The 287,585-nt window shown below is 38.1% G+C and overlaps 1 protein-coding gene across 1 annotated transcript; it reads left to right on the forward strand.

Annotated features, from left to right (window-relative positions):
• The first annotated feature begins 72,195 nt into the window (after positions 1–72,195).
• Positions 72,196–219,280, forward strand: SPON1 (spondin 1). The gene is made up of 16 exons (XM_054171858.1): positions 72,196–72,610; positions 79,032–79,138; positions 100,415–100,548; positions 115,869–115,942; positions 117,312–117,434; positions 119,763–119,911; positions 189,994–190,058; positions 209,744–209,945; positions 210,281–210,421; positions 210,757–210,832; positions 211,275–211,457; positions 211,796–211,966; positions 212,075–212,242; positions 213,067–213,231; positions 214,671–214,934; positions 215,781–219,280. The coding sequence occupies exons 1-16, from the start codon at positions 72,388–72,390 to the stop codon at positions 215,942–215,944; spliced, it is 2,409 nt and encodes an 802-aa protein (XP_054027833.1). The 5' UTR covers positions 72,196–72,387; the 3' UTR covers positions 215,945–219,280.
• Positions 219,281–287,585: the final 68,305 nt, after the last annotated feature.

A 287,585-nucleotide genomic window follows, 5' to 3' on the forward strand; every position in this document is an offset into this window, starting at 1 on the left:
ATAAGAAAAATCCCTTCAAATGGAATAGAGGAGAATGGCAAGTGGTACAACTTTCTATAAACTTCTGCTATTCCCAGTTTCCTGAAACTTTCTCTGAGGCACAGTGAGACTACTATTTTTGGATTATGCATTATAGTCTAAGTATCAAACACTCTACATTTTTCTGTAAACTCTCCTGACTATGGAAAAGACAAAGGAGTATTGAAGTTGATGCAAAGAAAATAAAATTATCAAACTCTCTATTAATTTTAATAGCATTGCTAATTTAGTGTTAACCTCACTCAAAACATAAATCATTACTCATGTGATCAAGAGCCATCAGGCTCTGAAAATTTATTGTTGTTCTTATATTAAAGCTAATGTCCTTTGTAGTTATTCAGCCATCCCATTTCAATGACAATACATTTGTTTTATTCTGAAGAATAGAATAGAATTAACCAGGTTGGAAGAGACCTTTGAGATCATTGAGTCCAACCCATCATCCAACACTATCTAATCAACTAAACCATGGCACCAAGCACCCCATTAAGTCTCTTCCTAAACACCTCCCTGGGCAGCACATTCCAATGGCAAATAACTCTTTCAATGAACAACTATGAATACTGTGGAATCCAAAATGTAAAGTACTAATTCTATTAAAACTGAAAGAATAGATTTTGTAACAGCCTAAATGCAATTAAAAATATATTTCTCCTGCTTTAGGAAGCATCCTTTGCTTTGAGAGACATATCAAAATTTGGGAAATCCCTATGTGGTCTGTTTATGGCAATGTATAACTTGTATAATTTGCAAGGAAGTGGCCATTTGTTGGGATGATCCAGACAAACACAAGGAAATTGAGAGCTGGAACTAATGAGGATTATGATGAATCAGTCTGAGGAGATAGCTCACTGTGAAATCCAGGAGGAAACTCGTCGACTTGAAAGCTGTGTTCACCACAGGGATACTTTAATTGGCTTTGCTTGACAGATAAAAAAATGTATTGAGGTTTCTTTATTTATTTTCAAATTGTTTCCAAACTAGTGTCATATACTTTTTAATATTTATTTTTTTTGCATTTTACCAAATAGAAATACCATGGACAATGTAGAAATGGTAACTGGAGTTCAGTCTGAAATATGGAAAGCTGTATTTTGAAAGCATTATGTTGGATCAGTTTCTGTGCTTCTGTGCTGGGTCATTTTCATTTGCCAAGTAACTCTGAACTATATATATATAAACAAAACAAAATAAAACAAAAAAGTTATGCATACAAGCACTGAGCTAATCTGTGTGCAGTGCAAATATAATTGCTTCAAAGACAGAATCAGGTTCATCATTTAAGTATTCTCAAATCTTGCAGCAGAGTTAATTCAGCCATTGAAGACAGATTGGAAAGTAGTTCTTAAATCAGTTGTTTGGTTTTCATAAGCTGGAAAGTACAGGAACAATGGATACATGGCTCTGGCATTATCAGTAGATGAATGATTACAGTAGTACAGTACAATACTCTGCTGATATTGTAACTATCAATCACCACAGGTTACGCTATTGTTAAGGTACTTTTTAGCAGTGGCGTGTTCAAGTGTGAATGGAGAATGGGTGAGGGATACTTACTCTGGTGGTCCTAAATATATGACTACTAAGCAGTGTATTTGCAAGAGATGTATGGCCAGTGAAAATAATACTTTTATTCAGAAGAGCAGCTGTCAATACAGATTAAATCTGCTGCTTATAACAAAGGTGTTTGTTAGCAAAAAGCTGACTCCACTATAATTAGATTAAAATAAATAAGTGAAACTGTTTAGAATGTTTGAATCTTCCTCGTGGCATCTTATATGCAGTTCTCTTTATTTTCAAGGAGAGCTGCTGCTTTGTTTTTTTATACAGAAGGATACATCTTGTATTCTTCTTCTGAGCAGATAGTGTATAAAAATGTCAGAAGTGAGGTCATAGTCTATTCACATTTGGGGAAGAAAAGAAAAAAAAAAAAACACAGAAAAATTGGATTTGGACCATTTTCCATGTTTTGGCCAAAGAGCTAAACATCATGCATTCCCAGGTCTTTGCCAGCATGGATGTTGCACTGTGTGCCATTTAGCAAATGGCTTGCATTGCGTTGAATGTAGTGTACTGTGTGAAGCTGTATGAAGAGGTATTGAGAAACTACTGCTCTCTATTTGCAAGGCACTGGTCTAGATACAGCATGTTGAGTTATAATTTTGGATACTCACAGTTAACATTCACATCTGGTCAGTATGGTATCTTATAATGTGTGCATAGCCAAGTAGTGAATTCCATCTACTTGTATCAGTTCCTGTAGAAATGCATGCCAAAGTGATAAGCCCTGTCTCTGTTTGCCAAACATCACCTGAGCATTCCTTTCTCAGAGCTTCCTTGCCACTGTGCAAGTGTAGGACATAGTACTTGAGAAGAAAACATGAGATAAATCACCTGTGTCACCTTTATGAGACTGATGTGTGTTTCGTATCAGGCTCTTCTAGAGAGGATAATTAAACACCAACACACAATAAATTATCATTGCCTCATTAAAGTGTTCCTAGTGCATATTCAGGTGTACTACTACGAGGAGATCTCTGATTTAGATAAGCCAAGATCATTTGCTGATGAAAAGTTCTTTCCACCCTCCCTGTGGAATACATGGATTGTTTAAGACAACTCTTTGAGTCAGCATCCAAAATGTTCTTTTACTTATTTTCCGAGGTACAACTCAAGTAATTTGGAGGATTTTCAAACACAGAAACAAAATTCAACTTGTATGGGGTGGGGTTTTTTTTGTTGTTGTTCTGTCTTTTTCAGCATGTAATGTGCTCTAATAACTTTGCTGGTTGTTGTTTGCATAGCATTATCATCAAGTAATAAATCCTTCTTTGTTACATAAGAAACAATAGAAATGTGTTCTTCTAATGCTTCTCTAGGAAGAGAAAGCCATTTGAATTTATCAAACCTAAGCAGTGGCCTGTGTGTGAACAGAAATAAATGAATTTTCCATTATTAAAAACCTATGTCACATGAATAATATTTTATTTTAATTAGGAGAGATACATTCATGCCTAATGCTCCGCATGTGTGTGATAGTCTTGACAGTCCTGGATGGCATTCATCTTTCTCCAGCTTGCCATCAAATACCACAATATTAGAGAGTAACTGTATTGGAAATAATGTAGGTTAGCTTGTGACTAGCATCACAAAAGATCCTCTCTACTGCATTGTCAATTATCTCACCCATCTCAGTACGCTTTCTACTTTGCATCCTTCATATAACTTGTTTCTAAAAACAGCTTCCAAAGCTCTTACTTATTACGAGACCATCTGGAATGTAGAGATGTAAAAGAACTCAAATTCTTAAGCATGAATTAATTAAAGAGAAAGTTCTGCCTTACTAGGTACATAATGTTTCTTGCTTTTCCTTAAATCATGCTTTACAGCAACTGTAGATAATAAAGTTAATTTAACAGGTAAATGTTACTGGATTCTTTAAATTAAAAAAAAAACAACACAACCAAGCACACAAAAACCCCTATTAAGTTATGGTAAATAGGCAACAAAACCTAAATATTCATGAGAGAGAAAATAGTTCAGAATACTAATCCCTTGTGTGCTTCCATGGCTCATCCCATGCTGTTACTGTCTCATTTCCACATTAAAGGTAATTTTGTGCTTTATAGATGTAAAATTCTTAGCATTGATGGGAATTCTAAAGTTTTTGATAGACTGAGAGGAGCAGAGGAAGTAGGAAATGTGAAACTGGGATAACAAGGGGGTGCATATATATGCTAGTTGATTTGAGTAGGAGGGAGCTAAAGAACGGGGCTGGTAGTGAGCAGTTAACTCTAGGTTACTAGATGTCCTGGGGAGATCAGTTCACTCCTGCTTAGACAAGGAGAGTGGAACTGGAAGGAAAAAAGGTGAGAGATGGAGAGTAAGAAAATAAGACTAGGAAAGAGAAATAAAGGAGAGAAAAATACATTAAGGAGATGTTGGCTGCAAAGACAGAGAAATGACTGTGCTGGTGTGAAAAACTGTGTATTAAAAGTAAGTTTCTTTGAGAGCAGGAATGAACCTAGAATTCCTAAATGTTGTCTTTCCACTCTTGTCAGGAAATACCTGTGACATTCTCCAACAAGAATAGGCCATTTTTGGCATAGTTACTCTATGAGAAAGGTGACAACCTACTGGCTTTATTGCATTAGATGAAAGCACCTCTAATGTAACTAGTGGCATACTGTCTGGAGTATCCTTGTTGATGATCTAAATACATAAAGATATGACATGATATGATTAAACTTAGTCTTTACAACAGAAAATTATTCACAGGCTTCTCCTTCCTTGTTCTGTGTTAGATTAGCTCCCTTGTCCATATACATATGCATAATGATACTGTCTGTAATTAAACAGGCATGTACTGTGGTTTCCACCAAATTGCTGTCTACTGTGGTGCTTTGCAGATAAATCAGGGATGGGAACATGCCTTGGAATTAAATCAAGAATGGTGAAGAAATCTGTTGTCTGTGGGATAATAAAATTAATGAAGAAGTTGGAAGTATATTAACTGAAGCAAAGATGTTTCAAGATTAAATGTGGCCTTGTGGTAAAATGTGGTGAGCTGGATTTTTCCCAGCAATTGTTAAGGCTAGCTTATGACAGGATGCTGAACAGATCCTTGCATCTTAAACACAGATACTGAGACTTTTAAAGCCAGGCTGGAAAACGATTTGGATTCCACATGAAAATTCTAAATTTCTTCCATCTCTTCATTATCGCTTTTATCATTCTGCAGTGCCCAAACCACAGCTCTCAACAGTTAGCCATTAATTGTCTGGTCTTCCTTTTCTGCATACTTACTTTGTGACCCTCCAGATCTGTTTGGACTTGCAGCTGTATTTGCAATCATAGAATACCTTCAGCTGGAAGGGGCCTTAAAGATCCTCTAGTTCCAATCCCTCTGTCATGGGCAGGGACACCTTGCTCAAACTGTTCCAGTAACTCTACCACCCTGACAGTGGAGAACTTCTTCCCTAAATCTATATTCTTTCAGTTAAAAGCTGTTGCCTCTTGTCTGATCACTACATACCCTTGAGAAGAGTCCTTCTACAACTTTATTACAGCCCCCCTAAATAGACATTTAGTCTATTGAAGTTTCTAAAAGGTGCTGTAAGGCTGCTATAAGGTCTCCCCAGAGCCTTTTCTTCTCCCCGAGTCTTTCATCCTGGCCTCATAGAAGAGATGCTCTAGCCCTTTGATCATGGCCCCCTGGACTCACTCAAGTAGGTCCCTATCCGTCTTTTGTTGGGAGCCCCAGAGCTGGACACACTACTCAAGGTGGGGGTCTCTCAAGAGGAGAGGGAGAGAACCACCGCCCTTGACATGCTGGTCGTGCTTCTTTTGATGCAGCCCATGATACAACTGACTTTCTGGGCTGAGATCACACATTTCTGTCTTAATAAAATTAGGTCTTACTGTAATGTGTTTAGATACTTCAAGTTACTGATAGTTTTTATTTCTTTCTGTGCATCCATCTGTCAAATATAGGAAAACAAACATAAATTAAGCTGCATAATACCCTGATGCTGAAGCAAGGATATCAGTGAAGAACCCTTAAGGAAATCAATTATTCTCTCTTCAGTGCCTCTTACCTGTTGTCATCCCACTGTGTGCTGCTGTGAATAGACTGGGCTAATGCTTTGTCTTTGAGGGTTTTTCCTCTGTTATTGTCTACTGAGCTTCATTTAAGAGGTAAAAGAGTAGATCCAATTTCTAGGCACAGAATTACATAAAGCAGACTATACCAAGGCTTTGACACTCTAAGAGGCATGGGAAGGACCTGCAGCAGAATCTTAGAGTCTTGTAAATTGTATATTCTAAAAGGATAAGAAGACTTCTCACTCTTGAGTAGAGGGATAGGTATGAGTCCTAAAACTGAACAGTTGTTCTTTTCTTATGATCTGACCTACCTCCCCATGCATTCCCATGTGTGCTGCCCTAGTTCGTGTATTGTTAATTTTAGTGCTTGCCTAGCTGCATCATGCAGAAGAAGAAGTTGGGGTTTTTCTATTTGCAGCTGACTGATCATAAGGACTTGAAGAATCTGTTTGGGTTTTTTAGTGGTTTTTGGTTGTTTTTAGTTGTTGGGCTTTTGGAGGAGGGGGGGGGAGGGGGAGTGTGAAGAATATTTTCTACTAAGTGTTTTTGGGTTTGTTGTTTTTTTTTCCCAGAGTGTTATTGACCAAATTTCCAAACAGCCCAAGCTGATGAAATGCAGCAATTGTTGGAATACTGCATGAAGCAGTGAGGACTAATAGCTGTTTCTCTTGAAAAAAAGTTAATAGGGTATCTGTTGATTGTATGGATTCAATAGCTTTGAAATCTTACACTGTGAGTGTTCTAATGAGAAGTCATTTTGGTAAAACAAAGTTGTTTGCCCATTTCAGGAGCTGTTTGTTCAACTGCCCTTCTTGCCTCAGACTGGAATCTCACCTCTTCAGTCCAATCGATTTGTTACGACATAGATTTTCAATAATACAGAAGCGCTCTGGCAGAATTAGTGTTGTCTGCAGCATTTATCTCATTGTGCTGTGGGTGATGTGTGTGTGGGGGAGTTTGGCTGGTTGCTTGCTTTGCAGAGGAATTGGAAATGGGTTTTTTTTGTGCAACCTTACATTTTCCTAGAGTTTTAAATAAAAATATCATCTATTCCTGTGAAACTGGAACCTCTTTGAGAAGGTGAGAAGGAAATAGGATGCTGGAATTGGAAGATTTCTCAGTGTCGTGTGGGAAAAAATGCACCTAACACGTCCCATTCCACTATTTTTGTGAAGTTATTCCATAATTAACTCTGTCCATCTGTTTCTTTTATTGCACAGCAGCTTGTGGCAGGACTTACTGAATTCAAATATAGCAAAATCATTAACTCTTGATATTTTGAAGAATGTGCAACTTCCCCTTCCTGTAGCATCACTGTCAAGCTGGTGCTCAGTTATATTTTGGGAGAAAGAACTCCACTTCCTGGATGGGCCTGGCTCACTCTAGTAGACTGTATTCAGTCTCTTGAACTGAAGATGACCTTCTACTCTTTTTGTGCAGTGGACTTAACATTGTGTATATGCAGGCTTAGGTTTTAGTGATTGTGTCAAAGAATGCTTCTTGACTGGAACTGCTGGCAAACATTCTTGTAAGCTCTTGACTAAAGCTGTTAAAATGTAGTCTGTTTCTTTCCAATTCTTCCTCTGTCTGACAGGGATGAGTCTCACGCCAGCTAAATGGATAGTTACTATGTCAGACAGGTAGAGGCCACCTCTTTTCATTCTAAATCATCCACTGAAAGCTCACAGAGGGATCCCAGCAGCAGCTCTTTTTTGTCTTCTTTGTTGCTAGAAAACATCAGAAATGGATCACCACAAACCGCCTATGGAGTTCCATAACTTAAGATACATTTGTGATCTCCACTCAGACTTTATTGTGGAAAGAAGGTTAGGGGATAAATTACTGTAAATATCTGTAATAAGCATATTGTGGAAAAGGCATTTTATTTGCTTTATAATTTTTTTAGCAGAGTGCTTCCCAAATACCTCAGTCATCTGCCACCCCCAGTGCTAAGTGGGATGCTTAATTCTAGGAGGTAGATTCAAAGTTTAGAATAAATTAAATTTATTCAGATATTTGTGTTTGAAATACTCTTCCCTTAAACATTAGTTCACAGCAGCCATACCTCAGTCTGCTCATCCATTTCTTCCATCAGGATGTAAAGTGAGTAGCAGTTTTGCTTTGGGGCATTTTTCTGCTAGGAGACATAATTCAGAAGCAGAGTGCTTGGCTTCTTTTGAGCACTGACAAAGTATAGATTATTATTTTAGCAAAGTAATGGTTTCCTTAGGTTTTATACATAATCCAAGACTGGCTTGTAAGGCATTTATATTGTCATACCAGTTCTAAGAACCTTCAGACATGAGGCTTCTGAAGGACTCTTGTCCTGTGGCTGGTGCCAGGACATGTTAGCTTGGGAAATTCTGAGCCAGTGAAACATAAAAGCACCTCTTTTTGTTATTCGTTCTGGTTTGTAGACAGGCCAGGAGCGGTACGGTAATGGTTCTTCAGCTATTCTTGTATATGAAGCATTTGTTGGAGCCAAATGCTATTAGAAAGCTAAATTACTTTGGCTAAGGTTAGCTTTTACATCTTTGTGCAAAACAACTTGTTGAAGAATGTGATCTCCCTGCTTCTCTTTTGATAGCAAGTGTCTAAAGCCCACACTTGGTTTTAGGAAACTCACTAAGTTTTTTCTTGGAGCCTATTAATAAACAAATACTTGTCTTTTTAGGAAACTTTTCCTTTGTAGTGGGGGGGGAAGGAAACAAATGATGTGTACAAAGAGTGGAGTTCTTGTCTGGATACAGTCCAGAGCCCTCTAACTTTGGTGTTTCTGTTAGAAAAGTTTACTTCAGCGTTTCCATGGAAGTGATTTTACTCATCTAAAACTTTTGCACAGACAGAATCACTCTCACTGAAATGGTAGACAGTGATACTCTCCGAAACTTGTCCTCTCACTGGCCTCAACCCTGCCAGATGCTCAGCAACAGCTGAAAGAATTTGGGCTGATACTGACCTTGGTCAGAGTTGGAGATGCAAGTGCATTACAAGGCAGGAACTGCAGTCACAGAAGTTGCCAATTCAGCCCATGTTGCTCTACTAAAATGCATACCAATGAAGCGTCAACAGAGGGGGTGGGGTGTGAATTGCGCTTCTGAAAGGAGGGTTCGCCCTGTTTTTCTTAGGAAACTTGTCTGTCTATGTCTTGATAATTATTTGCCAGTATGGGAATAAATCTTTAGGATGCGTTTTCTACCAAGAATCACTGCTGTTCAAAAATATATGGGCTTTCACTGAGAATAAAGCTTCTGTATGCATGTAAAGATTCATAATGTACTCTATAATTGTCAACCATGGCAGCTTTATACTTCATCTAAACTGAGAAAGATGCTTAACTTCATGCAGATTTCTGATCAAGTTGTTACGAAAAATAATGTTTGTGCCTTTTTCCCCTCTCTCTTTATTTTCTTTTTGTTTAAGACCAATCTGCAGGCATAGCCTGCCTGCTCCCTTAAGAACTGAAAACCAGGAAGCTTGTATTCAGATCCCCCTCTTATGGTGATTCCAGCTGTGGCCTTGGCAAGTCGCTTCAGTTCATGTTTGCAGTATAACTCCTGTTCATGTAACTCACACTAATACTGTGTGGCATGTTTTTTCTTCAAATTAGAGAAAGATTAAACTCCTCTTCCTATTTCAAGGGAAAAAAGTCTTCCTTGAAGCTCCTAGAACATTTTGAACCTGAAGATAGTGCTGTAATTGCTAATTACTCTTGTATGTTAGTAGTGCTAATGAACATGCTTCTTAAGCCTATTACTGTTACTCGGAGTAGCTCCAGGCCAGTAATGATACATCTAAGAATTTAAGTGCACTACTTATGTGTTTATACAGCAAAATTACTTTTGAAATACAAGAACAACACATTCTCATTTCACATTGTACACAGCAGCATAGGAAATTTAATCAGAACTGCAAAATGTCAACAAAACAGCTTACAAGCTTTAAGGTATTCATGCATTTCAAGCATGAAGAGTTTTCAACAGCAGTAGTCTTTCACACAAAGATTTATTCCCTCTGAAGACTTTTTCATGGCTCATAAAGAGTGATGGATGAATTTAATTTTTAGTTTAATCTCTTTCTTTTCAGTTCAGTAATTTCTTTGAGACTGGCAAAAAAAAAATTAGTGAGAATATGGAGCCACTCACCAGTCACTGGTAATTGTGTATGTTACAGATTGCACAGAGACCAAAACACGTTGCCTGACTTTTTGGTGAGTGGGAAGAAAGTCTTCCTTTCAAGTTTGTTTTTTTTTTTATAAGCGGCATTTCAATACTTATTGCATAAAATGTTTGACTGTAATTTTCCATTCTTCTTAATAAATCCTTTTCAGAGATAACTTTAAACTTTCCCCCAGCTATTATAATCAGTTTATTGCTCCAGAAGTAAACAGAAATTTATTCTCTGACTTCACTGAGAGTTTGTGTGTATGAGAGCAGGACTGGATTCTAATGTTACCTTGAGTGGTACCGGATGCCATGTTCCCTAGGCTGAATGCCACAAAGGGAATTGTAAAGGCTCCATGCAATTGTTTGTTCTTAAAATATTCAGAGAAAATAATGATATGTTTATAATACAAAAATATTTGATTAAAAAGATAGAAAGAAATGAAACAGATAATTAAGTGTGTGAGCTTTTTAATTATCTTTTTATTTTCTGAAAACCATGCATTAGACTGCCTTTGCTTGGCATATTTCTCTTCTGTGGAAACACAGAAAACTTTCCCACTCAAGTCATGTTTTTATGTAGCCCAGTAGGCTCAGGCCCAACCTTGATGTTCTATTCAGCATTTTCTATCATGCATCTATAGTTTGTTTATATTGTTTCAAGGACTAAAATCAACCATTGTTGCTTCTTCAACACATTCAAAAAATGTTTTTGCCATCAAGACTTAAAATCAGTGGAGTTCAGTGTATACAGAACTTTGCATTTCTCCCTTTTAAAGGAATGAGCTATTTTAATTAGTTTTCTTATCACAGTAGAGAAAAACTATGTAGAAAAAGAACAGATATATGTGTATGGGATAATTTTTATTCTTTTGAAGAGCTACATTGAAAAATTGCCATTCAAAAAGGCAACTTAGATAAAACAAAACTTTCATTGTGGAACGGGTACAGTGCTTCCTTCAGACCATGCTTAAGAAAACCATGGTAAAGTCACCTACTGGACCTCAGCAAAAATTGAGTTGATCTTCCTACAGCTTATGAACTTATGTGTTGTTATAGCTGACACCTCTCACCAGCTTATGTCTCTAAAATCTTACCTTTGGAGCAAGGAAGAAAAAGGTGTAATATTTTTAGGGGGGAAAAAAAACAAAAACCAAAACCCCAAACAACAACGTGTAGGCATTGGGATTGTCTCTTTCAGTTTGGGAACTGAGATATCCCTCAACAGGAGTATCCATTTGTTTGGGAAGATCACTACTGTATGGAACTCAGGAGGAATATCAGAATGTTTTCCAAAGATGGTATTGTTGTAGTTACTGGGTTTTGTTTGCACATTCTAATGGAGCCCATAGGAACAGTTCTTCCTCTAGGTTTTTGTTACACTTAAGACACAGGAAACATAGTATTTTAGTCTAAGAAGAGCATTGGCTAGAGCTATGCAAATAAAATCCACATAGACATGATAAATAACATGCATTTGTAACAGCAGAAGTACACAAGGCCTTTACAGTCTTACAAAAGAGATGTGATGCAGCTGCAACACCTGTGGTGTCATAGCATCATGAATTTACTTTTTACATATGAGATTAGAATTAACCAGGCTGGAAAAGACCTTTGGGATCATCAAGTCCAACCTATCACCTAACACTATCTAATCAACTAAACCATGGCACCAAGTGCCCTGTCCAGTCTCTTCCTAAATACCTCTATCAATGGTGACTCCACCACCTCCCTGGGCAGCCTATTCCAATGGCCAATCACCCTTTCTGAAATTATTCTGTTCTCCAGACTTATTGCCATTCTCATTATTTTTCCCCCCATCCTGTCAGGGGATGTGTTTTTCACAGAGCTTTCTTGCTAGCCCAACACTATGAGACAGCGGTGTGGAGATTGCCCCCCCACCCCATCCCTTCTGCTTTCCTGTTGTGTCTTATTCTAGGTTGAAATTCTAGTTAGGTAATGTACTGGAACTCTTTTGGTCCTTCTCTCTCAGAAGACACGACAAAGGTCTGGGAAGTGCAAATTCATCTCTCATCATGGTGAATGCTGTAATTAGCAACATGTCTCTGGAATTTGAAAAGGTGAGAAAAGATCTCTTTCAGCAAATAGATTATTGTTAATGAGAAAAGGAAACAAACCAGAGAATTAAAACTAAAATCACTGGTATGTTAGGAAGCAGGACATTTTCTAGGGCCTTAACATTTGGTAATTGCACTGATGGTATATTCCCATTACAAAGGGTCACTAAAGAAGGCTGATGTAAGAGAACTAATAGAGGGTAAAGAAGTAGAAACCCTTTAGCAATTGCTTTATATGGATTTATGTAACAACTCTAATTTCAGTTTAAGTGATTGTTTCTCAGCTCATGGTTTTCAAACACACCAGTAGATAAAGATTTTTCTTTCAGCTTCGTTAAAACCATATGCCTGCCAAATCAGCAATTACAATGCTATTTAGCTGACAATATCCTGCATTTAGAGTGACATTCCTTTTTCAAGGTCTCATGTATGAGAAATATATTGTGTAATGTAAGAAGATACCACTAGTGACTGGCCCTTTCCAGCTGTCTCAATTCATCCTTTGTACTTGCCACCAAAGTAGTTAACCTGTGGAAATAAATGCAAAATATATTTACATATATGGCCTAGGTTAAATCTAACATGAGTAAGAAAGGTAATTTGCTCTTATGTGAGGTGGCACATAAGAAACAGCTGCGTAGATTGATACTATTAGTGGCAATGCGCTTGACTACCTTCTGTCATCTCTGACATTCTCCCTATAGATCCCACACTGGAAATGGTTATGGGACTTCATTCTATTGTAATGAAAGGGAAAAAAACCTCAATAAATTTATGTTGCTAGTGTTAGCACATAATAATTAGGTCATTTCAAATGAAGTGGAACAGTTAGTGTTCACAGCATGCTTTGCACTGGCAAAGCTTTCTACCTGGTAACTCTTACCTGTTGGGTGAAAGCTAACATTTGGGTATGTTACCCTGAACATTCTCCATTTCATCTTTAGCGTGCATGTTTGAAAGATCTGCTAGCTAATCTGAACAATGAATGCCTACTTTAATATCACTGCAAGAACAGTCTTTTTCTCAGTGGCATGAAAATAATAAATTGCTATGCATTTTAATAGGATATGATTCGATATCTCAAGTACAAGTTGAAAAAAATACATTATTCAAGATAGTATCTGATTGGTAAATGCTTTTTGTAAATTGCAACAGCTTTTAGATACATCCACACTTTGAATTGTTTTTTCATTCAAGTTTATATCCTAGTGGATATTACTGTGTTTTGGTCAATATGTATCTGTATGCAAATGCCAACAAGCAGTGAAGAAAACATATTTCTGTTTACAGGCAGTTAAACATTCTTTTTCTTTCTTTATGTCTTTATTGTGCTGGGTTTTGATCTTTATGTGATCAGAGCAGCACTGTCATAAAAAGATGTATGATGCAAACAGTGTGCTTGGTGAATAGAATAGAATAGAATAGAATTTTGTGCTATTATGGTATCTTAAGAATTTATTTTTGGCTAAGCATTTGTTTCCCCATGCCTAAATATAGGTCACTTTAGCTATCTAGAGTAGAAAGTTAGGCATTGGCAGACCTTAAGTGAATGCAGAATAAAATGACAAGCTAGAAATTAATTACGTAGTTTTAGGTTATTAGTTTCAAGCTCAGTTGCTTTTTTTAGGTTTATGGTGTCACTGTAGATTTACAGCCTGGAAAAGCTGATAACAGGGTCCAGAAATCTGATGTTCTGTCAAGGCTTCAATATCTTAGAGGGATTATCTGTGAGTTCTGATTTGAACTAATGGAATAAGTTAGGTACAGAATTTCTGTTTATCATTCTGGGTTATTTCATGAAGTGAAGTGCTGCTTCTACAAAAGATATCTGAACTGGATACACCTCAGCTATTCAGTGTTTAGATAGATAGATAGTTAGATAGGTAAATAGATAATTTACAGAATCTGACACAGAACAGGCCCCAGACTGACTGCCCTGATAATAGTATTCATAAAGCCTGCTATGTTATTGCTGTCTATTCTTTGAGATGATCCTTACTTTTGAGATATGTTTGTATAGGAAGCTACATTTTTATTTCTGGAGGGTGTAGCACAGTCCAGTAACATTGCTTCCATGTCTTCCCAAAGTGCTAAATATCTTTATTGTTCTTAATAAAATCAGGAAAGAAGGTTGTGTAATAACACTAAATCTCATGATAGCAAAAGCTATCGTTTATTAGCTAATTATTTCCTATTGATTTCCTAGGATGACAGGGTTTTTAAAAGGCTGTTCCTAATCTTATTTCTGTCTGTCATCCTTTTTAACTTGTGTTGACAGTTCCTTTTAAAGAATAAAACAGATTCTTTTTGAAATCTGTTCTTTTATACTGAATTCTTGTGCCAGAGGCCTGTCACTCTCCCACTGAGGTAGTTGTTGACATTTACCAAAGCACAACAATGTTTAATTTAATATTTTTGTGCTTTAATGTCATATTCCCAAGACAACAGTTTGTCATTCCTCTCTTCTTATGTAGCTAATGACAGATAACTTCAGAAGCCCCTTTCATTGTTTAGCACTTAGGCTTAATTAGTGTTATGCTATTTTAGTCCTCGATTTTGAGATCTTCATTTGTGAAGCATTGTACTGTGAGCACATCTGTTTAAATTAATAAAACTAGCTACACTGGAGAAGATTATACTTGATATGGAGGGAGAGCTGTGAAGCTGGGCATTTAGATTCCAAGAATATTAAGACAATATAGAATGCCTGTGTTATAATTATATATTCTATATACTTAGTGCTATAGAGGCAAGCATATCTCTGTATATATGTGTACACACAATGTATATATGCTTGTATATACATATATTTTTATATGTTTATATATGTGTGTGTGTGTATATTTTGAGATATAAAGCAGGTCATCTTGTAGGGAATGTAGAAAAACCCAGAGCTCAGGAATTAATTTATACATGATCTGAATAATTTAGAATCAGGTAGTAGCAAAAATATAGTATTTGAACAACAGATTATGTGCAACTGCTAGAACAAACAAGGAAGAAGTTGACGTTAAGGTCCTCAAAACTCAAATATCTGGAAGAGAGAGTAAAGACAACCACGATAAAAATAAAAACAAACTAACAAAACACCAAACCAACAACAACCTAATCCTCATGGAAACAGCTCTGTACATCCATGTAAGTACTAAACATTTACTTGGCTCTAGAGTAAGCAAACCACTCACATGAAAACCCAGGTTCAGCTAGCCTTTCTGTTCCACTGCTTGGGAGCAGTTTGTATTACACCACAATTTAATAAAATGCAAAAGAGGCATTGGAACAAGGACTTGAATCCCAACCTAACTTGTGGAATCAATGCCTGAAACATCACCCTCTGGAATCACACCTAACCCCTTCATACTAGATAACACAAACGAAGTCCATTGACTCCTGCAGTTCATTTCCTTCAATCACAAATCACTCCCATGTGCCAATTACCTTAATAGAGAAACAGAAGTTTGATACAAACTCTGCTGGCATGACACTGTTCAGAAAAGTGCTTCAATCCAATAACATGAAAGGTAGGAAGAACAAAACAAGGATATTGACTTAAGAGGACGCACAGATAAGACTTTACAACTCGAATCTTAACAGAGTAAACTTCATTATTTCATTTAAATGTAAAAATTTTATTTCCTTATAAATCTTTCCTGATTTCTGGGAAGGTTTTTTGTTGTTATTTTTTAGTTGCCTACAGATCATCTGTTTTTCAGCATGAAAACATACTTTTTACATCAATTATTGATCTCTACAGAGCCTCTAATGGGACTGCTAGTCACACAACTACACAATTTTCAACATCCATAATGCAGTAGAAGGAAATAATTCTACTTTTACAAGGCACTCTAGCCTGCAGCAGCAGGTTATTTGAAACATCATTTCTTACTAGGAGATAGGTGTAACACATGAGGAGCAACTGTTGTCAGCCACTTGCTTTTTTTTTTCTTCTTGAAGAACAATGGAACATGTACAATAAGTTTCTTGGTTTTTGTTTAACCAAGTAAGTCATCTTTGTGGCTCAGGAATGGCTTTTAGACTCCTGGATTCACTACTGCCCAGTGCCTATCCTATCACCTTTCTATACATGAGCAAGCTCTCCGTGTGTTATCTAACCCTCCCTTATAGTGACCCATCTTTTCATAGCCCTCTGTTTACTGAGGCCATGTATCAGAGGAAAACAATTACAGAAAAATTAAAGAAAATTACAAAATGGAATAAACAGATAAGTTACCAAGTAGTCAGACAAATTTCACCCACATACCATGTCACAAATGAGAGTCCAAGAATGACAATAGCTCAAAACAGACCTGCGGCAACTATTTTGGGTTTGCTCACTTTACACGTTTCGTCTTGTAGCCTTGAGAGGATGTTTCTAAGAAGACCCACAGATGTCCTATGTAGCCTTTACCAATGTCCGGGAAAGTATTTTATGCCCTTTCTGTGCTCTGGGTTACAGTTCATTATTCTCTCGGATTTCTAACCTTTTTTGTTTGTTTGTTTGTTAGAAATCAGAACAGCTTCTTCCCACAGAACACCAGGCACCCCAAAGATGTAGCCCCTTATTATCCCACTAATTATCCTATTGCAGGATTTAGTTCTTATTACCACATTCTCTAAAAGTCTTTCCTATATTTTCTCAGAGCTTTTTTTGCCAGGAGAAAGCCACAGGAATTCTGCTGGACTGTCTGGGTTTTTTGCATCCCAAGAGTTAACCACAAGGGATTCAGCATCCATCAAAATTTGCTTTGTGCTATCAGGTGTCAATTGTTCTTTGATCCCAGCAATTCTTTCCCATTTTACTCTGAACCAGAATCACTGATTGAAGATCAGAAATCTTTCTGTCACAGCTTTGAGACACAGATGAGAATTATTCTAGGTACACCTGAACATCACTATATAAACAGGAGTCTTAACAGCCATTGGAAAATGGTGGATAAAGGAAACAACTTCAGGCTGCTTATTTATTCCATAAATAAAATTCATTACAGTCAAACTCCCACCAAGGAGGATCATCTCTGTAACTCACATTCATCAAAGTCTACCTATTTAAATATATTTGCAACTGCAATTCAACCAGCCTTTTCCATATGAATTTCTGATCTTGACACAATGTTTAATGACAAAACCCACCTCTTTGGATGAAAATTGAAACCAATAAAAAAAGCAGACTCTGTGCATACACTGAATAACAGGAAACTGGAATATTCCTGTTATCTGCAACAGACACACTTTACCATGTGACACATTCACAAAGAGCAACTGTTCAATTTATCAGAAAATCTCAAATCAGGAAGGAAAAAATCCAAGATGCTGCTGCAATTCAATTTCCAGTTGATGCAGCGCTGTTCTATCTGACCTAGCATTTCAGAGCATCAGATAGTAAACCAAAGCCATAGCACAAAATCTCTTTATTGGTCTAGTAAAAAGGAATTGTAAATTAGTATGCCTTAGGGACAGATAAAACTATAGCACAGCAAATAAAAGTGGCAAAGAAAGGCAGATGAGTATGATCAGCTGAACAGGCTTGCTTAGTTTTCCAGGACTGGACAAGCCACCACTTTTATAGATCTTAAGCTAAGTTTAGAGAAGAAAAGCCCTTGAACTTGGAGACAATATATCAAACTGTAAGGAGACATTGTGTAGAAAACTAACAAAGTTAAGGTGCAGTAAGTCAAAGTGAAAGGTCCTGAAGCTACATTGGGGCAAACCTCAATATTGATACAGACTGGGGGATGATGAAATTGAGAGCAGCCCTGCAGAAAAGGACTTGAGGGAATTGGTGGATGAGAAGCTGGATATGAGCCAGCAATGTGCACTTGCAGCCCAGAAGGCCAATGGCATCCTAGGCTGCATCAAAAGAAGCATGGCCAGCAGGCTGAGAGATGTGATTCTGACACTATGCTCTTGTGAGACCTCCCCTGGAGTCCAGAGGGCCAGTCTTTGTATTCACCTCTTCCTTGCTTCCCTGGCCTCTTAGGAGATAAAGGATGTTAGAAAGTACATCACTAACTATTCACTTGATGTCTCCGTACAGACTTGTCCCTGAATTTGAGTCTGCTTCCACATCCTCCTTTTACAATAAATATCAGAAGCCTAAGAAGTGTTCTTCTATGCTTTAAACCATGCTCCTAATAGCTTCATCAATACTGTAAATCAAACATTGCAGGATTTGGGAAATAACAGCTCTGTATTTGTTTTACCCATGACCTTCATGATTTTGTGAACATTATCATATCAACTCTCAGCCTTCTTATCTCTCAGGTGTCTTCTTTACAGCCTTTGCTTCTTCCTTAAAAGGTGATTGCTCTGTACCATCAATCATTTTGCTTCACATAAACAAATATATTGTGAAATAATTCTCTATACATACAGATATGAATAATACATGAGCTTTCTCAATAGCTCTTTATCAGGACTCAACTTCAGTGCTTGGTAAAGATGGAGAGAAATTCCACTAAACCTAGCCTTGATCTTGTAGTAGTGTATCATCGATTTACCATATAGGGCGTAACAAGAAGAGTGACAGGTCAGGAGGACTCTAGAAAGTTTAAGTCATACCCCAAGAAGGCTTGCAACACTATTTGCTTGACAACTGCTTACACTTACAAAGTAATACTTTTAAAGAGGATATTTTGGCTGTTGTGCTTGTTATTGAGACATTCCTGCTAACACTAAAGTGTTCCTTTAATTGTTCTGAATATTTAATTGCAGAAAAAAAGGCCATTTGGCACTGGGATTTTAGAAAGTCTGTGTGTGACAGGGATGCACTGGAGCAGGTTATCTATGAGCAAATGGAAACCTGAAGTCTTTTTACCTATCTGGCATTTTTCCTCTTTGACCTCAAGGAGACAAGACATTGGATACTACTGTAATATTGCATTTATGAAAACAGGCAAGGATCTCTGTATATGATGGACTTACTAAAAAAAAGCCACAACATTGGCAATGACTTTTTAACCAGAATCAGGACACATTAACAACTATCACAGGTGACAAAAACCCATAAAAGTTAAATCTTTTAAGTTCAAAGTAAGTAAGAGCACTTGCCTCGCTTCAAACTCTTTTCTAGCAGTATCTCTAACATCTCTGTTGCAAATACAAATGCATCAAAGGGGGAAAAAAAAAGTTAAGAGTAGGTGGTTTTCAAATGCAGAGAAAACACATTCAAATGAAGTTGTGAACGTTTCAGTTCAAGCACACCAGGAGAGCACTCATGAGAGAGACATGAATCCAACACACAGATTTTCTTTCACATTTGAAGCTGATCAAAGCTAACTCTACAAAGCTATATACAAGGTAAGTGGCAGAAGATTAAACACCGTCCAGAACAAAAGGAAACACCTTTTTCCTGAACTGCTTTTTCCAACCAGAACATTATTTCATTAAGCCTTTTTCCATCTTCTAGTTCAATCACATCATTGCCAGAGTAACTAACTGAAGCTGAGCCTTCAGAGCTCTGTGAAGAGAATGATGCTGTTGCTACAGTTCAGCTGCAAATCATGCATCTAAGACAGCCTTATGATTAGGTATAAGGGAGTGATGAGGGAAGACAGCTAATATATCCATATTTTAATATGTATCTGTGGTACATAATGATAGCAACATGTTGATTTGAACAGCTCCTCACTTCAGTCATCTAATTTACTGGCTGATGGAAGAATTAATTTATTTTATGTACCATCCAAAGGAGAGTTCAGGAAGACACCCTGAGAAATGTTTTTTGAAATGATATCTGCTTTCAAATGATTGACAGCGCTGCAACTATCTGCAAGACATTTCAAACAAGTATTGGTTCTCTTGATATAAGTGCAATTCATGAGAAATCCTGCTCCACAGAGCAACTTGTTTATTGACTTAAGAAGAAAAAACTTTTTGATACATTTCTTAGTAATAAATGTTGTGTTGGAAAAACAGGCAGAATGTTTTTCCTATGATTGCCTGTTTCATTGAAACATGGAACCGATAAATTTAAGCTGAATACAGTGAATGCATTTTCATAGAAAGTGAACTTTAACAGTATTTTTTTTCCCATAGAATATGAAAGCTGAGACTTCCCAAAATTTGTGTGGGAAGTCTTATCTTTCATATTCTATAGGTTTTGTTTGTAGGTTTTGTTTGTTTGGGGTCTCTTTGTTTGCTGGTTTTTATGATGAAAGAAGAGCCACCCCTAAGAAAGGGGACTGAGAGTTGAGGAAAATGTGTAGGAATCAGCCCTGTGGAGGCCTTTCAAGGTCAGTGGAGATCAAGGAGAGCGTGTGCCTCACTGATGTACTTGGCCTTGGCCAGTGGCAGGTCTGTCTTGGAACCAGCTGGCATTGGTGCTATGAGGCATGGGGGGAGATTATAGCAGTTTCTCAGAGAAGCCACCTCAGTAATCCCACCACCACCAAAAAGTCACACAAACCCATTGCACACATGTCTTTGAAGATCTGGATGCTCCCCTGAATAAGCAAGTATTTTTCCTTTGTTTTTCACTATATGTAATACAGACAAACCAAAACCAAAACCAAACAATTGCTCTGAGATAATAAATAAATAAACCTCCCCAATCAGCAGTCTTCATAAGCACAGCCCTGTATTAAAAATGTAAATTGAAAATCAATTGCTCATGTAAACTTCACCTCGCAGCACTGAAATATCTGTTAAGCTGCTGTCTAATGGAATAACCTAAAGGATTGCTTCTCATTTACTGGGTGACTGACTGGCAGTGCATACACTTTCATTCATTATAATTGCAGCATTGGGTTATTTGGTTTTGTTGTTGTGGGTATTTTTAAACAATGCAGAATGACAGATTCATCAGCCACATTTGAGAGCAAACTCAAAGTAACACATGCATGTCGGTACCAAGCATTTTAATGAATTAATTGACTACACAATAGAATCATAGAAGCTTAGAATGGTTTGGTTTGGAAGGGACCATAAAGATAATCTAGTTCCAACCACCCCTGCCATGGAAAGAGACACTTCCTCAAAAGCCCCATCTATCTTGGCCCTGAAATTTTCCAGGGATGGGGCATCCACAGCCTCTCTGGACAGTCTGTTGCAGTGATTCCCACTGAAGATTTTCTTCCTTCATCTAAACTAAATCTACCTTCTTTCAGAGAAAGCCATTCCCCCTTGTTCAGCTTTCTTGTAGGTTTGCTTTAGTTACTGGAAAGCTGCTGTAAAATCTCACCAGAGCCTCTTATTGTTGAGGCTGACCAATTCTATACACACAAATTCTTTTAGTCAGTCTTCACAGGAGAGGTGCTCCAGCCCTCTGATCATCTACATGTTCCTTCTCTGGTCTTGCTCCAACTTGCTCCTTCTTACACTGGGGGCCCCAGGGCTGAATACAGTACTCCAAGTGTGATTCACCAGAATGGAGTATAGGAAATGAATCATACTCTTTTGATGCAGCCAAGGATATGGTTGGCTTTCTGGACATTGCCAGGTCATGTTGAGCTTTTCATCAACCAGCACCCCTAAGTCATTCTTCTCAGGGCTGCTATCAATCTGTTGTACACCCAGCCTGTATTTGTATTTGGTATTGCCCTAACTCATGTACAGGACTTTCACTTGGCCTTGTTGAACTTCATGAGGTTTGCATGGGCCTACCTCTCAAGCCTGTCTCAAGGTCACTCTGGATGACATTGCTTCCCTCTAGCATGCCGATTGCACCACACAGCTTGGTGTGGTTCGAAAACTTGCTGAGGATGCAATCAATCCCACTGCCCATGTTGCTGACAAAGATGTCAAATAGTACCAGTCCCAATACCAGCTCCCAAAGAATGCCACTTGTCGCTGCTCTCCACTTGAACATCAAGCCACAGACTGCAACTCTTAGTGCAACCATATAGCCAATTCCTCAACTGACATCAAATCAACACCTTTCAAATTTAGAGGCAAGGATATCATGTGAAACCATGTAAAATGTTTTGCCTGAGTCCAGGTAGATGATGTCAGCTGCCTTTATCCATCAGCATTATAACCCCATTGTAAAAGGCCACCAAATCTATCAAGCATGATTTGACCTTACTGAATCCATGTTTGCTGTCACAGATCACCTCTTTGTTTTCCATGTCCTTAGCACAGTTTCTATAGGATGACAGTATGCATAAATCATAAAGTATTCTTCTCATGTAGTTCTTGATATGGAAAGTATCACACAGAGAAATGTCAGCCTTCAGAGTTGTGCTCAAAGCTTGGCATAGTTCTGTTAGAGGTAACATGGTCCTCAGGAGTTTATTCCCTAGCTATAAAATGCAAACTCAAGAAATAAAGCACATCATCAGTTCTTTGGCCTAAAAATTTCAGCTTGAGGTTATGCTGTTTCTGGACAAAAAGCATGTTGCATTCTTCGTAGGCTCTGGCGAAATAACAGAAGCTTTTGTATTTGATTTGGTAGTTTACTTGCTAATTAATCCAGATCAGATGTTTTAAAGCAGAGCTTATTTCAGCTCTGTACTGGATCTGTTGACAAGTCACTATTCTAACTATGCTTGCTTGGTAAAAAGAGTCAGCTGACACGTACAAAAATCCAAATTTTCTGTCTAAGAAGATGCGTTTTAACTTTCAGCTCTTAAATGTTAGCCCTAAAGTGTTGTTACACACGTGAATATAATGGCTAAATTTGTCATGAAACAAACTTTAAAAATGCTAAGAATCTTGAATGATATTGTTAGTATGAAGATGTCAGGAAAATGACAGTGCTTCTTGGAAGGAAAATGCTTTCTAATTTTAATTTTTTTCTAATTTGCAAAAGAATACAGCTGTATAGAGTGGGATGGGGCTGAAAAGTTGTGAAAAAGAGACTGATGGTGGTTTTTTCTATTTTATCAACAATTCATATAAATTGATGTTAAAAATGTAATTTTAGAAGGGTGATCATAATGGCAGTAAAGATGTTTTGGTTAAAGAGCTTGGGATCTATTCCACTGGAGATATGCAAAGCTAACATGAGCTGTATGGGCCACAAGTTATTTAGGAGGGAGCAAAGAAGTGAGAAAAGGCAAAGCAATTAATTTGCAGTCAACTACTCTTTGTTAATATGCATCTGTGAAGGAAAAGGCCACAAAGGAGGGGGACAGACATTCAGAGACAGATACTGTGTGTGAAAGTGCCCTGGGAAACACTCTATTCATTGTAAGTAGAATCCCTACTACAAGAGATCTATCCTTCTTGGCTGGGATCCTCCAGATGAAAACGTGACAAGAAGTAGATAAATGTATACAAATGGTGTTTGACTTCTCTGAATTGCAAGTCGTCCTCTGCAGGGTATCGAGGAAGAAACAAACCCAATGTTTATCCATTTCAGAAGTAGAACATTGAGACCTATTCAAAGAACAAAACAAGAAGAGAAAGGGTAAACTGCCTAGTTTGCACATATGAAATAAATAGCAGCTTAGATTAAGGATCACTAATAGCCAGTGCTGTAAAGATCTTTTATGAAGTAAGGGAAAGTTGCATAATCGCATAATAGCATATTTGAGCTGAATGGTTTTGAGATTCTAATGTCACTGCTATTCCCTTATGCATCTAGTGTGTTTTAGCTACCTTTAGCTACCTTTCTCAGTGTTGTCAGAGTGATTAGAACGTGAGCACGACTTAAAGTTCAAATGCAGCAGGATGCTTTCTGAGAAGTATTGATTCTTTTGTTCCACATTTGGAACTCTGTATCTTGAAAGCTCACTTGCTTCTAGTTTCTTCAAAATCATGAAGTTTTTCAGAGCCTGGAAGTACTTCTCAACCTAAATTGGCATTCAGAAAATAGTGAAATTGAAATAAATTACTTGAAAACACAAAACAAACCCAACTCCTCCAAGAAGTCAGGAAAGCACTGGGTTTTTTTTCTGTTAATCACGTGCAAAAGCTGAAAAATCCAATTATTACAACTACAGGTGCTAATTTAAACAGACAAAGCAGTAACTATGCTCATTTAGAAATGTTTTGAAAATTGAGGCCAAAGTCTTGATAAATCAGGATTTTTAGTTCCCCAAACATTCCTTTAACATCTGATTTCTGGCATTTCCCCATTTCCCCCCCCAGATTTTTTCAGAGATGGCAAGGATCGTGATCACAGAGTATGTTTTACTTACTCAAATGTATTCATTCCACATTTAATAACTAATATTTCCAAGCATTCGTTCCAGAACTACTGTAGGAGACACATAATGCTGGTTTTTCATCCTTTCAGTCAGTAATATTTTGTTGAAATGGTTCTCAGTGAAAAACAACGCAGGAATTATGAGGTTTTGGGTTAGCCTTCAGAAAAACACATTGTATTCAGAAAACATATTAACCATCAGTTCATGTTCTTGTGTCAGGGAAAGTCAATTATGATTATGAAATGGCATTTGCAGTGTTTACAACATGCAAAATCATCTCAAAGGCTTTTCAACCTGTCTTGTTTCCCTGTTGCAACAGATGCTAATTCACATTCAGCACCTTGTTTGTTAACATACTGTCTGAGGGGATACGTTTTCCCAGCAGAAACCTGCTGATGGATGGTCCTTAAAGATACACCCTCCACAAAGAGCTGCCTGCTGGAGAAGGGTGCAGTCTTTAAAGTCATTCCCCACTGCCTCTTAGGAAAGCTTTATAGAGCATTCTGTCTTTTATACATAGATACCATATTTGCTATGTTTTATCCCTCCCTTGTAATATACTTAATAATAAATACATAGAAATAGTGACACAGGGTTTTCAACTGTTTTGTAGGAAGGAGGAGGTCTTAACAGGTAGGAAAAAGCATGTAAAATAGCTTTCACAACTATGCAAATATGCTCAGCTATTGGTCCCAACCCTCACAGAAGTTTCTACAAATACATTGAACTGCAGATCTAAATTTCACTTCACATATCAATATTTCTTACAGCTTCAGTGCCAACAGCGTCTTAATGCCAGTACAGAAATTAAGAGAGAAACCTGCAGTGATGCTTAGAGCAGTTCTTATTATGAGCTTCTTCAGAAATTCCTGGTAATGGACAGAGACAATAGTCATGTTTTCACAGAGGAATAGAAGGAAGAAGGTAGCCAGGAACCATGAAGAACAAAGGAAAAGGAACTTGGCTATGGCAGCTGTGAGGAGCTGCAGTATTGTCATTTTTAGCCTCTAAGGTAGAAGTTTGAGTCTTACTCCTCCCATCACAGAACAGCTGAACAACCCTAGCAAATGCAAGTGTTAGTGGCTATCAAACTCTCAGCAGCTGAAGTACCACAAGAGATTACACTGAAGACAGCCAGGTTATTTTAAATTGCCATTGAAGTTATGCCATCATCATCTGGTTTGGAATCAAAACAGATTAGAAGCATTCAAATAATCTGTTAACAGTAACTTGGCTGCTTGCAGAGCAGCATCCAGCTCTGTAGCAGAAATTAAAAGTTGTTCCAACTACACTCCAAAAAGATTTCTGTAACCCTTCAGAAATGGATCCACAAAAACTAATACAATTAGTAGAAATTTTCCTAGTGTCTGTATGCTGAGGAGGGAGGTGTTTAGTCTTACTGAGAAAAAGAGATTTCTGAAATCCTGACTCTCAGAATTTCTACTTAGTGATGCTAGAGGTCTCTGAAACTCTGGAGTTCACCCTAGAAAACCCTTCCTAAGACTGGCCACCTTAGACCTTCTTTTCATCAACTGAGAGCAGGGTCACTCTTTTACTGAAAATACTGCCAGAGAAAAATCTGTTGACTCTCCAATTTAAATGTAGTAGCTTGAAGAACAGAGAGCTATTCCAAGATGTGAAAGGTATGCATCCAGTTGTCTCTATTGGTTGTCTCTGGTTGTCCCAGGTGGAATAGGATCATAGGATAATCTGGGTTAGAAAGGATTTTAGGAGGTCTCCCAAAGTGAGGTCAGCTAGGAGATCAGATCAGGCTGCTCAAGAATTTATCTAGTCAGAACTTGAAAAGCTCCAGGAACGGAGACCACGCAACCTGTTTCACTGCTTTACTATAATCAGTGTGAGAAAGTGATATTCCTCTGTCCACATGTCTGTGCTCAAAAAGAAGGGAGAGGCAGCAGAAAGCATCCGCTGGGAAGTACTTACTAGTCCTTCTAAAAGCAATAACTACTGTTGTATGCTATATAAATACTTAAAAGCCCGTGATAAGACTAAGTTATTCAGGAGAGAAACAAAAAATGCTGAGTTTTCAGAGCCTAAACAAGGCAGAAGTATGACTCAAGATTGAGGCTGTTCAGCCCCATTAGTTTAAGAGACCACTTACAGAGACAGCTCTTCAAGTGCCTAAGAAGGCGTATGTAAAAAGTTTTACTGCCTGTAGATAGTTCCCTTTGGATCATACTGAACAGTATTTCCAGTATCTACCTCTTCAGCCTGCCTTCTGTGTCAGTCTCTGTGGCTTGTATAGATGCCTCATTGATATCCATGATTGCCATAGAGTTCTGAAGAGTATGCACTCTATAGTATAGGACGAATTTTAGCCTTCTTAAAAGGCTTCTGGAGGTTTTTGCATTAGTCTATGAAATGCTGTCATCAGCATAAAAACCCCTGTAAATACCATAGTTCAACATCTATGCTTCAAGTTAGAGCAAATTTTTATATATTTTGTTAAAAAATCTACTTCTACTTTCAAACTGACTCCAGATTACTTTTTGGTAAATTTACCTCTTTCTCTTTTCCCCTACCCCTTTTTTTCTTTCTCTCCCTTTTCCCTTATCTGGGAAAAGAGGGGGGGGCAGAGAGGAATTCTTGGTTTGCTACCATCTGAGCTCTTAAACTCCACTTCAGTAAGAAAAAAAGCCCTACTACATTACTTCATCCAATGTCCCCACTTCTAACCTCTACCCTAATTTAACTACCAGTCATTTAATATTAGATATTGAATATTAACCACCTCAGAGGGTAGTGACCAAGTTCCTGAAGAAGGATCCAATGAAGATAACATAGAAACCCTTTCTAGATGAGGAAGGATCTGAGATTACAAGTGGCTGGGAGACATAGAAAGGGCTTAAGTGAAGTATCAGCCGTATTTATGGCCTTCCCAAGCTTCCTTCTTTGGGTTGTGGCTAAATGAAAGGCAATGGGCAAGATGGATCTTTGGCCCAGGCATTACAGCCATTTATAATTTCCCTTCAGTGTGTGTGCATAAGAGGTATAGGGAATTTGCTAACAGAGGTCACTAAATCACTTACAAAGGGGAGAATGGGCAGAAATAACACAATGGCAACATTTGGCTATTGGCAAATTGCGTGGGGCCAACTGTTTAAAGTGTTTTGCCTTGGATTCCTAGACTTCTGAAGTTACTATAACAACACTCCAGCACCACCTAAAAATGTTTTCTCTCCTTTCTTTCTTATATATACACAAGAGTAAAGTGTTTTAGAAAATCTGATCTAATTGCAGAACCTCTGAGCAAAGAATAATGTTGACCAAAGCTGGCACAAGTTGGCAGTCTCACAGAGACAGGGCTGTATTGCACTGCTTGGTCACTTAATTGTCATTAAAGGGTTTTAGCCTTGCCTTCTATTTCCCAGGATCCTAAATAGTGGTGGAGAGTTCTACCTACACACAGATGATTTCATAGACAGATAGGCTTTGGTCAGTGTAGAAATAGTATCTTCACTCACTGGCACGGGGGAAACTTGGAGTGGACCAGAATAACAACTCCATGTGGACAGGATTTGCATATTAACAAGAGCATAAGTGGTTGCAGCTGTCTTGCCTTCAGAGCAGGCAGTTTCAGCCTCTGAGGAATAGGATGGTATTCTACAAATCTGATTACATGTTGGTTGTATCAGTATGCCATAAATGGCAATGTGTTGCTGTCTAGAGAAATCAAGATGCTATTGAAATGTTACCTGATTATTTTATGGTGTTTTAAATGGAAACCAACTCTTCCAATATCCCAGTAAGCAGCCTGGATGATCTACTGGAAATGGGAGAAGGAAACACATGTCAGGCTACCTATGTTAATAAAACTGTTCACAGGAGCTGCAATGAATTGCCAAAGGACAAATAGTATTTTCTCTCTTCATAGCCCTTTTATAATATCCATTTCTAGCTACACATTTGTTTCAGCTCTGCAGCTTGACTATAATGACAAGCATATAACTCATAAAGACAGAAGAGTAGCAAAAATATTAGGCACGATGCTGACCTTTTCATGCGGTAGTTAATTCTTAGACCTGTGACAGTCTCACTTTTTGTCATGTAATATCTTAACCTGTTGACTATAAAGAACTTCCACATAGCATATACAGATAAATCAACTGATGTTTTAAAGGGAGTTTTGCTACAATATTTGGCTCTGGCCAGCCTAATCTAGTGTGGGGTGTCCCTGCCCATGGCAGGGGGGTTGCAACTAGATGATCCTTGTGGTCCCTTCCAACCCTGTCTGATACTATGATAATATTGTAAATTTTTTTAACAACAAAACCTTCCCATTGCACATAGTACAGTTTAGCACTGAGGCTAATCTCTTAAAAACTAGAGAAGGGGCAGTCTGTAAACCAGGATACAAAACTAACACTCATTATAAAACTCTTGTGCTAGTTTAAAAGGAAACATACTGCACTTTTCTTCTGCCCAGATACTGACCTACCCTCATTGGAAAAATACATTTTTAAGGCACCTTATTTGATGTCTTACTGATTGTGTTATATATTCAGAGCAGGTAGTCTAAAGCAAAGAACAAAGGCTGTGTAATTTGAACTTAAACTCATACTTCACAGGTCGATGCCTCACTCAGCCTGCAAGAAAAAGCAATTATTGCACTGGAGCTAACACCAGGAACAATATTATAAAAGGGGGTCAGTGACACCATTTTTTGGAGAAAAGATGTGCAGTAAAAAAATGAATTAAATATAATTAATTTTCTTAAAAGCACTATAATTTTACCTCACTCACTGAAGAAATGTTCAAAAGCTAAAAGGAGCACATGGACTTGGCATTAGCTGCTTGAAATCTTACCCTGATGTAATTCTGGAATACAGTTATAACAAATGATTAAGCATTTTCATTTTAAAAAAAAAAATCTAAATATCTCATTTACCCCTTAATGTTGTTAATTAAATGCTTTCTTAAAGACTTTGCACAATGCTAGCTTTGAAACAAATAGTAAGTGTGATCTGTTCCTAAGCTATGTTAAAGTAATCCTATACAGTTTTTGTAGCTCCTGTTTTTAACAGTGGCTGCTTTCATTCTTTGAAACAATTGCTGTTCCTTTTGGAACAGGTAAATTGCTTCAGTGAGTGACAAGTTAGTCCTCTTGCTGTGAGACTGGAACCTGCTCCTTCAATCAAAAATAAGCTGGTTGGAAATAACTGATTTTATGCCTCACCGAGTTTGGTCTTGGCTGAATAAAAGAGGACATTATCTTACTGCCTGCCACAGCTAAAGAAAAAGACCCTCTGTGACTGACGTACAAAGTGCTTAGCCAGAATCGATGCCTGCTGCTTAATGAGGGGAACAGGGAAAGGAACAGAAATCTCCTTTCAGCAACCTGTGTGTGCTGTAGTGGCAACAACTCCAAAAGACAGCATAAAATCTGGTTCTTGATGTAAGAAAATATCCCCCAGCTCCTCCCATGTGACATTGTTTTCCTCGAAGTTCTTGAATTGAAGCACTGGAAGCATTTTTGAATTATGGAAACATTAACACGATATAAGATGGGGGGGGATGGGGGGGATTCTCATTCATAACTCCTCAGCTTGCTCTTACTTTGCATTTTCACCTGTTAAGCAAGGTGGTAACTCAGAGTATTTGCTTATGGTTGCTCAGGTCTGCCCTACTCCCCCATGAAGCCCTTTATTTATCAGGACAGACTAATTAGCTTCTAACTTGTGCTGTGTTCAGTTTTGAGTGAAGCAAAGAAGCTGGAAAACTGCTAGTGACACATTCCAGAAAATGGAAAAGCAGCTGGGGCAGTTCTCATACAAATTCACCCACTGTGGGAAAAGAAAAGTTTAAGCTAGTAAATGCAGCATCAGACAGTGCTTGACCTTTGAAACTGTGTGTCAGCCTTGGTGGGAAAACAAATATCCACTTGTCATTAACAGGCATCTCTTCTACATGCAAACAACAGGCTATTGTATTACAGAAGAAAGAGATGTCCTCAGCATCTTACACTAATCCTCCCGGGAGGGGGGAACACACACTAAAATACCCCTCAAAGGATCAATGTTGTAATTGTTTTATTTTGTAAAAAATACATTCACTGTAACAGCTTTAGTTTTAGCTTCTGGATTGCTGAAGACTCTCAAAGCATGTGTCCTTCCAATATACAGATTTACTAATGTATGCATATAATAATCTCAAAATTGCGAGGGTACACCAAGAATATCTAGGAACAGAGTGAGGCAATGGAACCACCTCTGCAAGAATAGCATAAACAAACCATCTAAACCCCAGTATTCTCCTTCCATTTCTTCCCCTCTCACATTTTAATTCTAACAATATGTTGGTAATGACAGACATCACAAATGTTAATTTGCTTTGCAGTGTTGTTTTGGAAGCTCAAAGACTTCGAGATGAAACAGTTTAAGAATGACAATGTCATTCCAACTGCAATACATCTCCTGAAGGGTGCTTAGATACTAAATTTACTTTTCTCTTTTCAGAGGACATCTCACATTATGCTAATGTCATGTAACTAATCATCTTGTGTTACTAGTCCAGCATTTAAAAAATGTTTTTACCTGTATGTAGATAAGAAAACTGCTTAAAAAATATCATATTAACCAATATGACCCCGTTGTCTTGTCATAGGAAATAAAGCAGTTGGCTTCTGAAATTAGCCATAAAATGTAAGAGTGTCAAATGATTGGTTGTCTGTATATGGAATGGAATGCATGTCTGTTTAGATTACCTGACAGATTATATGCATGCATGCAGCAACCATATTAAGACAAAATAAAACACAATCAGAAAGTGACAGCTCTGCAACTGATCTTATCTCATGCTTCCTAACTGCAGACAGGCCAATCTGCTTAACCTAGAACAACCTAAAGTGACAGTCTTTTTTAGACCCTTTAAATTAGGTAAACAATGTTGATTCCCCTGCAGAAGCACTGTTTCTGCAATAAAACACATGGGGGGAAATGAGCCTTATGTCCACTTTTTGCAGCAGTTGGAAAGAGAGTAATAGAGGTAAAAGTGCCTTACAGTACAGATGTAATCCACTTAGTCTTCTGTTTTGTGTAACTACAGTATCTCTAGCATTTTGTGTCAGGGGGTTCTTTGCTTGGCTATGTTCATTAAGAGACTTTACATCAAGGCACTGATGTTCTCCATCTGTTTTGAGCATATTGCCAGTGTAAATCAGCTTAAAGCAAGTTTATACACCCACACAAAATTAGAAGAATTCTCATTTGGCATTAGAACATCAATTCTCACATGGTCCATTTTCAAGGATGAAAAGCAACTTAGGGAAAAGGCAGATAACTTCAGTGCCAGTGAGTCTCCTTTTGTGCACAATTCTCTAGTAGCTGGTAGTCAGTGGATCTGCACATCTGATCTGCTAGCAAAGCAGTTTTAATCTTTCTCCACAGAGGTCTGTGACATCTGATCTATGGTCCTCTGTGAAACTGAATTATATGAGCCACTCACAAAAGAGGGGTTATTTGCTGAGTTTTCACGTCTGTCTAATTTTTGCATGTTTACAAATTAGTTAAATCACACTAGACCACTAAACAAATCAAAACCTAGCATTAAAAAAAAATCAGCAAGCAAAGACTCTACTTTGAATCAAACGAATTACCAGAATGCATCTTCTACCTTTACCTTTTGTACTTCATTGCTCAAATTTCAACTGCAGCTTAAAGCAAAGCATGAAAGAAAATCCACATGAAATTGCATACTTTCATTCATGTTTCCTAAAGAAACAACACAGCACTCCAAGGAGTCCTTACAGTCTACCAAGGACAAAGACTTCAACAGCTAAGGCAAAGGTCCACTTTTAATAAAGATTTTAATACCTGCTTTTAATCCTTTTTTCATTATTATTCTTTATTTGTTAAAGAATGAAGAATTATTAAAGACAAGCTAAATTGCTATTAAAGTTTTAGGAACTGAAAAAGTGAAGATTCCTTGCTTTTGTCATTTAAGGACAATCAATATGTCAGTTTATACATCAATTAAGAAAAATACATTTCTGTGTGTACGGCAGAAAATAATCCGAATCCTTCTTTCTAGAGGCCCACATTTTAACATAGGGTTTATTTTCTATGTTACAAGGTTCTTAGGGAGGCAGATGTCATGTCCGCCTTCAATATTTATTGTTCACATCAGGCTTACTCCCAAAACCTTTTGATAAAAGAAAACCTTAAGGAGATACTATTTTATTTAAGCTGTAAATAACAACAGTCATTTAAATGGAAAGAAAAAGGCAAATACAGCTAAGCATCTGCTTTGCACAGTCAAACAGAGCAATGTTGTGTGTTCTGTCTTCTCCTGCCTGCTTCCAGGGTAGAGGGCAAGCATTCAGTTCTCAAGTCCCCAGTTCATGCAGACGCAAAGGCCAATACTGTAGCCTACACTTCTAATAGCATGATCATGCCCTGTTTTACAAATTGGCAACTTACCTCATTTCAAGCATCTGATAATTAAAGGTCCAAATATAGATTTTCTTTCAAGGAAAACCTTCATACACCTACTACACTGCTGCTAACAGAATTCCAATTTACACTTCAAGACCAGACAGCAAAGCATTAATCTATTTTTTAAAATCCAATCTTCTCAGTTTTATAAACAAGATTTTATTAGACTTTCTAACCAATCTTTAATGAGTCCTTTAAAAATTGTTCAGGTTTGTATGTTTATTAATATGTTTAGTGTGATTAAGATGATTAATAACCTATGGCACTTCTCATTTCTGTTGAAATGAATTAATAGCAAGGCATAAGTTCATCAAGAAGCATTCTTAGCTTCCTTGCCTGACTTCAAATTGGCATTTAAATAATACTACTGGAGCAGTTGGATGTACCCTGAAGGAGGATGCAGCTTGTGGACATTTGACACAGGAGCAGGCTCTTGGCAGAAACTCTGGCTGGTTGATAGGACCTCAGGTACGAGCTGGTTTTCTGACAGCAACAGCAACTTGAGGAGTACACATGCAGGACCAGTTCCTGAAGGGCTGTACCCAGTCAAAAAACATCCACACTGAAACAATTCTTGAAGATCTGTAGCCATTGGGAAGGACCAGTGTTGGAGGAGTGGAAAAGCATGGAAAGGAGAAAAAGAGTTATGAATGGACTGCAACCTCCATTCCTCATCCTATGTGTACTGCTTGCTGCTGGGGAAGGAAGAAGCAGAACTGTTGCAATGAAAGGAACGAAGATGATGCTGGAACTTCAAATATCTTCATTAGATTCATAAGAGAAACATAGATGTGCAAATCCCTCCACCCAGAGGTGTTCTGGCACCTGTAGCACAAGTACAGCATGCTGTACATCTTGGATTACACCTTGGCAATAGCTGCACCAGGACTGTACTTAAAATAGTGACTTACTGTATTTTAGTGGTATAGAGATGAATAAACACATGCTGAGCCCACCTTTCTAAGGAAAAATTGTCTTGACCGCTCAGTAAGATGAACATGTCACTAGGTACACTTCTTTGTTTCTCATAAACATTTTCTAGGAAAGAGAATGTGAATGAAATAATGCACACTTTGATGGTTACCAGCAGGAACATAGCCAGACAAAAGATTTCTGACATTTTGGGCTTTCTGATGGCAGAGAAAACCACCAACCCACAGCATATGAGCTGAGGCACCCATATTTTAAGTCCTGCAGTCTTCTTTCCCTAAATGTCACCCTGTACAGTGTATTTACTGAATAGCCACTAAATCTGTGCGTGTATCTGGTTTTCATCAGCATAACAAATGTTTTGGACTTCAAGTTCCTTGGAAGACAACACATATACTTCATAAATGAGTCATTATCAGAATGCAAATAAGATAAAAATCCTTATATTTCAGAAAAGTTCTTTACCTGATTAAATTCCTGTCAGCAGTCAGTATGGCACTAAGCACAAGCCTTTGGAGATTCAAATCATTATCTCAGGAAAATTATAGAAAGAAGAGTGACATCAGTGAAAGGAGTTCAGATTTTCAAAGGAGAAAAAAGACCACAGCTTTATAAGAAGCACACATGGACACAGACACACATATATGGTTTCTCACAAACTGCCTTTTTTCATTCTATTCAGCAACAGCAATCACAAATCTCAGCATCCTTCCTATCAGTATGAAAGCATCTCTGAGGAGGTAGTGACAGATGAGTCATTAAAAATGTGAACTGGAGTGCTGGCCCCAAGCTGTCACTGAGTTGTTGCACTGAGGTCTCCTCTAATTGGTTGTGCAGCTGCATTCAGATCACTGGGAGTGCATCTGTGGCAAAGCAGGTAAAGAAATCAGTCACATCATTTCCATCAGCAGTTCTTCCAGGCTGTGTATTTACAGCAGAATCTCCCTCTGCAGGGGTAAAACAAAACCAATGCACACCACTACCAAGATGTCTGAAGTACTGAATCCAGTCCAGAACTTTAGTGTTTAAGAGATCAATTATGCCATGATCCTCCTGCATTGAGATCAGAATTGAGGTCCCAGGTTTCCTCATTCTTCCATGTATTGGGCATTAGTATCCTTTACCAAACAAAAATGTATTAAAAAATAATTAAACTGAACAACTGGTTACAATTACAAAAGAATCAGAAGAAGTCCTAGGAATGCATTACCAGATGAATTTCTATATCAAAGAGATGGTGCCAGATAAAAAATAAAATTATGTTAGAAACATCACAGAATTTTCTCAGTGGCAGGGGGGGTGTTTGGTTTTGATTTTGTATTCCTTAGGAAATTAAGCTTATAGTCTCCTGAAACAGTTACTGACCTAGGGAATGACTGAAGAGACTGTATCATATGTTAAGATGCAAATTTTGATGAAAGCTTACTGCACCTTATCATCTTAACAGTGGGCTATACAAGTCTATGTCAAGCTCCTCAAAATTTTGCTTCGTACCAAACATGCTGCTTAGCCATCACTGCCTCCTGATTTTCAGGTGATGATTTTTATTCTCATAGTCTTTGCTCAGCCAAGACTCGGGCATACCTGATTTCCTTTACATAAGCCACAAGACCTTCTCCCACTAATAGATAGTTCCCTGGGCACATTGTCTGGAATCAAACATTTCTTCGATTGTTTCGATTTATTTACTCTTACTTCAGTTAGGTTTCAGGAATTGAGCTGCTTGCACTCCTCTCCTGGGGAAATTAGGATAATGACTCACTTTGTTCAATCTCTTTACTGAATCCCAAAGCCAGTGCAATGCATTTAGTGTCCAGTGGAAAGAACAAACAAACAAACAAGGGAAAAAGGCAGCCATTTTACCAGTAGCACAGAACTAAAGAATGTGCATAAACTTCCTGGACTGTCTGAAGGCTATTTGTACTTCTTGAGCCAGTCTTAGTCTCCTGAAAGCAACACTCTATTCTTGTTCTTCTGCTGTTGCACTCATCTACTGCAATACAAAGCAGAAAAACACACTCATTAATAAACTTTTAAAATTGTATATCCATATTTTCACAGAAAACACATGGATAAATGTGAAGTAATTCTTTCCTCCTTCCCTTGTCTTAAATAAAATACTTAAACGCTTTAGATAAATAAAAGATAACTTGATTCTATGGATACAGCTTCAGGTATTTCACAGCTCATAGCAAATTTACAAAATGTGACTAGGTGCCACAAGAAATAGAATTCCCTGATCTCCCCCCACACACACCCCCCTTTCTGTTTGGTGGGGGTTTTTTTGGTGTGCAAAAGTACTATGAAAACTCTCTCTCTTTTTGCATCATCAGGAACCTGATAAGAGGGAAAGGCTAGTGTGAAAAGGTAGGAGGCATGGAGAGAAGAATGAGCCAAAACTTCTGATACCAAGCACCTCCACGTCTGGATGTATTCAGAATACATATCCAGAGCTGTAACTGTTACTCTGGTTTTTGAAAGCAGGAGCAAAGTCTCAGGCCTTAAGCCATTCTGAAGCTTTGTGAATGCTTTATTTCAGCTTTGTGCTAGGAGATAGTCAAAACTAATAGCACTTGTTGCTCATAGCAAATTATTTTTGGTTTATTTTATTACCTTGAGAGTGAATTTGTTCTTAATAATTTTCTCTGCAGGCAACAGAAAGACATTTGTTTCTACAAGGAACATTTATCTTTTCAGGGATCCTGATAGCTAAATAGATTTTTAAAAAAAGGTATAAAAGGGGAATATAAAAAGTTTTAAAAGAAGGATATATACTTTTCTCTCCCTGTGAAATACCATCTTTTTCTCCCAAGCACTGACAGCCAACCGGTTCTTTCAATTCCCCAGCATTTCAAGAACAGCATGAGATTCGCAAAGGCAAGAGAAAACAATACCAAGTGAAAAGTACTGATTAACTTGTGGTGGCTCATTGAGTCAGAATGTGCTTCCCTGCTGTGCTGCTTCTAAAAATCTTAAATCATCTCTGCCTCCCAGAATAATGTGATCTCTCAAGGTAACAAAGTTAATTCTGAAGTAAAAAGCTTAAAAAGGTTCTTATGAGTAGAAAATCTTGATATGTTGCATTTTTAATTGTAAAATCTAAAGAGTCCAGCTATACATTACTGAACAGTCAATTTTTTTCTTCTTTTTTCTGGTTTTTTTTTTCCTTTTTCCCATTGTAAGGCAATCAGACATAGCTGTTTATTACAAAATGGCTCCCAGATTTATACTAAGAAAACTGTTTCTACCTGGTCCTACTTTAATGCTGTTTTCTTTACTACTGACTCCAGTTTTAATTGCTAAATGGTATATAAATGGTGGTGCTATGACTTTTTTACTTTGCTCACCTACTTTATTTTTTTTTCAGTATTGATTTAACTAACCCTCATTCATTAAATGAATATATGTGGTGTGCATGCACATGACACATCCACAGACTGAATGAGATATATTCACCAGAAGGCCAGTGAAGGGCCATTTGCCACGCATTAATAGATTGCAGGAGATAAGGGTAGCATGTAATCATGGTTTATGCAGTTTAAGGTACAGAGATGTAAATACATAAATTGCTTAGTATTAATTACACACTTTACAGGAGTCTCTAATAACATTAGATTCTGGATCCAACAACTATTCTAGGTTTAGAAATGGGGTACTGTGCATGCTTAAGTCATTCTAAAGCTTAGCTATATCATTAAAGAAACTGCTGTTGTCTTGGGAATATGACATTAGAGCACAGGTTTCTATCCAGCTCACATTGGGAGATGTTACAGTGAGGATCCTTGAAGAATCATCACTAAGAAATGACATTCCCTACCAAATGAGAGCTCTCTTAGGATTTTCAGTATTTATTGCCTTCTTTCAGATGAAGTTGTTTAAACTTCCACCAGTTTCTTGAGATCATTACTGCTTCCAAAAGGTAAAAAGTATCACTACTTTAATTGCTTTATTTCTAGTATCATTAATCTTGGCAGAGGCAGGAGGGGAACAAAACACTTGGAGACAGCTCAATTACATCTTTCACACATACTTGATGGTTTTCTTCCTTTTTCTTTGTTTCTTGATAACACATTATGTATTCCTGTTTGGAATCTACAATCATAGTGGCTGTATCTCCAAATCATTTGTATTTATTAGTTTTTTTTCCATTACTGTCTCTCCCTTTTCCCCATAGAGGTGCCCAAAGGAGGGTGTAGGACTTTCTTCCTAGAGGCACTCAATTTAATGGGAAAAGACCCTAAGGAAGCTGCCTTATCCTTCAAGTTAGCTGTGCTTTGAGGATGAAATTGGGTTAAGCAAAAGCATAAATTATGCTATGATTTTTATAATACAATCTATTTCATCATAATAGCATAAATCTCCTAAACATCTATGATGTTTCTGTGGGCTGCTTTTGGGGAATCCCTGCCACAGGAACTAAAATTGTTCTAACCTTTGTATTTGCAAACCACTAATCCCAAGTCCGGATGCTGTTCTGCTATTCCTGGGACAAAGTACCAAAGTCATTCATGTAGCCCAAATACTTGAAGAATGTAACTTTTAGACAAGAAAACAATTCTATGTCCTCTCTCACTATTTCAGAGGAATGGCTTGTATGATTAAAAGGAAATCCTGTAGCTCATGGGTATATTTTCAAAATTAACAGATTTATGAGAAAAAAGGAGCTAGGACACCCCGAAAAGAATAAAGCCCTGAGGAAAATGAATCTATTATGACATCCTACAGTATCACAGTATATCAGAGGTTGGAAGGGACCTCAAGAGTTCATAGGGTTCAACCCTGCTGCTAATGCAGGATCGCTTAGGCTAGTTCACACAGGAATGCATCCAGGTGGGTTTTCAAAGTCTCCAGAGAAGGAGATTCCACAACCTCTCTGGGCAGCCTGTTCCAGTGCTCTGTCACCCTCACTGTAAATAAGTAATTTCCTTTGAAATTATTTTTTATTATAGAATTATAGAATCAATAGGGTTGTAAAAGACCTCAAAGATCATCAAGTCTAACCCGTCACCCAACACCCCATGACCACCAAACCATGGCTTCAAGTGCCACGTCCAACCCCTCTTGAACGCCTCCAGGGACGGCAACTCCACCACATCCCTGGGCAGCACATTCCAATGGCAAACAACTCGGTTAAAGTTGCATGTTATTCCATAGAGGTAGGATTTGATTTTATGTTAGTTAGATCATTAATGTTAGATCATTAATATTTGGTGCCAAAGACATTAGTTTTTGCAGAAAGCAACGCAATTCCATGCTGTCCAGAGATGAGAAGTGGGTATGTAGTACACGTGCTAAGAAATGTGTGTGTTTATCAAGCTGTCAGGTGGTCCTCAGCACTGAGAATCCCTCATCCTGAGAATGTTTTTTATCTTGTGCATTTCAGTGAGCGCTGCTGAAGCTGTGAATGGTCTGTCAGCACTTTTATTAGACATCTTATTAGGGAGTTTATAGCTTGGCTGTAAAACCTTGCTGTAGGCTAAAACTAGTTAACTAATACTTTCAGAGCAATGCTTTTTGCCAAATTTAAGTTGGATAGCTTTAGGCATTTTCCCATGTTCCTATCAGAAGGCAATATTCAAGTTGTGATTGAAATTTTTTGAAGTAGGGCAAAGCAAAATACAAATGTCTTAGACCTGCAGCTTTACTCAGTAGACAGTAAGATGTCTAATACTTTAGAATGTATGTTTCATGTAATAAAGATATAAAATGGCTGTAGCGGTGGGACTCAATGTTTCAAGGTCCTTATTCAAACAGGATCCTGGTTTGCCTGAGTAGAGTCTTCAGAACTAGAGCTACCCTGAGGCTAGCTGTGAAAATCATAAATTACTACCTTTGACAGAAATAGATGACATTATTTAAACTGAAAACTATTAATTTAAAATGCTGCTGAAAACTGATGTTACTTTTCCTGTGTTGTACCCAGAAGAGCAGGGAACTTGGAGGGCTTTCTGGTTTCCCTTTGTTCATGGAACAAATGCTCTCATTTCATACATCAGCAGTCACAGTTTGCTACAACTACAAGTCAAGCCATACACTTTTCAGGAGGAGGTGACAAAAAGTAGTACATCAGTGCATCGTTTTATTGTCATTTCAAGACCTTGGACATGGAAGAGTGTAACTCTAACTTTACAAAGATTGTTGACAGGGAAGTTGCATACACCTGTAGGTAAAGAATTTAAGCTTCAAAAAGAATTTAAAAGGAAGTATAATAAGTTATCTGAAAACATATTAAGTGCTTGTTTTATTTCTGTGTAACAAGAAGGGGGCAGGTTGCCAAGTGTAGAACATGTTGCTTCAGTAATTCTCACTGCCTTTCATTAGCTGCCAGTCACAGACAAGTTCCTGAGGGTGAAAGAATTTCCCATCTTCTTATCAGCAGTGCTATCCCTGGAGAAGCTTTTCTGAACTGATCAGCCTTGCCTAGCTGAACAAGTGTGCTGAGGGAATCTCTGCTTGTTTGGATAAAAAAGCTTTGTCATGTAGCACTGTCACTCTGACTACAAGTCCCAGACTGTGTAGTCTATTGGATATTAATGGATGCAGCTGTGTAGAAAGTTGAAGCTAAATGTGGACAGATTTTATGAACTCGGTGGTTTTTGTTTTCGTAACATTTGGTCTCTCAATGTATGGAATTAAAGGAAGAATATCAGAGCCAAAGGAGTTCCTTCTTTATGCCTTTCATTTGTCTTTCTTCTTCATTGCTTCAGCTTCACACCAGCTAAGGCAGATGATATGTACAAATTCTAATGCAAGCCAGATATGTTGTAAATAGTTTCAGGCAGCTTCTCGAGGAATCCAACCTCTGTGGAACATGAAGTATATAAAAATCCAACTAATGCAGTTTTCTACCAAAAAACTAATTTGTAACTTTTTGCAGATTAGGTAATTGTTTGTTGAATTAGCAGTAGGTGAATATCTAAGGTGGAACCAAAACGCCTCTGAATTCAGTCAAGAGTTTAGTTCTGAACATGTGGCTGGGATTAACTGCATCAAGCTATTAATGTTTTATCAAGTGTTACAGCTGTGCTAAATGTTGGACAGTGCGAGTATCAGCATTAACTGAGGCTTTTATAATGTTTAAATCCTGACTCAACACTGGGTTTCTCTACAACTGCTGAAGTCCTAAGATGTTTTGGCCTGGGCTCTTTGCTGAAAGTGATCTCTAATGTTTATAAATAGACAAGATTTCGCCTGTGCTGTTGAGCTGTGATGCTGATCTGTTAAGTGTGCATTTCTAAACTAGAGCATTGGGTACCTCTAATCTTTCCAAGAAACCTACACACAGCAGTGTGTGCTGCAGCTTTGTGGAAGCTGATTGTCTCCTCAGCTACTGATTAAACAGTGTCTAAAGCCCAGGTTTCTGCCAGAAGAGCCAGTAATTTATCTCTTTTCTCTACCTGGAAAACTGCTTGTCAGACTTGAGGAAACAGTATTATTTTTGTGCCTTTTAATACTTTTCTGTCTTTGAAGAAAATTGGTCAACATTTTTGAAAGGGAGGGGGTTGGAAGAGTTGCTGGCATACGGGGTGGCCACATTGTCTTTGCTTCCTTAAGCAATTCAGGCTAAAAATCAGCAGGGAGATCTATACTAACACTCAGCTTTATTATCTATTTCAAAGTCAAATTTTATCTGCAAGTGCTTTGATGAATTTTTAAACAGTCTCACAGAAATTCAGGGAAAGCATTTGTACTGTCAGTTACCTCAAAACAGTAGTTCTTAATCAGGGCCTGGTACTTTTTCTTCAATTAATTGTTCTGACTGGTTGTACTGTAAATACAAATGCTAACTTTTCATAGCTACATACTTGCTTCATACAACACACTTGTTTCAGGTAGATGTTTAAAGAACATGTATATTCATGGAATATGTATGTATACAATTAAATTCTTTAGTCTTGATGTTAAAGACAGATTGGGGGGGGGGGGGGGGAGGCAGCTTTTATTTTAACTAATTCCATTATCATTCTTTTGAATTATAGCAAGCACTTGACAGAAAAGTTAATCTGTGAAAATAGAGAAAAATATGCATGCCAAGGATATACACTTTAAATACCAGTATAGCAAGTAGATGTGTATATCATCACTGTATCTGTTCTCTATAGCTGTATGTTTTTATGTCCCCATTCTGTCAGTCTGCAGTTTTAAACAAACAGTTCCAAATGTCACTGATATTTTTGCTTAAAAGACAGAATCTGTAACCCTTCGGAGATTACATTAAAAGCTGCAGCAGTTTGCTACACATAATGTTTCACCAGTTTCCTTATGCACACATTTTAGAAGCACTTAATCTCTTAAAGCTTGCCCTTTCTTTTCTTACCAAAAGGCATTGTTAAATTCAATGATGCATTATTAATAAACACGTTTAAAATGGAACCTAGCAAAGATAACGCTATAAATAATCTGTTACAAAGAATAAGCATCACTAGATTTGTCTTTTCGCCTGTTCTGCTGCTGTAGTGCTTTCCTGTTTATTCTTCACATGATTGATTATTGTAGCCTGATTTTTGACTATTTGCCTGTGTATGCATATGCAGTTTTGCATCCTGCACCGTTGCACTCAAAAGGCAGTGTAAGGCTGTGAGCTTTATTTCCCATTACTCTTCTAAATACTTGTTAGCTAGGTTTCTTTATTTCCCCCAGCTTATGGTAGAAAGAAATCTTGAATGAGATAGAAGCGGTCTGTGGCAAAAGGAGTTGTTGCTTTTTTTATTGAAACATCAACTTGGGAAGTGTGCAAGGTTGTGTAGCAACATCTTCCATGACCAGAGTTATGCCAGAGGTCACATTTAACCCGAGGCACATCCGTTATGTCTCATGGCAGTTAACATCCATTTCTTCCCTCTGATTTCAGTAGAGAGGGACTTCAATATACACATAGACTGAATTCTTCTGTCTGCATGTGCAAGTTCTGTGATTCTTACTGATTTTATTAATGTTCTGTGTGGAGGAGTTGGCTATAATGGTGGTATGAGATCCAAGAAACAACATTGCTTCTGAGGCTTTTGTTCTTTTTTTGAAAGAATACAACATATAACTGGATAGCTTTCAGTTTGTGTGTAGGGGTACTTTGAAATGGTATCAAAGAAAATGTTACATAGCTAAAACACAATAAAAAGCTGTATTGCTATACTCATTGACTCTCCCCTCTAATATATAGTTCTGAATCCACATTATACAGATTTCCTCTCAGAAGCATTTATTAATAGTTCTGTGCTTAGTGGTAGAACCAATGGTGTGGTGATTCAGCCTTATCTTTCAAGCTGGCTGGAGGTAATTGATAATATAGGTACGTGGGTGCAGCTAATAATGCTGGCATTCCAAGTGTAAGATGTAGAACTGCATGAGTCTGTCACTCATGTGTCAGCCCTCATGTGCAGCACCCTGCAGCTGCTGCTCCTGGGACAGGAAGGGTGGGTACGTGCCTTGTCTGAAAAAGGAGTGGATTTGCTTGTGAGAACAGCATGACTGAATCAGTACTGGGGAATATTTGAAGGAACTCTGAATCAATTGCTATAGTCAGGGCTCCAGCTTAGGTGATTGTCTAGTGATGAGGCTGATTTGAAAGCATTACATTTCAAAATAGATTACAAAATAACTCCTTTTGGGGGGAAGCTGTTAGCAATCTTTCTCTATACTGATGTTTTTATTTTAAATTAACTAACATCGGTCTTCAGAATGATATATTTCTGCCTCCTTATTACTAAAGAAGTCTTTTGATGTGTAATGGCTAGCAATGGTAGCAGATGTTAGCCATAAGTAAACACAAAGGAACAGACTAGTGCATTTGTATTAGGCTCTAATTTGGAATTTTTTCACCATGACATTGTGGACTTGGGAGCTGAAATGTTTTGTTTTGATGGAAAGATGTTGATTCATTTTGAGCAGACAAAAGTTTGACATAATTGTAGCCTTTCATTCTTATAATTCAGAATTTTAGATCCAAATAAGGGAAGGTAAGATGATACATTCCCTTACCACACAAAGGTCACAGTAGGCTAGGGGCTAGTATGGTTCAATGAGATTTGGATACTCCAGCACAAGAGCTTGCTTCTTCCTGTTCTAAGCATTCATTTAAGCTCTTAAACCTCAGTTCCCTGAGTACTCTAAACAAAATTATCTCATCTTTGAGAATGTGGGTGGTCATTCTCTTAACGGCTTTTGACTAAAATCCTTAAAAGGATCCACTTGGCTTTAATATAACATCTCAGATGTTTGCATAAAGCAGGAGAACTATTTCCCTTTCCACCTCTTCCTGAGTGTTTCTGTACTATATCTAGGAGCATTTTGATCTTCATGTCCAGCTGTGTGAATTTGTTATTTGGAACAAGAAACTTTGTATTTAATGATTGGACACTGAGGTTTTAAAGAACCAATGGTTATGATCATTGTAGCTTTACTCTCTTCTATCTCTGTCAATCATTCCTTGACTAAAATGGCAAATTGGTTTCTTTTGTGCTAAGCCATACTCAGTACTTCCATGTTGTACTTCCATTTTTTCTCTCATGGAATCTCTTGGTGCAATGATTTAAAGACCTGTTTTGTTTTGGTTTTTAAAAAACTTTTTTTAACCTTTGATTTTTATTCCTGTACTGATTGTTGATCAGGAGTATGCTTTTGAATTTCCCAGTTGTCCTCACGCTTCTGAACTTTGGTTCATAGTATGAAGCCGTCTCAGAGTACCTGACACCTATTATGCTTAGTTGAAATTGACTAGTAAATACATTCTAGGGACAAGCCTAATGCACTCCAATCAAAGCCCCCAGCTTGTCCAAAGTCTCAAAATGTGTAAAGTGTGTATTGGATCCCCAGCACTAGTTATTTTGCTCTACAATTCTATCCCATTTTTATTTTACTACTTGCCAGTTAAGGTATACCTGTAGACAAAGATTAGGTCTGTTTTCTTGTTTCCTGGAAGCTAATGTGTCCTTTAACAAGTTGGGTTATTTTTTCCCCTTTTCATATCTGTTTTTTTTTTCCCTTCATATCTATTTTTTCCCCTTTTCATTGTCTGTGTTGACATTAGGTCTTTTACAGTACAGTACAGCTCAGTAGAGTACAATCTGTCAATGATCAATACTTGGGTGGAATAATCATGGAGTTTCCTAACATCCCATTTCCAAACACTGAAAATTCAGGGTGTACTCGATGCTTTCAACTATCCATTAGTGCATGGAATGCTGTCCTAGTTATTTTAACTAAGTGGCTAATTTTCCAATTTGAGAAGCTCTCAAGTTGGCGTCTGCTTTAGTTCTCATTGATTTATTGGTATTTGTTCATAATCTCTTGCAGACTGATGCCTTTCTTTCTCATTTGTTTTTATCAATAGTTCATCTGCATCTGAGAAGACTCTTTTCTTGATTTCTTTCATGCCATTTGGATTTATAAGTATTTCTCTCAAGAGCTCATGAAATCTCCTTTGATATTTTTGTTATGCATTTGCAGGTGTCTGTTTTACAACTACTTTCCTCAAGCTTTCTTATAAACAAAAGAAGATAAAATTAAATCCTATGTGAAGTACACAGGTGATGCACCACATCAAACCCCCCCCTACATTACTTTTATTCTAGGATAAGAAAGAAAGAGTCATTCTAAAGGCACTTTTTCAAGGGAAAGGAGAGGCATGTTTTCCTCTGTACATGACTGGAAAGGCTAGAAGGTTAAGTGAACTTGCTCAAGGAGAATAAATCTCTGCCTATGGAGTGGGTGCTGACTTTTCAATGCAATTTCAGAAGCATTCGGAACCCTTCTACTCTCCATCCTGAGATATTATTTTTATGTGACGTATTTTCATTTTAGTGTGAAGGAAATTATGTACCTAAAGAGAAGAAACAGCTTCTTACTTACTATGCAATGTACTTGGCAGGCCTGGAGTGTTAGGGAAGTTTCAGCGTTCTCTATTGTCAATATTTTTCTTTTGTACTAGGAGTTAAGTTCAAGGAGTGTAGCACCTTGACAGCTAAGGCAGTACTTCCCAATGTAGAAAAGAGAGGAAACAAATTTTACTGTTTGAAATACTTGGACTTGGTATCTAATTGGATTGCACATCTGTGGAAGATGTCCTGGAAGATAAGCCAGCAAGGAAGAAGACCCGCATGGCTGAATAGAGAGCCTTGGCTGGAGCTCAGGAACAAGAGGGGAGTTTATTGCCTTTGGAAAAGGGCGCAAGCCATTCAGGCGGACTATAAAGATGTGGTGAGACACTATAGGGAGAAAATCAGAAGGGCCAAAGCCCTTCTTGAACTTAATCTGTGAATAGCAATAAAAAATGTTTCAACAGCAGAAGGAGACAATGGTGTGTAAGGAGAAGCATGTGTAAGGAGAAACATGTGTTTTAGGTAATGATTTCTAATGGCTTTCTAATGCTTTTCTGCAGTTAAAAGTGAATTAGAATAGCAAGTAGGAGGAAATTGCCTCTATTTTCCAGTCTTTTCTCAGGTCTTTGTTTGTAATGATTGCTGTAGACTTCAAGAACACATAGTCAGAACTTTCATTAATCAATGGTCTGTAAAGGATTAGAGATTAATTACTCCAGAAGTGCAAAACATAGTGCCCTAAATGAATTTTCCTGACTGCTTAATATTTGACTGTCATAAAGAATCTAATTAAATCTATATTGGCTCTCTGTGTTGCATTAAAAGAACTAATGTGTTTGGGGTTTAGGTTTGTTTGTTTTATTTCTCAAATTGAAATCAAACTATACAGACTAAGGCACTCCCACATTTTGGTAAGTTACATCCTGTGACATGTAGACGATGGAGAATAAGCAATTAAACCTTGGAAAAAACTTCTGCAGGATTACAGTTGAATAAGAGACAGAAAGCTAAGAAAGGTATAGATTTGCTAATGTAGGAAACACTGCAACTGGTATTGTTAGCTGATATTTGTCATCAAAGCCTTTTTTGTGTGTTTTGTTTTGTTTCTTTGTTGGATACTAAAATGTAACACAAAAAGCACATGTGCATTTTTTTTAATGGGATAATTATAATGCAAATTATATCAGGACCTGTGTCACCTTTGTTCTCTTGACTCCCTCCCTTCAAGTGGCCGGCTGCTCCTTAACCTACATCTCAGCTGACTGAAAAACTGGCCCACGGAGCTGTTGTCAGTGAGCTCTCTGTCACTAGACATTATCCATATCTTTTTCTTTTTTAACTTTTTTCTTTATTTGTGTGGTTTTTCTTGCCTTAGTGGTTGCTTCATGCTTTTACATTTCTCCTTGATGAGCCTTAGAAATTGTTGTCATTAGACATCTGACTTTAAATATTTAAAACCCACAAAACACCTGTGCTGTAATTATTGTGAAATACTAATTAATAGTACATCTGGAAATTGTCCATAATATCAACCTGTAATGAATGAAAAAGCTGCTTATTTCTTGTGTGGGGACCAGTCAGATAAACTCAGTATATTGCACTCTTCATAGGCAAATGATACAAAATAATACCTATTCAGCTCCTCTAAAATCCACCAAATTTTGGAAAGCTGTGTACTGGTTTGATCTGTGTCACAAGACAGCAACTGAAAGACATCATATTGCAGGAGATCCTGCACATCATCTCTGCAATTTATAGATCCTATGGAGGTGTTTCTGAGGTTGGAATGGGAGAAGCAGCAGACATAAAAATAAAACATTTTTAGCAGTTCTCAGTATATTGCTCTAGTCACTATTGGCTATATTTATGAGCCTATGAGACTCAAATGCATACTCACTCTTACCTGTGACAAACTGGCAAGTGGGATATAAAAATGAAAGATTTTTTTCCCTTAGCTGGTGGCTAAGGAATCATTGATCTTCTCTAAACTAACATTAATCTTAGAAACACAGTGAGAGGCTTGTAGGTCTTCTCCAGAGGTTGTAAGTGGTAAATTGGAAAACAAAAAAGGATCCTTTTCTTCATACTCCTTATTATTAGGAATAATTTATAACACTGTGGTTGCCCATTGATTATAACTTTTATTCCATTAAAGTTTCATGCATGGAGCATAACTGTGCACTCTTTAAAATAATTAGCTTAGGCAGTAGTCTGCAACATAATTGATTAGAAAATGAAACGTCTTTTGCTCCCTGTATCATTAAGAGAAACAGGCTGGTGATAAACTCTTAGAAAATCCACTGAAACACTCAATACAACAATCTCCAGTGAGAAGTTCCAAAGTAGTGATAGACAGATCAGGTAATTTGAAAGAGCACAAAAGTGATGGAGGCAATTATTTTTCAGCTTTCTGAAATCAAAGTAGCAGTGCTTGGGAGCATGATATGCAGATATTTTAGGGAGTAGGTTGGATATTTTGATTTCCATGTCATCTAAATTGTCCTTCTGTCTTTCCCAATCCTTAGCTCTGCATAAAAATGTTATATAACCTATGATAGCTGCTTTCTTGTTGTGAAAGCCCTGAACTATTTAGATTCCAGTGAGGACATACTCTTTATACCTAGGCCATTTGTCCAAAAGAGATATTCAGAAAATAAGAATAATTAGAAGTTTATAAAATGAATTGTACATGATAATTCCTTATAACACAGTAAATGCACAGGCTTTGTTTGTAGCACACAAAAATGGAAACTTGGCAGTAGCAAACACAATCATTCTGTATGCTCATGCCTTTACAGTAAAAACAAGCCTCTCTCTCAACCTCCTAGAGCTGTCACATGGATATAAACACACTTTTCAGTGTTGTAGCTTACTGTATCTCTGATTAGTAAAATGTGTAGTGGAGAAACCTCTTCTTGTGCAATTGGAAAGCAATCTCTAGACTTCATGGTTATTTTTTTCTGATGTAGACCAATGCAATGTCTTACTGCTATTTATCTGTTATTAGCTGTTCTCTAAAAGTGAGGACAGCTCATGCCAGTGCAAGTGAAAACATTTATATACCATACAGCCATGCTCTTTCATCATTCATCAGCCATTTCATAGGCTATGGACACTGTTAAAAAGGTTAAGTGCTCCTGAGTATCCTCTGAGGATGCCAGCTGTGTGTCAAAACAGAGTGGAAAACAGCTAAAAGTGAATGTCTTCCACTTCATCTTTGGTCCTGCTTTTCAGCAATGCACCTATTTGATTGTAGATTTACCTACATAATCTCTTGCTGCCCTTTTATAAATACATACTTTTATGTTTTGAAGTCTTTGCAACTCTCATTCCTGTGAGATAAAAACTGTTACCAGCTCTGAAGACTTAGGTATCTGTATTTTTTAGTGTCACTTAAGAATGGGGCTTGGTTTCCTTTGTCCAGAATCAGAGGGGAAGGGTGTATCAACTTGAGGCTGAACTGCTTTGAGGTTCTCTGAAATCTGTGAAAGTGATTCTGTTTCTTCTTCCTTTCTTCAATAAGGAGCAGTGTCCTGACTTGGACTACTCATTGGAATAAGTGCCATTCAGGGAGGACTGGTGCTAAACTTTGGCTCTAAATACTCCATATCTTTTTTATTTCAAGTCACTTTTCTCATAGCATCTTTGATTCTCAGTTACTTCATGTACCTCGTTACGGACACGCAGATTCCTGTTTTGCCTACTCTTTTGAATATGTTGCAGTCCTAAGACTACCTGTTAATTAATAGAGTGCACAGGAGCAAAACAGCACCTGATGGAGATAGAGCAGTCAAAGGAAAACAAGTGCATATTCTGTAGCGTGAAAGGATGTTGTGGCATTCTTTTTAAAAGGAAGAGAGGCAAAGTTAATTTACTGAATTTGAGTATGTGAGAACAGAACTAATCATTAAAACAAACTGCATCCCTATAGTCATTTTAAGTGTCTGAGACACAGTGGTAGACAAAGCTTTACAAACAGTTATTTGTCGCTGTGTGGAGATGCAAACATACATGACAAAGAGCAAACAATCATCAGGGTGAGTGATCTTTGCCTTGAGGCAAAGAATAGTACCTGCATGTCCATCAGCTGGTGACTTCTGATGGGGTAATACAATGCCAGGTGCACCGAGAGTGCCCTGGGAATGATTTTCTTCTCAAATAAAATGCTCCTTTCAGTTCTGTAGTCTGTAGTGAACATCCTTATAGTACTGCCTACTTTGTGGAAACTCCTGTAGAGAGTAAGGATGATGGAGAGAGCCAAGTTTGTAGTATTTGGCAGCAATATACAGGAAGAAGAGCAAATGAGAGCTACAGAACTTCAGAAAACATAAAAAAGAGAAAAGGAAGAGGAAGAAAACTGAGAATGACACCAGATTGTATGAAGAACTGTAATCTGATCTCCAGGAATCCAGCAAGATAAAATGGCAATAAATGATGAATTAAATGAGATAATAATATATATATCAATTAATGAACCTAATAATGGAGGGTGGCTTTCTTTTAGAAATTGTTTTTAAATTAGGTGATCTGATCTGACATGTACAGCTTTGTTCATTTAGTTGTTTTGAACAGCTGTCATCTAGGAAGCACAGGTGTGAATTCCCTTTCTAGCTTTTTTTCCCCCTTTTTAAGTTTCAGATCTGATTGCAAAGGCTTTTGAAAACTTGGCTTCTTCAACAAAGTATTTCAAGTCCTCTGTAATTGTTTTGAATAGAAGATTAATTATTTTCCTGCAGCAAGACATTATATTGAATATAATTTAATTCTGACAGCTTACTGCTTGGCTTGCTCGTGAATGGTTGCATGTAAGCACTTTCTCCTTCTAAAAAGTTCATACATAATAAAGTAGTTCTGATTTCTTTGGGCTTCTAAAGGTGGAAGTCAGCCTGACTGCGGGAAGTGGAACAAAGATTCTCTGCAGTTCAACAGCAAAAGCAGCAGGTATTGTGGGGAAAAGACTTTGAGTGGTTGAATGGTTGAATTCATTTGGGCAAAAGAGCACACACTGCATGGAGTATGAAGAAGAATTTTTAAGAGTATTAACTTCTATCCTTCCATGTGCCAACTTCCTAATTCTATTTGTATATCACATGAGCTATGCCGTCAGTAATCCTTTCAATTAGAAAATCAAGCTGCTCCTGTAAAGTCTGAGAAATCTGATAGTTTTCACCATCAGAAGGATTTTCTGGAAGCACACTTAAGTGGTTCCAAATGTTGAAACAAATTCCAAACAAGAAAATAAAGCCCAAGTGCTTTTAATTCATTCTTCTAAAGCATTTAAGGCTATTTAATGTATGCATATGTATAAGCAGAGATTTTTGTTTCAATTTGGAGTGATTAAAAAGTCTCAAAGAGAAGACTAGCACATAAATCAATAAATCACTGAAACATATGGCTAACATAAGCATGCATATGGTCCTTAAGGAAGTGGCATTTGGGGATGTAAGTATGTGTTAAAGCCTACTCCTGTATCTTTTATTTTTTATATTATTATTAATAATAATGTGATGTTGGGTTAATAATTGGCTCTTACTCCTGCGAAGGTTAGGACTCCACTATATATAATTATATTCTTCTGAGGAGATGAATGAAATACAAATAAAATTACTTCAACCCAGGATGCAAATGAACTGAATGCACGGTGTATGAATGCATCTCTCTAGGAAAATGGCAGTGAAAATAACCACCAAATTCCGTCTTTTCTGTGTTTTGTTTTTCCTTCAGTTACACGTATATGAAGTGGGGTGGAGTCTTGTTGTGGAGCTGTTACAAAATGCTGCAGATGGTTTCATTTGCCATTCCAAATAAAATTTAAAATAGTTGTTAGGCCAGACTTTTCAGCTTAGAAATCTCATCTAAAAAGCAAAGTGAGAAGTGAAAACATGGGAACTCAAGTTCATTGATGATTTAGCCCAGAAAGTCTCCCTCAGTTTAGGGACAGCTCCAAATTTATGTCTTAATAAAATACAGATAAGAAAAACACAAAGGGATTTTTTCTTTCTCCATTTAAATCTTGGTTTGGTTTTGTAGTGGGAATAGGGATGAAGAATAAGTATGTTGTATGTCCAGACAACTTCATTATGCTTGCACTTAGTAGATGCAAATAATGACAATGTAACAGCTAAAGCAGTTTCTAAAATTGTCTTAGAAACTGTAGTCTTAAAGCAAGATTGGCAGTCTAGTTCTGGAATAAATGTAAATTTTGTTTTGTGGTAGTTTTTTGTTGTGGCTGGTGTTTGAGACGTTTGCCAGGGTTTTTTAATATGTCTGTATCATATCTTATTTGCTTTGAGTTTAGCTTTTTGAATGATACTTTAAGTACAAACTGATTTGAAAGTGTATTTTTTACTGCTGAACGTGTTTTTAGTATTAGAAAGTTGTGGCCATAATGGTTTAAGGACATCAGGTAAAGTTTGGAGCACAGAATCAAATCTTCTATTAAGCCACTGTTGGAAAAAGTGAGTAAATGTTATAGGTTGAGGACTGGGTGTCTCCCGTTACCTCTCGTGGTTTGCGGCCTTCGGCGGTCTTCTCAGCAACCTAATTTCTTGCTGCGCAGTTTTGGCTACAGCCGGGGGGTGGGGCGCGAGGGGGTGGCAGCGAGGCTGAGGGGCGGGGCAGTGAGGGCTGGCAGGCCTGGCCTGGTGCCGAGCAGGCTTTGGCCCCCTGAGGCTTGGTCAGCCCAGGTGGAGGGCTGGGCCGAGGTTGATTTTGATTGGTATGTACATATTTCCTTTGTTCTTTTATATCTTTTGCATTTTTGGTTATTTTTTGTAGATAGTATTTTTCATTTAACCTCCAATCCTGTGTGAGTTTCTTTATTTTACTCCTTTGGGTAAAACACCTTTCTGTCCTTTTGCCCTGGGCCGCTGGTGGCTCAAACGAGGACAGTGAAGTTTTACCCCAAGCAGCTTGCTTGGCTTATGTTCTGACTTCCTGCAGACCTGGTTGGTGAAAATACTAGTCTGGTATTTCCTACAGGAGTCATCTGATATAGCTGTTTGTTTCAGTGGTCCGGGATCAGAGCCTGCGTCATTGCCCCTTTGGCCTGGTTTTGTCACAGGTGTGAGCACCCCTGCGGTGCTCTGTCAGTGTCGGAACTACACTGGCAGTGCCGCACTGTTCCAGATCAGGGACGTGCAGAGGCATTGGAAGTGGTAGGTGAAGGCTGCCTTGGTGTGTTGTGTTGTACAGTGTGTGCTCTTTATTGTTTCGTGGCTTTTGTTGAGGTATTGAGGATTCTTATCAGAGATTTAGGTCCTGTTACTTCTGTGACCATTATATGGTTAGCATGTACTGAATTTAATTTGCATCCACAGTTGGTTCAGTATCAATGGCTGCTACATCTTTACCTGAAGCATAATGAGGAATCTTTTTGGAACAGGTTTTAGATTTCTTTGTGTAAAGTGCTAAATACTTGATTGCAAGGTGTGTTCAGGTGTCTGGAATGAAAATTTTCTCTTTCAGAAGGTGTTGCTTTGTGAGATAAAACCACATAATGAATTTTACTAATTACTGTGGAGTCATTATTCACATCAGAGAAAGTAAACTTTAAATCTGCACTCGATGCCGTAGATTCTAGAGAGGTGATGAACTGTGACACAGGGCTCTTAAGCTTAACAGCTGTGGAATTGCATAAAAAACACATTTATTTGCATAGGAAAAAACTAGAAGTCTTTGGAAACTAATAAGATACCTCTGCTACCACAAGAAATCTTTACAATAAGCATTAAAAAAACCCTTGAAGACCCTCTCCAGGGACATTTACGAAGACATTGAAAGTGTTATCCTACTCATTGAGCTGTATTGTCTCACTGGTTACTTGATTTACCTGTTGAAGAAAATTGCTGGATTTTATGTAGGCAAACCATTGAGGTTCAGTAACAGAGTGTCATTTCACTGGCTTTCAAAACAACATTATGTAAATACACGGTAATGAGTTCACACCAGGAGAGAGAATTCAATTATGTTTTTTTCCTTGATCATACATACTGTCTAAATCTGAACTCCAGACGTATCATTGGCTTGAAAAAGTTGCTCTTTGTAAACAGGTATTGGGACTTAATAAGCAAGTAGCAATATCACAGGATAAGCAACATAAGAGTATAAAAATTATTCTAATGGTCAGTGAAATCTTTGCAGCATAAATTTCATGTCTTACACAAAGAGTCTCTGTAGATTGAATGATAATGCTCTTTGATGGTTTAACAGTTAGTTTCTCCTCCTCAAGGGCACCTAGTAAAGGAATCTTTGAAATGTTTTGAATCAACCTTTTTTCATATTCCTTGTCAGTTTTGAATGGTTCTTTTCTGTTTAGTTAAATGAATTTCACTTTTGATGTACACTCTAAAGTGTAGTTCTACCCTACAAAAATTACACTATTGGGTCCTATACTGACTTCCGCAACTAAATGTCAAATATATTTGCTGTTGAAAGCATTGCTTGATAAATCCCGTATCTGAGAAGTCAGCCTTGATTGTAAGAGCAGCATGGTTTTTGTTCTTCTTTGTGCATTTTCACTGATGCAGAACAAGTTCTGCAAGAGGAAAAATAGGTGGTTTGGCTTGCAGAAATATAGTTGACCAGAACTCCTTGGACTGCTGTTTTGGAAATGCCTGAGAAGAAAAAGAAATCCCTTTGCTGCTTATATCACCAGCCTACAGTCCAAACTGGGGGCATTTGTTCCTGATGGTCCTGGGCTGAAACATCACACAACCTCTGTGGCAATTCCATTTGGAGTGATGTATTAGTGGTTCTGGGGCATCACGATTCTTTATCGGCCCAGAATGTCCTAGGATAGAGGGAGATCAAAAGGCAGAGGTTAAGTGACAGTAAAAAATATAACTAATGTTCAGAAAGTGAAACATGGATGTATACTTTGAAGGAAGCTTTTAAAGGAAGGTAAAGCAGCTCATATTTCTGTTCAGGCTGAATTATGTCACTTTTGTATACAGTATATGCTGAACCTGTGTGGTTACAAATTCACTGCTGTTGGTGCTTGTGCTGACTTGGTTAAAGAATGAAAACAGAATAACTAATTGGTCACCACTGCACAAATTTTATGTTTACAGAAATATTTCAAATCATGCTGCATCTGCTAATAATAATTAAAAATGCCCAACAACCAATTTCCTTAGCAGTTATTATAATGTGTTGTAATAAGAACAGATGTTTTTTAATGAACATACTGTGTTTTAATGTGTTTGAGAAGCAAAGCCATGCAACATCTAATTATACTTGAATGTATTTTAGAAGGCTACATTCATTGGGATTTTATAGCATACTGCTTACTAGGATGGATAAGTTTTATTCAAGTGAGATGTACTGTCTGGGGTTTCCCAAATTTTACTTCTATTTCTCAGTAATAAAACCTGGTTTTTAAAGATGTAGAGAGGTACTGGTGGACTTACAGTATTGCCTTACTTGTCCCCATTGGCTTGTTCTCCCCATACATACATATTCTTTCCACATACATCTATATTTTATTACTTCTTCACTAGTCATAGAATGGTGTGGGCAGAAGGGACCTTCAAAGTTGTAGTCAAACCCCACTGCCATATCCATGCACATCTTTCACTACATCAGTTGCTAGAAGCCCCATCCTTCAGCTCTATTAATTATTTTAGGCTTCATACTAGACAAAAATTCAGAAGGAAAGAACTGTATTATTTTTGCTCTGTGATATTTCTCTGCATCTTATTTATTGCTAGCAACAGCCTCTCCAAAAAGGTAAATGAGAATCCTCCCAGTGGAGGCTATGATTAGTTGTTAGCAAATGTCAGCAGATCTTATGAACTCTATTAGTTGATTTAGCTTCTGAACCATTTCCCAGCCTTTTGAGGCTTTTATTAACTTCCTGTCATGTTCAACTGAAACTTAGGAAAATACTTAAAAGATGCAGGGCTGAAAAGAAGAAAAGTCTTTCAAGGGCAATATAATCTCACTGAAATCTGTGAAGGTAAAACCAAGTCTGTGGTGAACATTTGGATGCTAGTGTGGCAATTCCTAAAAAGGTTAATGGCATAGCTGTCAATGTTATGGTGTCTTTTTGTTTGCTGTATTATTTTGGGGCAGTGCAGGACATATAATTTGAACATACCCACAGTATAAACAGGCCGGTACATAAAGTAATTTGGGACACAAGTAATTGAAATCTTTCAACTCATGTTATTAAGCATAACTTCAGTGTTTTTAGCTGGTCAGAAAAAAAACATGTGGAATCTGTGTGTTCACAGACTGTCTTCAGAGGAATTTTTGGTGTTTTCCATACAAGCACTGAGACTTTATCCTTCCTGGCACTTTGTGCAGGTCTGTATGGTATCTGAACTGCTAGAAGAGCTGGTGCTGTAGCTGGTGCTAGAGCAGTGAAGCGATCACATTGAGAGCTGTGATCTCTTACTGGAGTATTATGGTAACAAGGATGCATATGAGCATTTGTAGAACAGCCCCTTACAGAAGCCCAAAAGGACATTGAAAACCTATCAAAACTGGGCATGGAATGTTACCTTGTTCGGTTCTTAACTACTGGAATAGAGTAATAACCAGAGGCATCTCCTTATTCAATAGATGCCTGTTTTTGTGCAGAATGCCTTCTTCTGTCCTTTTCTTTTAAACAGCTTATTTCTGCATCTTCCACAGAAGCAAATACTGGAACATGCTTTCTTTCCCCTGAAAGACAACCTTTCAATTAGTTCATTATTTCAGAAATACAAACTACTACTGTCCAGTTTTTCCTAGACATTTTTCTTCCAGGCATGGACATTACTTTGTGTGAAGAATATGTTTTAAAATCCTAATTTCTTGTTACATATTGCTTTTCAGAAAGGAGAACTATGCTTTTTCACTGACACACTGTTGTTAGAATAAAATTCCATAGTGACTTCTCTTTTGCAGCTTCCTTTTCTAGGCTATGTAACTTTTTGACCCTTTGCACTTACCCACTAGACTATTACATAGAAACTTTCACAGGAGTTGTTTAACATACTCTCGAGAGTTAATGCTTCCTACTTACAGAATATGTGACAGAAAATAAATAAGGGGCACCAGCATCATTTGTATGAATTATGTTTTAGTGCAAGCTAAAGCTGTAAGCTATACTGGTCAGCTGCAATTTTATTTTATGACCAAGTGACTATAATTGAAGCTGGGTTTTATTATCATCATTAATGTAATAAGACTGTGCAAGTAAAACTTTTCCCTTTTAAGCTGATTTTTTTTTTTTTTTCAGATTGAATAAATCTCTGTCACAGAAAATTGTGCTGTGCAGAGGAAATTATCTGGATGAACGTGGGCAAAATGAGACTCAAATCACTCATTTTGTAATCATCTATTGAGAATAAATAATTTTAGAGCTTCTAGGATATTTCAAATCTTTCTCATATTTCCAAGAAATCTCTTAGGGCCTATTCTTGTTAAGATCCAAGGCCATTTGTATAGAAAACTCAAGGTAAGGATCTGAAGTATTGCATGCTGTTTATAGGACTAGAACATATGAACTAAATTCACCAATTAAAGTCATATGGAACATTAAACTGTCTGGAATACAGGAAGAAATAGAACATATAGATTATATTTCTTCCTTATGGCATACAGTTAGGCTTAATTCTTAACACTTACTGGTAAAATTTGCAAAATGTTTCACAGCAGATCATTCTTGTGATCTGTTACACCTACAGATCAGAAATGTAATAATGTATCAAAAGAACTAAGAGTATGCTAAGGTTTTTCTAGATAATTAATACTATTTAACAAGGAAATTCTTCTGACAATAAGCAAGTGAAGCAAGTAGCATGGACTTTGATAGTACACAAGGATATGCTTGGATTTGCTGGAATTTATCAAATCCTGTAAATGCACTAAGTGGCTACTACTGCATTCCAGTAAGGGTTTGATTGTGGTGCATAACTTTTAAACACCTTTATATACTTGAATGTTTTTGTTAATACTGCTCACACTATCTAAAATTTATTGGATGTTTAAGTCACTTTTTGAGGTAAACCCAAAGATTTTTTTAGCAACACAGAGCAACAAAAATAGTGTTGAAGGTACAAAATGAAAGACTGTATTTAAAAGTGGAGTGGAATTGGAGTAAGCAGGAAGCTTCTGACTTGCACTGAATGGGAGCAGAGTTGGCTGCAGTTTAGAGCTTCTGTTTTTAACAGTCATACAAAAGATAGTGTCTTACCATGCTTTTACCCACTGATGTTGCAGGGACATACCAGTCTTGTTCAGGGAGAAAGTTATTTTCTACAGCATTTGCTCGTTCATTTCTGTCTGAATAAATTGATGAAAGGCAATGACTGGTGGTAGGAGGATTTGAGGGCTGCAAACCACACATGTAAATGAAGGAGTGACTTTTTCGTCTTTGCAATTAGTGAATTGCTTTTTCTATATGCCAAGTAGCTTGAGATCAGAAACAACATGGCATTCATTAAATATTTAAATCTTACATTTCCAGAGACAGAAAATCAGTCTGGATATCTTTCTTTTGTTCCCTAATAAATGCTCTTTACAAACAAGCTTGTAACAGCCATGCAGATATAGAAAGGCAGTCTTTCTGTTGCTTATTTAGCCAAGTAGGAAGACATAAGTAACACACACAGAGGTTCCCCAAATGTATGAAAATGTTAAGACTGTACTTAATCATACCTGTCTATATTGATGGAGAGGGCTAGAAAGAAGCAGCACCATCTGCTGACTGAAACACATTATTGCCAGTCCAAGTCAGACCTAGAAATTGCAGTGCAATCTGTGTGTTCTAACCACGTGAATGTAATTACCAGACTTTCCTTGTTTATTAGCTAACTAAATAACAATAAAAGATGTGGTTATGGGTTCTTATTATGTAGTAGATCTTCCTTTTTCTCTTTCTCTCCCCCCTCAAGTTACCATTTTTTGATTCCATCCAGATTTAAAAGCTGGTCTTGTCAAAAGCGGTTGATGGTAGGGGCTTTTACATAGCTAATTGTTAATGTTATATGTAGCTTCTGGGTTTGTGACACTGCTTGAGGGACAGGAAACTGATGAAGCATTTTACATTAATAAGGTGATAGAAATCTGAAGTTTTAGATCCTCAAAGATATTTATGCACCTAATGAACATACTGGAAATAGGAGTTTGGGGAATTGGCCTTGCACAGGTAGATATGGCTATGAGACTGCAGGGGGGTGGAAAAAAAGGTGGTAGCAAGTTATTATCTGTGATGTGCCCAAACAATTTTGTGCTGTGACTGAAATGAATATGCACATATTCTGTCAGAAGTGACTCTCTGGTACTTAATTAAATGTTCTTGTTTTCATCCTTACGTATTTTTTTCTATCGCCCAGAATCCCAGTTCCTCAATTTACAAGGACAATTTGTCTACATCAGTCTTAAGTAACTATTCAATTTATTCCTTTCTTGTATGTCTGAATCAGGATTTCCAGATTTTTCAGTACTTGTTGGAGAAGCTTTAATTATCCCTGAACAAATTGTAATGATGAAGATCACCTCCCTGCTCTAGGAAAGGAACTGTTTGGCTGCTTCATAAACCTCTTAGAAACTACAAGTACTAGCACTGATTGTTCATTAAGTACTTTCTCTGACATTTGCCTGAAAAGACTGATGAAGACTACCTGCTTCATCCTTCTCCACAGGCTATTAGTTAGATTATGTTGTGCTAGGCCTCCATATTTACTGATGTCTAGTTGCTGAAACTTTCATTTGGTCTGAGGAAATTTTTCACTGAAAGCTGATTTGGGAGATTTGTGGGGGTGTTGTGTTGGTGGTTTGTTTTTTTTTGGAGGGGTGTTTTCTTTTGTGGGTTTTTTTTTTTGAAAATGCAGTTGGAATTATCAATTTCTAAAGCTGTAAAATTACTTCAAGGAATTAAATTTTGAAATAGAATTTCTGTGATGGTGTTCAATATTTGCAAGTTTAAATCCAAGTTTGGCTTTTAATCTCAGAAATCTATACCAAACCCAGCATTTGAATACTTTAGGAACACTGGGGATCTAGAACTTTATTTGGTCTCTAGAATGAGCTATTTGTAAACCCAAATGCTGGGAGCTGAAATCCAAACATTTTCCTTGATCCTTATGCTTTCCTTTTGAAGTGCTAAGTAGATTCAGAGTTTCTCAAGCTGCAGCCTGGCTTTGCTGAAAGCTTTGGGAGATTTAACAAACTTTCAACAAACCAGCCACCAGCTTTTGGTATGTAAATAAGCTTCTGCTTAGTTCTTGTGTTTTACTGTTTTGATACAACAATTAAGGAAAAATTGCTTAATCACCTCCTGAATAAATGGCCTTACTAGGAATCAGGAAAGTCAGAGAAGTTAAGTCCTAAACCAACAGGCAATTTATACTAAACATTGACTCATAAAATCACTGCAGGAATTGAAGTTCTTCCTTGTTCGCTAATGGAATGAAGAGTAGTTGGAAGTTAAACATAATTAAAGTAGTATTTGTCCCTTGTTATTTCAGTATAACTTCAGTAATGTGGCTGGTGACTTAAATACTGAGGTTTTTTGAGTGACAGCTCCCCTAGAATATATTCTTTGAGAATTTTCTCCGAAAGTGGCATAATAATGAAGTAATCCATCTAAGATCGAACTGGGTTGATTATAACTTTAAAAAAATACCTAGCACATACATATTTCAGTGAGATGTGCATAGGAGATAGTGTAGACTTGAAAACAGTTGATCACTTCTGATATTGAAATAAACTGCTTGTTCTGCTGTTTTCTGAATGGTAGACTCTAGAAGACAAATTCCAAATAACTGGAAATGATTGTCATGTAAGAGATTTACCAGCCATAGGAAATGACAGAAGTTATGTAATAGTATTACTCACTACTAGACACTGTGGCGATACAGCAGTGGAAATCATTCACTGTGAATATGCTGTTAGCACTTCAGTGAGTAAAAGCTTTCAGAAGTACATGAGTCTTCCAATTGCAGACATAATTTGTCATTTTGAAGTGAAACATGCCATGTTAATGAAAAATATACACAAATTTTGAAGTCCCATTTTGTTTATACCTATATTCCTTTCCTGACAGTTGGTCAAGTTCTGTGGTTTAATCTGGCAAGAGATTTATCTGAAAAAAACCTACAGAATTTAGTCTTTTTCCCAGTGCCAGTGCAAGATCTCATTTATCTAGCTTAAGCTATGTGGTCTTTGGCTCTGTGAACTGAGCTCTACTCTCCTTAGCATCAGTGAAAGGATCTTGTTCCAGTGGGTCAAAAATTGTGGACAAGGACAACTCTTGGAATGGATTTATTGCATTTATATCTAAATATTTCAGACAAATGCATGACAAGAAAAAAAAGAACTGAATACAAATGGTGTTTTGAGAGAATATAACACAGTGGGACAAACTGATAAAATGTTGCTTTAATATAGATAATATGATTCAGTTGATCTTTACAGCATAGTTCAATATCTACAACATTATTTCAAATACATAAGATATGTCAGTTAGTCTCTGTCTTCCACTTTGGAAAGTGCTTTATGTGCGTGATGGTTGGTATTTTGGGTCCTTGGGTCCATGGTTTCATTATCTATTCAATGTACCTGTGTATAAAGAAGGGACAGTATGTCCTATGAGCAAAAAAAATTTTGTTAGTGTTCTGCCTCTGGTTTGCAGGAGTAGTTGCTATTAAACATAAATCTCATTTCTAAAAATTGCTGTGAAATACTCGATTTGAATAACTGACACAGAATAGACACTGCCATTGTTTTCCTTGTCAACCAGAGCACATAAAAATATTGGACTGAATGCTGTGCAAAATTCCAAGAGCCACTGTCTCCTGCATTAAGGCAGCTTTAGAAAGAGAAGAAGCAATATTAAGGGTTTAAGAAAAAAACAAACAAAATTAAATGCTAATTTCTTTAGTGTCCCTGAAATAACTTTCATTGACTCCAGTAGGAATAGGAGTGGGCTTTGAAGCTGGAGTGGGTTGTCTAAAAGATTGATCTGTATCCTGAAAATTGAATAAGCATTGCTTTTTCCTGCTTGCTTCTGCATTGCCTACCTGTGATTGCAAGTACAAATGATAAAATTCTGTGCTGTGAAAGGAGCTAATCTTGTAGGTGTTATGGTCCTGAACACATACTAGGATTATTTTAAAGCATATTTGCACAAATAGTATGGTTAATGTTACAAAGTGCAGAGTCAGATGAGCTAGAGGACTGTTCTTTATTGCCTCTCTCTCTCTGCATCCTTCCATCAATCTGCTTAATATATTTATCATTTGAATGATCCAAGTAGTGAATGCTCTTTTCTGCTATCTCACTGAGAGAACAGGTACCCTTAAACACCAGCTTGCTTCTACCACCATTTCATGCCATTGCCAGGGACAGCTTCCACTAGACCAGGTTGCTCAGGGCCTCATCCAACCTGGCCTTGAACACTGTCAAGGCAGGGGCATCCACAACTTCCCTTGAGAACCTGTTCCAGCATCTCAAAATCCTTGCAGTTAATTTCTTCCTAATATCCAATCTGAATCTACCTTCTTTCAGTTTAAAACTGCTACCCCTTGTTCTGTCACTAGCTTTCTTATAGGTCCACTTTAGGTACTGGAGGACTGCAATAAGGTCTTGTCATAGTCTTCTCTCCTCCAAGCTGAACAACCCCAGTTCTCTCAGTCTTTCTTCATAGGAGAGGTGCTCAATTTTGTGGCCTACTCCAGACCCACTCCAACGGGTTCATGTCCTTCTTGTGCTGAGGATTCCAAAGCTGCACACAGTCCTTGAGGTGGGGTCTCACCAGAGCAGAGTGAAAGAATCACTTTCCTTGACGTGCTGGCCTTGCTGCTTTTGATGTAGCCCAGGATACAGCTGGCCTTCTGGGCTGTGAGCACATTGCCAGCTCATACTCAATTTTTCATCCTCCAGTACCCCCAAGTGCTGTTCTGCAGGCCTGCTCTCAGCCCACTTGTCACTTAGCCTGTATTTGTGTGCATTTTTAACCACATTCATGTTCTTTTGCAAAATCAACATGTAATAAAGACTCATAGGAGTATAAAAATAACTAACTGTGCAGTGTTACCCAACTGATGATGCTTGTAATTCCCCCTCCCTTGACTGGACTGCTTTAACTGTGGTACGTTCCTATATATGCACCATCCAGTGAGGAGGCTGTTACCATATGCGCTTGACAACGTTGAACTGAAATACGTTTTTGTGAAACTGAGATATTCCTAGTATCTAATAATTGTGCAAGGCTTGAAGTATACATGTTCCTGGTTGCTTGAAAAGGAGACAATACCAGCCTTTTTGAGAAGCTTTCCTGCATGAACTCCTTCTGGAATTTGTACTGGTTTAATAATGTGTTGGGATATTAAGGTTGCTTATTATTCTGTGTTGTTCTTCAAGCATCTGATGGGTGGGTGGCGTTGACTGAGGATTTGAAGATTCTGTGTATTTTAGGCACCAAAGTTACCTTGTGGATTTAGCAGTGGTTTTGTATAGCAGCCTAAAGTGACAGGGCACATAAAAAATGTACAAAGCTGTGCATTACAAGAGAAGCATAAAAAGCTTTGTCTCCAGTTAGTATACATCAGTCTTCTGTTTTATCAAATGAGACTGAACCATCTAAAAATGTGCAATTGTGAAGGCAGAGGTTGTCTCAGAAATGCATGTGCATTCTTTGTACTTAGTTATCCCCTTATGTACACGTTCCAAATGATAAATTTGAGTACTTTTTAAAAGTGTGATGCTAGAGGGTCGGCTTTTTAAAATTTTATTTTCTTCTTTTAATGTGTGGGTAAGACTCCTGTTAATCTACTGACAGTTATTATTTCCCCTTGGATTAGGGTCTAGTTCCGTTTTCTCTGGTTACTCAGATGCTGATTACTGTTGAAGAACATGTCAGACTCTTGAAAAGGATTTGCCTTGATAACTGTCTTCCAGGTGCCATGGTCATCAAAACTCTAAGCTTTGACTAATGCCTCTTAATATTTTATATACTCTTCAAGCTTAGTTACTCTTATAAAAAAAATGGCTGAAGAGATTGGTTGCTGCTCTGTCACTGGGTGACAGACCTTGAAGCTCCTGCGTTCAGCTGACTGTGTAATGTTGCTCTTTTGGTTGGATATCTCTCTGTGTATTTAGGTGTGTTTTGAACTGTCACAAAGACAAGGAGAAAGAAGTACTACTTTTGCAGGCCAGAAGGGAGATACCTTTGGCTGAAGAAATGGATAGCCCAGTGCCCATGTGTTGCTTACCTTAGGTAAGCACGAAGGAGACCTAAAATGCTGAGGAAATCCCTTCTTAGCCCAGCTGTCTACATACTTGTAGTCCATAGTTCAGTATAGGTTTTACTGGTCTCTTGTGCATACCTTTTGGAAAAAAATTATCTCATCCTCTCCAAAATTCTGTTGATTTATTGTTTCTACAACATTCAGTGTTGTTTTTCACATTCAGTATATATCAAACATTTAGTGTACACTTCAAGTTCTCTTTGCAGTAAAACTAGTCATTTTAAAACCAAATTTGTGTAATGTAGCATTTGCCTACCATTGCAATCCAAAGTAAAGCCTTATCCACATTTGGCAAAACATGTGTTTTGTGGGAGGGACAATGACAAAAACCTAAAGAGATCCTAAGAGCTAAACAAAAACCAAAACAAAGAAACAAAATCATTACTAAAAAGCCACTTGGGACACCAGTTCATCTAATTCCCTTCTGCTTTGGACAATTGTAATCCCAGAGGAAGTTTTCCCTGGCAGCATTTCAAGCGAAGACTCAAATTTTCATCAAAGTGGTCTTGGCAAGTATCTTTAATTAGGTCTGGACTGACAGATTTCTTTAACACAAATGTCCCTTTTTTGTGTTTGTGTTATTGTCAATCTGAGTTTTGCAGTCAGTTGCACAAAAATATGAAGAATGCTGATAATATGACAGGAGTGTAAAAGTCTGTTGTATGTTTTCACAAAAGTGTGAAGACTTTGCTAGTGTAAGAGTGCATAATTTAACATCTCTGTCAGATTACACAAAGAAAACACTGAAAAGTGACATTAGAAAAGACCTCAGTTAGGTTATTAATTCTTTTGGGAGATCCAGCTGATGTATTTGCAGCTTCAGGCACTCAAGTCTTACCCTGTTACCTTTCACGTACATGCTACTCTGGACAATTTGTACAGGAATTTGCTTCCCCATTTTGATACATGCATATATGTGTGTGTATATATATTTGTTTGTTTGTTTTTATTCTACCTCCATAAACATCATCTGTAATTGAGGGGACACCTTCCACTAGCCCAGGTTGCTCAAGGCCACATCCAGCCTGGCCTTGATCAATTTGGGGCAGGGGACATCTACAACCTTTCCCTAGGCAACCTGTTCTTGTGTCTTGCTACCCTCACTATAAAGAATTTTTTCCTAATATCCAGTCTAAATCTCCCCTCTTTCAACTTAAAACCACTGACCTTTGTCCTATCACTACAAGTCCTTGTAAAAAGTCCCTCTCCAGATTTCCTGTAGCCCCTTCAGGTACTGGAAGGCCACTATAAGGTCTCCTTAGAGCCTTCTCTTTTCCAGGCTGAACAGTCCCAAATTTTGCAGCCCTTTGCTGTGTTGTGGTTTGTGTTCCACTGCTTTCTGTCCAAGTACCTGCTGGACAAGCCTGGAACAGATCAGTAAAGCAAACTGACTTCTGTTCCTTCTTACCTCATATGCCTTCCTTGTTGGTGCTACAATGATTGTTCAACTTAAATTTAAGCTTCTCAAAATTATTACATTTAGCTCTGGGTTCTGGGTTAAATGTAAAAAAAAAAGGTTTGGTCAGGAAGAAATAATGCTCCCAGTCAGGTCAACAGGACCTGCAGGGTACTCTGCTTTTGAAATTTCTCTCAAAGTAGAATGTTTTTTTTGTCTTCTGATGTTTGTCTAAGTCTGGTAATAGATTTTTTTTTTTTTTTTAGTTGCTTGAGACTAAAAATATCTATTGCTTTTTGCCTAAAATTAGAGAGGACTTAATGATCAAGTAATTCTGAGTTGTATGTCCTTCTTCTGGCACAGCTCATCAACTTTATGGCTTTGCACAGTCTGCAGCATTAATTATTTTTTGTCAAAGAAATGAAGACTGATTTCCTGAAGTTCTTGGGTGCAAAGGCTATTTAAAAGCTTAATCAGTCATGCTTTGAGTTTTCCTGTGTGGACTGAAACTTTCCCAAGGATACACTACTGTATCCAGAAGATACTTTGTGTTGCACTTTTTCCTGCTTATACATTCATAGACTTGTTCAGGTTGGAAAAGACTTCCAAGATCAAGCTCAGCCTTCACCCCAACACCACTATGCCCACTAAACCATGTGCTGAAGCATCATGTCTTAAACATTTTTTTAACACCTCCAGGGACAGTGACTCCACCACTTCACTGAGCAGCCTGTTCCAGTGTTTGATTGCAGCCATCAAGGCTTCATCTCATGCTTTTTCTACTGTGGATTTATGAAAATCATCGTAAAACTCCTTTCTGTGCTACTAGTCTTTCGAGGTCACTGTCACCTGTATAGCATATTCTCCTGTTCTTACTAGAAGCACCTAGAATTATCATCTCTGGAGTTTTCCCCAGGTCTTTCTCTATTTACATTGTACTCATATACTTTAACACTTGTATCTTCATTTATAGCCAATTTTTGTTCTTTTCCTATGTGTTTGGTTTGTATTTATATCATTTTCAACTTTTCTAGTGCTGTAAAAATATTTCTCAGAAAACTGTCTCTAATACCTTTGTTCTTATCTTGAAGGTAAACTTGCCAATTGCTTTCCAAAGATGAACCTGCTAACTAAAATGTAGTAGGACACCAAAACCCAGGAACTCATTAGAGACATCAGTTTAAGGTACTCTCTGGTACTTCTCTCCCACACTAACTTCTGGGTATTCTGCAGGCTATAAAAGAACTCTTTCTCATGTACTTATCACTCTCCTCCTCTCTTCATAGAATCATAGAATCAACCAGGTTGGAAAAGACCTCAGAGATCATCGAGTCCAACCTATTACCTAATACCTAACACCTCATGACTAACTGAACCATGACTTCAAGAGCCATGTCCAGTCCTTTTTTGAACAACTCCAGGGATGGCTACTCCACCACCTCCCTGGGCAGCCCATTCCAATGGCCAATTACTCTTTCTGTGAAGAAAGAGTACCCCAGAATCCACACAGTCCCCACCAGCTCTGTTGTGTGTCATCCTTGCAGAGGTAATTCTCCCTCAGCACTTTCACAGTCTCTGGTGATTAGACCTCCTATACCTAAAAATACACCATGCAGTCTATGTAACAGTTGATGTGTGCCTGCATATCTCACCTATCTAAGCATATGCCTGCGTATCTATCTAAGAACTACTATGAATATGAATCATATTTCTTTGCAGATAGCTCTCACAGTAGGTTGCATTCAGTCACCGAAGAAGGAAAGTCCCTCCTTCCTTCTCTTTAACATTCTTTTTACTTCATAGGTACCAATTACCTTTCTTCACAGAGATAGTCTTAATAAGTGTGTAGCTAAATAAACTGAGAAATTGTTGTGAAAATGTGTTTATCTTTGTAAAATAGCTCTTTTTCAGACTTGTAGAAGGGCTGGTGTGTTTGAAAGCTTGTCCATTTTTTTCAGCTATCCCAGCTGGCCTGGGAAAAGAGATTTCCTCCTTCCACAGGCCCTGTTTTGCATTACCAACTTGCAATTTTAACCTCGTATGTTGATAACAAAATGAGATGACGTGTCCACAGAAATTGTGATGAACTACCTCATTAGCATAGTACCTTTGCCTGTTTGATCTTCCATCTGTTTACCAAGCAATATTAGCTTTTAACATGGTTTTTTTTTTCCCCATGTGTAGGAATATACATATTTGAAAGCCTTGTCCTATATATATTCTTCACTCATTTGCTGTCAGATGGTTTAGATTCCTCTCTAAATTGCAGCCACAAAACTTCCTTTGATATGAAAAAGAAATAGGTCTGTAAATCTTTGAAAGATTTCCCAAAGCTCCTATAATATTTGAACTGGAAATCTGCGATTTAAGACACTTTGTTGGAGAATTATTGTTGTTGGTTTTTTTCTGATGTCCTCAACTGCAGAATCTCTCTGCAGAGATTCTGTTGATAGTAACTATCTGTTCTTCATCTGTGTTCCCAGTGACCCACACGAATATCTAGCAATGCTTGTCATGACTGTGAATTGCAGGAATATGCTGAAAGAAAATTTTCAAACCATCTCTCTGTGCCCCAAAACTGCTTTGAAACCATGTTCTAATCTTTGTAGGGCTTCAAGCATTGCATGCAGTAAGAATACACAGGTATTAGCTATTCTCAATTATTATGGTGGGGTTTTTTTCTGCAGATATCAGTGCTTTACAAAGATACTTTGCTATCCTGTCTGATAGGGAGCTGAGTTAGAGACATACTGTGAGCTCAGATTCGGCCCAGCTGTTCAATGGCAGAATGATTGTTGAAATGAAGTCTCTTCCCAGTCCCCTACTCACAGCTTGTCTGTACTCTCTCCTCAGTAGTTTGTTGCTTATGTCAGATGAGCACCACACACACACACTCTACACCCTCCCCCTTAGAATTCATTGTACTTCCAAATATTTAATTTGCATTGGGTTGAAGATATAAGTAGCTGATTTAGATTTCCAGGAACGAGTCTTGTAATGGAAGTGTTGACAGTTGGTAAACTACAGAAGTGCTGCAATTGAGAATCTGAGGTTCAAATCTGCCATCAGCTGGTAAATGAAAAAATGATGCAGCTGTCCAACATGTTACAGAAAACATTTGCTTTCAAAGGGAGAAGGGCTACTGAATCCAACAGGAGAACATGGGGGGAAAAAAAAATCATAAAATGTAGCACAAGGTTACTGTAAAAAACTTGCTTTGGCAGGTGGTTGTATTAGTGTGCAAACATTGCTGTGCTTGAATTATAGTCGATTTACAAATGTGTCAGGTTTTTTTTCCTGTCTTGATTTCATGGTCAGTGCCAGAAATCCCAAAGAATTTTTAATCCTCTCCCTGTCTGTTTCTTTGGACTGTTTTCTTGTTGTTTTGGGGGTTTGGGTTGTGGGGATGTTTGTTTTTGAAGAGGATGTAAACCTTGGGTATGGGTCTTTGTTATTGATAATGTGTTACTTCATAAGGAGCATTTTCTTTCCATGGTTATGACTTGTTACTATAATCTGAGCAAGGATTTATGTAATGAAGTCCTATTCTTATCAGAGTTGATTTGAACTTCTAATTACTATATCACTATAAAATGCTTTTTTTAAAAGAAGATGGTGGTTTGAATAAGTAATAAGCATGTATATAAAGCTTGGTGAATATTTTTTATAAATTATTTGTCCAAGTATAAACCAATCATTTTATTTGACTGGATAAGTTGTCTTTTATGTTCCTGGGAAAAACAACCAGCCTGGGAACTGTTAAAAAAAAAAAGAAAAAGGAGGAGTTCCTTTGTATGCAAAATTTAACTTATATCAGTGTTTGCCTTGAATTTTTATCTTAGTCATTGTTGAAATCTTAAAGCTTCTAGAGCTCAGCTACTGAAAAAACAGAAGCTTTATCATGTATCACTTGCCTTGGAGAAATAAAAATGCAGGGTAAGCGTGTCAGAACAGCAGACAATTGAGCAATTAGAAACCAAAAATATGGTGATAATAAAACACTGAAGAGATAATAGCAAAGATGCTGAAAAGCAGAATTCATTCTGTTTATCATTCATTAGTACTTTAGCCAGATTTGGTCAAGTTAGAGGCATTGAGTTGAAGGCTGATGTAAGAGAATTGGCAAACTGTATTTTGGGTTGGGGTTAAGGTTTCAAGTTAACACAATCCCTTGCAGACCTCTGTGGTTTATGTTTGGAAGGAGCAGAGATGAATTTTAATATTTTGTGAGATTTTTAGTTTGGCTGGTTTTGAGGGAGGGTTGCCTTTTTTTTTTATGGAGACAGTGACTGGACCACAACAAGGCAGCAGTGGTGGGAACCTGGTGAGGTACAATAGGGGGAGGCTGGCACAAGCACTAGAGGGGTATGCTGGGGAACATGTCCTCTTCTTCTCATGGAAATTGGGATGTTCCTAAAGGCAAGGACTGATGAGGGAGACAGATATAATCGGAGGAGATGTGATGTGGAAACTGCTGGTTCTTCTGGTTTGTGGCTATATATTTCCTTAGAGGTAAATGAAGTATCATGCTGAGCTTGGAGAAACTGGTGCTGTTTAATCTGTTCTTGAGAGTTTCCAGGCATTCCCAAGATAGCTCTTGAGTTTTGTGTGGGATAAAGGGAGAGAGTTTTTTTGAAAAAAACATATTTACTGTCTGGTACAGGAAGAAATCCTGAGCTTAAATATTCCAAGAAGCCTGGGTCTTTCCTTAGCAAACCTCCACACACAGTCTGTTTTGAGGACAAAGATGAGTTTCTGCCAGCGTTGATATTGAAAGATCCATGCAAGAGCAGTCTTAATTTAAATCCCATTCTACCTGTGTTGCCCAGGCTGCTGGCAAGACTTTTCTAAATATTTTGCAGCCTCTATGCTGTTTCAAACATGTATTGTCCCATGGTCTTCCAGCTTTATTCAGGTTTTTCCCCAGTGAAATCCAAAATCAATTTTAACAGAATTTCTCTTTCTCTCCCCCTTTCTCTAAACATTGCAGTGTTTCTCCAATCATATATATGATGATATTCTCATCCAGTCAGGAAGCAAATACTCTATAAAATGTATTAGGAATGACAAATACCTGTATTGTCAATGTAAAAATATGCTGAAGACATGCATGACTGAACAGGTAAATGTAATTGAGCTACTGAAAGGTTCAATATTGGAGATGCATTGCATTGACAGTAGTATAAATGGTGGACAGACCTCTGCAAATGTGTACTGTGTATTACTCTTCACCACTTACATTCCTAAGAGAAAGGAAGTTGACAACAGTGCTACAGAGCCATAAGAAATAATCTCGTCTCCCAAGCCCTCTCCTTTGTCTAAGAGGACACTTCATGGGGCAAAGGGGAGGGAAAAGAGTTTCCTCCAACCACTACAGCTCCATCAGATGCAATATAACCCCAGTAGTGATTGTTGTGGCTAATAGTCATGGACAGCAACTCTGTTCATCCAACAAAGAAAGGCAGCGCTGCAGTCTCTTAAGATAGGAAGCTTTCTCTGTTAAATTTGCCATGGATGGTTGGATTCATCAGTTTGCATGCATCTTTGACTGATACATCGTGCTGGTTGCTTTAGGCAAACACACACTAATTAGTAGAACAAATAGAAAACCCTGAGGATGCCCATGCTTAATGACATTGCCCATATTCTAAACCCCTTCTACGACAAATTACTCATTTCATGGCTGTAGGCAGTGCAAGTTAATTTATCTGTATCAGTTGCTAAGTTGAAGCATTCACTTTTAACAAGACACCATATTATACCTTTCTAGGAAACTTTCCAATACTTTAGCTTTTAAACAAAGAAACTACAACTAACAGGCCAGGGGAATTCAGGGATAACAGAAGTAAGAGATCTAGAATCTACTGTATGTTTAAAGACTTGATAGATGCTGATGAACTGGTTAGCTTTTAATTAGTTTGGTACCATATAAACCACAAAAAAATTGATGAGAACTTGAAATGAAATCCACCGAGTAGTGTTGAGTTAGAATCCAGAACTGTGGCTCAGAACAAAGGCAGATTGTGCAGAAGTGTGTGCAGTTCCTGTCATGATTGCTTCAGTCAGTTAATTGCTTTTCAGTCTCAGAAATGAGAAGTCACGTATGGAGAATGAAGCAAAATCACAGGTGTCTTGTACAGTTATAGTTGTCATTTACAGTTGCATATTTGCTTGCTTTGCTGATAAATTTGAAGAACATGGGTAAACATTTTTCTCATAAAATGAATGAGATCAACATATAGTGGTCAAATCATACCCAAGAGTCTATGAGATTTCCAGAGCTTCCAGTTAAATGCAGTTGTATTCATCAATCGTTGCAGTCTTGTCCCATAGAAAGTGATTAGCAAAGGTTTTGTGCCATCTTGTACATCTGGCATTCTGAAAGTATTCAGGTCCTGATCGAGGACATACCTTTCTGAATTTGTCCTCCACTTACAAAACAACTGAGGGAGGGAGAGACAACTGAGGGAGGGAGCAGCATTTGGGGATCAAGACAGTGGAATTTGTGACCCCATAGGTGTAGGTTCACTCCCCCCCGCCCCACTTTGAGCATCTTTTGTGGATTTAGATCATAGTCATTCAGTGTCACTGTTCCTTGCTGCACGCCCTGTATAAAGGCAAAATGAGACCTGCCTCTTCTGGCTTTCTCCTGTTTGCACCTGCATAGATTTTTTCCAAGTGTTGGAACAGATCTCCTACGTTCACTTGGGTGAACTGTGCTTACAGCTTTCATGTGTGCATGGGATGCTTTGCATGCACAGTTGCATAGCCTGCATCTTTGATGCGCACAGTTGCAAGCTGATGTAAAAATGAATCTCGTGTTTCTGGCACGTCCGCCTCTGCATCTCTTCTGTGTGGCACTGGAGATGCTCACAGCCGAGAACCTGCAGCTGATACTCCTTGCCTGTCAAGAGTGCAGCGAGCAAGCGGTTGTCTTGGTCCTTTTGCGCTGATTTGATCGTGTTTACCATGTCTGCTGGTTTGGAGAAGGATTGGGGGGGGTAGGGAGGAAGAGGGGTAGGGGAGAGGGAGAGTGGAGAGGTGTCGGGAAATTCTTTGAGCCATGTTATCCCTACAGTAACTATAGACTTTGGCTGGAATGCGGGTGATTAATTTCAGGTCTGGGGGCTTAGCCCGGGCGGCAGCAGCTCTCTCGCCGTTGCGCTGGGTGTCTGGGATACGGCAGCGTCCCCCATGCTCCGTAATTCCACCGAGCCCTGTGAATTCAGCTCGGTTAAATAAACATTACCGAGCTGCTAATCACACGCTCTGAAACAAAACAGCACTTCACTTCGGGATCTGGGCAAGATCAGACTTCCCTCTCTCCTCCCCTCCCCTCCCTCTCTGCCCCCTCCCTGCTTTTCCCCTCCCTCTCCCCGGCAGCCGCCAAGCCGGTCCCTCCGACCTGGCAGCCTCATGCTGGGGGCCGCTGCCGGCTGGGGCTGACCGAGCCCGCCCTGCCCGTGCTGCCTTGCCCGCCCCCCGGACCCGGCATCCCCCGCCGCCGGACTCCCAGGCACCGCCGGGCTCCCAGGCACCGCCGCCGCCTCGACGATAAAAAGTTGTGCGGAGCGTCGAGGATGGGAGCGCATCTGCAGCCTCTCGCCCTGCGGCTTCTGGCGTTGACTTTCCCCTTGGTGGCGAAGGGTTTCTCTGACGAAACCTTGGAGAAAACCGTGAAGTCCGAGGGATATTGCAGTCGGATCTTGCGAGCCCAGGGCACCAGGAGGGAAGGGTACAATGAATTTAGCCTCAGGGTGGAGGGCGATCCAGAATTTTACAAGCCTGGAAACAGTTACCGGGGTAAGTTGGCCATCCTCTACTTACCGTATTAACGATAACGGTCAGGACAAGTGTCTCTGAAACTATAACGTGTCTCTGCCTGTCATCTCTGCATCCCTTCTGGCACGCGTGTGTGTGATTGTGTGGGTTAACACAGGGTAATATACTCCCACTCATTACTTTATTGGAGATGCTTTCCTGACAAGTGAGAGGGAGTTGGATTTCACAAGATTGCTTTACTCCCAAACATTAACTCAGTATTAAGAGGAATTTCCTTTCTGTTACGAATCCTCTCTACCGGCTCAGCTAGCACAAGCTCACAAGTTGATGTGATACAAAATGCACTCTTTCATACTTCCGTGATTCACCAGTTTACTTACTTTCCTATCCCTTTAATGTAAGAAGCTTTAGCATTCAGCAAGAAGGAGAAGACTCGGGGCATTAATTGTTCTTGCCCTGAAATATGAATGTTAATATAATGAGTTAGCATATAGGCAAACAGTTATACAACACACTGCCAACTTCCCACATGTTCCACTTATGTCTATTGCAGACCCCCCCGTTCTCCTCCCCTTTTTTTTCTGCCCCCACCGTGGAAATGAACAGATGGTTCAAACAGGAAAGAGGCAGAGACGGTGCTAATGACCAGTGTAAATAAGAGATGGAGGCAGTTCTTCCCTGAGCAGTTCATGTGCAATCCTTGAAATGAACTTCCAGAGCACATTTCAGCATATTTTTCTGTTTAAGAGACAGTTTGTGGTCACTTTTCCTGCCTCACTTTATAACGCCTTTGGAAGAAACCCTTTATGCAGTGTACTGTTCACTTTGTGTATTAAAAGCAGTTTGGAAATAATCTTGACAGTTTTAGATACCATAACTAATGTACTTCATAGGCATCACTTTGAAAAACAAAATTTGAGAGTTTCTTCCAAGTGTTTCTCATGACCTTTGGTGGATTCAGTGTAAAAAGCGATGTTTTCTCATTGCATGAACATGGGAATCTTAGTGTAGCTACAGGGGGGGGAAAGTGTGGACATAGTATATTCATCATGTTTTCTTAAAGGCTGAAAAATACACCTGCAGCAGTGACTAACCTGTTTTGAGAATCAGCCTGTAACTTTGCATGAATTTTTTATTTAATTTTGTTTTTATTTCCCTCAAGAATCAATTTATTTTAATGTGGTGTGATGAAATGCACAATTCCTACAAATTGGATAGCTGTTCCAGACATTAGGATTAGTACCTTGCCTCTGAAAGACTTCACGTTGCATATCAATTTGATATATCTATTAAGCAGGATTAAAATAAGCTTAAAATTCTTTGACAGTGGCAAACATGAATGTTCTTTAAAAATTTTGGAATTGGCCTCTATAAAAACATGACAGGATTTTTTCAATCATCTGCTAAACTTTCTGTTGCATGGAAAGGTACTGGGAAAGAAACTCCCAGATGATATAGCAGAACTAATTTTCTCGAAATACTGGGTCCTGGCATTAGGAACTAAATTAATAAAATCACTTTAGTATATTGTAGCTCCTTGGAAATGGGAAAATTAACAGCTAATGATAAAAAGTTACAATGCAGACCAAAATATGTACCCAAGTTTTTGGTACTTAAAGATTGCCGCATACAGGCGGCACATGAGCTTATCTAGACAGTCCTTTAGGGACACTTTCAGAATGGGTGGAAGGATGCAAACAAGTATGATATTATCTATGGCAATACTTAAATCTAACAGCATTAGAGAAAGTCTCGAGAGCTCAGTTTGAAGGAAATTCCGCTGTCCAGCTGGAACAGCTGGAACTTTATTACTATTTTATACACAGAGTAGAAAATGATTAAATAAAAAAGGTGGGATTATGGCTCTTTGAGAGGGCTTTTTATCTGTAAATTACTTAGAGGTACAACACTGCGCAACCTCTGTTGCATTGGAGCCAAATCTGCCTGTTTCCATGGCCTCTGCTTGATTTAATGCAGTCTGGATCCTTGGCACATTTGATAGCGGGCTCTTGGAATAAACTAGTATTTATGCAAAGTGGATAACACAGGAATTAACTGTACATACAAATGCCATACTCCACCAAACTGATCATGTAGAACAATCCAGTTATGTTTGTGTCTCAGTCATTTGTTGATGTGAGAACCACGTAAGACTCTTGAGCTGTAATGACTGGAGGAAGCATTACAGTACTCTTGCAGTATGGGAACCAGAAGACCACAGTCCACAGCTGCCATGTCTTTTTGAAAATTGTATGGGTTTGCTGTAGTTACCCACCTTTTAGATCAGCCAGGATCTATTTGCCTGAAGGGGAAATCCTGGGTGGATCTTTGTTTGGAAGCCTTGATTATGTTTTTTCCCCCCCCATGTTGGTTTTGTTTGTTTGTTTCCACCTCTCTGAAGCTGTGATGTAGGAAAACGACACTGAGCATTGAATAACCTATTTGAATGGCTGTAGTATTGTGTTGCCTTTACTTTTGTGGAGCAGGCAGCATGTAGTGGACAGATCTTCCCATAGTACCAGGTTTGTGGGCACACCATCTCAGGGTCAAGGTGCTCTCCTACCTGATAACTTAGATCTTGAAGTAGCTGCTCTTCTGTTAAAGGTCAACATTTCCATCGCATTCAGAGGGCACAGATGAACCTTAAGTTTAGATGGTGTGATGGGGTAATAATTCTTGAAAGTACTCAGTCCTAGCTTTATTGATCTGTAGAATGAGATTAAGGGTTGCTTGTGATTTTCATGAAAAACTAAGTTTCATGCCACTATAAATACAAATGAAATGTCTTCTTTAAAAAAGGCAGTTGTACATCCATTTCATGTGCTAACACACAATGGAATTTCCTCCTTAGTATCACAAAATTGTTATTCTGATGAAGAACATTAAGAGTTGACTAGTGTAGTCAAATACACTGTGTGGATGCTGTTTCTGTTTTTAATGGAACTTCCACTTGTAGGCCTGTTTATCTCAGATTTGAAGGAAAAACTCATTTAATGTTACATGCTGCTTTGTGTCCGTTTGGAAACTTCTCTTCTAAGGAACGTTGAATCTTTCATTTTCTTTCTTTCCCCCACCATGCAATCACTGTTTTCTATACTTTAAAGAAATCCTCACCCTGTAAATATTTTAGTGATTCTAATGCTTCACAGTTACAGATAAGAGTAGATACTAAAAGTGTATTTGTTGGTACTTGTGCAATGTACAACACAGGATGTGCTGTAGTATAGGATGTGAAAAGTCAGATATCATGCCAGAAACCAAAAGAGCAAATGCTTTGATCCCCCCACCTTTACCTCGGGACATTGGGGAAAGAGAAGTGTGTTAAAGGTGTGTGCCAAAGTGCAGCTTGTAAGGTAATTGGAGATTTGCTGGAGGGGATGGAAACAGACAAAAGTAAGTGTTGATACCTAGTCTTCCCTTTAAAGTAGAATCCTTAACTTTGTGACTTACACTGAGATTTAACTGATCTTTACAAGAAGTTTGTCGCTTCACTGAACATTAATTCATGTGAACAATGCAATGTGAGCAATATTCAGTTGTGCTTTAAAATGGCAGAGTTCAGCCTGAGAAGAACTCTCAACTGGTATGCTGTGAGAAGCTGCTATCTCTTGTGAACACCAGATGTAGTCTGACAGCTTCCCACTGGTGCCTGGGCAATGCAAACATGCTGAGCTGAGACATTCAGCCCTGAGACAGTGACTGTAGACACCACAGCCAGGCTCTGTATTTAGGAGAGCTCCGGATAAAGCCTTGCACTGCAACCTTATCCTAGCACACTGTGTAGTTCAGAGAGCTGACGCAGCTCAGGTGTTAGCATTTGTTCTTGCCTAGCTTGGGATGACCAACGCACACATTCACCTTGGTATTCCTAAATCGAGGTTGCACAGACACTAAAATCCCACAGGAGCCCACTTTTCTCCTGTGACCATCACCCTTGGGGCCCCTCCTCCCTGCCACTGGCAGAAGCACTCCTAGGACTGCACAGCACAGCTGCTCAGGGACTGGACCTGGCTGAACTCTCTGGCTGGGGTTTGCTGGTCTGTTTTACTTTTCAGCTGGGTATGTTCCCTGATTCAGCTGACAGCACAGCTGTGTGGCTGTGGCTGCTCTACACGCAGTGCAGGCTGGGGGAGAGCAGGACCACTCACGTTGGAGAAAGCATGAATTTATACTGGGTTAAAATGACTCTGCAACCGCAGCATGAATATTGCTAAGCCCAGGCATTCAAAAACTATGAGTCAGGATTTGGAATTACCCCTTCTTCTTTTTCTCTTTTTTTTTTTCCCCTAATGGCTTTTCAGCCTTTCATGTGTCCTGTGTTTTATAGGTAGGTGTTTGTTTAGAGTTTTGAAAACTCTCTGGTTTGATCTGTAAATTTGTGAGGAAAACTATGAAAACTGTTGAGTCAATTCACAGCTGGAGTCTCTGTTTGCTTGCTTAAGTATTTCTGGTGTAATGTTTTACTCAGTGATTCAGAGTTTTGAATTGCATATAATAGATGGAAAAAATTATTGCATTTAAAAGAGTTTTATGGCAATTAGTTTCTAAGAATCAGTGTTCAAGCAAGCATAATGCATTCACCCTTGTTGAGTTCAGCAGTGTGCTCTTCCCAATTACCACAGCTGAGAGGCTGGCTGTGGATTTTTATTTAGAGCTGCAAAAGTTTGCAAAATTGAACTAATAATGCTAATTATTACATAGCTAATGAATTAATGCATTGGAGCAATAGTTAGAAGTGTAATCAGAAGTTTAATGCTGTTATGCTACTGCTCAATTCATGTTGCAGAGAATGTTTTTCTTCTCCAAAGTGATGAAGTTTAACCTTATAACAAGGTTCCATGGAATGAGAAGTGTGCTGAAAAATCTCAAGAGTTGGTGGACTTGCTGTTATGTCTGTGACTGCTCTAGATTTGTGCAGGTGTCTGTACGTGTCCAGGTCTAAACATAGCACTTTCATTTCTTTAACCTTTTGTGCATCTCCAATCCTCTTTATTTTATTTTTTTTTTCTTTTCCTCACATATGGTCAGAAAAGCTATGTATTGGTACCAACACCATGGGGTTTAGACCTGGTCATAGCAGTGTAATGCTCTAAACCTTCAAATAGCTTACTTCATAGTTTTTTCTCTACTGAATTTCTAGATCAAAAAGCTCTCTGTATGTTCCAAGTGAACTCTGGGTGCTTTTTAAAATCCTTATCTTTTAAGGGCAATCTGTTTTGTTGGATTTTTTTTCAGTAATGTGATTCAACCCCTGCCAGCCTGTTTGTGTGAGAGTGAGTCTCTTGTGAGTACGACACAACGCTGGCTAGTTGTAGTTGCTCAGGAAAACTGGGTGGTCTTCAGTTTTTACTGTGCTAGTAAGGGTTTGAGAGTGTGACAATAGTGTATTACAAGCAATTCTGTATCATGCTTAAAGTAAAAGCTACTTAAAGATAATACTAGTGCAGTTTTGTGTCTGTTTAATTAAAAAAAGAATTTTTCCCTAGAATTTACCTCTGTTTGAGAAAAGGATTGCTTTCAGGTGTTGAGAAGGGGTCAGTAATTATAAAACTCCCCCTAAAGCTGTGCCTCATTTGATCTTTCTGATAGTGTTCAAAAGAGCCACAGCTGATGTAACTCAGGTGTTGCTGGGTGGTGCTTAAGTACTGCTGATGGCAAATGGAAAGATCAGGCAAAGGTATCTTACACTAGCAGGGAGTGAGGGATGTATTTCTGTTGCTGAGCCTGGTAAAATTGGATTGGTCAACACTGTGTTACTTGTTCTCTTCTGGTAGATCCAGTAATGCCTCCCTGGTTAGTGATGCTTTCCAGTGATGCTTTACTGGTGTGTGAAGAAGGAGGTTTTGCTGATGTGCAGGATGCTCTGGCAATCAGAGATGGCAGCACAATTTCTACAGCTTTTTAGCTATGAGTTAACTTTGTGTCCTCTTCTGCCTCGAGGTTAAGGGAGAGGAAGGTTAGATTTAGAGCAACTGTCTCCACCAGCTGGGGCACTGTGTTGAGTGCAGCTGAGCTGGAGCAGGCAATATTGTAATTTTGCTTTACAGTTAGACTTTTTTGTGTGAACTAGAATGCCTAGATTCTTGTCTATGCTCAAAGAAGGGCAAAAGCTGAAGCCAAGTGTTCAGGAAATGTTCCCACTGTTTTTTAAAGAAAACTAAATCTGAGCAGATTATCAATCTACTTTAAGAAAAAGAAGACAGGGCAAAGAAAAATAGCTGAGGTATTTTACTTCATGCCAGTGTTTGTCATTTGGTGTGGAAACTTGGACTGAACATTTTTGTGTTCTGGATGGTTCTGCTCCATGTTGTTCCTACTCTAGCTTTTGTTAATACCAAGTTAAAGCACACACCTTTCAAGCTGATCTGTGAAATGATATGGAAGTGTCTGATTTCACAAATAATACATTATTTTCATTATTTCTCTTTTCATTACATCTCAGTGACACTCTCTGCTGCCACACCTGCTTACTTTCGAGGATTCACATTGATTGCTCTCAAGGAAGGAAAAGAAGGTGACAAGGAAGAAGACCATGCAGGAACTTTTCAGGTGAGAGAACATTCCCTGACCTGTACTTCTGGGAGTCTTCCTTACTTCATGCTTGGCTCAAAGGGAGACTTTTATAAGCACAGCAGAATGCAGACTATGCTTAAGTAAGCATAAATGTTTGTGGATCTTGACATGAGAACAATATAGCATATTCTGTGTGACCTCTTCCAAGAGGTCAAAGCTTTTGTACTGTTAGTTCAGCTTGCATTCCCATGTTTCTCCAGTTAAACATGAGGATCAGTTATTTGATTTCAGCTAAGTTTATTATCCAAAATGAATATGAAAATGGTTTTAGTCACATTTTGCCTTTCATGTTTCTTTGCATAGCTATTTTTTGTCCATTCAGATGTAGATTAGGATTCTGAGAAGTGTTTGCCACAGATGTAATGGCTGTTGTATCAGTCATAAATTAGAGTCCACTGTTTTATTGATGCTCAGTAGCAGTTTACTTAAACATTTCATCCCACTGAATGTGTTTATAATTATAAAAAGGAGCAGAATCCAGAGTGATTCACAAAATAGTATTTCCAGCTATTTCAAGATTCTGCTGAATGAATGGAACTCTAAACTGAAAATACACATCATATCTATGAGAGTAGGTAGGTGTATTTCTTGTTTGTTGACTCTCAACTGAGGGGTTGTTTGCTGTTTGAGTTTCCAAACTTCAAAATCTTGTTGAATAATGTTGACTATAATTTACAGGATGGGTAATAATTTTGATACTAGTTTTAATAATGACTAATAGATTGAAGATTTTACTTGCCTCAAAGAAGCATTTCTATGTTTTCAAGGAAAATACTCAGAATTTCTAATTCTGATGACCTACAAGGAGACAAAAATCAACTTCCTGAAGCATCTTCTGTTTTTTTATAAATAGGCAACATGATGTGCAAACTCAATACATGTTTGCTTTGTTTTCCTACTGAGTTTGCCTAGAGGCTTATTTCTGCTTTTGATATATTTTGTAAGAAAATCTAGAATAAGCAAGAACTTATTTGATGTTGGAATAACTCCATCTTCCTTAGAATTAAACGTTTTCCTAATATGAATTGGGAGAGATCTGTTTAATATAGACAGATTTTGTTTAAGCTTGTATTGAAGCATCAGCTCCTGTTAAGAACAGAAATAGCAATGCTTCATCTGTTTTAAAAGAAGCTTGTCACCGTTCATTTCTGTGTTCCAGTTGTTAGCGTCTCAAGAGTTGGGGCTAATGGGACAGGCTTGGCCTGAGTTTTGCCATTATGGCCAGGCCTGTTTCTAACTCAGAATGCAGTGAGAAACTCACTAAACTTTGCTTAAGTACAGAGGAGTTTAGAAGTCAGCAGGGTGGGATGCAAATGGAAATTCTATATAAATCAAATGAAAGCCCAGCTCAGTGTGAGGAAAATTGTTTAATTAGCTTTATTGTTTGAATTGCAATCTGAAATCAGTATTCTAATTGGCAGAGCCTTTCAAATGTTATGCATAACTAAATTTGTATTTCTTTGGCATGCAGTACTCACTGTGCTCATCACATTAGCACAGTTAACTGAAGCTTGTTCAGATAGTGCCTGCCAGTTCTGCCTGTACTGATACAGATTTAAGGTTATTTAAGTATCCAGTGAATGCTTACAGTGATAAATACCGATGGCTTCTGTATCATGGCTAGGTGCTAGTAACTAGAGGAGATAAAGAGGTTTAGTTCAAAGGTTTACCCTGTGTTTGTATTACAACGTGAAGATTCTAATGGTGTCTAAACAACTGTGCAGAGTAAGAAAAAGCTGTGTACAGTAACTTGAATGCCACTTGAAGTCATTTATTTCCTGTGTTCAGATGGAGAATATGTTATTCAATGAATTACAGAGTAGAACAGAACTCAGTGACGATTCCTTAATAGTGGCAAGAGACTAAATGCTATTTCTGGACTACTGGCATAAGCCTCTGTCTCCATGAGGAGACATATACACTGTTCAAATAATAGTCAAAACAAAGTACGTGATTGCACCACTTGAATCAAAGTGCTTAACTCATGTTAGCAAGACTTTTCACAGTATAGCCAGGACAGGATGAAATTAAAAGTGACCAAAAACAGAGACATGTGCTTTCTCCCCAGGCCTCAGAGACTCAAATGCCATATTGTCAATCTGTGAGTGCCACTTCTGAATCATGAAATATTGGTTGCAATATATTTCATAGGGATGACCTGAATCCACATTAAGTATTTGGGTCGCAAGATCTCACTGGAGCTGTGGCTTTTGCACAACTGTTGAGTGTATAACTAATCAACAGGTCTAATACTTCAAAGTATGGTAGAGGGAATTGTATTAGAGTAGCAAGGTATTAAATAAGGACTAACATCTCTCTGACTGATACAGATGTGGTACACTCAGGCTGGAAAAATGTTGTTTTCAGTGGTCAGAGCGATGCTGCAGCATGTTAAGTGTGCAGTCCGTTGCAAAGGATGAATGTGCAGTAAGTGGTTGCCGTGAATTTGCCCTGCAGGGGCTTGCTCTGCCATTTACAACCTCCTTAAGGCTCATTTACTCTTGTCCGACTCTGCAAGTCAGCAGGTAGGTTAGTCCTCATTAATCATTAACCTGTAGGGTCTTGATCCTATAACTAGCGCAGCTGTTAAATTTTTCAGTCGAACAGGTATTATTTTCTTTACTTTTTTTGCTTACCTTTAGACTTGCCATAGAGTAAAGATTTTTTAGAGAAGTGTAGTTTGGACTCCCGCATTCTAAATCCATTTTCCCCTGGGAAAAAGGGGACTTTAAAATCTGGTTCTGGTATTGTTTGTTTGGCTTAATGCAGCCAACCTTCTTTATCCTTGTAGCACACCCAAGGCACAGTTTGGCTTTAAAATAAACAAATCACATTGTCTCACACAAACGTGCAAATGTATGTTAAATAGCTAAGTTAAATATGGCTGGGGAATTGAAGTTGCCAAATTCAGTCATAGAAGTTTGGGGATATACTAATACTGTTCTTACTTATGCCAGTAGCAACTGTGCAACTCAGGGGTGCAGTGAGGCACTCTGAAAGCTTTGGATATCATGTCCCAGGGGCCTGTTGTCATGCCTGCTGATCTTAATCTTTTGTAATGTTTACCAACAGCAAATTGTCTGAAGACAAATTGTACTCAAGGGCACCAATCCAGCACTGATTGACTACAGTCAATACCTCTGTAGGCCATATTAATCAACATATATATGCAGTGTAATAGATGTAGTCTGGTAAATAATGTAGAATAGAAATTTAGTGCTGAACCTCATCTATCTTCTTTATTCTCTGAGGAAGAAAAAATATTCCAAGAAAATTCTTCTTGGTGGGTGTTTTCTAAATCTGTTCTAGAGAAGTGTTCAACAGCAACAAAAAAATCACCTCTCTGAGTGGCCCATTCAAACACTTCAATAGGTTATATTTGATAGAAAATATAGAGCCTTCAAGAATGTCTTCACTAATAGTGGCTAAATTGCTTTCTTACGAGATTATCTTCCTAGAATTTTCTTGATATCTCACGAGACAGTTACTCTGAAGTTTTCCTTATTCTCTCCCCAGTTCCACACACTCTACTTGTTTCTTATGAAAATTCTTGTGTTTTCATTGTAGGGCATCTTCTTTTTCAACTTGATGATCTATGAGGTCTCCTCTGACCTTGGTGATTCTGTGAGTTTACTGCTTCTGCAGCCAAGTTGAGAGTTCAGTCTTACTGGCATTTGTTGGAATTGTACACAACAGTCAATTCAACATAAAACCGTATAGAATTTAGACGCAATGATACTTGGGAATATTGCAATTGCTTCACTTGTCTTCATGCAGAATCCTCTAAGTGTATGCAATTTGCCTTTGCTGCAGGAGCAGCCCAGTATTGTCCAGGAGCTCCATGCTAGTCCTAAATCTTTTCCTGCATGTATTGCTGCCTACATTGTGATTCCTTATTTTCTGTCTGGGCATTTTATTCTTTCTAAGTGCACAGCTTTGTTCAATTTATCAAGAAAGTTCTGAACTGCAACCCTATCCTTCAAAGTCCTCCCTATTCCTCCAAAACTTGGTGCCATTAGTGGATTTCATAAAGTTGTACTTGACTACAAAATAATATGTATAGCAATTAACCAGTCATAAAGACTCCAAATTAGACATCTCTGTATTGTTTTTGGCATAATCAGTTGTTAGATTCTTATGCTATGTCCACTATTTCTGTGATAATTTAGTGTTAAATGGTTTCATCATAGTAGTGTTCCTGGAGGTGACCTTTTGACTTCTTTGCTCTAGAGTGAACCAAGAAGTTCTTATTTTAGGTCATTGAATTTAGTGACCCACCAGTGCAAAACTAATATAAAAGCACAACCAGGCACTGCAGTAGCAAATGTGAAGGTTTCATTAAAAGTATGACATCTATAAAATGTAGGGATGTGTTCTCACAGAAACATTTAAGGATAATTGAAGAAGTTGTGAGCTAAGTGGCCTTTTATTCTAAGTCCCCTTTCTTTAGCTTTCTTCTGAAACAATAGCCCCAACCATTGCCTTTGTTTTTGAAGATGTGCTGACTGGTGAGCAGTTACTTTGTTGTTACTTAGCTGGCTGATGTGTTTACCAAAGCCATAAGATTAAAAGGTATTTTTACAAGCTCTTAGAAGAGCAGTTCCTCAGTTGCAGTGTTCCAGCATTTTATGGGAATTTTACATCTTTTTAAGCCGTTGATGTGCTGCTTTTTGAAAGAGGCAACCTTAAAAGGCTTTTAGCCATGTCTCATGATTTATTGGTTCATGTACTTATAAGCAACGTTTGTTTATCGTTTTGTTGTTGTTTTTAATTAATGGCTGCAATTGTTTATTAAGCTTTTAAATCAAAGATTAAGCTATGCTTATGTTTTCTTAATATCACACTCAAATTGTATGGTGGTGTTTTTTAACCCTTGGAGGCTCTAATCTACTCTTCAGACATCAGGATTGGGAGTCTCCTTCTGGGCTTTTTGGGACTTGAGACCGTTTAGCATCTTATGAAGGTTCTCTGTTCAGGCGTTGCTTCCAGACTTGAGGTCAGTTTTGAGTTTGCAATCATTCCATTCAGAGTCAATGTCTGGTTCTGGGAGTATGTATCCCACTAACTCTCTGTCAGTCAGTAGAAGCTATAAGTTCTTCCCCTGGGTCACATTTAAGAGGACATGTCCATCTCGGTGACTCTTAGGGAATGTATTTCAAAAATCTCTTTTCTCTAGCCCAGATAATCTCCTTAACTCATTGTTACTCCAGTGTCAGATACTCTTTCTTCAACTTTCCTTAAAGTATTTGGGGGTGTGGAGGTGAGTGTGTTGGTAACTGAGGCTCAGCTTGACAGTTTCTTTAGGCTGTATGGACTTTTCTGCTACTTTAAGAAAATTCTACTGTTAGTCCTCTGGACTTGACTTCAAAGGAAGGTACAGATATGCCAGTAGAAAGTCTCCAAATTAAATTTACATAGTGTCCTTTATTCCTTTTTTTAACTTCCATTGTCTTCAGAGAGATTGTAGTGACTTAGGTGCTTTTAAATTCAGGAATTTACCTACCTACCTGTCTTCATGAATGGCTGTTGTAGGGAAAATCCTTCCTTTAGGTTTCATAGTCAAGTGAAGCAAGTCAGTTCTCATGGCAACTTAATTGCTGAATTAATTTCTACCAGACTAAATGTGCTACTTGCTATGCCATTTGGCTTGAGAACTGCTTTCTGAATTCAGAAGGCAATTTTGCATTATCTAAGTGACCATGTATTTAGCTGTCATTATTTTTGATTGCATGTGTAGTGTTATCAGACCTACGTATAGTACACACTGACAGTCTTTCTCCTTTACAACTGTTTCCTTTCTAATAATGGCAGGGACTTCTCAGTGTTTGCAGAGGGATACTATTTCAAGTTCCATTGTTGTCCAGAACATCTGTAATTGATTATTCTATTTGCTGTGATAGCTCTTTCTCATGACCTAATAACCCAGGATCGTCAGTCATCTTATCACAGTGTATTTATTCTCCTCCAGAATGATGCAAGATCTGTGCAGGGCAATGATCATACCTTTTGATTCTGGCTCATTCAACATGTTTGCTTTTTGGTGGTTTATCCTAATATACCTTCCTAGATGTTTTTAGTCATTTCATTTCATGCAGTCATGAATGGAAATCCATCTGATGTTCTCAGAATGATATACAAGGATTCACACAACTTAAAAATATACCTTCTCATCCTAAACTCATCAAATGTTAAGCTTCAGTGCTGGTCTTTACTCAAGAGACTTTGCAGATGTGTTTCTGATTAGGGTGATTGATTTTTCTGTGGTCATTTTGTCTGAAAACTGCAAGGTAAGGAGAGGATGAAGCTTTAAGAAATCATTGTTCTCTGACCTGGATGAGACTATTTGGAGTCCCTGACCAAAACACCATATAGCCTTGCTTCTCTTCTCACATCTATTCTTGCAGAACTCCAGGAGCATGATGCTGGATTGCTTTGATGTGAAATGACTTTGTTTATCCCTGGTTTGCACAGTCTGGCATTGTAAGGATATCACAAGGGGAAAGTACTTACACCTAAGGACATTTACACCTATCTTCAGACATGTGGACATCTGAACTTCCCTGCCCCTCACATCAAGTTGCTTGCTATCTACCTCAGCCTCTGATTAATGATCACCTGAATGCTGTTTCCTTCCATTCACATGAAGTCCTGCCGGAAAGGTTCTCAGTGCTTATCTGCTACGTAACTCAAATTTTTCAAAGGCCTTCTCAGTCATATGCACTGGTGAGCAGTCTTGCCAGTGAAACTTGTAGGAAGACTGGTAGGATGGAAAACAACCTTTCTGTTAATCACTCACACTGATCCTAGCCTGACTTCTGTGTGGATTTCTCATCTGCTAAACAGTTTTCTGGCAGAATTACCTGTGCAGGACTGTTTCCTCCATCAGCAGACAAATCCAGGAGGCCTGGTTTTCACTTGAGGCAGGAGATAACCTCCTCCTTTCCCCATTTGCTCCTTTAGTTCTGAGACCCACCCTCATAGAAGTAGAGTTCTTGCCTTTTCATATGAGCCAAGTCAGACCCTTTCCTTAACCTCTCATTTTTGTGTCTCTATCAGGGAGACACCTGAGAACAGATGAGTAGATGCTATCTCATCAAAGACAACTTTTGGGACAGATTATTTCTTGAGCCTCATGGCATGACATGAGCAGTTGTGCTTGTTAAGCTATTTTTCTCCACCCTTTCCCTTTTCTGCTCTGTTTTGTCTCCCTTCTCAGTGGCTGTGAGTAAAACTGAAAAGAGCATGTTTCATTTTCTCTTATGGCTGTATAAGGGGCAGGATGTGAATATGCATGCACTGCAAAAGCAGAATTTTCTGGCTTAGGTACTTCTGATTTCAATTCATAGGCAAGCCAATATATAATAGACTGGATGTTAGGAAGAAATTCTTCATAGAGAGGGTGATTCCCATTGGAATGGGCTGCTCAGGGAGGTGGTGGAGTTGCCATCACTGGAGGTGTTTAGGAGGAGACTTGATGGGGTGCTTGGTGCCATGGTTTAGTTGATTAGATAGTGTTGGATCATGGGTTGGACACAATGATCTCGAAGGTCTCTTCCAACCTGGTTTATTCTATTCTGTAATGAATATCTATATAGGCAAGATATATTGAGAAGCCATTAACCTGGTAACCTGGTGAACTTTGTTTATATATATATATAAAAAATGTTATAAATTCCCAAGCAATATTTGCTGAACAGTGTCATGTAATTTCAATACCTGTTTACTTTTATGAAAGCACTAGCATATTAAAATTAATTTTCACATGAAAGTATGTTGAGATTAGCACAGAAAATCCTGATCCAGTTGCGCAAAATCTAATATTTGGCTCTTCATAATGCTTTTCATAGTACTCAGTAATTAGAAAGGGAAATTCCCTGCTGGTATAGAGCTACCATTTTGTTTCCCATTCCCTGCATTGTCACCGTGGGTAGGGTTATTATGCAATCTCTGGCAAGCTCATCCTACCAGACTGCTTACTAATTTGTAGGCTGTAGGTGTAAATTGAAAAGCTTTCATCCTGCTTGTGTTTACTTCACATTGAACTGGGCTCCAATTATTCTCATCTATGTGAACTGAGGCACTGTTGTTGCTCTTGCCTGGTTTTCTTTTCTGTTGGTGTTTTTCTTCTTTTCTTTTCTTTCTTTTTTTTTTTTCCCCCCTTGTGGGTGGGCACAGCTCATTTGGACCTGCATTTCTTTTCAGAAGAAACACTTAAAAGAATGAGTATGTAAGAAGTAGTTCTAGTACGTACTGTTCTACAAGTTTAATGATTTTTATACCTCGATACAGTCAGTAGTATAGTAGAGTTTCCTTAGGGCATTGCCAGTCTTTATTCATGATTTGTCAGGCACACATCAGGGTTTTGTTCTCTTGAAAGTAATTTAATCTCCCCCCTCCTTTTTACAATTTCAATTGTATGAGTAAAGCTGACTCTGCTTCTATGGGAGGATTAATTATACCTGATGCTGCTTGGTTTAGCCTGTTTAGCTAAAATAAGTTTGTGACAAACTAATGTTTTTCAAAGGGGAAAACGGAGAAGGGGAGAGAATGCATGAAGTAGCAAATGCTGAAAATAGAGAAATACTTTATATTGCAACCTCCCTAGAGCAATAGGTCACTTTCACAGTAAAAATTAGTTACCTATTTTATACTGTTAATAGAAAAACACTTTCAGCTGCCTTTTCCATGTGCTTTTTTTCTTTTTTTTTTCTGGGAGGTATTTTACATGGTTGCTAAGGCAGCAGTTTACCTCTTATTGGTGGTCCTTTTGCTCTGGCCTCTCTGTGTGTGATTGTGTGGGAATCCTAAATGTAGGAGTAGAGCAAAATCCCGCAGTTACTGGATTACCGCCCCCACTAATCCTACCTGTGAAGAAAATTTGCCCACACATTGAGATAAAGCCCAGTATTACTAAGATGATGGTAAATGTTCTCTGTATTTCCTGCATGTGTAGGACTAGTGGTATTTTGGCTATGCAGTCTCTTGGCTTCCTTGGAGATTCTTGCAGTGACCTAGTTTTCTTACCCAGAAAGGTTATACAAAATACTTATATGAATTAGAAATGGGTTATGATATATTTAGATAGTGGGATTATGTAATAGCCTTAGCTTCAAAACCATTGTGCTCCAAACAATTTGGAATGTTTCCTTAGAGGCTGTGTAAGATTTCTGTGAAGATTTCTGAATGCTGCCTAGTCAACTTTTTGTGTATTTACCTTGGTTTTTTCCCTTTGTAGTTCATCTGATGCTCATCTGATTACATTAGTTGCAAACTGTATTTAGTTAAGCTTAGTGTGTGGTGCAGATGTTACACAACTGCCAGCTTCCACAGAAAGAACACAGTGTTCATAACAATGTGTTAAGGTTTCTAAGCCCATTTGCCTCTGCTCCCTATGAAAGAGGTTTGGCATTTCTTTTGGGGAATAACAAACCTGATTCAACCTGTGTAGAAGCTGGTCTTGGAATATGACGGTTTCTGCCCATCTTTCTACATCCATATGTGTTGTGTACCAAAAAATAATTAGTTTATGCCTGAGCCAAATAAGCCAGAATGATGCAAATAAGAGAAGAAACATTACAAGGATAAAAATCTAAACTCAGTGCTTTTAAGATATTTGAGTCTTTATATACCACTCGTATTGGTTTAGCGAAATCATGACTAAATCTTTTTTCCATTAAATTTACTGGATCTTGTTGTAATGGTTTTCTGTTGTCTGTGCTACCAGATTTTCATTTACATTTATGGATGTAATACAGCTTTCAAATAGGCTTTTATGCTCCCTTTCTGCTGAACATTTCAATGTTTTTTGCATAAATTAGAGTTCATAAACATTTTTGTAGAATGTAGATTTATCATTATCCACTTAACAGAAGGGTAAACATTGAAGCAACTGGCTCAAGATGACATATCACACTTGAGCCACAATTGAACTTTAGTTCTTTCTTCACATACAATGTTTAAATAGTCATCTGTCATCTTGCATGTAAATACTGTCCATGCATAAAATGACAAATGCTTGTAAAATGTTTAACATTCCAACTGTGAGTGTAAAATGCAATATGGGGATTTTAAAATGTGGGAGCGTGGTCTAAGCCTGTGTATACATTGGAGTCCCTAAAAACAGTTCAAGAAATGGTAGCTATTGTGCAGGTGTGGATGAAGTCCACCCTACTACCAAACTAAAATTACAAAACTCCTTCAAATATTCTCTCAGCACTCTAGGCTTAGTCACTTAAATCAATAAATGGATTTGGATACATGCTATATTTTAGTTCTTGTTGCTGGCACAGAATCAGAAACAGCATCATTAACATGTATTTTGGATTAGTGAACTGGATGATGTAATGCCCACTGAGCTCTGTGCAATATGGAAGATTTGTGTATTTTAAAAAAAAAGTAAGTTAAAATAATCCCAGAAATAATAAACATCTCATCTGTTAAATATTATTCCTGGCCTTTAATTTTAATACTTCTCTAATTAAATAGTTCATACTCTGGAGATAAGCTGTCACTTATTAAATGTTGACATCTCCTGTAAATTAATTTTTCCTTTATATATGGTTGAATTTCTGATCAGTAGAAGTTATTTCTCACTTTTTTTGGAGCCAGTTTTTTTCATGCTGCTTTATTAAAGTTGCTCTACAGTTGCATGCTTCATATGATTTTTTCTCAGGTACTTGTGCAAAATTTCTAAGATTAAATTGCACAAGCCCAGAAGAATAACTGATCCGGAGTGTTGTCATAGAGGTTTATACAGCTTTTTTTAAAGTGATGTTTAAATAAAGTGGTGCATTTCAGGAAGAAAAAAAAGAATTTTGACAAACTACCTCTTTTGAAACTGGAAATAATGTTAAATAATACTATTTTTTCTTTAATTTTCCCCCCCTTACTATTTGGACTTAGTAACAGTAGGAGTTCTAGGGCCGAAATTTCAGTGTAGCAAGAAATGCTACCAAGTTAATTAGCAACTTAGTTTATTCTAGAATCTACCTTTGAGGTAATGGAATGTCTAAATGTGGGGGTTTAAAAAAATCTACTGTATTTGAAATGGGTTTGTGGAGAGCAGGAAGGAAAGTGTTGGAAATGGTCAGTGTAAATACAGTTTTTGCTCCTATAATTCACATTTTAATGTCGCATTCTTCATGCTCGTGATTCCATATGCATTTGCCTGTTTTTCAGCATGAAGTGCTCCTGAAAAGATTGTTGATGCTAAAGATTTGCAATTTTAAAGTTCCCTTGCTTATGTGTCAAATTGATTTTGAAATTAACTTTCTAGTTTCTTAATGAATATCACAAAAAGCTGGGGTTTTCTCCAAAGAAAGTATAGTTACCTCCCTCTTGGCCTGAGACTGCATGTATTGAATTTCTCCTTGCCCTAATGAAATTTCCAATGAAACAGCTTTATGTCTTGAAATACATATTCATTGGAATTAAATCCCTTTGATATTGGGATATATTTGTGTCTGTTTTTTTTTTCCTCTAAAGGTATTGTGCTGTCATCAGCATATATGAGATGGGAATAAACATTTTTAACTGGAAAGTCTATTTATAGCCATAGAGTGGACACACATAAAGAGACCTTGTATTTCAAAACAAAACATGCCAAATCATCAGGAGATGAAAACCTAGTCTAATGCATACATTACAGCATTGCCCTGAAATCTTCTTGCAGCTTCTGCTCTTTTGTGACAATGCAATAAACTGTCGATTTTGGTTTTGCATGCAGCTGTTAGTGTCACAAGCAAAGCAAGGGATGTAGGCAGGTCATGTCCCCCTTTCTTCCTCAGATTTACTGCTCTTCTTGCTCCTTCTGCATCAGACCAGGGCAGAGCTGCCAGCCTTGGGCAGCATTAGTAGCAGCAGATGTGATGGCACAGCATGCAAGCGTCTGAGCTGCTGGAGCTGCTGTCTGGCACCTTCTTGACCTGATCTGATTTCATGCATGTCCCTGATGCATGTCCGCCTCACATCAGCCTTACTATGTGTCTGTCCTTCAGAAATTGCCGTCTTCTACCCAATTTTTCTTGGAAGTGCTCTCAGAATGTACAAGAATTTCAGAAGTAGATTGATCAAAATCCCTGCCTTTAATAATGTGGTTGCCCAGTTGGGTGCCCAGTACTTGCCAGAATTCATAGTTCGTGCGTTAATATGGAAGTACAACTCAGTGAACATTTTATTCAGTGTATCAGTTGTAGCAAAATGGGATCAGTCTTGCCACTGAGAATTATGAAGAGCTACTGTACTATTGTGAGGGGGGGGGAATACCACTTCAGGTGTTAATGCAGCAGCAGAGTTGGAGCTCTTCACTTGTTATAAATGTTTTGTAGCTTCTTAAAATTAAAGAGACAGTAATGTCTGTGTGAGAAGGCACCAGTTATTTTCTTAGTTTTATTTCTCTAGTGTAAAACTTCTTCAGTCTTCTTTCTCCATAGGAGACTGTTCATTGAGGCATGTTTCTGATTGTAATGCCAAGTTTAGTGAGTGAAAATTGCATTGCACAAACCACATCTTCTCTGTGCCCTACTTGGAATTAGGGCGAAAGCAAGATGGTTTTTATATACGTGTGTGTGTGTGTGTGTGTGTATATAAATTTTTAAACCTGGCTAAGGTTGTCAGTCTTTCTAAAGTTAAATCTATATACTAGTACAATTTGGTACAGTTCTGTTTCAGTTTACAGCTTTCATAGTGCTTCAGTTTACAGAACTGTGAAAAATTTTATTATAAACCTTTACCACAATTCTTTGTTTTCTCTTTTTGTTCCAGAACCCCTTTCTGCATGTTTATTTCCTTTAGGAATATTATACCATTCTGTACCATGATGATCAATTCAAGAGAAAATAGAATTTTGAAATAAACCCCCTTCACTGGCAACCTTTGACACTTCACATCACTTTTCTTTCTTGACATACATGTCATTGCTTTGTTCCCCTCATGAACGTTTTGTGCGAGGGACTATTTAGGAAACTTCTCCAAACCACAGTTTGATACAGACACAGTTACATGATTTGTTGTTGTGAGGTTTATGTTTAGTCACAGTGCTTAACCCACTTGGGTTTTGAAGAGAGCCTGCGAAAACTCTTGGAAAGAAACCAGAAGTCTGCACGTAAGACTCCCCGTTTTGCCAAACTGTGGCTTCACTCTTGGGTAACTGCAATGTGTCTTTCTCTTTTCCAGTAAGAGAGGATTCTGCTTCAGAAAGCACAACTGTTGGATTTCTCTGAAACTCTCAGCAAGCCTGTTTAATTTACCAGAAGGATACTTTAGGTAATGGGAAATTAGGGTTCATAGAAAACCTTGGACACAGAGGCAGGCAGGAGAATTGTTCATGGGTAGACTTCGTAACCTGTGGTGCTCTCTAAGTAAAGAAAGAATCTGTGCATTAGTAGTTCATCAGCACATCAAAAGTAAGAGGAGCCACAGCCTGGATTACTATCTCTTGACTCTGCCTAATGTGCAGACACAGTCACATACACACAACAAACGTGGTGGCTTTCTAATCGCTCGGAACTACTGTCAGTGCTCCCACAAGCCCTTCCTGACTGCGTGCAGCAATTCTGTGTGAACAGAGTTGCTGATCTGACAGTTGATGCAAATTGTTAAGCAAAATATTTGAGAGCTCTTTTAAGCAAGGTAAATACCTTCTTAAATTTATCTGCGTAAAGCCTGTGGTTCCAGCTGACCAGTATTTTTGTTCTAAATAGGGGTTTAGCGGCAGATTAAGTCTCTCTGAAATAGATTATGTTCTGTACACAGTCATCTGAAAGCTACAGGAATTTGTGTGGAATCTGCTTGAACTGGGTTGGGATGTATATTTTGGCATTGAGACATTGACGAGGAACATGAATAGCAGATGTGCCAGAGCTGCTGATGCTTCAAAGCACCAGCACCAAGCAGGACAGTAATGCTATTAAAAATATGTATATTCTGTAATCCTTAAATCCCTTCTTAACTTTAAATGAGGAGGTCCAAGTGAGGTAGTTATTCTTGGCAGTATATTCATAATGCTGAGTAATGTAATATTTTTTGAAATGAAGCATAAATGAGAAGCCTCAACAAGCTAAGCAATGAGAAATGCTGAGCCAGTAATATGCACAGACTCACATTTTACTGTGTATTTCAAGTGACTTTCAGCAGTTCTGGTGTACTGAATAGAGGAAGGGACATTTCCTTTGTACTTTGCTATCAAATATTATGTTGTTTTGTAGAGAAGTGTCACTTCTTATTAATATAATCAGTAATAGTATTGATTATATTAGTAAGGAAGCCCCGTCTATGTTGCACTCATTATGACTCTGTGGAGTGCAAAGTTCCCTTGTGTGACAACACTTCGATAAGTGTGAGACAGAAAGGCTGAGGAGGAAGGCAGGCTGTTATCATCACTCTGCAGGGTGAACTTGAGACACAGAATGATGGCCTCAGTAGAAGAGCTGTGTATATCCTTTGACCAGCCACTGAATTTCTTCCTTATCTGATGTTTTAGGTGTCATCATTCTCATTGGTTGTTATTCTGTCTGAGACCTGTAAGAGGACAGTTCTGCTTCCTAATTCTTGGAACCAAGTCTTGAATGTAGTATTTATTATTTTTTATTTAATTAAGTGTTCATAAAATTTATTCCCTTTTCATCTGCTTGTTTCATGCTTCCAAGTGTAAACTGTGTAGACCATATCTGAACCTTGATTTAATTGAAAAGCAAGTTCAGTCTTTCAGCTACTGCCTAACTTAATGGAATTAAAAACCAAAAAACACCACCCACAAGTTAAACACATTAAATTGTTCAGCATAGAGTCTGACCGAGAGTAAATTTACTCTAGATTTAGGTCTAACTTGATTAAATTATACATCAAGGCGAGCCCAAAGTCCTGTTTCTTTGAAACAAAAATGCTCAGTCTTTCCCAGAATCCTCATACATAATTTCAAATGTTGTCAAAGGAGCTGTGTAGACAGAACACAAAGCTTGAGGAATATAAAGTTAAGCCTTTTGTCATGCAAGGCACAGGGAGGCTCATTGCTTTTGTACAAAAGGACACAAGTTCCTTTACACCGTTTATTTGTGCTGGTGCCCCTAGTGCTGCAACTAATTTGTATGCTCTGATGGTTATGCCAGGGCACTCTCTTGGGCAAGAGTCAACTGGTGCACTTTGAATCTTTGTGTACCAAGGTGTGAAAAGCAAGTTCATCATTAAAATTATTTCCCATTTGTGATGAGGATTGAATAGTATTGTATGTATTCAGAAACTGTAAAGGGATTTCATAAGGTGATACTATTTAAAAATATTTTTGCCCATTCCCTGTCTTTTAAACATGAAATGAGAGGATTTTTATTAGTCAAAATAGATACTTTTTAAAGACAGTTACAGATGGAACCTAATGAGATTATAGCGATGAGAATGACAGTGTTCTGTGCCTAATATGGTTTCTCAGAGATTATAAAAGTAGTATGTTATCTGGAGAAACCTGGATTATCTGTCAGCAGGACTAGTAATACAGTTTGATGAAGTAGCTTGGATCGATTTACCTAACTGTTTTCATAGAAATGTTAATGTTACAGTTAAGGAGAAACATTGATAGAAAACAAAGATTAGATTTTTGGACCTCAAGTCTCCTCTTAGTGACTACTTAAATGAAAACTGTCAATTCACAACAATCTATACTTACTTATCACTTAGTTTCAGAGACAGATTATACTTAATTGGCCATTTTCAGTTTGCAAGTATAAGCCTTCAGCATAAGCCTTAGGTTATAACAACTCAAACATCTTAACAACATTGATGAAGTTAACTGAGACTGGTTCAAAAAAAGAAACCCACCAGCATTTTACATTTAATAGGTGCTGTCAAGTTACTGTTATCTGTCAATGTACGTATTTTTTTTCATATATATTGAGTTAAATAAAGAGGAAATTGCCGGGTTTTTTAAGCTTTCCATAGTCACTCAGTCAGGAAAGGCTTTTTAGTGTAACAGCTGACTGTGGAATACTTAACACACTTCAGGTTCTCATCATATTGAACTGTTTTCTTCCTCCTTTTGTTTGGATTGCATCTTAGAACAGCCCGGTTGCCTGCCCTGTTCGTAATGTTTGTTTAGGCTGGAGAGCAACATGAATTACAAGCTGACTATAAGATTCTGGATAGTAAAAGTTTTTGAGATACTGTAATGCATAAAATTTTCATACGTGTTTCTATCAGTAGGGTTTTTTTTACCTTTTGTTCACCCAACACAGCCTTATTTTAGCAATGAAAACACTATTCAGATAGCTTCTTTTAAAGAAGGACAGTTGGACAGAATTAAAATACTTTTCCAAAGAACATATCACACACAGGTGATGGCTGGGTTTTGTATTTGGTTTTTGGGGTGGTGGTTTGGCTTTTTTGAGGTGTGTTGTTGGTTTGCATTGAAGCTTTTCCTCCCCTCGTTTCTTGGAAGATGATTTATAAATGACTTACCATTTCCTCTCCTTTTTGCATCCTCTGAAGATGTGATTTGACTGTCATCATACTACTTTATAGAACTGGAAGGGTCTTCCACGTTTGCATGCCCCTGCCATGATTCCAACTACCTTGTGCCTAGAATGGTAGACACTAGAACAAGCAGGTAGATGGACGCACAGAGGCAGATAGATGGAGAGGGTAATTATTACAGAACTAAATCTGTTTTCCAATTACAGAAGTTGCTAGAACATAGTGCTAATCTGCAAGTGCATTTCAGGAATGCTTTTCTTCAATAGGTTTGCACACTTTTCTCCAGTGCTCCCAGATGTGGCTATTTGTCAGACAACTCTAGTTTTCTAGCGCAGTGCTAAAGCTGGCAAGCATTACTGAGAACCTAGAAGTGCTGTGTGGTGCTATACACCTTTGAATCATCATCTACATCAAAATTATCACTGGCATTTCATAAAAAGTCCCAGTTCTGAGTCTTTTGATACTAAGTACAGCCTCTGAAGGAAATACTGCATCTCATAGTCAAAGAAATTTGTTATATGAAGCATATCTTTGATGTAGCTTTTTTTTTAACTGACTTTTTGTACATTATTGGTTTTCCATTCCATTTAATAAACTCTGTTCTAGATTGATCCCTAAAGGCCAAATATGCTTACCGATTCTTTTTATAAAGCTAAAGTTTCTTCTAGGAGAAGATAGTTTTGCAACATTCTGGAAGACAGACTGCATCTTAGTTCTTCCAAAGAAGAAAACTGCCCTCAAAAGTACTTATCTTGTGAACTTTGTGGGTTTGTTCTGTTTTAACTCAGTTGTTCCAGGAGAATGCAGCTGTTTCAGTGGGTGGAAAGTGATAATATGTCCACAGAACAAGAAATGGTGCTGAAGATCCTAGCCAGTGTTTTAAACTGAGGAAGTGGACGTAAACTAGTAAAGGATTTTTGTAACTGAATCTCCTGTTGTACTTGATACTAAGTCCTTTTTATGGTGTATAGCATTTTGACTACTTTTTTAGTGCTGATATAAATCTGATGATAGAGAAGGCAAGTGCTTTAGTTTGAGTAACCGTTTACAGAAATCAGAAACTGATAGCAAGCTCTTTCACTCAGTATGAAATGTTACAGTTCTGAGAAAAGAAAACCACTCATTCGTCTAACAGCTAAGCACTTTGCCAGTCCTGCTTTCCAGGAACACCCAAAACTTGTCCTGAACTCCATCAATGTTTGGAATATACAAAGAATGTAACACTGAGCCTCCCTTTTAATATTCTTACTTCTATGTTTGTAGATTTACCCAAATTCAGCTAAATTGTACTTTTTCTGACACTCATTCAAATCTGGGTTAACTCCCAAGAGTCTTCTTCAGGGTTTACATTAGTGGTCCAGTAAGATTACAGTCATAACTGGGAAGAGAACCCACACCAAAAACTAAATTAGAACTTCATTTGTTGATTCTAAAGAATGGGTCACATAGAGATCCCCTTCTGAGACCTCATATTCTTTGGACAAGTGTTTATTTTAGTTTTTAGGATTTTTATCCAGCATGTAGTTAATTTGCTCCCCCATTTCTGAAGACATAAGGCTTCCCATTACAGATAACCTGGAGTTTAGAAGCTATAATTTTGCAAATGTTACATTTTAATCTGCATGCCTTTTTCCTGCCAGTTCTTTCCTTCATGCATATGTGGTCTGACTCAATTCCAGAAGAAAAAACAGGACTGTATTTTTTTTCAAAGATTATGTATCTCTTTTCTCACCCAAAAATTGGCCAGCATACTTACTGCTTTCTCCTGTGTTATGTGCGAGTGTAATAGTATCACCCACCGCCCTAAAATACTGTGCCATTTGGAATCCTGTTATATCAGTACTGAACCCTTTCTCTATCACCTCTAAGAATTTGTAATAAATAATAAAGCCTCCACTGATACAGAAAGAAAAAAAACAAACATCTTTTTAACCACTGTATTCAAAATGGATTTATATTCATCTGAAGTCCTAGAATATGGATAGCTCTTTGATTTATTTAAATTAATTGAAAATATTCTTTAATCCTCTCAGATTAACTGGTGTCTGAGCTTTTTCAACTAGGTTAGGAGTTCTTTACAGTGTTCAGTCAAAATTAAGTGTCTTTGAAGAAAAATTAGGCAGAAGCTTTCTTAATAGGACTCCTTTTGGATGACTTTATTCCCACTAGACACTTATTGCCTAAGTCTTTTTGCTTTGATGGTTAGTGATGCAGGAAATACTAATTTATCCTTGAGGCTCAACTGCTTCCTGTTCTTCCAGAATTATGTTCTAAAATGCAAACAGAACTTTTAAATTATTTCTTTACAGGCATCTGTAAATATTTATAATTTACTGGGTTCCAGGAATTGGGTAGGAAGTGGAAAAAATCCCTGTATTTCTGTGTTCTTTTGTTGCTGCTGGAAAAGGGCATGGATGTGCTCCAGGATAATAACTATCTGAAATTCAAACAAATATTGCATGTTCTAGCTTTGCAGTAGCCAGAAACTTGAGTTGTAATAACTACTCACAGTTGCTCACAACTCCTTCCATGTTAGTTGTTGGATTTGGTTTTGGTGTTCTTTATGATTTTTTTTTTTTCTTTTTAATTGGAAAAAGCAGGATTGACTCACAACATGGGGACAAGAATTTACTTCAAATGTGAATTCATAACAAATGGTCTATAATGATGACTGCTGGAGGAATGATATCTTGGAATAGGAAAGCAGTAAGCTCGTTTCAGTTGGACTTGTCAGGAACCATTCATTAATGAAATGTGTTTCAGAGAAGCTCAACTAGATTTGAAAGAATCAACATACATGAAAGGTTCCTTGATCAATGTTGAATAGCTTTGGTCTGGTCATTCGTATACAAGTATTTACATACCTGTAGTTCCTTAATGTTTTTTGACCTGAACATACTTCTGAAGTTTTTATCCAGGAATGTGAGTTTTGATACTACAGCAGCAGTTTACATCTGACAAGACCATGCAGCTAGTTTAACTTGTACAGTAACTTGCAGTATTTGTTTTTCCAGGAAACCTGCCCTTTTAAGAGCTTTCAGACTATCTCCTAAGAGCCCCATCAGTGGGAATTATCTTACTTCTATATAATGTACGCTAGTATTCCATTCTGTATGAGATGGTATAAAATCACCTAGTCTTCACCCAAAGCTTCCACCAAAATTGGGTTTTGATAGATAATGGATTACAGAGAGAGTTGTATGTATGCTATGTATTCCAAATGGTCATTTGTTATGTTCCTGAATAATTGGAGACAGCCTTTCTGAGAGATGAGTTTTATTGCTTTATTTTACTGTTGCAGGAATAATGCAGACAGATTAAATACAACTGATAGCCAAGACAGAATGTAGATTAGGGATTTTGTGACACTCAAATGCATTAAATACTATAAAATGAGGACAGGAACTGTGCAGTGCCATTTTAACCCTACACTGGATCACATGCTTCACGTTAATTAAAATCTAGCAAAGTGGTAGCTGTACACATTGTGTTTAGTTACAAAGATTCTACAAAGTGCTAAAATGTTGAAGAGTATTAATAGCTTGAGATTTAAAACTCATTAACCATTACCCTATTGACCAGCTACATAGAGTTTCTCAGCACTCTGCTGGGCCAGTGCCCCTTGGTTCTGCTATTGAAAACTAGGATTGTTTGTTGACTCAGCAAAAAGTGTTTTGGAATGCTGGCAGAATCAGTGGCTCGCACAACTCAGGTGCCTCCTCACTAAAGCAGACCTGCTCAAACTACAGATACTGCTACTTTTTCAGAAAGTGAAAGAGTATTTTTTTGCCTGTCAAAATGTATGTTTAAAGTTACATTTACTGCCACAAGGCTTCTTCTAACTTGTAACCTGTGAAAAGTGTGTATGTTATTAGAAATGTAATTAAGTCTTGTTATAAATCAATACATTCAGCTTATTTCTCACAATGGTAAGGTTTCTAATTCACTACCTGAATCTTAACCCACAGTAGTGTGACTTGTGGCTTCATCATATGAAAGTGGACCACTGAGTAATTTTGAAGAAACTTTCTACAATATCACAACACTGACTGTTTCCAAATACAACTTGGCAGCTTCTGATGAATTTTCATTGAGATGTGGTGAACCGCAGGTTTAATGTACAATCCCTGTGTATATGTAGTGAGAAAAATACTTTGTCTCAAGCACTTTTGAGTAAAATCCTTAGAACACCATCAGTTCCAAATAAGCCTCTGGTTTTGTGTTGACTTGTACCACTTGATTGACTGATTAACAGAAAAGTTTAAAAAGGCAAAAATATGTGGAGACTGCATTACGTAACAGTCTCTGAGTTATAGATGATTATGATTCACATGTTGCCTCTTTTGACCTGGAGAGTGCTTTGATACCTTAAGAATAGAAGTGTTTAAATAAAGGTTAGTCTGAAAAGCAAACAAAAATCAAACAAACTGAAGCCTCCTCTTCTCTAGCATGTGCTATCTGTCCCAATCAGTTGCCATAAAAAAAAATAAAATGCATATTTTATTATTTTCAGCAGGAAGCTCCAGTAATCAGAATCTACCAAAAAGGTTATTTGCAGACATGCACAGAAAGATCTAACTTCTGTTCATCTAGAACTGAACTGTTCTTCTGTCTTATTTTGTGGAATTTTATTTATAACATGCAGAAATCCAAATTCACCCAAGTAATGCTGAGCTAAGCAGAGTATTATAAGTAATCCTACTGAAGAAAAACATGAACTGACAAAATGTATTCAAGAGACATCGGCTATGTATGTCTTTATCTTTCCACATTCTTCTCTTTATATTTCCTTAGATCATAGATGAGGAAGAAACACAGTTCATGAGTAATTGTCCTGTTGCTGTTACTGAGAGCACACCTAGACGAAGGACACGCATTCAAGTGTTTTGGACAGCTCCTCCTGCTGGTACAGGCTGTGTAATTCTGAAGTAAGTATTTTAAGGGATGTTGAACTAACCATTAAAGTAAAATTCAATTAATGATAAGTCTAGCATTTATTATGTTAAGAACTTCTGCAGTTCATAGGTGCTTCTTTTCACCTTTGACACACTTGACCGAGGGTAGTCCTACGTGCCCACTTAAAGCCCAACTATTCAGAAGTTACTGCAAGTCGTCTTCTAGTACCAAATCGGTAACCCTAGTCAAACTTGGTAGGTTTTAGCCATTTGTTTCATCTAAAAATCCTGAATATTTAAGATCAAAATTGCATCCATCTGGTTGAGATTTGGGTAAAAAAAACACCCCATGAATCTAAGATGAGTACTAGGAATGTTCTGTAGAGTCAGAACTTTCTAAATGGACCATTATCAGTAAAAACAGATCTATTTGTTTGGAGGTGAATGCTTTCATTTTAGAGGTGCTGGTTGTTTATTGATGCTTTCCTGTTATTTCTACAATCTACTTCTGAAGCATGTGTATTCATGCTTTTGAAGCAGTAGACAGGTAATATTAGGTGCACTTTGCTTTAGGGCCACTCATTTGTCTGTAGAATACTTGTTTCCATCAGTGGAAACTACAGGAGAAACATTGTCCTGTCTCTTACTAAGATTGTGCTTGTCAATATTTGTCAAATATGCATGGACAACTGAGATTTCTTTGCTTGCTTTGAATCTATGTCTGGGATAAACTTTTGCAGTTGCAAAGCCGTGGCATGCAGTAGATCAAAGATTTTAAGACTTCTCTATACTGGGGATGCCTTTAAAGACACAAAATACGTCTAGGCTTTCAAGGAAATGCCAGCGCAAAGGTTGTGCTGAGGATAACTCAGGCTAATTCAGGAAAATGTGTTAGTAAAATTGCAGTCAATTTCTACACAGGCTGTAAAATTGCCACCAGCAAAACTGGTCCTTAGCTGTCTCCTCCCACAGTTTGCTTTACTACTTCTCTTTTTGCTGGTTGGTGCAGGAGACAAATACTCTCCTCTTCCACATCTATGGGGCTGATTATCCCCAACCCTGACACTGGCTGTGAAATACTCTCAAATCTTTGGCAATGTGCTTCTACCTGCTGCCTCTCAGTATCACTAAAATCATTTTGTCTCAGATCATCAGTTTTAATGTGCACTGAAGCCGTTCAGAAACACGCAGTCTTTTTTTTTAAGCTCAGGACAGATGCGTATGCATTGCATTGCAGTAAAAATGTGAAATCTGCTGGTTGCTGGCTGGTGAGGCAGGTTGTGTTAGAGTTTATATATGGAGCTTTGAGAGCTCCTTCAGCAATCAGGAAGATTCTGTCAGTGTTGCTGAGCTGTTTATCAGTAAAGTTAGTTGCTTCTCCCTTCAGTACTGCCTCCCTCTTAGCTGCATGACAAATACTGCTTGAAGCACTTGCTGCTTCAGTAGTGTAATACTAAGGTGATGATGTTTTACACACCATTTTAAAGAGACATCTTTGAACTCTAAGCCAATCCAGTAGTGATATGCAATAACACAAGCTGATGGATTTACTCACTTTTTTATTACTGTCCTAAACAGAATTGGCATTACAAAAACCCCCAAAACAATCAACCCAAGAACTATACTTTTCTTACTGAAACTTACACATCTGTGACTGAAGTGGGTTCAGAGGCCTGCCTGGGTCTTGTCAGCAAAAGAATGTAGTAAAATACCACCAGCTGCAAGAACCTTGAAAAATGTTCCTTCTCTCTTCTCACTGCTGGTCAAATCATACTGGTTGTTCAGCACTGCTTTTTACAGTCAGGTACTTGCCTTAGTAACTCAGTTCAAGAGAGCCTCCAAAAGTAACACATTCAGAATTGCCTTGAAAAATGACCGGAGTAAATCAGTGGCATATAACTTTCTCAGCCTGCTGGCAAGGTACGTCAGTAGTAAGTACCAAGATAAAAGGGAAATACCAAAATACAGATTTAGGTTAGCTGATTGGCGCCGGTTCCCAGAATTTGTTTGGGCAGCTAGAAGAATGTTTTAGAAATTGAAGTTCAAGAGGAAGGGAAAAGGTTTTGGTGTTATGACTTCTTATTTACTGGGAGTTGCCGGTATCTTAGGTGTACATCTGCTGCTGAAAGTGAAAGGAAGTTGTTGGGTACTTCCTGGTAAATTCTACGTGAAAAATAAAAGCTTGCTCCCAGTAGTTGCTTTATTGACCTCAAAGGCTAAGTAACTGCTCCATTCCTGAGAACAGTTCAAAGAAATAGTGAAACAGTCATCATTAGATTGAGTTGCTGATGCCACAAATGAACATTATAACATGATATTTGTTTGTGTTGCAGTGCAGTTCTCGGTGGCACCATGCATAGCAATCACTGGTATGATTTTGGCATTAAAAGCATTTACATTTCTTCTTTTGTACGTAAGGCTTTGACCACAATTGAATTAGAGTTTACAGTCAGCATTCTTTATAAACATTCTTTATGGCCAGCTCCCATAGAACAGTACAAATATTGGATGCCGTTTTCAAACTCATTCTGTCATTTGTGAGAGCTTTAATGATATGATAAAACCAGAAGTCTAAAAGCAGTTATTAATTTAAATAGTTGTTCAAAGTCATCATGGAAAAATTCTGAAACCTTGAGTTTTAGAGGAAACAAAAGCCCTCTGCATGGGCTCTGTGTGACAAGAGTGTGAATAGTTTTCATTATCAATATATATATGTTTCAATCCTTGGAGACTGTACAGTCCTTTTAGAATTTTCAAAACAGAATGGCAGCATTTTGGACTCTGTTCCTAGTCTACTGACTTGCATGTATTGCAATATATATATATTGACCTGGAGAGATTAGAAGGTAGGGCACATATCTTACATAACTACATGGTCTTAGAGAAAGTGCTTCCCCTGTAGCATTTGCTCTTCTTCAGGAGAGTTGCATTTCCTTGTGTTCAGCTTCTGATCCACTGAACTTCCTTCATCTTGCTATCAACTACTTCTCTCATTGGCTTGTTTTCCTTTTGGTCTTTGTGCAAATAATTCCCCTTATCTAAAACTAGGACTTTGTTTAACAGTAATTACAGCTTGATACTGTCTGCAATCAGGAACTTGTTCTTTATTCCATCATTCAAGTTACTAATGAAAACACTTATCCATTTATAACCACCCTGAACTTGAAATCCTTCAGTGAGTTCTAAATGAGTTCTAAACTCATTTAGTTTGTTTTGAATATATGAACATTGCTAGCTAAAATATCCTGCCTTCTAATTCTGATGTAATCAATCTGGAAGCATTTTAATCAAAACTTTGGAGAAATCTGCTAGTTTGATATACCTGTGTGTATACAAATCTAAAAAGATGTGTGAAAAATCAAGACAAATCTATAATCAATAGTATTTTTTCATGGAAAAAAAATGTGTTGGAGAAGGATGAACCCTCAAAGATTTATTACATCTATTTACATATCCTGAAGAGAAAATACAAAAAGATTAAAGACATGTAAGGAGGGAAGTTCTCTGAAGAATATTGCACTGAAATCTGATTTTGTCTGAATTTTGCTCCCAGTATGTGGGGAAATAAAACAGTAAACTGATTTCTTTCTGGCTAAGTCTCTAGTAGAGTCTGTGTGTTAATAAATTGCAAGTAAAGGAATGAAAAAAATATTCCATAATTTTCTTTGCTGTTTGTAAATGAAGATCATTGTTAATTTACAGCCTGACAGCTGTAGAACATTTGCAATTCAGCAGCAGCTGTCAGTAGCACTTCAGTTTATTTTACAAACAGATGTTTAATTTGACTTCAATGCCATTGTCAGTTTTTGAGGGGAAACAGAGAGGAAAGGAATAGAAATAATCATCATAGTCATAATTCGATTACCTTCCAAAATGTGAAGCAGGGTCACTATTGATGATGTCAAAAATGCTTTCACTTTTATTACTGAATGTTTTAAAGCAATTTCTTTTCTAACCACATGAACTGAAATAAAGCTTTCTCAGTCCAGGGTTAAGTGATTTGCCTTATGTCAGGAACCAAAGGCTTCATTTTAATTGAATAGGCTTCTCTCTCTTCACCCCCCCCCAATATGTATTTATTAATCAAAATGTCGTACTATTACTACACTTTACAGATAGATTTTTGCCTCTGTATGAAAACTAGGGTACCAGTGACCCCACTGTCATGCAAACATATATTACAGTAAACAACATTAATGTCCTCATGTGATATCAACAAAAAATGAAGGGTAAACTGGGCCTAGGAATCATGAAATGAGATAATGAAAAAGCTGAGTAACATAATATGGCTTTTTAATTTTTATGACAGATGATTTTATTCAGTGTGTGCCCATAAGAAGCTTTAATGTGCTTTTAGAACACCTCAACAAGATCCTCTGTTATTCAAAATACCTATAGACCCAGAGAAGGGAGTTGAAATGTTCACAATCCTACAATACTTTGGAAGTTCTTAGATGTTACAAAGGCTAATGTTAATTAGTCGTAAAGGTGGCACATCACATTGGTCATTTGCTCCTTCATAATACAGCCTGTTCTGGTGTTTCAAGACAATGATTCTATGAGGGTATAGAAGTATACCTGCAGTTAAGAAGCTGTATTGGATGTGCTGTTTTGTTTAAAATTTTCCATGGTAGCAATTTATTTTTTCTAGCATGCTGAGTTCAGTATTTGCTGAACTGTCTGCATGTCCACAAAAAGCTAGAAGAGCTCTGTGTAGCACATTTTACAGTTGAAATTTCAAGCCCAGCTGTATTTCAGTATGGAAGGGAAACAGCTGAGTTAACAAAGTGTCAGATTCTGCCATCCTTACTTATATTGAGTAGTATTTACATTCTCATGTAGGTTTAGATATATTAACTTCAAGCCTCTCTAAGAATGATGCATTATGTAAATAAAGCATCCTGGAGCCTCTCTAAGAATGATGTATTATATAAATAAAGAGTCTTAGACCCTGAACATGGTATTTACCTTGATTCCTTTATTTATATATATATATATATATATTTTTTTTTTTTTTTTTAACAAAACACCACAAAATCAATTCTGATTTGTTTCCTTAAAGGAGCAGCTACAAGTATTGTTGCAATTCTTTAAAAATGATGAAAGGAAAAAAACCACCTGGAGAAGGAATTGCTCTTTGTGTCAAGTGGCTGTTGAATCAGTTCTTGTTGTATTTCTACTTACATGATTTGGCAATTTTTTGAGGGGATTTGTGAAAAAATTGAAATATTAAATTCAGCCAGTAATTGTGTGGGCCATTCCTTCCTTCTCTTTGCAGTAATTAGGTACCCACTTTTTCTGTCTTTTCTACTTCATTAGGCATGCTTTCACTGTCTTTGTATCTGACCAGCGCAGTCTGGATGCTTTTTGCACTGCTTTCCTGAAAAAATGGATTTATTGCTCAGTCAGTTCATTGGTTCAGCAGAATATAGTTTGAAGTTTTGTGCTGCACCAGAAAGCTTACTTGATTTCTTTAATGGTTTCTGGGCTTTCATTTGCTGCAGAAATTATAGGCTTGCATATGTAAGGGCTTGTGTCTAGAGGACACAATGAGGAGGATAATAAGCTTGACACACCCTCACTGTATTGTGTATGGCCTGATGATACCCTTAATATGTATCAGCAACTTGTAAGTTCTACAGATTACCTCTCTTAATGTTTCTTCCCATAGATTTCTCTGAAAATGGAATATAGTCTTGTCTGTACATAGAAAAAAAGGTGTGCTCTCTTACGATGTAGTTGCCTTACACTTGTTTGCTCAAGTGGATAAATGATGAGACAAGGAACCTGTATACAAACTAGACAAATGTTCCACATTGCAGAGATGATGCCATGTGTTGAGGTACCACCATTTTGTGATGGTTCATAGAGAAATGATCATGTTAAACAAAGTTAATAGAGATATTTTTAATAAATCATGGTCAAAACATTGGCTTCCATATAGTGAAAAATACAAATAGCTTTTGATTTCTATTCTGTATTTTTGCCACACATAGTTCTGCTCACAAACTACTATATTCAGGCAAGTAAATAAAACAAAGCTAAACTCCTGCAGCCACTTGGCTCAGCGAGAATAAAGTTTTATGTGCCGTCCTTATAATTTTATAGTTTTCCAGTGGCTGCTCATCAAAAGAAATTCAGGCTGTGATTTTCTTCTGTTTAAGTGAAACTGAAGTTGGTAATTGATTTTAGTAGATCAGTCAGCTCTCAACAGTGTCATCAACAGGAGCATAATATTGCATGACATGTCTAGGTTTTCAAAACTCCTTCAATATCAACATATCTGATAATTGTATGTCTTCAGTTTTCAAAGCAAGCATTTCTTTCTGCCTGTGTAAATATTTGGTAACAGCAAATGAATGCCTGCTATGTAAAACAGTCAGATGTGTATACCTCATATTTTTGTCTTGAAGATCTGATTTTGTTTTCCTTTTTGCTTCAATTTCAAAACCTAAACCAATTATTGGGAGTTTTAAATTTCATTCCTTGGGTGTTAATATCAAAACCATAATCAATTTGCCCATTCTACATACACATACCTGAAAGGGGACCCCTGCTTGTCTCTACAATGTCTGAGGCCTTGCTCCGTTTCCTCCTGTTCCTCTAATCACAGTTGGTGTATCTCTATCCCCATTGAAATATCTCTTCCAGGACTTCAAATGAAGTTGAGTCTAATTAATTGCACTTTGGTTCCAAATAAAACGTGGAATGGCTTGATTCCAATCTATGCCTGCTTCTCAAAGCTGCTAATATGAAGGGTAATTTATCATCTTAATCCTTTCAATTACTGCTTATTACTGTTCACAATGCTCTTTCAACATTTCTGTATCATGTGTTCTCCTTGTCCTGAAGATTGAGGGAGCTTTTGCTTAATCCCTGGTCTCTTAAGCATAATAGTAATCACCTCCTTAATGACCTTTATCTGAGTCAACAAAACTTGAGGAGCCCCACAGAGGCAAAAGGCTTCTTGATACTGTTGTTTTTTTTTCCTGTCCCTACTGTTGTGTGCTGGTTTATTGAAAAGGCTTCAAAACACCTTGAGAAGAAATCAGTCACTTCCAAGGAGTTTCATGATCTCGGACTCTTTTGGGGAGCTAATTTGTGTAATCTGTATGTAATCACATCCACAGTCTTGACAGCCTGTTGCTGTAGCAAAGAAGTAGAGAGACGACTAGACTTCATTCTTGCTCTTCCTATGCATGTCTCAGACAATTTTTGATTCATTTCCTAATGGCATCAGTATTTCCTTAACCCTAAAGAGTGTTTTTTTTCATTTTCATGCAACCTATCTGGCAATTCTTCTTTCTCAGGTTCCTTTCTTGGTCATTTTATTTTGCTGTGCTGTAATAGTATTACTGTTTATTTTGTATGTTGATGGTCTGGTGCTGCTTAAGATGCAGAATATCTTTTATCGTGCCATTCAGCTTCCTGACTCCTATTCCTTTGAGCCTTCAGCCATTTAATTCACAGTTGATCCCCACATCAATTCCCATGCTTATAAATCCCTTCCACACCAATCCTCATTCCAGCCTTTATCTTCTCCTAACCTAGTCGAACATCCAGTATCAAATTCCCTTCTCACAATAAATTGACTCATGTAAAATTGCCACTGACCCAGCCGTTAAACTTCAAGGATTACTGCATCTGACTAGATTAGCATGTTTCTTGTATGCTGTCCCATTCAGGTTCAAGGCATGCATACCCTGGGCACTGTTGCCATCAATATAGTTGAAATTCAACTAGTGAACCAAACCTGAATTGTGCTGTAACTTTGTACTGAAATCCTTCAAGGGCCTCCTCAGTTCTGTGTATAGGTGCTGTTTGTAAATGATTGGGTGTTGACCTTCTGTTCTGGGTTAGTGAAGGTTTCTGAGGCTAATCTGTGCTTCAATAACATTAATGTCCAACATTAATGTCAGTGATGCTGCTAGAGCACACTTTAAAGGAGTCAGCTTATTTCCTTTTAAAGGTAGTACATGTGAGTACTTAATTTTTATATTGTCCAAGCAGCTGCTAAGCATTCCCAGACTGCAGAACACAGCTCTGGTATTGATGTTTTTATATATTGATAGGCTACTGGAGCTAGCTTGGGTTTTTGATCTGTTGTAGCAAAACTGCTACCGGTGTTACTGGTGTGGCAGCTAATCAGACACAAGAAGATTGTATTGAATTTGGTATTTTTAGGGCTGAAGCCTGCAGGGCAAAACCCCTGCTATACAGGTTCCCTGACATTGCATTCTCCAGAAATCTATGCACCAAAGTTTTTAACAGTATTTGCTACAACTCCCTACTACTAATGATTTTTGCAAGCAAAACAATTGTATGGACTGTAGAATAATTTCATGTACTATTTTGATCATTCTTTGATAATTGTATTGGTCTTTCAGTATTTCTCAAATACAATTTGAATGTGCTTTCCTCCCTTGTACTGTCCCTTCAGAATGAAGGGTGGGGGAAAAAAAAGGAAAAGTTACACAGTTCAACCCTTTTATCTTTATTGGTTCATTCTTTTCTTTAATTTCTCTGTAATCAAATAGTTCAGCATAAACAACCAGTATATCTTGGCATTATCTGTCTGCATGTTCAGTAGGCTGCAGCCTCAGCTGTCAGTGAAAGCTCTTAGAAAAGCCCAGGTAGAAGAGATTCAGTTGTTGCAGCTATTAATTCTTGAAAGCTGAAGTGAGCATCACAGCTGCACTAAGGAAATGGCGAGTCTCTTCGGCTGACAGTTCCATATCCAGTTCCAGTGGATTGTGGTGTTAGACTTAGCCTCAGTTACTTGAAGATACTGTAGCAAAATTAAACTTCCCTAGGCAAATACATTAATGATATTAAGGTTTCTTTTAAGAAATAGTATTAAGCATTGTAATATCAAATCAAGGTAGCTTAGTTCCAGTGGGTGCTAATTTAGTCTGTTCATTGTGACTCTCCAACCTTCAGGCTTCTGTCAAGTGAAATGAAGTGCAGATTTTTCTGGATTTCAGAACATCAAATATTTTGGTCCAAATTGAATTTCTGCTACTGAAAACCCTGTAATTAGTATTTTACGAGTAGGTGAACCTGGGTAGGATGTTGCTTTTGACATGCCATCTTTGCACAAGCAAAGAATTTACTCATTAAAATATAACTTCAGTATATGGCTAATTGACACCTCTTCCAAAACAGTAATTGGGTAATGACAGCTGATATTTTTTTATTGCCTAGAAATTCTCTTACTTTCTCCCTGAACCTCCTAAGATTATTAAAGTCTCTATTTTTATAATTTTTTTTTTCTGAAGTTTTGGGGATTTTTTTTCAAGCTCCATCAACTGGACACTCATGCTGATATTTAACTTTTACTTATTTTGCCTTTTTTAATATAATACTTAAAAAAACAAAAAAGTTTTGGTTTGTGGGGGTTTTTTTAGTACCCCCTAATCTGGAGTGGGGGAAGGTGGCTCAAGAGGAGAGAAGAATATATTTACAATATAAACAATAAAAGAAATATTGTAAACCAGCAAGTATGCTTTTTAAATTATTTTTTCTGTCCACACTCACTGTGCAGTAATGGCAAAATCAACACAAGTCAAACAGTGACAGCAAGGAGTTTGAGGACTGGTGAAGAGTAGTACATATAGGAGGATTTGAAATACCACATCCTGGCATAGCAGGCAAAGCAGGATACAGACCAAAAACGTGGGGCATGGTTGCCGCTCTTTTTGCTTCCCTTGAGTACTCAGCAGAATTAAGACTGAGTTCCCTGCACAAGTGAGTGTCATACAATCTGCATAGACCTTTTAAGCAGAAATAAAACAGTGCTTTATAAGTTGTGGGGTTTTGCTTTGATTTTAGTATTTGGTAGTTCTTTGCATCAGTTCTCATCACAAGCTGGCTCAATGAATGTAGCAATCAGGCAACATGACTTTGGGCTCATGAGCTTGGTAAAAACTACACTTCCACCTTCAATAGATTGTTTCCATCTGCTGTACAAAACTAGTACTTAATAAAATAAATATATCATCCAGCCATGCAGTCCTCAGTCTTTTCTGATTTTTGTCTTTATAAGTTACAATGCTTACAACTGAAAGCCAAGGAGATGACACTTTCTACAGAATTGGTGACTAGCAAAATACTTGGTGAAGATAGTCTGTGAATAGTAATGGGCTTTAAACAGTGTGAGATTTTCTCAAGAGTCATAGACAAAATCATTCTTTCATCATCTTTTTGCCTTTGGTGGGGTTTGTTGGTGTTTGGGGGTTTCGTTAGAGTTTTGTGTTATTTTTTCATATTTTCAAGTAATAGGTGTAGTGTACCTGTCAGAAATTATTTTGTCAGGTATGAGGGTTTTTTCTGGAGATTTTATATTTAATATTTATGTTTTGTGGCTATTCAAGCAACGAAGAGAGAGACCTTCCGAGGACAAATACAAGTTAGCAGCATATATAATTGTGTTTTGACTTGCAGCTTTTTGTTGTATAATTTATGATGGCCCACCAGCCCTGAAGTCAGTGAGCACATAATGGTAGACCCAAGTGTGATATGGAGGACAACTAAGAGTACTTTGAAGTTACAGCAGATTTGTAAGACAAGTTTAAAGTTTTTTGCTCTTGCTGTGGGGTTTCTCCAATTATATTTTTCTGACAGTGCTGGTGAAATGGTGAAAAAATAAAACTGAAGAAGAATGTTCTAGTGTATATGTATGTGCTGAATTTTTTAGAAGTAAGTAACTTTTACTGTTTTTCATCTGACTAAGCTAGTAGAGAAAATCCACTCATACTGTGCAGGGATATAAATTTTGAATTCTGGCAACACTGATAAACTTTGCATTAATATTAATGTGCTTTATCCAACATCAAGTATTGAGTGTGGTCGGTTTGCTCAATCCCTGTTAACATGCTTAAAACCAAACAAAACCGCAATAAAAACCTCACCCTTGTGTTAGCTGCTAAGTTACACATCAAGGAAGAGATCATTCCCTGTGAGTTTTCAATAGTCCTGACCTTTGTCAACAATAGGTGATGACAAACGTAGTTTCTGGTGTAGATGGAGCTTGTTCCTTGGTGAGGCTGAACACAGTTTTCTAGCTGAAAATTATCTTGAAGAATGTAGTTCTGAAATACCCTACTATTGTAAAAATTGCTGGGCATTTAATGGCTGAAGGGTTGTATATGCTGTCAGAGGAATTAATTTTCTTAATCAGTAAATAAGTCATATATATTAGAGGTGTTCAAGAGGGGATTGGACGTGGCACTTGGTGTCCTGGTCTAGTAGTCATGACGTCTTGGGTGACAAGTTGGACTTGATGATCTTTGAGGTCTTTCCAACCTCGTTGATTCTATGATTCTAGAGAAATGAATGGTTTAGGTAAGCTTCTGGGAGTTTGTACATTTCCTAACCTTGTAAGTGCTTGAGAGAAACATGGGATTGCTTTTTAATGAGACAACACAGATGGAGATGTAGTGAGAACATCTTAAATAATGCGTTGGAAATACAAAATCAGCTAGCACCAAGAAAATTAAGGTAGATGAAGAAATGTGGCTTTTACCTTACATTTTAGTGCTGAGGTAAACGGTACCTTTCAAAAGTCCATGTCTCCAAATGACAACAAAACTGAAAAAGCAAAGGAATGCAGCTTCCTATTGTTTTTTCTCAGTAGTTTTCTGAGGTAGGAAACAATTTAGAATAATGTAATCAGTAAGGTATGGAATAATTAAAGAAACTTATTTTGGTAGCTTAAAGGTCAAGATAGAGTTAACTCATAAGTAACATAGAGCAGAAGTTTCCTATCTGCAGTTCAGTAGTTTATGATTACTTTTCAATATCCAAGTGAAACTTAGCATATCCTCATCAGCTGTGGCAAAAACCTGTTTTATGAAAATGTACTCTAATATTGTACTTAATGGGTTTGATGTAAGCTTAAAATATGTCATAGGAACAATTCTTATAGATCCTCTTCCTTACTACTTTTGTCACATCACTACACCCACAGAGGCAATTTAAAAGAAGATTATTTCTGTTGGTGCTAAGATTGACAAAAAGAGTAAGGAAGATGATCTAAAACTGTTTCTGTGGAAGAAAGGGGTGGGGTGGGAGGGAACCAACCCAACTCTGTTTCTGGTATGATATGGAATATTCCTAAAGTTGCTCTGAATTTTTGTTTTACGACATGTCCTGTTTGCTAATGTCCCAAATGCAATATGTATGTCTTTGGTGGAGCATTTCACAGCAGGATGGTATAATTATTGTTAAACTGTGCTGGAAAGGGAACAGATTATTGCAGGGAAGCCTTTCAGAGCAGGTTTTGCTCTCCCCATGCTCAGGTATGATCTGACCTGCCTGAGACAGGACAGACTCTGGCCTTCTTGAATCCACCTACAATATTCTGAGGTAGTATTGTCAAAACAGTTACTAGAGAAGCTACCTGATATGCCTTTAGTTTTTTCTGAAAGAACTATAGAACAGAAATAATAAATAACACTAAAAGGAGGTGTCTGGTTTGGGTTGTTTAAAGAAAAAAAGTGCTGCAAGGTGTATATGTGCCTGTAACATGAGGTTTTGCTCCTTAGTTTGGTGATGGAAAAGCTTTAACAGAAATCTAGAGGTATTGCTTTGAAGATAAAAGGGAACAAACAGATTTTTGGAATCACATTTGTTTCCTCTTTCTTTTTTTTAATCCACTGAATACAGGCAATCAAAAAGAGAAATGCCAGTTAAAGATCCATTTAACCTTGCCAATATGTAGGGGAAAGCAACCAGAGCTCCCTTTTCCATAAAGTTCAGGCAGCAATGCATGTTGGAAGTGGCAGACTAAGGAGATGTGTACCTTGTGCAAACTCTCTAAAAGCTTTCTTACTCCTCTGTAAAAGTTAGTCATTCCTTTGTGAAGCTGTTCTTGTAAGCCTCAAAACTGAAGGAAAGAATATTCTGTTACCGTTCTATTCTATTACCATGTATTTCTGAGGAGCATCTGGCTCTACCTCTTCTGCACCTTCCCATAGGTAGCTGAAGCAATAGGCAGTAACATCCTCCCTTTACATTTTCTTCTTTAGCCTGAGTGTACCCATTTCTCTCAGCCTCTCCTCAGACATCATAGGCTCCATGAACTTTATGATCTTGATGACCCTTCACTGGACTTTCTCTAGTAATGCAATGTCTTTATCTAACTGGGCAGCCCTAAACTGTCTGTATTATTGTAGATGTGGCCCCACAAGTACCAAAGGGAGGTGAAGAAATGAGATTCCTTGACCAGGTTGCTGTGCTTTTGCTGAAACCACCCAAGAGGCTGGTGGCTATGTTGGCTGCAGTGCTGTGGGTAGCAGATGCCCTGTACTGTACTGTTGTACCTTCATTATTCCATCCAGGCTGGGATCTGCCTTTTAAAGCATCTTGACCATGCATGAGTTGTGACGATGCATGTATGTTTCAGCTTATCTCACTGTTGCTTTGCCTTTTATCAGTCATCCTACATGACTGTTTTCCAGTGTTATGGCACAGTGTTTGAAAAACCATGATCAAAGGTGTATCAAAAGTTGTACATGTTTCATTGAGGCTATGTGAAAGTATTGATTCTGAGTTGCAGTATAACATCCAAAAAGTCTTTAAGTTAGCTTTGTTTTGAATGTGAAGACTGGAGAAACTTCGGTAGCATGTCAGTATCACAGGTTGACCATTAGGCTCATATTCTTGCTAGCTCTCATTTTTGTGGGTTGGTTTGTTTTATTTTTCTCTCTCCCATTTCTTGCTAGGAAATTCTGGAAGAGTTTTCTCAGCAAACTTTCATTCTACTTCTCACATACTTGGTCAGTCTTTTCTGGCACCATTTAAATTGTCCCATGACAGTTCTCATATTAATAAAAGACATATTAAACTGACTCTGGGTCTCATTTGGTTCCTATTATTTGCTACAGGCTCCTATTTATCCCTAGTGTAAACACTCTCCTATAAAGATGAGGCCTAGGAGTTCCCCTTCACCAAATACTGGCAGATCATGCCCTTCTTATAAAAAGTCAATCTTGCTGTTTTGTTTCACAATGTTTTTTTTCAAAGTTGTTGTTTGATCTAGCTTTAAGAGGTTTACAAAATTCGGTTATTCTTCTGTCTGCTTTATAATCTGCCCTTGTGTCTTGGCAAAGAAAGCACAGTAAATTTGCATCTGATCTCTGATGATTGTCAAAGAAAGGTTTGCATCACTGCAACAACACTTCTAAACGTATATAGTCTTACTTTTCTTCTCTCTTCAGTGGGTGTGAATGGGGAATAAGTCTAGTAGGATTAGGATAACTATTTGCATGTAAAGTTGATAGAAGACAAGAATCTGGCCCTTGTTATTTAGAGTTTAAAATACAAGCAATGGTTAAAAAAAATATTGCTGGAAAAATACACTCCCTTACTGCTAAACAAAGAAGAGTGACCAAGTATGTACTCCTCAGAAAACTATGTCCAAAGGGTGTCTTTGAATTTAATTAAATTCTGTTTTCTTATAGAAAGATGATAAATTTTACATGTGGATTAAATTTTATAGTTAAAAAATGGTCAAAGAAGCTAGAAGTGTTTGCTTAGGACTGGAAATGTTTACCTGAGCTAATTGAACGTGTTTCACAGTTGATTTTTATTTTTGACACTTGCCATGCAGTGGTTATGATACAAATGTGCAAGAGGAACTTTATCTTCCTCCTGTGCTGACTCGAAGAGCTTTTACGCAAAATTCAATTTGTGGTCTCTCAGGTGGGAGGCTAAATATTAGCTAAATTTCAGCTGTACTATTCCAACTGTAAGAAATAAAATGGCACAGTAATTTTGGCTTTTCTTCCCCGTCCCCCACTAAACTGAGGCCTACCAACTTGTACTTTGTTTGAAATAAAAGTCAAAACTTTTCTAGATTCAATTAATCTCAAAGAGGCTTGTCTTTTGGAACCTTTGAACTGCTTATGCTAGGTCTTTTTCTAACTCCCACTTTTTATGATGTTTATGTCTTCAGAATGCCATGTAATTGCCTATAAACAGCTGCCTGCTTTAGCTGTGCTGTTTTTCTGAAATGGAATGTAATCTCAGCATTTTAATGTAAAATTTGATGGAAATATTGAATATTCAGTTGACTATAATGCATTTCAAGAGCACAGCTCCTCGCCATATTACTATGATCACTTCTCTAAAAGTAATAACATTTCGAATTCCTGTAAAATGTAATGAAATTCCAATGCAAGTTGGAATGAAGATACCCTCTCTGTAGTCTTGTATTATGCTTGTATATCAGAAGAGGGAAATATTCATAGGTTTTAGCAGTCCACCTCTGTCCTGCTACTTCATCATTATGCATTTTCTTCTTCCTTTAAACAATAAATACTTTTTTTAAACTCTTTTTTTCCCCTTTGTAGAGCCAGCATTGTGCAGAAGCGCATAATTTATTTTCAAGATGAGGGTTCTCTCACCAAAAGAATTTGCGAACAAGGTAAGGTAAAGTAAAACATCTTTCAGACCTTCTTGTTGTGTTTTGTGTATTTCTCTTAACTCATATCAAGCTAAGACTTTGACACCTCAAACAGTTTCATCCAGGTTCAGATATGGGATCTCCTATTCAGTAGTTTTTTCTTGTAACAAACACTGCTCCTCATAAAATCTTCCTAGCCTGTCTTTAGATGTGATACTTACACCTTTTTTACATGGTCTTTGTGTGAAACTTGTTTGTCTCCAGAGCACTTAGTTTATTAAATCCTGGGCTGCTTCATCCTTTCCTAAACCAAAGTATTGCAGTTGGCTATTGCATCCTGTTGAAGAATATAGGATATATGCTGGGAGAGAAATGGCTTGAGAGTGCTGTCAAGGAGAAGAACTTGGGGGTGTCAGTTGATGAAAAGCTCAACATGTGCCAGGAATGTGCACTTGCAGCCCAGGAAGCCAACTGTGTCCTGGGCTGTAGCAAAGGCAGTATGATCAACAGGGTGAGAGAGACCCCTCTGTTGTGCTCTCACGAGATGCCACCTCGAGTGCAATTCTGGTACCCCCAGCATAAGAGGGACACTGAACTGCTGGATTAGGGCCAGAGGGGGGCTAAAAGATGATCAGAGGGATGGAGCACGTCCTCTGTAGGGACAGGCTGCAAGAGTTGGGGCTGCTCGGCCTTGAGAAAAGAAGGCTCCAGGGATACCTTATAGTGGCCTTCCAGTACCCGAAGGGGGCCTTCAAGAAAGCTGTGAAGGGACTTTTTTCAAGGCCTTGTAGTGATAGCACAAGAGGGAAAGACTTTAAGCTTGAGTAGAGTCGATTTAGATTGGAAATTAGGAAGAAATTCTTTTCAGTGGGTGGTGAGATGCTGGAACAGGTTGCCCTAGAGAGGTCATGAATGCCCAGTTCCTGGAGGTGTTCAAGCCCAGATTGGATGAGGCCTTGAGTGACCTGGTCTAGCAGAACGTGTCCCTGCTTGCAGCCGGGGGTTGGAACTAGATGATTTTGGAGGTCCTTTCCAACCTAGACCATTCTATGAATCCATGAATTTATATGGTTTGGCCATTCACAGGTTTCAAGCCTGTTGTGTTTTGAGGTCCATATTAAATAAGCAGAAAGAAACCTCATTTGAATCTTCAGAAGACTGAAATATTTGTCATCTTCTTTAAAAATGTGGATTTAAATAAATACATCCAGATATAAATAAGATCCAAGTACTTCAGGATTCTACTTTAATCTAGTGTAGCCCAATTTAAAAGTAAGTAAAGAAAGAGATTAATTCAGATTTATTTACTGGAGTATATATTATGGCATATTTGTTGTCATCTGTTGATTTTGAGCTGTAATCATTATCAATAAATACTCTGCTTTTTCAGATTCAGCCTCAGAAGGTGTGACTGACAAACCAATTCTAGATTGTTGTGCCTGTGGAACTGCCAAATACAGATTAACTTTTTATGGAAACTGGTCAGAAAAAACACACCCCAAAGATTTCCCACGTGAGTATCATTCTTTTACTGTTGTTGTGCCATCTAGGGAAAGCAAAGAAGGTTGGAGCTTGTGTTATGCCTTGTCGTCCTGCTTTGTGCTGGGCCTGCTTGTGGTATGATGCATTGTCCTGCCCTGCCCTGCACTGCCTGCAGGCCTCTTGTGGCAGGAAAAGAGGACATCCGTCTGGGGATGGGGATCATGCCTTTATAGCCTTACCTTCTGCTTGTGCCACAGCAGGTGTCAGCCTGGGGTGGCTGCTTCATGGGTAGTGGAACCACCTTGACAGTCTTGAGAGCCAGACAGGCTCCCTGCCACATTGGAGAAGCTGTCCTGGTTGAAATCTCTCACCTCTTCTTGTCCTTTGCCTTTGCCATTATGCGTCTGCACAGAGCTTCCATTCTCTGCAGCCACCATCCTGTGCATCCTCATGTGTAACTCGTGCTGTGAGTTGTTTTATGGAAGAGGCTGGGCTCTGGTTGCAAAGACATCAGATGTTCTTGATCTGTTTAGGATTGGGAGCATGAGAAGCTTTGGAGTGTATGAAATGATTGATTACCCATTTTACTTAAGAGATAATAAAAGCACTCTAGTTGCTCTCTCAAGTGATAGGTTTCTCTTTAGCAGGGCCTTTGTGGAACCTTCTCTTTCAATAAGTTTCAGTAAGTGCCACTTACTGTGTTTCAAGGAAAGCTGCTATGACTTGTGCAACAGTTAGACCTATGTGCTAGGAAGAAAGAATGGGCAAAAGTGGTGGTCCTGTCACTGGACCTGAATGACAATATCTCTCTGTGGTTTCACAAGGTGCCAGTGTATATTTAGGGAACAATTACTACATCTTAGATTGAGAAACCATCTTCTGAGACTGTAGTCTCTTCAGTTATTACTTGGGCAGGGAGGTGGCTTAATTTTGGTGGAGCTTTTTTTATTTTTTTAACACACACCCCCTCCCCCTCTTTCTCTCCCATTTAGGGCTTAATTACTCATTAGCTTTAATTGTTAGGGATCTGAGCAGCCTGGTCTAATTGAAGGTGCCCTTGCTTATTGCAGGGAAGTTGGGCTAGATGACCTTTGAAGGTCCTTTCCAATCCAAACTGTTCTATGATTCTGTGACTCTGACAACATGAAGCCTGCTATAATTGAGAGCTTAGCAGATGTCCAAGTTTAGCACTAGGGAAACTATGGAGGCATTGTTTGCTGTGTTGCTATGCCATCTCCTTCTGCTTGATATTCTGCTTGATAAACCTTTCCAGCTTTTCTCCCCTACCACTGAAGTTGTTGTTTTATTTATTTATAATCTATTTTCTATTCTCCTGTGATGAGATTCCTTTATCTGACTTTATCTGTTCAGTTCTCCACACTTGTTCAATTTTTTCCTGTCCCACCTTTCCCATGTTAAATTAGCATTCTTTTTATTTCTTTGTAAGTTTTCATTTTTTTCTAGCTTTCAGCTGTTTTACTGCTACTCTCTACCTTTTGCTTTAAATACTTAGTGTTGCCTCATGCCATCATTCTGTCCCACCCACTCCCTAGTCTTTGCACTGTTACCTGAGTGTCGGCTTGTGTGAGCATTTTTTCTCCTCCTGTTGCTTTAAGCCCATACCTTGGCAAAGTGTTATTTAAGACTTGAGTGAATTCATTTCTATTTCCAGTACTGTGGGACTTCTGTGACTCCTTATTTTTTCTTGATTCTCTTTTCAATTCCATCAAACCAACATTTTATCTTTAAACTTTTTTTTTTCCCCAACAAGAAAAGGAACAAAAACAGGACCCTTTTGCCTACTTCCACAACTCTTGGCTGCTAATCTGCTGTGACCACCCAAATACAAATCTAGTGGACTGGTGAAAACCAGTAGCTCTCAGTAAGGAAATGACTTTCTGTAAAATCTTTGTGTGAACACTGGAGTCTTCCCTTGCAGGTTTCATCCTCAAAACTCTTTTACCTGGAAACCTAAAATTAAAAGATTGTAAAACTTCCTGAAGAAGTGGAATTTTCAGTGAACAAAAAAATATAAGCCTATCTGCATGTGGATGCTGCTTGGTTAGCTGGAATACAGTTTTTCTCACCATTTTTGCCTGTGTTGTTACAGCTAACAATTATCGACGCTTTATTCCAGATTTCTGTAGTTCAGTGGCTAATTCTTATTAATCGAAAGATACTGTGCATGTAGGTAGTAAGAACTGCCAGCCTGAAACACATACAAGAGCTTGGTACTGGCGAAAAATGGGTATTTCAAAGCTTTAAGTTTAATAGAAAATGAGGAAATGCTATTTTAGGTTGTCTTGATGGTTGATTTTAATTTTTTTATTATTAATTGTTTTTTTCCCCCTCCTGAAAGGACGCACCAACCACTGGTCTGCAATCATTGGTAGCTCTCACTCGAAGAACTACATCCTTTGGGAGTATGGAGGGTATGCTAGTGAAGGTGTCAAACAAGTTGCAGAGTTGGGCTCCCCAGTAAAGATGGAAGAAGAAATTCGACAGCAAGTAAGCATAATTTTATATATACCTTAAACAAAAGGCATCCTGCTTTGGCCTGGGAATGATTTGTCATTGACAACATCTGTGAATGTCATTCTGCTGGCTGATTTTCATTTAACAGGATTAGGAGATCTAGCTGCCTTTTTTCAAGTCATTCTTACTCTGGCAAAAGATTTTGCTTGTGAAGGAACAATTACAGTATTCTGAACTTAGAAAATCTGTGTCATGCAAAAAGTAAAGGAGGTAGAAAAGCAAAATTAATCTCTCCAGGTTTAATTGTGAAGACACATAGAGTTTCTTAAAGGAATACTATGAATTTGGGAAGCAGTAGGCCTTATTTCTTTTAGAAATGATTCATTTTTAGTTTATAGTATATTGTAGGGGTTTTTGGGGGTAGTTTTTTGGTAAGCACCTTATGTGCAGTTTTCTGCAGATTCATTCAAGTTAGAAAATGCTACAGAAGAGCGAGGTGATTCTTGCTGCTGAGAGGAGAGCTTTACACAAGTGCACTCCTAAAATCTGATGAATCAGGATTATGGTTTAAGGGCAAAAGAGCCTTTACAGCGTATTATCTTACAAGGGATTGATTCAGCTGCACAGAAATAAATCTTTCAAATGGTTTATAGATTATTTTGTTCCATCAAGTAACAAGCAACCAAATAAAATATAGCAGGACATGGTGATGATTATTATTAGGATGTCTACCTCCAGGAAATTTAAGGACTCATTGGAAACTGAGCTCAGTTATAAGACAGAAAGAATGTAAATACTATTACATATAAGAGAGCCATACATACATTTTTATATAGATGTCTGTACATGGGAGAGAAGGCAGAAATTGCCCCTAAAAGTTTATTATGTTGTACAGACAATTTTTGTGTTTTATTCTGGTGCCTGGCCCCTCTGTGTTTTCTGTGAAGTTTGTTAGGTGAATACATAGAAACATACTTATGTAGCCAGCATCTGTGTCATTGGTATTATCTAAGGTTGTAGTAAGAAAAAAAGAAGTCTGTCTAATGGTTTTTGTGAATTATTACTAAAAAATTATCATTGATGTATGAAGCAAAGGGGGGGAAAGCTCTCTTTAAACAGAGCGTTGTTAAAGTCTCCTAGCAATTGTCTTTGCCTGAAGGTTCTCGAGCATAAACATTTCTGCTCTCCATTTCACAAACTGCTGAATCATCAGCAGCTTTTCTTCTTGACTGACCACCTTCGAATGCTCTGATTTGTATTGCAACTGTAAAGAGCCTGTGTGATATTTTTGCATGGATGGCCCTGGGTACTGTAAACTTGCTTTGTAGTCTGTTTATCTGGGAGAACTTAAAGGAACTAATCAACCTTGTTGTTAAACTTTTCCTGGCAGCCTGGAAGGAAAAGCACAGCATAGAAGAGGTTTACTAAAACAGTCTGTCAAGTGGTCAATGTGTACAATAGGATAATTCATGTATTATACTTTGGGGTTTTTAAATGAACAAAGGATGGAAAAGGAATCATGTGAGCAAAAGAATGTTCACCGACTCCTGTATCTCTGAAATACATTGTCATTCACTTTGCTTTGAAAAAGTCTGATTTGACCCAAACCTATTATTTGATAGACCATCTGGACAGAAACAAATACAGAATTTGAAATGGGAGTTCTGCACGCATATTGTGAGTTCTTTGTTTAAACAAGCAGACAAGATGGTTAAGAGATGAATCAAAAAAGCACTCTGAGAACATCATTGTGCTATGGATGAGCTTTTAATTGTTAGAGCACAGTTACTCCATGTGTGGTTCTTCTGTTTGAAAGATTATGAGAGTTGGCAGATATTAAGCACATTTTGTGCTTAACTTTTGAAATGGTCTTTAGCCTTGTGTCAGAACGATAGTGAAATAGTGCTGTGGTTAACAGTGCCTTTTCAAGTTTGGTCAAGTTGCATTTTGCCAGGTTTAGTAACAAGAACAGGAAAATACTGTAAAATTACTGGATACCCACTCTTACAAAGTTGTAAGTCACAGTGAAACATTGTGGCCACCACAGCTCATTTGGATTTGTGGTACATCTTGAATCCACTTGTGTTACTTGTGTGCAGAGCTAGGCCAGGTGCCTTATCGTCATAGCGAAGTTAAGGTCTTTTCTGCTGTTAAAGAGCTCTGAAAACCAGATGGAGAGTTTTTGCCCTCATGATCTGGAAACTGTTGAACTATTTTAGTTTTGTTACGTGATGGATGGGGGTTGCCTTGCAAGGAACAAGCTTTATGATTTAGTACGACTGTTGAAGCCATGGTGTAGAGAAAATGACAGGCCTGTGCTATTGTTGTTACAAAAATTCTGTCTCTATATACTGGGGTATAATGATGCCTTGCAGGGAATTTCTGCCTCTGCTTAGAATTAGGAAGTGCTTTTGGAAATGGTCATCACTGAACAGACTGCTGTTAGGAGATTGTTTTCACACAATATAACCTCGTGTTGACTTGCGCATGCTGCATGTAGCTGTGCCATGCAAATGCTGCATCAGAGCACTTCTCCCCACCCCCCATGCTGAGCACTTGGCACTGTCCACAGACCAAACTCAAGAAATGGGGAGTTCCTCCCCCAAATAAAGTAGCCTCCAGTCTGACATTTCCATTCCACAAGATAAGTATTCTATTGATACATCAATATTCTATATTGATATTCTCTCAATGTCAGGGACACTGATACCCTTCTTAGAGCTGCCCAGGAGTCAGTGGCTGCTGGAAGGTGAGCTGAGCTTCTGTCCATCTGCTGCTGGGAGGAGCTGCAGGAGCTTGTTGGATAATGCTGTCTTTACCCCTTTTTTCAGAAGTTATTGACAGTTTCCTTTCTTCCCTCATACTTTGTTAGCTGAGGACTGCTAATTGTTTTGGTAACAGACAAGTAGAGATTATAAGGGAGGAAAAGGGTTTTATTTTAATTTTTTTGTGCTTTTATGAGCAGTTACTATTTCATAATAAATAAGATTGATTTTTTTTTTTAAACTCCAGGTTGTAAGCTCTCATCTTGCTTAATGAATTTAAGAAGTTTCACACCTCTAAATTGCATGGGAGTCTTTGAAGTTTTGCCCTCTGAATAATTACTCAGTTATTGATATGAAATAATTTGCATAATCAACCAGTGAGTGAAGGTTTTATCTGCTAGTTCAACAATTAGTTTCCCTTTTATTTACCTTAATTTGCCTTGCTACTTTTCTTCCAATTATCAGAGACCCTCCATTTGTAATATGAACCAACTTTTGCATAAAATACAACAATCAGACTCTCTTTGAATAAAAAAACCCTTCAGTCAGGCAGAATTCTTTCTGCAGAAGACAGACCCTTTAATAATAATAATAATAATAATAATAATAAAAAAAATCTGGTTCAACTCCAGAACTGTTCTTTCCTGAGTGAATCCTAATGGAATTCTTGCAGAAATGAGACCAACAAAAAAATCCTAACATTTTAAAATGTCTTTAATAGTTGAGCAGCCCATCAAAGCTTATAAAAATTTTCTCTGCCTCTTTGGTAACTGCCTGAATTGCAATAAAATAATGCTAGAGGAGGGAAACAATTGCTTGTGTAGATTCATTCATTTGGGCAGTGTGCAGTAATTTTAGCTCTCCAGTACACAGACATAAAAGTCACTAGGAAATGTCTGTTCCAGGCAATATCATTGGATTTTTTAAGTCTTTTTAAATGCCTTGCCTTTTGGTTTCCTGCAGTTAAATTTTATCATACTGTTCTGCTGTCACAAAGTTATTACTATCCTGTAGCAGGTCAATCCGATGGAAAGATGCAATGAAATAACTTGCAAATTATTTTCTTTCAGTCCACCACTGTAGTATTTTTAAAAAGATGTACATTTCAGAGGCATTGATTCTGCTGGTGCTGCTAATATTGAAGTACAAACTCCATCTGAGAGTGAAAGTTCTCGGCACTACTGACACCAAGACTTTGGTCAGAGAAATCTGTCTGATCTTCTGATTTTTACTTGCAGTTGCTCTGTTTCAGAATTGTAGCCCTAAATCCTGACAAGCACAACAGTTGCATTTGAGGAGTGACTCTAAGGCACTCGGAACTGCCTTACAGCAACACAAGCAGAATATTAAGTGACATAAAATACAGAAAAGCTGACACTGCTAATGTCAAATTGTTTGATGAACGTGTGCAGCAGATGCTTAGGCTCCTCCCCTGGGAGGCACCGCTGAAACTCCTGTTGACTTCAGTGAAGTCTGGAGTTTGAGGGTCAGAGTACTGCTACAACTAGGGAAGAGTTTACTTCTCTCTGAACACTTTCGTCTGCAGTGGCTTAACCTGTGATTAAAATGCAGTGTCTGCATAGCCAGTGGCATTCCAGCTGCCTATTAAGGAGGTGCTGCAAAGGCTAAAAAAATGCCTGAATTCCCATTAGCAGCATTTGTTGTGAGCCACAGTATCTTCCCATTTTCTTTCTTACTGTATTGTAAATATTGTTCAAAGGAGCAGCATGATCTATTGGCTGAAGCTGAAGAGTCCTGCTAGCTTATCTGACTTGCAAATGCTTAATTATTCATATCAATTTTCAACTTAAACACAAGAGGCGAAAAACCCACAATGTCAAGTTCATTGTTCTGGCATTAGCTTTTCAGAGTTTTTTTGCTTGTGTAGGAACCTCAGTTCAGAACTCCATTATTGTGATTACATCAACTGCTTATTCCTACCTAAATTCCAGAAGAACATTCAAGAAAACAGCAACAAAAAACCAAACCCAAACCATGTAAAATCAACTATACATGTTTCAAAAAGAAATATGCATGCTAATATATGAAAGTTGTGGACCTGTGTCACTTTCTAAGATGTCTCTGTTAAAATGTCTAATAATCAAAATCAGATTTTGATCAGATACTGAAATCAAAATCTATTTATTGCATTTGAGCTGCAATGAAGAGGCATATTCATGTATTATCTTACATATGTAATGAATCAACTGGCCCAAAACACTGACAAAGAAGGCTATTCATCAATATTTATTTCAACCTTTAACTGTGTTCTCTTAGGTTACTTTTCCAGTCTGAATCTGAAAGGACTCTAATTAGTGTTGTAGTTCAGTAAAAAACAGAAGCATGACTTCATTTTTGGGTGAGGGAAAGTTAATGCTGTGGATTCGTCTTGAGCTCAGGAGAGAATAACATGCTTGCAGCTTGCTTGTTTCTTTGAAGTTCATCATTTGACCATTGACATAAAATAACATACAAATTAATTTAGAAACTGTAATATGTCCTGAGACCTGAAACAGATTCAGGAGTTAACACAAGGCTCAGATGAAAATGTCTGTTACTGGCATTAATTTCTGGTTACAAGCTCTCTGGGTTACTTTTTAAAAGATGTTACTAGATTCCCTGCCAGTTAGCTGTGAACTTAGCTCAGCTCATTCATTGTATTTTTGCTTTAGTCAGTGATACCTTAAATAAATATCATTACTTATATCATGGGCTATACCCCTACCACAGAATGGTAGGGCTTGGAAGTGATCTCTGATGATCATCTAGTCCAGCACCCCTGCTAGAGAACATTATGTGAAACAAAGCTATATAGATGTTACTGGAGAAAGATAATTGAGGGCAGAGTGGAATACCTGCGCTGACATTCACAAATATGTGATGACGGTGTTGTAGCAAATTAAATAAAACATTGGGCTCAAAAGCAGGTGTATGGATAAAATATTCTATAGAAAGTGGGCCTTCAATTGGAATTTGGAAATCAATGTGAGATAGCTGTTTGTGTCACAGTAAGTCAGTCAGTGCTTTGCTAGGAAAAACAGAGTAGTTCAAATGTTTATTTCCTTCTTTTTAAATCAAATGAGTCCAGCACTGTCTTAGAGTGGTCAGTGAGGTACTTAAATAACTGTAAATACCTTTGCTATATTGTAAGTCATCTAATTTGGACAGTTTATACTTCTTGTCATATTTTTTTTTTATACAATGCTAGTCAGTCTTGGGAAAAGAAAAAAAAAAAAAGAGCTAAGTGACTGGATAAATTCTTTACAGAAATGGAATGCATCATAAAAGTCTTATTTCTGCTGTGTTCCCTATAAGTTTCTGAATACTTCTTTTTGAATAATTTAAAAACTTCTAGTATATGCAATACTTTAAAAACATCTTATTTAAGAATGAATGTCAACATAGAAAACAGATTCTTTAAATTATCCTCTGTTTTTAAAACAAGGATTAAGTGTGAGTGCATTTGTGTCTTATAATGTTTTAAACTGCACGATATGAGAAAGGATTTATTGCTTCTATTTGGATTTAAATTCCAATATTAGTTGACAGTGGAGTGATACTGGAAGAGGATGGATGATTTCTTGAAGAGTATAATTTTCAGCATGCATAAATCAGAACTGCAGCTTGTCATTTCAAATATGCTTATTAATCTATTAGCTGTACCTTCTGATTTTTCCATTTGAGAGAGGATTCTTAATATGAGGGTAAGGGGAATGAAGAAAGGGGGAATAGAGGGAAAAGTTACGCTGTGTTCATTTTATATTTATAAGGAGCATAATGTTAATTTGGCTTTGTAGTTGTAAAGGTTGAGATCAACAAAATGATGGTTTATTATTTATGTTCATGTTGCTAAGAGGAAGAAGCTGTGCTTTGGAGCTGTGCATAAAGTTGAGGACACTAGCATGAGCAACATGCGTTCTAGCTAACATTGTGTAAATCTATCTAGTCACATATGACTCTAATAAAATACCAATTAATATCTATGGAGTGTTTTCAGGGGGCTTTTCCATATCCCCTAGACTCATGCTCCAAAGCATCATAATTCAGCATTTGCTTTTAGTGTTCTTCCAGACCAATTAGATTAGTTCAAGTACTCAGCTGAACACCACCATTATACCATCTTCACAGATTCAGTTTCTCCCAACAATTTTCAGATCTTACTTTTTTACATGTACGGGGTTTTGCTTGCATTTCTCTTACAGGTGAGAATGGGCCTCTAAAAGCAGCTTTCCATAACTGCATGTAGTGCTTTCTGCTGGAAAATTCCCTGTGACTTTTTGTGATGGGTTGAAATTTCCCCCCAGCATTAACTTTTCAGAGAGACCAACTCAGTCAGAAAAAAATGAAGCGGTATTTACAAGCAAAAACTACACTCTACAATGGAATATGTACAAAATATACAGTATTTACAATATTATACAGATACTTAAAATTAGCAAACAACACAGAAACCCCCCTGGCCAGAAAGACCAGGGAAGCTGCTCCACTGCTCCCCCTCCCCCACCTCACCCCCCAAACTCAGCTGTACTGAGAGAGAGAGGAGTTGAGAGAAAAGCAGTGTTAGGCTTACCTCAAAGCCAGACAGAAGCACAATGTCTCCCAAGTGAAGCAATAACAGCCAAGATCAGAAGAGAAAAGGAATGGGAATGGAAGTGAAATGTGAAGAATTGTTATGATACAGCTTCTCTTATCCCAGACATTTTATCCAATGAATTTGTTTAGAATAATCTTTTGTCTTCCTTTTTATACCCAATAGTGATTTTTTTTTTCACTTTTCTGCTCAAAATCTGCAGCTAAATTTTAAAGGCATAGCCTGAAACTACCACACTTTTAAAATAAAAAACAAAGGAATGCACAGCTCTCTTTCTTCATTCGTTTTAAAGCAATTCATACAAAGACAAATATGTGTACTTGAGTTGAGCATCACTACTTTTTCCTCTTGAGATGTTTTTCTTAGCACACATGATGCATGTGTCTCCCCAGTCTTTTAAGAAAGGCATCCAGAAGTTCTTAAAAATTATTTGCAGCCAAGGTCTGTTCCTACCTCTTCATTTCTGCTTGGCTTAAAAAGGCTACAGTACTGCAAATAAATTAAATATCTTGGTTATTGAAACTATATGACAAGAATATGTGCTGTATTACTTACAACAGCTTGTGTTGATGGCAAATTGAAAATGCATGATTGCTTTTTATAGGAGTTTGAATGCCAGTCACAGATCTCCTAAGAAATGTAATACAGAATATGGGTTTTTTTTCCCTTCCATTTGCAAATGGAAATGCAATTTTTCTACATCCCATATAAATTCACTTTAATAATCACTTCTTAAACCAGAGATTTAAAAATTTGCTAGGTCATAAGACAAATAAAAATGTTTCATTTGAGTTATATGGGCAAAAATACATCCACAATAGACTCCTAAGGTATAAAACCTGGCAGTAAGTTATCTGTCAGCTACCACATTGGATATTTCCTGGTTTGTTTTGGTTTTGGTATTTTGTGTTTTTGTTTTTTTTTCTTTCTGCACAAAAAATTGGGTAGAGTTTATGCACATGTGCAAGTCTGTGCTTCTTTTTTGCTCTGTTCTTTTCATATATGCTAATAGATGAAGAAGGTAAAGAGACTCAGGAAAGCGCAACCAACCTTCATCACTCAGTACAGAAGTGTTAAATGCTAGAATATCATCTAGCAGTACTTAAGAATCTTTAATTGATTTATTTTCTGTAACTTGCAGTGTAGAAGACTGTGGTTCACCACATCAATACCTACTGTGCCTTTGGCAGTCAGTGGTCATTGCCAGCCCTGCATTTCCATCTGGTTTTGGATGGTTGACACAGACCTTCAGTGCTCTTGCATCCAGTGGCAGTGGCGTTGCCCCAAAGCTGTGGACAATGCTCAGAATTAGTTTAATCAAACACAAGTAATGCAATGCATTCAGGCAGCCCAAGACCTGAGTTTCTGTAGGTGTCCTTTTGAAGTGGGGCATTTTTACAGCTTGCTGTGTGTACTTTGTACGTGCACACATCAATGTCTGTAGGCAAACATACTCAGCTGATTCTAAATTTCAGCAATGTTAGGAATGCGAAAGGCAGATTAGTCCTTGATTATGCATGTAATACCAATGGCACTGATGATTTTTAATTCAGACAGAAGTCTGCCTATGTGAAAGTCAGTGCATCTTTGCAGGCTTGGGACTCAATCTGCTTGAGGCAACTTTTGGTTGTACGGAATGGTTTTTAACTGGCAATAGTTATGCTGCTTTAACTCCTCAGGTGGAAACTTGTTCTGGAGAGGTCTCTTTCTTGAGTTTCAGCTTACTAATGTTCCAACACACTGAAAGGCATCTAAACAAATGTCCAAAACTCCAGAAAAGCATTCTAGCACAGAGTAACAGTCCTTATAGGCAATCGGATTTACTGTAGTCTGTTGAGGCTTTGTAGACAAACTCAAAATTACAAGGGTGTATCTGTAAGAAGATAAGAATCAAGAGTATCCTGTCCTGAGAGATACTGAGCAGAGACATCTTTCCTTGAAATTACTGCATCAAGGCTCATTAGATCCAGTTGAAAGGCACCTCATTACTTTAATGACACTTAACATCCTCACAGCCACAGAGCTTACTTACTTGGTTGTAATCCCAGTGACTTCACTAGGAAAATTCTGTAAACTTTCTTCATGCAGTTAATAGGTGGTTTGGGGCACACATCTTATGGGGTGTGTCATCACATATTACCTCACAGGACAGAGGTCTAAATCAAAATCAGGTTTGGTTTTTCTACATAAAATTCAGGTCTGCATTTCAGAGTTAAATTCCAGGGGAAACAAGCCTTGGATAGATAATGTGTTTGGCATTGAGGAGGAGCAGAGTGTATTTGCAAATAAATTTACCTTTATAAAAGTCAGTGTCTATTTTGTGGAATCACATTTTTACTTCTGCAATACCTTCAGCAGAAATGCCACTCAGTCTCACCACTTCTGCAACAATGTAAGGGAAAGTAGACAGAAAAATTCAGTTTTGCTGAACAAAATAAGGTGAAGGTCTACTGTGTTCCATAGGTACATGGTTGTTATAAATGCTTCCCTTTTCAGAAGTTAATTATGTGATTGCTGCATTACTTAAGAGATGAGAACACGTCTATAATGAGCATATTCTGAATAGATATTTAATGCATCTTTTTTAGCTCTCCCCATGGTTGGGAGTACTTATTGAGATCTTCATTTACAATAGATTACTGCTACTTTTAAAAAGTACTTTCTCACTCTCCATAATTGATGTATTAGTATATCTCCTAAGCATATTTTCTTGTTCATCTTTACTCTGTTAAGATTAAACAAAGTGGTCATTAGATCATAAAGAAATGAAATATTCACTTTGCAATTTAGTGTAAAAAAGCTGCTATTATCTGTCAAATAGAAAGATTAACTTTGCCTTCAGGTACATTTTTAATGGCCTTTTAAATATAGCCCTGAACCACTGTAACATGCAGTAATACACGAAGAACTTTCTTCATTGGGGAAGTATATCTTAATGAGGTGTCAGCCCCAGAATTTCTTGCTCAGCTCCAGCTCTTTGCTGTGAAAGATTTTTATCCATAGTTATCTGAATTCATGACACAGTTGCAACACAGGTTAAAATTAGGAAGACAATTTTTACTTTATTACTTGCTATAGACTTTTTAATAGGCTTTAATTAAAATGTCAGAGATAATATTCTCTCTATATATTTCTTGTTCAAATAACAGTGGAGGGCATGAGTTTGTAAAGATAGGAAATGATCCAATTTTCAGTGTGCAAGCATAAATTGCATTCGAAAGCAGGTATTAAACTCTGAAACAAACCCAAAATTTTCTTCTTAAAAATGTAGACATGTGAAATAAGATGTCTTTCCCTTATTCACTATAGCCCTTCACTACTTTTCTCCATTGCTCTTTCCTTCTAAAAGAGAAAAAGGGAATGTTTCAAATGGCAAAAGTAATTTTTGAAGGGCATCAGGGAATCAGAGGACACTTCTATTTTATGATTTATGTATTTTATATCTGTTAGTACTCAAATATATGCAGCAGCATAGCTGAAAAGCTCTTCTTGCCAGTAATAGTCACGTTTACTATCCATCAAACTGGATAAACTTTGTAAAGGAACAGGGCATTATGACTGATTAATTTGATCGGGAGCAATTGCAGCCAGATATATTTTATTGATCAGTCCATTATTAATGCTGTCATGGCTCCAAAGTCCGAGTGTTCACAGGCAACCAGAGAGGTATCAATATTCAGTAGTTTTGATTGTTACTGACAGTGAGATGTCTCCATCAGTGCTTGGTTCTGGGACATTTTTCTGACTGCCCAGATATTGTTGAAATAATTTAAGTTTTGGCTGTATTTCAGAATTGCAATGACAAACTCTGGGATAGCGTATCTTAGGATTATTAGTTTTTGAAAAAAGATGATGTTAATTTTCTAACACTGAAGGTGTTCCAAGAGAAAAGTCCTATTCTCAAGAGGTCTGGTTTTCTATAATGGTATTTTATTTTACAGGAATTAGCTAAATGACATATTTCATCCATTTTAAAAGAACTAGTAAAAGGTTCATGGAATGATTAAAGAAAATGACCTTTTCAGTTTTATAAACTGCAATTATAGCAAGCAGATGTTATTTTAATACCAGGTATGAGTTTGACTAGTTAGACTAAGGCTCTTTCTTCTTTTTTTTCCTTTCTTTTTCTTTTTTAAGTTGGAAACTTAGCCTTTAAGGTGACAATTCTCTGTCTACAAAGCCACCCCTTTCTTTCACTAGTGCTTTAGCTGTGTAGCTTCAGATACCTTCTTGAGTGCTCCTGAATTTCCTGGACTAAGTCAGCTACTCATCCTAGCAGTGTAGGTGTTGATCTGATCTCACCACTGCTGCCTTCTCCCAGTCTGGGAAGGAAGGCACTCTTTTCTACTCAGTGTTTTGACACATTTCTCTGAAGTTTGGTATGCCTTGTGATTTGATTGGGAACACAGCCTCTGTGGTGCTTATAGGAAAGTTTATTTCTTCTTTTTATTGGCTTTTCCTGGGTGAAAACATTCTTACTGACGCGTCCCTCACTCATTATGCAAAGCAGGTAATTAGCTGATTACTTGTGCTCCACTTGGCAGCATGATTGGATATGTGTCAGTCTTAGCAATGTTGCAGAATGCTATTCAGAAGAGTGTTACTCAGAAAATGCTCTTCCAGTGTCACCTTCAGTATCATGGAAGCCCTTCTTGCTCTCTGTTGGGCTCCGTGAGTGGGTCCCACTATCAGTGACCGGCTCTTCTCCTTATGTCACTGGACCATTTTGTCTACTTGACTTAATCCTGTTGCTGTGCCCCTGCCTCCCCTCCCAACCAAAGACTCTGAGAGAGCTGAAATAAGTTCTCTTGATTGTCTCAGTGGAGCTCCACCCGAGACAAGGGCTGGACTTAATAAATAATCAAGATACTTTGATCCTTTGACACTTATCTATAAAGGTGTTATACCAGCCTATAGACACAATGCAATAACAAGTCCATTTCTTACGTGTTTGTTATGCAAAATAGAGGAAATTACTTCCCTACACGTTCAGTCATGCCTTTTCTTTCATCTTTCCTTCTAATCTTCCTGTAATTGCACTGAAAAGCATTTTAGTAAATGCATATGAATGTTTTCTGAAGGAGTTTTCCAGGCTTCTCTTAATGAGCAAACTGTATGTCATTATTTGGTCAATTCTTCTGCACCCAGTTAGAGGACTTTCAAGGTATATATGCTTTTCTTTAAATACCTGTTCAAATTAAGTGAAGGATTCCAGTTGCCAGCCATTTATTCATCCATAATGTTGGATGAGGAAAATTTATCACTCTTTTTTTCTTGTGGAAGATACAATAAACTAAGCTTTTAAGTCCCTTGTCAGTTTTTATTTCTGCCTTCATGTCTCTTTAGCATATGCTTCAGGAAGATCAGACTCTCCTTCAATTCCAGTATTGTTCTAGCCAGTGGGTGCTGGAAAAAACCCCAACGCAGATGTGAAGAATGGTTACATTTACAAGTAATACTCCTGATCTGTTTTGACTGCCCATATGTTAACTAAACTCCCAACCTTTTCCATGTGCTGCTGACTTTAAAGAGAAAACCCCAACAAATAACAGCTGAATGAATTGCTTTTCATGTCTTTATGCAATAGGTCTGTCATCTGTTTGATAAAGGGAGGAAAAATATCTTGCTTTTTTACAGAAAGCATTAAAGCTTTATGATCCTGTAAAAATTTAGGGTTCAGTGGCAGAAAAGAGCAGACCTTGTCCACTTAAGAGTGCTGCCTTTGTGCTTGAGGCACCCACAATCATACTTCAACTTCAGAGAAGAATCTCTGGAATAAGGAGGAGAGGAATGAGAGGAGCAATACCCTTCTCATCTAAAAGTTTATACTGAAGATCTTTTGGTTTTTTTACCCTTCTGTTGCTGACATGTAGTAACATAAACTCTTCTGGATATATGAGCTACACATTAGGACTAATTGTTGGTGCTGTTTTACTCTTAAAGGAACTTGCCACTTTGCATAGACCCAAGTTATTTTAAAAGATTCAGAACAAATAGCTAAAAATATAGGAAAAAAATGAAGGGAGAAGAATGATGGTCAGTTTAGGATAAGGCAGTAACTTGTGCCTGAATCACCACAGCACTTGACATTGTTTTTCCCTTGGGGTAGTCACTTATGTTCCCTGAATCTCTCATACCTATTGGAAAAAAGGATTATTTCTACTCTCTTTTCTCATTATTTTGTTAGGAGAATAATTAAAATCTATTAATTTAGTACCTGTTGGTGAAACATAAAAATGCAGAGAAGGGGACTGTCTTAAAATGTCTTTATACATTTTGTTTAACTGATGACATAATCACTTGGTGTCATCAAGACAAGAAGAATTCTCCTACAGTGATGTCTAGCAGTATTTTCTGTTCACAGCTGACTTGTCCAGTGGTTTCAAAGCACTTTAGAAATATTTAGTAAAAGAAACTTTCTAATACTCTTGACAAGGTGTGTAGAATTTTTATCAGTGTACAGTGGTTGAGTGTCATGTGTATGTTTTAAATCAGGGATTAAACAGGGACTTAACTTTTGGACCAATTTGAGAACAGATGTATTTTAATGCTTTCCCTGGTTGGTATGTAGAAATTCTTCATACAATGCATCAGTAGGTATTTTTCTGTTGATGTCCCTCCATTGTATGCCATCTCTAGGCTGAATTGTCTTTCCTTTGGCCAGTGTCTTTGAACAGTGATGTGACTGTACATGACTCTGGGGCTGCTTCAAATGAAACCTTTGAGGTGATGTTGAAAGAGCTGTGTTGGAGCTTGCTTTGCATGGGAACTTGATGCTTAGGAGTTAGTGAGACTATTGGCTAGTAAGATGGGATGGGTAACGTAGAATATATTTTGTTACCTGGCTCTGGTAGTGCTGCTGCATCCTGACACACTGGGCACTTCAGTCTGTCTTTTCATACCTGTGACAGTCTGTGAATTGACTGCAATGTCAGGCAGAACATGTATATGTTGTATATGTTGTGACAGTTAATATTGTGTGTGCTTCTGTAAAACACTTGTAAAATGTTGTACATGATTTTCAAGAAAGAGAACATCTGTGCTGTTATTCATAATAGTGCAACCCCATGCAGGAGGAGACTGAAAATGAAGGAGAGGTGGGAAGGACTGGATCATTTGAATGTTTCTAAGGTGAAAGGCAAATTATTTGAAGAGAAACTGAAGATTCTGTAGGAATTAGAGTCCTTTAACAATTTTGCCCTTCTACAAATATGAGTGAAGGCAGTTTGACCTGTTCTTTATATGACAGCTAAGATTTGATGACACTGCCTTCATTTATCTCAGTTTGTGAGGCATGAGAAAATAAGATGGGTTCCAAGCAATGGGATAATTCTATTTTTTTCACAGTGTATGAGAAAAGAAAGGCTGCTATGTGTTGATGAGATCATCACTGTAATAGCAGCCATTTATCTCAGAATGCTCTCTGGAGGCAAACACAACAATCACGATTAAAGTTAAAAGCATAATTCAGCCTGGCCAGACTCTTAATCCCGTTCTTATTGAGGTGTCTTGGTCCATCTGATGTATTTAAATGATTTATTTAAAGAATGCAGAAGACTACTTTTTCAGTAATACCTTTAATACTTATTTTAGCCTGATTTACAATTCAACAGCAAATGCAAAGAAAAGAAAAAGAAATTAAATCTGTTTTTAAGCCAAAAGGCTGATGAGGCTGAGTAGAAATATACAGAGAGGAAAATAAAAAAAGAAATGCTCTTTAAGCTGCACTTGGGAAATGCAAAGCTGGCAAAAAGCTATCTTGCAAATGACAAAAAAATAATAATTGTAAGTTCTCATCAGGAATGACACAGATAACTGCAGTCAGTTTTGGTGCTAGAAATAGAGCTGCTTTACACATGGAGTAAACTGGTTGCTAAAGAGTAGGTAGGTTGAGCCTTTTCAAATTAAAGCATAGACTAATACCTGCAAGAGAGTCTTATTACAAGCTGGTTATGGATTAATTTAAATGAATTTAAAGATAAAATTAATAGAAAAAGGCAATATCCCCTAACTCAAGAATACTGTGGGTTTGCAAGAACTTAATCCAGCAGTCTGTCTGATAAAGCACTGATCATAAACCTGTCTATGGCTGTTTTCATTGGTGGCAGAAGGGACCCTCCTGCTTTTGCATCCATACATTCAATTTTGTAGTTGTGAGGCTGGATGTTTAACAGTCCCACTTTCCAGCAAGGTTTCATACTTGCTGGAAACCTTACTGGCACCAAGGACTCCATCTTGTTTCACTCTCTCCGGAATAAAAGCTAGAGCTATTTTTCCTTTTCTTTTTCCTCCTCTGAGGACTCAAGTTCCATACAGCAAAATATTAGAATAAGAATCATGGTGCATTGGTGTGAGTTTTGTGGATTGTGGGTATTAGGGTGCTGACTTATGAGTACACTTTCACTGAGTCCACAGAACAAAAAAAAATTACACTAGTCCCCAGAGTACTGAATTAAAGTTTCTCTCTTCAGATGTACTTCAAAAAAAACCCCAATTGAGACATCTTCCCATAAAGGGAACATTGTCACAGTCATGCAGGATTATAAATACTTGCTGACAATGCAGAGAAAGTTTTTAATATGTCCATCATGGTAGCAGTTCAGGTTATTTTATAGACATTTTCACAAGTTGTACTTGTAAATCTTGCAAACAAGACAAAGTATCCCTCAGAAAACTTTCAAGGAGTTAGCCATCCATTTGTAGATTACTTCCATAATTATTCCCTAATAGCCCCCTTCTTAATGTATTGCTTTAGTAGTCAGAACTGTTTAAAGTTCTCCTGAGTAATAAAAATACTATTTTAGAAAAAGAGAGAGAGACAAAAAAAGTGCCTTTTGCATAACTGGCTACTTATCATGGGAAGTTCCTTTAAGTTTACCCATTTACTTGACTTGAGTTACTGACTAATAATGGTCAAGAAGCAAGTATAGACTTAAGAAAAAACCCCAATAGTTAACACTGAGAAGAAATGTATTGATTTAATTAAGTTTCTGTCATATGCCCTAGAAAGAAATGTCAAATTAAAGCCAGTTATATTGGTTAGATATTTCAGATCTGACACAAATGAAGTCTTTATTAATTCCTTGACTCCTAATTGTTTTATTTGTATCACAGCACACCATAGCTCTTTGATATGGTTCTGCTCTTTCTCCCATTGTAATTACTTAGAACTTGGGCACAGGAAAGGGGAATTCAAGTCTGTCTCCTTAATTGCTTAGTTTCTTTTATATTCATATATTACCTGAAGGATTTATTTGGTGACCACTGCTACTGCTGTTTTCTGAATACTCATCTCACAGTCTCTTTTGTCTTGCTGCACATCTTGAAGGCTAGGACATCTCTTATCCCCAGTGTATTTACAAAAACTGGGGATAAAGCCCTTTGTTGAAAGGGCCTGTGGGAAGCATTTGGTGGAACAGAAAATTACTTCATTGCTTGCTATCTAAGGCTGCCTCTGAGATTTGAATGTGCAGAGTAAAAGCCTAGAGTTCGTGGCTGGAGGCTTTAGTTCCTACTCTGTGCAGCTGTAACTCCCATCTTTGCATTATTTGTCTTTCCTATTTCTCCTTGACTACATTCAAAGAATTCTGTTTTCCTTTGTTTGGATTTTATAGCTCATTGATCTGTTTTGGGTTTTGGTCTTTCTGATTTTTTTTCCCTCTTGTACTTATTTTCTTGTCTTCCTTTCACTTTTCTTCTTCCATCTTTTAGAACGATGTTGTTCTTTCAAAAGAAAAATATCAAAGAATGCAGTTGAATTGAGCTACTCCTGCCCTGATGGAGTTATGTGGATATGGTGCTTGAAGAAATTTAGAAATGTATGCATCCTGCAGCATTGTTTTTTCATCTCTGGGCTTCAGATCCACAAAGCTCACAATGTTTCATTTTTGTGCTTTCTGTGGAAATCTATAGCAAAGTGAGAAGTTTGGTTAAAACCCAGAAGGTTCCATTTTAGTAAAATAGATTGTGGGGTTTTTTTGGGGGGGGCTGTTTGGGGTTCTTGGGTTGTGTGTGTTTGTGGGTGTTCTTGGTTTTGTTTGGTTTTGTATGGTTATGCTGTCACACTGTACTTTATATGGTTCTCAAAGGAACAAGAGGACACAGTCTCAACCTGCTCCAGGGGAAGTTTAGGCTCGAGGTGAGGAGAAAGTTCTTCACAGAGAGAGTCATTCGCCATTGGAATGGGCTGCCCGGGGAGGTGGTAGAGTCACCATCCCTGGATGTGTTCAAGAGGGGATTGGATGTGGCACTTGGTGCTATGGTTTAGTAGTCATGAGGTCTTGGGTGACAGGTTGGACTTGATGATCTCTTCCAACCTTATTGATTCTATGATTCTATGAAATATAGCATCACTACTATGTGTGATGTAATAATTACAACTAGTGATTTCAAACAAACAAAAGACATGTTCAAGTTAAGAACATAAATTTTGAAATATGATGTTTCTTTGGTCAAACTGATATTTTTATTCTGATAGGGCTAGAAAAATCTGTTTTGTGCATTGAAATAAGTAACAGAAGGAATAGGAATGAAAATGTCACTCCCACCTTCTATGTCCAGTGTTTGGAATCAAAATAGTTAACATGAGATAGAAGAGGATCCAAAGCAATTTAGCTACTAGAACAAAATCTATGCTGAGGAAGATGAACTCCCCATTGACAGATGAGAGAAGACAGCTAAGTCTGTTTCTGCTGAAGAAATACACTGCTAGAATCATGTCGCATTAATGAAAAACAGAATTAAACTGGCAAACGATGTAGTTCCCAACTTTGCAGAGGGAACACACTTTGAGTCTTGATAGGCAGGGTTCCCCCAAGCAAGTATCCCTAATCACAGGAGTGCAACCTCTGCCAACAGTGTTGATTCTCCCAAATCAAAGCTAATTTCTCCCTGACCTTGAAAGCCTTTCTTCTCTTCTTTTTCCAATGCACACATTATTTCCAAATCACAGTTTGACAGAAACCCAGTAGAAAGCGGAGTGAAAGGAGTCTCATAAACACAAGAGAATCTTGGTTAGTCAAATGCTTTGCTTTTGTTTCAGAAAAGAGACTACTTCTGCAGTGCCAAACACAATTTTAGATTAAGATCTTTGAAAGTGTCAGTTTTGGTTTGAATCTCCTATGAGAGTGTTTCAGACCTGATGGTCCCTGCCAACTTTGAGCCAATAAAATAAAAATTCCTCCAGTTTGGGGTTTTTAACCAAAAGTGTCTCGAGTTGAAGTACTGCTGCTGTGCAATTGTTGCACAGTTAAATTTTCTGTACACATTTTTCTCCATTATCAGGTGTTTTATGTTTTGTATTGACTTTGTAGTTGTGCTGCCTTGATGCCTGTTACCAACCAAATAGATGAGTCCAGTTCTGAGTCCTGATGGTACTCAGCTTGAGAGGACAATGTATAGTGGTTTTGCAGATACATTCTTAGCTGACTGCTGTTCAGTGTGTACAACCCTGATCACTACTGGCATCTAAGCATATGGAGCTGCAAGCATGACATGTCAGCCTGTTTTTAGACCTGTATCATTTCAGGTTGCAGCCAGAAGTGTTTTATTTTTCCATGGAAGAGTTATTAGTGCATGTGCACCTCCATACCAGCACTGATTTTGATCCTCACAGCCTTTGGCTTCCTGTGAAATTAGACTTCTGTTCAAATGTTAATAACATCGGTGTCTACTTTCAAATGCAAAATTGCATCAGTAAAGTGGAAATAAATTTAATAGGCTTAATGCTGCCTTTAGAGTTGAAGTAGGTTGTCTGTGACCTTCTGAGTCATTAAGGTGTTTGCTGACAATGCAGACCAACAGCATTATGGCTGTAATACTACAGTGTGAGGAATTACTTCATTCTGAAAGGCTTCAACAAATTTTCATGCCATTTTCTGTCCCCATTCTGTCTGGCTGCTAGAACCTGTCTGTACTCCAAATACCTTATCTTCCTCCTTGACAGGGAATTTCTAAACATACATAAATCTGTGGACCTAATTGCTGTTGAATATTTTTCCAAATGTGTTTCCCAGGAAACAGCCTGAACCATAAAATGTCTGAACCATAAAAATACCATTGCTGTGAAGCTAAGGTATTTATACTGTCTATGCCTCCAGTCTTTTCTTTAGCTTTTGCTTTATCCATCTTCTTTTGGGAAGAATTATTATTAAAAATAATTATCAATTACACTGAAATTTAAACACCTATATCTTCTAAGTCAACTCCCACATTATCTCAAAACAAAGCATGCCATGATGCAGCATAGAGGTATCTTGTTGGTGCTGAAATAGAGTGGTTTGCATTATTAATATCCACCGTAACTTTTGTTTCATTGCTAAAATAGCTAAATAAGACAGTGCAATAGGTAGGGTTTGTGGAGCTTTGGGTGGTTGAGTCATGTGTAGAAGAATTCGAAATGTGTGAGACTGGAAAACCAGTGTGCAAATACCTGAAGTCAAATGGGACATGCTGGTGTATGTCAGCTTTTGCACTAATTTTGTGTCTGAATGGTGGGAAATGCAGTGATCTGCCAGAGACAGTTGTAAAATTGACTGACGGTGACTAGCTGTCAGGGAATTAGATTCTTGTCACACTTCTTATTCTATTAACAGATGATAGTAACTGTAGCAGGATTAAAATAATGTCTAAGGTAAACTGTAATACATACTAAATTTATGAAAAACTGAAAAAGGTGGTAGTTGCAAGAAAAACCCAGTACAGTATAATAAATCCTCTCAGTTACAAGTAATTCCTTCAGACTCAGCAAAACTCACTTAAAGACATTAAGATGTTATGTATCTATATATAAAATAACTAGTAATTTGCTGCTTCATAGTACTTTAAATTCATATATTGTAGTTTGACCAGGAGTATTATCAGCACTATTCAGGGAAATAGCTATTGCCTTAATTTTTATCTCAAGAGCTGCATCTTGTATTTAAGAAGTAGTTCTCAGGCTTTTTTACATGATCTCTCTTTTTTTTCCCCTGCTGTTACAGCTAGAATTAATTTGATTCTGTTTTTCTATCATTGTCCCCATATTTCAGGATATCACAGCAGAGCCATTAACCATGACTGTGAGGTGAAATATGAGTACTCACATTGGAGTATATCTCATAAAAAAATAATTTCCTTTATCTTACAAGGGTTTTTTACCAGACAAGTGTAAATAATGGTTTATTGTCAAAAGTATTTATTGTATGTCTTTTTTAGTCAAATAATTAACAGTCAGATGTTCCTTATATCTAACCTGATTTTTTGGGGGGAGTGTAGAATTTATACCCAGATATTTCGCAAGCAAGTCTAAGGATTCCGTGGCAAAAAAAATACATAATAATGTATTTGAATAGAGGTGAGACAGCTTCTTATGTGCAGACATTGCTGACTGCCTAATGTGCATGTGTGAATAGTGTGCAGTTTCCACATAAATTGAAACAAGAAAAAGCTTTGCAGTTTTTGAATTCTAACCTTCAAATACTCCTTTGGAGTAATTCTCAGAGATACAATGAAAAGTCAGCAGTCATTGAATTTCAGTGTACTATGCAATTTAGAATAAGACACCTTTATGGTAACTCCTTTCATGTCTTTAATCTTTGTAGATTTATGTGTGTATTTTTAGTTAATGATGTAACAGGATTAATGCTAGTGTTTTGGCATAGAAGGCCCTGGATTTTTCATTATGCTTGTAAAATCTCTTAATTCTATTTTGAGCAAATAACTTACAAACCTATTAGTTGTTTTGTATATTTCCAAATAAATTAGCATTGTCCCTTAACTGTACAATTATATGATAATGCATGTTTAGCCAGAAGAAAAATAAAGGAAACTAGAAGGAAAAACCCACAGCACAACAAAACCAAAGACATTTCTAAGTGTAAAAGTTAAACTTTAAAGAGTCATCAAACTTTAAAGAGTCACTTTCCTGTGATGTTTAGGAAATACGTTTCCCTGGCCAGGTGCTGTGTTGCAGACAGTGATGACCACAAGTGTGGTTTTGCAAGAAAAATGCCTGCAATCGCTTATTAATGCTGGCACTTAGCATTTACACAGCTTTTCTGTGCTTTGAGTGTGCTGAAATGCTGCAGTCACTGCTGGCTTCTGCAGGATCCTGCCTCCTGGTTCTGAGTTAGCATCTGACACTGACAACTGCGAGCAGCTCGGTGGTAGTGTTAGGTTCTTCTTAATGGGGGATCAGATATGGTGCCAGCTACATCACCTTTAGTCCTTGTGTAATTCAGACTGGGAATTTCCCCGTGGAGATTACCTGGGTTTATGTCACCTCTGGAGAGGCACAGAGCTGAATGACAGTGAAGCTGGTCCTGCACTTTTGATGGGTTTCCCTCTACTGTAAGAGTTCATCATAAAACAGAAAAGACAGACAAATTATATACAGTGCAAGGCACTATGATTCTAGCTCTTGTCCCACTGGAATTCTTCTCCATGAGGTCTAGTTTTAGAGTGGTCTCTACTCAGATCGGTATTGTCCTTCCAGTTTTAAGAACATAAGCATAAGATTACGAGGTCATTTTGAATACCATTTTTCAACTCTGCACCAGCAGGCTATGGTGTTCCAATGCTATGATTAAAATACCCAGTTTCATCAAAATGGTTTTACAACAGATTTATAAGAAATGGAGAAAATGAGATTTAGGAGAACTGGAATCTTCCCTTTTCTGTAAATAGTTAATATGCTCATTTTTGCTTATGCAGCTATGTTTCCAATTACTGTGCTACAGCTACTGTGATTGGAATAGTTAAAAAAAAATAATTGGCACCAGGCTTCTTGAGCTTTTAAGTAAATTTGTTGTACTAGTTTTGATAAAAGTGCAAGATACTCAACTGCATACAACCTTCCATATGTTCATTCTTTACACCCTTCTTTGCTCTCTAAGCTAGTCTCTAAACCCAAGACTAATCCTTGTGTTCATGAAAAAAGTATTTTAGGGGAAAATAGGACTAGAAAGCAGGTTGTCTCCATCTGGTTCCAATATTATATATATCTTTAGTACACTGTTGCCCCTTATGTTTGTTCAGTTTTATATTCACTGTAGCATGTATACTACTGTGTTTTGCATATAGAAATTAGAGAAGCTAGGGCATGTGAGCATAAATAAGTTCTCAGCTTCTTGAAGGACTTAAATGTTTGCTTTTCTTTTAGTCGTATGTATTTATGCTTCTTTAACGTGGATCTTGAACTTTAATATTGTGGTTTAAAAAAAAAAGCATAGTCTAATGATCAGAAAAAGTACTGTGTGTGAAATATCCTTAACCAAATTTCAGGAAAACAATATAGCTGGATATTACTGATAGATCAGGCTTTCTTATAAAATAATATATTTAGGTGGCAAAACTTGAAGGTGTCAAATATTTGGTGTGGGAAGTTGTAAGAATTTAAAACTATTGCATTAAACAGGATTAAATTTTTGCAGTTCAGTGGCTTAACTGTGTGGTAAATATCAAATTAATGAAAAGTTATTGCATCTGTCACAGGACATAGTTGGCAATCCAGAACATTATTCCTTTAGATATTATAGAGAAGGAAATTCTGATAAAATTTTACAAGCATAAGACAAACTCTGTGCCAAATACTATGAGAATCTGAATTTCTAATAGCAAAGCTGCTTAGTTTTGTATGTGCAATATGTTGAAAAGCTGATGTTTTATTATGTTAGCATTACTGACAAGTTATTTTAGGGCTGAAGCAAAAATAACTGAGGAACACATTTTAATTCTTGAAATTGAATGCAATATTCTTAAATACCATGCAGTCTTTAATGAAAAAGGAAATCAAAAATCTGATGAGATTAAGAAAGAGGAGCATCTTGCAGTGGTAGATCTGACATTCTATTCTATTTCATCTTGCTTTGCAGTTGTAATTGTTAAATTATTAAAAACATATCAGAACAAATATAGATACTTCCTATGATGTATCAGAGGCATGCGTCTAAGACAGACAACATCTTTTAATTTTATGGTTTTATTAAAATAATTCATAGTGTTTGCAGTTTCCTATTTTTAAAACAAAACCCAGGTCAGTGACCAAAAGATCTGTTCTTAACTGAGTGAAAAGTATGCTTACAGGTCATAATAGGAAGAGTTTTATGAATTGTTTAGCAATGTCTGATTCTTCAACAGCTTCCTTTGAATGATAAGTCTAATCCTTGAGATAAAGAAAATTTTCCTTCAGCCTGAGTGCAGAAAGTTTAGCTGAAGAATTTTATCTCCTCAAAATATCTTAACTGATTTTTTTTTTTTAATACTGTATCCTATTCTGTATTAGCACCAAGGAAGCTTCTCTGAATTTCCACTGAAGAAAAATGGCAGCAGTGCCACAGAGCAGCTTAAATATGCCTAACACACTTTGACACAACAGAGAAGTTTTAAACCCTGCATAATAATGAGAGTATGGTATCCCTATATGACATCTGGAGGGCTTCTACATTGCCTAGAGTCTGATAGCTCATTCAGTGAGATTCCCCTACCTCTTCCCCAGTCCATTCTCATCTCAATCAGTTCTCCATCCCAAAATCTTAGCAATTAATTTTCATTCCCAATAATCCTCCTATTTTTTGGCAAAAAAATGCTGCAGACGCAGTGTTTTACCGTGAGGGGGGTTAATGCAGATTTTCTCGATGGCCCTTTATGATTTGTTGCATTGTCATGTGCTGTTCTCAAGAAGGTAGCACATCTTCATTCCTGTGACAGCCAGCAGTGCCAGCTGAATGGGAACAGAGCTCATGCTTATCAGGTGATACCTTGAGGGGAATAGAGTATTTGTGAAATTCTCCTTGGCTGTCAGAAGAGCTGAGGCATTTTCCTCCTCTCTTCTCAATTCACTTTTCAACCTCAATAGCTTATAGGAATGACAGGGTATCAGAACATCTAGAAAGCTAATACCATACATCAAGCACTTGTGTATTGCAGAGGTCTGACAGTGCTAACTGAATAGATGGATTTTATATAATCTGTCTTCTGAAAAGAATAAAAGAAAAATATTATAGACTTGACCTGTGATCTCCTAGAAATAGTTTGAGTTTTGTCTGGGTGGCTCGGCAGAACTGGATGCACTGAACACCATTCCACTCGATATTTAATAAGAGAACTGTCCCATGTAGAAGAGTAATTGTGACCATTCTGTTAAACATAGAGGAAATCCTCAGAGCATTGGTCTCATTTCTTAGAGCTGGTGTTTATTCCAGTTGCTGATCTTGTTTCAGGAATTCAAGTTTCATTACCACTTGATCTCTGCCATATTGATAATCTGGGTGTCTGAAGGAATCAAGATAGCTTCACTCACTTCCTAGTTTTCACTGAGATTCAGAAAAGTTTCTCTTGTTTCCTATTTTCTCTTTTCAATTTAAGAAAATTACCTACTGTTTCTTTAACTCCATGCACCAGCTCAAAACCTCCAGTCACTGTGACAAATTGCAATATATGTGCTGCCCACCAAATGCTGGGATGCTGCCCTGAAGTCCCCTCTTCAGGCAATTCTCATAGAGAAGAAGTAGAAACCATATTGTGTCTTGTGGAAAGTGGGCTACTGGGACAGCTGGTGACTGCAACAGGGCCAGAGACTTCAGGGTGCTGAGTGGGGCCATGAGTGTATAGTCTAGAGTGGAGATGGTATTCAGAGATGGAACTGACACTGAGGCCTTTCACGGGAGCCGTAGGATCTTGTCCTTTCATTACCTACTCTATTTGGAGGGGAGCACAGTGGGGAAGAGTGGGTCTTAGCTGCACTCTAAGGAACTTGTTATCTCTGCTGCCTTTCTCTTTGCTACTTCTCTGCACTAACCAGTTTCTTCAGTGTAAGAGTAGCTGGGAGTTCAGAACTGCAAGTGGTAAGAACAGATCACCCCATTACCACCATCCTGAAAAAAGTGAATCCTGAAAATGCCTAAAGATCTGCATGTGTGTGTAAGTTTGCAGGAGTAACACTCTTGTCTATCAAAGATCCTTATGGTGTTTAAGTGTGGCTGTGAACAAGGAGTGTGTTTGGGGAGCTGTTAAATTATGTATTTTCTGGTTCAATTTCTACTTAGTGCTAGAACGTGGCTTGTGAAAGATGAAAGTGTGTAGACTTCTGTGTGAGCTTTAACGTGGAGGGAGCATGATGTAACGTGCAGAGCATGTGCTGGAAGTGAATATTTACTCATGTGGTGTAAAAATTAAAATGAGGCACAACACTCAGTTTATTAAAGCAGATTTTCCACTTACTGTGAGGAAAGCTTGTTGCTAACTTGATGGTAGAGCCATGCTTAGGAAATAGGACCACGAGAGGTTTGAGGGAATTTATATTGTTGGGAGTTTACTTTGCAGAGGAGCAGTCACAAAGAGAGGGGAAAAAGCATTAGTATTAGAAAAAGCATTAGATCAGTAAAAATATTTCTTAATTATGTAAGCACAGAGTTTTTGAAGGAAGAAGCCAGGGGATGTTTTCTGTCTGATGTCTTGCCCTCCGGATGGACCACTACCATTACTGATGTTGAAATATGTTTTGAAAGGCCTGAGCAAATTTAGGGTGTAGTAAAATCAAAACCAGTGGTTTCTTCTCACAGACAGTTAAAGAATTATAAATAATCATGTGAGGATTTACTTTGAGTGACAGATATTGGCACCTCTTGATAAGCTCTTCCTTTGTTTCAGTTACCACCAGCATTCAAGGACTGATGTTAATTAAAGTACTTTCAAACGATATATTAGTAGAATGTACACTGCTAACAGGGTTATCTTTCTGCATTGCTGTTCCATTTATCTTGTATGTGCTTTGCCTTTTACAAGTTAATTTGCTATATATTGCTCCTTTACTATATAGAACTCCTTAAATAATTTGCAGAACAATATAAACAATTTGTGTGGTGTGTGTAGTGCCTAAAGTATTGTAGATACACTTATTTGGAAGATGGAAGTGCAGTAACTTTTATAGGAATGTATCAAGTCATAACGGGATGTCAGAATTCACTTCTCCAGATGTTTATTGCTTAAAAAACAAGGAAAGTTTTATCCGGAAGATGCCAAAGTGATAAATCCAGCTTTTTCTTATGTCCTACCAAATTTGTGAATAATCTGTCCTGTGCTTGAGATTTCCCCAAGCTCTCAGTCAAATTAAGGCCTTTCCTAATCCTAAACAAATGCTGTGATTGCCTCAGTTTGCTTCATTCCTCGGAAAGAACAATAAAAAAAAGGAGCGAAGGAAGGGGAGGAAATGTAGATGTTTCCTCTTGTCAGTGCCACATGCCGCTTTGCTAATATTTTTAATAGTTGCTGTGAACTTGTAGTTAGTTATTTTTTGTTTTTTATCTTGGGGAAGAGTGGGTCAGAGGGAGGTTCTGCATATAGAGCCTGGAGCTATTTCAGTAAATACATTTAACAATGCCAATATCAAATAAGCTTACTGTAACCTGACAGTACTCTCCGAGTCAGAAAGGAATTTGTGATCTCTAAATAAACAAAATCTGTTACAGTAAACAGCCTTCTGTGGAGGCAGAGCTCAAGAGTGCTGCAGGATTTTCTCACAGCACAGTAAAAGCAGATCTGTGTCTATATGAACACACACATACCTATATGAGAATAAATGATCTCTCATTTGTTTGAAATTTATGGCTGCTTAATGGCAAATGTTGAGACATTGTGATTTATTGATTTCTAACTTCGTAGCACACCAAGTTGTATTTATTTATACAAAGTTTGGGTGGAGCTCTTTAGCAAGAAGTTTGGTGGAAAAGCTGAATTAGTTTATACTGTAAAGAATTAAAACCAGAGTGGTATACTGACCTTTTTTCCAGTATTGGAAAGATTTAAACAAGCAGGAGAAAATAGATATTTTTTTTTTCTCCTTTGAATTCAGAAGTGTATTCCTTTCAATTAGGCTTTTCCTACACATATTTTTTTTTAGGGTTAGAGAAAATAGGTTTTGATCTTATAAAACAAAGTATGTAAAAAACTTAACATTGTTTAGGTAGCAAGTCTCTATCCCAACCACTTTTAGGAGTAAAAAGTAAAGTAATACAGTTTGAGTACTGTGTCCCGTTCTGGGCCCCTCAGTTTAGGAAAGATGGTGACTTGCTGGAACATGTCCAGAGAAGGGCAACAAAGTTGGTGTGGGGTTTGGAACACAAGCCCTATGAGGAGAGACTGAGGGAGCTGGGGTTACTTAAGCCTGGAGAAGAGGGGGCTCAGGGGTGACCTTATTGCTGTCTGCAACTACCTGAAGGGAGGTTGTTGACAGGCAGGGGCTTGTCTCTTCTCCTAGGCAACCAGCACCAGAACAAGAAGACACAGTCTCAAGCTGTGCCAGGGGAGGTTTAGACTGGATGTTAGGAAGAAATTCTTCATAGAGAGAGTGGTTGCCCATTGGAATCAGCTGCCTGGGGAAGTGGTGGAGTCACCATCACTGGAGGTGTTTAGGTGGAGACTTGATGGGGTCCTTGGTTGCATGGTTTAGTTGATTAGGTGGTGTTGGATGATGGGTTAGCCACGATGATCTTGAATGTCTCTTCCAACCTGGTCTGGTCTGTTCTATTCTATTCTACTACAAAATGGTTATATGGATAAAAACGTTCTTGCATTATATTCAATCCCTTGCACATTATTTTCCTAAAATAGGCAATGAGTCTATATACCTATAGACCAAAACTAAATACCTAAACCTCTTTTGCTTCCCAAGCCTGAAAATACGCTTCTGCTGGTTCGTTAGAAATGCTGGGTTTAACTTTTAATTTACATAAAAATGTTCCCAGAATTGGCATCGTTTGCTTCTGCTGTGTATCTTTCTTGCACTCCCCGGCTGAAACGCCTACTGAGATCCTCTACTGCAATTACTGCCATATGGGGAAAATAATTTTACAGTGGAAATCCAACTGTGGGTAATCACATTGCCTCTATAGAAACAGATACGCATTATGAGTAAAAATCATCTTATTAGACCTATCAAGCAAATCTCAGATAAGTAGCAGAGACCATGATCTATCTGAGATTATTTACACTAAATACTAATGTTATCCCCTAGATTCTGTAATGCCTTTTGTGTCTTTCTGAATTTGCCATCCTTTCTGGCTTGGGACCAAGAAATTAGAAGAAAAAAGGAAGTGGGCATTTTAGACCTTGCAGCTGCCCAGTTTCAACTTTTCCATTCTGGAACTGGGTGAAACTAGAGTCAGGTCTGAGGCAAACAGGAGGTGGTGGGTTTAGCCTGGCTTCTGGTTTAGGTAGGGAATAATGTTTGTGTCACTTGCACTGGAGGGCCAACTGCTGGGGCCTGGGAGAGCGCACACTGCTATATCTGCAGTGTAGTGCTGCAGTGAGCTGTGGCTGGTTCTCACCAGATGGAGTCAGATATGGGTCTACTGGGAGGTGGATGGACAGCAGTCTGTTAATGTGAACTGACACACTGCAAATGTCCTCAGTGCTGTGGCAAACACACAGTAAGCACAAGTGCAGCAGGAGATCCAGTGAATGCTCCCTGCAGAATTCATCTGATATCATTTCAGAATCAAGATGGCAACTTGTGACAGGTACAGTCTAGCAGCCATATGTTTCTTGCCTAATTACAAGTTGCCTGTGTGTCTAAAATTAGTCAGAGAAATAAACTCTCTTAACGTGGGGATGCTCAGCAGCACAGAAGTAACGTGCTGGCGAACCAGAAAGCAGTCCTTTAATTAATGTTGTATGAAATGTGTGAATGCCTGCAGTACCCGTCAGTGAGGCAGGACTACAAAACTGCTCTTTCGCAGAACTAGGGACAATGTTCGCACAGGTTAATGTCCAGCAGCTCTGCTTAGGTGGGAGTTTCCTCTCCCAGGTGTCTTCTCACTAACTGCATGTGTTCTTCCTGTGTACCTGGAGTGGAAGTCAATTTGCACTTCTGAACAGAGTGAGTATCTCTGGCAACGCACCAGCCCTTGATGCTCAAAAACATGTGCAGCTGTTCTAAGCAGATAAAATAGTGATCTCATACTAACAACTTTAAGTAATTCTTCATAACCAAACTGCTACCCAGGGGAGGTGAAATTCACAGAGTCTTTAAAGTTTGGGGTTTGTTGGTTTTGTGTTTGGTGGTTTTGTTTTTTGGTGTGTTTTTTTTTCTCATTACATATGCATAACTGCAAGGAGCTTGGATATCTTCTCTTGCTCTGAAATTGTATAAGTTCAGGTAAGCAGCAGGGCTTACCTATGTAAATACACTTATGTGGGAGGCTGTAGGGTCTTGGATTTGGAGTCCCCTCTGCACTGAACCAAAGAGGTCTTTGCTGACCTGTTGTGGAAAAGGATTCATTGAGCTGCAGAAATTACCAGATGAAGTCTGCTTGATGCAATGGCTGGACTGACAGTTTTGCACTCAAGCTCAGAAGTTTGAGAGGTGAGCTGGGTGGCACCTGTAATTCTGTTGGGCCGTTCTCTCACATGGCCAAGTATATATTATTTTTATTAGTGTTGTAACATACAAGAAATAAAGAACTTTAAGGTCAAAGTAATAATATTGCCAGGCACCATATATTTTGAAAATACTTAACATTCATACTCAGGTACTCATTCACACTGAAGCTTTCCCTGATGGGGTTAGGTACTGCTCTATGTAAATAAGGGTAAAATGTGGTCTTAAAAGTTTTAGGACTCATTTTCCTGCACTATTTTTCATCTTTATTACATTTTAGCTGTAGAGACTTATGCTATAGACTAAAAAGACCTGCAGGAGACTGAATCACACATGAATATTTATATAACTTTCTCTTTGGACCTGGTGATACCTTTTTTTGTGTGTTTGTCATCAGAATGGTCAGTGTTTTACTGAAATGTTGGCATATGGGGAGCAGAAAGGGTGCCAACTGATGTTGACATTTCAACAACAGCAAGGAGAAAAAAAAGTAAAGGGGTAAAAAAGGATAGAAAGACTAGCTGGAGAATGCACTGTTTTTCTGGATTAGTGGCCTTTCTCAAAGTACTGGATTCTTGTTAAGCTGTGGCTGCTTCCAGTCATTTCTTAATGAGAAAGCACTGCCAGACTTGAAACTGTTTTAGCCTTTAGGTTTCAGTTGTTCCATTCATGTCCAGCTTGACAAGGTAGCGTGGTAACCATTATATTAGACAACAAAAGGAAAAGTCATCAAATAAATTGTGACTATTCTCACTGTTCTTCATTCTTGTTTTTCTGTAACCATGTAGAGCAGACGTTACAGAAAGTCTGATGGAGCTAGTAATTCTCAGCACATAAGGACAAAGAAGTGGTGGCAGTTACAACTTGTGACAAATCTCTTATTGTAGGCAGCCTTGTCATTTGTCCCTCATTTAAAAACATTAATACAAAGTTAATTACTCGCAATATGCAGACTGGTGGTTCAGCCCTTGCAGGACTATATAGAGGTTGACAACTTTACTGGTGATACTGCTTGCCTCATTGGACCTATTTTAAGATTATACTCCCTGTATGCCTTCCCCCTTAATAAAACCTCACTACGTTTGCTACATTTGCCACGAAGTCTCTTATCTCCTGAGCGCGTCCAGAATTAGTTATTTTAAATTGTTACCTTCAAATAAACCAAGTTTTCTTAAAAGAAGAGTATGTAAGCTGGTGGTATATGACAAAAATAATTCCTGATGTATTTATTACAACAGCATCTTCGTAAATGATCCTGAGTGATCCTACAACGTTCCTCAGTGACTGAATTTCTGGTCCCGAGTTTTGGGTTGGTCTTGATTCTTATCTTAACTGATGTGCACTTCTGTGCCGTTCCAGGTGAATCTGCCACGTTCATACTTAACTGCCTGAATTTGCTATGTATATTGGGTTGAGTTTTATGAGCTGAGCTTTTCTAAAACATACAAGAAAACATTTGATATGTATACAGCACCATGAAATTACAGATTGTCAAAAAAGAGGGTGAAGACATTAACATATATTTCACTGTTTTGTAGGTTGGATAGTACTACAATGTGAGAACGTCATGTAAAACAGACATCAGCTTTGTTAGTCTGGGTGCCTGCTCAAAAAAATACCTGAGGCATTTACACATCCACATAGTGTGGAAAAAAAAAAAGAACTGAATCATAGAGTACATTTTTCACAAGTCTTTCAGGAGTGAATGAGCAAGTCTGCTCTCTGTACAAGCCACAGACATCAAGTAAAACATCTTAATGCTTTGGTCTGAGTAATGTTAAAAAAAAAAAAAGGAAAAAAAAAAAAGCCAACATTACTGTATTAGACCTTCATGTGGCTAAACCAGAACACTGGCAAAACTTCAGTTTTCTTCCAAGTTTAACTGTAGCCCCAAAGGTCCTAATTTGTTTACAGTCTATTTTGGCAGCAATTAGTTTTGTGTAGTCTTGTCTTTTCTTCAGCTACCGTTAGGGTCCGCTGGCCTTAACTCTCTCAAATGGTTTTTACTGTGGGGAGTATAAAATAAAGAATAGTAGATAAATGTTGTTCAGGTGGTTCTACTTATGTCTTTCTCAGAATATGTGAGTAGGGGATTAAGTTGAAAGACTTAAAAGACACAAGGATAAGAAGCAATGTTTATTCAGTGCAGTTTTGGCTATGGAATTAATTGCAATAGCCTTTTTCAGATCCTATTATAAACAATTATTTTGGAAGCTGTGATTGCTATTTATTTTTGTACACATTTGGCACAACTAAACTGTATAGTATAAAACAAGTATACCGAGATTTGAACCCTAACTGCTTGGCTTTATGAAGAAGAATTGGTTTATGGAGACTATGTAATTATCCTTTCTGGGATTGTTGTGTATTATTGTGAAAGAACAGGATCTCAGCACACAGGTCTGTAAACATGGGAACCCGTATTTCAGTTATTGTTGCAGTAACTACTTAGAGACACAGAAAGACTTCATAGTGTCATGAAGTACGGGATCATTTTGGTATTAGCACTAGTAGTAACTAATGACAAGTCAAGTAACTGAAATTTGCATTTGTTTTTATGATCAGCATGAAGCTTGTGAAACTAGGCAGGTTTTGCCTTTTTCTGATGCCATACCTAGCAGAGAAAAGCTGCTCTTCCATACGTGCTTACTGTCTTTTTCCTTTTATTCCAAGTCAGGTTTTTGCTTAGGTCTGTCTTTGCCATAGGACTGACAACTTTCAACTTCATTCTGAATGTCTGCATTCAAATGCAGATTTTTGTCTTTGTAGCTGGGGCCGAGTAGAAGGTATCTTTGCCGAGATGCTAATAAGAGTGCTATGATGAGACAGTCTTCCTTAAACATACCTTTGTTCTTAAGAACATTTATTTGAAATCTGAACTACAAAAACCAACCCCAACAAAACCCACAAACGGTTTTGCTCTTATCAACATTGTTTTAATGTGCTCAGAATATCACAGCTATATAAAAAAATAGTTGATGGGTGATAGTGACCTATGTATTTACAGTGCTGAATGTGGGAGGGTCTGCTTTATTCCAATCCAAAAAGGGATTTTGGAAGAAAGAGCTATTTATGTTCCTTTTTTCCTTGTTTATGATTTAGTTGATTGCCGTCCTGCATTTGCAGCCCTGGGCACACGATAAACAATGCTGAAACCTGCTTTATCATCTGCAACATAGAGATGCAGAATACTGCAGCCAAGAGATGACTTGGATGGGAAATGCTGTTGACATCCAGTGTATTTTTTGTGCAAAGCCTGTAAATGACACTTCTGTGAACCTGAAGAAATTGCAGATCCTGAAAGATTCTAAGACTGACAGATTTATTTTTTTTTTCATTGAGGAAAAAATCATTGAAGAGAAAAATGTCATAGAGTAGTCTACTCACAAGATACTGCGTGATTTGCTGCATTTATCAAGTTACACAATCATACTCGACAATTGCAAGATAGCTTTAAGGTTAAAGAAAATTCCTAATAACCTTATTATTCTCTCTTAAAAGCAAGTAAAGTCCTTTTAACTGCATTCAGGGTCATTTTTCATATGGACCCATTAGAGTTAGTTAAATTAATGTATTTGTAGAGATAGCTCAGTCATCCAAAATTACTTTTCTTTCTGATGTTCAAGCCTTTGATACCATACTTTGTGTTTGAATTGAATTTTGGAGAGACACTAAGCATGTTAATTAGATTCTCTTTGTGCTCTAAGAGGGAGGAATAGCAGAAGGGATAATTTTTAACATTTCAGTTGAGTGCTGTTCGCAGTGCACCTCTTTCCTACAGTATTGCATGCAATTAGAAGTAGACATTTCTAGTACTGACATTCACTTTCTAATAGGAATTTGCTAAAGGTATTTGTGGCATTTGGATAATATTAATCTAGTACAGAGTAACTTTTAAAATTAGATTTAAAAAAATAAAAATAAAAATCCTGAGTGTCATATTTAAATGTTAATATATTCCCCAACAACAACACTGGTTTATGACACTGTAAATGCACAGATACTTGACTGGAGCAAAAGTATAGCACACAGCAGCTAAATAGGGAAAATATTGATATTAGTTGATCCCTGGCTGCACAACCATGATGCTGATTAAAATTTATGGTTTTTTACAAGTGAGGCAACAGTATTAGGGGTCTCAGTAATGACAAGGAACTGAGACTCTGAGGCTTTGTCTGCTTGATTCACAGTCACTGGAGTGTGCTGGCAGGGCCAAGTGCCAGGAGGCAGCACTGTGTGTCAGCATCTGCCAGTACTTTTGTTGGCACTCCTGTGATTTAGGGGAGCTCTTAGGTACAATGGTAGATGCACCTGAGAAAATGAGGACAAACACTTCCCTCTGCAAACATGTTCCTGTGGCCCAAAGTAAATCAGCAAAGACCTTTCTCCATCTTATTGTTCATGGTCCAAATTCTAGTGCCAGGAAGGGTTTAGATGTGAAGTCTGACCCAGGCACTGCCTGGAGCATCTCTGTCCCTGATGCCTCAGGGCCAGCTAAGCACTCAGCCAGAGCAAGCCAGCCACTTCCCACTCTGTAAGCAACAGTACTCCCCACTTAATCTAATGGGGTGACTCAGACTAAGGTCTCCAAAGAAGATGGTGGCAGGAAGTTGAAGGATAGCAAAAATGCCAACTGCGCGCACACACACGAAACAAGAAACCCGAATGGCAGAAAAGGAAAGCCTAGCAAAAGGGAGAATGGAATAAGGAAAATAAGTGTACCAGTGAATGAAGACGTGGCATGAGTGAGAAAATGAGGTGGAACAAACCAAATTTCATAATTAGTTATCTAAAGAAAAGTGAAATGCAGCCTGTGAAATTAACAAAAATGGCATTTATTGTCACGCTTGTGAAGGCCAACAAGCTCTGTGAGCAGTTGCTGGGAAAAATTTAAGGGTTTAGAAAAACATAAGAAGTTCATGGAGAAAAGAGAGAGCAAGTTACAACCTTTGTAATTCACCCACACTGGCAGTTTTGGTGGAGGAAGGAGTTGCATGAAAAGTGCAGCTGAGCAGGAGCTTCCTGGAGAGCTGCCTTCTCCCATCAGGCAGCATGCCAAGGGAGCGAGTCTAGGCACTGACCACCAACAGAAAGATTATGGATTTACTAGAGAGAAGTGATCTGACAGCTGCAAGACCTGGCAGTAGGGAGACATAGAAAAATGAAACCCCAGATGAGAGAGAATTGAGGTCAAAACAAGAACAGATGTGCACTAAAAATAGGACAAGAACAAGATAGATGTAAAGATCCTTGCAAGTAGACAGATACCAGGGAGGAGGGAGAGAAATCTTATTAAAGGGAGATGGAAAAGCAATGATAAAAAGGGGGGGGGGGGGGGGGGGGGGGGGGCAGAATACTGCGTAAATTAAGAAGCCTCTTTCCTCTCATTCAGCTCTAACTAAATCACCTCTTGAATCCTCAGCCTGTGTTATTCCTTGGAAAAGAAATGAACCTTATGTAAAGAGCACCAGGGTAGACATTAGCAAAATACTTCTGCAAACTTGAGATAATGACATTAAGGGAATTAGAAAAGCTAAAGTACAGTCTACATTTAGTTCTAATTAGACAAAAGATATCAAATTACTGCATAAAATTTAGATGGAGAATTCAAACAAATTACAGAAATTTAGACATACATAACTTCTGCCTTTAGTATGATTCCCTGGCTTCTCCCTAACGTATCTGCTTCATTTTACTGTTTGTTCCCAGTAATTCTTCATGGTCTGGGGAACCAGACCTTTTCTCAGTGGTAGGACAGAGCATATCATGTATGAGCCCCCCAGCAGACACCTGGCTGACAGTTTTCATGTGGTGCTCCTGGCAGTATGAGGTGGTTTCTGCCAGAGGGACAGGGAATGAGAGTGAATTTTGATTCCAGTAGCAACAGAAAGAAAGAAGTATAACCAACTTTGTCAACCTTTATCCTTTCTCTCCCACAAATCCAAAAACACGCAGGAGGGAAGGTATCAGTTCAGGAACTTACCTATTCTCTTCTCCCCTTTCCTTCTCTAAGAATACTCCTGAATTGTCATAACTCTCTAGGCCTGTCTTTGAAAGAGAAAAGACACCGAGAGAAAAATTAAAATTACTTGGAAATCTTAATTTCTTGAGAGCAGATCCTGGGAAGCTGTGAGAGCCAAGCTGGAAAAGTGGATGGAGAATATGGACCTTTACCTTTTGTGTTATGAATTGGAGTAACTATTCAGCAACCTGGTTGTTCAACTTCCAAGTATCTGCATGCAGTAGCTAGGGAATGTCACAAAATATTTGTCTTGGCATTTCCAATAAATTCCTCAAAACCAGTCATAGAATTCCCAAATATCTTACTTTCTTGTTTCACTCCGAGACCTACTTTCCTGGGAGTTACAACCCCACAAGCATTCTTATGCTCCTGAGATATAATGCCAACAAACTTAACAGATTTTGTTTACTTATGGCAGGGGGAGAGTAGTTCTTTACATCACATTTTTATTAAAGCAGGCACTTGTAGGTGTAATGTAGCCACAGGAGTTACCAATACACAGCTAGTAGGAGTGAGGGTGCAGTACCTGCCTATTACTCACCCACTGAAGCATCAGTGGATCTGTGTATTTCCCTAGGTTTTAGATGGTCCTGGGCCACACTGCTCTCCAGGTCATGACGAGGAGGTGTGCTAGCGGCACCTTGTGCCTGTCGGTTCCAGGGGGGATTTGTCATTTCTGTAGCAGAAGGGAGCTGAGGGGAAGGACGCAGATGGATCCCCAGCAGAGGTGTGACTGGCTGTATCCCTGCTGCCACCTCCTCCTTTGGTACACACAGGTCTTTGACACAGTGCTGCATGTAAAGGGTGGACAGAGTTTGCTTTCCCCTGCCCTGCAGACCCATAGATTCTGGTATGTGATGCAGGCCAGCCAGGCGCAGAGGGGAGGCCACCCAGCTAGCACTAATAGTGGCAGCTGGCCACGGGTACTGGCCAGGGGCTCACATGGCACCCTGCCTATGGGGCTGTGGAGTGGAGCTCTGGCATGATAATGTTGTTTCCCCAAGTTAAATCTGCTTTTTGCTTTTGGCTGTAATTAGTGAGTGATCTCTCCCTATCATTATCTTGACCCTCACACCTTTTATTTTCTCCTCTCCATCCCACTGTGAGGAAAAAGCAAGCAGCTGTCTGATGCTTTGTTATTGGCTGTGGTTGGCTCAAACCACAACAGTCTATAAGTACAGCAACTTGAAGTGATATTTCACATGCACACAGACAAGCCTTCTGTAAGAGCAGGAAATCCAAATGTTTTTTTCCATGACTTGATGAAAGATCATAAAGAATTAATATTTTTGTTCCCATTGCTATCATTATTACCTTTATACCATGCATGAAATTTTCAAAGAAGCAAGTAAAAGTAGTTTTATGTGATTTTTTTTATGGTCTTATGAGAGAGGGAGGATAAAGACCATTCTCTGTCAGAAAAATGCATGATGCACATATCATACACAAGATATACAAGATGTGTAAGTACAACCTTGGTGCTTCCCAATTCTACTTTCTAAGGCAGTTTAATAGATGCCAAACAAATAATTGTGGTAGAGAAGCATGTAATGGACTTGGTAAAGAGTCAGAGGGAAGAACCCAGCTTCCCTCCAGCAGGAAGAAGGACATACAGGAAGGGTAAAAATAGTTCCAAGGAGGAGGGAAAATAACACCTTGAGAGTTCTTTCCAAGTTTTTAGTAGCAACAGAACAGATGCTTTTGCTAAGGAGTGATCCAAAAAGAAGTAAAACATGGTGAGAGAAGATGAAAACCAAGTAATACTGGTAGAGCACTTGTGTGTAATGGAGGGAGGGGATCAAAGAGTGATTCATAGGTGTCGAAAGGATGATGCTGTGCTTAAGGCCATTAGAGAGCATGGCAATATTTTGTGTGTAGACTAAGAATGCCTTATTTGCACCTTGATCAAATATGTCTGGGTAGCAAGATAACCCTGAGCAGAAGGTCCCACTATTAATTGACAGAATTGACTGTTCATTTGCAAACATTCTATTAGGGCCTCCTGACAAAGCTTTCCATATTTGTGGTTTCCTAATTTGGGAATTGTTATTTCTTGACAAATCTGCATGAGAACCTCTAGAGTCATATGGGTTGTTCCCTGTCACTGTGAATTGAGTGCCTGATCTCAGCACAGTGGCTCTGTAAACAAGCTTTTCTTTGGATAGTTTATAACATCACAGCTCTTGTGGCACATCATCAGATCCCATAAGCATGTATGCTGTTCTGACATTTGCAGGCATTTCTAGGGAGTCTACAACATTGCATACATGTTGCTTGAGGATGCTGATAGGAAAGGTACTTAGCTTGCTTTTTGGGTCACCCATTACATATAAAAACAGCTAATGTAATCTAGAAGCAACTTTGTCTCCAGGTATTTAATGAACTGACCTTTCTGCAGTGGTGCCAAATTTTCATAGCTGTTACAGACAAGAATATTATGCTTCCTAAATAGCTGGGAGAAAGGGCACTGACCTAGCACTCTTTCTGCCTTTGTTCCTTCACCCATCCCATCTTAGTTAAGCAACTTCTACAACACTATGATGGATTAAAGCATCATTTGAAAACTGAGTAATAATGTCAAGAGTTGTTCTTTTAAGTTTATGGCATCACAATTAGGTATGTTTATGTGATGCATAAAGCCTGAGCTAGACTCTGGGTTTGAATTTTAATTTGCTTTCAGTTCAAATGGTTGAAATACCAGGACTCCAAATAGTCAGGGAAATCCTGACCTAGGAGAACTAAATTTCCCCTTAGCTACAGTTAATTTACCCCTATAGTCTTTCTGTGACACTGAGCAATCTGATCTTTTCTAAACTATTGCTCTGAGGTCATTGATCTAAACCATGATGTTGCTGCAATATGTAATGAGACATTTGTAAATATTATAGGAAACAGATATATGCAAGTCTCAGATGACTGTAACTGAAATAACAGAAATGAGAAGCAGAATGCATTCTTAATTCTTCAATCAGAATATTGGACTATATGCACCACAGGGAACCAGACCCACTGAGTGAAGCTGTCTAATGTTTACAGTGTAGTTTCTGAGAGCAGAGGCATAGCTAATTGAAATTGCTTCAAGGGGACTTGTCATAGTATTTTTGGCATATGGAATAACATTCACTTAGTGAACAATTTGAAACCACTGTCTCTTTCATTCCATTAAACACACAGGTGTTCTACATGTTTGTGTTCTTATTTGGGAAGCAGAAAAACACCGTTGCAGAGTAAGGTATAGAAATAGTCATGAGGTAGCTATTTGCTGGCTGTATGCCAAGTATTTGCTGCCTCTTTATGGTGAGGTCATAATGCAAACATTTGCAAGCTAGCACGTAGAGACGACTTACTTTCTGTAACACATTTAGGTTTGTCTTTATTAAATTATCATCATCATATTTTGCCATAAAATTTTATTTACATACGGAGCACAGAAATGCGTGTAAAGCGTGCAGAAATTGCACAAAAGACTACAAGTGACCTCTAATTAAATGACAAATCTGTTATTAGCATGATGGATATCATGGGAAAGTGGAATAAAACAGAAAATGCCACCGATAGGCATAGTTCCAGCTGGAATTCTGCCAAGGCAGCAGAGCTCGGAAATGGTGCGTCGTCAAACAGGAGATGACAGCTATTTCGAAACAAGTTTTGTATCCTCAAATTCCTAAATAATCTCCACAGCTTTAGAAACTAATGCTTGTGGTAGCATCTCGGAGACGATGCCAATGTTTGTAAAGGTGCTTGTGATACACTATTCTATCCTTTGTCAGAAGCTAGCCTGCTGCTTAGAAGTTAGATGGAAAAGCTGGATTGCGTAAGAGACACATAAAATCCCAGCTCAGCTGGACATCCTCTGAAAATCAATTTAGTGTCAGAGGAACAGTAAAAATCAAATTTTAGGATATGAAAGTCCCCATCTTTCACATGTGAATAATATAACATTCCGTGTAATGTATTGCCACAATATATCTGCTTTGTGTGTTACATTTTGGTCTAGAAATGTCAGTGGATTGAAACTGAATATTGAACAATTTCTGGAGACAAAATTCTGCCTTTGTTTTTTTCCAAAGCTCAGTAAAGCAAAAGCCTTAGAGCTCTTTGGCATGTGGATGACAACAGAAGGTTGGATGCAAGGGAGTTCTAAATACATGGAATAAATACAGCTGAGATAATCTGACAGTAGAGTAGGAGGCTCTAGTTCCACATCTGTTTTTATCTCACCAGAAGCAGCCCATCACAGCACAGTTTCTACCATATCAAATAACTTAGAATCAATAATACAGCATTTGATACTCATTCAGAGGCTGTGACCAGAAAGGAGAAAAACTATTTTCCAGTTTGACACCTGTCTGCACCACCCCTATAATTTTACCAAACGCTCAAGTGTAAGTATACATTTTTGAACTCTGTGTAATAATAGCCTATATACTTCAGGACCCCATAAAACTGTCAGATAAGTGATATTCTCATATTTAATATACTCTTCCTGGTAGAAATTTGCATCTTGATTGAGAGTTGAATTTCTCCTACACCACCTTTCAGACACTGCTTATTTCTAGGGCTTTCTTTGCCAGATTGGATAAGAGACATCTTTGGACTATTTTGCTTAACCAGAAACCCACTATTTGTATGATTCACTAACATTAAACCATTCCCTTCTACTTCTGAGGGAACTCTGCCATTTGTCAGGGTATATAAAGTGTGGGAGGAAATCTCCATCAGTCTTCTATTGCAGTGCTGCTCTGTTATTGAATTGGGCAAGAGCCTGAGTGCGACTCCAGAGGTTTTGTGCTCAGGCATCTGCTGAGAACAGGCATACCTGTGCTTTCACAAAACCAGTAATGACTTCTGCCAGAAAGATGGGATTTGTTTCTTGGCACTGATCCAAATGTGCCCAAACACACTTCTTGCATAAAGAAGAGGACTCCTGCCTCTCTTGCTGGTGAGGGCCCATAGTTCCAGTTTCTTCTTGGATACCATTTTTCAAAGATCTTGCTTGTCAAAGAGGTAATGGTAGGGTCAAAGGATATCCAGGCTGGCATTGTGCAAGTGAATGAGCCTGTTTCTGGAGGGCAGAGTGTTGCTAGGACACAGCAGAGTAGTATATCCAGTTACCAAGTTCAGAAGATAATTTTTATTTTAAAAAGTAAGTGAGTTTTCTGTGGAAAATCATCTTTCTTGAGGAAAAAAAGCAATCTGAATCCCTGTGGACTTCATGTATTTAGAAAGAATGACAAATAACAAATAATATTTTGTACTTGGTACTATTAAGACTAAACATTTTAGTTGCATAAAACCAAGCATTAAGACAAAAAGGACACTTTGTAGTCCCTACTAACTAAATCTCTTCACTTAGAAGTCCCCAGTACATTCTTTCTTCCTGGTAAATGGGGGTGATAGATGTTTCAGAACTGTGTTTCAAAAATACAGCAACTTAAGGCAATCTAGCAAGGAAAAGTGTTTGGCAGTGATTAAATGGGGCAGCAGTCTTGATTTAAACTAAGTGCAAGTGGAGGAGTTTTAGAAGAATATTTACAGGAGACTCATTTGTCTCTAGAAAACATAAAATGATGTAAGAAATAGTTTCTAGATGTCTCAAGATATACTGCTGGGCACATTTAAGATATGTTAGAAGCAGCACAAAAAGCAAGCTACTTATTTTGCTCACTTCCTCTATGCTAGAATAATCTTTATCAAGTTTCTGCAGAAGTGTTTTGCTGTAGCATCAGTTAAGCCACAAATTCTAACCTGTTGGAACTCAACTATTTCATGCTCAAGTGACTCCTCGAACAGCAGGGAGATTTTTGTAAATACATGATGGGGCAGATGTTGTACCGATATCTGCTCAGTGAAAATGGATTCCCACTTTGGCTCCCCATCTCTGCCTGTTTGAGATAATCACAGAGGAAGTGAGTGGTAGTGACGTGCCGTTAAATCTGGTACTGCCACACACTGGGGGTCTTTATCTCCTGCTACAGGTTTTAATACTATAAACTTGAATAAAATCAGGGATGCACTGTCTGCAACAGTTCAAAAAGAGTGGATATTTCTCAGTGACTATCGTGTTTCATAAATATGGCAGTGGTCCACTGCAAATCCTGTTACCAGAACAATGATGTGATACTGTCAGTTTGGTTGCACTTAAGTACCGATGCATAAACATATACTTTTATTCCTTCTGCTCTCTCACCCCTTCAGTGAGGTTCAGTATTCACAGTACTCACGTGTCCAGATTTATAATTCTGAGTCTAAAGAGGTTTACATAAAGTTAAACCAAAGTGGATGTAGAAAATCAGTGGAGGAGTAAGCTTATGGGGAAAAGAGTCTGAAATGATGATATTTGTTCCTAGAAAGAAACACTTGTGCAGAAGACATCAGAGAATTCATAACCATCTGGATTTATTGAAAAAGTTTACCTGTGTAACTTTAAGCAGAAAAACTGAAGCATTAAAAAACATTTTATGAGCTTCTATCAAGCTTTTATGATCAGCTCTTATCAATTTTATAAGCTTTTAACTGATATAATTAGTCCTGAATCCTGACTAGTATTGGCCTAAACTTGCTGATTTTCCTTTTATAAATAACAAAACTTGATACTAATAAAACTGAGTCTTAACTTTTGGAACAATAAACCAAAAGACTAGACCATATTCAGGAGCCCAGAGAAAGGCAGCAGGAGTCAAGATTTTTCTTCATTAAAATTCTGAAATTGATGGGCTCTTTATTAAAGTCATTCTTTCTAACTGGCAGTATAATTATGCAAGGGATTATTGTCTTTTCATTTATTTTTCTGGAGTGATTAGCTTGTGGTGCTATAAAACTCATTTATGAGAATGACTTATATTTATAATGTTTTAATTAAAATTGGATTGGGAAACAAATGGGAAATTTACATTCAACATATACAGTTGTGCCAAATATGTTTGATGGCAGTTGTCTTTTTATTAGCTTAGGATAATTAATTGGGGTATTTATGTACTAATATTAGCTAATTAACTCAGCAGCTAGGTAATTAATTTAGTTAATGGTTGTCCAAGGGAAAAAACCCACAGTGTAGTAGTATAGTCAGCTGCTTTCATTTCACTGTGTTTGTCTTGGTTAGATGATTTTTATTTTCAAATAGGTATTTTCTCTTCAAAGTGTTCAGAGAATCTATCTGTGTTCTTGCAGAGGGCGTTTTTTTGCATCTTACCCATACAAAAACAGGGTGCAGCATAAGCTGCACAGGGAGGGAGCAGCAGGGTAGTTGGATGATCTTAACTTTCAAAGATTCTATTAGATAAGCTACACCATCCATCAACAGGAGCTACAGTTTCTCCTTTCATTTTGAATTCCTCATTGCAGCATTACAGAGTATCGTGCGTGTAAGAATCAGAGGTAAATGTTGGACACTGAGCAGATACATAGTTAAAACAGCAACGAATAAACACAGTATCTGCCCTCATTCACATGTATACAAAAGCCTCAGGTAGAAGAAAGGTTTAGTTCAGCCTCTCCAAGAGATAATTTTAGGATGAAACGTGGACAGTTAAGTGCAGGATACCTCATTAAAAAACATGCTGCTTTCTACATACTGAGTAGAGTTTGCTGATGCTTTACCTATGCACAAGATGTTTGGGAACTTTTTGTATTCCTATGTTTGCCTCTGCATTGCTAAAGCTGCCCCTGAGAACCCTTCACTCTTATATACCTGCCAAATGCTCATGTTTCATAATGTTATTTCTACTGAAAAAACAGAGTTTAGCAGTGTTTGGTGAAGGACCATTCTTGAGGCTCTACATCCAAAAGATACACTGGGTTACAAAATAGTGGGAAAGTTGAGTTGCAAATGATGTCAGTGATGGACCACAGCTAGTGGGGTCAGAGCACATCAAGACAACTATATTGGGTAAGACCGAAGATCAACTTGTGACAGTGTCCCCACTGTCCCCTCTCCAGCTGTAGTTGTGGCCTGTATGACAAGGAAATTATAACTAGCTCCCACTGCTGCAGGAGGACTGGGCATGATTGTGATTCCTCTTTCTGATACTCTCAAAGCCTATTCAATATTTTCAATTCAATGACTTCCCAAGCTACGTATGGTTTGTCATTATTTAGTTATCCTCCATTAATTTCATCTTCATAAACTCATCCTGTCTCTCCTTGAAGAATTTAGTGTGTCCTGTAGTGTTGTGGCACTAATTACGCTTGTTGTCCTTTAGGTGACATAATACTTCTTTCTGTCAGTTAGGAACCTGAACACCATGGACTTTAGTTTATGCCCCTTAATTCTCAGAGATGATTTCCATTCATTGACAGAGCTAAGGGCTTTGTCTCTGATTGCTGAACTAATCTACTCTCACAAAACTTTATGTCCCTGTTTCCCACAAGCCTTGTAGGATGGTGGTTTGGGAGTGGGATTCTTGGGAGTGGGTTTGCTTGCTTCTTTTATAAAAGTACATTTATTTTTCTCTGCTAACAAAATGCCTAAATTCATGTCAGATTGGTTCCTAACAATTCTGTGCTTTAAGCTTTATTCAAGGTAGTCATATAAGTAGACACAGTGGGGTGGGAAAAAATGGAGTGATTTGGAAAAGCAGCATACTTAAATGCCTAAAGTGCTTAAAATAACAAATGACATTGGACTCTGAAAAGCAGGTTTGTGAAAAGGATAGTGGCACCTTTGACTCACCAGCACATCTGGTCAGTTTGGGGAGTGAGGGGAGAAACACCCAGTCAAGTGGTTTATTGACTTTACAGATCAGAAGTTGAGAGCCAAAACCTGCAGACATTTAGGCCTAAGTAGATCTGTACAGATCCCTGCACAGGCTTTAAGAGACAATTTTCTAGCATTCATTTCCCATATAGGTGTGTTCATTGCTCCTGTTACTGCAAACTTTGCTTTACCTTCAGAAGTCCTGTTGCGTGACTGACTCTGCTCTTTTTTTTCCAGACAGAGGGTGAAACAGTGTCAGTAGCCATTTGTTTGGAAAAGTTGCTGTCTTAATGGAGCTCTCACCTCCATACTTTGAAACATTTACATGACCTCTCTCATACCTTTCCTCACATTTACTCTGCTGAGCAACACACAGCAGAGACCATCTCATCCTTTGCAGTCGCTTTAAATAACGTCCTGTAAGCAAACCATGTGCTATTATGTCTTTCATCCTCTATCATTCTATCATGTTTCTTTATTTGTAGGTAGCTAATCCCAAATGAGATGTATGTCATAGTAATTCATGTCTCAGTGTCTAATGAAAAAAATTGATGATTTAAATTCATCAATGTTTATGCCATTCCCTGAGATCCTCTCTTACTTTCTTTCATAATGTAACTGAGAATTTTCTTGGTTGATTCATAAACCTACTCCTAATCTAAAGCAGTGCAAATGAGGAAGTTACATTTCTCACTTCTTTATAAAAGAATGGCAAGGATATGCACTTGGATTTTCTAACTTGAGCCATTTGGGTCTTGATTTTGTTTGCCTGGCAGATTTGAGAGCTAGATACTATATGAAGAATTTACAAATAAGGTATAAAATACAGGAATCAAAAAATTCCTTAACATTTCTGTAAGTAACTTGATCAAATCTCATTTAAAGTCTGCTTTTGCATATCTGGATATTTTTGCATCTGTTTTGTTTCTTTCGCTTTGTTTTTCTGCATATGGAAGCCAGTACTGGTATTCATCCACACAATACGGTGGACAGTGCTATCATTTCCCTTCTCCTACTTGTTATTTACCTGCTTATACATAAAAATCTGATTTAGTATTCTTCATGGTTTGTCTTGCTTAATTAGCCACAGTTTCCTACACCATAGCCAGAATTATTTTTCTAGAATCCTGTTCCTTTGAGTATATATTCTATATGTTTTGTTCCTGAACTTACTATATTCAAATGTATTTATAAAGCCATGCAGTGAATGAATCTAACTTCCCAAGCGATCTGTGCAGTACAGTTCATCTGGTCTTGCTTTTCTGCAACATCTTGTCAGATTTTGCATCATATTAAATTTTTTTAGCGAGGGTCCCGAATATTTTATTCCAAATCACCGCTGGAGTTATACAGAGCTGTGTGTGGAGGAGGCATTCCCGTGATGATCTTGATGATTTCCTGTTACGTTGGCAAAATTTCTGTAAGGAGGAGGAAGTCTGCAGAGCAGAGCATGCTGAGTAGGCGAATATGCATTCTTTTGTAGTATTGACTTGGAGAATGCATAGATTTTATTTCTTATTGCTACTAGCTGTGTGATCAAAGGCACTGCATATTATTTACAATCTTCTAAAGTCCTTATCACTATACTATTCAAGTGTCTCCTATCAATTTTTTAATGAATTGCCATATTCTTTAGTATTAGGAAAGCACCATTATTCCTGCTTTGTTAGCTAGCTCTATAGTCATTGACAGCACATAGCACATGGTTTGTACTGCCACTGGAGTGGAGAGGTTGAAGGATGTGATGCTCAATAAGTTGTAGCTCCAGGCATGGGTGGCATCTCAGAACATTTTGTTTGGTTTGTTTTGGTTTTTTTTCCCTTATATATATTTCAAAAGTGTCTTCATCAGTGAGACAATGGAAAGAATATTATACCTTAGAAATAAATTATCCAGTATCAGAAAGACCAGAAAATAAGAATGATCTAAAACATGTTTTAGATATCCACCTACAAAATAATGGATATATTCCTGTGTAGCCTTTAAATAATGTTTTTCTCCAGTATCCCAATCTCCAGCATGTATTTAATCATGCCAGAGGGGCATCATTCTACATCTCTTTCACAAAAGAGAAGCTAAGCAGTCTCCTTCCTAACCCTGCTTGACAGCCGCAGGACAGAAGTGCAAATGGAGTAGCATGCTTGTGGTTTTTTGTCATGTTGTGTTTGGAGTGGGCTGGGGGTGGGTAGAGCAGGGGTTGTATTTTTAAATAGCAGCGGTTGACACCTCCTCTAAATGCTTCCAGTAGCACTAGCATATGAACACAGTGACTAACAGTGCCTGACAATTTCAGTTTTACTGCAGTTATTGCTTTGACAGACCTTGACTTTCTGCCAATTCGGTTGGAAAGAGGCTTTATATCCCTTTTGCTCCACTGGCTTTCCAGATTCACTCTTCTTTTTTTAAGCACACATTTCTTTCTTTCACAACTCTGATTTCTCTGGAGTAATGGTCGCAGTCACCCTTTCCCCCCACCCGATGGCCACCTGTGCTGTCTCTGCTGTTAAATCATTAAGACACATACACATATTGTGAGAAGAAGGGAGAGAGATAATTGCAACATGAATTATCTTTTGCCTCATTAATTTTTTAATAAAAATGTCTATCTTTGGCTTGAACAGGAGCTGCAACTGCTTGATACTTTTAAATATCAAACATAAAGTCAACCTGTCCATTAACAGCCTCCATCCTGACCTGCTGACCTGTCCCCTGTGTCTAGCATTTTTGCCATATGTCAGTCTCTTCAGATTACATCTGAGCTTCCAATGAACAGCTGGGAGGTGCTGGGTGATGAACGGTACAGATTCACCAGTTTACCAGTTGCTGGCACGGTGACCATACAAACCAGGCAAAGCTATGTGAACTTGTGTTTGTTGAAAGAAATACACTTTATCAAGACAACAGAGTCAAGGACCAAATTCAGGGTTCTCAAGAGTTGTTCATATTTTCTTGTTTTCAAGTTTAAGACAAATACTGTCTATAAATATTAGTAATTGTTAGTTACTGGGAGGAAGTAAGGTGACTGAAGTTAGTCGTGTCCTTAGAGTACTTGGAGCTCATGAATCCCAACTCAACTCAAGCCAAACAGGCATCTCTCAGAAGCTATAACTACTCACAAACTGGGCAAAAATGAGCTTTTGAAGTCAACTTACCTTTAAATAGCAGCAGCAATGGCAAAAATACCTGAAAACAAACTGATTGGGATTTTAACAAGATACTTAACATTTCTCAGAAGACATCTGCTAGGTGTGCTAAGATATTTTGGGCAACATACTCAAAACAACAGTCTAGATTCTATTTTAGGATTTTTTTGTCACTGAGGCACACCTACACCATCTCTACTCAGTGTCTTACCGTTGTCAGTAGATTTTCATACACATAGAACACTCTTCAGAGGATGGATGCCATGCTTGAATATTTCTGATGGGCTCCCGTGAGATTCAGATAATGTTTCACTATATGGAGATTCACTGTCTGAGGTAGACTTTAAGCATATGTTGCCTTCACTTTGTAAAACTTTATTAACAGGCATTTAAATATACAAGACATTCTGCCAGTGACCTTTAAATACTCTGGCTCCATGAGAGCTGAATATGAATTTCACATATGTATACATTTCTTTTTGGCACTGCATCTGAGCTCCAGTTTGGAAGTAAATTTTTTTATGTTACTCTCTATCAGTACAGAATTGTACTTTATAGCTCTTCAATTTTGAAATCTGATATAAGGCTTTTCTGAGACATAGACATTGGCTATTCTGTCACATCAAATGTTATATTTCAAGCAGACTTTTATGTGGGGCAATAACAGAGATTTTAGTGAAGTAAATTGAAAAATGTCAAATTTTATTGACATTGGCTTGGGTCAGTTTGGTTCTGGTTTCATTTTGATGAGTTTTCTAGCCCATTAGAGATGTACTTCATTAGGTATAATTAATGCTCTTTTACTTAAAATTTCTATGCAAGCCCAAATATACATTTAATTGAAATACTAACCCTTGAGCAACTGCAATAAAATGCCACCTCAAAACCTCTGGTTATAAAACAAAGCCTGTATCTTTCGTTGTTAAGTTTAGATGACTTGAAACAGCTGTCCCAGGGTACCTGCAATTCAGGTCTCATTCATAGAGCCACAAAATGGCAAATTGCTATATAATTTACATCAGTTAGCTAGAAATATTTTAGTTTATTTTAGTTTTCTCAATGTCAATAAAATCAGGTAAGAGTCAGCTGACAACAGTCATTCTTGGATCTGCTGGAATTCATTCCAGTTTACTGGTTTAGGTTTTTCATGTTAAAAGGCGTACATATATTCTGTGCAAACCTCTACCTGTAGTTAGAACAACAGTGAATTCTGGTCAAAAATAGTCAAGAGAAGAGATACACTTGACTGACTTTTTTTTTTTCCAGCTAGTTCTAGTTGTTATCTATACTCTGAAGATGCAGGGGGGCAGAGGTCTTTCACAGCTCTTCAATATATCAAAGTAATTCTCAACTTCTAATACAAGTTAAAATGGATTGTTTTGTTCAAGTTCTTCAATACATCAGTACTGAGATCAAATCACAATCTCTTTGTACTGTCACGAAGATGCCTTATTGTAACTGCACTGTAAATAAGGCTACTAGTACTTTTGTGCTCATTCTGCATATCCATGTGGTGTGGGGAAAAATTCAGAAACAATAGAGTTAAAAATTAGCAGAAGAATTCTTTTGAGCCGCATACAGGGCAAAGTATTATCTTCGGTAGAAGATATTTTTTTAATTATTATTAGTAAATGGTTTGTGTGCTAAATGGAATCCTGGAGAAGGCTGACAGAAACAATCCAGTTAACTTTTGATAATGACTGTAAATTAAATATTTAATTATAAACATAAGAAAACAACTTCTTTGACAAGAAAATTGTGTTGCTGAAGTGAGAATTTAAAGCCTTTGAGTGTCCTCTGGTTTTCATCAGCACAACTTTATATTCAACTTTTGAAAGCAACTGGATGAGATTTGCTAGATTTCTGAGGAATGTTTTCCATTATTTCTTCCTCTGTCAGAATACAAAAACATGTCACTCAGAGGACATGAAATGCAAGCACAGAGAGGGCTCTTTGACAGTCATGGGAGAATCACAGCATTGTTGAGTTTGGAAGGGACCTTGGAGATCATCTAGGCCAACCTGCTGCTCAAAGCAGGGTCAATCTAAGAAGATCACTAAGGGACATATGGAGTCAGGTTTTGGGAGTCACCAAAGAAAAAGATTGCACAACTTTTCTGGGCAAATAGTGCCAGTAATTGACTCTCACAGGGAACCAAAGCAAATAACAAACCAAACAAAACAAAAAAAAAAACCCACCCATCTTTCTGTATTTTTAAGTGGAATTTCTTTTTTGGGCACATCACCTCTTCTGTCACTGGGCAATGCTGCGAAGAGTCTGGCTCAAACACCTTGAAGCTTCTGTTCTCCAGCTGGAATTGTTCTTGCTTCTAGTCCCTCCACTTGCAAATAACTGTGTTGCTTGTAACAGCACATAGAAGCTTAGTGCTCTCCTGTTATGTCGTTACATGAGGCAGGAGCGAGCCTTAACCAGTCTGCTCCTTGAAAATATTTTGCTCATCTTGTAGCTGGAATATACGCTGTAGGTCAATGCAATTAAAACCCCCCACAAACAACAGGCCATCAAAATCCCCAAAGCCCAATTACTTCATCTATTCAGTGTTTTGGAGGTGAATGAATGAAGTGTTTGTTACTGACTACTGACAAAGATCTGAGAGATGAGCAATAGCTTCAGGCAAAAACTGTCAAACCTGTTCACTTCTTGAAGTTGCTTAAAGAGCTCTGGCATCCTTAGAATAGGAAGAGCTATGGAATATAGCGACCTTTATGTTTTAATAAATAACACGGTACCACCTGCAGAACAGAATAATAACAATAACAGACCTGAACAAACCCTTTCACATCAGCCAGCTTTTCTGAAAAGGCTACCAAAGAGTTTTGCCATCACTTTGATTTATAAGGTTTTCAGAAAGCTGTCTCTAAGTGATATCTTACTCCAGCATAGTAACACATTAATGCATCTTCCTTTGGTGCTTTTACTGTTGGAAAGGAACCTTAGTTCATCATGGTGTTGTGCAAATGTTGAAACAAACATTTAGAGACTAATATAACAATCTAATACAGTAATGTAAAGTTCTAATAGACACAATAATAAGCATCATTGAACTACATAGCGGATGCATTTAAATTGAATTTTGGGGTCACTGGCAATGGTGAAGAAAATGTCCAGAAATAAAGAAAAATTACTAAAATAATAATAATTTTTAAATCCCATAAAACCTATTTAAGATGAAATAAAATTCAAATTCATCTCAGAACCTTCCTACTCTTCCAGTTTTAGGAGTTTAGGGTTTGATCTGAATATGCAGTCAAATTGAATGCACATTAAATACAAAAATGAGAACAACTGTTGGAAAGAGGACTTTAGGGGAGATGTCTGCATCCTTGCAGTCTGAGATCTGCCAGGGCTTAGGCTGCTGGCCTAAATCCCCTTCACCGAGTTGCAGTCAGATGACTTGTGCAAAGTCACAGGAGCTGCCAATGAATCTAATATATTCAAAGTCAGCATATGGCTGATGGTTTATTTTTTCCTACTCTGTTGGTTTTTTTGTTATGTTTGTTTTTCTACTTTAGTTTTTAATTGCCAGTTTTATTTCATTTTTATGTATGGCTCATCACTAATGTATTTTAATTCTTACTGCATCATCCAGGAAAAGTAGAATATTAAAAGCTATGTAAATCTGTTTATAGTGGTGTTACTGAGTGCAGCTCTTTGCCAAGGAAAAAGCATCCAAGATGTTTTAATGACAGTTGAGTTCAAGCACTTGCATCTCATTTGTGAATATCTCCACATATGAGCAGCACACACATTTACCCATTTGTAGTCTTATCCTCACTGAATCCATTTGCGACATTATACATTAGTGTACAGACAGATGATAGGTACAGTAAGCTCAGCAGTGAAAGCATGTTCATGAGCAAAGGTGCCCAGCAATAATCAATGTTCATTTCCATAAGCAGTGTATGATCTAATGAGTCACAATGCAGAACAATGTGAATGACCGGCTGTGAAGAATTGAATTTTCAGTGGGTTTGCAAAAGGTCAAAGTAAGGGAGCACTGAACTGGCGAGTTTTAATTTTGTTTCCTCAGACTGAAAGAGCTGCAAGCTCTTTCTCTTTCTCTCTTTTTCTCTTTCTTCAGAAAGCGGAATGATTTTGAGTCAAACGTGAGAATTAAATATTCAACAACTGTCCGCAAAACACAACCTGCAAGCATGTACACGTTGTTAAAATCTGTGAATGTAATTCATTTTAGCCTTCGACAGGATAGTCTAAAAGGTATGCAGCATTTTAAGATGCTCTTCTAGCGCCTCAAGTATTTCAGTTCATCCAATCACAAAGTCTGCCTCACTCTGGCATATGTGGGTGATTGGAGTAGCAACAGAACTGAGAGAGTTGCCTCAAATAAACATGCAGCCTAAGACAGCTACAGAAGCTGTTCATAGCTGTTCAGAAGCACGGTATTTGCTTTTCCAGTGAACTGGAATAATTTTTCTAGTTCTGTTTGGCTGTTTTATGTTGGGGGGTTTTGTTTGTATGTTTGTTTTCCAAAAGTGAGACAGTACTGGCTGTCTTCAGCTCAGAAAATTGGCCAGGGTTATGGAGAAGCCTTAAATTCAGGCAAGGCTTCCCAAGAAGCCTATGATTCCCGAGCTTGTTCATCTGGGCAGCTGCTTTGGGCAACAGGCAGGACACATAGGCAGCTTGGAAACTAGAGCAGCAGCAGGGAGAATCAGCCTCCTTTCAATTGCATGGCAGCCGGAGAAGTCATGACTTGAGTGAAAAAGCTGAGGTTCCTTTAGGAAAATATGCAGTGTGCTCCTGGATTTGTGAGACTTTTAAGTACCAGTACCAAGCAAATTACATGAGATTGCAGGCTCCCAAGCAGCTTGCTCTGTGGGAAACCAAGTGTATTTCCAGCAGAAAGCTGCTCAAACTTTGAAGAAATTAATCAAAACAAATATGTGTACCTACAGTATCTTTCTATCTCAGCAAATTAACATTGTTTCAATGAAAAGCTGTCATCCAGCTGTAATAATATTAACCTTTTATATAGTGTCTTGCACATTTCAGAATAGAGTTCTTCTTCTGCAATGAATACCACTTGAGGAGGTATGACAGATTGCCCTAACAAAAAGGATAGCATATTGCCTTAACATTGAGCTTTAATATATTTCCTCAACCAAGATACCATTTCTTCTTCTGCCTCCTCTCACTTTTTCCTCCTGTTTTTCTCCATGTCTGTCATCCTGGGCTAAGAGCTTCTTACTTTCTGACAGCAGCATGTGGTTGTGGCTTTATATGAGATGGCAAAATCTTATGTGCCAATGACTTGTCCTTTCTGCTAGTCACAGCTTCTGGTATTTAAGAGCACAATAGCTGCTTTGATGGATTAGACAGACTGAAAATCCTTGTAACCACATAGCATACCACCAACCAATAACTGTAAGGAATGTGTGGGAATAAGGCACATAGAGATGCGTCCTCTGAAAGCGTAGTGGCTTTGGGTACACTGTGGTCAGCGTGCAGTGACCTAAGATGACTCTAAACCAACAGGAGTTCATCCAGATAGAGAAGGACTAACTACTCTCTAAACACAGTGAAGTGAAACTTTCCTATGTGTGTCTACCCCATAGTTCTGTAACTGTAAAGTAGGGCAGAAATACTCAAACTAGTTTTAAACTAGCCTAGCTATGGCAAAAAAAAAGAGATGTGCACAAGTTTATCCTACAGAGAGAAACCATCGCCTGTCCCTCGGTAAATCCTTTTGCCAATCAGCAAGGACAAAGGAAGGGAATTGGGAAGGAACTCTGTTGCCATACCTACGCAGCTGTTAATTCCTAAATGGTTTCATGTATAACAATCTTCGTTCATTTCTGCTCTAGCAAGTATTATTGATTTCTGCTGCTGCAGCAGTGCCTTAAAGACCTGACCAGTGCCTCTAGGCATAGACGTGTTATATTTTTATAGGCATGTAGGACAGAGATAATCCATGCCCTAGGCTGCTATCAAGTCAAAAGACAACAGGATGTTAAAAATTTATGGGAAGAAAAGGGGAGCAGAAAGATTGTTAAAACTGTACATGAACCAGTAGACAAGAAGTAGCACTGAAACAGGAATATGAGGATGCACTGTTTCTCCCACACTATGTGTGAAGTTTAATGTTAATCACTGAAGTGTTGTAAGGTACAGCAGTGATTTTAGTGCTTATGGTGTGAATGCGTTAACAAAAGACTTGCTTGTTCTTGCAACAGGCAGACAACAGGTCACTATAGATCCACCAAATACCATCATGTTAGTGAATCAGCAAAGTGTGCTTTCATGATGTCTTGTGATATTAATTAGCTGAGACAAGATAGCAGAGATAGTGTTTTTAATTCTACTGAAGGTATCTATAATAAAAAAGCAAGAAGTCACATTTTATTCTGTATCACAGCACACATTCAAAACTGAAAGGCTTCTGACATGACTGTTTGAAATGAGGTTCCACAGACAATGGTAGTGTAGTTTAGAAGGGTTAGTTTCAACTAACAGTTATTATTTTGATAACCACTACAGATCTCACACTTGTATAAGCCTCCCAGATCAAATACACTTTTCCTGGAGATCCAGGCTTCAATTGTCTTTGATCAGCAATAGAGAATACATAGAATACATAGAATAAACCAGGTTGGAAGAGACCTTCAAGATCACCGCATCCAACCCATCAACCAATGAAACACCACCCAAACAACTAGCCCACGGCACCAAGCACCCTATCAAGTCTCCTCCTGAAAACCTCCAGTGATGGCGACTCCACCACCTCCCCAGGCAGCCCATTCCAATGGGCAATCACTCTTTCTGTATAGAACTTTTTCCTAACATCTAGCCTGAACCTCCCCTGGCGCAGCCTGAGACTGTGTCCTCTTGTTCTGGTACTGGCTGCCTGGGAGAAGAGACCAACATCCGTCTGTCTACAACCTCCCTTCAGGTAGTTGTAGAGATAAATTTGCATCCTGTAAACTTCTGTTGTTACTCTGCCTTAGAGCACTGGAAGATTTTTTTTTTCCCTTTTTTCTTGTTTAATCAGTTAATGTAATTACATTTAAGTGTTTCTTCTTTGTCTTCCTTTTTCTTGCCATGTTCTCACAGCCCATGGCCATTAATGGGAGCACTAGGAAGCATCTGAGCCTGGGCATCATGACAGTGCAACCATAGATGGGTCAAGGCAATCCATGGGTTGAATCTCTGGTGGTATGTTCCCATTAATGCAGGCATTCACCAGCCTTAGACTGCCAGTAAAATGCTCTCTCTCTCGAGAGGAGTCTATTCTTAAGCATCAGTTTTCAGTCTTGTCCCTAGTTTTAATACATCTTTGCACTTCTTTTTCACACACAGATTATCTGTGGATTTAGGATGTGTTAGAAACTGGATTAGGACTTGCAGATTTTAAGTGTATATACACAGACTGCTTCTTAATAGCTTGTAGTAGCAAATCATTCTGGTGTACACACTGAAGTAATGTGCTCATCAAATGAAAGTCATCTTTTTGTTTCTTTAAAAATCATGCCTACCCCTCACTAACAGGGCCTTTCAGTTTCCTACATGTTGTGTCCAAACCTTTGCTTTCCATGTTCCATGGCAAAAGGAGAAATCACTTATTAATGCTCAGTTAGTAACAAAAAGTTACTCACTTGAATAAGAAAGGCAAGGACTCAAATGGAGACATTTACACTGCATTTATGTGAAGTATAGTAGAAGAGAGACCAGTAATTTCCCATTCATTATTGTTTGAAATGCCACCATTTAGATGTAATCAGAGGGCTTTAGATTCCTACTTCTAAAAAAATTTGAAAAACTGATTGTATGTTTTCTATAAAAGAACAGAATCATAACACCAGTGCTAACTTTCAAATCCTATTAATGGCTAGCACTATATTTTTTCAATAAAATAATATGTCAAGCTATTGGCATGACTGTTTCCATTTTAAGGCAATGTACTAAGTACTATATTCTACATTAGTCTGCACGAGATTAGTTCTAATTCAAGAGTCACTTCTCCATTAATCAGACAGTAAGGACTTTATGGCAAGAATTAACCTATAGATATGGGTATGTAATGAATAAATTAATAATTCTTCCTGGATAATGATACTGGATTCCTTATTGTAGTGGAACCCTCACTTAAAAACCTAGATATGTCAAACATTTTGCTATATGAACTCTTACTGAATTTGAGTTCTCTCAAATCCTGCTCTCATGGATGAAAAGTCCTTTACCACCAATACAATCTCAGCAGATGCTAAAGAAGAAATGTGTGGGTAAGAAGATAGAACTGGAAAAATTGTTAGTAAGTTGACAGTATTGAGAATAGATTGTTCTACATACACCCAGACATCAGCTGCCTGCTAATGCAGACCAAAAAACCCAGTATAATTAATACGTTAGGGGAATTATTTCAGGAATTTTTAACAATAAGCCCTTGAGTTATAATGTATTCCAAAAGAAATTATGCTTCAAACATGAATGAGCTACCAGCATGATGGAGACTCCCTTTTTACAAGGAGTCACATGGAAACGACAAGGGATAATGGGCACAAGTTACTCCTGGGGAGATTCTCATTGGAGTCCAGATTTGTAACAATGAGAGCAGTTAGACATTGGAATCATCTCCCAAGGGAAGAAGTGGACAGTTTTAAGACTCAGCTTGACAGGGTGCTGGGTCATCACATTTGAAGTACACTATCACCTAGAAAGGTTGGACAAGGTGGTCCTTGGGGTCCCTTCCAACCTGGCATTCTGTGATTCTTTTAACTTAAAAGTTATTTTAAGGAAAGCTGTCTGCTACTAAAATGGAAAATCCTATCTTCCAGGACTGTAAGCTAGAAGTTCCTGGACTTTATTCCATCATGCCTTAATAATAACAGTAGCTAGTGATGATTTTAAGAACTAGATCTTCCAAGGCCTAATACTTCATAAAGCATTTCAGTTTCACAGCCTGGAATAAAAGCCCAGGTTTCTGGAAAAACTTAAGTGAATGAGATACTACAAGCATGATAGACATCTTTCTTCTCAAAAGAGTGATGATTCATCTACAGGGACTTAGGTTAAAATGAAAACAAACAAATGTCTAAATGGATATAAAATGTGTTCCAAGTGATTCCTATCAGATGGCTCTTCTGGGAATTTCAGTGAGATCTAGAACTTAAACAGATTTTTCCATCTTTTGTAGAAACTGGACACTATGTCCCACTGCAACTGGCTTTCAAGTTGTGAGGCTGAAGATTATTGTGCTGTTTTCCCCATCTCTTTCTTTTTTGACTCCAGGAAACCCTTAGCAATGTATTTCACAGGTTACACTTTGAGATAAATGGAACCATTATTTCTCTCCCTTTAAAATTTTCTGAGACCGATGTCAGCATTAACCTTAATACTTCTCTGAATCTTGCTTCCCTTCTTTTTCTTTCCAAATGAATCAAGGTGCAATAGTTTTAGAAGCCGTTTAGAACAGTGAGAGGTAGATAAATAAAAGAAGAGGATACAATCTTGAAATACCTGACATAATTCTTCTAACTATGATGACTGCAAATATAACTGAATTTCATGCATCTACCTAGGTGGTTCCTTGCACTTAACGTGAGTGACTATCATGTGGTATCTGACCATCTAAACACCTGAAAGCTGCAAACACCCTGAGCTGCTAAATACATCCATTTTATTTTATCAGGTTTAGAGCCCCAAATGCTTCAGGTACTTTCCCAGCACAGAGATAGCGCCTGTTTGACTTCCAGTCAGCACTAACAAAAATGACATTTTGTTGGCAAGTTTTTCTCACTTCGTAGAACCAGGTACTATGATGCTCACCATAAATCCATTTGACTGAAGTCCTGTATTCACTGAAATCCTCACAGAGCTCTTTTCTCAGCTTTGGTGTGTTGTTCTGGCATAAAAAAGTTTTGCATATGAGCATGAAAACTTGCTGAATATTATTTATTTTCCTAGCATGCTAATGAAGTAGAAGGTGGAATCATAGTGTATAAATTTATTTCCTTAATGATTATGCTTCAGGCAATTAATTCATAAGTCATTTCCAGGCCTTAGAGATTTCTGTGACACCTCAGAGCTAATGTTGTAGTAAAAGTAATGAAATCAAGTGGTAGATAGAGGGCATAGATTCTGAGATGCATTCATGAAGCCTTCTGTGGGCTGCAGAATGTGGGAGCTCCTAAATATATCTTCCCTTCTTTGCCTAAGTAAGCAAAAAGATGAAAACCCAAAACATGCAGAGCTAATGAATACTGTAAGAGCTCTCTGCTCTAATACTAGCAAGAGATCACGATAGCAACTAATGCTTAACTCTTGTTTTTAACAACAAAAGTTAAAATCTACTCTCATAAATTCTTGTATAGCTTTCTGTTTTGGCAGGTAAATACCTGAAAGGAAAAGTTTAGACCTAAAATTGAATGAACTATATTTGGCATTTATCTGTGGGGTTTTTCTACTTGCAGTCCATAGGTGAAGAGTGTAAATGTGCTCTTTGAATGCAACCAGAAAGCATTTTAAATCAGGTTCTGAATGTGGCTTTGTGTACATTGAGCACCTAGAGTTTGAACATTTCTGGAAGAGCAATGAGGTGATTGTCACAACTCACTTCCAGCTGGAGTTGGGTCTGGTTGTTGAGTAAATGGACACACTATTCTTTAATGCTGTCTTGAAGTGGTCACTCAGGGCCTACCACTTTGCCTTCTTCTGGGACCTGCTCCTTTAGAGTTCAGGAGGTCAAGGGTTGCAAAAAAGATTGCTCCTTGAAAAACAATCTTGACCCATTGTTAAATATTTTTCAGCAACCAAACACATTTCTAGTACTTAATAAACAAGGCCCAAACTGAAAGTAACATTAAGACCCTCCTGGCAACTACTTTGTTGCTTCCTCATTAGCCTAAAACACTTACTCTTCCCTTGCTCCCCTTCTTGCTGTTGGTTTGAAGGTGATTGCTGCAAGGAACAGAAAAAGACCTTCAGAAGGATAAAAAAATCACACTGCACTATGAAGTTAACCTTGCACTGCATTGTTGGTTGTTTCTTTTTGCAAACACATAGAATCAGAAGGAATCATGGGCCATAGCACTTGTGCTTCATTCAGCCAAATTAATGGTGGCTAGTAGAATAGAAATTGAGAGGCATTACCTGATCTGAAATTAGAGGACGTGTTCATAATTTGTGCTCATAGTGCTTCAGTGTAATGGAAGTGCATTCAGTATTCAAAAATATTATGTAAACATTTTCAATATCTGGTGCTTCATGCACATGGCAAAGAGGCAATTATATTTCCTGCATTGTGAGGACATTTCTCAAGCAGTAGTGGTTCAAATCAACTCAGCTGAACATGGATAAAACTGCACCTTCTACAGTCACTGTTTTCTTGCTTAACATTTCTGTTGCAGAGAGTACATTTTTGCAATGGATTGGGGTGTTTTTCTTTTTACTGATTATCATCTCTCCCCAGAGATATTACAGCTTACCCATACACTCAGTTTTGCCCTGGATATGGCACAGATGTGCTCCTGCAGACAAGAGAAATTACATACATATATCAGAAGACAAAAATGGACCTACTACTAAGACCAAATCCCTAGACTTTAATTTTGGTGAGCATTGGATTCAGAACTTGTCTCTGCAGTTGAAACAGAAAAGCAGTAAAACAGTCTCTTAGGCTTTTGGAAGAGAGACAGAAATAATCTTCTCTCTCCCTGCTGGTCTTTTTAGCAAGAATCTCCCAAGAATACGCAGCAAGAACATACTTGAGATAAGTGACCCCCCTTAATCAAAAATCTGAAAGATTTGGTGTCACAATATTTAAATCAAAGATGTTCATGTAGGAAATTCTTTTGTTAAGGAATTGTGAATTGGCTTGTTTTCCTTGCTCAGGTGCTGAGGTTTCAGTTATTTGAGCACTGCCTTTAAAGCAGCTCTTAAGGAAACAATAGGATGATGCAGCTAAAAAAAATAATAATATATAATTAAAGAATAAATCACTGCTGACACCAAAGTGTATTTAAAAGCAGCTGCAGTCAATAAGATGGTTGGATTATAGTTCACAGAAATGAAAGGCATGCAGCCGCATGGGGCCAATAATGCTAGTTGATTTATTGTAGAGGAAACATGCAGAAGAAATCAGTAGAAAGGTGGACCTGAAAGCAGAAAAAAGAAACTGGCGATGTTTAAGGCTTTTTGTAAGTTCTTGTGGAGGCATGGGACATAGTGATTAAGAGAACAGCATTCGACAAAGGCCTATACAGTCAGGACTGTATTTCTGATCAGCAAGAAACTTGTTTAGAAGTCTCTGTATCTGGGTAAGGTGCAAAGAAATATGTTTAAAACAGATGGAAAGAGTTAAAAAAAATCCTCTATTACTTCAGTAATGTGATCCTATCTTATAAAGATATCAGATTCACCAGGCCATGCTTACAGTAAGTATTCTCTTCTTTCAAAAAACAGTCATAACTTTGGTACGGTTAAGTTGCTGGAGAATAAATTAATGTGATTCATGAATAATATCTGTTCTTGCAAATCTTCTTGCCTGTTGCATAGAGCAACTCTGACTCAGAAAATGAATAATTGATAAGGTGTAAGCCTATGAGCAATTGGGATCTTTTCAGATCTTTGTGTGAGAAAGAATTTGTTTTCATCTCTAAAATGAGAGGAATGTTGTAGAGAAATTGAAGCTGGGTGGTCAAAAGCATGAAACCTCGGCTCAGCAGTGTTGGGTTCTGTTCCCAAAGTTTTCACAAATGTTTGTATGACAGGAGGAAAGTTTACAGGAAGAGGTAATGTTCAAAATGTAAGGTAACTCTGAAGTTTGAACATTGACTGTTTAATTAATTAGCTAGCTAGTGGGGAAGAGAGAGACTATGCAAGGCAGCAGGAACAGGAGTGTCATAAGCAGAGATACTGGAATTTGGTTCCCCATTATGGAAATATTTTTTAGTTTTCCTGGCTTACCCCTTACTGGATATTGAACTGCCCTTTTTCTTGACTGTGTGATTTCTTTCTAGGGCATAACCTATTTTCCTTTTCATTCTATCTGCATAGTTCCTGTGAAATGTTTTGATCTGTCTGGGTTTTTGCACAGCAAGTAGCACTGCACAAATGTATTGGTGCGCAGAGAACTTAGTTTTGACATTACAGTTGTCCAGACAGGATGGATTGTGGGAAAGTCATTTACTTTCTGACTGGAGCAGAAATGGATGAGGCTGAGCTAGGCATTTAAGAGATTATCTTCTTTTATTTTTTTTCAGACATAGATTGTAATGCAGTGATTCCAGAACAAGATGAGATACAACAAGCTTCTAGCTTTGTAGATGGTACTTGGGAGGAAGGAATTGTTCAAAAGTCTCATCTTTCTTAGACAATTGTCCTCATTTAGAAGGCCATTGTAGTCAGGTGCATATTGGAAAGACATACTTGTTTGTCAATTAATACCAAATTAATGTAGTTAAAGTAACTCCTAATTTAAGCTTGCTGGATTAATTATGTTTTTACAACAAATTCAAATTGCCATGTTTGTATGTTAATTAGATTATCAGAGGGTGGATGATCAAGATATTCAGTATTGTACAGAAAGTTTGGTGACCCCACTTTTTACTTGTGGGATTAGCAGGTGTCACGTCTTTCAGAGTTAATAGATAAGAGCAGTGGCAGTATGATTCAGTCTTATGTCTTGCAAGGCACGTTGTTGTGCGATCATAGTGCTGGAAGTCAGTGAACGTACTTGGAAAGAAAAACCTTTATGAACTGTATGTGGTTTATTTGGTCTGTTAAGTTTGCTGTAGTTTCTGTGTCTCTACAATGGTGCAAATGACTTGCAGGAGAGCTTTAGAACTTAATTACTGTTTAAAAGCATTTTTAAATTCCTTGAGGCAAGGTGCCATGAAAATACAAAATGCTATTAATTGGCTCATCAGACATTACAGAATGCCACAGTCATTGCATATTTAAAAGTCTTTCAGTGGTTATTGTGGTGCGACAACTTGGCAATTCAGTTGTAAGCAAAAGTTTCCATCAGTTTATTTCAGTGTACAATTGCACTATCAGGAGACAACAAGATGGAACAACCCTGTGAATTTTGCATGCTTTTGTATTGAAAACATGAATGCTAAAAACATTCATCCTGATTAGCCAAAGAATGCTGTATCTTTAAAGTTGCTCCAGTGAATAGAGTCCTAGCAGTGGCTTTGTAATGAGAAGTGGCATTCACCATGCTTTGCTGCTCTTAATTATTAACCATTTTGGAAGTCTGCCCTACAATAACAGAGCAGTTCTAATCTCTTTAGAGATTGGAATTTAATTTAATCTTAAGGGATAGTAAATGATTTTATTAGAGTTGCTTAACACCTGGAATTAGGACTTCAATGGGGACCAGTCTGATCCGCTGCTTTTGTGCAAATAAAGAAGGGAATGATGTTTGTGTTCAGTGTTCTTCAGGAAATCTCCCAGCTGGGGTCTGATATGAGAGTGGATTCAAAGGAGAGAAAATCAAACATCTGTACAGGGCATCTCTAGTTTAAAAGAACGGAGCACAATTCTGATACTGTACAATTCTGATTACAGAATTGTTTATTAGGTGTTTAAATGAATATAAATGTGATGATCATAACTGAAATACTTGCTTTTCTACTTCAATGAGAAGTGTGAGGGTTTTTTGTCTCTGAACACGTCATGGAATATTCAGATGCCTGTTTCATGGCATCCAAATGCATTGTGTCACTTTACACCTTATTTCAGCATGTAAGCTTTAGAGATAAGCATATAAACAGGTCAGTGTACAATAATTTCAAGTCAGCCATGGGGAATAGCAAGGGATATATGTCACAGTAAGCATTTTTAACAGTACATTTAAGTACAGAGCTTTAAGGTGTGTGGCCTACCAGTTAGAGATATTTTACAGCTAAGATGAATATGCTTACATTTATTCTCACTACTGCAGTGATTGTTTCTCTTTTTTTATGATTAAAATTGCAGCATGTGAATACAATGGAGTATGTTGAATACTTACTTTGAGAGTGCAAGCCTCTGTTTATGTTCTTTAATTTGGAACTACATGAATTTGGAACTACATGAATGAACGCTTCACTCAGCAATTCGATGTCCTAGGGATTTTCCAGAGTACTTTAGCGGTGTTCCTTAAGACAAACACATTTCTTTGTCTGGCTTATTACAGAGACAACATCACCCATTTTTCTCTGATTACTATCATAGAATCATAGAATCAATAAGGTTGGATATGGGATGGCATACAGCATTGTGGCTACAGGCTTTAATTCTTATTTCTGTTTTCTTTTTTTTGCTGGTTTAAGTAAGCAACAAGAAACCAAAACAGTACTTTATACAGTGGAATTAGTAGCTCTTCCCTGGTATGTTAATTACATCAATTGCAAATGTCACTCTACTAGCAGCTCCTACTGTTTTGAAAGCTGTCTGATATAATTTCTCTTCTAATGTTAATTCTACTCAGTGCACATGTAAAGTATAGACAGATTAACTAATCTAAAGATACATGAAGCTCTCTAAGCAGCAAGTAGTGTGGGCACCAGGTAGGGGGATAACCTTCATCCGACCTCACACACTGTTCTGGGGGAACAGTTAGTGCTAAACTGCATACTAAATAAATAAATAAAGTAATGGTACCATTTTCCATCTGTCTAGAGACAGCTGGAAAGCCAAAGTGAACCATTAGAGAGATGGGAGGTAATGTCACCTAGCCCAGGCCCCTGACATTTCTAAGTAGCATGGAAACTTTTCTGGGTTAGTCTCAGTTTCTGGATTTGCCTCCATGTAACATCCACCTAAACAAGACCTTTCTAAATGTATGCAAATCCCCACTGGGGAAGAAGAGGACAGAAGAGTTCCTCATCTAAGAAAAACCAAAGCTACCCACTCCCCTAACAGCTAATCCTGCCTTCAGGATGGGTAATGAAGCAATTTCCTTCTTTGTCTGTTTGTCCTGAATTAAAGGAGGGCAGAAACAAAGATTAGGTAAAATTAAAGTGCACAAACAGAATCAGGGATACCAGACTGGAGCCACTGTCCTTTCAGGACTATGTCGATAGTCCTTTGAGTCACACAGTGTAGACTGAGTTGTCGTTCAAGGGGAAGTAAATTGCAAGAAAATGAGGTGATAAAGGCAACCCCTGATGGGAAAAATGGTAACATCTCCACTCCTTGGAGAAATCACTGACATTTCTACATTCCTCTTAAAAACTCTCTCTCTCAAGTCCAGTCAGAGATTGAGAAGACTTTATTTACAACATGAGATGAGTGTGTTTTGGTCATTAAATTCTGAGACAGGTTAATGTCAAAGTATAAACCATGAGACTACACAGTGCCACCAGAATGGTCCACAAGGGCAGCAATCTGTTTGTCATGGTGATAGCTGGAAGCAAAAAAGACGTGAAATTGATTTCTCTAAAAGGATACTTCTTTCCAGGTTACAGAAAATACAACTCATTATAGGACCCTCAATTCCTTGATTTGTCTGATGGCTGCATTCTTGAATGGGTGTTTTGGTGTTTTGTCTTGGGTTTTTTTCATTAGGAATGGTAAAGGGTAGCTTAGACATAAGAATCTTTACTGAAGGGAAGTTGAGATGTTGTGAGATTGCCTCTCTGCAGCAGTAAAAGCACATTTAGAATATTCTGAATGGAAAAGAACCCCACAACTTTGATTTGTCAAAATGCTGTCAGGGGTCAGGAAAGTTCACCTCCTGAGCTCATTTGCTAGTTTATTTAAAATAACTTGCTATTATCTGAATAATTATTTCCCTCTGTCCAAGCTGCTGTATTTGGCTAATGTCTGAGAGAAGCAGGAGGATGTATCATCATGATAGCTGGAGTCTCACTGCCAGCATTTACCAGAGGACCGAATCGTTCTCTCTCACCATTCTCTGGGCTGTTTCTCAGAGCAGACCCAGCCTTTTCCTGAGGTTTCCTGCTGATATTTAAGCAGTTGGAACTCACTTATTCATAGTGAGCACTAGAACCTGTCTCAATGCTTTCATCCCTGACTGTTTTGAAACTGTTTGAAACAATCTGAGCAGAAAATGTTGTAGGTACCTGAATATGAATCTGAGTGAACTTGGTGCTTAAAAACACTTTCATCATTATCTCCAGTGAATGCAGATTTTTGTCTTGCTGCTTGAATATTGCCATTCAAGTTGCAGATATCTGCTTTATTGTGCACAGAATGTCTTGGCCCCTTGGATTGGTTTTGGGTTTGTTTTTTTTTAAGTTGTTATTTTTGCTGGTTTTCTTCCCTTGTTTGGCATGCTCATTGTTTCCAAATAATTTGCAAGTTTAAAATAACAGTGTCTTTATAGCACTTAGATACAGGTTTAGAGGCTAGTTTAGTCTAAAGGATTGATGAAATATGGAAAGTTAAGGTAGAAGGACGACAAACTCATATGTATTGGATCAAGCTATTAAGCAGAGAGTGGGAGTTAACACCAGTTATGCTGGTGATCATTCCTTGATTTTGGCTAACTAATTTAGGATCCCAAATGTTTCTGTAGCGCTAAAGACAGCAAAGCATGCTATATAGAATTAAGCTAAATTTGAAGCAGAAAATCAATGTACAATCAAGAAGTAGATTCACAAGGGAGACCCTTTTCCTACAGAATCTGCTCAGCCACAGAAAATGAGAGCTCAAATACTCCTCGCATACCTGGGGCTCATTAACACACACTGGTAAGCTTCATACTATGCAAAAGTGAAATATTGCTTTATTGGGACAGCCTAGATTATGTAACTGCACCTCAATGGAAATAAAGTATATGATTTTCAGTGTTGCCATTAGCAACAGTTCTGTTATTAATTTCAGCCTACATTCCCCTCCTGAAACAATCACTTCATTGAACGAAAACCGTGTGGGACAGATAATGCAGAAGGTTGTTAATGCAAAGTGAATCGGTGCTTTTGGGAGATACACCAAGAGTAACAATGAACATACTCCTTTTTGCAGCCCATCCTAGTAATTTCAAACAAAACCAGGGATTACACTTTGCTTTTAAAAGCTTTTCTTAAACAAGCCATGTCAGCTAGCATCCTGAAAGTGCAGCTTTTAACACATATCTCCATATTCTCTGGAAAATGTGGACAATATCCACATTTTGGGAAAATTCTCATCCTGATTATCTAACAAAGGCTTTTTTTTGTAAAAGTGAGTACAAAATTGCTAAGTATGCAATTCAGAAAAGCTTTCCAGTGGGACTGTCTGAAGTGCTGGGTTACTTGCTCTCTTTTGAAATGGAGCCTGTTCTGGTTGGATTTAAATGCTCATCTCTCCTTCCGTTTTTCTTCAGTTACATCTCAACAGTATTTCTTTATGCAAATTATGCACTTGTAATTGAGTGGATATTATTAAAAGCCTGGGAATTCCCCCAAACATTCATATTTAGTGAACTGAACAAAACAGACATTATGTTCCCTGAAATCTCATTACCTATTTTTGAAGAGCAGAAATAAAGCTTTTTAATTAAAGAAATAGCTGTTTGTACAGGGAAATATTGAATTTGCATGTACTGTGATCAAATAATGAATTCCATTCAGGAATGTTTATTTATCTTGTAATGTATGTGGGTTTCACAGCTGCCACAAAATCTCTATCATAAACATAGAGAAGTAAAAGAGGCAAACACAATCCTGGTATAATTCCATTGACTGAAATGTTGTTTGTTGTTGCTTAAAGTAACCTCAAATCTGTAATGCTAGTTTTTAGTATTACCTACCTGAATCTGAGTCAATTATAGAATTAAACAGAATTTAGTTGTCATCAAATGGTAGAAATAAGTCTTTGTCTTTAATTATGGGTGGCTTTTTTTTTTTTTTTCCTTTCTTCCTTCCAAGTGAAGTATTTGTGACTAAAAGCTTAGCCTTTTGAAAAATCTTCTCATGAACTGGTGAAAAACAGCTTCTGCACATTCTACCATTAAAAAAAAATCTCTGTGTGTTATAAACAACTGTCTTAGGGCAACTTCAGCCACCTCCTTGGCTGCACCTGCAGGAAAATACATGGAATTGTATGATGTGTTACCAGCTTGCTATAGTAGCCCTGAAAGTAAGATTTTATAGTGACCATTAACAATAGCTATGGGAAACTTCTGACATGCTCTACATGAACAAGAAATCCTCAGGAACCTGGAGAGACTCCAAGGAGGCCAATTGCTTATGGCGTTAATAAACATACCCATCCCCAGTGCATTACAGGTCACACACACGGTTACTATACAGCAAATGGTGGATATCATATTTAAAAAAATAAAAAATTACAGTCCAGAGCTCAGAATTCTTCCTTCTCCAGGAAGTAGCCTAACTGTGACTCTTATACTCTGGCCCTAAAATTGAAGCCTTTTCTTCAGGCTGCGGTAGTTTCATCAGTAGATTTAATAGCTATGTCATCTAGATAGGTTTGCGGTCAGCAGTGGAGACAGTTACAAAACAGTTGTAAACATAGAAGGAATACGAAGGTATCAACACTAGTAGGGCATTACATCAAACACTAGCACCATTCCTGTTTTAAAAGATGTCTGCTTTTGGAAGGGATCTTCATGCTGGCAGTCCCAAGTAAACACACTCTTATAGCAGTGAGTGAGATACCTAAGCCCACAACAGGAGTACCTATAGCTTCTTGTCTTCATTGCTGAGTCTTCAGGCTTCCTTGCAGACTATCTAGCTGCTCAGAACATGCAAGCAGATGTTTGTATAACCTCTGGAATGTTTCCTCCAAACCACTCTAACAAGACATAAAACTCTACAGGGTATGTAGCAATAAGGAGCCAAAACCAGAGGGTTTGAAGACTTCTGTTGCTAGAAATTACTTTCATGAACTGAAGAAGTCTTAGGGATACTAAACAGACACTTTTCACATCTTAAAGTGATTTCTGTGTGACTGCATAGGGTAGAGGTGGAATAAGGTCTATTTATACTAATCATAGAAGCATATATCTATATCATTATCATTTTCATAGCATTTGTTTCCCCACAGAAGACATTTTGTGCATTATATTTTTTCATTCCCACTTTATCTTTCTTCAATAACAAATGATCCTGCAGGAAGACTCTATCCTAAAGCTCAGATAGGTAGGTTTGTTTCTAGACTTTCAATTCATCATCTGTGAATTGAGGATAACACTGCTTTTTCTACTTTCTAGGAATATTGTCAAAATGAATCCACTGTGGATAGAAAGGCATTCAGTTATTATGAGGATGAGTGTTGTGGAAGGGACTAAGTGTTCTCTGCTATAAAGCAATCGAATGAATGCCAAGCAGTGGCAGTGTGAAATGGGTGAAATTAAGCTCTGGCTCAAAACAGGTGTTTTTCATTCCCCACAGTTCATTGAATCTGACTCTGATTTTGATGTCAGATAATAGACTGTCATTTGTTTAGCTGATCCGAATCAAATCATTATTACCAAGTGCTAAGTGATCCAAACTGCAACATTTCCTAATGCTTTTTGGCACAGGCCTCTTTTATTCTAAAGGTATTCAGATGATACTTAAAACTTTTGCTGAAAGCTTTCATTACATTTTAATGGATGTTACCCTTTTTTAAAGTTGCTTTAAATCCCCTTGGTTAAGAAATGCTTCAAATCAAATTCTGTCTTCAATTCTGCTTCTTTGAGCTTCGTCCCACTCTCTGTTCTTGAAGATGAAGAAATGTTTTTAATCTTTTGTAGAGTGCACAGCTGAAAGATCTAATTTAGCAGTGGTTTCCTGCCACAGGGTTCTATTTGTTGCAATTTAATGACTTTATTCTGTGTGTGCCTTCATTAATTTTGGCCAGCTTCAGAATGTCAGTAAAGCTGTCTGTGTTAAGATAACATGATCAACACTTTAAAATCATGCTATTAGAACTTTTTGGAGAACATTACTTTAACAGGGAACCACTACCGAGTCAACCACCCACCTCTTGCTTGAAACACTGATGTGGGAAGTGGATTTGGAGAAAAACCTAACTGTCTTCTATTTTTGCATGTTTTACTTTAGACCATAATCCTCCAAAAATATTGAAGTCAATCTGAAAACTACTTTGGCTCCACTGACCTTCTTGAGCAAGCTTTAAGCTATCTTAGTTCAAGCTATTTAATGTAGTATAGGATTTGGCCAAGGAGCTGCATTTCTAAAAAGGATTTTCAAGAAATGGTTTATCCATCTACTCCGGTTGAAGGAGAGTTCAGGTCACACATGCATTCATGAGACTGAATGTGTCACAGAGAGGGCCCATCAGTGCCATAATTACCTCGCTTTGATAAAAAGAGAAAATAGAGTTGTAGAAAAAAATGGTGAAAATTGTTTTCTTTAAACAGGAGTGCTAGTCTGGGGTATCAGAACTATTTCTGTCAAGCAGGAAATGGTACCATTATCACTAAACTGAAAGGCCAGCTCTGTTGGAAGTGCCAATTACTGGTAATGTATGTGGTGGGTTTCTTAGTCTAATTGGGAGATATTTTTAAAAGACAGTAGAAATGGTATGAGTGAGTTGTGACCTTTGTGTTCCTCTAGGCAAATTACTGGGTTGGATTCCTAAGGGAGATAGGGAAATGCTTCTGAAAAAAATGTGATAGATGTCTTTTGGGCATCAGAGCCTTGTTAACAGTCTCCTGCCTTTGTCCTGGGTTTATTGTACCAATATAAAGTTTAAAACTGTTGATGAAGGGATTCCTACAGACTTACTTTAGGAAATAACCGTTCCACAAGGCTTTGCCACACTGTGGGCTTCCACAGGTGGCTGCTGTATTTCACCCTCTAACTTCCACAGGAGTAAATGGAGAGTGAAGAGTAAGTGCTGTCAATGGCTGTACTTGGGGGAGATTACATGAAGATAACAAATAGTGCATCATACCTACTGACAGGGTGTTAGATTGCCTAGAGCAGCAGCCTGTAGGTGTTTTTCTGCCTGCAGATGTGTAACATATTAAGGGCAACTTTTTTCTTTTTTTTTTTTTTTTTAAACCTGGTGAATTCCTCTGGCCACAAAGATTGTCACAGTCACAAAATCAACAGCACAAGACACACTTTTTGCCATAAACTACTATACATGGACTGATGACCCGGGCTACAGCAGTTTTCTTGTTGTGATAGTATTACCGGAACAAACTCCGTTTGGCCACAGTATTTTGGTGTATTTCACCAATGCAAAGGTCTTCTTATTTATACCTGTCATCACTGTGCACCACTCTGAAAGCTTTTCCATCAGCTCATGGTGCAAAAATAACATGGTCTGTGCACTGCTGTTCATTTTTTAAGTCCCCTTCAATTCCTACAGAAGAGAAAGAGACTGTGGCCAAGGTCTGATTGCCTTTGCTTGCTGCTCTTGCCTCCTGCATTCAGAGGGGCTTTGTGCAGCTGAGAACACGCGGTACCCAGATAACAAAAAGGACAGAGCATATTTCTCTCATTCAGAATTGGGAGGCACAATATAATCTAGTGCCTTTTACTCTTTTTCTTTTCTTCTTTATTTCTTTTCCTTTTCTTTTTTTTCTTTTCCTTTCTGTAAATCATATTTCTCTCATTGTGAAATTGTCCCAATCATCTTGTTTGTCTCTTTTCACAGAGCGATGAGGTTTTAACAGTCATCAAGGCAAAAGCACAGTGGCCTGCCTGGCAACCTCTAAATGTGTAAGTAAGTAGGGAACGGTATGTCTCAATAACCTCGTGTTGAGTGTTGGCTAAAGGGCCACTATAAACTCACTGTATATTATCATTACTCACTCTTTGAAGAAATAATCTAAAAATATTTTGATAGATGAGTTTGGGTTTTTGCCAGCTTCTCTCTTTCCTTTGGCATCTCTTCATTTTTTTGTATGCTTTGGTTCAGTGTTGTAGCAGAAGGATTGTCCTGTGGAGTTTCTGCCTTCATTGAACAATGATGTTCCTTTAGTGCTTGCTCAAATATATGCTGTATTATTCTACATGTAGTAATTTTTTGAATCATTCTGTGTCACACTGTGGCAATGCACTGTCAATACAGCAGATCTTCAATCCACCAACCAAGAAAAACCCCAGAATCTTAAATGACTAATTCTTTATTATCTGAAACGTGTTGAGATACCACATTGATCCTGGTAGTTGTATAACCATGCTTGTTTTACCAAGCAAGACAGCAAACTAGCTTCTTAGGATCCTAACTATGGAGTCTCTGGCACTCAGCAGAAAAGAGAATAAAACTCATGTTCAGGATGATTCTATGATACTCTTGAATTTACCAATTGCTTCTTAGGGAGTGGAGGTGGGAGTCAAGCAGGTAGTTTCAGCATAAATCATCTGTGCTTGGCCCAAAGTTCCTAGTAATTACACAAGCCTAAATGAGTGAAACTTAAAAGAAGCAGCTAACAGTGAGAACTGCAAGACTGTAGGGACCAGGTAGTCCCGTTTCCTCTGTAAAATATATGGGAAGCAGTTAGTGGAACAGTGTCTAGTTTTGTTGTCTGTGTTTCAGAAAGTATATTTAAATGTGGAGGTTAGTCAAGAAAAAGCTGGAAGAGTTTGGTTTTCAGAAAACATCCCCTACCATAAGAGGCTTAGAAACTCTTAAGCAGCTTAGAACTTAAGCTATTCAGTTTATCCCCTTCTACCCACCCCCCCAGAAAAAAAGGTTAGAAGGTGAGCACAGCTTAAATAGTGAAAAGATTTCTGATAGCTGATCCCTCTTTAATCTAGGAGAAAAAAAAACAACTATTAAATCCCTTGTAGCATGGAAGCTAAGGAAATTGGTGACAAGGAAAGTCTCACTAAAGGTATGGAGAAAGACTTTAACAGTGTGACTAACCTTCAGAGCAGGTGAAGGATTTTCCAGCACTGAAATATAATTTAACCCTGAGACAGAGTTGTAGGCTCTGCACAGGAATTGTGGGTTAGGCTTTTTTTGGCTGGTGTTGTGCAGTGGTCAGTCACGGTGGCAGTAGTGGCATTCTTTATTTATGATCTTATTCCTCTGAAATTTTCAGTAGTTGGTTTTGGTAGTGTTTGCCATGTAGTAGATGTGATAGCTTGCCTTTTTTTTTTCTTGCTGCCTTCTTTCTATTTACTCCAAATTAACACTTTTAAATGGAAACTTTTGTCCACTTCTCCATCTGCTACAGTGAGGTTTCTGACTGAAAAGAGCCATTTCTTTTTTCCTTCCAATTTCATTTGCTTTCCTAACACAAGATTTATGTATGATGTTCCTGTATCAAAGCGAACAATACTACTAGGAACTGAAGTTTTGGGTGCTTGGAAGGTTTTGGCATTGACAGAAAAGCAGTCTTACACTTTGTTCACAGAAAGATGGTGAGAGAATCTCTTGCTCCAGTCTCAAGCCATCATTTTTCAAATACACCAATTATGTCACAAAACAAAAATCAAAGCCAGTGAAAGTATGTTGCCCCTGGTCATAATAGCTTATTTAATACAGCACTGAGAAACTTCACAAAAAAGTTGAGAGTGAACCACTTCAGACACTTTTTAGGCATATTTCTTCAGAAACTTGTCTGCAGATGCCTTTGCAGCATCCTCCAGATGTTTTTCCAGTCAATTCTTACCTGTTCTGTGTGGTAATTCTCATCTTTCAGTAACATCAAAAGGAATAACTCTTGGTACTTGTGCTTTCAAATGCTGCACAAGGGTTTCTCTAACCAACATTCCCTCATTTTACAGGTAGAGTTAGATTTTTGCCTTTTTAAATCATTTTTATAATACTTTGCCACAATATTCTTTTTGTTTCCATTGAAAAATATGATCTAAGCTTCAAAAGAGGACAAAATTTTCATTAGCCATTTACTTCTGGTGTTAATTTCCCATTTGCTGTTATGGATGGTCCTTAGAATTTAGAATTGTGCAAGTATTGGATAATGACTCCTCAGGATAAACATTTGGTCTATTATTATGCATAATGCAGCCATCTTACTAATCAAGAGTTGACAAAAAGTCACTAATTACCTTCTTTTCCATAATGGTTATTAATATATCTACTGTATAATATGATGTGATAGTGGTGCAACAGTGGTCTTACAATGTGTCATAATAAGCACAGCCTGAACATCTTCCTGATTGTGTTTCACAAGCATTACAAATGTATAATACTGGTGAGCTGATTCACAGAGACCTAAGCGTCAAAAGTTGGTAAATTCAGCCTGCTCATGCTTTATGCAGTTAGGAGGTAAACTTCAGAGTGATTTTTATTGGTCATCCTATCCAAGTTACAGTACCAAGTTACAGTGATTACAGTTCAAGAGAGAGGAGAGGAACAACTGCCTGCCAAAACATGTGAGAGGGCTGTAGAGAATTAACATTTGTATGTGATGTTGTGGCAATATGGACACCAGGCTGCTGCACCGAGTGTATGTGTGTCCCACAGCTTAGGGTTTTGAATTGCAGAGTCATTGACAGACATTGTCATGGAGAGGAAACTTAAGTGCTAGGCATTTGCCCATGCCTTCCTCAGAGACACCAGATCAGTCAGACCCGTCCCCTTCAGGGGAAAGCTGACAGAAAAGAAAGCAGAGAGGAGTATGCACCGAGGCTCAGCACAGCCATGGGCTCTAGCCCCACTACCCATGCAGGGTAATCCCCAGGCAGCCAGAACAGGCATTGTGCCTGCCCTGTGCCTGCCCCTGGGGCTGCCAGGACTTTCTCATCTCTCCAAAGCAGCCAAGGGGACAGCAGCATCTCTTCTCCTTACAGAGGCTGTAGCAATTCAAGCCACTAATTCTTACCCACATCTTGAGCAGTTGGTGAGCCCTCGCATTTCCACTCTGGTCATGCACAATAATGTGAGAGGATGATCCTGGCTGGACATCTCTTGCAGATTCATCATGGAGTTAAATGACTTTTCTTCTACTCTGTCAATGCTGGTCAATGAGGCTGTGACTCTCGAGGCTAGTCATATCTCATTAAGTAATGTTTCAAGTTCTGTCTAGACCGAGGGCTGAAGTGTGTAAGTCTGTGTCTAAATCTGACAGTAATGCTGAAAGCCTTTGGTTCATGATGCCAGGGACAAGAAGAGAACTGTAACTGGAGCTTTTCTTCTGCTGAGGGAGAAGACAATAGAGACTTCTCAGTGCTGATCCAGTGGAAACAAAGTGCCACCCAAGGGAGAATTCTTTAGTTTTCAGACATGAATTCAGATATAAGAACTTAGAGTAGGGACTGAGACAAGTTGCTACCCCTAAGCAGGGAAGGATATAATGACATTAAGTAAATTTTTTAAATGCTTTTTGTTAAGCACAATTAAGGCTAATGCACTTTTAGCATATTGTCATCTCCCAGTACAGTATAAAGCTGTGGAAACTATATCCTGCTACTTCACTGCCTGCTTTTTTCATTCCTCTCTTCACATCCTACATGCTCTTTGTCACTGTGTTGGGTTTTTTTTACCCTGTCTCTCTCCTTCTTTATCCTCCATTTGCTTTCTTGTCTGAGGCCCCAGGATGCACAAAACTCCTCTGAGCTGTCACATGTGTGAGACAGTTTTGAGTGGTTTCTGTGAACCACTTTTATGATTGCCCAGCTGAGAGCACAGCATTGGTGACACGAGAAGGGGAGTGCCAGCCCAAGTAATAAAACAGTTTGCTGTTGCTCATGTTTGTATTACCAAGTTGTATCTGAAATTCTAACTTTAAAGTACTTGCAGGGAATGCATTCTGGGTCCAACACTATCAGGGTACAGCAAGCTGTCAAATGAAAGCAGTTTCTCTTATCTTACTTGTGTAAACAAGAGCACAGCTCATTGCTCCCTTCCTTTCAGCTGTGTTTCAGGCAGAATCAAATTTTACTTTCATACTCAGTTGCAAATTACTGGACTTTGACAGTACGGAGGATAAAATACAGCAAATACAGGTAGTACATCTGCATATCCAACGCCAGGACAGAAGAATTTTGGGGTAAAGAAGGCAAGACTTTTAAAGATAGTTTGCATCAAATTCCATAGGCACTAATACCTTTACAAACCTTGTCTTTTTTTGTTGGTTTGTTTTCCCCCTGTCTGTCTTCATTATACCTTTATTTCAAATCCAGACATCTCTATTGTGACACCTCCGTTTTTCATTCAACAAGCACTTTATTATCTAAACAGCTTCCCAGGGATACCCACCAGAAGAAAATAAGCATAAATCCTGATCAATTAGTCCCACTCTATAATGTGAGTTAGAGAGTCAGTTACAGGTATTAAAATGGGACCCTTTTAGGAGGCATGAGGGATAGTCAGTTGTTGGGCACAGAAGTGGTCAGTTGCACATCTTGGTATGAGCTGGATTGTCTTCAATGTAGAGAACTCCATGACACAGCATGTTGTCAGGGCATTTGCAGTTTAACTCTGTCTGGTTTTTTCACAATCACTATGTCCCCTATGATTCCTCCCCGTCAAGGAAAGGCATCATCATATGCATATCATTCTTTATAACAGATGAGTAGGGAATTTAAATCTATTGGGGGGGGAGGGTTGGCACTGTTTGCTTCTTGTCTTACTTCTTTTCCTTACATTTTTAACTTTTTGCCTTTTCTTTTTCTTTACTTCACTGTAACCTACTGCTGTTCTTGTGCCCACAAAAGTTCTCTTCCTTAAAGTAGCTTCCACATTTAGATCATTGAATGATTACTGATGTTGTTAGATGGAGAACCACTTAAGTCCGAAATGGAACTCTTTACTGTCTTCTGAAATGTAATAAAATAACTCCCTCTCCTCATCTTATGCTTCATTGTTAAAGATCTCAATTTATTGTGCCTGATAGTCTACTTGTTACAACCAAAACAGCCTTAATGTGCTGCTGTCTCACTGATAAATATCCTTGTGTAAAACTGCCCAAGGTTATGTACACAGTTGCATACTTAAAAGAGGTCTTCAGCAGTGAGAACAGCTTTAATAACGATTTGTGACTACATTAATGTTACCAATATTATCTAATCAGTTCCATCAGATGGCAGAGAGCTGAAACATAAACGTTATTCATGTAAACATGATGTGTTGCTGAGCCACTCGACCTTCGCAATGTTGCAACTCTTCACAGAAAGGCTAATGTACAAAACGACATTGGAAAGCTTGTAGGCAAGCATTTGCTGTAAACACCTAATTCTCAGACTTTCAGTTCCTGAAGTGTTTACATACTTAAACAGTTATGAGCAACATTGCTGAATCCATAAAAGTACAACCTAACTTCAGTGTTTTCAGATCTCACTACATTTTCACACAGGTGAGGGGACCTCTCTTAGGCAGCAATTGAAACCATATTTACTTCCATAGGTTAGTTGGTGCTTGCCTGTTTTATGAGTGAGGGTCTGATCTTCCAGTATAACTTTTTAGTCAGACACACAAGCGTAAGGTTAGGTAAATAAAAGATACCCTCCAACAGGAAGAAGATGCTTCTGGTACTTGAAAAATCTAGATTTAGTTCTCCTTTCCTGCTGTGACAAGATTTGAATGGTAATGCCTGCCTGTGAATAGCTAATTCAAACCAGCAACCTATCTCTTCACCATCACATATCATGTTCTTCTAGCTCAAGCTTTACTATTTTGCAAGGAATAATTAAATATTTATTAGGCAGAGAAAGAAAGCAATCACTAGAATTTTTACCTCAAGGAAACGGAGGAGACAGAAGAATTCTCTGAAGGAGATGCATTTGGTAAGCAGTGAGTTAACCAGCTTTGTAAGATGGGGAAGGGGTATATGTGGAGTAAGTGCAGAGCAGCTGCATGTTCTCATTAATTACAAATAATTTTGTCTGTATTTCATGGCACTTCAGCAACAACGATAGCTTTTCTCAGCTCCCTCTGTACCTTGGAAGAGAGACTGTTCCTGGCCAACAAAAATATCTTACTCTTGTTTCCAGGGTTTTAGCCTTTTGTTAAAACACACTTCCTCATTGCTTGAAATACAGTGCATAAATTAGGTAATTTTAGTAAAGAAAACAGATTAGACATTTTTTGACTGATATTTACCAAATTAAACTGAAGAAGCAATGTTTCCTTTCACCCAAATATGCACTTTGAAAGTAATTGATAATTTGCTTAGATCTAGTTGAAACTGGTTTTCTTTTACCTGGGTAATTTCTCTGCAGGAAATAGACAAAATTATATATATTTGTATGATGTTCATAAATGGAGTCATTTTTTACACTGAAGACTTCAAGTAGACACTTCCTTTTGTATTGTCCTATAAAAATACATTATTTAAGGAATCTTAAAATATTTTCTGAAAACATTTCAGAAGTAATTTGGTGGTGGTTGTTGTTGTTACAGTTGATGTAATTGATTTATGTACCTATCTGGAAAATTTGAGAAATTAATTTACCTATTAATCTGTGTGAATTATCCATTTCTTTCTCAACTGCCTATGTGGTTACAATGAACACGCACATCTGCCACAATTAAAACTTCACTTTTTCCTTAAGATCTGTATTAAAAACATTTATAGGCTAGACTCAAAATTTCTTCCTTGTTGTGCTGCCTACATTTGGAGTAATTTGCTTTTGACAGCTTAATGTGGAGACTGTTGGAGGAAAGAGAAACAGGTGTACTGAATAATTTCATGTCCTCAACCAGTGATCTCACTGGAGGAAAAAAAAAGGCGCTTGTTTGTCGCTGTTCATTTATTGCCTCTGATGTTGGTAAAACAAGCTAGTGCCAAAAACTTCTTTATTCCCTTATATCATGTTTTAATCTTGAGATGGTTCACTGCATTTACTTAATATAAATACTAAGGTTAAAACAATGAAGCATTTTATAGCAGATGCATTTTTTTAAAGCATTTCAGATAGGGTTGGTATGTGCCAAAGTTGTGTGTGACAGCAGCACAGGTCTGAGCCAGTCAGAACAAAAAGAACAGAGAAGGTGCAGTTGTGCAAGGTTAGCCCCCAGTGTGTGCTCAGAGTCCCCAGCAAAGTTACACCAGCACCTTTGCTGCCAAGTCTTGCATCAGCTGCTGCTTGAATGCACCAAATAAAACCACCTCAACCACCTGTAAGCTATAGTTTCACCTTAAATGACTTTCCTACAGCACTTTCTCATAGAAAATGCTGCACCTTTTGTAGGGCCAGAAAGTACAGGACTTGTTCAGAGCCAGTAGTGTTTAACTGTTTAGGAAACCCACATAACCAAAATACGGTCTATTTAGCTGTGTCAGTATGAAATGAATCCCCCCTGTTTGCACAGCCACTATCCAGGGATGCTCTGTGCCAGTCAGAGGAGGTGCTGCAGGGCCCATTAACCTGCTGCCAGCACCCAGTTCAGTGTGGAGGCACCTCTGCGTCAACCCCTAACAGAAATCCTCTCTGTTTTCCTCTGGAGCCATCCTGTATTTGCTGTGCAGAATCTCAATGGCAGTGCCAAATGCTGTTCTCTACTAAATCTATATTAATCAGCATTGAGAGAGGAAGATTCAAATCAATGCACCGTTCAGCCTTGATAGCAGAGAGGCTTTACCTAAACAATAATGAAATGCTCAGAGCCCTAGAGATTAGAGACCTAACAACCTCTCTGAGTTAATTCTGTGAATTAGCCTTCCCAGAGCATCTTATTAAGGGTTGATGGAATTATTCACAAGCACCACACCAAACTCCTCGTAGTATACAAACTAAAATTCATTGAAAAGTACCCCCTGATTTTCTTGTAATAAATTTCAATAGGGAAGACTGGGGTCTGAATTTTGCAGTCATTCTGGTGTCTATCCATCCCCTTAAGATATTTCATATGAAATTAAACTGTAACTTTAGTTATTTTAAAACATTATGCAGGCACAAAAGTTTGGTGTGGCATCTAGGTGAGTACATTTTGAAATTAGTTGCCCATTTTCAGCTGATGTAACTCTTGCTGTCCCTCTTGTGCTGATGTGATTCCTGTCCTGCTGTGCAATATGCTGCCCATAAAGAGTTGATATTGCCATCAGAATGTAATTTATAAACATATACATTAGAAATCATTACATTATAATTAATTGTGTCCTCAGATTACTCAGCTGAGAATTTAAAAAAAAAAGACATGTTTGACCACAGATATTTGGAAGTAATTGATATTGTTAAAGGCAAAACACAGCCCGAACTGCAATTAGCCAGCTGTAATGGGCATAGTTTACATTTCATTTGTTGTTTTCTCCAAAGTGATAAGAAGAGCTCGTATCGTAGTCCTTTAATCTTCTATCCACTGTATATCATTAACATTTGATTACACAAATTGCTTATAAACACTGTTCTACCTAATGATTTGAAAAATAAATCATGCATGTATAATTTCGCCTCGTGACTAAGAGTCAGCAGAGGCTTATCTAGAAATAAGGAAGCTTATTATTTATTGCTACTTCTGATATTCCTTATAATGCTCATTTTTCTTGCAGACTTGTTAGACATTTTCTCCTAATTGGCTGAATGCTGGATTTATCTTCCACCTCCTCTGTACTTTTAAGAAAGTAAACTTGAGAAATTTTCTTGCTTTACAAGTTTACACATCCTTCCATAGCTGCATCTGACCCACAGAACACCTATGACATGCCTGCAGTTGTCTTACCCTTAAGTTTCTTTTAACAGAGAAAAGTGAGTGTAGTTAATTATATTTTTATATGAGAAAAGTGTACTACCAGGACAAGTAAAATCTTTTGGTGAGGAAAGGCTGAAGACATCTGAAGGAATAGGACATTATTTTAATTAAAAGAAAGTACTGTAGGTTGTATGGGCAGCTATTCCTTATGATGTGAGTGCAACCTGGTGACTTCAGAGCATTTGTGATACAGAAAACCTTGGTGGCTCTGCCTTTAGGGAGCTGAGGTGTGAAAGGCACACACAGAGAGGAGCTCACAGTCCTCTTCTGAAAAAAAACATGCTAGTTTGGACACCAGTCATGTTTTGAAGTTGCAATGGATTCCTGAAAGACTTTTTTTTCCCTTTAATACAGTAGCAGAACTGTGAATAGTACGGCCCTTGAAGAATAAATTGCATAGTGAATCATTACATGACATGCATTAGACAATAGCAGTACTACTGCAGAAGCAGTTAGTGCAAGGCTCCATGGAGATGTGATCTTTACTCACAAAGTTCAATATTCCTTCAGTTTTAGATTATTTTCTTTTTAAAAAAAGTCAGTATCTATGCTACAGAGAAGTTCTCTCAGTTTGCATGGCAATGTCATTAATGTTGATTAATGTCATAAGTTTGGTTTACTCCAAAGCTAAGGTGCAAATAATTTAATTGGTGTGTAACTATTTTTGTTTAGCACGTGGGACAATTCCACACATTTGCTATCCTTCGTGTGCGTAGCTACGTAACTATCATTTGTGAGAGTATAGTACGACGAAGAGCACAAACAATTAAAGAAAGAGTAACTGATTAAAACCAAAACTTAAATAACCATCATGCTAAGATACAGTTTAACTGCTGCCTAAAGCAACCCTGAATGATTATTTTAGGGATTCTTGGGTGAAAAAGTAGTTCACGTTGTTAACTGTACCTAATAGCTTCCAATACCGACAGATCTTTGACCGCTGTCGTATGAACATTACTTGGCTAACACAGGGTTGGAAGCTGGCCATAAAAACCAGTCACTGCCTTTTCAACAGTAATGCTACTGTACCCAAAGTACACTGAATTCACAATAACTTGATTTCAATCAGTAACAGCTGCATCCAGGAAAATAAAACTTCCGGCAAAGAAATAATTAGATCTGTACAAGCCTGTCTCCTTGCTAACAAAGAACAGCTGAAAGGAACACAACCTTGCTAGTAGGTAACGCATGAAGAATTGAAACAAGAAACGGGCTGATGAACTGAGTTACAAATGTATTCTGTTACTTGCCTTTGTAATGAAGTGGGATGAGTGAAATGTGGTGATGTTTGACATCTCACTGGATGTGTGTTATCCTGAAAGAAAATAGGAGTTTTTAGCTGAAAGAACGATGATGTGATTTTCTCCTGACAGATGAGTTGATTTAAATTTTTAGATGCTTGGAAGTATTTTCTAAATCCCTAAGTGGCTCTTTCCAAGTACAGATACGCTTTTACAAGAATAAAAATTGTAATGTTTTATTCTATGGCCCGTATTTTGCCTTCAATAGGAGCTCTGGGAATATTCTAAAAGGATTTTGTGTGAGGTATGTCTTGTCTAAACTTAAAACTCTAATTCCATAGTGAAAGCATTACAATCTCTATGGTGCATATATTTGTAAACACAAACAGTCTTCATAATGAATAGCTACCCAAGATATATATATATATATATTTAAGAAATATGCTGTAATAGGAGCAGGTGTGTAGAACAAAACAGTGCTAAGGAAGTGACAACTTTCAGGGACAGGAGATTGCTTTGGGTGGCTGCCACATTGGTCACATGGAGTGTGGCCGCCTACAGGCATCAAGAGCACAGGGTGAAAGCTCTAGGCTACACTGATCAAGAAGAAATCACATCTGCGCTGTGGGCTGTGAACCAAAGCATAATGGGAAATTCACCTCAGCGGTGCTTCTCTGATCACACCTCCAAATACAGTATCCTATAAAGCATATAGTTTTATTATTGCATATATACAGTGTTCCATAACGTATATCTGTTTATTCTTGCATGGTAACATTTTATTTCAGCAGTGCCACTGCAGCAGGATTGTCTTTGCTTTTTATGTCCATAAATCTCTCAAGGTTTTTTTCCCCACAAATCCTTATCTCTCTAGTTATCTCCAACTGTCATATTGTGCTGTCTGTCCAAAATTGGGGTAAAAGCCCATATCTGTTAATCCAGATGTAAATGAAGTTTCCTTTGACAAACTGATAGTATGGTACTAGGAAGCATTTTCAGAATTTGGAGATTTTGTGTCCAAAGTGAGAGGACTCAGAAGGCCAGACAGTCATTTGTTTCTGTGGCAACTCGATGGTGTTCTTCTTTTATGATTTTCTAGGTACCTGGGTTTAATCAAGTGAAGTTTAATATTGTCAAAAAATAGAAGAATTTTAACTGCTGTTTCTATTCAGAAATAGTTGCATAATGGACAACCTCATATACCAAAAAAAAAAGGGAGGGTGGAGGGAAGAAGTCAGTTGTGACTTTTGATAACATGAAGACAAATACATAAATCTCTCTGGAGCTGTGAAGCAATTCTGACGCTCCAGCTTTGCATTTGACTAATGCTTAAACTGTATTTTTAGGTCAGAAAACTTTCTATGGTACGTCTTTCCTTCTTGCAGTATATCATTCCTTTATTGTTATGGTGGTTCCCTACATCATGAGGTCATCCACATTTGTATGACATGAGGTATTTTGGAAACTCCATAGAACTGTCAGTAAACTCCTGGCAACTGTATGCAGGAGTAATTTATGTTGAATGAGCAGTTTATGCATCAGCAGAACTAATCAAAACTCTCTTGTTAAAAGGCTTCAACTTCAGAATCAAAGTTTTCACATAAGAATTGGATCTAAATGGTAAATTTATGGTTTCACACTGAAAGCAGAAAATCATCATAGTGTTTTGTTTTGGTTTTTTTACTAGACAGTCCCAATAGCAGAAGTATTTGTTCTGCTCAAAGCAAAAGAACTACTTGAGGTAAATGTCAGACTAAACCCATTTTGGAAATCCATATAAAATAATAACTGTTCTGTCCAGTTTTTATAAATGGTCTAAATTTGAGATTGAGTGTGACTTGAGCTCAAGATGCATGTATATATTCAGATAATTAATACAAGATCTTTAATAATATTAATGTCCATTTCGTTACTATTTTAGGAACTTAACAAGAATGAGGAAACCAAACACCATACACAGCCCTCACAACTTGGTTACTCTTTCAGTGGCTCTACAGAGTTCTATTTAAATGTGAAAAGACCATAAGCTCCTATCTTTTCACATAAACCAGACACAAATGCCCACCCCTCCCAGCATGAAGTCCCATGCTATTGTGCTGTGTTTACCTGACTCTTTGCATTTATAGTTCTATATTGCTCCTGTAGGCTTAGAAAACCTCATTATAAAACTACCTCATGCTTGTAAAAAGAATTAATGTCTTAAGTGTTATGTGTGTCATCAAGACTTAGGGAAACTTCATTGTTTCACAGATGGTCTGACACCCACATTAAGAAATTCATAATTTGGTCTTCAAAAAAATAAATAAGGAAGAACATATGTGTTTGTTGGAAAAGAAAGAATCGGTACCGTCTTTTTTTTTTCGTCAGAGCAAGCACATATGGCAGTTCCATTCTCTATTGCTTACCATTTACTTTCCATTTAAAATTCAAATGTCACTAGGCAAGGAAAAAAGTTGGGTATTATAACATAGAAAAGATTTAACTAAGAACTTTATCCTAATTGTTCATGGAAATTAATGGCCATCCAATTAAATCAAACTTACTCATCCCGTTCTATCCTTGCTTTTTGTTTTCTTTACATATTCCTCCCATTGGTAGTTACTGTTTTATGATTATTTCCCCACCATCTGTTGTCTTTCCTTGAGCCAAAATAATTTCCCTTTATAATTTAGTGAGTAATCATGTATGCATTATTTTCATGCCATTATATGTCTGCTTACTAATCCAAACTCTTCATTCTTGTGTAAATACTCACCGAGTAACTGGGATGACTTGCCATTTAAATTTCTAGTGAACAGAATCTATATGCAAAATTTCAAACTTCCACTTGCTCTGTCCTTGTATTGTTATGAATGTAATGATAATTAACACTTACTGTAATTTACATCTCCAGGCACCAAAAGGCATAGGTAAATTAGGAAGCTATAGAAGAACAAAATGGAATGTGCATCATATTAATCAGGAGGTGAGATGTTGGACATCTTCAGAGATCACACTGGGATCAGAGAAATGTAAAATGCACTTCCAGGCTAATCTTTCATTAACATCTTTGAAAGGAATTTGTGGGATTAGATAATCTGAAGTTAGACAATACCTTTCATAGATATTCCAATTAATATTTTTGTTAAAAGGTGGTATTTGCTATAATCTGATATTCAGAATGAATTAAACTGGGAGCAAACCAAGAGTTCATTACTAGAACAGTCTCAAATGTAAATCTGTGCTGATCGTCTGATATTGTTAATGGGACAGAAAAGGATCAGAAATCTAGCTGTGATTGCTCTTATGCTGGGTTGAAGAACTGACCTCTCATCACTGTTACTCAGGACAAACAGGCATGGTCAGGGCTTTGTAGATTATCCAGGTGAAAAGGAGATGGAAGCCACAGTATTATTAGAACATCCCACAGGATTTCCTTTGTAAATACAGTTGTAATTACTCTGGGTAGACAATTTGTAGCCCCAAAGCTCCTAGGAAATGGAGAGGTTTCAAATGGTGAAGTTAGTGTCCTTTGGCTTCGTAGTCAGCCTGGCCTGGATAAAAATGCAGTAATGCTGTATATTGCAAAAGGATTCCTGCGTAGTTTGATTGTAAATGCACAGTAAGTGATCTGAGGAGTCACATGAAGCTTTTCTAAGCAGGAGCAAATGTTGCTAGTGCCTTGTGAGATACCCACACCAAAGTGATTTGTGACAACCTCCACACACACAAAACCCAGAAGTTTTCAGAAGCTGCAATCCTAACTTGAGAGATTTTTTTCAGTGAGGAAAACCTGTTCACATTTGTTCATCATATCGTGATGGTATGCCCATTCCAAAGGTATTGCATCATTATGTAAAGTAGTAACTATGTATGAATGGATGACAATATGAAAACGTCTGAAATGTGCATGGCACAAAGTCTCTTCCTTTTGTAATGCTTTTTCAAAATACTCAATGATATTTTAGCACAGCATTTGCTCTGATTAGTGGTTTTAATGTCAGTTGGAGTGATATAATCCCTTAGTTGTGTATGCAATTCCATATCCATCTCTTTTAGCTGATTATAGGCAACATTCTCATTTTAAGAGCTTACATATAGCAAAGTAAGAGGTTGTAACACAGCCCTTTTTGTAGCCTGGAAGGTAAATATATAAGAATTTATTTTGGTGGCTTTATTCTTTTATTATGTCTTAAAATAGCCAACTTTGTGCTGTCACCTCCTCTGATTTGGCGCTCAGAAACAGAAAGAGCTTAACACTAAGGTGCTTTTTAATTTTTTTTATGGATTTCAGTCAAATTTCATTGACTCTGTTCCTTTTATTGTAGCTTTCTTTTTCCTGGCTCTTTTGGGACGTTCAAATTATTCGTTAGGTTGAACACTTACCTGCCCAGCATTTAAGCACAACTTAAGAAGGATTCTTAATGTGATGTCCCCAATTCTTTTGTCTCTCTTTATAAATGTGTTTCTTAAAAATACATCTTCTAATTTTGCCATTTAATTTGTTCTGCTAGTTGCAGGCTTGTAGTAAATCAGTATTTCCATGCAGTTTTAGCTCTTATTTTTCTTTTCTTTGAAGCTAGTGCACTTTTCAGGATGTTAAGATGTTGAAGTCTTGTCAATAGATGTCATGTAGGTGCTGCTGGTAGGCAGGAAGGTGCAGAGTTATATTTCACACCCTTGAACTTCTGCTTTTATGCCCATAATGTTCTTTGTATCAATAGCAAAAATATTTTGAAGATGAATAAATAAAAGCATTCATCCTAGAAATTGTAGATGTGATGCAGAGTAAGCCTATGAAAAAGGAGGATGTCACTTTGGCTGACTAGAGGTGTGATAGGCAATTCATTTACTATTTCCCTAAAATATTCACTTTTCATGGTCTCTGTAATCAGCTAAAGTCTGTTTAAAAACCAGTGTTCTCACATCAGCAGCACCACCTAGAACCAACTCTAAACCAGTACTAATGTGGTCTGCAGTGTTCTCAGCTACCTACCACCTCCAGTGGTCATCAGATTCAGACTGATTTCTGTTTACACTTTCGTCCTCCTATCTGAAAAGACAACTGCTTTATCCTTAGCACAAGCTCCTGGTACACTCGAGTGAATCTGGTATCCAGGCTCTCATAATAGGTTTAGGAAAGCTGTATCTTAATGCAGCTCTGCGAAGAAACCTGGAGAGGTAGAAGCTATTTCAAACTACCATACTCTCCATGTAGTTATTAAATGCATGGACCAAATCATATTTTTATTCCCCAGCATAAAATACATAAGACCACCTGAATTAAAGTTTTATTTCAAACAGCTATCATCACAACAGGAGTTTTACACTCTCCTGTTCTCTCTAATATGCCCACTTAATCACAACATTGGTTTTTTACCCACAACCCAAGTTAGAACTTGGCTGTGAAGCACTGCACAAATTCAGTATTTCTGAAGATGTTTCAGGTTGTTGACTTTTCCACCACTGTTGCAAAACAAGCATCTAATACTTTGTTCTAATTTATGTGAAAAAATTATTTGTATCTGTGCTGCCAGGGCTAGAATCACTTCTAGTTTAACAGCTAGCAAGAGATTCTCTGCTCTGCACTGCACTTTACCGTGGAAATACCAATGCTCTTCATGCTCAAGTCTCTCCTTACATAATAGGATTTTGTATTGCTGGAAAATTCTTTATGCATGGGTGAGGCAAATGGCTTTCTCATATGAATATAGTACATGTAGCATCCAGTAGTAAGATTCCAATCGTACAAGCTCAATAAATTATCTTACTCGTTGAGCTAGTTGACAGAAAGTATACACTTGGGCTGCCTTTTTCTGTTTCTTTTACTTGTATACTAACTAAATATCAAGCCAAAAGTAAACTCAAAGTTTTATTCTGCATAATATTCATTTCAGTATTTCTATCCAGTAAGTCTCTACAATCACCTTCCTTACATGTTACAGGGATATCAGCAGAAAGCAACAGTATTGATCCAACACCCAAAAAATGCATCTTGCAGCAAGTTGAGGTATCTGTTGGTTTGTCACAGGCTTTCTTAACCCCCCACCCCCAGCAGTGACAGCAACTGGAATGTCATTTAGTGAAAAAAACTTGTAAAGCAAAATCATATTTGTGCTCTTTTAACCCCCAGCAACCCCCCCAAACAAACAAACCCTGAAACCCACCTCCCTTCTTCCCTTAGAAAAAGTAAGAGATCAAAAAAGAGCATTTTCTTATGCAGTTCAGTATATGGCATCCCTATAGCTGGAGATACAAATTGTGCTATCTAAATGAAAACAGAATAAAAAGAAAGAAAGAAAATGGAAAACATTAGGATGCAGGACACTATCTAGTACTTTGCTTCACTCTGTACTATGTGACAGGAATTGTCAGCAGGCTGATTAGGCTTACAGTGGAAAAGTACTGCCTGTTTCAGCCACAAATGCATGGAGGATTCCCAGCCCTGTAGGGCTCTCGGGATTGTCACCTGGAACTCAGTTCATGTTTAGGATTTGCTTTGCAACTTGTATTTGCCACTGGTTTTATGCATGTGCATGTGTAAAGGAAGGAAAAGGGACACACTTGTCTCTTCCAACAGTAACACCACTTACAAACTGTAGGCTTTTCCTGCAGGCATTACCAAACATGCTCAATCTGTCACAGAGCACTTCCTTAAAATCCAGAAGCCTTAAAATGGCAATGTTTACCTGTGTTGGAAGCAGCGGTCAAGAAGATGATCTACCTTCCTATTTTGTCAGGTGTTGACAACACAGAAATTAGAAAGGCCAGGTTTAGGGTGCACTTGAGTGCATTTTTACAGTAGTTTCCTTCAGGAAGATCCACAGGCCAGTCTTAGGAGACCTGACCCAGATGTGTTGTTGAGGTATGTGTGGAAGGATTTAGACTCCTGTCAGCTTCATAAAGCCATCACTCTTGTAGGTACTGGAAAGATTTGAAATTTGCCATAGAATTGAAAGAACCAAACAAAGATCTCTAAGGCCTATCAGTGCCTATCCCTATGCCTAGATAATAATTATTGACTGTGCCTTAGGTCAGCTCATTTCTTGTCCTCAGTTAACAGGAACTGAGGGAAGACTCTGAATGTTGAATGATGGGTAAACATGCAGCTGTGGTTTAAATTTGTATTCATACTGCTTGTAAGTATTCACACAGAAAATAATAAGTAGCAAATACAAAAATACATTTAATGATAATACGTATTTTAAGTGCAGACAAGTGTGTGTGTCTGTGTGTGTGTGTATCACGTATGCCTCTGCACAAAAGTAGAGGAAGGAAGAAGAGAAAACTTGGTCCCAGTTTGTCCTCTACTAATCATTTCTATGTTAAACACTTAGAGGATAAAATACAGTAAAATAGCCATAAAACTAGCTGGCTGTCTTAAGGAAGGAGCAGAAGCTGGGTAATTTTTTTACTCTGAACTTGGAAGTCTGGGAGGCTTGGGTTTACTGCTGTAATTTAACATAAGTGAAGGCTTGTAGGCAAAGAGTATCTGCTACTGAAGCGTTCCTTTACACAGCTTCAGTACTGATGTAGTTTAGTTATAATTTAAACACAATTACATTTGATTTCTATTAATAATATGACTAACATAAGTTTACTTTTCCCAACAAAGCATTCAAAGCATGTGCATATCATGAGAATAACCAGGGACAAAAGTTTTCCATTACTATGTGTCTAAAGAAATCAAGTAATTTCCAGCCCTCTGGTGTGCCTGGGTCTGCCTCTTCTGTGTTTGCTGAAAGAATGTTTGGGAGGAGCAGTGCAGTGTGGTGTCACCTGCACACCAGCTACCTGGGGATTCACCCAGGTGCAGTTCAGTAGTGGCTCCTCACTGATCCATGTCCCTAATCTGCAGTTTCCACATTAGACATAGTCGAAGGATCAGGTACCCAAATGCATTTGGCTTTGTTGTTTTTTGCTGTCTACTATTTAGACTTCTGCTGTGTACTATAGGGAATTCTCTTATATTGCAGTAAATCCTTTAGTTAATTGGAGTCAGTTAGCAGATTTTTGAAGACTAATCACTGCTATGTACTTGACAAATACCTCAGGATACTGTATTCACAGAGCGAAGCTGATACTGGCATTTGTTATTTTATTACTTGACATTAGACAAATGGTGCCATTGAAATCACAGTTCTGTCATTTGCATCTCTTTCTGGGAAAGGCAGGATTAGTGTCATCAAACACTTAGAAACTCTTCTACTCAGGGTCTTTAATTTAATATAAGATGATTTGCACAGTAAGAAACAGCTTCTAAAGTCTCTGAAACAGACGCGGCCAGAACATTTTCCCCATTAGGAAATGCCTACTTATGCAAGTTGTTTCTTGAAGAGGAACTAGACACACTAACTTACAGAAATCTTACACTTGAAACTGTGTGATAACTTCTGAAAATAATTCTTTGAACTGTTCACTTTTTTTCTAATATGCTGAGTGCTATGAGCCAGAAAAAAATACACAAATGAAAGGCCACGTTTTTACAGGGATGCTAGAATTTATAGCAAGAGAAAACTTCTTATGACTGGAGAAGAATAGCGTATGCACATTATATATACACAACTACCTAACTCAAAAGGAGAAAAATAATAACACTAAAAAACAAACAAAACCAACCAAACACCAACCTTTCACTAAAATTAAGCATGGTCTTTAGCTGCTCCTAAATCAGTGAGTTTTAGCATAAGTGTGAAAAGAATACCCAGTCTGACAGTGTACTGCCCCACATCCTATGACTGGAGAAAACTTGGGTTGATAGAGCAAAATTGCCAAATTCATGTTTTAAATAACTAACTCCACATTTTTTGTTGCTCTAAGACAGACACCATGAAGAGATCCTGATTTTCATCAGAGAACAGAAACCCCCAGTTCTGGCCTAATTTTATTTTCCATTTGCACAGGAACATGCTAGTTGCTTGTCAGCATCGCAGAGTGCTGCATGATTCAGCACAATTTCTTCCTAAGGCAACAGCTGACAAAGGCTGGATGAATAGAGGCATTCTCACATACACTGGCAGAAGCCTGCACAAGTCTTGGCTGAACTCTCTAGGGCTGGCGACGGCCATTAATCTCTCACTCACACAACCACTAAAACTCTATTAATGAGTGGCTTTTTTTCACACACATACACACAGTAGCACTTCCAAACTTTTTTGGCATTGTAATTTGTAGTATCTTTTAGGGGGTAAAAAAAGTATCCCAGCAATCTGAACCGCAGGGTATTTCTCTGCTATTTTACTTCAAAATTTTTAAGTGTCATGGTAAATAATAATAATAATAATTATTGTTGTTGCTAAACAACTAAGACATGAGCATGCTGCTGCAGCTCTTCATTGCTACATCTCTGTCACCCAGTAAGCTGTAAATCTCCCTGAACAATGTCAAAGCCATTTCTCAGATGGTAGATGGAGGCCAAGACTAGAGAGTGACAAGCAGCAGTCCTCTCCCTGTCCTACTTCTCCATCGCTATGTACCAGACAGAGTGTCATGCCAGTATTCAGTATTTCCCAGTTTGAAGCACCAGCCCTCTAGCAGCAAACTTGCTTTCAGCTGTTAACAAGCCTCCTTTGGCCAATTTGCAGGAGAGCTGCTCCCTCTGCTGAGTTTTCTGTTGATCGGCACCGGCACCTGATGTCCTTTCTCACCATGCTGGGCCCCAGCCCAGACTGGAATGTGGGGCTGTCTGCTGAAGACCTCTGTACCAAGGACTGTGGCTGGGTTCAGAGAGTTGTTCAGGATTTAATCCCCTGGGATGCTGGCACAGACAGTGGTGTTAGTTATGAGGTATGTGGACTATTTGTAATATATTAAAACCATAAAGTTTCCCTTAGAGCAGGGAAGTATTAAAGCTATTTTATCCATGGCAATGCCATATTTCTCTTCTATTACTCTAGTAACAGTTTGCTCATAATGAATTAAGTGTCATTTAGCTGGATGCTACCTACAGTTCCTGTCGGTCGCTGTGCTGAATTCCCTCAACATTATTGTTAATGGGATAAGGTTATACTCGCCTGGGGTATTATTCTCACAGCATGGAAGGTTTAGATGGGACCTCTGGAGATTATCTAGTCCAACCCCCAATAATCTGCTTTATGATTTTCCTTTCTTTTTGTCTGCAGTCTCCTAACAAACCTACAGTGCCTCAAGAGAAGATCAGACCACTTACAAGCTTAGATCATCCTCAAAGTCCATTTTATGATCCAGAAGGAGGATCTATCAAGCTGGTAGCCAGAGTTGTCATTGAGAGAATTGCACGCAAGGTACAATATATGTGTAAAACTCTTAAGCATGCAAAAAAACCCTTCATAAACCAAAAACCCCAGTCCTTCCTCTTTTTCTCTCCTGTAATCACCCACATCCCCCCCAAATCTACCCTCCTTAAACTACCCACAACAAAGATAATGATAGTAATGAACAAAAACCTGTCTTAAGGTATTGTTTCTTCTGGTAATCTGCTTAAGTGTGGATTTGAAGGTATTTTTAAGAATTAGAAGAGAAAAAAGCGCTGCAGATGCAATAGTGCCTCACAATATACTTTTTTAGCCCTTCTCACTGTGTATGAGTTTACCCAACCTCTACAATAATTTCTTTGCAGGGGGAGCAATGCAATATTGTACCTGATAACATAGATGATATTGTGGCAGATCTAGCACCAGAGGAAAAAGAAGAAGGTACATTTTAAATTACTTTATGCTGTACTGAGTTGTATTTTGTTCCATTCTCCACTGTCACTTCTAGATAAACTAACTTAGGAGCAGAAGTCCTATTCAGTGCCAAAAAAAGATACAGGTTTTCATCTTTTTAAGTATCTCCTATAAGCCCTTCCTTATACAGCAAAGAAACTGCATGTACATCTGGAAAGTGACAATAACAATAAAAGTGATAGCAGAGAGAAGCCTCTTGGGGCTGAAATATTTTTAATTGTAAACAGTGAAAGTTACCCTCTTTGTGTTGTGGTTGTTGGGGTTTTTTTCTTCGTTTGGGCTAAACTGGAGAAGGTAGAATACAGGAGGAAAGGATGTGTTCTATTGGCACCTAAAATAGTCACCAGTCAAGTGAAGAGAAACAGTGGAGGACTATTTTTAACATTCACTGTCTTTTCTTACTTTTTAGATGACACCCCTGAAACCTGCATATATTCAAACTGGTCCCCATGGTCAGCCTGCAGCTCTTCTACCTGTGAAAAGGGCAAAAGGATGAGGCAGAGAATGCTTAAAGCTCAGCTGGACCTCAGTGTGCCCTGTCCAGATACTCAAGATTTTCAGCCATGCATGGGTCCAGGCTGCAGTGATGAAGGTAACCAAGGGGAAAGGGCAGAGGAAGAGAACACCTTGTAGAGCTTACTCTTCCTTTAAAGTTCTTAAAGCTATTGGTTGCTGTAGTATGACGTGAGTCATGGCAAACAGAAGAATAATTACTGAATAATACAAAATTGAAGATGTCTCTGGTCAGTTCCTCAGCTCTGAGTTGGTGCATGAAATACACGGAAGTATAAAGGAAAGAAGTGAAGCAAGTGATAGAAGAGAGGACAGAACGCAAGAGGCAGCATAAAAGTGATACTGCACGCACATAGGCTGCTGCAGATTTATCAGGAACTCTGATATTAGCAATTGAAACGGTTCTCTGTATTTTAGATGGTTCCACTTGCATGATGTCTGACTGGATTACATGGTCCCCCTGTAGTGTTTCCTGTGGAATGGGAACGCGATCTAGAGAGAGATATGTAAAACAATTCCCTGAAGATGGATCTATGTGCAAAGTGCCTACTGAGGAGACTGAGAAGTGTATTGTAAATGAGGAGTGTTGTAAGTATTTTATTGAGCTCTGTAAACTCCAGCTAACAGCAGGAGCACTACCAAAACAATTTTTTTATGAGCTCTACTAGTGAAAAAATGTGTCTCCATTTTGAATAGCCCCTAGCAGCTGCCTTGTCACTGAATGGGGAGAGTGGGATGAATGCAGCGCTAGCTGTGGTACAGGGATGAAGAGACGACACAGAATGATCAAGATGACTCCCGCTGATGGATCCATGTGCAAGGCAGAAACCACAGAGGCAGAGAAATGCATGATGCCTGAATGCCGTAAGTGTCCTTGAGTTTATCTCCTCTGCTATATCATTTCTGACAGGTTGATCCATCCCACAGAGAACATGGCTGAACCAGAACCAATATTGTTTTTCCTTGTTCTCCTTACAATTAGATCCTATGGGAACATGCATTAAGTACCACATTCACCACAAGGATGAGAGTACCAGTAAAAAATATTCAGGGTATGACCCATAGAGTGATGTGTATATTGGCAAGCCATACTTAAGCAGCTGTAATGGAATATGAGGTGTATTTAATCATGAGGCTAGAATAAAGCAGTGCTTTCTCCTTTTAGTCCATGAACAGTTCAGAAATTGAGGTGTTCCTTTTTTGGAGTCAGCCAGTCTCACCCTTACTGTGACTATTAATACTGGGTTTAATTTCTTAAGAAATGTTAAGATTTTCATCAAAACCAGAAAAAACATAGGCTGAAAAATATTTTTGGTAGATAAAATGTGGAAATATCACATTTCAGACTAAATCAGTTTGATTTCCAGTTCAGTGCAGTTCATTTTTTTTAACAGGAGTTATAACTGAAATATATGTTCCTAAACTATTTATTCTCTAGAATTGTTGGGACTCTGCAGACATGAATAGGCTGTAGAAAAAGAGAGCAAAGGTATTAAACCCAAGCAGACTTATCAATATAGTGTTTTTAGAGCTTCTTCAGCAACTTCATTCTCCTTGTAATTAATTTCATCCAAAGAGGCAACAAAGTATAACTGGTTGATGACAGCTAAAAGATGTGATTACCTGTATCATTTTCAAAATGCAATGTATGCATAACTAAATTGATTAGCTTTTCGTTTTCATACCAGATACCATCCCCTGCCTACTCTCTCCTTGGTCTGAATGGAGTGACTGCAGTGTAACATGTGGGAAGGGAATGCGAACCCGGCAGCGGATGCTGAAATCTGCTGCTGAGCTTGGGGACTGCAATGAGGAACTGGAACAAGCGGAAAAGTGCATGCTGCCCGAATGCCGTGAGTGCAGGGAGCTCTCTGGGAAGGAGTCTGTGTGTGTGGGTGACAGCTATAGGGCAAAACTCTACCACTGGTGTTATTAGCATTGCTTCTTAGTAGGCTTACAACAGTTCTTTTTTCTAAGAGAGGTTGTTGTATGGCCAGTTACTTCCTACTTGCCTTTGCTTATCAAACACTATAGGCAAAGGATCCACTACTCTGTTGCTCTGATTCTTCCTTTCGATCCATGTATTACTCCTAAGTGTACCCACAGAAGAATCAGTTAATATGGGAGTGTTATCAGCTGTGGATATTGTTCTTAATTTTTAAAAACTTGTTGTTATGGGACACTTTTGGCTGTTTACAGCTTGCCTTAACTGTGCACTGGTGACAGATACTACTTTGGGGTGTATAGTTTATCCACATTTAACACAATACCATAACTTTAGGCCATAGTTTGTGCACTTGTTCACGGTAAATAAGTCAGAATTAGGAACTCTGTTTTTAACTCAAATACAGAATGCGTGCATGTGAGGAAGGAAGGGTTAAACTCACTTGTGTGATCTTTGTAGCTCACAGAAAGAGCACAGAAGCAGCTCCACCTTAGATACATCTCTGAACTTAGCCTTTTTACTCAGCTACATTCCTTTGCATCCTGCAATGTTACAAGCCAGTGGACGGTGTGGAGACAGCTGAATTCATTCTTTTACCTGACTCCACTAAAATCCCCCACGTCTTGGGTGGTGGAAATTTCTAGTTGCTGTGCAGCCTTTTTGAAGTATGATAACCTAAGGCACTGCTGGATGAGTAAGATACAGTTGCTTTCAGTGTCCTGTTGCCAGATGGCTTATGAGGCTTTATAACTAACTACATTATTTTTCACTGTAAGTATTGGCTAGAAAAAGCTATTGCAGTATAATTTGCTAATTTCAGCTTTTCTTAAATAATGTGAAATATCATTTTGATTATTATTCACTGGGGCTGTGAGTTTTAAGCAGTGCTGAAAAGATGAAAACTTTTAAGACATTGTGGTATTAGTGAATCTTGCTTTTTACATAACACTCCCAGTAGAACAAGACACAGTTCTCAAAGGTGTCCAATTCTTTGTAAATATAACTCGTTTTTTAACAGCTTTTCATTATACAACAGACATATGGGTTTACAGAATGGAAAAATCAAAGGCAGCACAGGAGAATTATTTATGTTTTTTGTAATTTTAGTGATCTGCCAGCACCACTCTTGAAAAAAAAAAACCTGAGAAAAGTATCAAATAATAGTTCTGCTAGAAATGGACTCAGAAAATTTTGAAGCACAGCCTCACAAAATTTGCTGAGAAGACTGGAGGCTTAAGGTGCATTCAAGTATTTAGGATGTAAAAAGTCACCTGGCAGATGTGTGTTTCTTTGTGACCTTACATTTTTATCTCACAGCTCTCGTGCAATATTCCTTGTTCTTTGCAGCTATCGACTGTGAACTAACAGAGTGGTCCCAGTGGTCCGAGTGTAATACCTCATGTGGAAAGGGCCATATGATCAGGACAAGAATGATAAAAATAGAACCACAGTTTGGAGGAACAGCATGCCCAGAAACCGTCCAACGTACCAAATGTCGAGTAAGGAAATGCCTGCGAGGCCCAGGTATGGAAAAAAGGCGCTGGAAAGAGGCCCGGGAGAAGAGGAGAAGTGAACAAGCGAAAAAAACTATAGAGAGCGAGCAATACCCAGGTGAGTGGAAGATCACATTTTAGCATGCTCATGTCTGTTTGCTTGTTCTGCATAGCAGGAGTTTGTGAGCAGCTCCTCTTCACGCTGCGAGAACATTTGCAGCGTATCAGTTTAGGGAAAGTTTCTGCAATACAGCAGAGCTCAGGTGCTCCTAGTATTTGTCTGGCCCCAAAACCTGGGACCTAAGATTAGGGCAGAGTGGAGAAAGGCTCACTTCTCTCCATGTCCCAGCACTGAGGTTATTTCAGCTCCTTCAGTACACAATGTGAGGTGTGAAAAATCTAGAATTTTAGACCTGGCAAAGGAGAGATTCCAGTTTCTGCAGAACTAGGGGGTAATCTTTGCACCCAGTTACATTTGAACTTGGAAAGTGTTTGTTCCTGGATGCAATGCTGAATGTCAAACCTGAATGGATTTCTACCTCAGTAGTCTGATTCATACTCTAACTGTTCTGGGATCCATTTGGGCTGCTTTTTTCAATGAAGGACAGTATGATCAGGCACTGATGCCTCAAATCAATAAAATGTAGTATCTTCTGATACATTATCCAAGTATTAAATACTGCTCATTAGTGATTCATACTTGTGTGACATTTAACAGTCTTTTATTGTTATCTGTCTTTCGGAATGTAAATTTCTTTGTGGAGACATTTGATGTGTTTGACAAAAGCATCTTGGTTATATTTAACTGGGGTTTGTTAATGCCTACTCTAATGGACTAGCCAATAAGCTATCTGAGATTCACAAGATCTAAGTGTGCACACATGCACAGTGGTGCACATATTGAGACACAAAAGTTAGACCAAAATAGTAAACACTTAATCAAGTAAGTTACTTCTTTTTTCAGTTTGTAGGCTGAAACCATGGACTGCTTGGACAGAATGTTCTACACTCTGCGGAGGTGGAATTCAGGAACGCTACATGATGGTAAAGAAGAGGTCCAAAAGTACACAATTTACTAGTTGCAAAGACAAAAAGGAGCTGAGAGCATGTAATGTTCATCCTTGTTAACAAAACACAAGGCTTCCAAGTGATGCACCCTGAGCTAAATGGAAAGTCAACCTTGGTTTGGTTTTTGAAACAAACAAACAAAATACAAAGTGTATATTAGTTTTCATTTTTGCAGTGTGATTTGCTTTTTAGTCTTGCTGGTGCAAGAAATATATTTTATAAATATTTCCTCACAGATTTATGCTGAGAGTAGATCTTTGGTACTCCAGCCAGCCCTTAATGCATAAAAATAGTAAGTCATTATGAGTCATTTAACTAAAATACAGACATATCTGTGGACATGGAATAGCCATATAGAAATACTACTTGTAAAGACATGGGATGCATGCATATTAACATAATGAAGTTAAAGTGACATGTTTCGTATGTGGGAAGATTTCTCTCAGTTTGATTTTGAAAATCCAAAGCAGTGCCTATGTGATTACACAACTATGCCAAGGAGTAATTTCAGTAATGCTGGTTCAATAAATACTAAAGGTGCATGTTTATCTTTTTACACTATTGGGTTAAGCTGATAGTTATAATAATTATCCTATATACTTTTCTCCACACGGATACTATGGACCATGCAAAACAGTCTGTTTCTTTAAAACTTAAAAAGTAAATGATTCCAGCAGACCAGTAGTGATGTCTGCTCACTGTATAGTCACAGCCAAAACAGGACACGGAGAAAACATGTGAACATCATCATACATATTTCAATGCCATATTCTTATATTGAGTCTATCCACTGCCTCTTCTAATGAATATGTAACTAATATAGATTGGTCCAGAGTCACAGAAGGACTTCCACATGAGACACACTAAAATACTAGATTCAGTTTTGTGAGGACATTAAACATGGTGTCATTTGTTTTTTCACTCAGCATATAGGAGGATCTAAAAATAACTGAATTTGTGAGAATTACAGATCTGTAGCTATACGAGCCGGGATAGATCTCTTCCCAGACCACCTGAGTGATCAGCAAACTGCCCAAGATTAGGAAATAGCTCCTCACCCTTTTACACCATTTCCTGCAGGGTTGAGCTCTCATCCCTACCCATAATCAGGTATAGGACCAGCAGGACCTTGGGCTTCATTGTCTGTTGGAATATAATACTGTCCTGTAAGTTTAACGCCATACCATTAAAGATGTGAGGTGAAGGTGCTGGGTTATCTTTTTGTCCACGAAAGGCAGCGTACACCTATGTCTCTACATAAGTAATAACAATGCACTGAAAATAAGACTGTTGATGCTGACTCTTAAAACAAGCTTGAAAGAAATGAATGGAGCAAAATTTATTTTACAGTCTTTTAAGCCAGCCTTAAGTAATCTACTCATTTCTATCTCACCGTCCTGAGAACCTGACACCCAGGTTTTAAGTGTCCATGTTTGATGTGAGCCACAACCCACTGAGGCTGTTTAACTTCACCATCACTGCCCTTGGAGCCCTTTCATTACCTCCCTGTACCTGAATGGGCTAGGAGGGCTGGCTCATTGTATCATAGGGTTTGTCATTGTCATTTCTCCACTGAACACTGCAAGGGCTGCTCAGAACTTCCACAGCTGTGACATCCCACCTCCTCAAGGTATGGTACTGATTTTTTTTTTTTAGATTGGAGTGAAGGGAGGGCCAGAGAAATAATGGAATCAACATAGTGTTAAGCCTCTCCCACCGCTGCTAAGTGAAATGGGTGCAAGCCCATAGCGAACCAAACCAGCGAAAAAAAGTAGTACAAGGTTTAATGCTAAAACCAAACATTCTACATTTTGCACAGCTTGGCTCATTCATTAATACTAATTCTGATAGTTTACCTCCTTGTGGCTGTTAAAAATTTATGCAGTTTTTGTCTCTATAGCACTGTCATTACAGTAGCAAGTAATGTATTTATGACCTTACCCTGCACATTACCCTTATGACCAAACAAGCCACCCCAACAACAAAAACAGTGGAATGATGCAGATACTGGAGGAGTGACCAGCTGAGCGTGTTTCGGGTGAAGTAACAAACAGATGGCTGCAGAGAAGGGCTACAGGGATGAATGCCAGGCGCACAGCCAGGGCAGAGCTGCATACGCAGTCAAGACTCACACACCACCTACCTTGGTGAGCTGCTTTTTCTGAGCCTGACAGAGGATATCCTAGCTGAGGCCAATCATTTGGAAAACTAATGTCTGACTAAGAAATGTGTGATAGAGTGGTTTTGTAGGCTTGGATCTGTGAGAGCTTGGGGTAGAGGGAGCAGAACAAGAAAGTTCCTCCTGAATGGGGAAAAAAAAGCTCTAAGTTTATGGGCTACATTTTATCTCAACACTTACCTCTTGTTTGAGCTTGCAAACCCATGCCTATTCCTGCAAATAAACAATTAAGACCAATGCTGTCTTTTCATGTTTTTTTTTCCGGTTCATCAAGCTATTTCCTCTTTCAATTACACCCTTTGCCAAAGCCTACATAATCCAAATACACCTTTAGGTATGTAGGAAATACACACCGTCTTTCTGAAGATGGTGACAAAGTTGTCCATTAAACCAATCTGTCATTTGCTAATGTGATTCTCCATATACCTTTTTTTCTCTCAGGAGGCTGTTTCAGTGTGACTTCCAGTCATTTCTCCTCGGCTCATTATAGTTATGAATGTTGGCATTTTTTTTCCCCCACCTTGTTAATACATGCAATGACAACGTAGATTGCACTGAGTCAGAAATGTGTGATTGTTCCTGCTTGGGTTCAGCTTTTCACACTTTTTCTGTTGAAACATTTTACAAGTCACTTGTCTTTCTTCTAACTTGATACAAAATAAATAGTTAAGCTTGTTACATTTTGTTAAAAAAACCAACCACCGCAAACAAAAACAAAAGAAGAAAAAAAGAGGCTGATTTTCTATTCAGAAAAAAGAAGCTCTGATATACAGTATGTAGAAGTATTGCATTGTTACTGTAAACTTTCTAGTAGTGTCATAGCCACTGGCTATCAGTCAATAAAAACAGAGAAGTGTTCACACTCTCCTCTCCTGAACAAACCCGCTGACCTGAAAGCACAGATGTCACTCCAGTTTTGTAGACCTCAACTCTCAGATCCTAGCATTGCGTGTATGGGGTTTTTTCTAACATACAAACTGTAGAAGCTTTACACATAATAAAAAAGAGAAAAGTTAGGGGCTTAACAAATGTACAGTAGGACCTTGTGTGTGCAGCATATGATTTAAACAAACTTTGATGCATTTCTAGATTTCCTCCATTATTTTCATTTGCTCTGGAATTATGAAAAAAAAGCTACCATGAATATTTCTTACCAAAGTCTTGTGTAGATGTTTTGTAGCTGTCTGGCTAACACATTATTATTATTATTTTGGAATAAAGACATCTTTACTATGAATTCTACAGTTGTATGGGATTCTGTTCAACTAATATGATTAAGTACACCATAACCCCCCCTACACTTATCAATAATAAGGAGTCAAGTCACACTCATTTCCATTTTAATCCTGTTCTAGCTAACAGGATAGCTGGAGTGAGCAGGGTTTTACTAGAGTCAGTAATTTATTTCCACTGGGAAGTTATTTGCATCAAGGTTCTTGTCAATATTTAGTTTGTTGTGGTATTTGATCATTACTCAGTTACCCTGTGTTACACTCATGCAGGTTTTTGTTGCTGCTGTTACGTTTTTAACTATTTAAAAGAACACATTTTAAAGAACAGTGTTACATGAATGGAGAAAAGGGTAAAATGAGCTTTCAATAATCCAAGCTTATGGGAACCTTTAAACTGGTATCGTGTGCTACTAGCTGCTGCTGTTTAGGTCTGCTGCAAGTGCAGGTCCATCGACAGTAATTACACAGCACCTGCTGTAGGAGTGTAAGTAACATCAGAGTAACAGCAGCCAGGACAAGTCTGCTGGGCACCTTCACACTGTGTAACCAACAGACAGAGACAGACTATTCTGAAGGCAAATTTACAGTATCCAAGCAAACACCTAACTCTTTCTCCACTGCCATCATGAAACTAAGTCAGTGCATGGAGCAATTTAATGTTCTGGCATGGCAAATGGTGAGACATCTGGAGCAGCAATCAGACTCTTGTGGCCCAGAAAGCAGTAGCAGACCAGCTTTTCCTCAGAAGGGACCACAGAACACCTAAGTCAGCACAATGACCATAAGGTCTCTTTAAATGCTAGCCATCCAGGTGACTGCTTGGGACTTGCTTGACAGCATGCCTGCACACACTTAGAATGCTCTTCTTTGCATGGCCAGCATGGCAGAGAGATAGCAGGAGAGCAGGTCCTTAACTGTGATTTGCAATATCAGTAAATCAATTGACTCTCCTTCTAGAGGTATCTGCCATTCTCAGGGCCATAGCTACTGAGTTTCTTGGGGTGAGAAGAAAAAAAAGCGGGGGGGGGGGGGGGAACCCCATAACCAACCCAAACAACAACAACAGCAAACTGACCCACTGAAATTAATAATGCACTGGTCTTCGGTAAAATGTGAAGCCTGTAAGCACTTAGTCGTGGGAGTTAGGGCAATAGCTGAAAAAAAAATGTAACAGATGTCACACTTCATCCATAGACCTTGAGGTAGTACATACTATTTTTCCACCATACTTTGTCAACATGTCAGGAGTTAAAAACAACCAAAAATTAATGAGAGTTTTACTTACAGAAACTTTAAGCCCACTTGGGAAGCAAGGGAACAAGACCAGTATCTAGAAAAGAAAAGAAGAGGTCTAGATTATACTTTTAAAAAGTAGAAGTGTTCTATGTCATGAGTTCAAAATGCATAAAGGGTTCTGAATGCAGGAATACATTTTGTATGCCACTTACATTAAAAAAGTACACAGAGAACAAGGTATACAAGTACAGCCACAGTTCTTCCAACTGCAAACAAGCAGCAATATCATCTAGAAACTGGTCACACTCTAGCCCAGAAGTTTTTGCTAAAGGAAAAGAGCAGCATTTGTCATACTGTCTACTTGCAACCACATCCTTCTGTTTACTTTCCTGTGACATGTTTCAACTTCTGTTTATAGTTATCTGAAACACCGGGAACGAGCATAAATATTTGTAATTGAATCATTCCTCAGGAGCACAGAGGGGTACCGAACGGAATACTGAGATCAATGTATGCACATACACAGGCTTGAAACGTCTTTGCCCTGCCTACTGGAGAAACGAAATCGCATCCCACTAGATGGCACTGGAGGCCAGCGCAGAGAGCTGCTTTTAAAAACCGAAAAGGTGAAGCCGCGGCTGAGCACTGGGGGCTGCAGGGCATCCCTGAGCGCAAGGGGCTGCGCAGGGGAAGCGGCAGCTGCCAGTTCATCACAGCTGACACGGAGAGCCTTACCACTGCAGCCATGCTAGTTACCTCGCAGGCAGACACGAATTTTGTCCCAGCCTTAATTACCTGCAGACCTGCTAGTGGAAGCAAATTGGATGGGAAGAGGATGAGCAGGCAGTAGTGAAATGAACTAACGATCTGTTTTCTGCCACTGAAATCACAGACTCCTGTGGACTACCTTTTCAGCAAGGCATCCAGACCTTACCCTAGAGAAAAAGTGCCGTTGTGAATCTTCAGAAGCAGCTACACTGCAGAAAACCTACAGCCCAGCACCAAACCTGTGGGCTAGGAGGCAGGCAGCCTAGGGCTTCAAATGCTCCTGCATCAAGAGCCAAAGATGCAGTTCAAAGCCAGCCCCATCGAGGGCTCATGCTGGGGCACAGGGGCTGGTGACTGAGCTGAGCTGGAGGCTGTAGCCAGTCCCAAGCCCCCCACAGAGCTGGCATAGAGAGAAATGCATTGACTAAAGCAGGGGTCAGAACCACACTTGGAGTTTTCAGGCTGGTGTGACTTAAAAGTCATCTTGGTGCTTAGTTTATTCTTGGGTAACATTTTGAGTACAAAGTCACCTGTTGTGGTTGTGATGACATTTTATTCACTATTACATGAAGAGCTTTTTGTGTGAAAATGGTTTAGAAGTGTTAGGAAATCTGAATGACTTACTGCAGTCTGTGCACAGAAAAGCAGCCCAGCCTTCACAGAATCACATGAGCTAACTATTTCACAATGGGTTTTTTCTCCATTTTCACATGAATGCACATTGCAAAATTCAACCAGTCTTACAAGTCACAAGAAGAGTGTCCTTGCCTATTCTGATGCAATATGGAAAATATTTTTACTGAGTCACCTAACAAAGTATATAATTTAAATCTCTTTATCCAAAAAGACTTATTTTTTTTTTTCCTATTTTTGCCAACTAGAAAAAAGGATCAAAGGTTCAGCTGTCAAACAGATTTTACACTGGCAAAACCCCTAAACCACTAGTATGGTATCAACTATAAAGCTTAGTCACTCTTTTTTCTTTTTTAATTTAAAATGTAAAATATAACTGCCAGCCAATGTAATATTCCTTTAAAAGAACAGATTTTTCACTGAGGTTCTTCTTTTCAGTTTATACTAAGGTCATTAGGTGAAAATTTATATGCATTGGCTTACAGAGCATCCTGCTTGCAGCACTCCAAAGCAGGAAAAAGTTGTTGAAAGAGTAACTCATGAGCAGAGCTGTACTTCCACACACTGTTCTCTGACCACAGGGCTAACAGGACATGTGGGAACTAGGAATACCCTTTTTAGTATTGCTAGAAGCTGATGGGTAGCATTTATTCTAAAGTAGTATTTAAAAACAACGTCTGGAGCTTGTATGTCTGCCTTCTATGTATGTTTAATATGTTTAAGTGTGTTCATGATTAATAGTTTGCCTTCCCAAAACAGCTTTCAGAGCTTTTTTCTTTTCTATGGTGCCCAAAACCTGACTAGTTTCTCTAACTGGGAACAACTCAATTATTTCTGTCCTGCTGCAGCAATCTTTTTTGCTTTCTAGTTTAGAAGAAAAATTACAGGGGGAAAAAAGAGAGAGTAGAGAGCTGATTGTATAGAACACATCTCTAACTGAGGCAGAAGTTGCTTCTTTCTGTTTCATTAATTCCAGGAAAATCGACTTCAATTTCTTCAGTTCTTTCAATTAATTGCTTGCAGCTCTTTCCAAAGGAAAGGAAGGTGCAGGAATAAAACCTGTAACCCCTGCACCCAGGGTGGCTGCAGGCAGCCACATGAACACAGGGCTTTCCAGCTCAGGAGTTGGCTCTGCCCAGGCCACCCGAGATCCAGACAATGGAGGAGGGAGCAGAGTGGTGGAGTGAGCATGTGATGGTCAGGACCAAGCAGAGCTTCCTTTAAACAAACACAGGACTTTTGGCTTTAAGAGAGCTATGAAGCTAGGCCTGCTGTGAAACACCATCAGGCTCACTCACACAAATCCAGACCTACCAAGCACCAGCAGAAAACAGTGAGTGGGTCAGACAGTGCCCGTGAAAAGACCATGGGCTACTGCAAGCTCACAGGGCTCTAGGAAGTAAGGTCACTTCTTCAAGCACCAAAACCCCCTCAACTATTAACTGTTCAAATCATCATCATTGAAATTCTTAAGGCATGTGCCCCACAGAATGTAACTGCATCCACAATGTACACATCTGAAATCTCTTGCTGAATGTTTTGGAAGAGCCAGGCCGTTGAGAATTGATTCCATAAATAACAGCAGAGAACTGGTTGCTCAACCTCCAATTTTCAAACTGCTCCTTTAGGTCTATTGTCTTCCCTAAGCTACTGCTGGCATGATTTTGTTACAGTAACTGCATACGAGGTGAAAGGCTAGAACTAAACACCACCTCAGCAGAGTTAACTTTGCTTGTGAAACAACAAAACCTCTTCCCTCCCCTCAAATCCCAAAAGACAAGAATGTTACGAAAGCAAGAACTAGGTTGCTATGGCTACTGTAAATTAACATCAACATCTTCTCCTTAACTCTGCTCTTAAAAATCTGGGTTTTAACAATCTAAATTTACAACAAAGTTTCTGCCCTGTCACATGCTAAAATTGTTCAGATATTTCAATAACTCACCTAAGAGAACATGTACTCTGCTTTGTCCACCAGTAGTTTTTACAATCCAACATGATTGGTAACAGAGACAATCTGGCAATGCAGATGTCCTCTTATTGTTGGTGATAGGAAGACAGCCATCTTTCTGTCTTCACAAAGATCCACACATGGATGAACTGGAGAGCCTCACAGTGAACCTCAGTGCACACAAACAGGGTCTAATTGACTTGATGAAGCTCACCTGAGGCCTTCAGGTGTATCCACTCCCAGTGATGGTTCACTGGCCAGGGAGCTGCATGCAAGCTCAGCCCTGGCCCTGGATCTTTGCCTGGTACACTGCAGAGGAGCATGATGCCACCATGTGTCTATTGCCTGCATAATGTGTCCCACAGGGTCATTTACTTCAGACTACAGCACTTTGATGCCCAGCTGTCCCAACACATTCTGGGAGAACAAGAAGAGACAAGTTTGGCTGCAGACCTGAAATTACTTTGTGGAACCAGCTCTCTGCACCTACATGCTTCATTTGTAAAGAAGAATTGATAACAGTTTCTCCTCCCAGTTTTATTTCCTATTTAAATTGGTAAGTAGGTTGGATCAGGCATTGTTCTACAGTGTATTGTTTAGGACAAGGGGGCTTTATAGCTTTTTTGTTCACTATCCTTTTCTAACATATGGCAAAAATAATGCCTGAAAACCTGATCTCTGCAAAAGCAATTCTTTCCTGTAAAGAAGTGAACGAATCATACTTTCTTCCCAAAATAGGGTTAAAGTTGTGCATGTTTTGAATCGCATTAGTAAATTACATTACACAAGCCAACATCTCTATTTGCAACAGTGAAATTGCTAATTAACCCCCTTTAAAACTAGGTCAGCTCACATCACCTAAAAGATCAGTACCCTGTGATCAATCTTAATATTGTTATCAAGTAATCTGTAGAAAACTGTTTGGTAGACAATACACTTTGACTCCATGCCTGGGGCATCTGCTTTGTGATTAATGATTGTGCTATTCCCCATTCATCCCTGATAAGTTACACCTGTCCACCACTTACGCAGACTTCATCTGAAATTCATGGAAGCATTAAAAAACATAAAAAGAGATAGAACAAAAGAGAGAACATGTCCTCAGTATTTAAGGGAAAAGTTGCTGGGAGTTCACATTTCAATTATATACTTTGTGTGCTTTTGATTTAATGCTTTCCAGATATATACAATACTTTTTGTACTATTCTGAATGTAGGCTTACTATTAAAGGAAAGGTCTCCCCTTATATTAGTATCCAACACATCAAAATAATAGAATCTATTGTCAGACTAAATTTGGCTGCAGTCCTCTAAGTACCTGTGTAATGTATGGATAACAGATATTTGTGTGCTGACATTTACTGAAACTATATATTTTTGTCCTACAATATTTTCTCAAAAGGTCATTGACTGAATCATTGTTGATTTACTGCTGTATGTGAACCATCTCTTTTCGGCTGCTGCCAGTGCTGCAGCTTCTCTAGACAGAGGCCAGCAGAAGGCTCTTAACTGCTAAAGATCTGTATCTGCCCTTCAAATGGGATTTAGCCACAGGATGGACTTTGTTTTGGATTAAATGCAACTGTGGATCTCATTAATGATTAATATAATCATGAGACAATTCTGCCAGGTTCTTGTTTTACACTAGGATATGGTGGGTAGCAAAAAAACAGTTTAAAGGCCTGAAAGAATTGAGAAGTACCTTCCACCACTGCTTGTTTTTGACTCAGCACTGGCCCACACCCCCATGTGTACTGGTGCCACTGCTTGTGGGATCAGACTGTGCCCAGAGTACCACTCTGGCTTAAAACAAAAGCAAACTGAGGCACTGCAAGCTATGCACTGGGACAGAGACAAACTGCTGGTGGTACAAATAGTCTTAAACAGAGATTGTTGCATGATGCTTTACGTCCTCAACAGATATGTGGTAGCAAGCACCTAACATGAAGAATAAGGGCTACAGAAATGTCAGACAAAATAGACATTAAGAAACACCCATAGGTGTTTGCTTCATTTATTCCAGTGTGTATATAGCTGTGGCTAGTTCAGTCACACAGTGAACACAAGTGTCTACACCTGCCCTGCCCTTCAAAAAAATGAAAAAATCTGTCTCCCAATAGTGTTGCCAAGAAAAATAACAGATGAGTGCATTCAAGGCAATTCTGGTGTTTTCCCAGGCAAAACTTGGAAATATGCTCAGAACCTAGCTATGGAACACAAATGGTCTGGTGATTTCACCAAGATTTCAGTGTGTTGAAAAAGGAAATTACTTTGAGCCACAGTGTTTTGGAGCTTCTTTGCTCTTATAGAAACTCCTCTGTACCCTCCTGCATTAATTAATTTTATATTTAAAGAAATATTAAATCAATCTCTTGGGGACCATCTCAGGCTGGAATAAAGTCATCAGAAATTGTATAAAACCTTAAGGTTTGCATGGCCAATGCTTAACTCCAGCAAATTCATAATTCTTTCTCTCTCCTAGTTACATATTTCCTGCAGCCAAGAGATGACTAAAGTGATTTAACTGAATTTCACACCTTTGCAGATAATAACTGAAAACAGCAAGCAAAATTGCAGGAAAGAAGCAAACATCTTTCTGCCCCTCCTAACAGGACTTGCTTCACAAAATAAACAACTTTCCCAGTACAAAAAGCAGTACAAATTCTATGATGTGAAATGAAAGCATGTGAGGATTCTTTTGTCAGTTTTGTTGTGTGGGGGTTTTTTGTTGTGTTTCTTTTTTGCTGTTGTTGGGTGGTGGTGGTGTTTTGTTTGTTGGGGTTTTTTAATTCATGTCATAAAACATAAATGTTTTTTGTGAAACAAGTGCCTGCTGCCTCTTTGCAGCCTTCAGTGGACCTTGCTTCATACATGCTAGAAAGAGCGGTGTCTAAATGTGTGGGCATCTTTTTCTGCCACAGGTCTGAAACCACAAATATTTGACAGTAAAGCATACAGAAACAGAGTCCTCATTCCTTCCTGTGACATTCAGTTCAGAACTGATGAAGTTCCCTTGTAGAAGGGTGGGTAAGACATTGCTCATTGTACTGGCATATGAAAAGAGACAGCATATCCAAGAAGGCAAAAACCAAGCCAAGAAGGCTCAGCTTCCTGTCTTGCTCCCCCTAGGACTGAGGAAAAGGGCTGGTGGAACTACATAAGGCCAGATGGAGAAAGAAGCTTTCACAGAGCTTAGCAAATGCTCCATCTCTTGAGAGTGAGACTTCCTCATCTCAGCCCTCCCTGCATGCCTTCCAGCCTTGTGCTGAGCCCAGGATTTGAACCATCTGTGCTAGATCTCCACAGTAATAATATCATGTCTTAGTTCACCAAAAAGTTGGAAAGAAACAATAAAAGATACAAAATGTAATGAAAGCCAGTGACAAACCCAATTAAGCAGCTGGAGAAAATAGTGGAAATGCATAACGTAGATCATCATTAGCATCTTCCATGTGTCAGTAATTTGACAGGCATACCCAAGGATGACTCAGATATTTCCAAATGTTTTTAAAACCTGAGTTGTTATTCACAACCATTCTAGAGATCCTTTGTTTTGTTATGTTGGTTATACACACCCTACAGTGATGGTTTTACTCTATACACAAAGACAAAAGTGCCAAGTCTGATCTCACAGAGACAAAATGGTTTTAAAAACAACATGACTTACTCTAAGCTGCTTCTGTACTATGAGTTGTTTCAGTGGCTATAAAAAGAGAAAAGAGGGTGGCAGAATTAGGTGCCATTCCAAGGACCTACGTTAATATGCATTTGACAAGTCCTTCAACAAATGGTGGTGAGAGGACATGAAAGTCAGCAATATTCCATAAAGATACAAGAGGAGTTAGTTTACTTATCCTTCTATCCCACGGGGTCATTAGCATTATTGTACATACTATTAATGCTACTTGCCTCTCTCAGGCTCATTATTTTATGTAACAGCTGTAAAAGTAACAGCCTTAGCACTATCATTGTTTCTACAGGAAGCAAGTTCACAGGAAAATGCCCAGATCAAGAAGCATTTATTGAATCTGGACCTCTGCTATTTTCTGTTTGACAGATTAATCCAGCTGCATCTATACAGTATTTTACCATTATAATATCAGTGCCCTCAGGAATGATGAATACTTTGAAATGCTAAGGTTAGATGAGTTTCCACCTCCAAAGTGCCTACCTTTAGGATGTGCTAAACAATGCCTTTTGAATGCATTCATCTCCCATGTAGGCCATCCATTTTAAGAAGTCTTAGTCATACAAACGATGACGAGTGGACCCACAGGTCCTGGTAGAAACTGCTTTTGTTGACTTCAGTTGCTTGGTATTTTGTGAACTGAATTTATGTGCCTCCCCTACTATTCATGGGACCAGATCATGCCAAAAATTCCAGCATGTTGCTCTTTGCCTCCTAAGACCTGTTTGCCTCTGGAAACAGAAGAGATTTTGAGAACTAAACCCTGTCCCAGAAGGATTAACAATGAAGTTGAAGAGGTTTGCATTTAAGTCTTTGAATGGATAATCAGATTCTAATCCAATTAATTGAATAAACAGATAGTATTAAGAAGACTTATCATAATACACCCTTTAATTTGTAGATACTGGGGTGGGTTCTTGTTTTGTTGTTGTTGGCTGATTGGTTTAGGTTTGGTTGGGTTTTGTTGTGGGTTTTTTTTTTGGGGGGGGGGGTTCAGGGGAGAGGGTTATTGCTTTAATTGTTATTTTTAGGTTTTTTTCCTCAGAGAGAAGGTAGGTCAGGAGACCATATTGCACTTTTTAATTTTTCCCTGCACAGCACATTTCACTGTCAATGTTTCACACTTCATTTTTTGGATAGTTTAAAGGCTCTTTATCTTCAATATCCCGGTGAAAGTTTTCCCCTCAAATTATTCATGGCAGCACTCCACTGACTCCAGTGGAAAACCAGAAAGGATCAATCTATTCTATGGCACTCTAAAAAAGTTAAAACACCACATAACTTTGCACAATTGTTGTACAATTAAACTATTGCTCACACACACACACACACACCCCATGTAACCAAATTATAAAAAGAGGAATCATGTAAAGCCTCACAAATTCTGATGCAGGCTCTAGTTCCTGTGCTGAACAAGGACAGCTTATTTTTGCCTATGATATCAGAAATCTTGTTTTCATTTGGATCACTCCAAGGCAAGAGAAATACTTTTTTCTTCTTCTCTGGTTAAACAGTTTATCCTTGCTTCACTTCCCACAGCCACAAAATGCAGGGCAAACTGCATCTTGTTCACTAAAAATAAATAGGAAAGCTCTGCAACAATATTCTGCTTTTCCCTCAGAATAAAACCAGAAAAGGGTCACTACTTCATGTTAGCTGATGCAAAGAATTATGGAAGTGATGCACCCCATCCAATTCTGTCTTTTGCCAGCTCTGCTCAGTCTATACTTTTTGCCCTGTCTACATTGCAATCATGTTAAATTGTGAGCAAACATGAATAATTTAATCATGAAATACCACCAAATCAATCATTGCAAAAGTAATGTGAAGTGGAAAGAAGAAACTCTTCTACTACAGGAAGTACTGGAGGTGGTGATGTTCTGCTTTCAGACGAGGGAACCACAACCAAAAAGGCAGCGCTTTATGTATGACCCTTGCTCCTCAGGTCCAACTTGCCATGTCTACCATCAAGAGTTTTCAAGTTGTCCTACCAACCATTGTGAAGATGGTGCTTGTTGTCATCAATGAACCAAAATTCATTTTTACAGAAGACAAGAGCTTTTACCCCACCCAGTGATGCGATAAGGGCTTTAATCAGGGAGAAAATAATCATGAACTCTTCAAACTCGACACAGGTTTAAGTGCAAAGCTTATGCATCTCAAAATCTGAACCACCATCTATGCTTCTCTAGAAAAAGTTGGCAAAAGGCAGAACTGTTTTTCACAGAACAGTATCAGCAAGGAGACAGTATGATCCTTAAAAAGATAGTGGGGAAGTACTGAAGGAAAAGCTCACAGATCTCTCCCATAAGAGGCCGTGATCAGGTGTGGTAGGTAAGGTATTCCTAGATATTCCTCTTGTATCTTAGCTTCAACTTCTAGACAAGATCTGGTTCTATATATATGACTCATGACATTCAGGTAGAAGTGGATAGATATACTTCGTTTTCCATTGCTCACACCTAAATTGTCTGTTTCTGCAAAGAATTCAGATAGTGCAAAGGCAGAAGAAGAGAATGGAAGAATAAATATATATACAGATATATATATATAAAAATATATAAATAAACCGATAAAGATTTTATTTTCATATCAATATAAAAGCATACCTAAAACATTGGAAAAATAACAGAAACTGCATCGCAGCTTCGTTGTATACATTCTGTTGTTACTCCTGTATGAGTGGTCCTGATGTATTCCTCATCCTGCTCCGCAGATACTTCTAATCTATCAAAGCATTAATAGATGTCAGACTGTCAAAACAACAGTATCTATATACAGCCTCTGCCAAAGTACATGTCTTCACATACACTCCCATATGTTTTGTTTAGTCTGTTATTAAATTAATCAAACATGGCAGCTACTGCTAATGGCTTGCTTTAATAAGCTGCATCCATCACCAGGCAGACAGGGTTTGTGTATGCTGCCACAGCTACATATGCTGAGCTCAGCTGCGGGCATGTTGGCGCTGCCCTCCCATGCAGCTCGCATTTATTCTGTTGCCACTAGTCAACATCTCCTATTTATCACCACCGGGAGATGCAGCAGCAGTCAGTGCTAGACTGACACACAGACTTGCCAGATTTGGTGCAAAAAGAATGGCAGAAATTTCACAATGCTGAATCAAAAAAAGTTGATTGTATAGCTCTCAAAAAAAAAAATAAAATATTAAAAATGCCCAAACACTCTGTCATGTTTTCCCAGCTCTTCAAAGGCAGTTATGTTTTCTCTCTAACACTGACACAGTTCTTGCAGTGCTACAGAAAAGCACGCTTGTAGGATTATTCTCATATTCTCAAGCACACAGCAGTTCTCACATTCCACACATTTCCCATTTCCATTGGAATTTGATTTTGATAGGTGAGTCATAGAACAGTGACTCCAGCTTAACCCATCTGACAGCATCCATCACTGGTCAGGATCATAAACAACAGCATCCTCTCAAAAACTAAATAATATACTTGACTGAAATACTCATCTGTCATGTATGCATTTTCCTCTCAAATAGCTTCACCTAATAACTCATGAAAGCCTTTAGTACATGAAAGTGACGAGATTAAACATGATGCCTTTTGATATACTTGTTCCCTTCCATCTCAGGAGAACAGTATTAGCTAAAGCCATTCATTTTATCTAAATGGATCTCTATAATGCTTCATCTGCTAAACAATTTCATTAAGTTCTCCATCTCTAGTAGAAATAAGGTATCATTTCAAACAGTCTGGGATTTTAGCTGCCTTTATCAGTACTGAGATGTAGCAAATCCATATTTATTCAGTCTAGCATAAATCAGATGATCTGCATGTTAAAAGACCTCTCGGCTCCTCATGAGGCTGTACTCATGAAGAACAAAATGGCCTTCTCTCAGCACTGCTGTTTCTCACGGCATTTGTGAAACACTGTGTGCCAGATGCAGACTAATAAAACAATAATTATGGTTGCATAAATGGAAAATAATTTCAAAGTAAATGGCCTATATGACAACCTTGAATCTCAAGCCCCATGGCTTTGCTCTTTTTCAGTCTTCTGAAACCAGTGTCTGTTAAAGAGGGGAGGCAGCTTTCATTGCACCATGCAAATATGGGAATACTTCTCCTGCCAAACTGAGAAGCAGAGGTGGAAATCTCTCTGCTTGGTATGAACATCCATAATTCTGGCATTGCCTTAATTTTCAAAGGTCGATTTGTTTCAGAAACATATACTGTAATGTTGTGTAAGCAGGGATCAAGGAGGTACTAGCTGATGGTTTTGAGGATAGGCAGGGTTAAATATTAAAACTTCTAAGGAAAACATAGAAGACAGAAATAACTATCTGCTCTCCAACATTTTCAAATCATTACTTCTGTTGAACACACAGCATATAAAATTTTACTTGACTGAAGATACTGTGTCCTTCAGCTCATAAACCAGCAGGAAATAACATGTTCTGGGGGGAAAAAATTGTAGGAAAAAAGTTGTCCATTTTCCATAAAACGGGTTCAGCACAGATACATCTTGGCCTCGTGTATCACAGCAGCATTACATATAACAGAGATATTTTTAGAATCAAGAAAGACAGTTCACACACTATAGCCCCTTGCAGCACACAATCACTCATCCAGCCCTTCTATCCATCTTATTCTCCTGGTGCATAACCCTGGGAGGCAGATTGGGGCTGAAGAGCAAGCTATGGCTTCCCACAGAGGAGGTTATTGGACAAGGAGACGCATCCAGAGCAGGTACTGATCGGAGGAGGAATAAAAGGCCTATGCCCCCTACTTATAATGCCCTGTGGGGTCTAGGGCTGTTAAAATATTCTAGGGCCTGGGTTTGGGTTTTTTCACTTCTGGTGTTGTTGGTTTTTTTCTTTTTCTGCAAACCAGAGGCATGATTTTGTTTCTGTTACCCATCTGACACGCACAGGAAGTTTTCATGCTGCCCACACAAGTGTTTTCATGCTGGATATTTAAATGCAGTAACAGTATTAGCATCAATTATTACAGCAAATCATGCCCTGATGAGGACACACAACACTTTCTAGGATTTAGCAAATGAAGTTTCAGTCAAGTGAAGCTTTCTAAAGAACGTAAATATCACCCTCAGAACAAGTTGTAGTTTTATTCTTAGCAGTAGGATTTAACCTACTTCTGTATCCCTCAGAATCTCTTTGAGGAAGCATCATGTTAGGGCCAAACGGGCCAAGCACAAACCCAGACAGACCCTCATGTGTCTAGACATGGTCCCACTCCCCCCACTCCTTCCTGCAGAAACTGGGGTAACGCAGGAAGAGGCACAAAAGAGAGGCCCCAGCACACCTGGGTAAACAAGTTTCCTTCTGGGGTAAGAGCACATGCACTGGCCACTGCTTCTCCCAGACCAGGCCTATGTTTCTGCCTTTCATGGCCACAGCCTGGCAGAACCCCTTTTCCTTGGGTAACTATGTGCTGGCTTCCGTTGTCCTGTTGCCCCAGTTGAATCTCAGGCAGGATATATATACAGGCTGATTCCTAGTCGCCTTTGCCTTGCCTTGCCTGAACCTGCTTTGCCTTGGACCTTACCTTGCTTGAAGCTGCCTTGCGTTGCCCCTCCTGGAGTTGCCCGGTCCAGAGCCTGGGATAAAAGCCATGAACCTACTGACTGCAAGCTAGAGAAGCCACGAGCCTTGGAGCTGGAGCCAAGCCTTGCTTCCCCTTGCAACTAGAACTCTGCTGTGCCTCAGTTTACCAGGAAAGCCAAGAGCCTTTCGCAATAGCATGGTAAACAGCCTGCTGTCCTGCTGAAGCCGGACCAGCCCCGAGACCGCGTGGCCTTCCCGCCGGCAACCAGCCGTGCCTGGCGCACGAGAGCGCCCCCAAAGCCTCAACAGCTAATACACAGCAGCAGCACTGCCTGCTTGGGTGGGATCACCTGTGAGTAATCAATTCATTGCCTCTTCGGCTTAACGGTTCTTGTCGAGTCTCCCCCGCGTGGGAGGAGGCTACAAAGAAATGATGTTAAAAATGGAAGCTTTTGTACAGCTGACAAGAAAGGTCGTTGGTTTTATTTTTTCCTGAAACAACAGAGTAAGGCTCTACAAAAGCTAGCTAGCTGAAGATACAAAGACTGAAAAATATTTATATTAACTGGGTTCAAAGAAATGAGAACAGCACAGAAAGTTCTATTCATTTGCACACATACTTGGGCTTTTTTAACCCTTAATCTGGAGAGAAAAGCCTAGTCTCAAAAAACAGTGTTCACCATGCCTCCTGGGCTGATTTTTAAGATGCTGGGGAACCATAGCACCCAGAGCTCCAGGCTAGAGAGGTTCCTCTAAGTAGTGATAGGAATCAACCCATGACAGTATGCAACGTGTGTAATATATTATCACATACTCTTCTATTTGAAACATTTCTGAAATATTATTTGATGTAATTCTCCTGTATTTATTATTGGTTTGGGACCATTGTCTCTTTAATCATGACTATCATCTAGCATCATTAAGAATCAAATTCTGACCTCAATAGGGATATAAGATTAGTCTGTGTAGAACAGAGATGATGTTTGAGAATAAAAGAGACAAGCTAGTACAATAGTTGTACAAGGTCTTTCATATCCATGCCCTTCAATCAGAAAAAATATGTTTTCTTTGTCAGATGGTCTTCAGCTGCTGCTTTCCTGACAGACATGAACAGGACATTTACTGCTCTCAGACTCCATATTCTGTGCCACAAATCTTTACCTCAAGTGTTACAGTGTAAAGACACACCTTTGACACAAGGATGAACCCACTAGAATGTGGTATCTCAAGCCCAGTGTATGTGTTTGTGATTCCACATGAGGGAATAAGGATTACACAAAGCTCTTACACCCAGCAGTGTTTTGTCTTTTGTACAAAGCTTTCAGACCCCTTCTAGCCCCAGGCACCTTAGAAACCATGGCCTGTACAAACAGTCAACTAGGAAAGACAGGGCCTACCAGGGCATGATTCAGATCTTCCGCAGAGTTCTGTAACAGGTATCTAAGATACCTTTTCTTGACTGAGTAGGCAGTGTTAGCTGGGACAAATCAGGGCCTCAGGCTTGAGATACCAGGGGAGGAACAGACTTGCACTGCACTAGTTAATGCATGTTCTGAAATCCCTATTTGTAGCTGAAGCTGCCAGGGAAACACAAGTGATCTGCCAGTGGTTAGAGGAACCAGAGATACACTTTGGTGGAGCCTGCTGGCCAGCCTGCATTCCTCTGGCTAGCTCCTTGCTGAATCACTTCTACTCTTCTTATATTTAACTTGCTCTTGCTTTTGACTGTTTTCTATTTGATTCTATTAGTACTCTTTTTTTCACTCCCCATGGTTTCTGTATCTCATTGGATTCAGCTGAAATGTAGAAGTACCTCAGAAAGATCAGGACACCTTTGTGTCATCCTGTCTTCCACGGTGTCTGGAGTATTTTCCTGTGCCAGATTTAATTATGTACACAATAATGTATTGTTACATATGTTTAATGGAGCACAGTAACAGACCTCCTGTCTCAGGTATTACTCCTGTCTGCTTTACTAATGTCCCTTTTCACTCATGGTTTCTGCTGTTCCACACTACATTCTCTTCTAAATGGAGGAAGGAAATTTTTGGGTTGTGTTTCTTGTTGGTTGCCTTTCCCCCCACCTCCATGTTAGGAAATACAGCTTCTACCTGCATAATGTTGCCTGCCACATTTTGACATTTAAGAGAGCAGAATTTAGCTTTATTGAAATTTCACTGTAATTCAAACTATTGTGCATGAAAGAATGCCTGAAACAGAAACCTATCACGTAAGTCTTCAGTGCAGTAGGATTCCTACATTTTAAACCCTAAATATTTTCTGAAGGGGAAGAAGTTTTATCCTTCATGATCAGAGCTCAGAGGTCATTGTTGAGCCTACACCAATGAAGTACAGAACCACTAAAACACTTAATTATGCCTTCTGAGCACTGCTCAAGTACTCAAGTACCAGTATTGACCTCTGAGGCTGCAGTGAAATCACATGTTTCTGGTCTGGCAGAAAGAGCTTTCCTGAGTAAATATTCATATTGCTGTGGGGAAACACATCTAATCTCTATATAATCTCTGTATAATTTTTATTATTATTATTTATAAGACAGTATAGTGAGTAAATAACAGCAACTAGATCTGCAAGCAGCATTAAGAAGCAGCTGGTTTCAGAGAGCAGTGAATTCAGCCTCCTTAAAATAAGAGAATGAAGACAGCAGCCTCCCACTACACTAAGCAGAACAAGATCTGTGGAGCCTGCGAAAAGCACTCTGAACATCTTCTCTAGGCTAAACACACACCTGTGGGCTTAACACCAAGCTGTTCCTTCTCCCCAGGACATATAGTTTATTTTTACAAGCAAGATCAGGTGGTCTTTTACCTTAGGCACTGTACAAGCACATAGCTAGAAGGAAATCACACTCTTCCAAAAGCTTAATATCTGAACGAAGCAGATAGGGAAAGAACTGTAGGCAATCACTGTGCAATGCAATATATTTGCACAAGTGTACAGATGCAAAGTATGTTTGTGGAAAGTGTGTTAATAGCTTTAAATAGGCTTTCTAACTCTTAACAGAAAACAAGAATTAATGTTTCTGTAGCTTCAGTAACATTTTAAAAAAAAAAGGTATTTTTCATTAAAGAAAAATTTGATCCAGAACAAATGCATCAACCTAGGTAGGTAACACAGTACCTGCAGAAGTATTTATGATACTTTAAAGCCAGGCTTGTCAAGATGCAAACACTTTCTAGAAACCATCTAAAAAAACTTTGAGCAGTTGCATTAGATCCAGTGAGATCCACAATGACACAGAGATAGCTTTGGCAACCATGCAGGTCCCTGACAAAAACTAAATAAGTAATGCCAATTCAGCTGCTGACTTGTTTTGGGTTTGGGGTGGGTTTGTTTTTGTTGTTGTTTGGGCTTTGTTTGAGATTTTTTTTTTTCCCTGTGTTTTTTTGTTGTTGGGTTTTGTGGGTTTTGTTGTTTGTTGGTTTTGGGGTTTGTTTATGAGGTGACCAATGTCTAAGGACTTTGCTCTGTGGACATCATCAAAGCAAAGCTCACACCCCACCTAAGGACAGGGAAAGGTAAATTGAACTTTTCCTATTTTGATGATAAGAGACTTGAGAAAGAAATATGAAGTTTATAACCCCACAGAAATTTAATTCCTCTGCAGTAACCTATAAGGTTTTAGGTGGTTTTAGACCTATTTGTTTTGGAGACTGCTCTTTCTTTCTTAGGTGTGGCAAAAAGATAGAAAACCCCCACAGCTTCAGTACATCTTCCAAGTCTACCAGATAGGATAATAAACTACCAGTCTCTATAGTCCTTCCTCTTCCTGGATCCTTACACAACAGCTGCAACAGAAATATACTCAGTTCAGATATTCCACAGCTTTACTCTCTACAGATATACTGAAGGAACAGGAAATTCCAGTTTACCTACCAGGCACAGTGAGGGTTTTTTTCAAATGACTTCTTACAGGACAGTAAGATATTTTTTTACAGTTAAAATAAAAGAAATTTGAAACCAGCAACTGTTTTTCCCACATATACAAGGGATTTCAAAAACACCCACACCCAAGGAGCTGAAAGAGTAGGTGCTCTGAGAAAAAGGCAATGACTGGATGTGGAAGATTAACAGAAATGGGTACTCTCCTTACTAACTCAGCCATATTCAAATGTTACAAGGACTCTAAGCAGTTGTCTGCTGGACACAAAATTTCATTTTTCTAGCAGTAGACAAGCAGATCATTCTCTAATTCAGTGTCTTTCTACTGCCATATTCTAGGCCACAGAAAATATAGTGTATACTATGCAGATAATATATATGAAGATATAATGGATGTCAAAAATGTTACATTAAAAATTATTTGTATTGTTATAAAAATTATAACCTAGCTATCATTTGGAAGAAAACTAACTATAAAAAGAAAATACATTTATGACCATTTGAGATCACCATTGTCTGCTTCTTCTCTTATGGAATAGGGAAATATTTGCCATTTGTAAAATGAGTTTAACTTCAAGGAAAAATATGTCATGACCAAGGAGTTGAACTCCTGAATTCTCGGCTCTTAATTATGCAGAAAGTGGAGAATGGGGGAGTCCCTCTGGTAAAATGGCAACAATACTGTAAAGCAGCAGTCATCTTATTTGGGTTGATACTTCTCTTAATGAATAAATACAGCATTAGTGGTCTTGAAATTGAAAAATTCATCAGAAGAAAAACTTCTGTATAAATAAAAAGTATTTGGATCATACTTTCAGACTTAAGATAAATGAACCCGTTTCCACAGGCTGGAACAAGCAGAGGGAAACATATACTGAACAATCACTGTGGAAATGGAAACTAAACTCACATTGCTTCAAACAATTTTTTGAAAGGTTTCAGCAAAGGTTATATAGGATTTCAAACACAGAAAGTAAACAGGACAAGAACTGGTATTATTGCTGGCATTTCCAGCAATTACTAATTTGAGTGCCTAAATACTGAGAAACGTCCACATAATTTCACTATTTAAATCCATTGATGGAAGGTGTATTGACATTTTAGGTCAGTCAATTTGCTTTCAGTTCAGGAATAAGTTTTCATCAAATTCTGCTAAGAGAGCTAAGAGAAAAAATATTTCAAGAACAGATGATTTGTGATTTCGCCTTCTGTTTGGGCAGAGGTGTGGGTTTTTCTTTTTCCATACTCCCTTGAGGAAAAGGAGGAGATAATGGTTAGAGCACACAGCAGTGACAGTGTGCCTTAGGTTCTTTTTTTCTTTTTCCTTTACACACACACACACTGACCTTGAGTAGGTCACTCTTGCAATACAACTCAGATTCTTTTGCTTCCATTTGAGGTCTGGGAGGACTTAAGCAGGGCAGTCAAGTAAGAGAACCCTTAAAATGAGAGCTCCAAAATCCAGAAGAAATGTGCCCATTATTTGTAAAGGTGATAGCTCACAATACATCAAGACAAAGCAAAACTAAAACTTGCTTAATGATAAGGAGAAAAAAAAAGAAGCATTACTTACTTATCAAAAAAGCCAAAACCAAACAAACACAAAACAAAACAACTGAACAAAAGAAACCAACCCCCAGAAAAAGTACTCACACAGCATGAGACATATTTTACAAAGCTTGAAGATCAGGTCTGACAGTAATGCAAAGCTTATGCTCTTTCCAGCACATAGTTTTAGAAGGCCATTTATATGATGTTCTTTGATCTGTGTAGATTGCCAGTCTTTTTATCAAAGCCTATTGGAACTTTGCTGATGAGATAATTGTAAAGTTAATAGATACAACATGAAGCTTGATTAAGAGCAGCCCACTTGATTTCAAGAATGGAAACAATCAGTACTCAATTGTCTTGCTGGAATTCATGCAATTTTGGAGGAAATATTTTGTTTAACAGAGTATCAGCTGGACCTAGGAACTTATCTTAGATTCAGACAATGATTTTCCCTTTCATATACCCGTGAGGGACTGGACATAGGGAAAAGTATCAAAGAGACTGGGCACCTGGGAAAATATAATTTACAGCCTTTTTGTTACCACCCAGACCACCATGCATATGTGCCTTTAACAAAGCACAGAACAGACAGTGCAGTTTTGTTTCTGAAAGAAAAAAAAAAAGCCTGAGCTTTTTCCTTCTGCTGGATGATTAGCAGAAGGCATCTAAAAGCAAGTGGGAATCACCCTGTGAACAGTTTGACCACTGTAGGGCTGCTTTAATTTGTAAAAAATTACAAACTACTATGCAACTCTTCTATATAGAGTAGAAGAAATCCCGCAACTACCCACTTCACAATTTACTTAAGACAAATACCTATTTCCAGTCAGACACGGCACAATATTATTTTGCACAAAGGCCTGGGAAGCTGCTTAAGTATGTACAAGAAAAGGTTGTTCTGCCAATGAAAACTGTGTTCACAGAAGGGACTCTGGTGCATGAGGTGTATTTTGCTGCTGTATAAATTGTGGCATTTCAGTATCTGGATTTTAGCTATTGCAGTGCTAGCTAACACTTTTAAATGCCCTCTTTCATTAAGAAAAAGAAATTATATTTTTTAGTTCCTGAAACAAATAAAATTAAAATCTGATCCCAAGCTTAGATCCTGCTGAGATAGACACTGGCAGGCAAAAGGCTAGAACCTCAAAAATCAGTGTGAAGCAGGAGCTTCTAAACATACTGCATCAACAACAACAACATTCAATGGTACAGTCCAGCTAGAAACTCGCATCCTGCGTTGTGATAGCTTTGAAGAGCACAGAAACAATTACAGAGACTGAGAAAGGGTTTATTCATCTCTGCCTGCTGAATGAAAAAACTCTGTCCAGGGCTGCTGCTGACAATTCTCAACAGTAAAAGTAGGTGTTAAATCTTGAATTGGTTTGAAGTCAGGCTCATTAAATTCAGAAATGAGGTACAAAGATGTTTTCAAAAAGGATGTGTGGACTTGGTCAATTTTTAATTACTTATCAAGGAGAGGTTTTCAGGTGAGGTCTTCTTCACGACTATGCAAAGCAATAAATGATACATTTACAACTGTTCTCATTTTCACGACAAATACCCAGAATTTAAAGGGAGTACAGAAATCAAAAGAAGGCTTGCCTTGGCCAGTGTTTATGTAACATTCTGTCTTCCAGCACGGAGATAGAAAACAGCAAAGCCATAACATTCTGTTCTCCTTAAAGGAAATAATCCGTGTATTTACATTCAAGCAAAACTAATGAGACCTTCTGTTCAAGTCATCTTAAAACTCTCTTGCACTCCAATCGCACAAAGATATGCTTTGATCAAAACCTGGCGTTCGTACAAGCAAGTTCAACTGCTGGAAGATTCTGCAGGTTACTGGTTCATTCTCTCATTAAATCTGGCTGCATCGATCCAATGAAAGTAAATCGATAGTGACAAAGTGATTTACTGACATTATCATTCATGCCAGTATATTTTATGCTACTGAGTGCATTAGGTTCTGGTTTGCTTTGGATCTGGAAAGCACCCTGGGAGGCTGCTGGCACCCCACTGCAGGTGCTCTCACTGACCTGCTGCAGTTCCCAAGTATCAGGCATCACTGCCTGACAAGTCCATGGAAGCAGCAGCAACAGAGCAGATGCCCACATCACCATAAGTGAATTTCAGGAAACAACGTCCTTCCCCACTACCTCTCAATAATCCTCCCTTTTCTGTCATGAGTAATACAGAAGTCCTTTACCCAGTGCCTAAAAGCTTTTTTCTCCCCCTCCCCCCACCCCCTTTTTTTTTTTTAAACAAAAAGTAAATGTCTGCCAAAATACTGTGGCATAAGCAAAGTACTGCCTTATGCCTCACCTGGTCATGGGGATGTGCTCATCCCACCCATCTCCGTGACCAGGAGACCATAATAGACATTGAAATGTAAATAAAGCACATAAACAAACACTCCAAAACCAGTACTCACTAAACCCTTGACACAGTTATAATCACAGTACTGTGTGCCTCTCAAGCTCCACCACCACATCACCACCCAACCTACAATACCAGGATCCCCTGGCACCAGAGTGCTGTGCCCAAGACAGCAGAATACATCATGCCCACCATGAAGTAGCACTAGGTGTTCTTTTGTACAGATGACAGGGAACTTTTATTTCCAGAACAACAGAAAAAGGAGTTTTTGAGCCTCAGAGAAAGGATGTCTTCGGAATGTCTTCTGTCTGAAGTTAGATTAGTTTCAGTAACCAATTACTGGGGGAAAAAAGACTTCCAGTAAACCTGGCAGAGATGTGACATGACAGTAGCATAGAGAAAGAAATAATTTGTGAGAGAATGGAGTAGGAAGCATGACGCATGATTACGTTACCATACTACGCATATGATATTATACAGCTGAGCTCACCAATTACACCTAACTCAGGAGTTTAACCCTGACCTGAGCTGAACAGATTCTACCCTTTGCTCTCCACCTCTCTTCTAAAGACATAAATGACTGGTACTCTTCTTCCAGAGCAGGAAACCTGGATAGATGCACTAGTACTCAGCAACAAGACTGCAGAACATATCAGTGCATATAACGTTGGATGCCACATTTGTGAAATATCCCCATGTATTTTGAGCTGCATTTCAATGACAGGCTAGCTCAGCCAGGCCCAAACCAGTTTGGTTGATTATTTTAAGTTACATATTCTCCCAGTACTTGAAAGATTTCAAATTCTGACAACCTATTACTGAGAAGTAGATTCTTTCTGATAAGAAGATCTAAGGCTTTGAATTTGGAATATTTCCTGTTACTAAGAGTAAAAAGCATTGAGAATTAAAAGTTTTAATTAATTCAACCTCCAGTTCAAGGTTTCATATTTTAAAATTTTCTACCTTTTTCTCATCCATGATCTAGAATTTTGTACTGATTTCCAAATCACTTAAAGGAATGAAAACTCTTCAGGACATAACTTTTTTCCCCATAGCTTCTTTCCCTGGCAAAACCAGAGAGGTTCAATCTCTTTTCACTGAACATCCTAAAAGCATTAGACTACGCAATCGTGCTCAGACAGCTGTACAAAGGAGTATCTGACTCCACAGATCTTAATTTTCTTTTCTGAAGCCAAGAGCAATCATTATGTGGACACTGTATATAAGCACGTTGAAATTAAGCCTCACCTCAGCTGAAACAGAGATAATTTCCTTTTGATGCAATACAACACAATCAACATCTGTGGGAAATAAAAGCCTCACATCAGGGCTTACATAGCACAAACAAAAGAGCAGCCCGAGGGGCAGATAATCAGTTTACACAGAGCTTACTGTACCCATGTTATCAAGATAGAAAACAGCAGCAGAAATTAGTCTGAAGTGAATATTCCTTCTAGTATTGCTCAGTGTGTCACCTAAGAGACCACAATGCATTGAGAATCACTACCCTTAGAAGGCTGCTCACACTTCTCATCTCAGCATGGAATAGGAGGTTAACTTCAAGCATGAACCAAGCAGGTATTTTCAGGTTCAGTTTTACACTTCTTCCTGTCACTAAAGGCAATCAAAGTCTTTGAACTGTTACTGCTATCACAAAGCCCCCCAGGAGAATACAGTAGCAAATAAAAAGACCTAGAGGATTAAGCACATTGGAAATAGTCTATGTACTGCAATTTGAAACTGCCAAACTGCCATTTCCTGCAATAACCTCTGTGGCAGTGGCTGCTTCTGCTGCTGTCATCACTGCGCTTGTATCCATCCCCATCCTCTCTTGCTGTGACATGGTGTCAGCAGCAGTGGAAAACCCAGTGACTGGTGACTAGAGCAGCAGTGGGGAAGATGTTAGGTGTGGGGGGGGCAGCAGCAGGTCATGGGTGCAGGCAGTCAGGTGACCGCAGGTTGGAAGGTCTCCACAACCCGTGTCAGCCAAAAACCAGGAGGCATGGAATTACTACAGGCTGACCCAGTGTTACAACTTTTACACAGAAACACTGATTTGCAGTTCTTTGATCAAAGACAAAACATGGAATAATGTCAATCCAGAACAAAAAAATGCTCCTGTTTTCTCCAAAAAGAAAGCATTTCTTCACCTGAAATAGAGTATTTGAATACCAAATTACATTTCATGTAATAGATCCCTCTTTTCACATTCAAAACTTGATTTTGAGAGTTTAAAAAACCCAAGCACATCTCAAAAGTGAAAAATTTTATGTATTTGTACCACATCTGTGAATCATTTGGGTTCAATAAAAATGGCCTTCAGTTAATGACCTAAGCATCCTTCAGTTAATTAACTATTTGTCCAAAATAATTTTCCTGGGTCAAACCATGGTCCCAGGTGATACCCACTTCTGTCCTACGAAAAGCTGTGAAGTACTCTCTCTCCCTCTGTCCCAGAGCCATCACATTAAATTGCATCTTTATTATAAAATACAGAACTTGCCACTACATTTTCTGAACTCTTTGGTATGCAGTTTGCTGTTTTTTTCAACATTACCATACAATGACATACAGAATACAGAATTAACCAGGTTGGAAAAGACCTTTGAGATTATTGAGTCCAACCTATCACCCAACACCATCACTAAACCATGGCACACAAAGCATCTGTTGCTGCTTTAGTCATAAAGGATATTTGTAACAGATTGAATGTTACCAAACTAGTCTGACATCAGAGGACTGAAGTCTAAAATATTTTCTCAGAGGAACAGAAGTCTGTAATTAACAATATGGTGTTAAAAGGTCTGAGAATGGCCATTTTATCTCTGTGACCTGTGCAGTGCCTGCCTTGAAAGCACTCCCCTAAAAGAAGCTTCAACAGCACTTTCTTAATTTAACAGTTAAGTATGGAAAGAAATTTTTATCCCACAGCAACTTCTGTCTGGAGACACTTGCTTGGAATACATCTAATTTTGGTTGGTTGGGTTTTCTTTAAAAAAAAAAAAAATCCTTAAGACAAATATCCCCATTAAATCAATTACTTCAGGCATAATTATGCTGATAGTTTACAATGTGTATTCTCTATTACTCTTTGATTATACAGAAACTGGGCATTCAGGAGGTGTCATGGGCCAGCAGGCATTATTCTGAGCAGGGACTGGCAAACCAGAGATTGCCATTTCACCATTACAGCATCCTCACTCCTCATGCTCTATATTCTCTATTGCTATCACCAAAGTAATGAAGAATCCGAGATGAAAAGTGGTAAAAAATGCAACATCAATGCTGTGAAATTTTCTGTTCCAGCTGCTTGCTCCTCACTTTAAATTACAATCTTCTGCACAGCCACAACATTATAAGCGATTGCATCAGAAGTGATTAAGATGAAGGATTATTAAACTGAGGGAGTCCTGGCTGGAGTACAGAGATGAACAGATGAGTAGCACTGATCCTGTATGTAAAATAAAGAAATAAAATACACAAACTACCAGATGTGACAAGCAAGTATTCCTCTCAACTTTGTTGAAGCTATTGTGGCTTACATGAGGTGAGAATTTGCTCTAAGGTTTAGAGCAGTAATTACATAAGCACAATTAATAATCTGCAAAGAATTGTTTTCTATGTTGTTACAAAGGTTTCTTCACCACAGTACAAGCAACACTTCAAAATACATGCAGCCTCCTCCCCAATGCCTTCAAATTCAGCCTCATACTATAACTGTTCACACATAAGACAGTCCTTGAAAAGTGAAGCCCTTCTAAAACAAAACTTAGAACTCTACCAGTTATTCACCAAGGATCTGACATACTTGTGTCAGATAACCGTTCTTCCCCTACTAAACAGTTCTATTGTTTATAACATTTACCAAGCAACTCATTTTCCAAATTCTTAGACTCCAGCTGCAGCTTTTACCTTCCCATGTCTACTGCTTAATGCTTCCATATAACAAGGCTAAGCGACTTTTTTCACGGGCAGTGCTCTAAACAGCAAACAAGATCTTTTCAGCTCTCCCACATGGCTAGCAGTCTTCAGTTTGCTAGCAAAAAAATTGCCTGCACATCTCCTTTACCACAAGCATTGAACTTAAGGCTTTGTATTTTTTTTCCAGGTTGATGGGAGAAACTGCAAGCCAGGCAGAGACAGACACAAGGAACTGGATGTGCTCATGAAGTCTTCTTTAGCGCAACAGGAACTACACTAGCATCACTCAAGTTTATGAAGTTAATTCTCCATGATTCAGCAAACATGAAGGCTTCCACTATGATGCTTTAGACAAATATCCTATAAGAAAACCCAAAATCTCAATATTAAGTCAATATTCTCCAGGAAGTGCCATTCTTTATTTTAAACCAGAGATGTTCAAACAATGCAATCCCTGAAAAACAAAACTGGTAGGCAGAAAGAAAGTGACTGAAGTAAAAATTTGTACCGTTACAAGGTCCTTTCTGCCAACAGAAAGTGACAGAGGTGGGTATTTCCTATATACTTAGAGCATCATGACTAGTAACATGACTTGAACACAGACAACTGGGTCATCAAGTCCAACTCACTGCTATCTCAGGCAATTATGTTCTATAAACCAGTTTGTACAGCCTCTTGTATGCTTTGTCTCTCCACTAATAACCCCTAGACAGTATTTTGCTTTATATAAGTCTTAAGGCTGAGTATAAAAAAGTATCAAAATCATGACGGTGCTTCAGTGAGTATTTGTGATGCTGCCGTACATGTGTAGCACTACAACACCCCAACAGAGATGCTGCAAGGTAATAAACCAGAAGGATTTAGTTACATCTTGGACACCAGTGTCACCATGTTTAATTCACATAGTCAATATTCTACTTTGCTAAGTAGCTACTTGCATACATGACCTTCTCAGGAGACCACGCTGCTAAAATGTAAGCAGCTGAACTGCACACTAACAATACACAGGCTGCCTTGCCAGTTGTATACATAATTGCTATAAATAGCACAAACCAAACAATTATGGTCACTTACCAGCCTAGAATTACTCCTTGTAGATTTTTGAAAACACAGTTCCTTTCCTACATATCTTAGGCCAAACTGGTGCCAGAATCACACAACTGAAAGAAACTCCCTCTCCATTACAAATCTCTATAGGAAAGGTATGTAACAGGATGAGAAGGCATACAAAGGAGTGTCTCTATAGTTGTACTGAACTCAATTCCAGTAGAGCCAATGAAAAAACTATGAGACAGCACTTGCATTATATTTCTCTTGCTTTACAACACACTGACATTTACTGAGCTTTATTGCTTCTGAAAGCATCCTTACAGCCATTCAATGAGATTTAAAAATCTTACAGTGACACAACCCTTATTGCATGTTAGATATTATTGAAGTCTCTCATGCATACTTAGGCCTAGCTTGAGCAAAGTTAAATATGTCTCAAAAACATTGCTATGCTGATGGCAATATTATTCACATAACAACTCTACCAAGAGACAACCCCTTAAGGGTGAAGCCACACTGAGTCAGACACTGTTTGTGCTGATAGCAAAAATTCATACCATGCCCTAGGAGCATACCATACTAATCAACAATGGAGAAGAAATGGAAGAGAAAAATGAAGTTACAAAGGCTCAAAGTTCATAGCCAAGCTTCTTTTAAATCATGGACCAGTATCCTGGTCCTTCAGCTGTCACATGAACTGAGCAAGGAAACAAAACACAAACTGTAATGCTACCTTAAATAAAATCTCAAAGACTTCTCCACTGCCCGAGGAATCTCAGAGCCACAGTCTTCTTGCTGCATCTGTCATTTTCAACCCTCACTAGTAACAGGTCCTTCAGATGGGAAAAACCTTAGCTGTAATTCATCTTCTAGTCCTTCCATGAACAGAATCATGGAGCATGCCAAATTTTCCCTGCTCCCACTTGCTGGCAGTCTTGCTCCAGATATAAAATGGAAAGCAGGGGAAACCAAAGGTCTGCTCTTGCTTTCTTTTTTCAAAAGCTATGACCTGAGGAAGCTAAACCATTCCCAATGGGGTAAAGCCATTCATTTAATGTGACATTTCATTCATTTTTTTTCTGTTTATAAGGGCAGCAAAATGCCATAATGGAAAAAAAAAAAAAGAATGGATACCCCCATTCTGTCCATCCCCTCTAGACACAGGGAATGGGTGAAACCAATGCAAAGTAAATTGTTTATGCAACATCAGAGAAAGCTGATTCCCATAGCAAACTAGCATTAAATTCCTTCCTCACTACCTAAACCCCAGAACCTCCTAGAAAGAAGTAATGAGAAACATTTAAAGGCATGTTGAATTATGGTCTATTTAGTAACCTGCTGTGCAAATGACTACCACATGAATAAATATGATGAATGCTACGCTGAACACACTTTTCCTCTTTTCAGAATGGATTGAGGTAAATAAGGCTATTTTAACTTGTTCAGAGCTAAAATGGCCCATCTCAACAGAAATATCTTCCTTATCTTTATTATTATCACCTGGAGCGTAGCCGTGCTCCTACCCACACATGTCTGCAAGGGAAATTAGGCATGTTACGGTGCTTAGAAAATTACACCATTCTACAACAATTCCATAACCTCTGCTTTGACCCACACTTTGAGGAATTGCTAGTTTCTTCACTACTGAACACACTGCTCATATCATGCGCAGCATATACATTTCAACACTACCACCTCAGACCCAGAGTATTTGCTTTTATTTCCCATTTTAAATGTGTCTTTAATCCCCTACTTATTAATTTCTTAGCATCTGAACAGGCAAACACACCACAGTTCATCTGGATCACCACTTAAGTCTTCAATTTACTGACTAGCTCCTCCTGCCTATTCACAGGCTTAAACCTCAATAACCACCACTGGCTTTATAGTTTCTAAAGCTATCTAATACCAAAGAGAGTCACTGCGTGAAAAAATTGTACTTTCTGCAAATAATAAACAAGGTTACTCAAGGGTACATAAATACAAACTCACACCTGGAAAAGGGAGAAAATTAATTTCTGATATGTGCATAGTTGCCCTAAGCTGCAGGACAATCCACACTGGTACAACATAGTAGATTCACCCATTATTTCTGTTGCTTCCACTGTCTGACAATTTCCTCTGCAGCCTGAGCTGCTGGTATCCATAGCAGCCATGCAACCCATCAGGGGCCTGACGAAAACACCCTCCAAGTGGGGACACAAAGTACAACAGACAAAGGAAAATAAAAATACTGCAACAGTTACAAGGCCTTGAAGTCAAAAGGGTTGCATTTCAATATTTAATTAGAAAAAGCATGCTAATTAGAGACCATCAAAAGTGAAACAGGTCAGAAAATGAAGGTACATGATAATTAATAAATGCTAAAAGCCAAAACCAAAACAGCCCCCAAACAGTAATTCTCTCACTAATGAGTAAATAACAAATCATGCATATTTTTAATGCCATTTCCCCCTATATTCATCTTGCATATGGGCAAATTACATGTTTAGGAGGCAGCAGAGAGGACACTTCAGCATGGGTAGGGAGCAGCTAGGGGAGAAGGGAGCAACTGCAGGGGCCTTTTCCCCAGGGACTCCTTTCTTAATTCCAGCCTCTATCAGCTTCCCCTGAATATAATTCAGTCAGTCATACAGAGGGAATGAACAATTTTGCAAAAACGTCACATTAAGATTCTGCCAGTGAAGAAAATTCTTTCAACTCCAGTGTTTTAGCCAGCAGTACTGAAGCCATGAAGGGGTCTGAGGGTGCTGATTGCACAGAGCAAAGCCCAGACTACCTCTACAGCAAACTGGGCCTGAGTTTGAGCAGTAAAAGTTTGAGGATTTGCTTGAGCTAGGAGACTGACAGCATGTGAGCTCAAAACATTTACAAATACCTTATCTTCTCCCTGAACAGGGAATACACCAGTACATGCTCAGACTGTAAATCTCCCTGTGGCATTTCTGGTACAAACTGGAGCAAAGGAATCCATCCCTTGTTATACCACCATCTCAATACCCACACAATTTCTGCTTAATAATAACCTTTTCCAAAGGCTTGGTCGCTGAACTCAAACACTTTTCTCCTGAACTTCCTGTTGCAGTAAAATCTTGTGGAAGATGTGAAAATAATACATGACAGGCGCCAGTGGCCATTAGTCAACAGATGGAGACCAATTGATTATAACCTGTGATGGATCAAGGCCTAAAACAATGGCTTATAGAGCTAGTTCTGTCAGATAGGCAGAAGACTGAGAGAAAAATACACTCTCAGAATGATCCTGATCATCTAGCTACTTGTATAATGTGAAGGAAAATACCATTGCAGTGCTTCACATGAACATTAATTCATTTTCTGCAGCAAATCTTGATAGGTCTGCAAGACCCAGGAGCGATTTGAACCCTGCAAGCTGAGGCAGACTGTAAACCCTGCCCAAATATTTTTTTTTCTACAGAAAGTAGGAAAAATGATAGAAGCCCAGGTGTTACATTTTAAATCTCTTAGTGTTTCTCTTCAAAATAGAGGACAGCTAAGATCACTTTCTAAGTCTTAAGATGAGGAAAACCACTTCAGGCTGAGAGTATGTTTAGGAAGCTGCTTGTAACTCCTCCTTGAACTGTTTCCCCACTTCTTTCTGTCTCATGCTTTGTGGTGCATGAGCTCTCTGCTAACCCTTCCGTAACTTCATTGCTAGGCTAGTAACAGGTACTTCCCAACAGCTTTCCTTCTCCTCCTTACAAGAAAACAGCAGGTCCTTGAGATGTTTTCAATGGTCTTTCTCATGTCGTGAAAAATGTGAAAATTCAAAGTCTATGGCTGTAACAAACCGGAATGTGAACTGCTGTGCTGGGATTTGAGAATTCCAATTTTATTTCCTAATCTTAAGCTTCTAATTATGCTTTTTCCTGCCTGGAAATAGAGCACAGTACTTCCTACATCTATGAGAAGCTTCACCAATTAAGCTTGAGTAACTCATGTCTTTAAAGCATCTTGAGATTATTATACAACAAGCAGTACAAAGCTGCATCAGTAGGTAAAGTTATTTGAATTAAATTTGCCTAGTATAAACTAAAAGGAGATCAAGCATCTGGATGGAAAATGTGTGAAATTATTAAATAAACAAGCCTGCATTTGAGTACTAAAAGGGAGCACAGTTAGAGTAATTATAGCCTTAGGTAACTGATAAAGGAATAGTATTTCACCTGAAATGTGTGTTAGAATTACTTAAATTACAATAGCCAGAATTATTCTTTAGAGAGAATTTCTAGGGAAAGCTCCCTTTTACACAAGCACTGTTTTGCCTATGAAGCTAGCACAAATGCCCTGCTCAAATACATAACCAATCATTTTAATCAGATACTCAAGAAAAGCCCCCACAGCCATGTACATTCTGTCCAGTGACCGCACTGCTAAGTGCTCATCACAAAATGTTAATTTCATTCCATTAAAAACATTCAAACAGCCTATATGATTTCAAATATCGTGTGCTGTTTCTCACTAATTTATCCAAAGAAATATTTTCCTTTACCTTTCATTTCATGTGAAGTTCAAAATTGTTCTGAAACTTGATGAAGACAAACACTTTGATGTTTCTTTGCGTTGGGAAAATCTTTACCCAATAAATTACAATTATGTAAATATTACCCCCCCTGGGGTATAAGTGCCTCTTTGAGGCATAAGATGATTAGAGAAGAAAAATTATTAGATTTGTCCATGACCATGCTATACTTTACTTCCTCGGGAAATTCTGTTATCAAAGGGTTTAATCCTATTGCTACTGAAGCAAGTAAATTTGGCCACTGAGTTAAATGGAAAAAGAATTCATTTCATCCATTCAGTCAGCACCCTAAAAGCCCAGATGGCAGTAACATCCCCGGTATGAATATTTAGTTACAGTTCTTAACACTGTTCTTCCACCATTGTGAATGCTTTGAGTATTAACATTCCCTTTTTGCTGACATGAAATCTTAAGCTTTTCTGAAAATAATGCAAAATGTTACTAAAGCCAGGGAACAGCTGGACAGCAAGAACACACCCACCCATAATCACATATTGTGGTTAGTGTAGCGGGATTGCCTGGTGATGGGGCAGCACAGTTACATTGCTTTTGACATTAACACTCAGTGGATGATGGCCTGTCCTGATGCTTGCAAGGCCATGACAATGATTACAGGATTTGTGTGATGCAGGCAACTGTGGCTGTGCAAGAACAGCACATACAAAGACAAGCATGCTAGGTTTTCTAACCTGGATTACATCACCAAGTCATTTCTGCCCCCCTTAAAAAAGGCAACTTGTACTCTGCTCCTGGAGGCCATTAGCTTTTGGAATCTGCTTGAGGTAGCACATAGTTTCCTCTGTTCCATCCATTGCTTGTATGATTATAAAAGACTCCAGCAGAGCTTAACCTTTCCTTAGGAGCAGACCAGCTGTTTTGTGATTTGGTGTAGCTGTTTCCTGACAGTTTTTCTCATTGTCAAAGACCACAAGGCAGACTGAATTCCCAAGGAATGCAAAGGCAAATAGTGTCCCTTGTTAGCAAGCAACACAGTAATGGCACAGTGGATTTGATACTTGTTTGTACGCATACAAGGTTTTCATGGGGAAAGGATGAAACAAACACTAACCGAAGATTAAAGCTTAATCCTTGAAGAGTGAGGTCAAAGAGAGTATAGTCTGCTGAATAATTTACACATGCATGTCCTGAATCATGTGGGCCAGCCTCTTTTCAGTGGTGCCCAGTGATAGGATGAGGGGCAATAGATACAAACTGGAACACAGGAAGTTACACCTCAACATGAGGAAAAAATTCTTTCCTGGGAGGGCGATGGAGCAGGATGCCCAGATAATTTGTGGAGTCTCCTTCTCTGTAGACTTTCAACACTCACCTGGAAGTGACCCTGTGTGGCCAATCTCTAACCTCTCTGAATGCTATTTGATCTTAATCAACATTTCTCACCCTTTTGAAGAGTAGTTGATATTGCACCAATGTCTAAATTTCTTTTCCTCTTTACAGGCAGTAGTGAGGATTTTCTCTACGCTCATATACCTGCTAGGCTTCTTCAAATAAACAGATATTATGCAGCCTATTTTAGCATAATTGTCACATACAGAAAACTGAAAAGACAACAGACCAATGTAGGGAAATGGAAGAAATATTACAAGATCCTGCTGCAAGCAGGCTAAATTAGATTTCAGTGTAGGCAGGTAGCTAAAAACATGACAAATTATTATTGTGTGGTATATGTTTCTTAAAATTGGAAGAGAATGGACCAAAACCAGCACTAAGAGGGCTGTTGCGATGCATGTGTTGGATGGAGAAATAACTACATTAGAAACATTCCAGATCCCTTTCAGCAGTAGAAATTCATGGAACGTTGTCAATTAGCCTGAAACACTTAGCACAATGTATTTGGAATTTGCACAATGGATGGTTTACATTATTTCTTAACAAAGGTCAGCACAAGAAAATAGTTTTCTTTAGCTTCTGTGACTATGTTCTTTACAAAGGTAAGCCAAAGAAAATATTACATCTATATTATAACAATAGCTGGGCATTTACTCCCACATTTAGGCTTCCAAACTTTGTCCAGAAGTGAAGCCCTTATTGAAAAGCCAAAAGGAACAATGCAGTAGGCACAGCCAGCAGTTCCACGGCAGTCAATGAGACTGCTCACAAGCTTTAAGTTGGTTCTTGGTAGACAAATAATGGTGAATATTGCCCTTGTTAAAAACCCTATTTCTTCCTACAGCACTGCACCAAAAGCTCACATGGCAGTGCTTCTCCATGACTAAAGATTGATTTGTGCAATGAGATAAATGACTTGCAAGTTTACAAATAACATCTTGTGACCTAAATATAAACATCTCAAATAGTAGAGGGTTATTTTTGAATTTGAGACACAAGGAACTTTACCAAAACCCTAAGTCATTGTACCACCTTTAGACTAATTTAGTATCAGCGTATTCCCCTGATGCCAATTCAGCCATCTGTCAAATTCCTTATGGAGCAAGAAGTCAAATACATTATACATTTTAAAAGCATAAAATATTCAGCAATGGGCAAGACCTCCCCCTGGTTACTCATTAATAAGCCACAGACTGATACAGTTGCATAGTTGTAACCACATGTTTTGCCTTCATGTTTTCACTATTTACTTTAGGAAAACATGGAATTATAACAAAATTATGTTCTTCCACTTACACCTCCTTTCAATTTAAAACTCAGCTTTTTCTCTGATCCAAACTTTATGAAAGCCCCTAACAAAGTCTTCGTCAGATAAAATTTACAATTCAAGAGAAATTCTTTGGTATTTGTCACCTGCAGAGCTCCTCCCTTCTTCATTAAATTAGTGTTATTAAACATAAAAGGATATTTATGCACTTTCTTCAGTGTAGATCTCCCCCCACCAAAAACATCCTGTTCCCCAGAAAATACTAGAAAACCTTTGGGGAGCCACAGATTGTACTTACATTGCAGTCCAAGATGTTTAAGATCATCCTCCTCCTTGTTATCATTACCTTGACTATGCTTTCCCCACAACAAAGGTATTCCTGTAGTGGGTGCAAAACCTTCCCAGAAACTTCTGTCATGACCAGCATTGCAGTGGAGACCACTGCATCAAGAGGCAATGGGAAACGAGGATGGAAACAGCTCAATTAACATGTAAAGCCAAGGGACAGCAACAAGCTGAGGCTCAGACAGAGAGAGCATGTGAGATAAATTACCAAGGAAGTGAAAGGACTGGTAGTGTTTCAGGTGGCGAGAAGGTGGTCCAAGGAGAAGGGAGGTGACCTGAGGTACCTTAGGCATACTTTGCCAAGAACTATGTAATGGTGTGGAAGGGGAGCTGGTGGAAAGAAGGTAAACACTGAGCTTGTATTTGAAACTAGATAGATTTGAAACAATAGAGGATTATTAAGTTATCTGTATATAATTAAAACAGAAACCATCTCATTTGCAAGCAGGGAAGTTCAGAATTAAAAATTCCTCTGAAAGAAGTTCTTCCTTAGATAGTTAGAACCATTTAAAGTCAGTAACAAGGATATGGTTGCTGGAAAACTTTTTTCTTTTTTTTTTTTTTTTTATTTCACTCTAGCAAACATTCCTAAAGTACTCCTTTTAAATGAGCTTGAAGATGATGAAATTACTATTTTCTTAGCTACAGTTTTGAATTTCATAGTGGCATTTATTAAATATTAATTTTAAATGCATAATTTATACCCATGGTTAGCATAGGTGAACAGTTCTGTTGCTCGTGACCTCTGGCTTGAGCATTTATCATCAGTCATATTTAGTCAAATGAAGGTTTAATTTTGTAACTCCTCATTACACCCAAGTTAGCCAAATACTTTGGCATCCATCTGCATTAGTATCAACAGAGTGCCTTGCTGACCATTCCTGGAAGCATTCAAAAGCCCATGCCAGAGGGAAGCCAGTCTCCTACATGCTCAGAAACCCTCCCATTTACATCTTTGGAGACTCAATAGTACACTAGGAAGACCTGCAGAAATTCGAGGCTGAGAGGCAAGAGAAACAGTTTCTCTAACTGCATTAACCAGAACTGATTTCACAAATGCCTCTGGTCCGTTTTTGTGCTGAGGCAGGATAGGCTGAACCACCTTTGGCAGTGATTCGTATTACTCTATTTAACACTACATTGAAATAGACTGTCAGTAATCATTCAGACAGTAACCAGAGCTCAAAGGAGACAGTAGCTAACAGCTGAGTTGAAAGAATAGTTTTAGTCAAGGCAATTTTTTCTTGTCAATTCACAGTACGAGAGGTGTAAAAGACAATATGGGACAAGGATTTTAAGAAAGAAATTACCAGTAGGTGAATACGTAAGAACTGACTGATATAAAGGCACTTACTGAGCTCCAGCCATGCATCAGTGAACCTCCAGTGCTAACTGAACAAAGCAAGAAACACATCTACAGGCTCCCAGGTTGGTGGCCCTGCATCAAACGTACCTGGCTGACATTACCCTTCCACATTTCAATACACTGTTGCAACATGGAGAATATTTCTTCCTTATGTTACCAGGTGATGCAGGACACTCACATTGGATTAAGCCCTATACATTAAGTCACTATATATTTCATAGGGTCAGATACTCTGAACAAATCAAATAGGTATTAAAAACTCAACTTTAGTCTTGGATACATATAAGCATACAACTAAAAAAAACCCATTGCCAGTCATTTGCTTGTAACTGTTGTCTCCTGCTCACACAGCTCAAATACCAGAAGGAAACTGAAAGGAGCAGACAGAAATTGTATAATTTCCTCATTTAGTCCCTTTCCTACAAGAACCAAGGAAAGCACCAGAAAAAAACCCCTTTGTCCTGTGATACAATAGACATAAAAGTCAAAAAAGACCTGCCTAGTAACAAATTCTTTAGTATTAACATTTCAAAAATTGCCATCTCCCTATTGTATGCCAGTTATAAAAGGCAACTGAGAATACTTTTAAAATTGTGTTTTAGAATTTGTGAGCAGTTACATGGACATAAGATTGATCCAGCACCTCTAAAATCAATTCAGGTGGACTGGTACAAAGTTGGGGCAGAATCACAATAGGGAGAAGTTAACAATGGGCAGAAGTTAACAAGAGGGAGTGTCTTATTCAGCAAACATCAAGTATTGCCTTAAGTCTTGTGAAAATTTTAAAAGATGAGGATAAAATTTGCTCTAGCGAGTAGCAAGTAGCTACTCTACAAGTAGCAAATAGCCAGAAACAAATGTCTTATGCTCAAGTTCAATTTCATAACCTGCTTGCGTCAAAATTTGATGCTCTGATCTAAAGCCCATGCAGTATCTCAGTACCTTACTCAGCAGGGAACACAATGGAAAATAAGGGTAAAATTAATCCCCAGTGTCAAGTCATCCTCACCTAAAGAGTCAGCAGTCTTTCACTTGTTTCAGTGGTGGTTTTCCCACTACTGTAATAGAACATAGTGCTCTGTGTTTGTTAAAAGCTCTAAGTATAGAGGACTACAGGAAGGATTTAAAGAATACAGAACATTTCCCTGCTACCACACCTATGAATTGTAGGCAACTTTATCAGCACACTGTGCTGATTCAACTGCTCCTAAACTAACCCAAATTGGCCCTGCTGCTTTGAACTGGGCTATTTTTCACACTCACTTCAAATGTCCTTTCCCTAAACAGTCATTACAACTTGAAATTGAGCAAAGGCAGAAGTAAAAGTTCAAACTCTCATTTATTTTGATTAAATATGCTAGAAAAATCTCTCATGATACTCTGAATGGGAGAGCAGTGACTGAATTAGAAGGGAGTAAATTCTCACAGCTAAATGGGCCATTTGATAGATACTAAAATGGCATTTGTATGGTAGGACTGTCAGAACAAAAAGCACACAGAGGAAACTACATTATTCTGTACACACAAAGTAACCCCTTGTGTTCTTCTCCCCATCTGCTTTATTACAGCAATGAGTAGCTGAATAGACAGAGCTGTGCTTTGTTACTTTTACCCTATTGTATTGTATATTTTATTTATTTTGGTATGTATTATAGTTCAGAGCTTGTGAATACCAGTTACAGCAATGCCACTAACACTTCCTATGTAAGTTTTAGACCTGTCAGACATGAACAATTTATTGCAGTTGGTGGTCCAGACTTCTAAAGCATTGTTAAATGACACTGGCTCACTGCACAGGAGTGCCTTTCCCTCCATCCTCTCCATTTTACAACATAAGGAGTTTTTCACTATCAATTTATTTTATGGTGTTTTTTTTTCTATCAGAAATGCTACCAACTACCCTTATTGCTACTGTAGTTACGTCAGTCGCCTAAAAGACATGACTGAGAATCTTCAAGGTTCTCTCCTGCCAAAGCTGGCAGCTGAGGATGTAGCACTCCTCTAAAATTGCCATCCTGTACAGCAAAGTGTACTAGAGAGAAAAATAAGGAAATTGATATCATCTGCCAGATTAGAATAAAATAGGAATCTTTGATCTATTAGCAAACCTAGGAATAAAACAAACCCAGAAAGTAGAAAAATCCTGTCCCTCCAACAAATCTGTCAAATATTTTGTTGTCTACTTTAATTCAGAACATTTTTTGACTAATTTCCAATTCACATCTGCAGTAAAAAGGCTCGTTTTCATGATGTGTGCTAACAGCACTCCCCATTAATGTAGTCTTTTACAAGAAAAACACAACTATCTGCTGCCATTCAATATTACTTATTCATTTTATCTCTATGAATAATGAATAGAGCTTACCAAATATTGAAGGGCTTTAAAATGCTTTATTATTCTTTAGAGCTTTGCAATGCACTTAAGAAAAAAAAAATCAGGGGGTTGTTATTGTTGTTGGTTTGATTTTTTTTTTTACATAAAAATATGATGCTCCTTTAGGTCCATAGGTCTATTTAACAATACTAATATTGGTCCTGAATTCTTTCTTCTTGCAACAGAAGCTCATGATTAATTACCAACAACTCACAAAATCAAAGTATGGTTATATGATAATATATACCTATATTATCCTGAACAGATGGTTAAGTAATGTTGCATCTGACTTGCCATAATGGTTTACATTGGCTATTCAAGTCACATCTGCATTTATTGTATTTATTTATTTACAGAATATGTAAATACTTAGTGAATTTTACAAAACAGTTCTAAGGATGCTGCAGAAGAAAGAAGAAAAGAACAGCTCCTGTTATAGATGTCACAGAATATATGTGGTTGGAAGTGATTTTAAAGATCGTCCAGTCCAACCTTTGACCCATTATTGAAGGGCCACCACTAAGCCATTTCTCTAAGCACCAGGTCCACACACTGCTTGAAAACCCCCAAACTGATGACCCCACCACCATCCTGGGCAGACCATTCCAAAGTCTGCTAATCCTCTTAGTGAAGAAGTGTTTCCTCTTGGACATTTACCTTCTCACACTTCAGCTCTCCAACTCCACATGATTTAAATATTAGTGTTTTTTCTTTTACAGTTTATACCAGAAACATGGGTGCAACTATTTCCCCATCTCAAACATTAAGAAAGCTAAGCAGCATGTGGTCAAAAGGTTGAACCATTCCTGCAAGGTATAAGTGGTATATTTGAAGACTGCGAATATCTGAGACATAGCTATACTGAAATATATCTGCTTCAAGTTAATAAAACTGAAGGAATCAGATGTATTTGAGATTATTACAGATATTCACTGCCAGTAACAATTAAACCACAACAGGGAACTTAGGAGGAAGAAGAGAACTGCAAAATAAAATTTCAAGTGCTTACAAACTAATCATACATTTAAAGTCTATTCTACCAAAATCACATTGTAGTCATCACTCTGCTGTATTAGTAAAGAAATACATGCATCTGATGCAGACCGTTTCCATAAAACAAAACCAAAACCAAACCCCAACAATTTTAAAATCTTAATCACAGGCCCAAAATGTCACTGCAGAAGAGACAAAAATGGAAACCTCTTAGTATTTTAGGGAGATTCAGATAACATACAAACTGAGGGCATTTTTATAAAGATACATTGTTTGTAAAAGAGAAGCAGACAGCAGCTTTTGGATTCAGCACCTATTCAACTATTCTAAGTTTAGAGACTGGTCTTTGATTTGTAAATCATTGCAAACAGCCAGAGCTTCAGTAATCTAATAACAGAGCACACATCTGTCCTCTAGCAAATCACATTGGCACTTCCCACTTGGCATGGGTCCTGCTCTGCATCTACAGACTGACATGTGGAGTTCAAAGCAGCATTGCCAGTGGTCCTTTACTAACGTTTCCCAATTGTTCTAGATCCCTGACTCCAGTTACCAAAGTTAACCGGGCTTGTATATTTGATTCAGTAGAAACAAACTGTCTTCAGATGGCTTTGTTTTGTCAGAGACTGGGACCTTCTTAAGAGACAGGTTTCTTCTATTACAATGGTCTTTCATCAATAGAACTATGCTGCCTTACACCATTAATGGAAAAAAAAAAACATATGGAAAGTCACAACAGCCTTCTACAAACCTAGCATTTTAAGGATCACAAAGACATAAAGCACTTCTATCAGAAATCTGCAGGAGCCAACTGATATTTAAGTAATTAACAACAGCTAGGGTTTTCTCTCTAGAACAGCAATGTACAAATATATTTAATTGGCTAATATATAATATTAATTTATTAAATTCAAAGAAATCTCATTATTTGTACAAAGATGGCTTATTTAATAACACGAAAATGTTCACCAGCAGTGAAGAGTCAGTGGCTCAGTACAGAAAAATAAAAGACCACCGTATCTGAAGGCAAGAACACTTAATGTAGGGTTATTCAGAATACAAAACAAAACCAGATTCCTAAACACAGTCTTTTAGACTAGCCACTATATTTTGCTCTCCCTCTCTCTCTCTCTCTCTCTCTCTCTTACACACACACACAATTAACCTAGGAAACATTAGTGGGTTTCTAAGTCTTGATGGTTTCCTTATCTCCCAATATATATCTTATCTTTGACAGTATGTCAGGCCAGTAATGTATGGTCAAGGGAATAAAAGCTACATTTGAAAGATAAAAAGAACAAACTGACAAGGGGAAAAGCTGCAGCTACATAGGGCTTATAAGAATATATGCAACTTGTAACACAAGAGGTCATCCTTGTTGGAATGAATTGTAAACATAATAGCACTAAGCAGAGAGCTTACAGGAAAAGTATAAGCAATTAGGTTACCAGTTTGAGAAAACATGCAGGCTGAATTAGAATGTTAGACACAACAAAATCAGGTGTGGGTTGGGTTTTTTTTTAATAGTTTTTCTTCCTTTCTTGTAAAAGAATAAATTTATGCACATAGGTTCCTACAGCTCATTTTGATTCCTAACACGGTACCACCTTCCTTTAGTTTCCTTCTCCCAGTTTTCAGGTGATTTTGTTTAATATTATTAATTTAACTTTATTTAATTTGTTTTATATTCTCTTCATTTTCAACCTAATATCACATCTCTCTATTTACTCTTCTCCCACATGACTACATTATCTGCTTTATCATGGAATTTAGCTTTTCATCCTTAAATCTACTGATTTGCTCTCTAGACTAATTCCTTTTCGCTTTCTGTGATGCAGCCTGACCCTTTTATCAGCTACCCCATCAGTTTTCTGTCTTTCTTCTCTCTCTAAAATGATTCCTGAGATACTCTGTAGACCTACAGAGTTAAAGCAGAGATCCCCTTTAGATCATCAGTGTCTGGAGGAGAGAAATAACAATTCTTGACATCTAAAAAGATCATATTTCAAGGCTCTTCAGAAATCTTTCAGTACCACCAGAGTACTCTGTAGTTGTAGTTGATATTCTTTCAGGGAATCTCAAAACTTCCCAAATCCTTTGTTAACTTGAAAATCTAAGTAACTGAATGATGAAAGGTGCATTATTAGCCCCTTTCAGCACAAAAGAGAATCACAAGAGGCCGGAAGAATAAGGAAAAACAAAGAAAAATGATGCTTGCCTACCAGTCCCCAAAAACCAGACTATCAGGCCATATAAAAGCCTGCCAGTCAACTGGGTGTGAAGGTTTTTATAAATTAACCACAGCATAGACTTTCAGTCTACGGTCATGTGCAATGTGCTCCCAGCTATAGTTAAGCCAAAGTTCAATAATAAGCCCCAGAGTATCTTTAAATATACTGTACATTTGAGACTGCAGTGAGTTGTGGCTGTATTGAAGACATAAAGAGAATCTCCTGGTGACTTAAGATACACAATAAATTAGAAATTTATGAGTGCCAGTGAAAATACATTTAATAGCCATAAAATCAGTGCAATTCTAAAGAAACATTATTTTTCCAACACTGGGAACAAAATCACCCTTAATCCTTGCTCTAGCTTCAGTAACTCAGCTGTTAATCCAGTGTTGTGACATATTTTCCCATACAAAAGGCTGAACTAACAAAAGAAACAAATAAAACTCATGGTTAAACAGCTGATCAGAGACCTGATGGTTTTCAATATCCCCATCAGAGATCTAAACATGACTGCCCATGTCAGATAGCTCACATTCCCCCTACTTCATGGCACATGGCAGTCAGAGCTAAGAATCAAATCCTTTTCATTGTATCATCTGGCCCCTCACTGTAATATATACACAATAGAAAGCTTTCTCACACTATATTAGAGGTAGCAAGATAACATTTATTACAGGATTCAAAATGCCATTTAGCTATTTTCTACTTCAAAAAGTGAAAAGCAGAGACATCTTTGGCATTGTGAACCCTTGCCAGAAAAACAGGTAACTGTTGTTACCTGTATTCTTAAGCTAAGCAACCTAAAAAATAATAAGATGTTCACCCCGCCACGACCAGCGCACGCAAGATCTGAAACATAGTTCCTTGTTAAGAACTGTTCAGGGTGCCAACTGTTCCACTGCCACCATTTTATTTCCTCCTGCACTGACAACAAGTATCCCACTTGTTCACGGAAGATACCTAATGACAGATCTCTCTCCTGGAGGAGTATGTCCAAATACACCATTGTGTTGACTATTATAAACAGTTAATAACAGAGGTAATTTAGGAAGCAGCATTTTAAAAATAGCAGTAACCCCCCCAACTTTTTTCTAGTACAGCAAATATGAAACTGGAAAACTCAAGGGTAGATGCACAGTTCGTTCATTCACACCAGGTTGCCTCCATGAATGAGGAGAGGTGTTAGAGAGGAGACTTGGGACTACATGTGCCAGCATGTAATGTGAGATTTTTTTTCCAAGTGTCAGAAGGAGAAAATAAAGTTTTCTGCTTATTACTACCTGTTGTTCTTTGTCACCCTTGACATCCTTATTTTATCTTGGTTGGGTTGTTTTTTTGTTGTTTTGTTGTTTGTTTTTCTGTTTCCCATAAAGTACATATGAACTGTAACTTAACACTATAACTTTCAGGATTTTACAGGTAACAGAGTAGCAACCAGGGCCTTCAAACTCAAACAATCTCAAGTAATCTTAGCTCAGACAGCAGTATTTTCAGCCCAACTATGTCTCTTGCAGGAAAGAAAGTAATGATGTACATAAGTCATGTCTCAAACATGGATTGAAATTCCTGAGATTTTTAAAGCCAAAACCCAGTGTTTTTCATGTGGCATTAGTCACAGCAGTTCTAGCCCTTACAACGACTTTAAAACAGCACCTGGAAAACAACTGATATTTTCCTGACGCAGAATATATAATTTGAGAGTTCTAAAATACCACTAATTTGAAATGGCTCAGCAGTGCCTTATGGCAGCACGGGTTTAGCTCCCCAAAGCTTCCCTTTTCCTCAGCCACCTCAGAGGGGTGACATTTCCTGCAGTCCATTCTCCTTTGCTGAGCACATGTGGCGCGCTACAGGAGCTGCATGGCTGCACATTGGATGATGGGCTCTGACCCAGAAAGAAAGAAGCGTCTGATAAGATAAACTCTATCTGTCCTGAGTGAACAGCTACAGTGAACTTCAAACATAGCCACCAAAAACATTATCTGGGATGTATTTATTATTACTTTTGTAAAGGATTTCCAAGTAAACAAACATTCTCAATGCACACTGTCAACAGTACTGTTGAAAAGTGTCAGGCCAGATATCCTGATCACATTTTCAGACTTTTTAAATGTGGTGTGTTGGGGTTTTATGTTTTGGTTTGGGTTTGCTTGTTTGGTTGGTTAGTTGGTTGTTTTTTTAAGCTGACAGGATTTTTAAAGTTTTGATTATTATCTTAGCTAGAACATCTTTATTGAAACCTATTCTATGCAAAAACATTGTCCTTTGAAGAATTATGAGACAGCATATAAAAATCTTACTTCTTCTAACATTTATCTTTCCCAGCCACTCATAAGCAGCTCTTACTTCAATTGGAATATTCATGGGGTATAAATAATTAAAAGAGCATGAAAGTCACTAGAGCATAGGTAGAAAATTTACTCTCCTTGCTACTCTCTACTTTCAGTTAACTTTCTTACAACTGTTCAATAATTTGAAGCAAAATCCATCCTTTGAGAGAAACTGCTAAGCAACATTTCCAGTTAACAATGTACTCCATCTTTTAAATATACGCACTGTCACTGGATATTAATGTAATAGTCCCAGTCTCTGATGACATCACACTGCTGGCTATTAAAAGCTGGGGTAGCTGAAGAAATTCTTGCAAAATTAAGTATAATTTTTTTCCCTAAGTAGATGCAATGTGGAGGAAATTTTTAAACTCATTTCCAGTCTCTCCCAGGTCAGTTCTCTCTCTGTCAAACACAGCCGATTTTCCAAAACATCATCTGAGTAGTTCTCCACAGCCTTATAACTTTCCTTTGAGCCTCTCCAGGTAGCATTTAGTAGACAAAGTCTGGAGTTTATAAAAGGAACACACAACAATAAGAAATGAATAATTATGTTCTAAAAGTTCTGCCTCCTTATTAGGCAATATTTTCCCCAAACACCTGGGTTTTCTTAGTAACTGATCAACAAACATATTGCTGTAGAAACCATTACTATTGTAAGTGCATAATTAAGATTATATATAGCAGTCTTGAAAAAGTAGAACTCAAGGTAAATTCACTAATATTTTATGAGTTAAGTACCAATCCTTTCACTACAGTGTAGCATGTGTATGCTATTTATAGAAGCATGAATTGAAATAACACAGGTTTGTTCTTAGCTTAATGGCTATGTCTCCTTTGCTAACACCAGAATTTACAAGGAAGCCAGCAAACACTTGAGTGAATGTTTGGAAGAATTAGGGTATTAAAAACCCTTCCTTTATTCTCTCATATTGCTTTATGAAACTTTGATATAGTTCTTCAGTTTTATTTTGATTTATTTTGATTGTCTTTCTAAGCCACCTACCAAAATACACTGGACCTCCTCCAAAATCCCAAAACCTGTCTTCCAGAAGCACATGTTAGGAATGTAGTGAGATTAGTTTTATTGTGGATTAGTTTTATTCTGGGAGACTTTAGATGTTGATTATGCATCTACTTTATAAAACTTCTCTTGCAAGATTGCTGGTGAGCTTTTTGCTATGTTTGCCTCTTGCCTGGCAGAGCTAGCATGACAACACATGCTATTAAATAAGTTTGTCATCTTGAACATCTTTGCCTTTTAGAGCACAGAACATTAAGCTAAACTAAGCTTGCATTGAAAAAGCCATCAGTTTCACCAAGACAGGTTTACATGATGTAGTCAACATTTTACATTATCTGTCCTTTCTTCAGCTAATATGTTTTGATGTTAGACTGCTACAATAGAATCAGTCATCCACATCTATTTCTAAGCTATCCAGGCTTACAGTCAGATGACCCTCCTGTTACTACAATTCATATTCCTTTAATCATAGCAACAAGCACCATTATGATTAATTCATTCTAATAAGACAAACTTGCTTTCAATGCCGTTCCCTCAGCAGCTTTAGATAAATGGAAGAGAAGGTTATAAAAAACCCACTACAGTAAAAACAAACAAGGAGAAAAGAAAAGCAAACAACCCCCCCAAACCTCCAACAAACGAAAAACCAGCCCCTTGTCAGCCCTGAAGTAGACACAGCACTCCACGTGTCTTACAGGCATTGACCAGAGGGGAGAGGTGGGAAGAGTGCCAGCTTTACTCTCATTAATACAGCCCAGGATGCAGTTGCAAAACAGAAAGAAACTATGACATTGATTTAGGATCCTACAGATGAACTTCATGAAAAACAAATTGTTACAACACTTTCAAAAATGCATTACGGGAAATACAGCGAGTGGTTGTAATTAATATTAGCAATTAATATTAATAAAAATATATAGCAGGAAATTAATAAAGTCCAACAGACAAAAGACTGAGCAGCATTTTCCCCTTGGGTATAGTCTTTAGTAACAGATTCAGTCAATCATTCTCTGAAATTCTGCCATCAGGACAAACAGAATGTGTACAGGAAATTCAGGATGATAGTGTTTAAAAAACAAAGGAAAGGGCATTTCCAAAGCATTCATCTCTATCCAGCATTTAACAGATGCTTTGATTAGTTCTGAGAGACCCAGAATCAAGGAGCAGAACAAGAGGCTCTCTGCATTATTCTATCATCTCCCCTGTGGAAATTCCTGACTGTGTTAATGTTGGTAACAGCTTTTATGTTCTTACTAGCATCACTGATTCAAAGTGGTTTGAAATACAATTATAGTTTTCATAATAGTTATCCAGCCTATGTGGGAATTCACACATACCTCACAGGATGTTTTATGACCTTAAGGCAGAAACAGCTTAGAGCACAGTTTAACACTGCTGAATATTTGCTGACCAGAACTTTTCACCCTGCAAACTGACATTTTAGAGACATGTGGGCCCAGTGTCTTCAACAGATCCAGCGCTAAAAGTAGGCTGCATACAAGACAAGGAAAGGTGTACAGGATTGCAATAGTATTGCTCACCTGGAAGCATGTTTGGATGGCTTTTGATAGCTATCTCTGAACTCTAAAGACAGGCATTGAAGATTCCTGTGCACATCAGCCTCAAAGGCAAAGATTTAAGAAACCTTTCTTGCACATGCAGCATAGGAAGAGAAAGGAGATTCCAAAGTGTGGGGTACAAAGAGAAAAAGCAGCAGGGCTTTTTCCTAACAAGACTCCATTACATACTTCTAATTATGTTTGCTCAGATACAATAAAGGTATTTTTATTCAGGTTGATAATGAAATTACAAAGGCAGTACACATGGCAAGGAGTGTTTCCATAGCTATTGCAGTGTTCTTTTATAAGATGAATTATTAACATTAGTATTACTGCATTTTTGAAGGCAGGGGATGCAGAATTGTGAATTAACTGCTGACAATAAGGAAATGTTATGCATATTTGCAAAGCTGGTAGCAATAAAGCAACATTACTTCATGTTAGCAATTGTTAAGAATTATGCATGATCCTACAAAGGAGGCACAGTACATGCTTTAGCCTCTTTCTAACCCAGATAGTTCAAATATTGAATGAGAAGTACTGTCATGAGTTATTTACAAGTGGGTCATACAGAATTTTCCTTGCCAAAATTATTCAGCAAATATTATGCAAATAAATTTGAAAAGCATCTGGCTCAGAGCTACCAAGTTTTGTACATGGGTGTCATTTTATGTAAATTATCTCATAAACACATCAGTATGTTTCAAAATAAGAAATATGAATGGACAAACTGTTCTAACTTTACCAGTTGCAGCAGATGGCAGGATGCAGAATGCCTGGAGCCTGCCAGATAGATGGTTTCATCTGGAGAGGACAGCCTTGGAAGGCGTAGCATAAAGGATACTGATGACCATGATTTCCACCCACTATGACTATCCTTGTCTGTTTATATCTTACACATCCAAATAGAATAGATCCAGGTCTCAGACTTGCTGCCCAGAAGTGGGCATTCAGTTCTACTCTGGCAGCCCAGCTAAGGTGGGACATAGGAACAGATACATGCCTCAGCACAGAGGTATACCTATTTTCATCTGCTACTCCCAAGAGCATGTTTGGAGTGGTGGAGAAGGAAACAAGTACTGAAGATATTAAGTCTAGTCAAACCAGCCATGAGAATTAAAATTCCCCAGTTTAAAACCTCCAGTTCAATTCCTGGTAGTATCATCTCTTCCATACTGTAACTCAGACATATGATGGATCTCACTATTAGACTTGAACAAGGAAAAAGAGATCTTTTTTCACCACATCTTAGGATAAGCATTTCAAGAACTATAATGTACTGACTGTTGTCACTCAGGATTTGCTTGAATGTACATATGGAGAGCAGGAGCTATATGACTAGGTTAACTGAGGTGGTGGTGAGAAATGGAAGAAAACACAGATAAGTATGCAAGATAAATTTTGCATCACTTTGGAAGTTACTCATTTTATCTCACAGCAAAGACACTCTTAATGTAGGAGCTCTGGAGGACAAAGAGGAAAGAAGTTTGTGTTCTGGGGTAACAAACTCCTCTCAGACCTCTTAGAGGGGAAAAGCACTTCAAATTGTGATGAAGTCAACAGGCTCCATCCAGCCCCTAAAAAATTACTTCATACTGAGACTGAAAATGTGTACCTAGGGCCTCAAAGTTCTGCTCTTTTTATTTTTCATGTCAATACAATTTCATGCTCACATGCACACAAATTATGTATGGACTTAGAATATGAGTAGTCTCCAGCAGAGCACTGCTATGTTCAAAAAAGCTGGCACATTCAGAAACTAACTGCAAGGATGCTCATCTTTCTTCTCACTGTGACTCAATATGTTGCAGTACTGATTGCAAAGGATAGAGGTGATAATGTAAAGACACAGAAAAAGTTGGCCAAAAGCTCTAGCATCTGAGTACTTATCTTCCAGTAGAGTTTTACAACTTACATCCCACATAGGTGCTGCCAATAGCTCCAAAGGGAATTAAGTAAGGATTTTTTACAAGGATTTCCTGTACTTAGAAGCCACCATAGTTATCATATGTTGCTTCTTAAATCCTGCTTTCTGAATGCCTGAGCATAGCTGTTTCTGATTGACTCAGAAATTGCCTTAAAGGAAAAAAAAAAAAGGAAGAGAGACACAGAGAGAGAGTGAGAGAGCAATTTCCTTGTACTGGACAACACCACTTCAATCTGATGACTCTCAGGTCTTGCTTCCAATGTATTGCATATAACATCAGAGTAACTGCAGAGGAAGGTTTCTTTTTGGTATACAGTATACCTTAAGGTAATGAAGGTGGGGTTTTATGGGTTTTATTCATAAAAAGTAAATAATTACAGGAAATTATCCAAGCCATTAAGATCTTTTCTCTGACTCTTCAGCAGAAGCTCTGTATTTGATTACTTTTCATATTTATCTTTATCACATGTTGGTTTATATGTATCTAAGATCACTACTGATAGCATGTACTATATTCCAGGAATGCGCTACTTAGATCTGGTCTAAGTAAAATGCAAATAACATTTCTTATGTAATGACTTCTGAGTAGTCATGATAAAACATAGGAAGTCACAAGCATACTTGCTCTGGGAGACTGGAGTTACATTGCAAAAATAATAGCAATTGTCTCCGCATTTGTTTCCATGCAGCAAGGCGAAAGAAGCAGCTGGACAATATGTTAACACACTGGATGTTTCCCAATATCCACTTGGACACATCTCTTGTATCTCTTCCCCGCAAAAAACACTTACACAAGTAGAATCAGCACTTCCATTGCTTCTTGAGTTGCAGTTCAATCTAGCACTTTTGTTATCACCCAAAAATGGATTCTAGCAACAGCCTCAATATCCCAACACAGCAAACATATCATCCTTCCTTTCCTGTTTAAACCAATGAGCAAGGTCAAGCTAATGTTTCTTGGAAACTGCAAAACTTCAGCATCCTTCTTTAACCTTAGTGTGCCGCACTGAGTAGTCTGGACAAACTGTCTCTGCTTAAGTTTCTGTAGAACCAAGACAGGTCAATAACAGCTGGCAAATTACCTTCCCCTGGCACTAGAGCAGTAACAACAAACCAACTACAAAAATTAGTTGCTTTCCTAGGAAAAGCATCCTGGTAGAATTCTGCTTTCCCAGTTAAGTAATAGTTGGGGGTTTTAAGACAATACATTTATATATATAATAAAATCTTCAGAACTGGTCCCTTTAGTATTTAACAGATAGTACAGCATCAATTCATGCAGACAAAATAACAGGTGACAGCTGAAATAACCCAAATATATCTCTTTCTCTCACTATTAAAACTTCACAAATATCTCTTAAGATCAGATTAAAAATACCAATATACTCAGTTAGCAGTTAGCTTTTTTGAGACAGTATTTACAAATGCTCTCAAAACCCAAGTGCTAGGCTAATCTAGTAAGACATCCAAAGCATCTTTAATTAAAAAGAAGTTTCATATTGAACATGCCACCTTGCTGATAAGAAGCTACACATAACCTCGACTCATGCAAATAATTCACAGTATTATGCATAGTTTTAAAGTGGTAGTGTTTATATAAACTCTTAAGAAAACTAAGCATTGTTATTAGGACAAAACATCTGGATTTGCTTTCATTTTCCAGCTTCTTTTCCGAGAACCTTTTAGGTGGGATAAAAATATTTTAAGCAAAACTGCAGTTAGTTGCTATTATAACTTTGACTAAACATATAAAATAAAACGCATCTATCTGCAGAGATACCCCAAGAAGCAAAGATCTATCACAAGTAATAAAATGCTGACATCAAATAATTACCTTAATGAAAGCAGAAAGGCAGAAAGTTTATCTTCAACTGAAATTCGAACTGTCACTTCAATACATTTCTATTATGTAACATTTTAAAATTCTATTATTTCTGTTTTCTTTTTGCTGTTAAGAACTCATACCAGCACCATAGATAAAACTTGAAAGTAGGTAAATAAAATAAAATATCTTAGATGCATATAGGTAAATCAGGGTTTTATTTGAAAATGAAACAACCTCAGACCACCTGCAGCCAGCAAAGATTTGTTGAACAGCTTCAGCCCCCTCTTAAGTACACCCATTTGCTTTGATCATTACTCCCAATAAGTCTAAAAACCTGATAGTATTAGCAATAAATAAATAAATAAATATTCATAAATAAATAATTATTCAATAATTATTGTTAGATCAATCCCAAACCATTAAAATACTTTAGCAAGAAGGTGAGACAATTCACAACTGATTTTCATGGAAAGCAAATTAAACAACATGGGGTTATTCATCTAATTCAGAAAGGACAACAAGTCAATGTGCATACTTTGTAAATAAAAAATAAATAATGGTTCTCTTATGTCCACTTCCTGCAATAGTTTTCTCCAATCCCCACAGAGAAAAATCTGATGCAGGCAGGGAAGTGCCTTCATAGTACTTCATAGATAAATTCCTATTTTTCACAAATACTTCACCACTACTTCAGTGTTCATCAGGACACATGAACATGAAAGTAACTAAAGATCAAGTCCTAAGCTGGAAAGTCACAGAAACAACAGGTATGCAAACTATTCCAATTCTATTACAATTTCTTGCTACCTAACATCTGCCACACAACTCACTCAACTCCCTAACATCTGCTACACAACTCACTCACCTCCACTGTTTTCAGCGATTGACTTCTGCTGAAAGCAGAACTCAACAATGCAAAGCATGAACCCCTAGAATCATCATTCAGCAGACAAAGTCACAAGATCCTTAATGATGAACTGCAGTTAGTTGGCATGGTGATAGGAGAAAGCCTCCTGACCAGGAGAAAATGGGATACAGAACATTGCTGGAAATACTGTCCTTCGACTCCATCATCACGAACAGCCTCCACAAGCCAAATAAAAACTACCACACATGACACGGCACAGAAAGGAAAAGCATGCTTTACCAGCAGGGCAATTCTTCCTAATTTTTCACTAGTTAATTTTTCAGAATACAGCAGCCTTGGAGGCTGCATTTTCCACAAGAAGCAATGTGCATTGTCATGCTATACTAAATACAAAATCATCAATGGTACCAAAGAACTGACGGGCCAGTTGGACAGCCTTAGCCCACAATGAAATTGCATGTGTGAAATAAATTAGCTCTAGAGGCACACAGGACAGCATAAACATAGCCACCATTCTAGAATGGTGCAACATGCTGCTAGCAATGAAACTAGCTATTTCTATAGAAAATGTTCAGCAATGTGTTTGAAGAAAAAAAAAACCCCAACCAAAAGATACCATCTTCACAGAGGTACATATGTCTGGTGCTAGCTCTTTCAACCAGAGGACTTTCAGACTGTCTTAGCATGTGATTCCTCTAATTGGCTTCAATTGATATAGGATTTTTGTTCACCTGGATTTTCCACAAGTTGAAATTCATACCAATACACTGCTCTGTTCAGTCTTGGAAGTGGCTTTGTTCTAGTTCTCTTAAAAGTCTAGCACTAAAGCAAACCTTGTGGTTTCTCTTTGCAAGCAAAGGATGGCATAAAGGACACTAGGAGTTAAGAAGCTCAAGTCCTTGCTGTTACCTATATGGCATCTGGAGAGGAATCAAAGATAGACCAAAGCATGGTATAATTAATTTGTATACATTGCAGGAACAATTTTAGCATCTTGAAGTACATGTATTACAGCGTATCTATATGTACATATTCTACTTGGGAACATTCCTACTACACTATCATCTTTCTAACTCTTAAAAACAAGTCATAAGGTTGATAATTGTGATAGAGATTAAACCCAAGTAGGCTCACTGTAGGTGGACATTTTCCTTGTGTTAAACACTAAACTGTACAAGAAACATCCTAGTAAATAAGGATGCTTAGAGACAAGCTGAAGTGTTTCTGACCTACAGTTATCACTCTCAGCACCTTCCCATGTTCATTGTCCTTGCAGTGCAGCACTAGCATCTCCTTGGGAATAGCAACTACCTCAATGACATATATTATAAATGAGCTTTTTACCATTAGTAGTCTAAATTTTATGGAGAGAATACATTCTACAAAGCTTTTATTTAAAATATTTGCATAGAAACAACCTTGTACTGAAGAGAAGGAACGACAAAACACGGAGAAATTCCACCAGCTGTCAGGTGTACAAAGCCAAAGGTTTCTGATTAAAATGCAAGATGCTTGAGGCAAATTGCCTATCCAATTAAGAGTGCTGCTATTGTTCCTCCACTATAAGACACCCTTGCCTTAGCAGAAGGCAGAAAGTCATTATACAATGGTTAATGCCTCAGTGTCTAGGTAGCTATCCTTTGGGAAACAAAAAAAATATTTATATAAAAATACAGGCAACAGATATAGCTCGAGTAATTTTATATTCTGGTTTCCAAGGAAACAGTTGACCTCTCTGTGCTTCTCCTAACATGTATATCAAAGTCATATCATAGCAAGTAAAGCCATAAAAAATCATAAGAAAGTAGCTTGATGCTACAGAGACAATCAGCTCCTCAAAGCTGAAGTTAGCCTGAAGCATAACAACTTGGGTAGTTTGTCTACCCCTACAGCTTCACTACTGCTGTCAGTTTACAAGCTTCTTTTTAACAGAGCATTCACTGCAACAGATACTCCCAATCTACTTTTAAAAAGGAAAAATACAGGTAAGAAAGATTCCAATATGGAAACAGAAACCGTATACTACAACTAACAAACAATCAGGGCAGTAATCTAACTTTAGCATACATCAGGCAAAACTTCCTGTGATCTGAAATCCATCCTTTCACAGCCCATCAGCAATTCTTTGATTCAACATTCATGTTGTATCAGCTATTCTCTATTCCAGTCTTCCAGAATCTCTGGAGGATTCTGCTTTCTGCCTCAGCCAGGCTTAGGAAACCTACTGGAGCCCACAGTACATATAATCACATTTTCAATGCCCTCCTAATCTACAAAACCCAGATTTGTTTTGGCAAAGTATGCAGCAAATGAGATTCTCCGTCTTCCCCCACTTCCCTATCATCACTCACACATTTACAACATACTGGGTGAAAACCAAACCAGCTTTTTCTTGGAGAAATTGCTTTGAGTTTCTCCAGTTAAAGTTTACTGTCCACTCCCAGGTGCCTGCATACATTTTGCCCTCCTGTGTCCCCTACCCTCACTTTCCTGTTGTCTCTTCCAAACATTCATTTCATACAGAATGTTACAATAATTATGGGGATAGTGAGCTGCAGGACTCTCATGAGCTGCTGTGAGAAAACAGCAAGCAAATAGCAAACCTGGGGTAACGTCACAACCTGACGTCAGAAGGAGTGTTCATGGGATGTTCTTTAGGGATACCTAAGGAGTGAGTGAGGCAAACTGACACTAAAATGGCTGAATGATTGGCAATTTACTGATTACAAGTTAGTGCAGATCACTTTGACCATACAGTGTTTCTTAAGGCACGCAAGTGGATTACCTAGTACGTGCCAGAGAGAAAGAAAATGTGAGAGTGAATGAGGGAGAAAACAGATAAGATCAGACGTAAGAAAAGTATCACTACTCCAGGTTCCAGTGGTGTCCCACATGGTCAATGTGGTTTTGGTGGTGAGCACACACCCATGATTCTGCCTCTTATTCCTGAATACTAAGTTGGGGGAAGCAGAGAAGCAGTCTGAGACAAACTTCTGTGATGGCAGAGAAATGGTTTGTGCAGAACAAACTTCTATGGAGCTTCTACAAGTAAAGTAGGACTAATTTCAGCCTGACCTAATCTATTTTAGCTGACAGCAATAAAAGGAAATCAGGAGAACATCAAAATATGTGAAAGCTCTGGATACCAGTTCTACTTTGTAATTGTGCAGTAGTAGATGAACAGGTTCTTTGTGGTGTTTCCAAGATCAGTTTTAGAGCCCTGTCTACTTGCGTGGTAAGACTTTAAAAGATTCACAGCTGTGGCTGGTAAGTCCTTGCATCCCAAACACGTATTTGGGCATAGGCTAAGCAAAAAATGCATTAAATGTGTTGGGGAAAAAACTTTGTTTCAGGTGACAAAATCAAGGTGGAAGTGACTGTTATTTTGGACCTGACTAATAAAACATTTGAGAATATAAATGTGTGAAGGTGTTTTGAATGAGATCATGAGAGATGAGCCCATGATTCTGAAAAAAATAGGAAGTGAGAGAAGCTGAACAGCAACAAGGCAGCTATAGGTCAAACTCACAGAACCATTAAATGAAATGCAATGCTAACTAACACAAGAGAAAAATATCAGCATGTAATGGCAGAACTGGGACTTGCAGTGCAAAATGGATTAACAAAAAGACACAAGCAGCAGTAAGAAACATAAATACAATACCTAGAAAAATGCAATTCCAGTATTTGCCCAATAAGGCAAATAAATGCAAAACCTCCAACCACATTCAGTAGCTGTTTTACTTAATCTCCAAAGAATACCAAGTGCTCAGATATTAAGCACAACTGGTAATAAAACAGATTAAAGAAGTTTAAAAAATACTGGAAAAAAACCTCAAACAAATGGATCCCCCCCCCAAAACCAACACTACACAAAACTGCAACATACACAGTCATAAAAGTATTTTACTGAAAAAAGATATCTATTCTATTCCCCTTGATCCTGCAGCTGGCAAAACATACACAAGACAAAGGAAGAGAAACCCCCTCACTGAAGTGGCCTCGTAGTGCCTCTGGCATCAAGCAGGGCTTTGATCCACTACCAGCTTTACAACACAATTGTCACTCGGGTCCTTTTGCTCACCACCTTCTTGGATCATGTACTTTCCACTGTTACAGACTGAGTTTTACAGACAGATGTAATCAGCCTTCTTTCCACTACAGAATTTTACAAATTTTATGTCAGTTTGTTGACAAATACATACTGCAGTATCCTATTCTACCTCCTGACTAGTCAGGTACACCTTACACTCCTATGTGGTTTGTAATTGTCTCCTTTCCAATTGTTTGCATAAACTACAGTCTTTCACTTGGTGTAGGACAAACAAATAGAGCCACTACTCACAGAAATTTATTTTTATAGAGAAAATTATTAAAGAAACATTCTTGTGTTTCCCTGTCTTCAAGACTCTCTGAGAAATGTATAGAGCTCATTGATACAGCATCTCCCTGCTCCTGTGAGCTCTCTCATTATACAGATAGAAATGAGAACAAAGCAAATCAGAAATCAGATGTTTGCTCACAGTCTTGTGCTCCTTCTTAATTCTCCTTGGAAGCACAGCCTCACCTAATTATGAGATTCTCACAGCTCTATGGTACAACCTGACAGAGGTATGTACATCATGACAGAAACAAGATGAGAAACAGGGATTTTGCACTGATATCTCTGCGACAGGGGATTTTTCAGTATGCCTGTGCTGATGATACAGAAGGTTACATAAATAGACAGAAAAACCAGGCTAGACCAGAAGGGATGTGACACATAGACAAACACATTTAGGGGTACAAGACTTGCAGCACCGTCAGCAGAAAGCCCAAGGCAAAATGGTATTTCATTGAGGTAAATTACATAGCATGGAGGAAGGCTAAGCAAGGCTATCAATCCTTTTAATCTCATTTTTAAAAAGTTTAAAAGATTGCTGCATATAGCTTACAGAAAGGTCAGACTAGTACAAACCTCAGCCATGGAATTCTCACTCACACTTCTGCTTTTATAAAAGGTTCTTCTCGTTCCTACTGACAAGCAACAAAGCATTTGTCTGTGTTCAAAAGTCCTCCAACTAAAAGCATAGTAACAGATTCAAGATCAAAAGATGACATATAATTTGGCTAAGAGTGAGGAGTTTTCTTGACTACAATCAAAGCTCTTTAGGTCCACGCCCTTTATGATTTACCAATATATTTGCAACTGTATGTCAATCTCAATCCAAGGGATGTAAAGGACCTTTACCTGCAGTAGAGCATATTGTGGAATTTGCTATGCTCTCTCTCACTTATTCCAGGATAGCACAGGATTCCTGTAGCAGAGCCTTCCAGGGATTCACAACTCCTAGGTGCAACTCCATAGCTTAACATCACTGAACATCATTGTCTTCAGTCAGCAACCTCATGATCTCTGAAGGCAGCAAGTCCTTAGCACTCAGAACATCCGTAGCACTGCAGTTACTGCCAGTATTTCCTTGTGTTTCTTGCCATCCACTTTTCAAAAGAGTTAAAAGTTGACCATAATAATCTGTATGTAGTTAGTGCATGCCTGCTTGTTAGAGAGCATTTACTGAAATCTTCTCATAAAACTCATCTATCCTAACAGGAGGTCACTGAAGTGTGCTAAGATCTCAGTTTGAAAACGTGAGATTTGAAAACTGATTTCCCATTGCAGAAGTTGTTTTAACAAACTGTTTATAGATTAATCTATGTTTGCTGCTCCCAGTCTACTCTGAGAACAGTAACCTTCCCAGCTAAATTCTACAGCTAGGATATTGCACTTAATTCACAGCAAGTGATTTGAATAAACAGTAATCTTGGCTCTTGCAAGATGGAATACTTTTTATAAATACATTTCATCTTCACAAGGGTTAAATATTTGAAAATTCTACAATTCAGCTGGTTGCAGAAACGTACTTGAGCAGCTGCTTAGAAACATTCCCTCTTGAGAAGTATTGTTGAATACATCAGTGAGAATGTGCTTAGACTGAATTAAGTTTATATGAGAAATCATGGTAGGTATACAGGTTTTCTAACTAGCTTATCATGTGTCCAGTGAGGAAGGCTGTACTGCACACATATATACTGCTTCTCTTGGATGAAAGCCAGATTTTCAAAGCAATCAGCTGCCATAGCAGGTTGACATATTTTTCAAGACAGTACAGCACACAAATTACTCCCTGTGTTACTCCTAAAGAGAGGAGCCTCTTGGAAAAAGCTAGCCCCAAGGAAAGGGAAGAGGTGGAGGGTTTGAGCCTTTTCCCTTATGCTCTGAAAATGTAGTGTAACTGCATGGGGACAGGTGACCTAAAAAAAAATGGTTTTCATTGGTCCTATTAGTATATATGATGTGTTTAAAAAAAGAGATAGTCAGCTCTAAGTGCAAAAATATGTTTATGTATGTTGAGTTGTTTGTCTAAATATATTATTTCTGCATGCTTTTCAATTAACATTTTAGTTGCAATTTGTACTGCTTAGTTATAAACTATTTATCAAAGCAAGCACAGCAGAGAAAGTAAGAGTTACATATTACAAGGCTAAATAGTTTAAGAGAGGGTCTGAGTTCTAGAAAACACAATAAGGAACTAAATTTAGTACTCCACACACAACTGCCTCAAGGTTAGGAAGAGGACAGGAGCAGATGGACTAATTAGTACAAAGGTTATGGATCAGCATGAAAGGGGCTGTAAAGCTAGAATTAGTACTGTATTAGTCCTCTGTTTTGGACAACAAAAAATACTTGGCTGGCTATTTAGAGAATCAAGTTGGTACCACTGGACTAGGCTTATTGCTTGGAATAAGGGTCAGACCCAACTATGAACTGGGATCAGCAAAGCTAAGGCTAAAGACCTAAAACGATAATTGATGCTAGCTGTGCTAAATGAGAAAAAAGCCATCTTTGTATAGGAATTTGGAGTATGTTTAACCTTCACTCATTGCTTCAATTGAACAGCTTCCAGAGAACAATATTCCAAAATGTAGCTCTAACTCCAGTTGTAACCTGAGTAAGAGATACAGCTTCTATTTTTTTTTGCTATCTGATATGTTTATGTTGAAAGCACAAGTTAATGACTTACAAATTAAATTGGAAGTGCAAGTCATATGGTCAGGGACATATTCAGGGATGAGGGGGAAAAGCCTTTAGCACCAGATCTTTAAAAGAGTTTCTAGCATGGTAAGACAAATAACACCCCCACAGTCATGGCTTAGACTGGGGATAGGGGCTACTGAAGAAAGGAGAGCCTAAAGTTAGATAACTAAAATGCAAGACCACAGGTAAAAGGATTATTAAAATATATTAATAACATTAGAAGCTATTCTAGACATATGATTTATACCTGCCTCATTTTAGCCCAACAAAGTGTTCAAAAATCCAGCATGCATTTTGCTCTTTCCCAAATCCTGCAGACTGGACTGTACCTTCCTCTTCTTTCCACAGCACTCACTTCAGCAACACAAGCCCTACTAGATCCAGCACTACCTTCAGTTCTATAGATTCTCCCAAGATGAGAGTTGGAGGAAGCAGGGCTAAATGAACCATCACTCCAGTTAAGGCAGATACTGATTAGCCCTGTGACTACAATTAGAGTTAGTGTTTAGGAAAGTAGAGAAGCAGGAGTGAGATGAATGCTGCAGGTTAAGAGCCTTCAGGGTGATGTGAGAACTGGCTGTAAAGTCTCACTGCATTACTGAAGGAGAGGATTTAGAGGAAGGCTAGAGCTTGAAAAAGGAGAGCATATGCAGTTCAGAGACAGGTCTGGACATGCTCATGTGGCTAAAACAAGAGCATGAAGAAACAGAAATACAACGTCTCTCCTTCTAAAGCAGGTATGAGACTCATGAGTACAGCTTAGGCTGTGACTAGTCAGGAAAAGAGACTCTAGAGGTGAAGTTAGTCGTGGATCATGAAAGATGTAAAAAGAGTGAGTTACTACTCCTGCTAAAGCAGGTACAGAGCCTCTGGCAACAATCCAGAGAAGAGGCTAGGTGGGTTTAAAGTTGCAAATGGGCAGCTGGAGAGATAAAATCAGGTATGGAGGAAGCAGAGGGAATTAAGCTACCACTCTTTTTAAGATGGATACCAGTTTATGCTAGAGATAAAGCTGGATTTAGCGTAGGATTAAATCTTTGGAAATAGGAGCCCACAGAGGGCTAATATGGCTCCTCAAGTGCTAAGGCAGGTGTAGGGCCAGGTTGATTAGCATTTGTCCCACAGCACAGGCTCTGCCTCCTCAAAGTTCTAATACATTGGGAAAAGTCTAAAGGCCTAGCAGACACATCTGCCATAAAAGATGGAAGCTTTAGACTCAAGTAATGCTATACATGAATATCACAAAAAAAGTCAGTGCTTCAAAAAAAGGAATTGATCATAAATAGCTTTCAATAACGTGCTCTTGCTTTTACCAGTTAACAGATTCTTAATACATCTTAAGTAGTGCAGATGGTAGAAAAGACATGGGCTTCATATTTCAGATGCTGCCTATTAACTTCTAAGCATCTCTTGAAAGGCAGACATTGTGAGGTTGAAGTAGTTACAGACTTGTGCTAAAGCAGAAGGGTAAATTTTGCCTTAGAATAGAGAAAAAACTCTATCCTCTCCCACAACAGCTCTGAACAATTTAATTTTTATTTTTTTTTCATTTTGGGCAGATGGTTATAAAACATGAGAATTGCCTGTAATTGGAGGATTCTGTGAACTCAAGTAGATGACTGATTAATGCTTTTGTTCAGGTAGTTAGCCTTAACTGGGCTAAAATCAGGTTAGCGGTTATGGTTACATTCCTCACAATTTAATAGTTATCTCTAAGAAAACATACTATAAAGACCCAGCTGTTCCTGAAAATTCACTAGAGACTGTTTTTTAGTCCTTTCCTTTTCCTAATGAGGAAAAAAATTGAGGAAAAAAAAACACACCACAGCATTTGTAGCACCTGACAACTCAGCAGGAAGTTTTCTATTCTTATAAGTGGGAAAAACCAGTTGTTTAAGAATCTACTTAAATGGTGCACATTAAGAAGTCTTTCAGAATCCACTAGATTTGCACACACAGAAGCAGATACACAGATGAAAATTCCCATCCTAAATTTCACTCTTTTATCTGACCCCACATGAGAAAATTACAGTATCATAATTTCTTTTGTCTTGGCATTTACAGTTCTTCTGGTGATCCACCCATCTTCTTCTCCCCTCAAGCTTCTAAGTACCAGGTTTATAATCCTACCTACTGGAGTGTAGTTATATACATCTCCCTGGTTTTAATTTCATAGCAGTTTCTTTCATAATTCCAGTGCTCTTAGACTTACAGCACTTCCTCTGCATTACTTTGTGCTGCCCTGTACATTCTCTGTTCTTACTGATTTTATTCAGAGTTTATGCTCAGCATCTTTCAGAACATAATCTTATTTTATAGACATAGGTTCTAATACTTTCTTAGGGCTTGTGCGATTATTTGTGTGTTCCTTGGTTGAGATGATGTACAGTGCTCTAAGAGTCAATGATGTGGCACCACTGAGTCTCTCCTGCAGCAGCTGCATTCAGTAGCTCAGATGGATGTAGCTGTGATAATAACTGAAGGAGAAGCAGCTTGTCACCTTGTTCATCCCGTGATACAAAACACCTGATGATTCTGCTGAATGGACATTAATGGTCCTATGACCTTCAGCATGTCCCGAAGGAGACATCTCCAGTCTCACAGTTTAAATATACTTCCAATTATCTTAGCTGTGCCCAAAGTGAAACTATTTTATCCCAGAGTTCAGGTTGTCCTGAGTTTAGGAACCTCTCCCACTTTTTCAAAATAGCTAAAGTACTGTTTTCCCTAACCTCTGCTCATTAGGCTGGCTTGGACCACCCGGGGGGATATCAGAACAAATTCCACTGTGCAGGCTTGAGATGGAGAAGCACATTCTTGGAAACAAGAATTATATTGTATAACCTTGCTGTTAAGTATTCTTTTAGGTAAGCCTGCCACATCAACTGTCTGGGAAAAGAAGTCTGCACACCGTTCAAAGAAAGTGAGATATAGTGGCATTGTTATGCTCACAATGTAACTATAAGTAAACCATTTTATGTCCATAGGCAAGCATAAAATGCATGAGTAAGCCTGGAAATATTACAAAACACGATCAATGCAACACAAAAACTGTATCTAAATTCAACTCCTTAAAAGCCACCCATTTCCTGGGGCCATGTAAAGATATTATAAACAATACAAAGAATGCTTTAAAACTGTATTAAAAAAAAGAGAAAAAACATATTGGAAACTGCTTTGTGTGCAACCACACACACTTACTGGGTTTTTCCCCTGTGACATAAACAAATACTATCACACTTAAGGATTTCAGTTTAAAACAAAGAAATAAACAATAAACTGCAAATGGCACAGAATTTATTATGTTGCCTTAGATCTACAAGGTTTTTTTAAAAGCCTTACATTCCACAAGGAAATTAAAGTTAACATGGAGAGCTAAGAGGAAGAGTAAGTGTGATGTATACCAAAGAGAAATCTCACCACTAAAGTAAAACAAGGTGCATTGGAAGAGGCTTCCCCATTATGTTTTACTTCTCCCCTGACAAAAATAATGAAAGTATTATTCTGTGTGCTTATGGAATTATAAAGAATTGGTCTGGATGATGGTTTAGAATATTTAATCCCTTCACATCAGCAAAGGGATTCATCGCCAAAGAAAGCAAGCAGCAGAGTGAATGCTGTAATCTTTTTCTTTAAAAACACAGTTGGCACAGAAATTGTCCATTTTACTCAGGAGGATGCAATTACATTTCAGCTTTCATGTAAAGCTGGCTTTGTGAAATTGAAAAGCCTGTGTATGAACAGAAACATAACAGCAGGGAAAAAAACAAAGACTATAGCTGTCCATGGATCATTTCTCCTTCTCCACATGGTTTGAGGGAAAAAATAGCTGGGAGAAACCAATCTGCAGTAAGCAACTTCATATCAGCCATGCTGACCTAATGGCAACAAGGAGTCTAGTACTGAAGAGTTCAGGCTCCTGGGGAAAGCAGATAATCAGCTCCTCATTTCTTTAAGTAAAGATTTTATGAGCTTCACAAGAGAAAAAAAGCACCATAGAAAACCAAACCAAAACAAAGCAAAACAAAATAAAACCCCAAACCAAACCAAACCAAACAAAAAGCAAAACAGGAAGTCATCTTGGTCTCATGGGGGGAAGAAGAATCTTGCTAGTCAATCCAAAGCCAGCAGCTTGTAATTACAATGGAAAGCCTTTTACCCTGTCAAAACCTTAGAAAGACTGCAACATAAATTGCCAGGAATGCTTTGACTGAACAAGTTTATGAAGAAAAGAAGAAAAGAAAAGAAGAAAAGAAAAGAAGAGGAAAAAAAAGAAGAGAAAAAAAAGAAAAGAAAAGAAAAGAAAAAAGAAAAGAAAAGAAAAGAAAAGAAAAGAAAAGAAAAGAAAAGAAAAGAAAAGAAAAGAAAAGAAAAGAAAAGAAAAGAAAAAAGAAAAGAAAAGACAACCAAAACCCTCAAACAAACACATTTCTGTGAGAGTGGCAAGAAAAACATTAAAAGATAGGATTTATTGCCTCTCGGCTGGATATAGCAAAACTAGCTGTGAGGAAACTTACATAGAAGGATGTATCAGACATTTGATTAATGGTGCTCTCTTCCTAAGATTTGTTCCAACTGTCAAAGTCTTTGGCTAAATTAACATGGTCCCATTTTTACTACCAAAACCCCCCCAAACAAACTGAAAACCAAAATCCAACCAAACCAAAACCCCCACACACACCACCACCAAAAAAACCCCCAACGTTTCCTGTACAGACTGGTACAGAAGTTATGATGAAACTCCTCAAAATTTCAAAAAAAATTGCAATGACATTTCTCATCACACTACAATTAACAGAAGTAAGGTCTGGATTCAGATACAAACTATAAATACAACTTTAAGGTCAAAAACTGTCAGCTTCAGAAGTTACACTCTGATTATGTAAGTTCTCAATGTGAGAAGCAGCAAACTGAGTCAGAGGACTCTTTCTACATTCATACATTATGTTCTGGGACATAATTCTTGACTTGTCAATTACTGAAGCCTTTACCCTATGCTTTTGATACTTTGATCAAACATGTTAAAGAACTCCTGTGACACACACATAGGCATTGGGAAAAAATACAATGCTCATATTTTATCAGAATTTCTCTTTGTTTTATGAGTATCAAGTTGTTGGACAGAACAAAAAGTTCAAAGATCTGTTTGATGAATATCTTTAAAATACCTAGTTTCTATTGATATGAAATATGACACTTTTGACAGTTCAGTGAGAACTATCAATAATAAAAAATTGCATCACACATTCCTTAGTTTGCTTTCATTGTGTGTATGATAAACATACACTGAAAAAAGTCTAACTGAGGAAAGTGAAATAGGCTCTGGCTACCCACTAAATTCTCTCCAAACTCAATGGGAACTTAAAACTATGACTGATTCACTGGTTAGGTTTGAACTGCATTTACAAGTGCAAACTATGGTCCAGAGGACTATATGAGATCACAGGCAAATCTCAGAACTGAAAATGTTCCTTTTGCAACAAAAAACCCTCAAATATAGACACCCAGACAGAACACTTTGCTTTTACCCCATTTTATGAACAAAGGCTGTTAAGCAGTGTAAATAATAGTCACCATGGTCTTCACAATGAATTTGGTGGGAATTGCACTGGATGTTAAATGGTCTGAGATGAGATGCTTTTGAAAGAATTACAACAAACTTTTATGTTTTGTCTAAGCTTAACATATATTCAACAGCAGCTGCAAAGGTATGCTTATTTACTCAAGAAAACATACATTAAATCAAAATAAATTTTCACTGAACTAAACAACTTCTTAGGCATCAAGAAAAAACTATATGCATTAAAGACAAAAATGTGTTGTCCACTTGAATGTCTTCCTTCCAGTTGCACAGCCTTCTATTGCATAGAAAACGGCATTTTCTTTACTATTTGTTGAGTTAATTATATTTTGTCCCACTTTCCTATGAAATACTTCTAAAGAAGCTGGAAAATCTAACAAACCGCTCCACAGTCAAAAATTTATTCTCTTTCTTTAGAAAAGCTTATAAACCCTTCTATATCTTTTGGCATTTGCTCAGAGGTCATGCTTACAAACTTTGTTTTCTAAGATTTTTTGTCTGTTTGTTTCTCTTTTCTGGAGGCTCTTCGGCTTTTCTAAATCTCAAATTACAGAATCCAAAACTTGCAGTAGAGGAAGCCTCAGTAATTTCAAATCAGTACAATCATGTCCCTTGTCCTTCATGTAGTATTCCTGATCATAAATTGCAGAATCACTTTTACTTCTTTTTGCAATAGCTTCACATTGTCAGCTCACTCTGTTTGCTTTTCCCTATGACCTTAAGTTTGTTTTCCATCTCCTGCTCTACTCAGTTATTCCAAACAGCACAAGCTCAGGGTGGATAATGCATTCTTCACCTTCCACTTTCTGATATGGGGGAATGGGGACATCTACTTTTACACATAATCCATGGGGACAGACACATACCTCAAACAAATTCCAAATAGCTCAGTCATTGACCAAGAAGCTTGCTGAAGTCAGCCCTTTCCCAGTACCGCTGCAGAAACAGGCCAACGGAATACTGGGACCAGCACAATATTTTACATTTCCCCCCTGTTTCCTCAAGACCAAAAGGTGGACCTCACCATTTACCTGCAATACCCTTTGGAATCTTCTCCAAAAGACAGACAATATTCCAAGAGGTTAAAATCAAAAGATACAGTAGACAAAATGACAGGAGCTCAATATAACAGCATCTGGTTAAGATCTTGTTCAAAAGAGGCAAGACCAGGAGTCAGTTCTTTGCAGAAAAGGCTTTTGCCCACAGATTGTAGCTCACAGACCAACTTAACAACCCACTTACAGATACCTTGTGCCCTCCACCTTGCTAAAGCAACCTCATCCCTTCTGGTTGAAAAGATACTGTTTTGATGAAAAGAACTAAAAATTCACAGTGCCTAAAGAATGAACAAGGCTCTTAAAGTTAACAGTAGCTGACATAGGATGGGGAGTATTTGCATGATAGTTTCACTATATAACAAGAAAAAACACGGAACAATGAACCTCAGTTTCCTGTATAGTGGTTTACTGTGCATATTTCTATCTGGAATAATTAATAGCGAGTGAAAACCCTTCTCATACAGCAACCTAGGTGCTTGCCACTCTTTATTTCTTAGCAAACAACCCATATGTTTTCCAGACACTGATCATGTGTAAGAATTTATTTTTATCATAAACTCTGGTATAACATGGAAGTTCAACTGCTGCCAATTTCCAGTTTTCCCTAGATTTAGGTAACAATATATTTTGGGAGTATGACTCAAGAAATCATTCACATGAGCAAGTAAAGCAGGTGGCCAGGACCTACCACGTGGCATCATCTTCATCAGAATATCCTCAGAGAAGGAAACATAATTCTTAACTGTTTGTGGAGACGATCAGAGGGTGGGATAAAGAGTGTGTTAAGGTATAGGTTGCAGTTATTACAGCCAACAAAGCAAACTGCAGAGTATATTGCCTCAGTATCGCATATATATATAGATATTTATTTAAAAACACACAATCTTCTGATCAAGGATTTATCACTGTGTTGCCTGCTAGAGTCAAAGAAACTCATTTACATACGGTTCCTCAGTCATAAGTTTAAGTTATGGCATGACAAAGAAGCAGCTTACCTGCTTTTCCCTCAAAACTGTCTTATCCATCAGCATAGCTCATTTCTTCACTAGTTTCAGCTGCAAGAGAATAAAACTTTTCACCAATCCACAAGGGGACATGTGGATTTATTTTACTTGCAAGCAGATCCCATCTGATATATCATTTAATTAAAAATGGTTTCTAGACCTAACTATCTTTCAAAGAAGGCCATGACTGCAGTAACACTAGTGTTATCTATAATTTACACAGCATTAAATTACCAGAAGCCAAAAAAGGGTTTTCTTTTAGCTGTTTGGGTTTTTTTCTTGTTTAGTTGAAGGGTCTGTAACCTTTTACGTTTCAAAGCTAAAGGACTATATCCTCCCCACTGAAAGCTATTTTCTTATCATTCTCTCACAAATTCATCAAGCTATGAGCCATAAAACATTTTTATTCCTTCTTTTGCTTAGGGAACAGTAACATGTAGCTGTAAGCTGCTGAATGGAAATACATTAGCAGAGCTTTCCTGCAGTCCACATTACGACTGAGCTCTTACATATATGCTCCTATGAACTGTACCACTGAGTGAAAACATCAATAAGAGTTAATTATATAAAGGTTCTACTGGACAGGATGATGCCAATTTTCAAACTAATTTTTATTGCAGATGATTCTGCTTCTTGAACTAGGCAAAAAATGCTTTAGAGATAATAACATTTACTTTATCCAGTGGCTTTAAGATTTGCTAAGCCTGGTTCAGGTTTTATATACAGTCCTGAATACTAGCTAGACCAATTTTTTTCTGAAAAGCTACTTTCAGTGACTGTCACATCATCATTCCTTCTCGTGAAAAATGGGCTCTATTTTCTATACATTTATAAATACTCAAATGATACAAGGATTTTATTATTATTTTTTGTTATTGACTGTAGATATATAAAGAACTAATTCCTTTCTTGTTATCATTTGCCTCCCATTAGCATGTTAATATAAATAACAAGCTTTGTGGATGTATTTGGAATGAGTACGACACCCGTATGATATCAAGCTTTCATCTACCTTAAGGATTTGGGTGCTTCAGCACATGAGGGGAGGATACTAGGGAGAGTGCCTTGGAAAGAAACAGTGCAATAGTTGTTAATCCAGGAACACTCATTTTAGCATATACCCTTTTTTTTCCTGAACAGTAGTCCAGAAAGCAATGTGGAGATCAACACTTTTCTCTTCAGCCAAGAATAACTCCAGTTATTAGAAGGCAAGTCAGTGCTATGTCTCTAATCTAGCTACAGTTACAGTGCAGTTGAGGGAACATACTTCAGGAGTAAAAGGAAGACATCACAGGTGATGATTTGGTTATTGGACTATCCTTCACTTGCAATGTAAAACTGAAGTGTTCATTTGATTGTTCATATCTGGGATGTAAACTTCCTTCTTTTACACCATGCCTTCTTGTATGTTTTCAAGGTTAAAACAGCAGTAATAAAAGCATCATCAACTGACAGGTAAACATAAGAGAAAATGTCACAAATAATAACCCATAGAACAAACAAAACCCACCAGACCTTAGATGTCCAAGAAGAGGGCTTCATGCTCAACATGCTGACTCCATCAATTTTCATTGGACTCCCTTCAACTTTCAGGTGCAGGGTCAAATTCTGAGTCATAGCTGCATATATATATGCAGAACTTCATCTAGAAAGGAACTCAGGGTTGTGTGCTAGCTATGGCTTCCCTTGGTAGCAGAAAGGTCTTTTGGCACTACTTCCTATGTTTATTTGCAATATCAGAGAGCTGCCATTAAAGGATAGAAAGGTAGACAAACCTGCAGCATCCAAAGGGGACATAAAACCCACTGACTGCAAAGACAGGACTTTAAATCCATGCGCGCAGTCAATAACAAAAACCACAGACCACAGAGTTGGGAATTCAACAATTCCCCTCAAGCTCAATTCACTCTCAGGACTGAATTATTCAGTAAACTTTTTTTTCCCAGTAGTGTTTGTAAAAGTTGTCAAGGAAGAGATTGTCAAATTAGAATTAAAGTCAATCAGAAAAGAAGATGTGTTTTCCTCCCTCTTTATCTACTTTTGAGGGAGCTTTCTTAAGATAGATTAAAATTTCACATGACAAGCTACAGAACCCAGATTCCTCTCTATTAACAAGTGCAGGGTGCGAAGATCAAGAGGTCATGCTATAAAGAGGTCATGACAGTGATCAATCATCTGAACTATCTTGGAATCAGGTCACACTGTTTACATTCTCTTCTACTTTGAGCTTGCATCTCTTTCTCTTCCCTTGGCAATAAAGCCTTGTCCAATGGCAACATGGGGAAAAAACAACCAAACAAATCCCCCCCCCAAAAATCCTGCTGATGAGCTACAGTAGACTGAAAATAGTTGTATTGCTTTTTCTCACAACCATTATTCAAACAACTCTTCCATTATCTATGCCCCTTCAACTCACTGGAAGGTAGCTTCAACACACTGGAAAGTAGCTTCAACTCACAAAAGGTAGCTGAGTTCCAGCTGTATCAGGACATCGTCCGTCAGACATGTATTCCAAATCCTCTAAGACAGCACATTTTCTAATGATGCTTGATAGTATCTAAGAGATTTGATATTGCTCTTCCCTCAAGACTGCTGTGAGAAAGCAGCCTACCTACCATCATTCACAAAACTCCATAATGGCATTTTGCTCATTCTGACATAGAAATAGCTTACAGGCCTCCTGCAGAGGAAAGCTCTAAGCTAGCTTTTAACGCTGGGTTTATGCATTATGTTTTAAAAGTCTGAACAGATATCAATAAATGGCATGTGATTCCACAGAGAAAGCCTTAAGACCTTATAAATACTATCACACACAACCATCCCTTCTTGTGTTCCTTCAGCACAGTATTTAATATTAATCTCAGTATCTTTAAATGTTTCCATATTAGTAGATGCATGCAAGCACAGCTATAGAAGTTTTGTAAGACATTCTCAGAATCACACAGAATTACAGAATGA

This window comes from Dryobates pubescens, chromosome 22 (assembly GCF_014839835.1).
Source record: "Dryobates pubescens isolate bDryPub1 chromosome 22, bDryPub1.pri, whole genome shotgun sequence".
Classification (NCBI taxonomy): Eukaryota; Metazoa; Chordata; class Aves; order Piciformes; family Picidae; genus Dryobates; species Dryobates pubescens.

What these genes read in the sequence shown, in the direction of transcription:
- SPON1 (XM_054171858.1), top strand. Translation starts at nt 72,388, where the DNA reads ATGGGAGCGCATCTGCAGCCTCTCGCCCTGCGGCTTCTGGCGTTGACT. An exon ending in ACAGTGGTGTTAGTTATGAG is followed by an intron (nt 209,946 to 210,280) that starts GTATGTGGACTA and finishes TTTTGTCTGCAG; the next exon opens with TCTCCTAACAAACCTACAGT. An exon ending in AGAGAGCGAGCAATACCCAG is followed by an intron (nt 214,935 to 215,780) that starts GTGAGTGGAAGA and finishes TTCTTTTTTCAG; the next exon opens with TTTGTAGGCTGAAACCATGG.